This window comes from Columba livia, chromosome 14 (assembly GCF_036013475.1).
Source record: "Columba livia isolate bColLiv1 breed racing homer chromosome 14, bColLiv1.pat.W.v2, whole genome shotgun sequence".
Classification (NCBI taxonomy): Eukaryota; Metazoa; Chordata; class Aves; order Columbiformes; family Columbidae; genus Columba; species Columba livia.
This window is the reverse complement of record NC_088615.1, coordinates 10,335,278-10,623,635: the sequence shown is the minus strand read 5'-3', so window position 1 is coordinate 10,623,635 and position 288,358 is coordinate 10,335,278. Positions and strand designations below refer to the sequence as shown.

Below are 288,358 nucleotides of genomic sequence, written 5' to 3'. Positions count from 1 at the left end.
TGGCACAAAGAAGAGGAAAACATTTCTATTCAGCAGTAGAAGTCCAACTCTGATACAGGATGGTGGGGACCGACCTTTAGTGAAATCATTTTGCCCATTTCTTCATTGCCCAAGACTCCCACTCTCTGTCCACCCACATCTCAGGGTAATTTCACCCAATTGCAGTCCCTTCACTCTTACTGGGACACAACTCCTGGCTAGATAACTGTTCCAGTCAAGCATAACATTATGAGCATAATATTTTGCAGCAATAAAAAACCCACTGAAGATCCAGTTATCCCAGCAAGAGATTGTTTACAGAATGGATATAAATAATAACAGTGCCCAAAGCTCTCCTTGGCTGATGTTCTCTGCGACTACAGCAGGGGTTTGTCATGACTGAACAAAAGTATGTGACTTCTTAGCCTAAAAATACTCAACTCACAGATTCCAGCAAGAGCAAACCACTACAGTTTTACTACAAGAGAAGTTGCCGTTAGTTAAGACACTGCAATTAATGCATTCAGCCTTTGGGGTGCTTTTGAGTTGGCATCATCCATATAGATGTTACTGTACATTAAACACTCTCTTGTAAGACAGCTCTTTTAGCAGGAAACATAAACTCTTGTTTATTCCAGCTGTTTTAGCAAAGCTCTTCAGCATGCCCAGAAAATCTACAGCCAGTGCTTAGGATTTCCATGTATCACAGGATTTTCTACCTGCAGAGGAATCCCTTAAGACTTTGGATGCTACAGCAAGGTTCAGAAAAATGCAGCCAGCAGGCATCATAATATTCTGTCAGTAATAAAGCATACCATACTGCTTTTGATACAAAAGTCTTCCCAGTGGTTTTCTCCACTAGTATGTCAGGCATTAGGATTTGCCTTTTGAAAAGATATCACACTAGATACAGCCAAATAAAAGATATTCCTGAAAAGATCCCTTAAGCTGACCCATCCCACTAGCATAATAATCCTACCAGCACAAGTAAGGCTTCATATTAAGCAAGATACACTCTCTGAAGCCAGAGAATAAGATGTGAGTAAGGTGAATCTGAAAACTGGTTGAATTTTGAATGGGTCAGTGGTACTTTACATTAGTTTTCCACTTTGCTTTTTGAGATCAAATTCAATGCAGTGTTGACCACTGGCTAAAAACAATTTGCACAACACAGGAGTGGGAGTACTCCTTACAAGTGAACGTAATAGCTTTTCCTCGTCATTATGCAAGAACATTTATAGTCAAAGACAACGGCACTAATAGATTCATTCATTCATTCAGAAACAACTCCAGACCTCTCAAGCATGCAATTAAAATCTCTGTCACTTTATATGGAGCAAAGAACGAGTGTTTTACTGTCTAGTCATCAAGGTGTAACACATCTTATTTGACTGATTATGGCACTGAAATCCACAAAACAATCAGGATTCATGAATATTTTCGTGGCTATTGAACAGATATCTAAATGGAATTACTTTGCAAACAGTGACAAAGTCATCCAAATAATAAATACCTTTACTTACTACTTGATCAAGTGTAAGAAAAGAAAAAAAAGTCAGAAACATGGGACTGGAAGGACTCTCCTGGGTCACTTTGTCCCCTGAAAGGCAGGTAACCACATCACTCGGGTCAAATATAATCTTAAATGACTTTTCTCTTTTACCCTGCCAGCTCGTGAAAGGGCTTCCCAGAATCATGCTGCTCCCAGATCCTGTTAATTTCTAGCTTATCTGTACTCATTTGATCTTGTTGCTGTATCGTCTTCTGGGTTTAAGAGTTCTTCTCTTACTCTTGCTGTCTACCTATATAGAGCAACATTCAAAGGTTTCATTTTGTTGGGCCAAACAAGCTACAAGTTTGTCTCTTTTTAAATTTTCATCCTGTATAACACTCTCTCCCACATAATTATCAAACTCTCTTCACTTTGCTCTAAGTTTTTTTTCAACTATTTTGACTGTGAGGGATCAGTGAGGTGTTCAGTACACTTACTGATAATTTCCTGATTAATGCCTCTGTATAAATGGAGGAAATACTTCAGCTGTTTAATCTTACAGTACATTTGGTTTTTATACAGCCAAACTGGTTTAGTGTTTCATAATCACCCTGTGATCAAACACCATGCCACAATCTTTCCCCTCATTAGACGTTTCTAGCTGATGAGTTTCCGCCTTATAGTACTAATCCTCGCTGTAAGTTTCTAAACCCATAATCAATCTCACTTTTCCTTCCCTTTCAAGTTTCCTACATAACCACAGAAAGCATAAACACGTCTGCAGGCCTGACGTACAATTGTTCTTCGTGCAGAGGAGGGATGACAGGGGCAGGCGGGTTTATTCCTCTGGCACAGAGATGCTCCAAGCCCCTGCATCAAACCCAACTCTGATGAGTACAGTGTGACAAAGGAATTTTGGTCACAGGCTGGGTCACATTAATGTCCAGGTTATTGAAGAAAAACAGAAGACAAATCTCCAGATGTGGGCCCACATGCACACAGACATCTTGCATTGAGTTCTGTACTTCTGAACATGTATGATACTTATTGGATTAAACACAAGGAACATAGTACGGCTGACAGCTTTTCTTAAATATTGTGAGTGAATTTACTGGGTTCAATCCAGGCAAATGCTTTTAAACACAGACATTCGCTCAAGCGGCAAAAAGGGAACAGAGGAACAAATGGTGCCTTGATCCGCTCTTGGAGTCATGTAGCAAAGCAACAATTTAGCCAGAAAATATATCTTTTTGTCAATAGAAAAACACACAAAACAAAAGGCTCCAGGTTAGGTAGCAGGAATTTTTTTCAAGATAGAAAAGGAAGCCCCAGGGAGGAAATAATTTTGGCAGAAAAAGTGAGAAAAAGCAGATTTTGTGCTTATCTTCATATGACTGTGATGGTTGGCATAGGTGTGAGTCACTGGATATGCAGGTTGAACATACACACAAGGACGCCAGTCTCCCCAGATTTCCAGTACAGTTAGTGGATGCAAGAGTCTCTTGCTGCCCTTCATCTTCTGTGTAGCTGTCTCCTACAGACCAAGTGGGAAGCTGGACTCAGAGCCCTGACTTGGGGCAGGATGAACATCTGGGCTGGTCGTGATGGCTTTAGTGGAGTCTTGCTTTTTCTAAGACTGTCAAGGCAATGCCTTTGTGTCAAGGAAAGAAAACAAAGGAATTTCAGGAAAAGGTATGTCTCTGCATATTGGATAGATGCATGTTAAATGGACCCACTTCAAATACTGTTTTTAAATAACTCCCTTTCTTCTGAACAGAAAAACAAACAAAAATAGTACACAATACAAAGGAGAAGCAAGAGCCCAACTTGAGCAGCAGACAATACAATTTGCTTACGATACAAGTTCATAAAACATAACATTTCTGGAAAGCCTTAATTTTACAAAACACAAGGGCCTCTTGCTACTCCGACAACCAACCTGGCCATGTCACCAAGCACTTAGCAAGTTTAAACAAGGAGGGATAACAATTTTGGTTTCTCCACATTTAGAAGCCTGACCAATACACCTTCTATGATGTGTTTTAGAGCTACATCCAGGTCTCAGAAAACATGAGTCCCAGCTCAAAGTCTCCAAGGATCTCAGCCCAACTCACACACCACCACCTAGACTGAGAAACCACATCCTTTGACACCTGAGCATCCTTATTAAAGAACCTGCCTTCCACCCACCAGATATCAAGAATTATTGCCAGCACGACATCAGATTGCCATCTAATTCAACACAAAACATATGCAATGTCTTTCCACACCCAGAACTACGACCTTTTTCTTCCACAACACAGGACAGAAGCTAAGCACAGCTTAGATGCATAGAAGAATAGAAAATGGCAACAGCACGTTAACAACCATACCTGCTCCCTGACATGAGCAGCACACTTTCCCTATTCCTGCGGTGTTTATGAGTGCACTCAGACGTATGGACCAGGGACCTTTGGTAGCAACTGAAGAGCCTGTTAGAATCACTGCATCATTTATGAGTGCAACTGAGAATATTAGCTTATTAGCACTGGGCCTTTCACATCAGACAAGGCACAGGCTGCACTGTCTGCCAAAGCCAGTCAGCCTGTACGTATCTGCAGGAAAAAATAAATCCCTGGGTAAACAGATCTAAAAGGTTTCCATGTGGTGTGGAATTCTAAACTTTCAGCTCAAGGAAACAAAAGGGAAGAGAGAGAATATCCCAACAGTACTCCTCTGTCACTAATGCCCCAAAAGTCTCATAGGACATTTGAAAGTTGGCTTACATATTATCAGATTGTTGTTATTTGCACCAAGTTAAGACCAAATTATAAGCCAAACCATACATTCTCTTTAAGCTACTTTCTCCCACGTATCCGAGTAGCCCCAAGCCTGAATGCCTGAGGTGATTTTAGCTGTGAAAGAAAGAAGATGAGCCTTTCGTGTAGCAAAATCTCAGTCCATTGGCAGCTAGAAGACTGAAAACTAATACCTCAACACCGCAACAAAGCTGTATCTGGTTTCTGTGAAGACATACTGATGATTCATGGCTGGATTTACTTATAAATGAAAGCTATCAGGGATAGGGACATTACTTTATGGTCTGTTTTGCACTGACCATAAAGGCTTCCTAATAGATGTCTGGAGCTGCTGGGTATTACTGCAATATAAATAATAAATAATAATATATCATTTTAATTGTAAATAGAGGCATTCTGCATTGAAGTACCTTTTCAAGTCTGTTTGAGATGCAGCTCTATTATAGTTTACACTTGAATAGCCTACCCTTGAGGTAACAGAGACATAGATATGGGCTGTGACATTTAAATTAGCAAGAAACATCAAAAATAAATTAAAAAGTCATCTTTGGTTGTTTCTGGAAACTGATCACCAGCAACACTTGAACACTAGCCTTTATGTTCTGGGTGAACTTACGTGATTGCATGTCGAAACACTGTAATAATTAACATGCTAATGCCTGTTCTAAAAGTTGCTTTCCTCAGACCATTTCCTATACTGCTGAATTGTCATCACAGAAAAAAGGTACCCAAAACTGGGATAAGTTCCTCTTCTTTTTAGGAGCTGCTGTGTTCAGCAACAGCCAGTCCTTCCACACAAATCTAGCAAACACTGACAATTTTGTTTGCTTGAAAGCTCAGACTTTTACCTTGGGACGACAAGGCCAAACAGGGCCTTTCTCTTCTGTTTGCTTAGGGGGGGAGTTGTGTGTTTTTGTTCTGTTTGTTTGTTGGTTTGGGGTTTTGTTTTGTTTTCTGGTTTTGTTTGTTTAATTTATCCAGTCTGATTTTCCCTTATTTCAATTTAAGGCTATTCTTTCTAGTTCCACTGCATGAAGGTGCCTTCCAATTGAAATATTCTAAGATCACATGGTTCAGTTTTTGTTTATAGCAGACTTATTTGTGCTCAAAAACTGTCCTCTCGGCTCTCCCCTCATCCACTCCGCTCCAGGCAGAGCAGGCTACATTTGCAGGGTATTTTCTGGTGGACAATTTTCCATCCAGTTTTGTATTTGCCCTGTATAAATGTTTGCTTATGGTAATATTATGTGAAACTGGCTTATTACCCACAAGGTTTGTTACTGCTCTAAGTGAAAACTGAGTAGTCTTGACATGACTTCTTGTTAATTATTTTTTCTTCTTGTTATCTTCTATATGCTTAGAAATACACTGTTCAATTCCTGCACTGCAGGCAGCAGAGTCAACACACTCGGTTCAATGAAATTTAACAATAGCGGGGATAATTGCACAACACATATAAATATATAAAAACTATGGCGTAACCTTGCATGTACACTCATACACATGTAGTACTTGCATAATTCTAGTAGAGGTGCTTTTCTTGTAAGACATTTGTGGTATTGAATTTAATTTAATATAGAGATCATGTCAGCCTAGGCCAGCTGGAAATGTCTCATCTCTGGAACGGCGTGGTCCAGCCTTATTCTGTCAGCCTGCTAAAAGTCCTGTGACTCAGATAGGAAATTCAAGCTATGAAGTGAAGAGCAGATTCCTCTTGATCTCTCTTTCACTGCAAAACACAGATATAAACTGAAATGCACAGCTGAGGTCTCCATTAATGCCAAAACAATGTTGCGAACTTTGTTATTAAGACCAGGAAAAAGTAATGGAAACATTTGTAGGAGGCCGGAGGATGAGGCAGCCCAGCCTTAGCCCTGAAAGCCACCAGGGTGGCTTGGAAACCCAGTCCAGCTCCCAGGGCCAGCTTTTGGGGAGGGTGGCTGGACACAGAAGAAACCAGACAGTCTTGTCCCAGTCTTTCTACAGCAACCTGAACTTAGGTATTATGGATCCAAGAATACTGCTCTGGACAGCAGGCATAGCCTACTAAATGTGAAACAGGTGAAAAAGGTGAACTGGAACACATTAAGATGGCCTCAAGCCACACCAGGGAAGGTTCATATTGGATACTAGGAAAAATGTCTTCACAGAAGGGGTTGTCAGGCATTGGAACAGGATGCCCAGGAAAGTGATGGAGTCACCTTCCCTGGACAGGATTAAAAGACATGTAGATGAGGTTCTTAGGGACATGGTTTTGTGCCAGAGTGAGGTTATGGTTGAACTTGATCTTAAGGGTCACTTCCAACCAAAATAATTCTATGATTCTAAGATACCAGGTCAGCATCCCATCTATTTCTCAGTGGCTTCAGCAGCTCATGCCCACACTGCCTGGGAAGCCTCAAAGGGTTTAGCATGGATGGTGACAGTCCCGATCAATCCCCAACTCCCTGCTAAGCCTACATCTCCCACTGCAATAAAAACAATCAACATAAGGAAGTTTCAACTTTCTTTTTTTCCCCACTGCATTAATCAGGAACATTTTTCTTGCTCATATCAGTTTGCAAGTTTTCTTTCAGCTGCTCTCTCTATGCATCATTTTAAAACTCCTGGTTAGAGATACACACAACTTATCATTGTCAGCTATGCATGCTTATAGCAGCTCTGACATTTCCACAGATTTAAAAAAATTGGAGTTGGGAGAAAATTTGGCAGATGCACTAATAAGTAATATTGTTTTTCTTTGAAAAGACCCAATTCTAATCAACCCTTGGCAATGTAGCATTTTTGCATCCATTTGTCCTTGGCAAAAGCTGTCTTTTTCTAGAAGTAAATTCCATCAGCTTCACCGAGGGAATAAAGTTGCTTTTTAATATTCAGTCCCTCCTTCTGACCGCTTGTATTTTAGCCTTACAGCCTTAATGCAGAGGAAAAACAAAATTGCATTAACTAACAGGTAACAAGAGTAAGGGCTTTGCTCATGGTTAACTGTTTCAGAAAGTTAAGTTCTGACCCAGAAGGGTCTCTACTCTCCTCTACTGTGTTCCACTTCAACCTGGCCCAGAGATGATGGTGTCCACTTCCTTGCATGACAGGTTTTTTCCTGTTGTCTGTGGTATCTGGAGCTGACACCAGAAATTTGTATCAGAAGATCATCAGATAAATGGAGCCATGTGAGACTTGCTAAAAAAAAGCGGGGGAAAGGAAGGGTGTGTCAGCAGGACACAGGGCTTCGTAAGAACCTGGACTAATCTTTATAGTGAATGTTATCTGTGAGATTGATGAATGTGCGACAGGTTGGAAGAGGGAAAGAGGACAAAGCCATTGTACTGAAAAACTAGGCCTAGCAACAATAAAAAACCCATAAAATAGTGAAAAACCTAATAGCTCACTAGAGCTTTTTGCCAGAGCAAGTCCTCTATGTCCAATAGCTCTCTAAAGGCATTAGAAAATGAAAGGAGTTTTAATGCACCCCTACATTTCTTTTCTTTCCAGTTTTACAAGGGGTGATGTGGCAATCTAATTATATTGTGCTGTGAACTCATATTATGTCCTGAAAGCAAAGGTAAGGAGCTTTTTTTATTGTTCCATTATGCAACAGTTGCTAGTTTTTACAGTTACTTCAGCTTTGGTGCAATAACTCTGCATTGTAGCCTACATTAATTTTTTTTTCTTTTAACTATTCATTGTTTCTCAGCAATAAAGTATGCCGTGCAAACAAAAGCACATTACCCAGACAGCGTATGAGCAAATCTATTCCTTCATGTCTTGCTTCCTCAAATAGCACGCAAGCCCCAGAGGAACCTATAGCAAGGTGGTAGGAACATTTTAGGGACATTTTCTTCTTAACATTAAGAAAACCAAAAGGTTATGCAACTGATAACAGCAGTTTCCACCTGAGCTAAGGATCCCAACGGCCCTAGGAACTGCCAGGGCAAATACTGACAGCTGAAGCGAGCCACCACTCAGATCCTATTCTTTTTATGTAAAACCCTCACCCTTTGTCCTTTTCAATTATGTATGGTCATGTTCTTACAATAGTTTTTCCTGTCACTATGATTTAAAGATAAGGTTTATTTTAAAAGATCGTTGTTTCCAGTGCCAGCACACCTAGTCTAACCAGATAAAAAGTACAGAGTTCTGAGACCCTCCCTGGATTTCTTTCCTCCTTCCGCAGACCCTGCCACCCAAATCTCTTGCTAATCATTTCAAGGCTATTCAGAAGGCAGTCCTTGCATAATTTTTAGCTTAGCATGAAAACTACCTAATTGTTATTCATTTGTCTTGGCAGCTATTATACACCAAAGTGACCTCTGCTTCTCAGTTAATTATAAATAGTTTCGTCTATTGGATATATTGAAGTGAATTATCTCAGTTTTAAGATCTTATCAATAATTTAAATAGCCATTTCAAATAAAATAGGAAAATAAAATCAAAAATCAAAATTTAAAAAAAAAAATCAGAATCAATCTTAGGCAGAAAAGGCCACCTTCTAAGTGTAAAGCACCAACAATTTGTTGAGTTAGTAGAAAAGGCAGAACTTAATGATAATGCTAAATGTAGAACAGGTTTTATTTTTCCATGTGCTCAGGCTCATACATTTGCTGTGGAGCAGAAAGAGTTTCGAGGTCTGGTCCCTGCCCAGCGTGGCAGCCCATTAGCTGCAGCTGTCAGAGACATCTGCCTAACCCAATTACCATCAAAGCCAAGCGGCAACAGCAGCACCGTCATCCCCATCACAACACCCTCTCCCTCCACATTCAATTGCTGCCAAGCAATGGGGCTTCCGCTAGGCCACTCTTAAAACAGAGCTCAGAAATAGCTTTATTCTTAAGCAAGGTCATGCCTGGGTGAAATGTATATATAAGGTTGATCCTTTCATCAAGCCCTGAAGAAACAACATCTCTCTCTTTTTGTTAGGCAACATCAGCCAGAATTTCTTTCCGGTGCAAGTTAGGCAACTGGGCCTGACAAGATAAGCTCCAGTCATAAAAAATACATACGGCATAAGGTCAGGTTTCATTTTTTTCTGTGATTCATTTTAAGCCTCTGGAGAGGCCATCCAATGTGAAGACTTCACAGAGGAAATTGCAGGAGGCTACAGCAAAGGGAGGGAGCTGAGCACTGATTTATCTATGTAATTCTATTATACACAAAAGGAAAGCTCTTATTTACAAATAACTTGTAAAGGTGAGGAGCAACAAGAGATCTGCTGTAATAGATAGTATTGCTTACCTTATGAAGCCCTAGTAAAGCTCTACCAACATGGTGTCCGACATCGGATGTCAGGTGGAACACTAGGTGGGACCATCACCAGCTTCCAGTCTTTGCCTTCAGCTCTTCCTTATAGCACAGGGAGGGCATCTCTCCCCTAATCTCTCTAACACATCCAGGTTTGATTTCAATCTTCGGTTTTGTTTCTAATTGTTAATACAGCTTAATGAAAACATAAACCAGTGACACACAGACCCACCCGCCTGCCTCACACAAGGGTACGCACCGAATGTCACACGAACATGTCCAAGGTCAGTCCCACCTCAGAGAGATACTATTGATTCACCACAGCCAACATCACCGACTTTAAGGTCAGAACATATTGAAAGCAACAGTACTTATCACTGTCAAGTGTCCTTTCTTTCCTCTCCGATAACCTCCGATGCTGGTCAATGCTGGCAGAAATGTGTTCTATTCACAAATCCCCCAAAGTGTCATTCTCCAACAATTCTTCAGGGTTTCCTGAAAGTCTGGAGTATTTACTCACAGCTATGGCACTTGCCTTATCTCACCATGCAAACAAGTTGGACACAAAATGCCAAGAAAAGCAGTGAAAAAGAGAAGAGACGTAACAGAAATATGTAATGACTGGTGGTAATACCACCAATTGTGTTCAAAGCCATTTGGAGGCAGGAGAAAGCTATTTCTGGCTAGAAAATAACAGATTTGCAGAATCTTGCACAGGCATTACGTTTCTTTTCATATATACTTAATATATCTTTCATTCACAAAAATACTTTCTTCCTCCTAACATTTGTCATCCCCAAAGAATATGAAATTAGTTTAAAATGCAATAAAGCAGAGCTGTTGTAGATGCTTGTTTCCTATTTTGAGAAAAATTTCACCTAATACAACACTGCACATAAAGCAAACCTTGACTTCCAAAGCATAAAGGAGCATTTTTTCTGCTACATCGGGAAGGACAGAGCAAAGGTGGATAGAGCCTTAATAACTGTAACCTGTTGCCTTTTAAAAGTAAACTAAAAGCAGCAATTATGAAACTTAATATAAGTGTAAGATGTTAAAGAATTAAAAAATATCCAAAATATTTTAAATGTAAGCAAAAAGCAATACTGAGAAAAGGTTTAAGTTTTGCTCAATCATAATGAGGCTTGAAAGAGAAGGGAGCCACCCCACGTGTCCCCAAGGAGCTGTCACAGCCACAGCCTCAGCACCGCAAATGAGCAAGTGTATCCAAAGATAAAGATCTTCTAAATGTATTTGTTCTCCATATTTAATATTAATCAAAGAGCATTATATATTTCATACATCACTTGATTGTCCTAGCTGTAAGGGAAAAAAACGCTAGCTTGATAGAAGTAATGCAAAACAACATACATAAATGTATAAACCAATAATAAAATAAAAAAGATCAGTTGATTAAACAAATGGTCTTTTGAAGCTGGGACTCCATTTGCCTCAGCACAGGAAGAGTTAGACTGCTGGAAAAAAACACGAATGTCAAGATAGAGGGTCTAATCCCATGTGTTGACCTTTGCACTTCACTATGTATTTTGGTCCCTGAGTTTGGCAGCAGTTTCCCAAACCACTGATCACATCAAGGGCTTCCAGCCCATGGGCTGTTTTGGGAGCTCTGTACTACGCTCCCAGCTTCATCCCCACGTCACCTGGTGAATCACCCCACAGAAGTATCTACATCTCAGGTGTAATACACATATGTGGAGCATTTAGAAAGTTACAGAGAAAAAGCTTAATGTAAGGGTGATGTGTTCGCAAGAACACTGTTAAAGAAAAAAAAAAAATGGATAAATGGCTCAGAGTACTTCAGTCTGGGCATATACAACCTGACATTGACTTTCTCAGGGGCACAGACATAGGTGGAACATAAACCCTGTCCCATAGGAAGACCCACTTGTTCCAGTCCCAGAGGTGACAAGGGAGCCCCAAGCCTGCAGAACCTGCTCTGTGCTGGCACCAGGAGGTGCAACACAGCATCCCCCAGGGAGGACAGTGAGACAAAACAAGCAGGTAGGTGAAAGAGATGCTGGAAGCGGTGGTGATGCTGGATGCCTGACCCACACACAGAGAGCACCAACTCCCCCCGGCTGGCTGGGGGTTAGAGCCTACCTGTGTCCCACACAAGGCCGCCAGCGTTGGCTGTTTGTGTGCAATACGCTTGGAATTACCAAACCTGATTTGAGTTTGGCACTCGTCAGGTTGCAGCAGCTGTCACTCACAGCCATGGTGACACGTTCAGAGCAGATGTTCCAAAGACTAGACAGGTGGTGGCCCCACAACCCCAGCACCACAACATGCTGCTCCCTCCCACAAGGGCTTCACTGCTGTTGACAATGTTCCATTCTTAATTTTTATTTTTTTCCTAGTGTTGCCATTTTCAGCTATTTTCTGTTGTTTCACAGTATGACAAGAAAACAACACGTCTCATGCTGAAAACACTTCTCTATCACAATGATGGAGGTAAATTGTGTTACTTCTAGGTCTCGAGATGATGTATCTCTGCTGTACACATATCCACGTATGCTGGCTTTAGAAAACATTTAGCAATGCTAAGCCTAAATGAAAACAAAAGAGCTGCTAATTCTATCACTATAAATGTATTTTAGGACTGAGATCCAGCTGAAGGAGGATCGCTTCATTTGTTTTTAAACTTTTATTAATATTGTGCATGTTCTGTTTATCAAAGCTTCGGAACTTAATTTGAGATTGACCAAACATAACTCAAGGTATTAAACAGCATCAACACACGGGAAAACACTTGGCTTGCCAAACTAAACACTTCTTGTATGATTTTTGTAAATTGTTTACCTAGATAAGACCTTAAGACCTTGTGGCAGTTATTTTGAGAGTATACATCAAGTGAGTACACAAAATGTACTGTATTAAACTAACTCCGCTCAATTAATGGCTAAGTGTCCTGGAGCATTTTGGGGACACTTAACATGTGCATTTTTGTTATATTTTTTCTACCCCAAGTCTGTTCATCTGGTGGCCTCACATGTCCCGTTATTGCTGTGAAAACAAAGCATCCAGTTTCTGCCTCACATAGAAGATAAGAGGCTGCCCCAGAAAGCTGTGCTGCTGGAATGGCACTGCACCGGCACTGGTTTATAGCAGGCTCTATGCTCACATATATACTACACACACTGAGGGGAACCTTTTGGACAAGGACAGTGTAATTCATTTTGAGAAACACCTTCCTCCTGTTTAGGAGTTACTATAAATTGAAATTCCTCAAGTGAACAGGCATGCTATTTCTCATTTTCTCAGAATGCATAAGGTTTATTATTAGATTTATTCCTTTATTATTATTGATTATATAAGGGCTGAAGATGAGGCCAAGTTGGGATTTTTTTTTTATTTTATTTTTTTAAGAGGAGGTTACATGTCAGTGCTATTGATTTTCAAAATAAAAGGGGTGCTGAAACCTGATTTTTTCCAACGAATTTTGGAGTCGTGCACGCAGTGCTCATTCACCTGGGTAACACCTGAACCATAATTCTTTTTTATTCGACCCTAGTAACTTTCTGTTTGGGACTCCAGTTTCTCTCCCCACTCCCGCTTAGTTTGCTTAGTTAAACACCATCTAGTGCCACAGCCAAGAATCACATCTTACATCAACCAAAAAAATAAAAAGCCAAACCACCAACACAAAATAAAAGATGTAGGCTTTCTTACATCAGCAACACCTGAGAATTCTGAAAAATCCTTGTATTTAACCCTCGCAGTGTCACTCAGTTTGAGAAGTGAAGCAAAAGATACTACAAGAATTAGGGAAAAAAATAATTTAAAAAGTATCACTGAATAGAAAGAAACTGAATTAATTTCTCCTCAAACTGGGGTATGTCTTTAGCCAAAACCATTCTCCAGCTCCTACTTTTGATCACCTTCAGCCAGCAAGGCCAGACAGGAGTATTTGTAAACACACAATCATCTTCTCATCTATATAAGCAGCATTTGATAGCAAAGCACCTCCCTACACAGAAATACCCAGCACCAGCATCCCACCGCCCCTCCTCAGCCCCTGGACCCTGTGATGCTCTGGTGATGGAGGCCAGCAGAGGCAGCTTGACCTGCACCAACATTACCCTCATTTTCAGAATATTTTGGTAAAATAAATCAGCACCCCTCACTTCTGTTGTTTTCTCTTCAGTTTTTTTCAACACTGTCTTATCCGATCAAGTTGCAGGACGTTGCTTTGGAACAGATTATAGCAAGACAACCACAGGAGATTCAAAAAGAAGGAAGTTCTCTTCCCTGCCTCATTATAGAGGGGAATAAGATACAGCATGTTGAAAATCAAGCTTGTTCTCCAACAATTACAACCTTTTAATATTCCTCCAGCTTAACTCTAGAGATAAATCATTATTATCAAGGTTCAATACTTGGCACTATAAAAGAACAGGAACATTTTTCTTGCTTAGGATGAGCACTCGAGAGTTGCAGTGTGATCCCTGGCACACAGCCGTGCATCCTCGTGGTTTTACACCTCGCCTGACACGCGTCTGCAGAATCCCACTCATTTTTTTGAAGGGAATGGAGCCACGAGACAGCTGCGATACTGCGTTCGGTACTCGGTGATTGAATGAGTCACATCACCCTTCTGACTGATCTCTTCATCACCGCACTAAAAATAGCAAAGTCACAGGTTTTGTATTTCACTTGTCACCTGAACAGTTCGGTTTTTCTCTTGTTAGTGGTATTTTAGCTATTTTATCACAGCACTGCACCAGCTGGGTTGCACCTTAGGACTGAGCATCTTCTAACAAGCGACGATCTCCACAGAATGTTAATCACTATGGTTCTACTAATTTCGCGCTAAACTAATTTATATCAGATGAGAACACAGCCATCCCACTTATTAAATGAAAGTATTTGGGAAGTCTTCTCCATAAGGTACAGTGGAAAACGTGGAGCTTTGGCTGAGGTCAACCAGATGCTGCGGTAGTTAAGGCACTCATGAAGTCATTGAACACTAGTGACAAATTAACACAAACTTTAAATGAGAAGCAAATTTTCATCTTCAGACTCTTTAAATGAATTCTGTTGTATATATTTTCGAGCTAGCAGTAATTTGTCAGATAATGTTATTCAAATATTTCATTTACTCAATTTCTAGCTATTTTATCCCTCCTAACAGCCCATTGATTCCACCCTTAATTACTGTTCACAGACACATCTGATCCCGATATTCAAACAGGAAAAAAAAATCAGTTAAACACTACAAAGTAATTTCTCATTTACTTTTTAAATCATTAAGCAACAATCTTTTCCTGCACACCAGTTTTAAATAGTCCTACAACTGAGGGCAGGGAAAAACAAACAAAAACTGATTCTGTTTTTTGGAAAGTAAAGAATCAAATTCAGTCCAAATTCCTGTTCATCCTTCTGCTCCTCCTGACTCCCATCAATCACTTCAAAATAATTGCACTGGGTTTCTAACCTGGAGTCCTGTAGCTTAATAAAGCACAGACAAGTGAGTGCTGGTGGAGAAAGGGGACATTTTAATATCTGGCAAGCACATGTGTATGCCTCTGTGTTCCTGTTTTCCTTGGAACAAATGCTGTTATAATTTCTTCAAGGAATCAATAACATCCGTTGCCAGAGCACTGCACTGTTTGAGATGCAGATTGCATAGGGAGACTGAAAATTTATTGCATTGTAAACCTAGGCAGAAGGTGGTAGGTAAGCTGTAATTAAAGTTTTGCTGATAATAAAAAATGGGGGAAATAAGCAGACTCCATAGTCAGTAAATGTTAGTACTGCTGCACAATTGCACCTCTTTGCAGAGAAAACTGCAGCACTTTGCTCTTTTTCTGCACAATTAGCCTGAAGATGGGTGGTTTACATTTTACCCCCCTGTGCAAAAAATGCTGGCATCTCTCATGCCCTCCATCAACACCCAGCATCTCCAGAGCCTTTCAAAACTTCAGCTCCCAGCTTTTAAATCTTATTCTAATTCTTCGAAAATCATGTCATACATCTATTATTCTTGGTACACATTTTTATCTGGGAAACTAAAACCAAGTAAGACTTTTACCATTCCACAACTAACACACTTTTTTTTATTCTTCCTTATAACCAACCTGGCAGTGCACAGGCTGGCGAGTGGTGAGATGTGTAATGAAAAGTCAAACTCTTCTGCAAGGGTTTATCTCATAAACCTTTTCCTCCCCACGTGTCTCTGGACTGAGGATCTGCCCCTCCGCCTGCTCCAGCAAAGTCTTACATTGTGGCTGACTATCTAAAAAGATACAAGTCAATAAACCAAACCTGCTACCTATTTCCTTTTTCTTTCCCCTCCCTTTCATGACTTCCTTGATTTTTGGATTTCTGTCCTTGTCCCAGGGTTGGGATTGCTCACTACTAATTATTCAATAAAAACAGAATTGAAGTATTAAATCTATCCCTAGTTAACCCAATATCTTCAATAATAAAAGAGATTTTGCACAAGGGATAAATACTGTATCTCATTTTCCCACTCTTACAAGTCTCCTGTCACTCCACACTTATTAATACTGCTACTAATATACTGTTCCCAGTTAGCCACTAAAATAGTTCAGTTATTCCTATTAATTCACCAATAAAATGTGGCCTCGGAATGCAATAAAAAAGGCTTTTGTTGCTTATGGGGTTTATTTCCTGCATCTATTTGCCCAATTTGTCAAGAGGTTTTCCCTAGTGTTCTGATACTATAGCCAAACCACTACAGTATGGAAATATGATAAGAAAGCAGTATCTGATCCCACATCAGATGTCACAGGCTTCTCCCCATGTATCTGGCAGTGACTGATGGCACAGAGGAACATCCATCCCTCCAGGTTAAGGGTGAGTGGATGCTCTTTCTAGAAGAACCTCTTCTCAGAAGGAGAAACAACTACTTTCTGGTTAAAATCCAGAACACTTCACCTTCTGAGAGAGACGAGCAGCCTCCTAACAGCAGGATTCACCTGTGCTCCTCAAAGGTGCAAAACCCCAGTACTGGGCACAGAGGCTGCTATCCACGCCACAGAGTCACAAACATATAACTTAGCCCCAAAATTAGCAGTCAGTCTAGTGCTAATTTATGAACTCCTCAATCTAATCTATGGAAGCAAACGCTGGAGAAGACTTTGCACTTAGAAGTACCATCCTTGGCAATCACATGCAGCCTTGTTATGGGTGCAGAAAACCCTCTGAAAATCTATAGCATACCTCCCCGGACAAAAATGCAAACCACTTCCCCACAGTCTATAACACACCTAAGACTTTACTAAAGAGACCAGTCAAGATGCCCCAGAAGAACAGAAAGAGGAAAATCTCGAGGTTTTTTTGACAGCAAAAGATTTGCTAGGCAAACTACTCAGATGGCCAAAAGGAGTGAAATGCAATCCATGCTAGCAGGGAACACAATGACTTCAGGCCAGGTAGCCTCAAGGAACTTAATGATTATTTAAGCTGAGTTTCTCACCAGGCTTTGCTGTCCATGAACCCTGCTCACAGGTACAGGCAAATAGGTACGCCTGCTCAGTCACTTGCAGCAGTTTGGGCAGCATCACCTCCTCTGACACTCCTTCCTCTCAATTTGGTCGCCCTCTTTGCCAGACAGTAAGATTTGATGGGACACATGAAAAAAGGTGAAGAACCAGCAGTAGGCAGAGATGCCAGAAAGCCCAACACAATGCAGTTCCTGCTGCAGGGAAATTTGGGGTCAAACACTGCAACAGCAGGAATTTAAAAATCAGGAGAGGTAAGCCCATTAAGAATTTAGGCCAGGATTTTTTCAACTGGATAATTTTACAACTTTGGTTTTTAAATCCTGATTAATAAGCAGTCAGTGTGACTGCGTAACACTGTCCTCTCTTGGAAACAGGTTACTGGATCACCTGAAGCACTGCTGGACACCCTCTGCCTTAGCTCATAGGAAAAAGCCCAGTCATTTGTTAGGACTTAACATCTCATGTGATTTGGCTCTGATGTTGTCTGTGTGGGCTTCCTCAGAGTTCTGCATCACCCACGAGTTGTTCAAAAAAATATCATTGTGCTTTGACTTTGCTTTGTGTTTACTCGGCACTGGGAGCAGTAAAAAGGCTTTGCACAAGAGAGCCATTGAATTAATACAAGCAGATTTATTGTGGAGGCTTTATAAGCCTTCTTGCACACCAAGCTCAAAATATCTAACACATATATTAGAAGAAAGGATCCTGACAGAAATGCTATGAGGTGCCCCGTAAATATCCTGATGCCTCTGTAGATGGGCAACCCAGTGACCTTCTGCAAGGGGTGCAATTCATAACTCCACCTACTTGCAGAGACAGAACCTGGGGTAAGGCTTCATTTTTAGAGCTACCATCCCTTGAGACATCTGGGAATAAAAAAAGGGGATTCATGGGACAGAAGAAAGATGACAACTGGTGGCTTGCTGGAAGGGGTGCCTGGCAGCCACGACGTTCTTGCACCTTCTTACCCCTCACTCTGAAGGTGTGGGCAACAAAGGCATGGTTTCTGCTGCAGGAAAAAGCAACGGTCCACTTTAAAGCAAAGGACATTCACCAGCACAAATGCTGCCAATCTGCCAACATCTTCTCCAGACCTGCACACACTTCCCTCCCTCCCCATCTCCCTCAAGGCAAGACAACGTTTCCTGATTTTACCAGATGGTTCTCCATCTTTCCTCTCAAGTATTGCTTTTACAAAACGGTATTTTCCTGTTTTCAATATCTAATTGCTTGCCTGCAAAGGCATCATTCTACTATAATGGCAGGAGGCTGGGGATACTTTCCTCAAACCCAGGCTGTGCGTGGTTTGGGGGGGCTGGCAGGAGTCACACATCCATCTGCTGGAACAGCCACAGCACTCTTTCCAAACGGCAGTTGGCCCGGTGACACCTCTTACAAAATCTGAACTTAAGGGACATTCCCCTGCTGATGTGTGACCTGGGTTCAGGTGTCTTCTCTCTGAAGAAGGTGGACACTGTATGTCACCGGTGCTCTGTCACCTCTGCCCACTCAATGCCAGCACTGGTGACACCATCCTCAGCAAGAGTGGCTGCAGCAGGGGGACTTCACACCTGCTACTGTGAGGGACCTTGCAGTCATCAGTCTCCAAAATTGCTTTCCATGGTGTACCAGAGACATTACAAATGGCTTATTTAGTAAAATAGTGTTGGTTCGTTCAGCCAGGAAGGATAATAGCAGCCGATTCTAGAAAAAAAAAACTGGAAGTCGTGGGTTCAGACTTCTTGTAATGGGAGTGGCGGTTGCCGGTTTTCAGCTGGTCCCTCTTCTTCTACGGCACGGATGCTCCATGGTGTAGCGAGAGGACAAACACAGCAGCACGGCACTGGGCTGGCGGGGAGGCAATGCAGCTCAGCAGCAGATTGCAACAGGGATGTTAACCCTACTGCAAGTACCAGTTATCAGGAATTCCCCTGTCTTAATACTTTCAAGAGCATCTACATCTTGGAATCAATCCCAGGAATCACCAATTCTTGCACCCAATGTCCAACTGCTGCTTTTTCCACTTACCATGCTATAGAGGTGCTGGTCCCAAAATTAAATGGGACAAATCCCCCTCTCTAGACTAACCCGAGCTCTTCCTTTCACTAATTAAATCTTTGCTGTCATTTTTAATGAACACAAGAATGGGTCTAGATTCAGTGTAAGGGAAGCAACCAGATATGGGACTCCCATAGAGAGACCTGAAATGACTCTGGCTGCAGGAGCAACCCAGGTCAGAGAAGAGGTAGATCTGGCAGCAGAAAACATTAGAAGCCCCTACATTCGTCTATCGTGCTTCAGACAAGACACAAATACACAAACTTATGCAACACATTACACAAAGCAATACCAGCAGCAGAGCAGATTGAATTTTTTCAGCGGACTTTATGGATACATAATCATCATTGTCACCATCGCAATAGCAATCAAGGTTGGATCATCAGCTTCCACATTACTTTAAAAATGAAATGAAATGTTAAAATGAAGGTAATTGAAAAGGCCCCTTCCACCTCGTTTTACCCAAGAATAAATCTAACTCAGAGAAGTCTGCTCCTGAATGAGCAAACAATTTGATCACATAGCCTTGCAGATGCGAGATCTTTAATAGATTTTTAAACAGTCTTTACCCAGTGACCTTTAAACAAGTTGTCGTTATCATATGTAAATTCATTATTTCCTAAAATGTTTTAAATTTATAATTAACTTGAATGCGCTACTTGCATTCAATCTAGATTCCCAATGAAACCAAGTGATACTGAAGGAAATTGTGTAGGTAGAGAAGACTGCTTTTGATTTATCATTTTGGCTGTATCGAACAGCAGGGTTTTCTCCAGGTGCCTATGGCTGCCAAAAGCTCCCTGCTGCCCACAGTTCTGCAAAGCCAGAGCATGGCCTGACCCAGCTTAACAACACTTCCCTCCATCGCAACACGCTCCCAGCTGTGCTAACGGCACAACCGCCAGCCAAAATACCTGCACGAGTTTTCATCTCCTAGTGCCAGCAGATAAAATGCGTTCCAGGAAAAACAAAGGTTTGTGATGCCTGATTGTCTCTGGCACTTTTCTGTATGTATTTTATTATGTCCATTAGGTTTCCCTCTTCCAGATAATTGTTTCTTCTGACCAAACATTCCTAAGAATTTTAAGCCATCCAGTTCCCTGTCAGGACGCGCTTGAAACAGGTTCAGAAGCTGCTGTGGCAGTGCAGGCAGACTGGCAGACAGGAGCAGCATCCTTTTTATCACCTGAGGGCTTTGCAAGAAGGGGCTCTCATGCATCTGATAAGGCGCACGTAGAAACACAGCTTTCAAATAATTAAGGGAAAAACCCAACCTAGTAAAACCTGGTACATCTGAATACCTGCAAGTTCTTAGTAAAACAGTCTCAAAGTCTCAAGTCTTCCCAGCTCCCTGCCAAGCCCTCGGCAGCTGAACACCTGCACACTCCATCTGTCCCTACCTTTGCAGATCACCTCCTACTTAAATCACTTGCCACCAGCCTGTCCCTGACTGCTTCAACCAGATTACTTCTCCCTCCAGACATGACGGGACTGAAGCACTCTAGACTGCACCGTTTGCTTTCCAATGGAATCTGCTGCAGAGTGTGACCTTGGAAAAAAACAGGCACTTGCCAGCAAACTGCTTGGCCATGTTCTTCACGGGTTTGCTTAACTACAAAAGCTTGTGTTGCTCTTGGCTTTACATTTAGGAGGCCTGGATAAAAATTAAAGGCTTCAGCACTGGCAGAAGTTAGAGAGGAGAAGGAGCACCACCAGTTGTGCCCCTGTAATTCAGAGTTTATGGAAAAATGCATGGGTTTGGGAGGTCCAGACAGGGACAAGAATTGGGCGTAGATGGAAAAATGCAACATTAGATGAGTGACAAGTGAGGTTACGTGGATGAATACTAATGAGAAAGCTTTGAATAATTCATACTCCAGGTTCAAGGTAAAATGGTTTAACCTGATACCTTGGTAGTTGTGCTGTCTCGCTAGCCTCAGGAATACTATCTCAAAGAACAAGGTCTGAACATAATGCAGGTTTTAGACATTAATTTGTCCAGAAGTATTTAAAAATCAAAGCTCGCTCGCAGTTGTTTAAAAATTGCAGGACAAGCACTGTGGGTCAAGCGGTTTTTGTTCAACCCCAGCTCTCCAACCTTGCCTCATGCCCATCTGCACTTGCACCAGCATAACTTTTCAGCATTATGCTTCAGAGAAAACCTGGACCACAAATCCTCACAAAGGCAAAAACCAAATTCAAGGTGTTTTGATCATAAGTCTCCAAATCACAAAAGAACGTGCATTTCTTAGGGAAGGTTATTTATCTTACCCTGGTTTCTTCCCAGGAAAAAAACAGTTTAGAAGCTGGGCACAGCTTCAAAATTTAGGATTACATTTTATCCTGTTTCATCTTCTGCCTTGGCAAGTCCTTCACAGCACTCATTTTAAATCTTGAAATAAACTCATACCTTTAGACAGAGTCCCAATTAACCAGTCCTCTGAGAGAAAGCCCCCTGCTCTTCCGCTAAACGGGAGGAAATCTGGACATCCAAACTTATTTTTAACTGTGCTCTAACAGGTTAGTACAAATTCCGCTTTTACACATAGCCTTTCAAGTGATATAAAAAAATGACAAGTAATACAAACTGAGAAGCAGCAGCTATTGAGGGCATAAAAAAAAAAAAAAAACAAACACCCTTTCTCTTTCTCGCCAGGGAGGAGATAAATCCAACATTACAAATTAGCACTATAAATATTACCCACATTTGTGGCGATTTATACACTTATTTTATCTAAGCCAGGCATTCCTTGCTTTCTAAGGAGGGAAGAGGATAGCAAAATGATACCCATCCGTCCCAGCTCTGCTGCCTCCATCCAGAAGTTTCTGCTCATCCACTACATTAACACCATGCACCTCTTCACGGGTTTTTCTATCTGTAGATCAACACATGCTTATATAAATGTAAATAAAGTAGAGGCTTATCCTAAGGGTAAATTTGTCTCATTTAGTGTCTTGTTTCAGTGTTTCTGCTGCACTTTGATATCAGAATTGCAATGCAACTGCTATACCAAGAAGCTGTAAAACCCAGACACATTTACCTATGGTTTCCTTTTTCTCTTCTTTCCTCTCATGAACTTCACATCACCTTTCATACTTTATCATTGTGCTGCATAATGTCTATCTCTGCAGAATTGCTGGGCTCACTGCAGCACCTAATACAAAATATAAAATATTGCACTGTGCACCCATGCAAAAGGCCAATTTTCATTAATCAAATATTGAGAAGAGTCAGTGCTCTGTTAAAATAAAAGCTCAGAAACCAGAGTGTGAGGAAAAACACATAAGATGGAGTTTTACCACATAACATGCTGAAAAAGTTCCCACCAAGAAAATCTCAGCGCTTCATTTCGGAACAGCCATCAAACAGCTCCTGCTGCTGGAGGATGCTCTGCACCTTCATCACAAATAAAGTACAATAGCAACAAATATTTCTCTCTCTCTCTAGTAAAACACATCCTCTCCCTTATTCCCTTACCTGCGGGCAGCAGGAACTCTAAAATATTGCACATGAGGCATTGCGGTACACTTAACAACACGCAATGCAATACCAATCCACTGAGGGGATGAGCTGTTGCAATCACCCGCTACAGAAAAGTAGCTTAGAGATGTAACAAATGATACTTTTGGTTTTGTAAACATGGTTTAACCCCACCTTGCAACAGCCAAGAGGGTGAGAAGCAGCTACAAAGGCTTTCAGACCTCTGACAGCATTGACACTCATCAGGAAAGGACCTGATGCATCCCTCACCTGCCAGCCTGGAGGAACCAAGTTGTGCCAACATCCTTTCTTGCATTAATAACTGGGTATTTATTAATGCCACTTGATTTGTGAAGATTCCAGTTTGGCAGTAGAGAACAGCCAGGGTATACGGATGAAGAAATCACAAGCTCACATTTAGGAGGCACAGGACATGATGAAGTTCCCTTGAATTACTCACACTGATTTTAAATGTGCGGGTTTTCCCCACACATTCCCAAGCTTCTGCTTCCAACATTACATGCTAGACACCACCTAGATAGTCCTGCCAGCCCAGGCTTATACCAGCACCCTTCCTGTAATAGCCTTCCTGCAAAGAAGCTGCTCCACTCACAATTAAACCTTGAGGGCCTCCTCTTCCCAGACCTTCTGTGATGCTCTGGGCATCTTTTTCAGTTTAATTACGCAGCACATGCCCCAGCTTCGGCAGTTCCTCGTGACACCTGTTCCCCCCTGTTGATGGGGACAGATTTTTTTAGCAGGGCCTATTGTAACCGAATAAGGGATGATGGTTTTAAACTAAAGGAGGGGAGATTCAGGCTGGACATGAAGAAGAAATTGTGTACACTGAGGGTGGTGAGAGCCTGGCCCAGGTAGCCCAGAGAGGCGGCGGATGCCCCATCCCTGGAGACATCCCAGGCCAGGCTGGATGGGGCTCTGAGCAACCTGAGCTGGTGAAGATGTCCCTGCTCATGGCAGGGGTGGCACTGGGGGAGCTGGGAAGGTGCGTTCAAACCAAACTGTTCTATGATTCTATCTGAGCCCCAGCAAGAGATGGAGGGATGGGGAACAGCGTCCCAAAACCCACCAGACCCTACGCCCACCCCAGGGGCCACAGAGCAACCAAGGGCTGCTGCCCCTCCACACCCTTACTGTCCACTTCCCAAAAAGAACTAATTTCCCAAAGTAAGTCATTTCCCCAAAGTGAAGGGTTTAACCAAATTCTGGATTTTAATTCTATTTTACGCAATACTGCAGAAAACTGGACACTGAAAAAGTATCTGACTGGGAGCTTAGCAATAGAAAACCATAAATCATCCTGGCAGTTTTATAGTTTTCTTGTGAAGTAGCGCTTATGGGAGTAGCTGTTAAGTAACAGAGGCGTGTGTTTGGCACGGGCGCATTTTAAGGTCCCCAGTCAGTAGGTGCAATGACTGTCAATTCAACTGCAGTGTCCTGGTGCTGGATTTACAGCCTTTTCCCAGGGGACAGGGAAGAAGATGTGAAGGTCTGTCACTCATGAAAATCATTTTGGGACCAAGTAAAGGATTTAGAGGTCAGATCCTTTGTGAGAAAAATAATAATTTTTTTTTTTTTTTAAATCATAACACAAAACCCAGAAGTAGCAGGCAGCAAGAATACAGGAAGATTACTTATTGTTAATTAAATCTGCGGTGAGCACAAGGACGGGGAAAAATGGGAAATTAATCCATTGTCTATATAGCGAATGAAACTAATGGATGTTTGGGGAGTTTTTGACAGCAAAGAAAAAGATAAACCAAAAAAAAGCATGTGAAGCAGGAAATTAGACTGCTTTTCCAGATTCTACATGGCCCTATTAGGCAGAACAATTAACAAATCTTTCAACAGATAAAAATAGAAGAGCATGTGGTCACACTGCTGGATTTTACCTCAAAAAACACTCATGCGCGCTAATTGAGTCTTACATAGGATTTTGGCAAATATGTCAGCTATATTCCCAACTGGAATAAACTGAGGGAGCTCAATGGAATTGGGATAATTTATCCCAGCTCATGTTTAATGCTAAAACCAATATTTGTTTATGAATAGATCTCTTGTGCTAAAAGCTGAACTGGTTTCAAACTTTTTAAAGATTTTAAGTCTCCTTCACTTGTGAATAAGAGCGAGCGAGGGAGAGAATTTTCTGCAAAGCTACCAAAGCCTGATTTAAAACAGGGAGCACTGAAACGCCTAACTCTTAATTTAAGGAGTTACTTCTCCAAAATATTTATTTTCTCAACAAATCAATAGCTATGAATCCAAACGGGTAAAGAGGAAAACGCAGTTTGCTTTACAGCCACTAAAATACTTGAGTTGTGCAGCTTAGATTTAATCCAAAAAACACTAAATGCAAGCAGAAATATATCAATACTGAAATATCTCACAACTACCATCATATAAAACAGTAGGTGTGTTTGTCAAGTTAACTTGCTTGCTAATTATCTACTTAAAAAAAAGGAGCGAAGCACATGTAGGTGTGGAAATGTTTCAAGAGGGAGCTGGAAAAAAAATAAGTATTTTGCATATTAATATTGCTCTTACTGTTCTGACTGCTCTTACTTTTAATTGCAGTGGTTTCAACCACATTAGGATAATCAATCATCACTTTAAAATGCAATTAACTCCTTCAAGAAACTGTTCATGAAGAGAATTAAGAAATTTACTGTCTGAAGCAAAATTTCAGTTTACTTATAGATTTCTTCTACTTCTAGAAATATTCTAGTACTGGCACATTATCTTTCATCTCTGGAAGTGTTGCTCAGGTTGTTTCTGCTGAGGATGGAGAAAACTGGACCTCAGCAGGCAACATGGGACAGAAGGAAGGACATTTGGTGGGGTTTTTTGGTTTTGTTTTAGGTTGTTTGTTTGTGGTGGGTTGTTATTGTTTGGGTTTTTTTTTCCTCAGGGTTGGGTGGTGTTTTCTTGGGATAGAGAATGAAGGCAGATTGTCGTAATTCTCCTGAGCTTTTAATGATTTTTACAGTATATATTCTGCAAAGATCCTCTAAAAGGCAAATAGAAGAGGATAAATTTAACTCGGTAATGAAGCTGCTCATGAAGAGGCAGATTATCATCTTTGCCACATGTTTTCTGACCTGGAACTTACACGTATTCCACACCCAGCCTGCATCCCCTACTTGATGCACAGCAGCTGCCAGTCAGAAAAGTCCAGTCCTTTCTGTGGGGATGAAACACCAAGCCAGCTAAGCTATTTACAGTAAATATCATCTTTTCACCTGTGGGTGGACTACAACCTTCATTCCGTATCAAATTCAAAATACACAGATTCCTAAAACTAACTTGGAGGCCCAGTTCAGTCTTTTTTTCAGAAAAATAAAGCCCATGACAACTCAGGTACATAAATCACAACAAGAAGTTCTTCTCCACATGACAGCGTCCTTGTCAGCCTCCATTGAGCTCTGACTCCCATTTAAATGGGAGTTAAAAAATAAATATTCACCAGTTATTTGATTTTAAAGAAGTCTTTAAAAAACCCTCGATATACACTTTGAATAAAACTGTTGCTTTGCGGCTACCTAAACTGCGGCATTTACCATGAAAATAATGAGAGAGAACCAGTGAAAGGATGGTAAATAAGTATTACCACCATTCAGCTCCCTCTAAACCAGAGGTAGACTACTAAAAACAAAACAAGCACAAAACCACCCACCACCAAAATCTTTTCCTTAAAGAGTTTCTGCCAAAGCAGCAACTCACCAAAAACTTTTCTTGGACTGCAAAAATGTCCCAACAGGGAAGGTCTCAATACACCCCCTTCCACCAAAAAACCCACCCACACTGTTTTCCACATTGCCTCAAAACAGCCCCACTAGTTACACAGAGATGTTTCAACAGATAGAGCAGCCAGCTGGAAGTTGGATACTACTTTCCCTATAGCTGGATGCATACAGAGCTCTATTAAATTTTAAATTTTAATCAGAGAATGTCAAGTTCAAAATTAGACTTAAGCCTCTGATTTTAAGGTTTGAGGAATAAAATATATTATCAGCCATAAATGCCCTTTATTTGAAGGAGAGGGAGCATCATTCCCATTTCAAAAAACAGGCACAAAGGCAACATATTTCTCTTATATCCTTCACAAAACAGAAGAGTTTCAGGCAGAAGACTCAAAGCAGAATGTCACACGAGCAAGTCAACCCAATGATGCTTTCTGAATAGAATAAAAAAAGCCACCATACCTAACCCTGTTTTTACACAAAATGTTAAAATTAACAAACATAACTCAAACCAATCTTTCTACTTCTGACAAGACTTTACTGTAAATGTTAATGTGCTCACATATAATGCAAGGTCAGAGAAACACCCTACTCGGACTCACACCATACAAGATCACTGGACCTCCAACACCTGTCCCATTTCGTGTGAGCGTTTTCCCTCCAATTATTGTGACATAATTACAGACCACCCACCACACTGGGCAGATCCCAAACTAAACCCAGAATGTCCTCGGGGATGCTGCAGTTTTGGGGGATTGCAGTTAGAGCAGTGGGCAGGTGGTGGTGAGGCTGACACCTCTCCTGACATCCTCACTCACCGTTCCCATGCTTTGTGAAGATGAGGATGGAGACTTCAAACGTGCTGTGCCTTCCTTTGTTCACAAGGGCTGCATGAGTTTATAGCTTGTTGTACAAATATCATCAGCCGTTGTTGTCCTAGGTAGGATTTCTTCATCTGTTTTTACTACGTACGATAATGAGATTTTCATAATTCCTTCTCAGACAATAATTTTCATATTTCTGAAAGAGCATACAACTATCTGTAATTGAATACATTAGCAGAGCACAGATATTTAAATTGGAATAACCTCCTCTTCAGAAAGCGCTAATTTTTGGAACACCCTGGGAGCACCTGGGTCTGTGGTCTGAGCTTCCCCGGCAGAACTCGGCTCTGCTCGGAGGGGCTGCCCACCCACGGGGCTCAAACGTGCAACGCAAGAAGTTCCCAAACATTTATTTCTACTATACAGATTCTTTCTGCATAACGACGCTAAGATCCAGCTTGACTTGAAAATCTGGGGATTTTTTGGTCTCGGTGCTAATCTGAGGCAAGGATTAACCCAAATGAGTAATTACAGCCCACAGTGTCTCACCTGTTAACCAAGCACAATCTGATGAACTGTTGAACTGGATTGATAATAAAGTCTGCACTCTTTTGAGAGGATACCTAGAGTGAGTTATTTTGGTACAACTCAGTGTAAATGAACGGAAACACCTTTGGCTTTCTACTTAAATAACCCTGACAGCCTAAGCAAAAAGAGAAATAAACGGCAGGTACCTATATATAGACAAGCACGTGGCTACTACTGGCAATGAGATATCACCTCAGACCCTGAGTAAACCTTCACCTCTGACCCAGAGTAAAACTTTCCAACAGGTTAAGACTATTCAGGAGTGAGGAACTGGTGCGGGATGTTATTCCAGCTGGGACGGACTATGTTATCTTCGCTGAAACCAGACGAGTTGCAGTCCAAGTGAGGTCTTTCCGGTAGGTTTGTCAAGTCCCAGCTTCACTTGCCACATACAAAATCTGTGCAGACACACGGGCAGCATTAAATACATAAGAAACATCATGGTGGTCCTTGCACAGACAGGTGTAGCTTAGATAAAATAACTGCAGCTCTCCACACAACGTAGTATCTGTTAAGTAGGACCAGGAAACCCTGTGGAGACTAAAGAAACTCTCAAAAATCCCACTCTGAACCCTGACACATCCCTTTCACACCCTGCCAAGACCCTTCAGGCTGTTTTCTTCAGGTTTTGACAAAAGGACAACAGGGATGTGGCCAGACAGCCCATGTGCTCTGATAATAAACTAATTGCCCGTTAAGCTATCAAAGGATATTTCATACAACACAAATGCAGTTGTGTTTTTGTTACATGAATAAATAGATTGCTATAGGATCCACCTCGATAGTTATTTATGGTTTTGCCATAAAAGTTAACAATGAACATTGTTCTAAATTTACATGGTCTGTCTTTCAGTTTATTGGTGAAGGGCACAAACGCACTTTATAATTACTCACATGTTACATTTATTGCTAATAAAACAGATATATGTCTTTTATTTTCACATGGCACTTAGCAAAAGCTCTGATGATTGAAAGAGTCATTTACAACAAAACCTCGTATCTTGAAAATCCTAAAGAAAACAAACAAAATGCCATACACAAAAAAAAAAAAAAAAAAAAAAAAAAAAAAAAAAAAGAACAACCCACACACCACATAAACGAACTAAGGAATGAGGTTAAGCTGTCCCTATTTGGTGAGCAATAGCCCTCCTCCACAGCTCAAGCCTAGCAGGGGGCTGAGGTCTATTTGAGCACAGCCCACGTGCCATTCGGCTTTTCCTATTCATCACACTCTGGCATCAAGTCCCCTGATAGTTTTTGTTCATTTGTCCATAGACACAAAAAAACGTGGGAAGCCTGAAAGGGAGATTGGGAAAGGTTAATTGGTTTCATTGACCATCTGTTTGTGCTGTGAATAAACCCTGAGAATAATATGTAACAAATGGCATCTACAAGGATTAAATAAATCAATTCTGGGGATTAGAAATAACCTATGGACTGTGTTAATGGAGCAGGAATTGGTGTAACAAAATCAGCCTTACCAAGCTGTAGAATGTGGGACCTTTAGGGGATAGAGAACCAAGGTTTCCCAGGAAGCCTGAGGTGAAATAGGAAAATAAACAATTAGACGGCCAAGTAAAACTCGAGCAAGTGTCTAGAGGAGTACAAATGAAGGACAGAGACCAGTCCCACCCGATTCCAAAAAGTATTGACAAGCCTGCAATTTCTTCTGGCTTTTTATTTTCTCTTTGTCCCACCCCATATAGAAGCAGTACTTTAAGAACTCCTATACTGATAAAGTTAACATTTTTAGGTTTTGATTATACTTTCCCTCCCATTTCTTATCCTTTCCTTTCAGTTCTAGAAGAGCTCAATGCACCTCACTCAATATGACTCCATCCCACTGTAAACCAGGATCATCCAGACATTTCTTGAAACAGAACTCTGATTTGATAACCCATGACATATTTGAACTGCTGGACAAGAGAAACTTTTCCAAAGTGTCTAAATGACTCAGACTGGTAAGTGACCCCTTTCAAAAACAACAAACCATTTAGAAACAGACACAAAGCCCGTTGCTGAATTGTGGTTATCTGTAGGTATCCACCAGCACCTGTAGATACTACACATTTGAGAAAAAAAACACCTGCAATGTACTTAAACCTCAGCTCTTAAATTCCATTGAAAAGTATGTAGCTCAGTGCCAAGAAAAGAGGAATGCTTGATAAACAGTATATCTTGAAAGCTGCAGCATTCTTGAAATTATGGAGAACAAAGATGCCTCTTTGATTTAAAGGCCTTTTTTAAACATCTTGAAGATGCCTTATCTGTTTGAACTAAATTTACACAATTGATACATTATACTGTATGTATAGAACCAGTGGAAAGTGTCCCAAGAGGAAAAAAAAAATTCAACTACTGAAATAATTTTAACTTTCTCCCAGTGAAATTGCCAGGCTGCTGGCTGTTGCAGAAATAACATCACGCTGCTTTGTGTATAGATCTTTCCCGCCATGAGCAAGTTCAGCCCTTACTTACTCACAGCATCCTGCAGGTGTTACTTTAACGATACCATGAAGACATGCTTGAATTCTTGTTTAATTAGCAGAATAGAGACATGCACCATCAGCCATCTAGACATGAGGGCATGAAAGCTGCTCAAGAACAGATCCCCAACAGAAAATCCTCTGCAGCAAGTAGCTCTTTTTAAATTTTGCCTCAAAAACCTATTGATGCTAAGCCAAATTTTACACCAAATTGAGTGGAAAGAAGGTCTAGGCTCTAATAGTTGTGTTCCAGGTTAACTTTGTGTGCTAGCAAGCATCACCAAAAAAAAAACCCTAAGTAATTGCAGCATTACAAAGCCTCCTATTTTAGCTGCATGAAACTCCTGTTTTAACATCATGATGATACCACATAGACAGCTATAATCAGCCCCACTGGACATGACACAAACATAACAAGAGAAAATTAAGTAAAGTGGAATGTATCTTGGAGAGCAGCGTTTCTTTTCTCTTGAGCTTCCTTGGGATTTACAGTCAGTACGAATGGCTGCAGTCTTACAGTTTAAATTTATTCACATGGAAGGAATCTTTAAAATTAAGAGGAGGACATAATTCAAATATATTAGAAAATTCTCAAAGAAAACCAACAAGCAAAAATCCTAAGGGGAGAGGAAACAAATTTTATACTGACAGGATTCAAATTAGAGAGCTTTCAAGCCTATTATTCTAGCCAAACTCCCATTGCTAATGCAAACAGAGGAGAAAACTCAGCAGAGATGGATGTTCTGTCAGAGCCACAGATGAGTTACAACAGGTCCTAAAATATGTCCAGTTTCCTTGTAACAGACTGTTCCCATAGCCAAAACCACACCGAGTCACAGCACTGGGGTGGGGAGCGGGAGATACCTGACTGTTCCCTCCTGAATTTCAGTTTCAAAATCAGAAATGTCACTCAAAAGGAATAATACTTTATATTGATTAGGTAGAATGAGTAATGTAAATTTAAGTTCTTCATCAGAAGACTTCATTAGGCAAGTTCAAGCACAGTGGGAACCAGCTGTAACATCTTGCTAAAAACCCACACGTGGTCATGTAATGCACAAGATGCTGTACGTCCTAAATGTCCTTGAAAGGGACAGGATAATCTGTAACAGGGAAGAAGAGGCCATTGACATGCTGGATTTTGGACCTTTACCGAAATGTTTTTATGGGAATAAAAAGCAAAATGAAAATAGTAATCTCAAAAGGGCTTTTGGTAAACTGCCTGGTTGAAAGCCACGACCTTCAGCAAATATGTGTAGACAGAATAGTTCAAAAACAATAACAACAACAATACAAAACCAAACAAACAAACCACCACACCCCATGATATTTTATCCTGGGGTTAGTCCTCCAGAATGGGCCAAACTTGGTATGAAGAGATTGTACCAGTTTTGGTAGGGCTGTGAGACACTGTGGATAAGTTTCCTCACCAAAAAAGGTGAAAGAGCATTTGAAACACAGCTTCCATATGGGAACCCAATGAGATGGTCTGGTACACTGTCAGATGGTTGATTTGTTTCAGCGGGTTTTGTTTATAAAAAATAAAAATTTTTTTCTCAATATTTTCGTAGACAATTCCAGACCAGTCCTTGAAAATGCAAGCGTGAGAAGATGAATTTAATAAAAGGCACTTGACAAGTTTAAATGACAAGCCTAGATCTCCGATACAACTGTATCAACAACCATTAGCTTAGAAATATGTACAAATACACAGTGAACACGTTCTGAACATAGACAATGATTGATGATTAATAATTAGTTTATTTGATGTGACAGCAGCTAGTGTAGTATCTCCAGCTCACGCATTGCTCAAAACATTGTAATTCCACTGTAAACATGAGGAAGAATAACTGCGTGCTGCCCGGTTTCATGATTTTTGCCTTTGAGAGCACTCCACTCACATCTCTTGGCCTTGTAGGACCCAATAGGGACCAGTAGACCATGCAAAAGCTTTGCTCTACCGGGACACTTCCATCATTTTGCCCACAAAATTTCCTACTCGCAATCCAAGGGCAGTCCCTCTGACAAACACCACATGTAGTTGAGAGCCCATAGTTTCCACAAGCAACAAAATGAAACCCCCCCTCCCTCGTTGCTTGGAGCTCCTAATGAAGCAAACACCCATGGCAGTAGCTTCAGAGTAAACTTGGTATAAGCGCATCACTTTCTCCTGCAAATCCAGAGATGGGTCACATCCTGCTCGGGCACAGAAATCTACACTCCAACATGTCAGAAAGTTCAGATTTACTTATTCCTTGTATACAGCTGTGCCAGAATTATCGATCCCAGGAGCAACTGTAACCTTTGGAAACTATATTTCTCAGTAGCACTCAGCAAAGAGACTGAATAGGATCTAGAAAAACCCAGAAGCCTGAGAAATCCAGCATAAATGTAGAGCCCATTTACATATATAAATATATGTATATGTAAATAAAAATGCATTGCCTTTAGAACTAATGACATCCTTTTGCCCCAGCCCTCTCAATGCAACAGGGAAAGCTTTGTCCCTGGAAACAGAGCTTGGCCCTGACTTTCTGGCATTTCAAGGGTTCCCTGAACCACCCACCTGAAGACCAGTCTTCCATTTTTAACAAACAGTAAGAACAGAATATCTGTTTTAAAACCCAAAAGTAAATTTAGACAGTTCCACAACATACACTGGGAAAACCCAGCTGTGCATGACACTCCACACCACCTGTTGAAAGCATACACTAAGTGCAGATCCATGTTTGAGATGCAATAAGAAGATGAAATAAAACTACATAACAAAAAGTGATGGCATTTTTCTTGGGAGTGAATTGAAATAAACTGATAGAAAACCCCATATCTTAGATCCCTTTAGAACAAATTCCCAGGTATTTTTTATTTATTTGTGCTAGAATGGAACAACTTAGAAAGAAATACTATGTTCGAATTCAGTAAGCTGTAATTGCAAAGAAAGATCATGTCTGATTATCCCATTTCGTAAACTGTTGGTGTGAATTAAGAGAAAGGTCTAATCTTTTCCACTTATCTGGAGAACTTAATCGCCGGATGTTAACTGTGCTAATGTTTGATGGGACCTCGCAAAGCCACACAACATCTACCACAATTCTGCACTCCAGGTAACTCCTTAATTACCATCACATCACCCGCTCTCTCCCTGCTTCTGCAGCTGCAGAATGCTTGCCGGAATGTGTAAATTATTCAGTGGCCTCTTATTCAAAGATAAACTGCCAGCCTTAATATTTGCACCAAATGACACAGCAAAACCTCCAAGGATCCCCATTTTAACACATTTCCTGTCTGATTTAATCTTATTTATGCACTAGTTTAAACCTCTCTGCCCTCATCGAATTGGTTTTGCTGATACTTAAGGATGTCGTGGAGGAAGCCTCAAGGCACATGGCCATCTCTGAAAATAAAGACCTATTTTTGATCTGGATATTTATACTCTGAGCATTTGAACAATCATCATACTTGTATTTCTCCTAACCAGAATCAGCAACATTACATGCCACAAACTCACTATCACCCACCTACTCCATCTGCTTACCTGTTTGTGCAACCTCCTTGGTGCACCAAGATCACCCAGAACTGTGGGTTAACATCTACCACCCTCATCCTCTGTTGATACAAAGGCTGAAAACATAGCAGCCATACAGTAATAGACCAAATTTCCTGATTCCCCTCTATGCCAATGGAAGTTGAAGGCTTTCTGTCCATTTATGCTTTTGAGTTCCGCCCCCCCCCCCCCCCCAACTCTCTGTCCTTTACCCTTTGGAAACAAGACTACTGCACCAGAAAATTGCACAGAAGTTATCCACAAGGTTTGAATTAACAAACTGATGTTCCTGGGGTTCAAATGTGGGCTCCCAAAAATTCAGATTTTGCAGCAAGAGGAAATAAATTGCTTCTGGAGCATGGAAATTGCCAACCCTGCCCTTCCCAGGAAGAGTTATTCCAGAAGTTCTCTTCAGAAATTAATTTTTTCTCTCTTGGCAATTATACAGTTCATCTATATTTCTCCTACAACTTATCAAAGTTAATGAAGACATATTTTGCATCTGTTGCCCATATACAGGACTAGTTACAAATCACTACCACACAACCAGAGTTATTTCAAACCAGCTTCTACCACTATGCCATTCCCCATCAGTGCAACATGCCCCAAACCAGCCTTTCTTCCCTGCCAAAAGAAGCTTCACAAGTTCCTCATATTCATGCATGCCTCGTCCGGCAGACTTCAGTATTCAAATGTGCCAGGTAAACTCTCCTTTCTAGCAGCCATGAAGGACAATCACTTTTAGAAACCCCTTTCACAGGAACTCTTGGGTTTTAGCCTGCTCATACTCTGGCCTTTGCAATTTGGAGCACACTGTGCACAAGAGTAGGCTAGCGTTTCATTTAGCAAAAGAAAACCCAATTTAGTCAGACCACCTGTCACAGATATAAGCCACGAGCTTGCCACCAGGTTTGTTACTTTTCAATAAATAAAATGAAAAAAACAAATCTCATCTCCTGTAATTCCTCTAAGCACAGGGAGCAGCACTTGGGATGGCAGCATTGGCTGTGAGCCCACAATGGTAAGATCTATTGCATTTCTTCATTTCCTGTACATAATTTTTCTTTACTCCTTTCCATTAGATGAACTCTTTGTTTGCACCTCACCTTGTTCCCAAACACAATGTTTCCTTGGTCAGACTCTACAAACAACCTGCCTTTGGTAACTCGGGAAAAAAAAAATCACTTATCCACAGTTTTACAAATTTTTGAAGGACGCTAGAGAGCAAAAGTAAGTTGGATTCCTCAGGACTGCCTCCTAAGCTCTGCCAAAGCTGTCACCAAATTATCTGAGAGAGGAGTGAAAAGAGAATTTTAACTTCCATCAAGTCAATATGCAATGAGAGGCTGTGACAGCCCAAGACAAGCCAGAGCAACAGGTACAAACCTGCAGAGACTCGTCCACACTCTGGGACACCCAAATGCAGGGTCTGAGGTTAAATTTGCAAGAGAAAATACTGTTTTTCTGGAGCAGAGCACAGGGCCCAAGGGAGGGGGACACGAGATGGCATTGCCAGGGGCTGAGCAGCTACAAAACTCAGGTTATGTACCCTGCGGATAACACTGAACACAGATATTAATAGATTCCTTACGTAAGCCCTGGCTGAGGCAACTCGTGCCCCGAGGGATGGAGAGGCATGGGAGCAATTTAAAACAGTTACATCCAATATTCAGGTTTCTATAAAACTTCTGTTGAAAGGTCCAGGGTAAACTGCATCTTCTGGAGAGGCCCCTCAGGGGTAGCATTCACAGGATTAAATCATGTTTAGGTACCAGTATTTGCTTAAACCTGAGATTCCAAAGTATTTTCTTTCAATGAAACTTCAATCCATGTAAAACAAAGATTTAAATATTCTGCCTACAGATCACATTGTGCAACAAAAGACACATTAATCTTGCATAATGAAGTCTTTTTTTTTTTAATCTATTTCTATCTCCCACTGAGAAGAGATTTCATACATCCTTTCCACATATGTCAAAAATTGTGAAAGGATGGCAATTTTTTTTAATCCTATATATTATTAAACATAATAGTCAGCCACCTCTAGAACCCATCATTGATTGAGATAAATGAAACTATTAAAAAAAAAAAAAAAAAGCCTAATGAAGTCTCTTTGGTGCCTCTAAAACTTGGCTGTAAAGATAAATGAGAAACAATTTCTTGATATCCACTATTTTAAACTATAGATATCAACCCTGATGCTCTTCTCAAGGTTTATTGAATTTTTATAGAATATCATCAACTTCTACATTCCACACGTGTAATTCAAGCCCCAGATCAACGTGTTTTTCTCTGGTGTCAAGTTTAAAACACAGAGAAGCTCACCCTTGCCATGGTTGGACCGTCGACTGACACCAGCTGAACTGCGGCGGTGGGGACATGGGCCAGGAGCACATCGCCTCTGCTCTTGCTGTGCATCTGCCAGCCCAAGTACCTACAATAGTACCTGCAATTCTCATGGCAGATTTAGCTTCATCACAATCTTTCTCCAGATAATTAACTTGTATTTAGCCCAGCACTGGTTTATGTAGCCAGTATTACCAAAGTTTTGGGGGTTAATGAGGAGGGGAAAAAAATAAAAGTTACAACTCAGGGACTCAAAATGATGCTAATAACCTTTTTTTTTTGGGTGGGGGGACATGAGGGGGTGTTTGGTTTTGTTTCTCTTTTCCCAGACTATAAATGTGAACAAACCACAGGCTCCTCCCCAGGATCTGCACATCAAACCAAAGCCAAAGGACTCAATGTTTCCAGCTGGCCAGGCCCTGCCTATGCAGGCCTGACTTGGAGCACAATCCAGGGATGGGGTCTCCTCTTGCTGCTGCCGCCCCCCCAAGATGGGCACTGCCACCCTAAGCCTCTTCCCACCACCCACTGCTCAGGCACAGAACTATAATCAAGTAAATAAAATATTTATATGAAGATACATCTATATAAACATATATATTTCATATAAATATAAAATATAATCAAGTAAATAGAAACCCACAGAGTCACTCCAGGTCTCTTTTCTCTATAATTGCTGAGGATGGCATTAAAGAGATGACAAGTAGCATACAGGACCCCGCTGGGGTCTGCTCTGGGGACAACACAGACAGTTAAATCCTTAGCTTGAGACTTCCCCACTTCTCCCCTACCCACGACAACTCCTGCTGCTGTCCCCAGCCTCAAAGCATCCTTGTTTTTCCTTGTCTGTATTGTAGACACAGAGCAAGACTTGTAAATATCTCAGCAATTTGGGAGAAAGTTAATGACACAGCAGGAGAACGCTGCTGGATTTGTCTCTTGCAGCTTTAGTATTTGCTTTATTACATTAGTATGGGGGTACCAGAACTGCTGCTGGGTGATTTGAATTTAATCATTTATTTTGACACTTTTAACTGGAATGCCAAAAATACCTGTAACTGAGAAGCAGCACTTCATTGTGCGATGCCATAAATTTACATTACAAAAAAATACTCTTCTTTAGTCTACTCTGATTTATCTTCTAGTCAGAGTTATCCAGAACTGCAAAACAAAACATAATACTGCTCACACTTGATACGGCATTTTATCTATAAACTGGTAAAGGATCTAAAACTCATTATTATAATCTCTAAAAATGTTGAATTTTTAACTTCAGAGCATTCTATAAGAACTTGAGAAATAAGAACTTAATCAGGGCAAGCCTGAGGTTCAGGACTCTGACATAAAGTATCTTTTGGATCTAAAAGCCTTCTGCATGGTAGAAAATAAAATGTTGTTCTATTAAGTATAACTTATTACTTTAATATTGTCCATTATTTTGCTAGGTCTAACAGAAATCCCTAAAGTGAGAGTTCCAACTGCCTTACTTTGCACAACCTTCCCAAAGCTCATCTCATTTTGGAAGTTAAACCCTGGATAGAAGTTTCTTTAGTTTCTCAAGCTCAAAGTGCCCTGCAAAAGGCTGGTGCTCTGAACTGCCAACAGCTGTTCCATCTTCTGTCTTTTAATTGCACAGACCACTTACAGGTCTCAAATGAGATAAAGCAAAGTAGCACCTTCCGGAGCAATTCCGACTACAATAGTTACCAAAAGCAGCCCACCATGACCATGGCAATTGTTTCCAGTGACTCCACCACATGTAGATCTAATAACCCAGGAGCATGAGGTTCACTTTCTCACAGCTATATCGACTTCTAGTGTTGCAAGCAGAGACAGGCAGGCAGGAAGATCTGGCATTCAGCACATCCATATACTGAAGAAATTGGAATAATTTAGGGTTGTAATAGCAGAGTCTGTTTGGGGAGGTACAGTGAGAGAACAGAACAATATTAGCAGCTCACTTTGGGTATTTGTTCAAGGTCCATTTCTAGAAGGGACCATGACATGAAATTAGCCAGTAATTTATTTTATAATAAACTAATTTCTTCAGCACAGATCTCCAGCCTGCCTTTTTAGCAGATGATAGAGGTTGCTCTTCTGCTTCTCTTTAAGTCCTTTTATACTGGACTATTCTCTAGTAGCTTAATTCCAAAACACATAAAGCGATCTTGAAAAGCAGTGTGTTTATATACAGTGGGTAGTCTTTGGAGACTTCTTGAGACTTTACTAAATTTTAAAATAACATAAGATAAAGCTGTATTTTAAGGAAGAACAGAAAAAGGAAGAAATGACTTCGCAAATAAAGATTGGTCTATTAAATATTGTTATCAGATTATGAAATCTTGATCCACATTACATCATCTTCAGAATCCCAGCTGTTTGAAGCTATGCTATGAAGAGAAATTAACACAAATAAATCCAAACCCAACAATCAACAGCTGAATTTTCTTCCTGGACTATTTAGAACTAAGTTATTAGGAGAGAGATACAACTTAGAGCAAAGGGAGAAGGATCTCAAAATATCTGTCCCCATTAAGAGATTTTGCATTTGCATCCCAGAAACAAAATGTTCAGGCCATGTCCTTAGCTGGTATAACGTGACACTGTCTCATTGATTTCAATAAAGTACAGCAGCTTAAAGGCCCTGGGCCCTTTGGCATAATCCTTTCATTTAAACGCAGTAAATCAAAACAAACTCCACTGATTTCTGTGGAGTCACTGATCTGCCTTTGGGTAAGCTAGAGGAAAGTAGGGAACTCAGTTTTAGAGAGATTATCACTGCCTCATAGTTCAGAATAAGTTATCTCCAGGATGGAGATTTTAGGACGATCTGCAGAAAACAGGATAAACTCTTTCTCTTCTCCAATTCTTCCTTTTCCAGGTGCATTTTGCCCCACACCCCTGGCACCCAAATGCTGTGCCTGCTTTTTCGTGAAGCTCCATCCACCCTTCTTTCACTGCCAGCTTCTTCCCCAGAGCCCAGACTCATGAAGGAGTCACATTTTGACATTTTTTTCTGAATCTGTGTTTCCCTAGATCCTCACCCATGATATATCACTGCTAATCAAGCTGCTGCCTGCCTCCTATGGCTCTTCTGAGAAGTTATTACCCTTCCCATTCATCACCGAGTCGAGTTAATTCAGGCAATCTTCCTGATCCATGGCCTCACACACTCAATTGCGATATTTCATGTGATATGATATTTCTCTATAATAATAGTTTCACCCTTTGAAGATTCAGATAAAGGACACCAAGACATTTTCAGTAATTAGCACTACAGTAAGATTCAACATCCCTCTCGATAGCTGGGAGCAGAACTACTCGATAGCAGAGCAGAGCTACCCCAGCAACACCATCTTCGACACGAAGTGATTGAAGGGGCACGCAGAGGAGAAACAAATCAGAATTTCTATTTGAGTTCTCTTCTTTCAAGTGTTTTGAACCTGAGCTATAAACATGTTGACTGTTTTGTTTTCCAGAAATATTGCCTGTGATGAAGGCAGGGCCAGGAAGCCTTTGCAGGAACCTAATCCAGCTTTCTGTGCCGGCTGCGGAAGGTCAACTCAACCCATATATCCCTTGGTTTCTCCACAGGTAGGATAGATTTAAAAAAAAAAAGGCCGAATTCAAGCACTGTTGGTGCTCAACTCTTTTTAAAGCAATCAAAGAGTTCTGTGTTTTTCAGAAGGTACATACTGTGCTCTAACATTTGGATTAAAACGCATTTAGGGGGAAAATTATTCATTTATTCAAATACATTTTTAAATTAGTTAATGGAAGGAAATGCAGGCTTCTAGATCCGCCTAGGAAAAGAAACAATCTCCAAATTCATTTACAATGACACAAAAATCTCTTACCGCTAACAGTAATGTAGAACACCAAGATTTTAAGTCTTACGAAACTTTGAACATTCTACATTTGGAAAAAAAAACACTGAGACATTTTCAAGAGTGGGGAAGTGACTTGAGAGTATGAGTTGTGGTTTTATGTTAAGCGTGTACTTACTTGAATTTTTTAAATATCAAAATGAAACCTTTAGCAGAAGTCGAGAAACATCCGAATTTCTGAAAATCACACATCAAAATGAACAGCCTCTGACAGGACACCTTCTGGAAACACTGATGCTCGCCACTCTGCCCTAATACCTTTGTTCTTAAACATGTTGGAGACTATAGGAAGCTACATGGTCATTCTGAAAATAATGCACAAAGGAGTCAGGAGAGTTTATATTTTGGCAAAAACGCAATTAACCACAGCAAAAGGTAAGAAAATAATAATTGGGAAGAATCAGAGATAAATCACATGGTCATTTATTCATTTCCCTGCCCTCTGCCCACCCCTGGCATTTCCTCCTGCCTCGAATATCATCAGTTTTCTCTGCAGGGCTGGAAAAAGGGAGAGAGAGAACTGAAAGAGATTTGTATCTGAGCCAGCAAATAAAACAGCCTCTCTGGCACGCACTGGAACAGCTCGGCTGTTTGCAGACACCGGCTCTGGTAAAAGTGATGCTGATGGAGGCAATGCAGGAAATCACCTCCCAGATCCCAGCACAAAGCATTATTTTTGTAAATTAGAAAAGGACACAGTGGCTAATAGGATCAGGACCCAGAGTGCAATAGAAGAAGAGAAAGGACAAATGAGTGATGTCCAATATAAAGTGCAGTTTTGTTTGCTCTTCACCACCTGAAGGCAGTTGGCTGCTTCACAATATTGCCTGCATTTATAAGGTCACAGGGTCCTCTCCTAACACGGTTACAAGACTGCAATCGCCATTAATTTCAATAGAAGTTTCAAACATGCAGCAGCAGCAAAATAAGGTCTTAAAATTCCACCTGTCCTGCAAGATATTTATTGTCCGAGAGGGTGAAATCCACTGCAACACACAGTTATTGTTAAAAGCCAAGTAAGAAAGAGAGATTCTGCTTTATCTAGCAAAATACGTAGAAATATAGGCTCTCCTATAGTACTGAATATGGTGTTTAGAGAAGATGAGTATTATACAGTGTTGAAATGAACTCACCTGACCTAAAAATCACATTTTCTTTAGACTACGTTTTCCATCGCTCCCTCTGGACAGCCATCCAGGACATTTCCTTCCCAGTGGCATTCCCCTAATGACGCCAAACTACTCCCTTAAAAAGATGTAGGATTAACTGGTTTATGGCTCTTGTGTAATGCCCTATTTAACTGGAAATGGTAGCATCAGAAAGATATACTGTAACAGTTTTTGTCCTATTAACAAGCATATGGTACCTCTGACAACTTGGAAGCTCCGGAGCAGAGGCCGTAGCCATCCCCTCCATTTGCGGGGCAAAATACAAAATAAACGTTCTAGGCTTTTAACTTCTGTAACCATAAGTACTGTGCTCTTAAAACTGAACTGTAAAACACAGTTCAAAAGCAAGCTAGGTCATAGTGCACTAACTCTTAAATATCTTATTTGGACCTATTAATATATTTTACAGCTTTTTGTTTCAGAAAGAGAGAGTTTGTTACTGTAAACTGCATCATCTGTTACTTTCCATGTTGCATCAGCACTAATTTGCCTTTTTTATCTAGTTTGCATAAAACCCTAGAACATCAAGTCTTTGCTTGAGATCCATTGCTGGGGAGGAGAACAGGCAGGTACTGATGCAACAGTTACCTTCAAATGTGTACATTTTCATGGGGGTGCTCACGAGTTTTCTGTGGAGTCCTTCCGACGGCTGTTAATGCCAAGCCACGAGAAATAAAAAATGTCTTTGTGCGTTAAGCAATAAAGGCTGCATCAAAAACAAACAAACAAACAAGCCAACCAACCACCACCAACACACACAAGTGTCTTCTGTTTTACTGTAACAAACCATTTCTTTGAAGTGTTTGTACATGTTCCTGGATTATAACAAAACCAGTTCTAAGTGAAACAAAAGCATTATAATAAGCACCCCTGCACAAAGTGCTACAGATGAACAGACAGAGGGGAAGGGAGAAGGAAAGGGGAGGCTGAAATTGTGATTTTGTCACAGAGCTCAGTGATACCGCACAGGTGAACTGTACTTTCGTTATCCCATCTCGAGTAGACTTGGCAGCCCCACTGGGAACACAGACACGTGGAGGAGCTGGAAAAATCACCTTCATTTTCCTGCTCCAAAGCACCCCCGGAGCACTGTAACGCCTCGGGGGGCTCGAGGGGGACATTGAATGGAACACTACAATACATTTAAAGGTGCTGGTAAAGCCCTTTTTTTCCCCACAAAAATCAGGGAGAAAGTTTCCACCCATCAATACTGAAGTTTACAACAGGGCCAGCTGGAACTGGGACGACACAATGCACTGGGAAATCCCTACCCAGGCAAACCAAACCCCAGAAGAAGGGTTTGTTATTGCCTGTGGGGCATTACAACCACTGTCAAAGACAATGAAAATATAAAATTCAAAGAGACTGCTTGTTTCCCTATACACATGAAAATCATTCCAGTTCCATTAGTAATGCACTTGGGCTCATTTGTCAGGACTTCCGCAAAAATGAGTTCAAAACCAAGAAAACCTCCAGCATTTTTATGATAATGCTGGTAAGTCTGTGGGATGGAAGATTAGGCTGCACACTGTGCTACTTCCAGAAAATCCCTCCCCACCATTTTAGATTATTTTAAATCAAAATGAAGAGGAAAAAAACAAGCTGTTTAAAGCATCAGTAAACAAAGAAAAGCCTTTTACTAGAGGGCCTTTATCCTCAATTTATACTGCTTTTATATTTTGTTTTATATGAAAATGTAGCGCCTTTAGCCCTCCAACTCTGCTACTGCTGCTTTTAGCACTCTTACCCATTCAGAGAATCATTTATTTACCATTTCCATTTTTGTTTTCGATTCAAGATGAATGTATTCTGTTATCAGTTATTTATTTTGGATTTCAGTAAATTGATTTTTCCCTTATATGTGCATTGCACATTCAAATAGATGAATCCCATTCTGCTTATTTGTTTGATTTTCTCTCCTCGCTCATCTGAGTTTCCAAATTCTCCTTCTGCACCTGGAAGCTCCTCTGCAGCACCTCGCAATGCACCAAGGTGTTCTCAGTGCCATGCAATGCCAATCCAATCTTTATGTGCTATTCTAATAGCAATAAGTTGTAGTAAGAAAGAAGGTAGATGAGCTTAAGCCTGCACATAACAGTGCCAATACTATTACTTTACCAGCCCTGGGGTACCCAGAGCATTCAAACAACCCCACAGGCAGCCCATGTCCCCAGCAGAACAACCAGTCCAGGTCCTCCACCTTGGATTGAACCTGTCCGAAAAGCTGAAAGGAATTTCTCCCCAAACCCACAAATTCTGCTCTTTATCAGCCCACAGGAAAATAAAAAAGTGCTGTTTTACAGCCTTTTTTCCTACCCATTACAAATGCAAACATATGTGTGTTTGTTTCTGCGTTCATCTCCCCAAACCTGGCACGTACGCAAGAGATCATGAGAATAGTGACTTGCATGGCATGCTGGAGGGGAAAAAAATAAGTGCATTAAGGAAGTGGTGTAATAAATCCACACCTGTCAGGAAAAGGTGCCCACAGAAACAAAGCAGACATGAACAGACTGTTTCAGCCAGTTTTTCAAAACTTCCCCCAAAGTGATAGAAAATGAGTCAGAGATGGGTAACATGCAAAGCAAAAAGTGGAATGCAAATGTCCTGACACAGTATTTCACCCAAATTCTCCTCTATATTTTCTTTAATCTCAGAAGAGCTCAAGGGCTGCTGGTTTCTTTTTCTTTTATCATCTCCTACATAGGATCAAGCAGAGGAGTTTCCATAACTCAGAGTTTGTACTGACTCACTGAACACAGCAGAGACTTGATGGAAGCCGATAAGAACCCAAGACAAAACAACCCTTCTAAAACTTGCATTTAATCATCATCAACTTGAAAAACAAAAACAAAACCTGCCTGGCATGCATGTGCAGCACCAAGCAGAGGTTGCCTTCATGTTGCTCACCTCTCCACCACGACACAGGGTTTAAACAAACTCCCGTCCCTTGGCCCAAACCCCACATCCTCCACAGCACCCAGGGAGCCAACAACACACAACGTGTTTGGTGAAGCTATTAAGTTGCTGTAAAAATCTCTTTTGCAATTTTCCCCATTGAAGAGCTTAAGTTTTAATGGAGTAATTTATCACCTGATTCCTTTTAAAAGTAACTAATATAGATAGATTAGATAGTAAGATGTGATACATAAAGAATAATAGTCCATTATTAATAATAAGTTTCCAATATATTATAATTTTGTGTGATTGATTAGGAAGTCCATTGTTTAACATCTTTTTAAAGACTTCTCAATATCAGTTCAAGATTAAAAAGTTAAAGGAAGCTTAATCATCAGTCCTAAATGTAACTTGGAGGAGTACTGGATTTGGGACCACCTGAAACAGCCATCTGGCTTCCTGAACATCGAAAGAGGGAGCATTTCATTCACTCCCTGTTTCAGTACCACTGCATCTCAATTGTTTAGCCAATACAAAAGTCTTTCCCAAAGAACAGAAGAAAGAATTAGTTTATGAGTTTAACAGGTGGGACTGATCCAGCTGCTCATGAAATTACAGTTTCTTCATTACTCTTTAATGAGCAGCATCCCTCCTCCATCTATTAACTTCAGTGGAGATGCATTCTATAGATATTTCTAAAGCACACATTTGATCAGGATCTTGGTAGCATTCCAGTGCAGAAACACGTGTGTATCAATGCACACATGTAATGAAACATGAAAAAAATGGCAAGTCAGTACAGGGTGGGAGAAGGGACAAAGAAGAAAAAAAAAGGTGGGGGGAAGAGGAAAAAAAAGAGAAAATAATCTATGAATAGACTGATTTGCATGAAAATATGGTCACCTCATCACAACACATGTATAGCTCAGAGCCACACTTTTCTAGTGGCTTATCGAGTCCCTTACTTATTATACTGCAATAAATCAATTAACATCTGTGACTTCTGCCCATATAGTCAGCACATATTGTACATGTGCATGAAGAACCCTGCAGCAATTTCTGCTTCCAGACACAGAAATTATGAGTAAACTCAGCCCCACTTTAGTTCTAATGACCTTGATTACATCTGAAGGAAACTGAGTCTCCAGTGAAACTGAACTCATATCACAAGAAATACTTTTTAACCTCTACTCTAACTCAGGCACTTTTAAATTTCAGCCTGTAAACCATCTCTGATCTCTTTCATGAATGATAATTCAGCAGGATAAAACTGCAAAAACAATCCTGCACCTGGGTGCAATTACCTCTCTGAAAAGGACATTTTCAACCAAAAATTTGCAATAAAAACCTAAGCTGTCAATCATAGAGTAGTCAGTAGTTTAAGGTCAGAAACTTCGGGTAAGTGGTTTATATGATAAGCAACAGGAGACTGTGTCTGCCCTCTCTGGGGCAGGACCCTGTTGCAGGGAGCGGCGTGTTTCCCAGGATGCCGGGGAAGGGTGGCATCCAGCCAAAATGCCAATGAGCAAATCATAGTTATCGAATAGTCTGGGTTAGAGGGAACGTTCAAAGCTCACCTAGTGCCACCCCTGCCATGAGCAGGGACATCTTCACCAGCTCAGGTTGCTCAGAGCCCCGTCCAGCCTGGCCTGGGATGTCTCCAGGGACGGGACATCCACCACCTCTCTGGGCTACCTGGACCAGGCTCTCACCACCCTCAGTGTAAACAATTTCCTCCTCGCGTCTAACCTGAATCTCCCCTCTTCTAGTTTAAAACCATCATCCCTTGTCCTATCGCAAGAGGCTAAAAAGTCTGTCCACTTCTTTCTTATCATCCACTTTTAAGTACAGAAAGGCCCCCATAAGGTCTCCCCAGAGCCTTCTCTTGTCCAAACTGAATTCTCTCAGCCTGACCTTCCAGCAGAGCTGTTCCAGTCTTGGATCATTTTTGTGGCCTCCTCTGGCCCCTCTCCAACAGATTATGTGCACACCTTCGTGACATGAGCTCTCAGAGCCTGAGGACAGGTTGAGCTAAGCTCCCCAACTTTGACTGTGCTGAGCAAACTGGTCACTTGGGTCTCTTCCCTCCTCTACATCACTTCTGCAAACCAGGACACATCGATCTTCCCCAGCACCAGGTGCCTGCATACCCACTCAGAGACAGCACCCAGGGCAACAGCAGAAAATGAGTTCATGTTTCAAATGACAAAATTAATACACCAGCAATAGAATATGCAATTTCCTTGTTTATTGCCTTTCAAGTCTACCCCATCACTAGAGCTTGGCATTTTAACAACAGGGAGAAAATTAATTTGACAGAATTTTAAAGTGGCCCTGTAAAGTCAGAGGGGCCTCTCGTCTCCATTGCTGTATCCCAGAGAAGGACAAACGCTTTGCTTTTCCACCCTCTCTCTGGCTGCAGAGCCTTTCCCTGGACACTCGGGAAAGAGGGCCCAAGTGGATCTGTGGCAAAAGAAGACTTTCAGACAGGAAAACTCAAAAGTGCTTGGAAAAAAAAGAGAAGTATTTGTTTTTCATCCTCATAATAATCTACCAGATTTCTCTTCTGCCAAAGAACAAACAAAAATGTTGTTTGCAGTCGTAATGTCTCTTTCGGTTCCTCTGATTTAAAAGAAAAATCTATATACTGACTAACTTTATTCTCAAATCATACTTTTTGGAGCCAAAGAGAAAAACATTTTGTTTTGGAAGTGTCAAAATGAGATGTATATTATTATAATGAGACATATATTATGAATGTTATATTAAATATTTCAATACTCCCCACTTTGGCATTAATTCATAATTTCATCCAAGACTAACTTCACTCTAAAACAACGCAGAGATGAACACAACCTGTCTGCACACACAGATCAGCATCACAGCACCTCTTTTAATATTAACACCCATTTCAATCAACTCAAAAAGGTGTTCATTAGCAACAAACTAATCCAAACCATTGCTCAGCTGCCGCAGGTGCTTCGTGTCTGCCTATGGTGCCCATCCTGAGAATCCACCAGCAGCTGTTAGAAGAAGGGCACAGCTGGACAAGAGCTCTGTGTCTCTAATCAATGGTTAAAGAAGTGCCCTTCCTTTTCTGATAAGGGCAGGGATTGCATTTCCGCCGCTATAATCGGCAAGGAGAAAAGAAAAAGAGCATTTGGACAACAAACGCCTGCTGAGGAACAGGATGGACTTAATCAATAGCCAAGCACAAAATTATCTCAGCAGATTTTGGCTCATTTCCATGGAAAATGTAGATTCTGGGGAAGAAAGGAAAAAATTTAAAAAATCAAATAAATAAAGCAAGCTTCTCCTCACTCCCTGGTGGGGAGGGGGCTCTGGACCACCCAGCCTGCCGCCCCAGCGCAGGTACGGTCTGCTCGATGCCACTCAGCTAGCAATCCAACATCAAAGATGCTGCACGAAAAAAGAAAATACACCCAGAGATGAAAGCTTCATTCTGAAGAAAACATCCTGCAGCCTTTCTGGCCTGAATTGAGCAGATTACATCTGGGCTTTATTCTGCTCTCAGTCACGTGCATGACAATTCTCAGCAATTTGGCCAAGTCATTAGCCATATGTTAAGCCAGGCTTCTCCTCCTGCTGCCTTCTTTCAAGTTGTCTTGATTGACACTGGTTCAGTCCTGTTTATGACTATTTTTATTATTTTTTTCTAAACCGCTGTAGTTTGTTTTAAAATCATTTCCACCTACATGAGACACAATTCTATATCCCTATATCTAAACCAGAAAAGAAGCGTTTCACAAACTCTGTGTGATCATTCTTCATAACGAAGATGAGGGAAGTTTTCTAGAAACAACTAGAAACTGCAAATCCATCACTAGGAATGATGAATTTCCTGACCTGTCTCCATTCTCCCATCCTTTGCCTGCTGCAGTTGCAATACCACCCCAGTGCAGCTGCAAACATGTGGTCCTGGATCTACATTCAGTTAGACCTTGGGCTTCTCTTCCTTTCTATTTTGATCCTATTCAGGAACCAGAACCTGAATGCATCCATGGTTCAGACCAGAAAACCCCATCCTGGACAAAACTTGAGATACAGAGCAACATTTTTCCTGCTGATGATCATGTTCAATGTGTATTTGCATCAACCTATTTCCCCTCATTACAAAAACAATAAAAACCAAACACTGACAGAGCCAAAACCAGGGGGTTGCATCTCCTTTATCAAAAGTTGAGCTTGGCCATAATGCTATTCATACAAAATCTGATATAAAACCTCCTGGGTGTCATGATGTTCTTTATACTACAGTAAGTTCAATACATTAAGGATGCAGAAAAATCTCATTTGGGACTGAAAGCAGCCAAGAGTCCTTGCAGATTCCCCAGGAGCCGGGAGAACAGCAAATCACAGCAGCTCTCCCAAGCAGTGCAAAACTAAAATATCCCATGTAGCAGCATCAGCATCCATCTGAAGCAGCACAAAGTGTTTTACAAACTTTAACAAATGTGAACCTTGCAAATCTCTCTTGTTTTACAGATGGTTCATCATTACTGTTCCTCGCAGAGAAGAACAAGGCGCAGAGCTCTGTGGTGCTGCACAGCTGGATGCAGCATCGCCCTGTTCCAGCCACCTCACCTTCCACGGGGATCCGGGAGCATGGACACAGATGCAGAGCTCCTGCCACACCTGCCCTAACTCCACACACCTCTCATCCCTGCAGGGCCAGCAGGGTCCCGAACACAGACAACACATAGCCTAACAATCTCTTTGCAGAACAGCTTAAGACCATAGCAACAATCCCACCCTGGGATCCTCTTGTCAAACACAAGCACAGCAAGTGTGAGGACACGTGGTCTCCGTTACCTAAGACCTGAACAAAGAGAAGTGCGGAACTTCACACACAGCTTATTAATATTTCATCATCTGCACACAGCAGGCTTGTAAAGAACCATCTGCGGTGCACAGGAGCGGGGCTGCCACTCACTGACAGCCAGGAGAGCCCGTCCTTGCCCCTGCACCCACGTCCCAGAGGCAGTGGGGTGAGGACTCCATTGCCCCGACATTCACACTGCAGAGCTGCTCAACAGCACTGCACTCACAACAGCCCCGCTGCTCTGGATTTGTCCATCTTAGTGAGAATTAGGGAGCCCAGGCAAGAGGTTTACTGGCAGAACAACAAACCCAGGACTGGCTGAGCCAAGTTCCTGCCACAAGATTCCTTAAGTCATCTGGCTTTTCCGAGGCTTTACATGCTGGTCAAACACCAGCCATCTCCCCTCTGCATTGCAGACCTGTTTTCCTGTAGAAAACCCGTGCCTGTAAAACTGAAACTATCCATAGCAATACATCCATCCTGGACAAATAGAAAAGAAGTCAAAAAGAAACATGCACAGCTCTCACTCTGCTCCAAAATGCAAAAACTTGTATTTTGCCTGTTATTTCAATTAATTTCATTTCTAGTTTTATATCGTGCTGAAATATTAACTTGGCTCCACTTATATATGTTTAATGTGCTATAATATGTTTTCCAAGTAATTGAAATATTTTATCATATTAAAACTTCACAGTTATAGGAAGGCAATAATTTGGTCTTATTGAAATAATAAAAATGTTGTGAATAATTCACATACTTTTCTTTTGTAATTTTATTTCTCTACATAATTTTATATTTTCATTCCGATTTTTAGTGGAACACCTTGAAATGACAGAATTTCCCACCAAAAGAAAATTTCAGCTTCTGACTGGTTCCAGTCCTTGACAGAAAATTTATCTTGTGCTATTTATAAGACAGGGAAAAAAAAATAGAAACTGGATACAAGTGATTATTTATATTTTTGAGGGGGTTTGGGTGCTCAGTGCAATTTCAAAATATTTATTTATTCAGTGATTCAACACTGCTATGGAACAGGGGAGTGTTGTCATACCCCCAGAGCAGGAGAGGACACAAAAAGCATCTCTTTTTACCAAATTCTTGACACTGAAATCCCCTCTATCAAATAATCTGCTGCTCCCAGAGACTGAGCAATGCCCTTAAATATAGAAAACCTGCCAAGGGCTAGAAGTAGAAATCAGAGCTCAAGCACATGACACCTCCAGCCCACAAAACCAAGTCCTGACATTGAGCACCTGAATATCGTTTGGAGTTCTCTGAAAAAAAATTCACCCCAAAACTTAAACTTGTGTTTTATGAGTCAGCTTGGACTTACATACTTTCCTTTGGCATAAAAAGCTCCTTTTTTCAGTCACTCGGCCCTGTTTGCCCTGCTAAAATGCCTTGCAGCTGAAATGCCTTTTACTACTCAAGCCTTTGCATTAGTCATTAATGAGGACCTTCTCACATCAGGTGTTTGGTTTATTTTGATGTTAAAAGTCCCTCACCTTGCAGTGGGGGAACAACTTCTGCAGCACAAGTCAAAGCAGGAGCTTCTGAATTGTACTTTTCTTTATTAAACCACAGTGGTATTATGTAGCAAACGGAAATGCAAGGGAAGAGCAGCAGAGAATGGAGCTGAGAAAAAGTAAACAGTTCCAACACAGGGAGGATGCAGAGCAGAGTTCAACGTTCCTTCTGCACTCTGCACCCTTCTTCTGAAACGCAGCTCTTATCTCACAGCTACAGGGTTCCCTGCCACAGACACCACCTCCTTCAAGATTTGAGGGGTGACAATCCACCTTGCAAAGCCTGGCCACAGAAAGCAGCGTCGCACTCTTACTTGCCTTTCTCCCATCCTCAGAATCATAGTGGAAGTCCAGAAAAAAAAAATCTAAGGAGTCTATAAATCTTCATACAAAATGAAACACCCAAGAGATTTTACATTACATTCTCTAAGAAATAGAAATAAAACTGAGAAATTCCTTTTGTCTGGTCCTGTTACCTATTGCAAGGGAATCGATCCTCTCCAGGAACAAGTCAATAAGGTCCAACTTCACCAGGACTGGAACAAACGAGATCCCATCCTAGCAGGTCCCAAGCAAAGAACTGCATCAGACAGCCACCACTCCCTCGCTTACTAAGCCATTTTAGATTTCTCATTTTATTACTTTTTTTTTCCTTTATCAATAAAGTAGACCCATCTAAAAGCACAGCACATATCCCAGAACACCCACGACAGGTTAGCTCAGCAGCAAAACTGACAAGCTGTAAAGCAAATGCGCTAATGACCTAATGCCTTACAAAGCTTGCTGTATAATAATGCTGTGTATGAGTAACAGACTGCAAAGACCGATAAAGCCAATCAAAAGTATAGATTAGCCCATGAAATCTCTTTAATGTCCCAATATTCTGGTACATGAAAGAGCAACCTCAGTCAGCAATTGGATGCAGGAGCTCAGCAACAACATTGGGGTTTCAGCATCTCTACCTTAGGGATTTGGCTTCCACCAATTGTGTTACTGGGGCAATTTTTCACATTATATTTCTCCACAGGGAGAGATGTAGCTGCCAATTACAACCATATTTCTGCCCTAGGTTCCCAAAAAGACCAGATCCAGCCCAGCTGCTCTGCTATTCCCGGTCTCAGCACCTCAGTCCCATTTTGTGACCCACCAGCACAGCCTGACACCATCACAGGGGTACTTGGCCCACCCCAGTGGGGTAGGCACTGATTATGGATATGCAGCTTTTTCCAGCATTTCCAAGTCACTTGGATACAGAAGAGAAGTTCTCATGATAAAGCATCTCTTTAGCAAGCATCTTTATCAGCTGTGGGGAAAGCAGCTGCTTCTGATGTTCTCCACAAACAGCAAAGGGACTCCACGTTCCTAAACAGCAATTCCTGCTTAACCAACCGAGATCACAATATGCTCAGCTTCTGCTTTTCGTAGAAGCACTTTGTGCTTATCTACCACGTCTGATATTTCTATTTACAATATTTCCCAATTAAAATTTATTTACTTATGTTTACCTACAAAAATATAATTACATTTTTGCTTTAACTAGGTGCATTTACAATGCCAACATAGTATCACACATGCAAGAAAGAGAGATGGGAGAACAGGTGAGGAATAACTCACCTACGTCAGTATTTTACAAATCACCTACGACCACAAAGCTTGTTAATATTAACAGGTGGAATATAGTTCCTGCTGACAGACAGACTCAGAGGGCATGTTTGTGGTCTACTTTCCCCTTTCACAGCAGAGCAATCTTTAGAGCCCAGCAAACAATATTCTGTGCTCATGTATTCTCTAGATGAAGAACAGGGTCAACTTGGCTACCACCTTTTAAGAGAGATGCACTAAAATGAGAATCTTCCAGGAAAGACTTCATGTTTTCCCTTGCAGATCAGACAATTTAAGTCATGTTGTATATGTAAATAAAATTAATTCCTTAAGTTCCTTTTTAGTATAAGGAGTATCCAGTACAGTAAGTCAATTCAGCAATTAATATTAGCCATAACCTTATTGCAACAATTTTTCTTAAAAATTCTTTAAGAACCAGAACTTGTACTGAAAGCACATTTGCATTTTATTACCCCTAAATGCTTAACTACCATAACTAATGCTTGATTAATAAATAGCTATCTACTGCTGCTACTTTAAATCTCATAATTTATATGCAGTTCTCTCTTGCCGATGAGTACTGCTCCTTCTTAAGCAGAAACATAAGAAGAAAAGGATCAAAATAAGGAAAACAGGTTTAATTCATGGTGTCTTGTAAGCCACAGTTTATTGTGCCATCCAAGCTCATTAAATGCTGGGTAAAGCTATGAAGTTTATAGGTCTTACTTAAAAGTAATATTGGGGGACAAAAATCTTGGTATGTTCATTTGGCGAGTCTTCCAAATTGCAGATCTCTGCTGGACACATCCACTGCAGAGACCTTCCCAGAGCAGCAGCAAATTCCTAGCGCCACTGGGGTATCCTGATCCCAGCCCACCCTTAGCACCAAGAATCAGCCTCCAAATGACAGGGGATTTGGGGGTGGGCTTTTGTTGGGCTCTGATTTTTGTTTGGTTTTGGATTTTTGGAGGGAGTAAGGGGGAATTTTTTTGGTGGGTTTTCGGTTGGTTGGTTGGTTTGGCTTTGTTTTTTAAACACTCAGACACTATTTTCCCTTTTTTATTATTTATTTACTGAACATGCCACTAAGTCACCAAGTATGTAGTTATTGAAGCATGAAGGCTTTCAGATTAATTTGAATTAAAATGAAACATTGTGGATAATATTTTTTCACTCCCAGGCCTTCACAATGGAGCCCTCAGGAAAGAAAAAAAAAATGCAAAAGAAAATATGAATTGGACTTCAAAGCTGTTACAGACTCTGGCTAGAGGCCTTACCTGGGGTGGCTGCTTTTTCAAATGCAAATATCTAAGACATTTAGCTATGGATGAAGCAGACCTCAAGTGCTTTCTATTGCTTCAAACCTTCTCTCCTCAAATCCCATTTCCTAAATGCTTGTGCCTTTCAAGTGGCAGCTGATTTAGCAGTACTAGCTTTGCTTTTTGTGGAAATAAGTGAAGCTTGGGCTGGGATCTGAGAATCAGCCCTGTTTGCTCTTCACACTTATGGTGGTCCACAAAGCCCAAGGAGGCAAATCACCTTCCCCAGCCCCTATCCTGCACACTGTACCAGATGTCAAGTTAATTAATACAGCTTCCAATTAAAATCATGGTAACAGAGCTACATTGCTGGGACTGATAAGAATAGAAACCCAGTAAGCAGCAGGATAAGAAATCTTCCAGTTTGGCTGTTTTTGAAAGGAAAATAGTGCAGTCAATGGAAATATCAAAGTGCAGCCAAAAGGAGGAAACCAGAACTGACAGCTAAGAATCAACTCTTGTTCTGTTTTTTCAAGACATCCGCAAAGGTTACAACCTGCTGTGTGGCAGCTGTGGATACAGCTGTCATTTCGGATTTGATTTTGTAATATCTGCTTTCAAATTAGGCAGACTTCAAAACTGATTAGGAACAGGCTTTTCTTCTGCAAATGCTTATAACAAGAAATGCTTTCTCACAAGTCATACAGCCTTACAACCCTTTGGCTAGCTCTAGAGATACATCAAAAAAACCCATCCCCATAATAGCAGTCTTTTTATCTTGGCAGGTCCTACCCAACCGCTCAGTAGTCTGAATTCTCCACTTACATCAACAGTGTTAAAAACTAATACTCGGTAATTTTTCAGAACTCCTTTCAAGCCTTTCAAGAACTAACTTGTATGAAATATTAACAGGAAAAATGCTATGAAGTACTAATAAATTTGTCTCTCTCCTGCCTCTAACAGATTTGAAGAGCTACACAGCAAATTCTCAAGTTTTCTTCTGCTCCTGCGGATCTTTGTGTTGTTGGTTGGTAACAGCATCCCACAGGCCGACTGCAAGGAACAGGGTCACCAGGACAGTCCTTCAGCCATCGCAGGCTGAATGTCACAGACGTTCGCCATCCCAAAATCCAGGGATATCCTAGCTTTGCGCTGAAGCAGGCAGCCACTTCTCAAAGAGGAGCAGCCAGGTTCATAAATGTATTTAGCTGCCTAAAGATGCAGAAAAGCACCCAGGGAATGCTGCTGAAATCCTTTAAGTGGGTAACTCCGGTTGACTCTCACCTGCATGCATAAGCCCCCCACGAATCCTGGACGTCTGGCAGAAGAACTGGTCTGAAATGGAGCGAATCAGACCATTCCTGCTTGTGCAAAGTGTTACCTTTCTACAGGGCACCTTTTTTCAAGGTTAAAAAAGCAGCCAGCAGCTCCATAAGCAGCAATGCACCTTCAGCCATCAGCTTGCAATAATAGAGACCATCCATTTTCCATAGACAAGAGCGCAAAGCTAAGGTGTCTGCACATTTAATTGAGATTATGGTGGGAATTAATAAGATTAACAATCCCCTAAAGTGATATGACAGAGCAATACCCATCACTGAAGTGCAGGTTTGATAGGACTGTAAGGTCATAAAGTGCTATTGAAGTGCACGTGAACGAAAAGAAAGGGACACGTGACACTCACAGATCAGAACTGTCATCAAACATGTTTGTATGGACCAAAAATTTCTCTTCAGTTCTAAAATGCAAGAAATATTTCAAAAATGTAGAAAAAAGCAGAGTGAAATTAATCCCGGGCAGGCAGAACCAAGGAAAGAGAAGCACTCACGATGTGTGTGAAGAAATAATCCTACAGGCACAGCAACAGAAGCATGTAAAATTCGCAAGCCAAATTACTCATTGTTTCTGTAGGTTGCCTGTTGGAATTCAGTATAAGTTATTACACTGCAAAATTTGAGACGATAAAAATCGATTACAGCCCTTCTGTGCACCCTGCTCCAAAGATTCTTTGTCTAAAAGAACCATATTTTAATCTATTTGGCAAACATTCTCAATACAGTCCTTTATTACAACACTGCGTTGAGAATTGCAGCCTGAAAAGATTTGGTGCATTATTTCTGTTGTTTGGCTCTTCAGCTCTCAAGCCTACACAGCAGAAACACCACGGCAATTGAAGATAGCCCTTGCATGTGAAGTGTTAACTTTTAATAATAAAACGTTTCTCCTGGCATCAAATCCTGCCCCCACTGAGCACACTGGAGTTTTACCATTAACTTCAGTGGAACTGAGACAAAGCCCCCAGCTATATATTTCATATAAATTACATTGCTATTAGACTTGACTCCCAACAAAAATTACATTCATACAAGCTCCAATCCAATACTCATGACCCCCAAAACACTTCCAAATATTTATTTCTTGTTTCTGCTCATACACGCAGAGGTTTTTTTCTCTTTAGGTTCTATAGCAATTAAGATAAATTATTGAGATTAATTTTTATTCTTTTAGGCTTACATTGGGAGCTGCATTCACTGGGTCTATTTTGAAAGCAAAACTTCAATCTTTCCAAACTTGGCACCTCCAGACACAAACCCCGGTGCAGTTAGGAGCATGGATACGTGAAGCCAGCACTGGAGAGATTCAGCCTGGTGTCTCCCTTCTTGGATGTGGTTGAGCACATCATCAGCTGGCCTGATATCCAGTGGAGTTAGCTCCTGCTTCAAGAGAACCACTTAAAAAAGTGTGCTTTCTGAACATAATTGAAGTGCAGAATAAATCACACCCCAGTTCTGCCTCTGGAAGACCAGGTTTCCCCTCCCCAATCCAGTGCCTTTCTCCTTGTCCCACTTACGGGCAGCGTGGGGAAGCCAGAGCTCCAGCAAACATCGATTTTGAGACCTCCTATAAATCAGTACAAACTTCTGCATCATACAAAGCACCTCAGTTGAGTCAGGACTTGTCTAAGACAACAGCTGTCTACACAGCCTTCAGCCTAAGCCACCGTCCAACACACCTTGGCTTCAGCACAAGAAACCTCTTAGACACCTGATATCTGTTGAAACCAACTGTGCACAGGCTTTTGGAGACCAAGGAGCAGGTTTAGCCTCTCCTGACTGAGCTTCGAAGCTGAAAGACATTTTTTAATGCTTTTAATTGGATGAAGTGACAGGTCTGTCCAACAGAAGAAGCCAGGAATCACGACCAGGATCCTCCAGGACTGTCTACCATCTCTCTGGTGCTGCCTGGTAAAGCTCCAACCCATCCAGTTCATGGTAGGGAGGAAGCAGTTTGAGGCAAAGTCGTTTTTAACAGTAACTGTTTTCCTCAATAACCATTACTTGTAGATTAATCCCTAGCCCCCTGGCAAGCTTCAGTATCTCCTTTCACCCTAACACAAAACCTCTCATTTGTTTTTCTGAGTTTATATCCAATTCATACTAAGAAGATTAGATCTGAAAATAAAGTCAGCCGCCCAGCAATACAGAATTCAGCTCTTTGCATACAAAATTCAGTTTTATTTTGCATTTCTAAACACCACTTTTCTCAACCTCCATTCTCCTAAAGTCTGCTAAGACTGTTCCAGACACTCTCAATGTTGAATGGTTATTCATAAAGTAACCCAGGGAAAGAAGGGAGTCAGGCAGTGTATCTATATTGCAGGGTGCTGTAGTTATCCAAAGGAGTTTTAAACAAGATAGCAAGCGCTAAAAATGTTGGATTAATCTATGTTAGGCTCTCTGCTTTACCAGCTAGACAGGTCATTTAAAGCTATTGCAGGAATCTTTGCACTTCACTGCAGACAGCAGCAGAGACATTTCCACAATTCATCCTGTAAAGCAGTACGTAATAATTATTATTTGCTTTGTCTTCTGCTTGGGGCTTTACCCGTTAAGTGGTGGGAAATTAAAAGGATATATGCAATAGTCATTCTTTTGTCTTCATTGCTATTAAATTGCTTCTCCAGCTTATGTCAATGAGTAAGTAATTGTGCCAACATCTAAGTATTTATGTGCTTAACTGAAAAGAACATTAAAAAAGAAACAACAGTAGTTGTTTACATGCCAACTAGAGACACCGTGGCCTGCAGAGATTTTCCTGTTCTTTATAAGCAAAGGGGCATCTTCTGGTTTTTAGACAACCTTCCCCCTTCACTGATTCTCCACCCTCCCATAGCTGACAGTCCCACAGTACTACAACAGTACTACAACTTCTGGCACCTTGGGCATTTTCTGTCTCTCATCAAATTCACCTTTATTCTGTGTCACAGGCCAGGTTACGCTAACACACATCCATGCAAACCGCAGATGGATTTAGATTACCCAAACAGCTTTTCCTTCCTCTGCTCTGCCTCTTGACACTTGCAGCTTCAACCTTTGCATTCAAGCACTCGGTGTGAGCCAGGGACAAGCAGGACATCCCCTTGGCTGTCACAGTGCCCAGCGTATGCACAGAGAAAACAAATTGTCTCAAGAAGTTTCTTGCCTACACAGCTCAAAAAAACAGCAACTGGAGCAACCTGCAGACTCAACCAAAAGCCAAATCCTTGTTTCCCCTCCTAAGGCCGCTTTGCTCTCTCATGCGGGACACACCTTTTTGTGCAATGTGCCCCTGGGGGCTGCAATGATGGGTTAGGCAATTACGCAAAGAGAAGAGGAATTTGATGAATGGATCATTTTTGGTGCACTCTGCACTTTTAACTCATAAATTCCAGAGAAAACAAGGTAAATGGAGCATAACTTATTAATGAACAGAGCCCTAAATATCAAATGATCTGCTGTGAATCATCAGCTGGAATTGCAGAGCCTTCACATCACTCTAGTTATAGTGGGCTGCAGCAGCTTGGCCACAGACAAACTCCGCAGCCTGGTGGTAAGCCTTACAAGATAGCCTGGGAAATAACATCCTGCTTTATTTAGAGCATGGTACAGCAAGGAGCTTGCCAGACCTTCAAACTGTGACCTCTGGAGAGTGTGATCTTGCAAGTCTCACCTTGCATTGCAAGCCTGAAAGCACTATTAAACCTGTGATGAATCGTGAGCCTTGCGAGAGGCACATGCTCTCTAAATCTGGAAGGATTTAGAGTGGGGAAATTCAGAGAGCTCCAAAGAGGGACTCCAGTACAGCCTCCATACCGTGAGGTAACTTGGGAACGGGAGCTTTTCATACCACATCACTTCTGTCCCTTCACTGGTGAGTAGAACAGGACAATCCTACCAGGTTTGCGAATCTGCTAAGACCCAGATTAACCCTGAAGCGCCACATTTGATTATTCTGAGAGAGGCACCTCAAGGAAAGGTAAAGAACATTAAGGGCTTCCATTTTCCACATTTCTAAAAGCTATTTTTTTAAGAGTTGGAAAAGCACGGAAAAAAATAATGAAAGAACAAGGAAAAACCATGCATCCAGGTATTTCTGCTCAAATTATCTCTGTCAGTGTGAGGATCATACATCCACAGATGAGCATGAGTATACACATGCCCACACACCGACAGCTTACTAACCACGATTAAATATCTGCTCTCAATACTTTTCTCATTGGTCTGAGGTAACCATCTTGCTTCTATGCTGATTCTTTCAAACACAATCTATCAGCATCTCCAGATCTTCTGGAGTTTTTTCTGCCATTTTTCCATTTTCTTTCCTGTCCAGGTGTTCTCAAACATTTGGCTACAACTCTGCCTCCTGGTACTGAGCTCCAGATACTGTGTGCTGCGGAAATATCTTTACAGAAGTTTTTCTCTCACCAGTATTGACAGGAGCAATAATAATAAAGAGTGCCCACTTACCTCCTAAACACCATTTCCTCCTGGATGTGTATGAATGTCATATTTCAACTGTCACCCCTTTAAATAGGCTCAAAGTAAATCTCTCCTGCAAATGCATCTCTTCTTGCAGCAATATCCTCTTTGTATTCTCCTTTCTTTCCTACCCTTGTGCACATAGTTTCATCCAAATAAGCTGTCCGCCAAAATTTCAACTAGTGGATAGCAATTAGAACATAAAAGCAGAATAAACTACCACTTCTTGATGCTGTGCCATAGGAAGGAAAATCAAGAGAAAGTAACTTTAGCTGAAATGTATATTGAAAATAGATTTCTATCACACCATTTTTGCTGAAGGCTGTGAGACCACCCTCTTACTGACCACCCATAAGGCTTCAGCTGCATCTGCTAGGTAGAGCACGTTTCTAGAAACTATTAAACAAAAATAACCAGATTGTTGCAATGTGACTGAAAAAGCATCAAACTGAAAAAAAAATACCACCAACATCAATAGAAAGAATAACTTTCTACCAGCAAGATGTGAACTCCTACCAAATGGAGCAGGGAAGCATCTTCCCAAGTCAACAATGAAACACAGTTACTCAGACAAATATATATTTCCTCCTTGCTGATATAAAGGTGTATCAGCAATAATTAAAATTTCAAAAGACAGACCAGCACAAGGAATTCAGAAATCAGGAACAATTAACTCTGTCTAAAGGAGACCATTTACTGTTAGCTATTTGTATTCAACACTGCCTCAATACAGATCTTCCTGGAGATACCATCAACACTAAAAGGTAAAAGGTCCTGCTCATTTTGTCATCTCAAGTGAATTTTTCATAGGTGGCCTAGGATAATACATGGTGCTTACTTAGCGTATGACAGATAAGCAAGATTTGCTGCTAATTCCCAATATCGATGTGCTGAAAGTGTTTTCTGCTGGAAACATAAGGGAGCAGCATAAGGCTAAAGTTACCCATCTACTTGAATAATGTGTGCTGTTTCCTTTGGTGTCCCTTTCCACAGCTGTCCCTGCCTTCGGCAGCCTCCTCCTGACAGAAAGGAAAATAGTGTTAATGCATTAAATTGAGCAGCGAGATTACATGGGCTGCCTCTCTGAGACAAAGTGTATTAACTACTGATAGATTCCACTTCTCTTCAAAATTAGAATTAAAAAGTCACTAGCCAATACCTGCAGAAAACAAATTATATCCCTAGAGCTATTCAGTACCATGTTTTGTCCACAGATGCCATTGAGAGCCAAAGCCACAAGCAAGAAACTAGATATCATGAGCATCAGTTTGACTTACAGAGGGGAAGAAGAGACTCAGGGAGACAAAGTACTCCCAGCCCCAGCCAAGAAACCTCTTTTCACATCACCTATTTCCCTCAAATCCATCCCTCTTCTCACATCTAAAGGAGAAATATACTCCTTCAGTGCAAAGAGGGAGACAGAGTATCAAGGGGAAAAAAAAAAAAAAAAAAAAAAAAAACAGCACCACACAACTGCTTTTCACAAGTGATCAGTCACCTTAAAGATCTCTTTGGAAGTGAAAAATTATCACAGGTGGCATTAGGGACAATTTACCATGTCTCCTCATGTATATTTTGGTGATTTCAGGAGCGGTCAGGTATGTCAAGACATATCCTTCTGACCTGCACTGAGGGCTGCCTTCATTCTTCACTTGTTAGGTCATGTCTTAAACAGAAAAATGCAGATTTCCACGGCAGCAGCAAGGGCTACCTGGGTAGATCCCGGCTGCTAAGAGCATTCCTAATGTGGGAACACGGTATTCACCCCCACTTCCCTCCAATATTGTCAAAGGCTTCACAGAGCACTGCTCGACCCTGCTGTGCTGGTACAAACACAACAAATGAATTTTGAAAAAGAAAAATTATTTTTCTTCCCCTTTTTGTATTTAGAATAATGGCTCTTTGACAAGCTGAATAGGAAACTGTGTTAATGTGTTTCCATGGGCAAAGCTTGAGAACACTGTAAATTGCCTTGCTTAATGGACTCAGGAATTCAGTTATCCATTTGGAAATTTCAGACCTTCAAGCAAGACAGAATCAAATGGTTTAGTCCTCAGGAAGGGCACGCACACAGTTCCACAGCTCAGTGAGTGTCATTATTCACGTCTGTTGAATTTGAAGGAGCAAACACCTTTCAGAATGGAGGAGCACCCACATCTGCTGTCCCTCCAGCAGAAAGGCACTGGCAGGTCACTGTACCCCATGGGACTCTGTGGACTCCTCATCCTTCAGGACTCCACAGGATTTCAATCAGCACAATAAAAACTAACCAACAGGACCAGCGGGCATCCGCATCTGGCTCTAAATGTACTGTAATGGCCAACAGCTTGAGCATGATTTTAAGATGTTTAAAAGAAATTCAGCTCATGAGACTACTTTCCCTGCCACAGGCAGCAAGTGCCCAGGAGGAAGGACAGATTCGTCCAGATCACCAGTACACCATGTCCACGTCACCACCTCACATGTCTGCAGAGCCATTGCGGATCCAAGAAGCCTGATGTGAGCAGCAACTGTGCTGGGTTTGGGGGATGCAGCCTCTGCAAGCAGCAGCCACCAGCATCCAACACCTCTCACCATGTGTGAGCTGGGTTTGTCCAGGAGGGGATTGTCCAGACAGGAGCCTGGTCCCCAGCCCAGGCTGGCAGAGGGGCACAGCCCCAGCCACCCTCATCCCCTGCCCTGGACAGCGTCCATCACAGAATCACAGGATGGCTGGGTTTGGAAGGGACCTCTGGAGATCGTTTAGTCCAACCCACCTGCTAAAGCAGGGTCACCAGAGCAGATCACACAGGAACGTGTGCAGGCAGATTTTGAATGTCTCCAGAGAAGGAGACTCCACAACCTCTGTCCCAGTGTTGGGCAGCCAGACATACACCAGCTCTGACTCTCAGGCCATGAGATCTTCACTGTGGAATTAAATGCACCCGAGAGGTACATAATTAAACATAGCCAGCCTGCACCAGCAGGAGAGGGCTGCATCCATCCCAAACATCACCCAAGCCCTGCTCTCACTGAGACTGGGACCCCTCAAACAGTGCAGGAAAAGCAAGGGCAGTTTGTTCTGCATGCATGAATCTTATGAAGGAAAGAGCATAAATAAAGAATATAAAAAAAAAAAAAAAAAGAAGGGTGAATTAATGTCCATTTCAATATTGCAACTTATGTGAAGTATAAAATACAACAGAGAGCACAGGTTCCACTGATTACAGCTAATTTACAGAAATATGCAAAAGTGGGTACACACATACTCTCATGCTGATAATAAAACATATATATCCACAGCTGGGACCTAAAGCAGAACTAAAACGTACTGGAAATGCTTAATTCTTTTCTCTCCTGTGTACCTTAACTGCTCAGAAGGATGGTTGTTGTTTTTTCACCCACTCAAAACTAAAATGAAACTTTAAAAAAAAATAAAATAACTTCTAGGATTAGATCCTGAAAGCGAGATTCCAGCTGGGAGCTCAGGCACCTGCAGAGCAGTATTTATAAATGAAAGTACTGACATGACTTTAAATACAGTGTCATCAGAAACTTAATTATACAGCAGCAAGTCTCTAATTGGAAGTCACAGAGTAATATATTGGCTTGGTTGTGTGATTAGCCACCCTCCAAACTGCTTTCCTGGGGTTGTTGGTGTTATCTGTCTGGGTTTGAACAGTGGTGTTTGTTTGCAGGCTGTGGTGAGATTGGCCCCATTTATCTTTGTGGGCTTTGTTTCCTTGAACAAAGACTCGATTCCCGTGGATTTGTTTCAGCGCACCAGTAAAAGCCTTGGCTTTGCTTTCCGCAGCCCACAAGCAGGTTTGTGCTGGCCCAAGCAGGGTACCTTGGGCACCCAAAAAAATCCCACTGTCTTTAAGCTGGTACGTGGATGACCCACCAGAGAGATGAGCTCAGAAACACCAGCTTTGCCCCAAAAGCCTCTGCAAGGCTGAACAAACCATTGCCAGAAACTAGCAAGAAGTGGAAAAAACAAACAAACCATCCAACCACACACAAATAAGAATAAAACCAAAAACCAGGCTAAAGAGAAACAGGCTGTTTAACATCTGCATTACAGGGCCTGGGGAGCTCATTTTTCTCCTTAATGACATTTTTGTGTGCCCACACCCCATATTATAATACTCATCTTCATTCTGCTTTATTAAACGTGCTCTTCAGTAGCTTCTCCGACAACCGTGGGGCTGCCAGATGCTGACCAGAGAGGTCTTATGGCACCTCTGCAAAATTGAGGCTGAGAATGGGGGAAATTTAGCTTTGCTTTGTTAGGATTTAACATCCAGCTCCTGCCTAAATAAAATTCATGTGCTGAGTCTGTCATCTTTGATGTGGCACCCTTCACATTGTGGTTTGGAGGTCGTCTCCTCTAGTTTCTTTCTGGTTGTACCACACAGCAGCCCTTGTCCCCTTCAAGAGTTCAGACTTTTAAAAATACATTTTCATAGCTATGTATTGGGGGGGGCTGCGTCTAAAGTACACTGGCCTAAAATTAACTGTTTGGACACTTCTTAAACTATCAGAAATTAAATAGTGGGAATTCCAGATTGGCATGTGAGGTGACACTGCATAATGATGCTGTAATAAAACTGGTCCTGTTGGGGTGAAAATAAATCACATTTCACTTCTAGTGCGTGTGAACCAGCACAGTGAGTGGGAGGTATGATAGAGACGAGACATAAGTGTGTATGTGAAAGAAATGTTTGGAGGGAAGGAGGCCTGTGTTTAGAGGAAACATGTACCCATGATAAATCACAGAATAATTTTGGTTGGAAGAGACCCTCAATATCATTGTTAACCGAACACTGGCTCTAAACCATGTCCCTGAGAACCTCAGGGTCAACTAGGAAGTTTTAAAAGCAGCATAGTTTCACACTGAAATATCAAATTATTGCTGGTAATTAAAATAAAATACTCAGCAGAAATTTAAAATTTATTAATTCAAACTTTTAAAAGTAATAAATGTTTCTAGAGAAAAGCTCTGAAGAAATTACTTAAAGAATTAAAGGTGCATCCACAGTGTCCCTTGTTTTCCACCTAGTCATGTTTTCATTTGGCTGAACTTCTGTAGATGCAGTAATGCCAGCTCCCTCGCTGTTGGACTATTGTCTTAAAATACAGACATCAGCTTGCGAGCAGTTATTTTGCTTTCCAAATCCAATTCTTTTAAATCAAATGTGTATGATTTAAACATCAGTTGTGTCCCCCTGGCGTGCGTTTTTTTAATCCAGGTATCCTGCTGGTGTCACTGATACGCAAATAAAATTTTCCAGGTTGAGTCTCTCGCATTTGATAATAAATTAATATATCCCTCACCTTTGCCTCAGTCACACCATCTGTCTCCAGGACTTCCCAATTAATTGAAGGAAAGCCAAAATAACACTACAATTGCATTTCACCCTTTAGTAGCTTCACCTGATTCGCCTCCTGCATGGGACGCTCCCCCCGCAGCAGAGGTTCCGCAGCATCTCTCTGTTTGGGATGCAGTTTAGCTCCTGCTATTCCCATAGCACCTGGAGGGAGGCATCTGCAACACTAAATTGTGAAGCAGGAGATTACAGAACTGCAATTACTCGAGCTGGAAGCTTACAGCTCAACTGATTTGTCCTGTCATTTAAAAATCTACTTGTTTCCAAACACAGTTGGGAGACACATAAACACGCAGCCCTCTGGCAGGGGTCCAGCCAGTGCCGGCAGTGCTGCATCACACGTAGCATTGCCAGAGAGATTTTCCATTGCTAAAAAAAGATAACAATGAAATTGATATTACATCTTAACCTGGGGGTTACAAAAAGCCAAAGCAATAAATCCAGTCAGCTTCAGATAGCCTGAAGAAACGTGACCTTTTCCCTATCATTTCTAACCCAGAAGGCTGAAACGAGCACCCAATCCAATTACGTTGTATTTTTATTTACCTAATCTGCCAGCAGATGGCCTTTAAATTTTCCTAATTTTGGAGATCTGCTCAGGCAGCACCAGTGACGTTCCCCTGTAGGAAAGGGTTTGATGACAGCCCTGTGCAAGCTGCCACTTGGTTATTGCCTTCCCAGGCCTCCCCTCATCAGACCCTTCCCTTGTAATTAGATACATATATTTTCTTTGTTTTCCTATTGGGTTATGAGGTATTTAAGGCAGGTGTCATGTTTTTGAGTTATGACTGTACGGTATCTAACACAACCAGAGCCTAACCCTTGGATGGAGCTCCTAATCACCGCAGTAATGAAAATATTTCATTTTCAGTCATAAACTGAAGAGTCAGGTCTCAATTAACCGGAATAACCAAAGGATAGATACCTGAAGTGTAGCAAAAATATGATTTAAAAGGTGTGTAATTTAAACTGAACACAATATGCTTTTATAGCTTATGTATAAAATTACTGAATGAAGCCATAGTCCTTTCCTTGTGTCAGCTCTACTGACCACATGCCCATGGAAAGGCTCAAACTCACAGATCTAATTGGAAACACTTCCTTTTATTTCCTTTTCCCAGTTTTTTAGGAACATTTTTGGATGGGATCCCCTGCCTCACTCCAGGAGGAAACGCTCACTACAGCCAAAGCAAAGGAGTAGGTCAGAAACACCCCTTCTGCCAGCTACAGCATCTTCCAGCAGCTAAACCACCCTTAATGTTGTGACCTCCAACAAGAACCCACTTAATACCAGGCAGAAGACACTACATACCCGCAAGGAAACATTTGCTCAGAATTCTCTAAAGTTATTTTAAGCTTCAGAGCAGAAGTGCCCGCCGAGGCCAAGGATGCGCATTTTCTGTGTTTAATGGTGGTTACAGATGAACAAGTCACAAACTCCCTGTGGGCTTCGATCCCACTGATCTGGTTGTGCCTGAACACCATAACTCAGGACTGAATTATTCCAGTCTCTTTCAGTGCATAAATCAGAATCTGTCTTTGTTTCCTTCAAACTTAACCTCCTTAGTAAACACTCTCACAAAGCACATTTGAAAGAGGGAAAACAACCCAATTCACAGAGATGGTGGCATCTTCTATTGCATCTTCCCCCTTGATGCACCGATTTCCTTCACCAGTCCTTGCACTGCAGAAGCCACCAAAGGGCTGATAAAACAAGTGGCCAGCAGTCTGAGGAACTAGGAATGAGTGATACAACTGGAAAAATATCATAGAATAATTTTGTACAAGAATGATTATCGAAAGCACACACGCACAAAAACAAGAGTCCTCTTCCACTAAAGGGTACCCAGAGGGAAAAAAACACTTGTCTGGGGGAGACAAGGGCTCACTCAAGTATATAGTCAAAAGAAAAAAAAATTTAAAAAAAAATCACAAATTCACTCGCCAAGGAGAAAGTGGGGGCTCTCAGTCCCAGAAAGCCTCTTTTGATGTTGTCTCAGCCTGAGGGGAGGGCTCAGATCACAGACTCACTGCTCCAAGACCACTCCAAGGAGAAATTCTGGGGGGCACCCATTTTACAACCCAGTCGGATCTGGCTGTGGGAATGACGAGCCTGGTCCAGGAGCTTCTGTCCTCCTTTGCTGAAGACCTTGTCTGTTGAGCAGGGGTCCTGCCCCTCCTGTCCCCACAGCCGGGGTGGTGCCCATGAGGAGTCACCGTGCCCGGGGAGGGATGTGACTGTTGGTGCTGACCAAGGCGAGGACAAGGGACAACGGGGCACAAAAGGTGCCAAAGAGCCATCAGCTGCCCCATTGAAAGCTCCAGAAAGCTCTCATGGGGGTTTGTGCAGCTGCAACTACTGAAGCTCGGTGAATAGCAAGATGAAAACTGTGGATTCTTTAGCAAATGGAAAACCGAAATCAGCTTTGCAAATAAAGGCTACAAAATTGGGTTCTGTAGCAAATTCAGGAGTGTTCCTGAAAGATTCTCTTCCCCTAGGAAGAGCAGATGAACCGAAAAATAACAGTTTAAGTTGCCTGCTACAAACACACCCACCCAAACACACCAGGGCCCCTGAACTTCTAGTTGACAAGAAGGAATAAGAAAACAAAGCTAAAAAAATAATAATCTTATTTGGGTTTTTTATGTGCAAGCATGAAGACTAATTCATGCCTGCTCAGAACTAGCTAACATCAGGAGTATAATTTGCAAGTTATTTCATCCTTACCATTCACATCAAAGGAAAGGTTCACAATGCAAATAAGTAGTTGCCTATACAGGAATGTAATATCCCCCTGACATGACCCAGGAGTGCAGCTGAACTACAGTAGGGAGATGGGCTACACCATAAAAACTCTGAAATTACCCAGTGACTCTTGCTTAACATTCTATTTTCATAGCTGAGGTGTCATCTCCTGGTATCAGCTTCCCAAGGCAGTGGAGCAAAAAAGTGCCCTCTTTGCATTGAGTCCTTAAGTCTCCTTCCATCTTCAGCAACAAACATCAGAAGCTTTTAAGCATAATTAGGAGCTTACTTATTGCAAGAAAATCTGATCTGTAGCAGAGCCACGAGGTACCAAAGGAGTTGGCTATCCTCATCTTTCAGTGCTTTGACAAACTTTGTCTCATCTCTGCATAAAAGGATTCCCTACACATTCAAGTACCTTCTTCCAGACAGCTTTCTCCTCCCTGAGGCAGCCTAAAGCAGGGTTTTAATCTTCCCTTACGTCTGGACAGACTGGATTGAAGCAGGTAATCCCCTGGATGTCTTGCAACCTCCTTACAGATGCTCCAGGACCTCTCTCATCCCAGGAGAGGTTTGGGTCCCTGTTAACCTCCCCAGACCACTGCAAACCGTTATGAGCACAGCCTGGCTGTAAGAGCTGCTGACTGGGGACATTTGTCACTTCCCAACCTGGTTTGCAGAACCCAGGGGTTGCTCAGCTGCGCTGCAGAGGATGAGCAAATCAATCTTTTTTCCCCTCTCCTCTGCCCAACAGAGCCCAACTGAAAAGAAGTACCATTACAAGTAAAATACACAGACTTCAACAAATCCATATTTGCATAGACCTGTGTTTTTGCTAACTACAAAATGTAATATACATTACTTGAAGACACTTTCCCCTTTTCCTTGCCTTTTAGCAGAGCAAAACATGATTTGCATTCTGTTTGCAGGTGAATCAAGTGGAATATTTAATTATAAATAGCACTTGTAAATTTAATCCTTTCAGCGGGAATATTTGTAGAGGGGAAATGAGAGAGACCTTCATAACTATTTCAGTTACAAAACCTAATTAGACCTGTTTCTCATTCTGGTTCAGGCCCTGTGCAATGCTCTGGTGTAAATTTGCACTGACTCGATGGGGCCATGGAACACGCAGGAACAAACCCTCAGTAGGTGCGAGGCATCCGAACTGCACCAGCTGCAGTGATGCTATGAGAACTCACACTAGCTGAGGATTCATCCCCAAATAGATACAAGCAGTCCCTAGCAAAAATGAAAATTAGGCCCATAATTTTTATTTCTGGAGAGCTGAAATACACTATTTCTAAAGCCAAGTCTGCATTCAGCAGATTAAATATTTTTATAACTTGCCACCAAGGTTATGAAAAGGTGGAGTAGAATGTATATCGACATTGATAGAATTTTTCTCACCCAGATATATTTACTAGGACAGATCATCTTCTACAGTTAACAGCGTACAAGATATTATTTTTATGCTTGATCTAGTTGCTCAGTCATTATGAGGTGCTACCAAGCTGGAAAACACTAACTGTGACCAATCAAGCTGCAGTCTCAAGGCCATCAAAACCTGCTAGATGACACAAACATGGAACTAGAGATTAAAGATGATGTTTAAGAGGCAGTAAGATTCCATGGCAAAAACCTGAAAACATTTCCACCCACAGAGTTTTTTTACTCTACCTCCTGTGTCAGTGTTTGACTGTCCAAGGATATTCAAGGTGCAAATGACAAAAGAGTCAGAAAAAAAATGGTTTTATACAACTAGTTCTATTTTAAAAATTAGTTTTTGAGGTTTGATATGTTTTTGAGAGTTCTACTCAAAGAGCAAAGAAGAGGAATAAGTCCTCTGCCATCACAACCCTACGTATGGTAATGAATGCAATGTCATACTCAGAGTTATTCTGACATCAGTCTAAGAATAAATAGAAATAGCATTTGCATGTACAACCTTAAAAATAAGATGATTTTACTTTTATCAAAAAAAAAAAAAAAAAGAAGAAGGAGGAATATTCTTTAAAACAAACAAACAAACAAACCTGAGTAAAAAAACGAACAATCTTTACAGACGATTATAGGCTCCAGCCATGAGCTGCAGGAGAGCCTGACTGCCTTGGCTCACACGTGCAAACTTCACCTGGGCAAGTAACTGCAGTGAGGTCCCACCTGGGTCTTCAAAGTGTGTCATGAAAATTCACAAAAGATAGGTGAATAGAAATCACTTTTTTTTTTTTTACTTATTTTTCTTTTAAAGCCTGGGAATTCAAACAGGTTCAATGCTAATTTCATTTTATTTCCAGGGAGGCTCAAGGACTCCTGAAAATCCAGCTAGGCAAGTATCTTCACCTGGGAGTACCCAGGTACTTCTGAAGTCCAAACTTGAATTATTTTCCCTAAGAAAAGCATTAGCAATGGAAGGCAGACCAAGAAGAAAAGCATCTCAGGCTGTAACTGGGTAATCCAAGTGGTCTGGGATTACAGAGAAGTTTGTCCCAGCCCTGACAACCCCACCATGAATGATGTCTTGGAAACGTCATCCTCGATTTTAAGGGGAGATAGTTTAGCTAAAGACTTGAGCTATACAGATGTTTGCACCATGCTAAAGCTATGCCATGCTAAACAGCACGTGAAAGATTATTAAAGATTAACCAATTCAGAGATACCTCGTGATTTCACAGGATCTAAGATAACTTAAACCAATGAAGCCAAAACACCACCAACAGAGAAAAGAAGTCAGGGCTTGAGAGCCTTGTTGGTGAAGGGACTAATACCTGTCAGCTTGGACAGGCTTTAAACACCTCATAAAAGCACCCAGCAGCTTCAGATACACATTTCTGCTTAACAACAGAAAGCACAGGAGATAATACTGTAAAAATTAAAAAATAGTGTTGTTTCTGTCCACTAGCCCAATATATTTGTTAAGTAACAGTAAAGCTAAACAAACAGAGAGATGTTTTGATGTGCTGATTTGTAAGTTATGGAAATATCTACCATGCAGCAATTACACAGCTGCTTAACTTTGGGGAGAAACGTCACCTTTTTATTAAGAAAAAGGAATGCAATTATAACGTCGGCATGAAACAATTTATCCCATACTTGGTATTTCTTTCTCTTTGTCAGTTTAATGCCTCAAAATTATTTATCTCTATGTTTGTTTTTGAAGAACATCTTTTCATGCCTTCGAGCCACTTTACCCATTAGTTCTCTGGAGTTCATGTCCTATTTCATTATGTTTTAATCTTTACAGTTATTAATTTGCATTTCATTTCCTGTTGTAGCAAACAAACTACCAACAAAAAAGTTATTGTAAATATTAATACAAGTCAACTGATAATCATCCAAGGAAACATTTTGCGGCAATAACAATTACCTGCATATAAGGCAGAAAACAGCAAATTGAGTAGTTACATAGACCAAAACACTTCAAGCTGAGGGCACGGTACCTTCTCAGAAGCACAGACTGGGCCATCACAAAACAGCGCTTAAAATTAACAACTTGCCTAAAAGAGAAACTGCCTGGAGAAAGAGCAGAACCTGTTCGATAAACAGGTGAATAAAACCCATCAGAAGTTGGGCTACTTTATCTTCTCCAAAGCATCTGTTTAGTACAACCAACTGCTTAACTAATACCAAGGTCATGACACTGACTTACAGAAACTTGTAAAACAGTAAACCAAACCAATAAAAAATACACCAGAAATAACAACAGACCAGGCAGATCAGACTTCCCCATCCACACATTGCCTTTGCCACCAGCTCCCAGCACTGCACCACAGGAAGGTCAGCTTTCAGTTTGGGAGAGGTTTGCTCAGACTCAACTTAAACAGAGAAAAACTTTTAAACTTACTCAGAGCTGGACTGTCATCCACAGGCTTTGAGCTTTGCTCTTGCTGCCTCAGGCTAATTCACCACCAAGCTGCCCTGCAGGGACAAGTCCAAAGAAACCAGCAGCAAAACCTCTTCCATATCTCCAGGAGAGTTGCCTTGGCTCAAAAGGATCATGTAATTTTGGAGGTGGATAATCATCCTCACTAGATTAATACAAGGCAGGCTTGTAAAAGCATGTTAGTTTTAATAGAAGAAAGCACTTAGTGACTCAAAATGTGTGAGTAGAAAGCCCAAGCTTTGCCTAGTTCTGTAATTAACCTCCTGCAGACACCCAGTGTGCTGTGGAGGAGTTACAAGGGGAGAGGACTGCAGGAGTCGCTCGTTAAAAAGCCTTCACGAAAGAGAAGAAGGAAGCTTGGGAACTGGCTTTTCAGCTTGGCTGTTCGTAACTCTGCTTGTTAGCCTCAAACAAAGTCCCCATTTTATCCCCCATAAACCATATTTCCTGGCTTGGTTATTATTATGTGTCCCCAACACCCAGCGATGGTTTTTGAGGAGGAAGCAGTCACAATGGAACCATGATATTTGGGTTTTGAGCAGAGCCTATAGAAGCTCCCTGGTGTTTGCAAGAAGATTGTCTGTAATTCCTCACACTTCTTGTGCCTTTGTAAAAGTTCCAGCTACTTGTACCAAATGGCCCATCTAAAGTCACTTTCCCAGCAGTTACATCTCCTGTCCATCCATCAGAGCAACCTGCTCTTCCAGACGTGCTGCGTGCAGGCAAAGCAAGACAGCTATATGGGCTTAACACTCACAAAAAAAATCAATGAGACTCTTTCTTTTATTGTTTTCCTCTGCAGTTCCTCAGGTTTTTCATGTTTCCACAGCTTTTTTTGATAGGGACCAGCCCTCCACCACCCACCCAGGCTTGGGGGACTCTTTGCAGCTGCTTTTATTTGCAGCGGACAAACGAAAGAGCTGTCATTGGGACAAAATCCCCTAAATGAACTTCTGAGGATCTCACAGGACTAAGCCTTGCAATAAAAAATTAAGAGCTTCAACCTGGAAAATGGAGCCTTCCTTGATGAGAGACCTGAGATAATTTACTTTAATAATTAACTTAGAAAAGCCTTGGAGCTGACCTTTTAGATAAGCACTGGCCTAGTGGAGCTCCCTCTTGCAGGAACAGGAATCTGTTTCATGGAGTTTTCAACATTAAAGTAATTCCATTAATTTTGCTCATTTTCTGTGAGGAAGAAAGAGGGCAGAGGTGAGCAAGGAAGAAGTCCCGTTGCCCTACAGACCCATGGAAAGAACAGACCTGTGTTCTGCCAACAGTGCAATTTCCCAAAGAACTGGAAAAAACAGTGCTGACTCAATAGGGACAAGAGCAACCTCCCATCAGGTGAGTACTTTATGACTTTAAAGGAGAAACTATTGTCAGCCACACGGGAAAAACTGGGGCTAATTAATTCAAATAACAAAGCACCCAGGAATTAACTGGAATTTTGCAGCTGCACATTTCCTGTTGAGCAAAGTCGGTCTCATGTCTGCCACCTCCCTACAGATAATATTCTCTTCTCCAAAAAAGAGGACTTATACCCAGGACATTTTCTAGGTGTGCTGGCTTCCCCCAGTGTTTGTTGTTTAGTGCTGCAGCCTGAGCCAGGGGTTGCCACCAGTCTCTTTTCCATCAGCCTTGTCCTGGGGGAGGCCACGTGTGGGAAGAGTCTTAGCAGCTTTAGTGAATATTCACATCGCCTAAAATAAATCCTCTGCTTCTCTGTTTTCCAGAAGAACAGGACAAATTCTGCTCTCGCTAGGCGAAGTCTATAGCAACCTCTTTACAGTCGTTTGAGTTTTGCTGGGTTTTAGAGTGATGTAACTGGAAGCAGGGAGGCTTTAGCTGACAGATAAAACAAAGTTTGACAGAGCCATCCCAGATTCTGCAGCAGCTTCTCTGATTCACAGGTGAGAAAAACACACAAGAAAAGCTGAATAAAAAAGATGAATGTATCAAGCAATATGAAGCAAGAACTAAGAGAAGCACACATCCGAGGGTTAGACCGCAAACAACAGTCCCATCCCTGCTTTATGATCTCTAATCCAAGATGAGTTAATTCTTCTTCTCCCTCTTCCCAAGCTCATTCAAGAAAATCTGGCACAAGGGATGACTTTGTAGCATCATGCGTAGACACAGCACTGAGAGGGAAGGCAAGGCCCCTGTTCTGACCAGCTTAAATGCTAAACAAATGCACAATACCCACCTTAATCACCTTCATTTTTGCTTTCTTCCTGCCTCCGTCTTCTTTTATTTTTTTTGTTTCTGTCCAATCTATTTCCATGGATTCTGAAAACCTTGGAAAGAGCTTAGGTTTTTAAGCTGTTAAATGTATCAATTAAAGCTGCTCCCAATCCTCTTACCCCGTCCTCCCTTTCTTTCTGTTGAACCCACACCCAGCCCTGCCTGGCTGTTGCCTCTGTTAACTGCGGGCTCTCCAAAGAGGCTTTCCTGGGTTTGTACTGGGCTTAGTGGAGCCCTGGATCATGACCAGAGCTCCAAAGCACTATGGGAATCTCAACTAGGATAGATTTCTTCAATCCAAATTTTGGTGACAAAAAGCACCTGTTTTATAATCATCATGGAATTCTCCTTTTTCATTCTTCACTGCCATAACACTCTCACAGTGCAGATTTATACCTAATCAGTAGTATTCTCTACTCAGGGTTAAACTCTAAGTGGTGCAGAAAGATGAATTCCCTTTGAACCATCTTCCCTTTAGGATGGGGGAACCGTGTCCATGATCTTCAGCAGAGGCTGTGGTCACCAAGGTGGTGGGAAGCAGCTGCAGTTCCCCCCCATCAATATTCAAAATTCAAACACCTGGGGCGACTTTGGCTCGTGAAACCATCGTTAGTAATGATGCATCAAAAAGTTTTTTATGTGTGCATGATAAAAGTAAACAGGACACAGTAATAATCAGGTTTTATTTATAGCGAGGTATAACACCACTGTTGTCAATTTCACAAAGTGACTTTGAAGGAACTTTTTAAAAGGGATACTGAGAACATTTCCCCCCTCCCACTTGCAAACAACCGTAACCATTCTTGATAGCATTTCTAAAATGACAGGTACAGAGAAACAGAGACTGTTATTTTGTGTCAAAATTGCTTTATGGCACCATATTTTTCCCTTGTTTAAGCCAGCACCACTCATTTACAACATTAAACAATGTGATTTATGTACTTTAGCAGAGCTTACTACATTTAAATGTTTTAGGCATTTCATTTTTACAACATACCTTGTTCCAATATAATCAATGTGCTTTTTTCTTGGGCTGTGATAGGAATGCAGTTGTATTTTATAGCAAAATCAATATAAGAATTAATGGGTGACGAACAAAGTAAATTGTAAAAAGTACAGAGGGGTTGTGAGATCTTTTTTGCTGTATCGATTCCATTAGCATTATGTTGCCCAGTTGTGCACAGATTCATATTTGATAAGAAAGCAGCGGACTTCATATTCTGCAGAAGATAAAATGGGCGAAGTTCAACACTGAAATAACTGTGCCAAAGTCACTGAGGTTAAAGCAAGAATGAAGACAAGCCAAGGTGGATGCTGAAACACAATGCACTTTAGAAGCAGCAGCTGTAAACATCGCATGGTCATGAATGATGACACTCCTATTTTTATTAAAGTCTGTGATATTTGAGAGATGACATTCTTGGCTGTTTTATACTGCTTGGTTATATATTTTCTAATTAATTAAAAAAAAAAAAGATAAGACAACGTTACTCCCAAGTTTTCTTGCTAGTAGATGAAAGCAACATTTAAAAAAAAATGCATGCAACCTAGATTTCTTGATAAAGAGATAAAGAGGGAGGAGCTCTAGCAAGCTACAAGCAATGCAATGTAGAAAATGTTTTTTTGTTTCCTTTGCCATCTTTTCTTTTCTGAATTTTACTCTTACTCTTGACAATGATACAAGTGCTAGGATCTAGAAAGGCCCCCCTCAAAATACTTCTAGAGCCTATTTCTCTCCTGGACACTCCTGACCAAATATCAGGAGACAGAAAACGTCATGACATCTTTTATCTGCCTCCATTGTTGTCACCATGACCAGACAGCGAGATGCTTCTTGCCTGGTGCAGGGTCCCAGGCTGAGCCAGCACCCACACACACAGCATCCACTGCTCAAGGGACACCCAGCACGTGATGGGTTCACAGCTCCTGGGCTCCTCTTGGGTCCCCTTCTGGCTTTGCTTTGCTATTAGGAAAAGTGTGACTGGAACAGGCTGCCCAGAGAGGCTGTGGAGTCTCCTTCTCTGGAGACATTCAAACCCACCTGGACGCGATCCTGTGTGATCTGCTCTTGGTGACTCTGCTTTAGCAGGTGAGTTGGACTGGAGGATCTCCAGAGGTCTCTTCTCATTCCAACCATCCTGTGATTCTGTGATTTGGCAGGCACGTTCCTACCACCTCATCCACGGCTTCCTCACCTGCAAAATACAAGCTGGTACCTGTGATACTCATACACTCAGATTTGTGGAAAACTACTAGATTTGGATCAAACGTGTTTGCAGACACCTTTCCAAGTGTCCAGTTAATGCTAACTATTGCTTAGCAGTCTGACTCGTATTTTTGTTTCACAGCCTGTTTCAACAAATTGCAATGATGAACTTCCACACTTAGAAGCATCTATGATCATTCTTATTCTGAATAACAGATTAGATGCATCTGTTCATTTTGCCACGTTACTTTTCAAAGCTATGACCCAATAAAGCAATTACTGCTCAAATCAGGCTCTAGATGTCTTCCACAGCCAACAGTAAAGCATTCAGTGGTGCTGTAGCATCTGTTACTATTCTCATCTTCTTCCTTTCCTTCGGGAACCTCCTTTTCATTTCCATAACCATCAACAGGTTTTAATAGATCCCAGCAAACAGGTTCAAGAATGGTAGTCGTGACATACATTTTTCTGCAAGAATATTATCTTCAAAATGTTCAAAATCATCTTTACATGGAACCCTTTATTCACTCTTTGTTATTTGAAGTCTGAAAGTTTATTGCTCTTCAGGATGTACTTGGAGCAAAAGAATTTAATTATATTCTATTTCAAAACAAATTGTTGATACAGCCTCGAAGTGTCAGTAATTAGATACTTTCACAGGGCACATTCCATTATCACTGTCATACTTAATGACCATTTATTTGAACAGTCCTTCTAGCATGGCAGCTACCTCAGAACCAAATACAATAATGGATGATGCAACTGGTAAGATTCACCCATTGCTCTCATATTTAAAGTAACAAGCTCTAGAGAAGTTTCTACTCAAATGCAGAGATTTAGATGGCAAGGATTAAAACTCTGGCCTTAATGAAATTGGCCTTAATAAACTCTGGCCTTAATAAAATACTCGTTGACTTCCCATGGTTTAAATACAATCAGTTCCTTGAGCATAAAGATGATTAGTGACATAAACAAAGTATTAAATAAACAATTATTATGAGCTCTAACCAGACATAAGGTGCCAAAAGGGCTAATGTAGAAAGACCCTATTTATTCGATCATGAACCCCTTAACCTGGTTAAAAGCACATGCTATGTACACCAAATCTGCACAACAGCACTCAACACAAAGCCTACACACACAACCCCATATTTCTGTGAGTCCTGCCCATTTCCATATGTCTGGAAAAGGGGTTGAGGTCCCCCAGCCATCCCTACCGCAGGAAGACAGGGACTGGGAGCAGATGTCTTCTACCATGTCCACCACATCCTTCCACCAGCTCCAGCCCTGGCAGGGAAAGGGAGCAAACCCTGGGCTGACAGCCCACGTGAGAATCTGCTGGACCCCATTCCCCCTCCTTGCTCCTGAACCTCCCGCCTGCTGCGGTCCTCACATCCCCGGGATTTTAGGTTGTTATGCCATGAATTTCCACAGGTCATTTGTGGAGCAAAGCACAAAAAATTCTGCAGATCTTTCTAATTTAACAGAGGTAGAATTTTTTTAAAAAAAATATTTTTTGTCTTTTTTTTTTCTTTTTCTTCAAGAGAGCAACATATGCAAATAATATAATGAATTTTTTATGATTCCATTAAAATACTGCATAATTATCCATCTATATTTTTGTCATTTTGATTCCTTTTTAAGTTGTTGACAGCTTTAGATACACAGGGTACTGCTTAAACCATGCACCACCAAGCATAGTGATTGCCAATCTCATAGCACAGGATTTTATGATTCAAGTGTTATTCAGTAAGGCATGGACTAAATTTAAGCTTGCTCAGTGACGCTGCCTTGAAGAAGCACCAGCTGAAGTATCCACCAATATGCAGTGACCTCAGCCCCCAGCAGCTGGAGCATTCAAAGGAAAGTGCAAGCATCATTATGAGCTAGATATTAAAGATGGTTTGCTTTCAACACAGCTCACTTCACAAAGTGTTGAGTAAACAGAATTTTCTGTTAAGAAAAAAAAATACTGCTTTATTGGTGGTGTGCTACATCTGGAAATTAGAGGGAGCTCCATAGAAAGCCTTAGTTTCAGTCCACTTACCGTAATGGAGGAGGAGCCAAGGTCTTTATACCACATAGACTGATTGAAGGACTGTGTTACTGTTTATTAACAATGAGGCACCTTTAATGATCATCAAGAAACACAAGCAAGGAAAACACTCTCTATTTTTCAGACATAGCTCTTCAAAATGCATTAGAAGACATTTTTGCCCAACATACCAAGAATTATCCTTTTTATTTAATTAGGCATTAATTTGAGCAAAAGATCATATTTGCTTGTATTTCTGGTCAGCGGAAAATATCCCGCCCGGTTGTAGTGACATGGTGGATACAGGGTCAGCTCCTTAAAAGAGAGGCAACACTACCTTAGCACCGCAACAAGTTCAGAAATGTGCTTGAATTTTCAGTGGCTTTTGGCTTTATTTTGGCTCACTGCATGGTCAAGAACTTCTGCTGCAGCCAGTCCATCTTAGATGCCAAATAATAACTCATGCATTATCAGCAAAAACACATAATAATGAAATTTTTCCTTATTTTACCTGAGCAATATCTTTGCTTCACCAGTGACTGGCGCAGCATTTTCAGAGATTTAACATCTCTGAGCCTTTGTCTTGTGTGTTCCTGCTCTGACAGGGGGATTGGACCAGAGGATCTTTTGAGGTCCCTTCCAATCCCTAATACTCTGTGATTCTGTGAAAATTCAAGTGAGGCTGGTCAAGGGATTCAAAAGTGGCTGGGCACGAGGTGAGGAAGGAAAGTAGAAAGCACAACCTCATTACCCTCATTTCCTTAAAAAATTAGGTCTGCAAGGAAAAAAAAAATACATATATGTATATATAAAATACATAAAGGAACTCTACAATAACAGCTATCTAAATATGCAGGATGTAATCCACAGGCTCCTTTTCCCTTAAGTAAAGAAACTGTCAGATAATGGCCAAATAAATCAGTCAGTGTTATCAGCCACGGCTGCTGCCCATGCCTGTGAAGTGCAATGTAAGCTCGGCTCCAAGACTTATGAAGCACTCCAAAATTCAGATTGTTCTCCACGAGGCATGCTGAGATCTGGATATCATATTTCACTTTTTAATTAAAATATATTTTTCACTCCCCATCTACAGAAGGAAAAACAACATAAAAGTAATTGAGACTTCACGTTTCACATGTCAAATCATGATAGCTTTTCTTATTCACTGGCATGCCAAATAAGTACTTATAACAAGATTCACCATCAAAAGCAAGCACCCTCCTTTCCAAGGATGACGGAATTAGGCTTAGATAAAATAGGAACCAACTCATGCTCAAAATGAATCCTGGTGTCAGGCTGCTGCACCTTTGCAAAGTCCTTCATCTCTCTAAAACCTGCCATACTTCATTATAGTATATGGTGAAATGCACCAGCCTCTCCAGGCATTTCACAAAAATTACCTACTAAAGCAGACAGTATTCAGAAATTAATGTCTTTAGTACCCATGAGCAGGACTGAGTCATATATTGCAGGCTGTAATTTCAAGGTCTCATTCATCCCTCCCTGGTATCAAGTATTTTGCTGTAGCCTTATTGTGCAGAGCTTTTACTTCCATGGGTTTCTCTGCCACTAAGACACTGTTAAAAGCATAAAAAGCAAATAAAGAGAAGAAAAGGAAGTTATTTCCTACATATGGGAGACACTAAGGCTTGGAAGGAATATGAAATCACAGGACGTGTCCTCAGTGATGGAGGGACTGGTCCTGCAGCACAGGAGGGTCGTGGTCCTCAGAAGAATGGACTTCATGAGGACCCAGACAGAAAACAAGGCTTAAAATTCCCTTTTATATACACACATAAATAACATTAAAAATTAAGCTCCAACACACGTTTTTATTCTTACGGGGATTTTTAACAACCTTTCTGTTGCTGGGGAGGTGGGAACTCATCACCCTGGGATGATATTCTCTTTTAAAACACTGCAAAACTTACTGCAATTTAAAATGTACCTACCTCTGCTATGAGGCCTCGCCAACTACAGCAGTAATTTGGTAGTATATGCTCTGCAAGCTTAGAAAATACAGGACTGAATGATGCAGAAATAATGATTAGTGTAGTAAGATTTGGAGGAAACCTGAGATCGTTGTTGAAGAATGCCAAATTTGCCCATTACCTCAGCTTAACGGAACACTTTCAAGTCTAAACAATTAATTTTCTGGAGATTTCCTACAGCTTCCTGAAGATCAGAGCACAAGCACAAACCCCCAACACCAACTCAATTTCCTCTCCATGACAACTTTTCCATTAGTCTAGATAGAGTGGGTACAGAAAATACACCAGTTACATCAATCTATGTACCTTCACAAAACTTTTCGAAAGCAAATAATTGGTCTCAAGGCTGGATAAACAGTAAAGGAATGTTATGGTACTGCATCTAAGACATTAGAAACCTTTTCAATTACTGTCATTTAATTTCATTATTATTTTAATTTGTTAGTTCCACCTCATTTGGGATCCATTCTTTTACTTTTACATTAAATCTGATTAGTTCAGAGCCATGATCTGATCCTGTCTAACGTCCCCAGATAGCTGGGACATCAGACACAAAAGAAAAGTGATTAGAAACCCCACACTTAGCATGCTCTATCTCACATCTACTGAGAGGTGGTTATAGTAAATGCAAAACCAATGTGGCCTGACACTGGGGAAAGTCAGAAGACTAGGAGACATAAAACGCATGAGTTATTTTTTACATTAGGTAGCAAACTGAGTTCTCCTTTAACCACTTAATTACCTTTGGCTGACAGGAAAAAACATTGCTATGAAAATTAGTATTATCTTTATTATGGATGTGTCCCTGAAGATGCTGATGCACTGACTTATATATCCACCTACAGGGCCTGGAAGCAATGAAATAATTCTACCTTGTGAGCAGATGCAAAGGTTTTGTACTATCTCCAAGGATTTATTATGTAGTTTAACGGCCATTACTTAGCATCATCTGCACTCTTTATATATTCTCTATCACCATACCCATTTTCCTCTTTCAGCCTTATTATCTTATGTATATGAACAAAGAATATAAAAGGGTGACGGGTAGTGGAAATATAAACCAGCTCTAACTGGCCACAGGCAAGTCAAGCTCAGCTCCCCTGGGCTCAGAACAGGTTCAACGTAAGGAGTTTTGGATAGATTACACAATTTTAGGGCAGTGCCTGAGGGAAAGACAACCTGATGCTTAAAGCAAAGCAGGACCTGCCTTCCCTTACCTCTTTGGTGGCACTTTCAGACAACTACACACTTTTGCCAGCACCTCAGTTCTCCACCCATTTAACAAGGACAATGTTGCTGCCATTTTGCCAAGACCAAGCTCAGGACCTCTGCCAGCTGTTTGCTCCAGTACTGGGATAAAGAAATGGTCAGAATTATCTCCAGTAACATCTCCTGCCACTGTACGTAAGATAAATCATTAATATTTCAGAGGAGCAGGCTAGGTATTGCAGTGTTGTCAGTTTAATCTACACATACACCAGATTTCCTCTTCCAGTATTTGCTTTTTCAGCATCCCCTCCATCCAAACATTCTGCAGCTAGTTTTAAAAAAAAAATTGTTGCTCCCTCCCTGTTTCAAACTGTATATGTCATTTCTATTGCTTTTAGACATGTTAACAGAAACTTTAAATATTCCAGTAACTTGGTTAATATTTTATTTTTTTTTAATGCACCCTTCTTATATTTATCCATAGATCTTCAGAAAACATATCAGAAATACCTGTTATGAAAATAAGTGACCTTTGCAAACTTTTCCATTCCAAACAGGTTGCAGTGCATTGACAAGAGTAAAAATGACACAAAGGTTTTCAGCTTTGCTGTTGTGGCAGAAGGGGGCGTTCACCACTATGGAGTTCCTGGAAAACGCAAATACAAGATGACCAGTGAAATGTTTGTCTCTTTGGGGCTGTCTGACCCTTTTGTTGCATGCTCCAAAATTTGCCTAGTCTATAATTCATAAAATTCAACAGGAATCATGTAGACATGGTTGTTCCCCTGGTTCTGCCAGGCATCCTTCTCTCCAAAAACTGCAGAAACAGTCATGGCTGAAGTCCAGCCTGTGATGGCAAGTTCTCACACTGTGACCTGGGTCACTGTTGAGCCTATTGCACTAAAATGGAAATAAAAAGGGAAAAAAACAGAGATTAATCTGAAATGAAAGCATAACTAAATGGTGTGTGAAAACTAAATGGCCATAGCACAGCTTAGTGCCCAGCCCAGATCTGGGTATTATCAGCACTTAGGATACAACAAGCCATTGACTCATCACTGGCGTGACAGTTAACTGCTCTGCTGACAAGCATAAATCTATTCCACCACTATTTTGTATTATTAATTAGGAGAGAGGGGAGCTGCATTTGTAGCACATACAAGTGGCTCATCTACTGCCTAATGTGAAAGGTTTTATTTGGCTTGAAAAATCACCTGTTTAAATTGTACATCAAGGTCATAACACATGGGTAGTTTCATTCACCGTGGCATTTTGATGGTGGCTGTGCGAGTTGTGAGCTTATATGCCATATCATTATTTCCCACACATCAACCAAAGAAGCAAATAAACTTTTGATTCATAATGGGAACACAATGGAAGCAAGCTGAAAGCCTGCCCTGAACAGCTCTAATTAAAGGTGTTAGGAGTTAAGGTACAAGCTTGCAGAGGGATAACAAAATAAATCTACTCAGTCTCTACAGAAATATTTATCACTATCCCCCAATATTGCTACCTGTGTATGTATTTGATCAATATTCAGTATTGCCTCCACTTTACTTGAAGTCTGTGCAATATGCTAAATTAGCTTTTTCTATTACCGTATCAAAGGTATGTTTGAAATTGAACATCGCAGTAATTTAGCTGAAATTACAGGCAGACCAGGCCTGTCTTGATCAGTTTGAAAAACCCTCTACATTAATCATATTAAAGACATTGCAGATGAACAAATCAGCAATGCAGACAGAAAACTGGCTGCCTTGGAGAAAGTCCTCACATGGCACTGACTCTGGAGACACAGCGATATCTATCTGCTGCTGCAGATGGCTGTGGGCAATGCCAGCATCTTGCCCACCATGCCTGTCACCTTCCCTGGTCTCCAAAACCATCACCAACAACATTCATCATCACCAAAGCATCACTGAGACACTGAGCTGGTTGCAACTGGACCCACACTGAAGTTTTTGGCCTGGTTGGAAACTACCATGACTTCCCCCAGATCATGCAGCAATACATTTTGCACATATCTGCCATCAGTAAAAATGTATGGCATCGTGCAGATTGCTTAAGACATGCAGCGGAACTGGCCAGCTCAGCCCCCAATGCTGGTACCCCCAACAACATGGACATGGGTGGCTGGAAGAGCTGGCAGCAGGAGCTTCCACGCATCCATCTGAAATTTGGCAGCACCTTAAAAGGCTGAGGCAGATATACGCATCGTGATTCCCAACCCCAACAGGTGTTTGGCACCTTGTTCTGCTCTTTGCTAAGTATGGGAGCTCTTGTCTTTGTCTTCTCCAGCTCTTCCACCCTTTACTGCCCACCAGCCCCTCCTTGTTGGCCTCAGACATTTATTGTTCAGTAGCAATTTCTCTTTTTCTTTCATTGACTTCCTTTTGCTCAGGATCTTTCTTTCTGATTTTGACAATCTTTAAATTACACCCTTAAAATAAACCTCACAATCAGCAATATATAAATTATAATTTCCTTCTCCACATGCTTCAACTATTATCTTAATCAAGCAATCATGTCACTTCACATATAGCCCCTCATTATCCAAGTCGTGCCCTGTTTGTATTATATCATCCTTATCTGATGGCACACCAAACCATCTGGCAAATCCTCAAAGCTAATGTGATCCTAAGTCCTAAAATATTTTCCACTTCTTTGTCTATGTAGAGCAATGGCCATTAGATGATTTCCAGCTGATAAGATACCTTTCTTCTCACTTCCACCATATTATCTGACTTTTTAAACAAGACCTAAAAGAAGCAAAGTATCACTGCTAAATACTGAGTGACATATGGTACCATTTTATCTTTCAAAGGAAAGTCTCTAGAATAAAAAGGTCTTTTTTGGGGAACACTTGCACAATTGAAGATGGAAACTTTTGTATTGTTGTTGGAGACTTTTTAAGAAGTGTGAATTCTCCATGGGATAGCCATGCATTTGCCCAGGACATGGTGCTTCAGCTTTAGAAATATCCTCAGCAGCAGGCACAGAACACCTGCCTGATGCAATGCAGACTCCTGCTTCTGCAAACAGATCTGACCACTCAGCCAGCGGCGAAGCTGATGACACTTTTCCACACAACCACTGCCCAGAAGAACATTTCTAACGTGGAAACGACCCATTTGTATGCTGGGAGCCAGCCCGCCCGCTCGCCCAGCAGCCAGCCTCCCTCCATGTATTATTAATGAGCAACATCGGTCTCCAGGTTTCAGTCAGCTAATTTGTTCCCACAATCATGATTCCAAATATCACATGAATAATTCAGCAAGTTATTTTAACTGTAGTTAGATAAGCCCGTTAGCCATCATAAATTTAAATAAATTATTATTTTCTTACACGTGAAGGTGCAGAGGCAGAGCACCTTGTCAGGTGAGATATACCTCTCTACATTTTAGGTAACACATACGGTACCTGATGACTCAGGTCTGCATGGAAGTGTGTGCTAAAGAGCCCTTCTCTGGTCTGCGGTGGGGAAAGGGGGAGCCAGCCCCAGCCACCAGCCCTGCTGCCGTGCCAGGGGCCATCTGCAACACCACAAGCACCTCAGACCTGTGCAGCTGTGAGATTTCAGTGTCGCAAATGTCCCGAGCTGAATGACGAACATACCCGAAAGATGAAGTGGCTTGGCCTGGTCCTGTCCTTCAGGAACTATTGGGTTTTGCTCAGACACCTTATTTCCTTTACAGAAGCCAAACACCTTCTTCTATCACTTGCTACATTTCCCTGAAAGAGCAATTTTGCAGTAACGCAAGACTTCAGGTGTATATCCTCCCTCAGGCTTCTCATTGCTGGATCCCACTCGGTGCTTGGAATTTCTTCCTTCTCCCACATCTTTGAGAAACAAAAAGATGCACTGTGGATAGCGCCCCAGGCCTATGAAAGGACAGGGTTGGCCAGGTGGTTTCTGTTACTGTCACTGCTTGCTTTGATCACAGGGGTTCATCTTGCTCTCAGGAAGAGGAATAGCTCTATGTGACCCCAAATTTCTTCATTCCTATGAGGCTCAGCCTCCCCCAGCAGAGACCAATAGAAGAAGATGAGCTACTGCACAAAAAAAAAAGCACAAACGACCCACACGAAGCAGCTGTTACAATTACTGATTTTCATAAAAGTAACCTCAGTGGTAAGCGACACTCTGCAGATGTAAATCATTTCTGGCTTTCAACACACCGCGTGAGGAACACCCTTGTGCTGACACAGAGAGTCATGTGTGGGGACGTCACAGCAAGCTAGCAACAGATTTTTCCTAAAAAAGCCACAAAGCTGTTGTCTTTATCACAGCAGGGTGACAATAAACAACTGTAAATAATATATAGGAAATCTAATTTTAGGAGGTAGAGAAAAGAAATTACAATACCAGTCTTGGTTTAAATTGCTGGTAAGAGGTTTCTTCCAAGGATTGCAGCTGAAGGTGCAGACATTTAACTGAACATTGACAAATAGACTGAGGTTTATAATTGACAACAGGAGAAAACACTGTAAAGAACATAAAACCTTGGATTTTCTAGGTCTAAGACATTTGCAGACTATTAGGGATTAGGATCAGATATTGAGAGGCAGAAGTAGATTATCTCAAGTCTGCTTATGATGGGGCTCTTACAGCATCTGCTATCCACCACCATATGAAACACAGGTATGACTCAACAAGGGCTGGAGTCACTCAAGCAATTTTTAGTGTATTTGCCTCTGCACAGATGCCACTAGCTATGGGTGGAAGATGTGTAGCTCCTTAATATCACAGATTTTAAATTAAAGTGGTACGAGTACAAAATGAGCTTACTTTCAAATATTGTTTGGGAATCAAGAAGAATAAAAGATATTTTCAGTCTAGTTGTCCAATTTCTTTTTAAAAAAAAGCAAAAAAGTATATGAAATCTCTGTGAAAGGGAGCCAGCCTGTGAGATGGGATTATTCTGATTTCTGAAGCAAACACATAATGTCAACTGCCTCATATCTGTGGGCTACACAGACAGTTTCAATAACCTGAAAAATTATGGACTCTTTCCCTTCACATTCATTGCTACATATAATATGTGGCAGATTTGCACTCATATCAATCATGGCAGTAATTTTCTTTAGCATATCTTTTCAAGAGAACAGTGTAGGGGTCTGCTTCCTCAGCAGGGGCCATCGCTAATGTCAACAGGGTGCCCTGCCTGGAGCTCCAAGCGCTGAAGCCGGGCAGTTGGCTCCCGGTGACGGGTGATCTCAGTCAGCTTCAAATGGAAATGAGAACCAATGCCACACTTAACCTAGCTGGAAAAAAGACATTTATACCTCTGTAAAAATAGGGCATAACTGAGTCACAGCCATCTTACAGACAGAGGGGCACATGGACACGTACGGGTGCTTTCTAAATTACTTCCTGGGTGCTCTCATTTTCCCAGCCCATTATCTCTTTCTTCTTTGAATGCCTTTTTCTTGCCATTGTTTCTTGTCACCTTGCAGCTCCTGTCTTTGCCAATCTCTTCTCACTCAGGTCTGTCCTGCCTTAAATTCTCCTGCTTGCTATTCTGCCCTTTCTCATCTGCAACTTTCTGTCTCCAGATACTTCAGTTCCCTCCATCTGTATCAGGAGAGCTGAGAAGTGGGACATCATTTTTGACCTTGTCCTTCATTTCAGTGCCCATTTTATCCTTCCAGTATACCTGCCTCTACTCACAACTGTGTTTGATATCACTGAGCTCCCTCATCTTCACCCCCCTTAGAATCATGGAGTAGTTTGGGTTGGAAGGGACCTTCAAAGCTCATCCAGCACCACCCCTGCCATGAGCAGGGACATCTTCACCAGCTCAGGTTGCTCAGAGCCCCGTCCAGCCTGGCCTGGGATGTCTCCAGGGATGGGGCATCCACCACCTCTCTGGGCAACCTGTACTTTATCACCTTCATTGTAAAAAATTTCTTCTTCATGTCTAGCCAAAATCTCCCCTCTTTTAGTTTAAAACCATCAGCCCTTGTCCTTTCACAATAGGCACAGGATCCAAAGTTTTCCTTCCATTCCCACAGTGCTGAATGCAGAGCACCCAAAGGTGCAAGAGTTCTGTTAGCAAACCCCATAGCACCCTAGGGATAGCAAGGGGGGTGAGAAGTCCAAGATGGGATGCCCGTGTCCTTGCACAGTGACCAGTAGGTGGAAGCAGGAGCTGATGTTTTACACCCCAGGAGCTGAGATTTTACCCCCACCCTGCCAAGGGCTCACTGCACGGAGCATGTCCCTTGGACCTGAAATGAATCTCAGACTCTGCCGGACTATTGCAAGGCTCAGTTAATAAATATTAGTGAAACGCAGAGATCCTTGGATGAAAACTGTAGTGGAGGTGTAGACTGCCATGTTTCATTAATTTCTTATTATCTTATAAGGGCTTCACTGAAGCCTAGAGGACTGCATGAATAGTGCATGAATCTGAAGAGTTTGCTGTCAGACTCACCTTCAACTCAAAAATGTGGCTTGTGGGAATCCAGACCTGAAGGACTCCTGAGCTGAGGATGGACAACATGCCCAGGAGCTGACCCCAACTGTTGGGAGAGGGCTGGGTTCTCACACCCTTTTGGAGTTCAGCACAATGTAAATAAATCACATTTAATTAAGAGGAAAACCCTTCCTGAAGGTGGAATGAGCATGCTGGAGCAATGCAGGAAAGTGATGGACTGTGCAGGTAAACCAGGAATGGTCACGCACAAGGTAGGATGTGGCAAGAGAGAAAGGACACTGCTTTTTAGAGGATACTCCAGAAGGCAGCAAAGCAGCCATTGTCCACACCTCCAGCACCTGTAAAAAATTTCTTCTGTCTTCTCACTGGAAAGAAAGGCTCCCGGCTACCGAAAGGAAAGCATGAGGGTTGGGGTTTTCCTCTTCTAGAAAACTTGCTCTGCCTGCAGATGGGATGGGATCTGGTAGGAAACACAACACTGGCACAATTGGTGATGTGTCACTCTCTTTCTGAGCAGTTAAGTGATTTCTGTTACGGCTTTATAGGGGCTTTCCAATTACTCCTCTAATTAGTGCATGGTAACTCTAATTTGTTTGTAAGCACTTCACCCTTTACTGTGATATTTTAAAGGAAAATTCTTTCTCTTCTGTTTAGCTCAACAGTTTGAAAGTTCACACGGCTGAAACATGGCAGCAGAGCTAGTAGCAACGAGGTTCTGAAAATAACATTTAAAATCATGATCGGCATTTATTTTGTGAGGATTTTAGTATGGTGCCAGCTAATTTGTTAAGAAACCATCCCCAATGGCACTCACCAGCCTGGCTCCAGTGCCAGCAGAGCCCTCAAGTCCACCCCAGTGACTTTACATCGACTTTGGCACACGTTGGACGAACTTGGCACGGTTTGCTTTCCCAGCCGACATTGAAATAACTTTGCAGCAAGCAACCCACAGACACCCTGTGCTCCATTTACCTCCCCCGAAACAGAAAGACTGTGCAAAGCACTTTTCTCCATCCAAACATATCACAGAGATGCAGTAAGCATCTTTGCTTCCTAATTGAAATCATACATCACTTACTTAAGTGATACTAAATCAGACGCAAACACCACTGGCAATTCAGGCATTAATGAACAGTTCCCCGCTCCAGAGACAACAGGTCCTCTGCCAGCATAAACCTCAGGGCTTCACACAAAGCCAGTCTGGCCCTGCCACCCTGTCCCACATCGCCACCACTCTGCACATTGGTCCACAGACACGTCTTTGCTTTGGTTGTCATATGCATTTTAACTTTCATGGCTTTGCACAACAGGGGGGGTTGCATTTTGCAGAGATGGCACGCACATGGGAGAACAGCCAGCACCAATCCATGTTCTCCCCAACCACATTTTGCCCCACATCTCCACCTTGGCTGGTGGTGGGCACTGGGAGGTGGCTGCAGCTGAGCTGTGCCTCTGTGGGAGCAGAGCAATGGGACAACGGAACATCTCTGCTCGCTCTTCCCCAGGGCTGAGGATCGAGGCTCTTGGGGAAGTTGTTTAGTGCTAGTTAGGTTATGGCTGGACTTGATCTTGAGGGTCTCTTCCAACCAAAATGATGCTATGATTGCCAGCCGTCCTCCCGGCAGCCCCAGGGCAGAGCAGGCCAAGGCTGCCCTGATTGGTTCTGTCATAGGGGCAAACCACAGCCCACCCCAGAACCTCTCGCACAGGGGACAGAGCTGTCCCAGCTCCCTGTCCCACACAAACCCCAGCCCCACAAGTCACATCACCACTAAGGCACCTGTGACTCGCAGGAGCTATTTGAGATATTTTTGTAATATCTGTGCCAGTGATCTAACCCACAGCACTTAGAAACGACAACTGACTTTGCTTCATTGTTTCGGGTTTTTTTAAATGAGACTTCACAATGTATTTTTAAGTCCACTTGTGGCAAAAATACTCTTTAGTGGGAGTCAGAAATAAGCTCTAACTCAGTTTTTAATGTGCTGCTTTCATTTATCTCCTGGATCCCTCCTGTAATGATTCTTCCTCACTGCTGTTTTTGACAGATACAAGTTCCTACTCCACACAAAAACTCTGTAGCTTTAAACTTGAAGAAAACACCATCTCAGCCCCATAAGAAGCTTTTGCATTGCTTTCTCCATTAAACTTCTCATACTCCAGCAAAAAAGGGAGCCCTGCACATGGTTATGAATGTAGTTGAGTTAACATCCAGCAAGTAATTAATTTAATAAACTTTTCTGCTTCAAAGAAGCTTAATCCCCTGCCCAGCCAACTCGGACCTCGGCTGACATTGCTGGAAGAGCTGCCAGTGGCAAATGGAGAGTTAACATCACTGAGCTCTCTCCTCTCTCTCCCTATTAATATCTGCTAATAAAGATGCCTATTTAGTTTACCTGTCTTGTGTGGCTCTCGTCTGCTCAAGCCCCATGTCAATAATAATAATAGTTATTACTCATACTCTCTGTCAATTAACTAATTTACAAGACTATTCAAATGGCCTTACAAGCTGAAACGTAATTTGCTCATTACTGAACCCACTTGACTGTCCTGCCCCTATGCCAGAGGAAAACCCACTGCCTAACTTCATCCCTGCTTCAGAAACAAGGTGGTTTTTTCCCTTTTATTTTCATTTCCCATTCAGCTATTAGAAGAAACCCATTCATCAAAGCTATACGTTTTAGCTCTGAAAACCTTCAGCATTTCAAAGCTTTTGACTGAAATATAACATATTAATGGAAGCCATGATTGCATAGCCCTCTGCTGACCTTCCATAGGCTGAAATTGCTTATTTTGCTAAATTTATTTGCCACCCATTTATCAATCTAAATCTAAGGTGGTTTTAAAGGTCATAAACCAAACAGCCACTGATATATGATTAAAGAATATGGAAATAAATTACAAACTCATAATGTTATCCCTTCCTGTGACTTTGTGGCAGAAGCTTGGATGAAGTATGTGAACTTGTTTAACATCTTACGTATTTGGGGATTCATCTGCCTCCAGAGGGCTGCTCAAGCTCCGTTAATTCACAATGTGCAGCTTTGTGCCTCCTGAAAGGAGGATTATAGGAGGCAAACTCTGGGTCACAGGCAGACTAAGAAAAGGCTTTAGCTTTCCTTAAAGGGAAAACTCTCTCCTTGGTGACCAGCCTGCATTTATTAATGGGGGTTAACATTGTGCTAAGAAGCTGCTTTCCACGGAATAAGCAGTGTAGTTGTTACCGTGCGCAGCTCCCAGACTGCCTCCAAAATAATTAACGGAGCATTAAACTGCCTTAACACTGTAGGATTAGCACCGAACCAGCTGAAGGTTATAGGAAAACCAAGAAAATCTTTTAATTTTCTGTCCGGAGGACAAAAGTAAAGGTGAATCTTAATACAAAGCTTCATGGCATGTAGAGCAGATTTGGTTATGGTAAAATATCTGGGTTTGGAAACAATTCAGCAGTGAATGGCAGGGAGGAGGAGTTTGTGCGCATCTGAAATAACATATTTCAGAAGCATCACCAAACCACCTTGCACTAGCTGCCCGAGGAGTATCGGAGCTCAGACAGTGCTAATCTGGGAGCAATTAGATAAAAGCACAACAGCAGTGGCCACGCTCTTCTCTCCAGCTGCCGTCCAGCTGTTGTCCACCGGGTGCTACGGAACCCGAGGGGCAGCACAGGGATCTGTGCCCAGGTCCTGCCCTGCCATGGGATGGGATTTCTTCAGACCAAGGAGGTCTCCAGGCTCATGCACAGATAAAGGCGACATCTCCCTCTCCAAGATGTACTAAAAGTAACTGGCAAATGATGATGGCTGTAAAAACAAGCTGCCTGCTCAGAATTAGGCATTAATTCCTACATGTCATTGAAATAATTTTGACTTTATTACCAGAAGCTTCAGCAAAATGACTGTGCAGTCACTGGTGAATTTTAATTCTTGATGAACCTGTAATTGCTTTGCCCAGCAGACTCTGGTAAGCACATACGTGGATGTCTGCTTCCCTGCAAAAATCAAACACCAGCTCCAGAAATGTGATGCCATTTTTGCACAATATCAATCGATTTCCCAGGGAACATTTTCCCATGTAAGAAAAAATAATATATATATATGTTTTTAAGCAGATCTACAAAGAAAAATCTCCAGATATCTCCGGCAGGAGTTTTGCAGGTAGCGCTAGCAAATGATGCAGCCTGAGGTGCAAAATCTGCGCCACATCATTTCTGAGCTGTGATCACTTCTAGCTGTTGGTTTTGGTGCCTTTTTTCTCTCTAGTCTAAATTGATTAATGAATTATTAATAATAGAGAGACATGCATAGCAGATAGACACTGTTTTACAAAGACCTCTTTAGAGGCAACAGGATGAAGATAAAAATAAGCAAGGCAGTAAAAAGGCAAGATGAAAGCAACCAGCAGCCTTGAGAGTGTCTTACAAGTAACAATAAACTCAACAGATGAACAGGAGGGCAACAAGATACTGGCCGACACAGCCTCTGCGAGGGTACTGCATAGATGGATTGTTGAAAATACACTTGTGCCCAATACACTATTGCATTCAGAAGTATAACCATGCGCGTCAGAGCAGTAATATTAAACATGTGCACACAGCCAATCTTTCAGATTGCTTTGTCTCTGGATTTACTCCAAGGTGAAGAATCTAAAGATAAAATAGAGAGTGTGAAAGATGTCTTGGAGCAATTAAGAAAAACAACAGGGCTTTTGACTCTGTTAAAAAAAATCCATCTTTTCTCTTCCTTTTCATCTAAACAAGCCATCCTTCAAGAGCTGGTGTGGCTCCTGCTTGCCTTCAAAAGCCCGAGTTTGGGCTCACGTGCAGCATCCCTGCCAGGTGATCCATCTCCTCTGCCAACTCCCTGGTGCCCAGCAAAGAGTTGAGGTAACACTTCAGCCTTTCCCATAGTCTAAAGCTCTGAAAAGGATTTTCTGTACTGTTTGTCTGATGTCATGAAATTTGTAGGAATATCATCGCTTCAGAGCCTCTACTGTTGGAACATCGGTTTAAAATATGTTAACAGGTTCAAAAGTTACAAGAAGAAAGGATACAGCCTCGCGCAAGCATGCACGCTGACAAAAGTGTCATTTTCCTAGGAAACCAAGCTAAAAAAATGAATTGGTCCATGATGTGACCTGTATCACTTCAGTCGACATTTAGCCAGTTTTTTAATTCTGCACTTCCCAGAGCCAAACTATACACAGGCTATTTGGGCTTAAGAAATTGGAAAGGGATCAGACGTCAGGCAACTGGCTGTCCTGACACAGATCCAGAGGGATGCTCGGTGGATGAGACCCAACATTCATGAGATATTTCAGCAATTTCCCCAAGTCCAACTAGTAACTGATGTGTAATGCATTGAGAAAGGCTGCAGTTAAAGTGTGTTTTCCTATTAACACTCTTATTACCTGCAGAGTTTGACATGTTGTCAGCTTAAAATGAATTGTAAAAAAAAGATATTTTAAATAAGGGTCAAGAGAATAAATGAATAGGCATAAAAAGCATTTTACAGCTATCCGTAATAGAGTCACAGCAATAAAAAATGAGTGAGTTAGAAAGAATACACAGCCATTCTAAATTATATGATCACAAAATTATGCCTTGATTGACTCTTTGCCTTAATGCTTGCATTGGCTGGCACAGCTGGATCACAGAATTTCCTTTGAATATATTAACATTCATTAAAAAATGATCAGTTTTGAAGTTATGAAATGCCTCTCTAATTTACCACAGTGCAATTTACTGCAGGAGACCCAACCACTTTTCCAGACAGACATCCTGGGAGTTCATTCTGGGATGTCATTTCTTTCAAGAAAATTATTTGTTTGAGTTTTAGAATGATGCTGCTGGGGGGTGGCTGGGGGAGATGGTGGAGGTTAGGCAGAAGATCATAGCAGCTGTAATGACTGCACTGTTTCTTAACCACAGCTCTATAACTAAAAAAAAAACCCAAATTATTCCAGTGTGAAAGTTGCCTACAAGAAATCTGAGAGCAACAGTTTTAAGTCAATTTTGAGATGTTATACACAAGCAGTCAGATATTAGGGGCTAATCCTGACCTCACAGACATTCATGGGGGAGACATCCAAAATAAGGACAATTTATTTCTTCTAAGCAGCTGTAATGCTCATGAGCTGAACTGGGCTCACCTGTGGAGCACGTCATGCCTCCGAGTCCAGTCCAGCTTCTCCAAAATAAAATTAAAAACCCATAAGTCTCCACCTACCAGCCACCTGCACCCTCTCCTATTGCAAGAGGATGAAGAGCCGAACTCCCATCCAAGATGTCATTAGATGAATGATGCATCTCACTAACTATCCCATAACAGTCCAGGAACGATGGTTCCTATCTCCTGTGATACCAATGGGCATAAAATGAGCATCACCACTGCGAGAAGATGGGAGACCCAGCTCTCCCCTCCACCACATGCACTTGGGGCAAGAGCTTCCCTCCAGCACCAGACGAAACCCTGGTTTGAAGAAGCTGCACCCAAAGCTCAGCCCAAGCCAGGATTGTCCACCGGCACTGCCTAACCCAACTCTTCTCAGCCCAAAGCCTGTGCAGAGATGGGCAGATGGTCTGCAGAGAAACAGCCCTCAAAATATGCGTTTGAGGCTCAGCTATAGGAATTATGGCTGTAGGTCAAGATCCACACGGTACATGTTTCTTTTGATCTGTGCAAGACTGGAATTACAGGAATTTGTGAGGCTGCTGACTAAAGCAGCAGGCAGGGTGTTTATTCGATAACGTGCCTTCTTTCAACTGAAATAATCCCCATATCAATTAAACATAGATCTTCAGAAAAGTTTCCAAAACAAAAGATCTTCTACCTCACTGCTGAGATTGTTCAGGCTGCCAGGACTTTGATTGCCAAGATCTCGGTAGGAATTGAAAAAAATCAATTATTGACACTGCGATCTGGTACTTGCAACAAAGCTGTTCGCCTTGCTGGAGATCTGGCAGCAAGGGGAAGCGCTCAAAGGCTCTGCAAAACATTTGGATGGGGAGCTCTGGTCACAGCACCCCATTCCAGCAGCTGCTCCCCAGCCAAGACAGCACAGGAGGGACAGGGCAGGGATCAGGGAGACTCTCCAACCCATATGCTTTCGGTTTAATAACAGTGAGCAACTTGCAACACATTTGGCTCCTGTTCGTATCTATCCCAGTTGTCTCATTAAGCATTTTGTGTAAGTTTGGAGACTCAGCTTTAGTGTATGTTGCTACTAATTACCTTATCCTCAGCTGTGCAACAACGAACCTCCCCAAAACATAGGTTTTCATTAGCACCAGACAGGGATTAACTAATTAGTCAAAAAATAAGAATGTTAAATAGATAATTAAAACAAAAAAAAGATATGTCCAAGAAAGACAGCCTTTTTCTTAGCTAAGCTCCAGCTTTTGGCTTGGTTACTCCCCACTCACACATTTTCTTTTCCTCTGCCATGTCTGAGATGTAGCAGATCATTAAAACTGGACATGCATTCAGTTAAGTAACAAGACACTATTTATTCTTATCCTCAGGGCTCAAAAGAAAAAGTTTCCTACTTCACTTACCTATTAACAAAAGACCAACCTGAAATACCAACGAGTTGCCAAGTGCTTGCGCAGATGTAATTCCATTTCTGTAGTCTTTGGTTTAACCAACAAACTCATAGTGTGCAAACTGGACGTAAAGCAAAGGAGGGAGAACAGAGTCCTTTACCTGGGAGGAACCCGTACGTTGCCTCATACTTTGCCTAACAGTAAATCCACAAGTCAGTACCTCAGAAAGTGAGGTGAGATGAGAAGCAGAAAACAAAGATTTCTCTTTTTTTAAGTGCAGAAAGTCGGAAAGAAAGTAAAGGAAAAGCAGCAGAAATGTTTAAACTGTCTCTGAAGCTATCATGCTATAATACCAGCTTAAGAACTTTTTACGGGTGTAATAGCATCAGCACAGCTGGAATTTCTATGGCAACACTCGGTACATGCAGTCTGGCAGAGCAAGGTTGTGAAAACATCTGATAAAAACATTGTTGGTACCAGCAAGGCAAAAACTTCTATTAGATGCTGGCATCTAACAAAGCCTTTCCTGGAGCAGAGCTACAGATGGAGGCATTAGAAACAGCAGCAACCATCTCCACTGCCTGCAGCCACATGACTTTCCCTTCAAACAAGCCTGGAAGTTAAATGCACTCTCTTTCCAATGAACTTGGGCTGCAACAATGGAATGTTATGACTTATTTTTACAAAGCATTGATATAAAGATCTCTGCAATTGCAAGCAGGAACAGAATGAAGGAGACGATGAGACTGGCCGTGGCCATTTCCTCCACACAAATCATGGAGTGGTCCAGACAGGCTCGTGCCATGGAGGAGGCAGCAAGCCTGTGTGGTAAGGCACGAGGACATCCCTCGAAACATGGGAGTCAAAGGAGCAATTAAAAGCTAGGAGAAAGGAGAGAATTATCGAGCTGGATCACTAATAAGCATCAGTGAATCTGTAACTGCCTGACTGCAAAGCCCGAAATCTGTGAGCGACCGTTCTCAGACTCTGAGAGCATTGGGGATTAGGCACAGCCTCTTCATGCATTCACTCGCATTGCTGAGCCGTGAATCTGATTTCACAGAATGCACTAACTCCTTGAAAGGGACTTTCATATTTTCTTTACACCAGCTTCTGTGCTGATCCATTTGTAACAGGTCTCAATTTTTTTTTCCCAGATTCATGAGATTCAGAAATCAGAGCTTGGGAAATATGCTAACCAGATTCAAATGGACCAAGGAATGTCTTTCCAGATAACAGATTAATATATTTTTCTATCATTGAAATTACCAGCACACATCCATGAGATACCAGCATATGTCCACAGAGAGGTCTGAGCATCAGGCCTCCTTCACAGGAATACAATCAAAAAATTTTCCTGGTTCACATCAAACTCACTCCTTTGCTGTATTTGGTAATGCTTGTTCTTTATGCACAAACAGAAGAAGGGGAAAGAAAGGTATTATCTCATCACCAACATTGATCACAGTTCAGGCACTAAATCCTGCCTAAGAGAACACGCATCAAAATATTCATAACTTGATTGCATGAGAATAAACTATTATCAGTCTGCAGCATTGAGGGGCATTGTCCTATGACATTCAGGAGAAGACCAGAGCATGCCTTCAAACTTTATGGCTGACACCAAAAGTTGCCAGCATTTCATCATGGTCTTGTTGATGTTATGAGATCAGGGAAAGAGTTTGGCAACAGGCAGAACAGATTATTATTATTATTATTATTATTATTATTATTATTATTATTATTATTATTTCAGCTATGTACCCATAACAAATCAGATCTATTATGTTGCCCAGGGCTTTCTCTTTGGCTTTCCTAATCTCATTGCTACTATATAACCTCCAGCTGGCTTTAAATCTGACTGCCACGTGCCACATTCCTATTTAAATCTCCTTGCTTTTTATCGGCTTCATTTTTAAGTGTATAATTTACATTTGGTTCCCAGTGGCTATAATAAAACGTCCAAGTGAGTCATTCTCATTGTCTTGCCACAACATGAGAAAATCCCAAATGATGCAATTTCTGCTTCACTCAGCCTTGAATTACAGGAGACAGTAAAAGCCAATTTATCCTGACTCCATCAGAACTTTGGGCACTTGAGACTATTTTGTTTTAAATAGATCGAAGATTGTGGATTATCATGGGTTTGTGTCTATTCAGATTGTGGATATTGAACATTTTTCCACTGGAAGGATGCAGATTTCTAGCCCACCCTCTTGGCTGCTACCCCACAGGGCTGAATTCTTGCCCCAAAGCATGGCCAAAACTTCTGACCTGTCCATGCCTGAACAGTGGCACCAATATCTCCTAATCACTGGCCACGAGCAAGTGAGTAAGCCTTCTTCACTTTCTATCTGGGTGAAAAAAGAGCAACAACTCTCCTGATATAAGTCACTGTTGGCAAATTATACCTATTTTCCAGCAACTATGCGATAAGACAGATTCATTCAGTAAGTCCAACCACTTTCTACCCAGATCCTCACGCTGCTGCTCTTCAGGATTTAATTCTTCATTGCCCAGTGAATCTCTGCAGCCATTTCCATACATGTCTAACACATGCCAGATAGACATGAGGACTTGCTGCTGCGGCTGCAAAGCCCCATGATGAATTCAAACATTTAAAAGTTCCCTTGAGTGCTGGCTAATATTCAAGTATCTATCTAACACCCAGGTTTTGTTGAGTTTTCTGGTAGCACGGCTTTCAAAACTCTATTACTATGTACTGGGGTATGATTAAAGTGTTTGGTTTTCCATGGTAACATTACCCATCTGTAATCTTGTATCTTAGCAAGATCTGAGCCAACTGTACTGGTAATTTCCTTTAATAATAAGTCTGCAGTAATAACTCTGCCCTTTAAACCCCATATCTGAGGCAGCACGTGATTGACAGATATCACGGCTTTCAGCTAATTAAATATTCTAAATACTCAGCTGTGGGAGAGTTTTTAAAGGAAATAATTGTAGGTGTCAGACTCCCTATGGCTGTTCTGCCATCACCAAAAGGTCCGGTGCAGCCCTGGGGTGACTGCACAGAGGGAGCTCCCCACATCTCACTGGAGGTAAATGGAACTCCACCCTCAATTGCACAAAGCAATTAAGTATGCTGTGTTAATTAGTTATAGCAAGGATGATCTTCTAGACAAGGAATGTGCTATTCCTTGTAAATAATGCTGCTATGGAAGTGTTAATTTCCTTTTAATCATAAGCTGTGTCGGTATAAATCAGATGTGCAAACACCCCAAAACACATATTGCCATGCAAAGGTCATAGTCAGATGCAGGGAGAGCAAAGTGCAGCAATATTTTGCACAGATTAGATAACCTTTTAATGCTTGTGAGCAACTCACAGAGATGCACTGTGTTGTATCAGCCTAATGTTTTTTTTATAATGGTGTGAGAGCGTGTTCGGTACATCACAGCTCTGAGCTGGGTTTAGGCCTTTGGGCAGCACTGTAATAAAATTATTTGCAGGAAATTATAGAACAGCAAAGGAAAAACCCATTGCCACTTTGCAAGTGTCATATAGGATGAGCTCTTCTGCAATTTGTCACCAGTTCAGCCCCACTGCTGTGACTGCTGCTCTTCAGGAGACAGCAGCCAAGGTCCTGGGCAGCCCACCTCCAGCAGAGAGGATTTGTTATGATAAATCTCAACCAAATCAAGCATTTTGCCAACAGCAGTTGGCAGGTATCCATGCTTTAGTTGCACGCACACTCTACATATCCCATTGCTCTCGTTCAGTAATAAATGTATTCATAGCTCATACCAGTTCCCTACCTCAGATTCAGATAGTGTTATAGCCAGGGAAGACACCTGTGTGGACTGGAAAACACATACATAATTTAAGAGTCCCTCTCCCGCTCTGTAATACAGAATAAGTCAGGTGTTACACACAATTTTGCTACAAAGCATCTCATCTGCCCCAGGGCCTCTGGGTCAGCCGTAACCAAGGGTCTCCCAGGACTCTGTAAATCCTTGAGCTGAGCTTTGAACAATGGGCTCCCTGGAAAGAGAAGGGAGCCAAAGGGGAAGAAAAGGAAAAAAGAAAAGAAAGAGGAAAAAAAAAAAAAAAAAAAAGGAAAGAAAGAAAACAAAAAAGCTGCATTCTTGGGGGAAAAAAAAGGCACAAGCTTTACAACATTTGCAAAACTAAACCCATTCACTCAGCAATTCAACCTTGGGAAAGTTTTAGCCACTCTATGCAGAAGGAATTATTTACATCTTTTAGTCACAAGATGCAGGTGGTGATATTCTGGAGAAGATTACAAACAGATTGTAGGCATCTTGCAGTTTTATTGCTGTGTTATTGCAAGCAGAACTAGGTACATGACAGCACACCGAGCCCAGATGGCAGTTATTAGGCACAGAAGTCGGAAATAACCCCTGAAGGCAGCAGCGCTGCCAGATCAGGCTGCGGTCCCAGCCCTCGGACCACACCGGGCTGCAATACACGCAGGGTTCGGGACCCACAGCGTAACGAGGGTGCTTGGTTCAGTCGCACAGACAAGGAAAGGTTTGTCTTTCAGTTGGGCGTCAACTGAAATATGTGCTGTGTCTTGGTGCTAATGAATTATAAATTCTGTGAGGTACAGGTTCTCATTTTTCTGTATGACACGTGCATATTTCCACATGCAACCACAGTATCTGAGAATTTATAGCAACTACAATAACTTGGAAAACTTTTAGCTCTTGCACTTTATTTCTGGGGTCAAAACTCTGCTAGAAGCACCAGGCTTTTGTGTATTTTCCAATAGAGGAAACTATTTTAGGGTTTAGGTTTTTCTTTTTTTTTTAAAAACGGATTTGATGGTAATAGGTGATACATTACATATATCATTTTTGCAGCGAAGACTGCTACCTGACCAAGGATTTCCACAACAAATGGTGAATGCTTGTATAAGTGTCTGTAAATGTCCCTCTCAACAAACAGAAGAAATTGTGACATTCAAATGTTCTCACCCAAAAGCAAAAAGACAATCTTTAGCAGAACAGAAATGAAACAAGCAGATTATACCCTCAGAGATAGGAGAACACATTTGGAAAAGCTTTTAAGTATCTTGAGAGCAAAGGGTTACTTGAAACCAAACATGTCAGTCAGACATCTTGACATGAACATGGTGGTTCCATCAACACTTCTGTAGTAAATATTTCAAGACAATCTTGTTCTGAAATAGAAAAACTAGCTACTTTATTTGAATGCCTTCATTGCTGTTGGGTTCCTAACAGTGGACTAAGGCTCAGAATGATCAGGCTGGTCAAGCTGTGTAATCCTGGGGCTGGAGGAGAACCCAGCCGGGCTTAGGAGGCTGGTGTCGGTCTGGGGAAGGTTTGCTTGTTGAGTGCTTCTGCAGGAGCTACCTGCTCATCTTCTGCCCTGAACGCTGAGGTGGCTCCACCTTCCCAAGAAGGTTTCCCTAATTTGAAGGGGAATTACGCCAACCCCTTCCCTAGGCCAACAAGGCATTTTGCTGCTTTGCAGCAAGCATCACGAATTGAAGGGAAATTATTGTTCCCTTTTAGAGAAGATGTGACATCTTTTTCCCCATTTCACGGTCACACCACAGCAGGTCCCACCATGTCCCCAACAGGCGTCCCTGTCCTTGGTGAGGTGTCAGCAAAGCTGCAGCCATGAGCCCTGGAGAGAGGGGAGGAACCATGTTCTCCCTGCTCTCAAACCAGGGCCAAGCAGCCAAAACACCCTCTGCTTTTTCTGTATTTTCTTTTATTTTCTCACACAGACAGAATGTTTCCCCTTTGCTCCTCACCCTCAGTGGACCTTCCGGAAAAAAAAACCCACTGACATTAATCCCAGAAGTGATTCAGAGAGAGGGGGAAAGAGCGCTGTAAACCCAAACAAGAATGAGACCATCTGGCAAAAAGGAAAGCCTGTTAAAAGCCCACTTTGTCCCTCCGGCAGCTCCAGCACAACCTGTCAGTGGCATTTCAATAGGAACAAGTTTCATTTACGCTGCTGCACACAGTGCTCCATTTAATTTAGGCTTTCTTTTTATTCCTCTTCTATATTGTTTGGTTTATTGTACTGAAGCTAGTGGGATTGCTTACACAGTAAGGTATAATCCAGTTTGAGTGTCAGCATCAGAACCTGGATCATCATCTCTAAAGCCTCAGGCCTCAATTTTCCAAGCATCTGTTTGCAATTCAGTGTAGAGAGGGAATTAAACAACACTTAATGCAACAAGAAACTGGACAGAAACGCGTAGACTCAATGTTACTGTGTTCACAGCCCCAAACCCTTCCTGCAATAGTTACTACATGAGGAAGAATGGCACTCCTACATCCATCACTGGATGGAAACCAGAGAGGCCTAAGGGAGCTACAGCACTTTTATTAAACAATATAAATGAATTAAGTTAATTCAGTTCAATCCAAAATTTCTAAGGCTATTCAGCTTCTGCAGAGCAGATTCAAATATTGAAGACAAGCACTCAGATAATCATGAATCATCATCCAATATCACTCTGGTGATGCTGCTGCTGAACTTCTTAAACGCTGTGTCATCTCCAAGATATCCTGAAGTCTCACTGACATATTTTTAATCAGAAACCATCTCTGCTGATGATATTTCTACCTTTGGATCCTACTTTGTGTTCTAGGGCTGGCATGTGACACAGAAATAAAGTGGGAAGTCAACCAGGAGGCATGGTGGATGCCATGAGGGTCATTCTCTTCTTTTAGTATTTCTGATTAACCTTTGTTAGGATATCAAACACCTTTCTCTTGGGAAAAGAGGTGTGATAATGACTGCACCAATCTAGTGAGTGGTTTAGGTTTCAGATTCAATTTTATTATTTGCATTAAGCATCGAAAGGAATATTCTCCAGGACTGACATCCTTCAGAGGTCCATCAGAGCCCTTCAAACATTAACAGAGCTCAGCTCCACAGGCATTAGCAATTCCTATATGATGACTGCACATGTGTGGAATTGGGAGGAGAAATGGCTAAGCAAGTAACTAGGTAAACAAACTATTTACAGATATAAAATAACCGCTTTTCAGACACCAAGTTCAACAAGGAAATGAGTATTAGCAGCATGCATGTAATTAATCTATTAACTAGTGTTTGGGTGACATATTTTTAAATCTATATTTACTCAAGCACATAGTAATCATTTGTATATTGCTCTATAAAAGGTCAGATCATGTCAGGTAAAATTAATCATATTATAATCCCATAATTAGCAACATTTTTTCTTTTTATATCTTTCTGTTACCACACAGTAACATTCGGGGAGATTGCTGTCTCTGTTTTCCAGTGTCTTCCTCTTGCACAATAATAGAAATGTATGTTGGGTTGAGGAAACAGATTTATTTTCCCCAGGGTTAGAGAAGATCTCTGTGATTTCAAACCTGGAGGTTGTTTTGCTGCATCTCACTAGTCTAAAGCCTATTTTTATTCTTAGAAACACATTACTATAGCTCAGATGGATTAATATATAAGAGCTCATGATGTTAGAGACTCATACTTTGCAGGAGAAAATGAAAAAGATAGGTCTGGGGATGTAATGTAAGAACGTATCCAAAGGAAAATTTCCCTTTTGTATGGTGGGGAGTTTAAAATTAAATTTAAAAGAGGGAGTAAACACCTTGATGCAGGAACGAACCACGGAGCTACAGGACAGCACCCCAGTTCACCTTGTCACAGAATCACAGAATCGACTGGGTTGGAAAAGACCTCAGAGATCATCGAGTCCAACCCTTGCTCCAACTCTAGTCCGTTTACTAGATCATGGCACTAAGTGCCATGTCCAATCTCAGTTTAAAAACCTCCAGGGACGGCGAGTCCACTACCTCCCTGGGCAGCCATTCCAATGCCTGACCACTCTCTCTGTAAAGAATTTTTTTCTAATATCCAGCCTAAATTTCCCCTGGCAGAGTTTAAGCCCATGCCCCCTTGTCCTATTGCTAACTGCCTGGGAGAAGAGACCAATCCCACCTGGCTATAACTTCCCTTCAGGTAGTTAAAGAGAGTGATGAGGTCACCCCTAAGCCTCCTCTTCTCAAGACTAAACAACCCCAGCTCCCTCAGCCTCTCCCCATAGGTCTTATGTTCCCCATAGGTCTTACGTCCTTAACACCAGCACTTGCCCTGCAGAGCAGAGGAGCTCCCGGGGCCCCTCCAGCCTCACCCCAGCGCCGCACCAGCGCGGACGCGGCACCGCGGGTGCAGGCAGAGCCCGCGCGGTGCAGGTGCAGCCCCAGCCCTCCTCGGTCCCCAGGCAAGCGGCTGGAAGCGAAGGCGGATGCTTGCCGGGACCGGGCCGCCCGTGTCCCCGCGGCAGCTTGTGTCTGAAGGGCTCCCAACGCTCATCTCTGAACGCACTCTACGCTTCCCCAGCGTTTTGCCGGCTGGAAGGCTGCGTTGCACGGCGCAGTCACACTCCCCCCTGCTGGCTGCTTCTCCGAAAGAGGGGCAGCGTCAGGAAGAGCCGGGAAAAACAAATTATTTTAATATCTAAACTGATGATTTATTTTTTTCTGGGTATTTCTTAGAGAGAATTTGTTCTCAGTAGTGATGGTTTCACGGCACCAGCAAGGTAAGCTTGGTTGCCAGTTAAAATACCTTCCTCTGCCTCACCACTGAATTCTTCCTGTGATCTTTCATTTAATACTTAGTCTGCTCACCCAGCAGCGCAGTTGCAGGCAGGGAGCAGGGCAAGTGCCATGGATGACAGCAGGACCCTCTTGTTCCCACAGCTACCACCTGCCCAGCAGCACAACACAACTCATTTCTACTGTGATACCCATAAAATTCACATCGAAATGAGAAGTGACAAGTGTGGGGCTTTTTCTGGAATAGGGAGATAAATAAACCTCCTGAGTCAGCAAAACTCCCCTAAATCCGTCGCACCAACACGTGACTGCGAAAGACACGGGAAGAGGGAGAGTTGGGCAAGCACATTCAACCTCTTGCATCTTCTTGACCTCTAGAATGAGGAGTCAGGCATGGAGCTGGCAAAAGGAGAAAGTCTGGACCACTCTGGCATTCCAGAAGATTGTCCTTTCAGCTGTGACATGGTGCAGAAGAGCCTGTCACACAGGCTTCAGCCATGAACAGTTGGAGCGTGCAGTATATAAAGTATATATAGCTTCTCCAGGGCTTTCCACTGCTTACTCAATGCCAGGATGATATTGGGACTCTCAAATATTTACATCTTACTACTGTCTGGAAGAATCATCTTAATTTGGTTTCAGGCAGGAGAATGAGCTTTCTGGTCAAAGCTAAACAACTTATCACAAACCACAAAGCCACAGGAAAGTTCTTCAGGTGCTGCTGCCTCCCTCAGAGTCACCGAACTGCTACGTGTGAGCACGACACAGCCACCCCTGGATAAAGTTACACATCTTAAATTAAGCTAAACGTAATAACAAAGAGCCCCAAAGAAGGTTGCCTCTCAGGCCACCCCGATACTGCTAAAATAGCATATCACAAAGCCTTTTCGTCATTTTGTGGTACAATCCAGCCCAAACCCTCTGTACTCAGGTAGGATCAAGGACAGTTATTTTCCTTCTCCAGGGAACAACTATTCAAATGCAGAGAATCTTTCCCATAAATGATACTGAAAATGTGACTTCAGTGGTTGGGAGATGGTGGCTTAGTTTCAGCGTGATGCCATTATGCCCTTTACTTCTACCTTCTTTCCCTCCTCAAACAACGTGGGATATAATTCTCCTTTTCTGAACATCTGGCATTCCAGCTGTTGGGATTCACAGTCAGCCTGCATTAGGAATTAAAACCTATTCTAGATCAACTGGTAGAATTTGTCAGCTAATACTGCGAGGACAACTTGTAGACGTTGAAAACACTTTGCACCTTCATAAAGGATAATCAGCTGTTCCTTGCCCCACTGACTGCAGCTCAAGAACAGTCACCCTGCAACAATTTGGAAATTCAAAAGAACTATTAAGAGTAAGCATGAGTTAACCTTAAAAGATAAATCCTTAAGTAAGTCATCACAGCTTCTTGTAATGCAGAACTATTTCATATAGATACTTAGTTTTATTCTGTGTGTCCCACTTGCTGGGTGGAGGGGCGAGAAAAGGAGAGCAGAACCATTTTCCCCTCTGACAAACAGTAAATAAATGCAGGGACAAAAAGGACCCCCAGCAGTCACCACGTGACACTGGCAGATGAAAAGCAGTAAAGTGCTAACAAAAATATACAACATAATTCCACAGCCTTGCAGAGCTAGTGGTAATGAGCATCAGCTTTGTGATCAACAAGTGCAAGAGCCCCTAATTCATGTAATCTCAGTTTGAAGGATTTCAGTGTCCTTGATCCATCTGTGAACCTGAACTTCAGTTCTTAACCCCCTTCAATAGCTTAATCACATCCATTTCAATGTTGTTTACAGAATAGTAAGAGATGATTAAATCTGGTTTCACTTAATCTTTAATAAAACCTCAATGAGTGCACCTCAATAAGGGTAACAGGACCTTCATATTTTCATTTCAATGAAGACAGGAAATTGTCAAGATTAGTGGTTTTCAGTGTTAATAACTTAACAAGGCAATAGACCTTGTAATTAAAAATAAGTTTTAGGAGACTGCTAAATGATTCTGATAATGATTTAAGGACCAATTACAGAAAAGATGTCATCCTTCCCTTTCTAATTAGATATACTGGAAACAGTGAAGCTGAGAAGTTCTGATATTAACAATTTTTATTACAGTAAGGACATTCATATGCCTCACATCAGAAAAGTTTAACAAAAATTAGTACAGGGACTCCTCCTTAAGGGACACTTGATTGTAAAAGAAAAGGTGCAAGAACGATGTTATTAGTTCTGCTGCTTTGGAAAATATGGCCTTGAAGATTACTGCTCTATCAGCCTTACACGAGAATTTAGCACGTCCATAAAGCTATTGAGCCTCACAGGAGCGCAGAATGCAGCTTCGGTCTGGATTTGGGTCAGGAGAAGGAAGCGGCACAGCCATGCAGGTGCTGTGACACAAGGGGACAATGCACACAGCATCCCCGTAAGGGGCAAAGCCTCCGCACTGGGAACCCTCAGGACTTTCCCTCCAAGAAAACTACCACAAAAAACAACCCAAACTAAAAGAAATCGCAAATCCTCAGGCTGATACAGCCTCTCAGCAACAAAAACCCCAACATTATGTTGAAACTGCAGTGACCAGTCACTCACCTGGACTCTACAACGTAAACCACGCTTGGTTTTATGAGAGTTTAGTAACAGCTTTACAAGAAACCAAATTAACAGTTTGCTGCCACTGAATGGGGAATGTCCCCATGTCTGTTTTAACCGCTTGCCCCAAGCCAGCTCTGGCACTGGTCTGCCTGCATGGTAAACCAGCTCAGTGCCCCAAAATGATTGAAAACCATCCCAAGAAGAAAGATTTTAAAAGAAAGATGAATTGTTTTGCTGGGTTAAGGAACTCGCTTACCTTGCAGAGCAGGGAAGCGTGGCAAGGGAAGCCAGAGCCTCCTCTCCCAGAGTCAGGCCAGCGAGTGGCCGGGACCATCCCACCCACAACCTCCGCCTTACTGGTCCCAGCTCAGAAGCTCCGCCTGGGAGGACCAGCTGCTCCCCCCGAGCAGGGCCAGCTGCAGATGAGCCAGCCCTGGGCAGCAAACCCGCCCCGGGCAGCAAACCCGCCCCAGCTGTAGGCAGCAAGCTGAGGCAGGAGCAGCCGACAGCCAGACTCCCTGCTCAGCACTTCAGCTTTTCACAGGCAATGAAAGCAAATAAAACCTCACCCACTGTGGCTCATCACAGGCTTCCTAAACTGACCGTGACTTGGAAAAATCCCCGAGAAATGCTTTACCCACCTTGGCCTGCAACTGAGCTGCTCCCTATTCGAAAACCAAGCAGATTTCCCAAGCCTGAGTTACAGCTGTAACAGCATCCCCCTTCTCCTTCTAATATCAATTGTCTGTGTTAGAGATACAGAAATATCCCTTTGCCCTTTCTGCTATTTCTGTAGCATTTAAATGTAAAAGAGATCACATTTTTCATCTCCATGTTGCAAATTAATTTCCCGTAACTCAAACCACCCTTCTCAGATAAACCTTTCTCTGTTCGCCCTGTACACAGCTGAGCAGCAGCCAAGGACAGTTGCCTTAGCTGAATAACATGCACTGGTGCTAAATGAAAATTAAACTATAAATATCTTAAAATACATTTCCTGGATAGTAAAAATGAAATGTATCATTTGTTTAAACTATCCTATTCATTATTTCCTTCCTCATTTCATAAAACTCAAGCACTAACAAGAACCTACATAAATAGAGCTTCAACTTTAAACTTGAGAAGTTTAATCAGAAAGCTCTTCAGGAATATTTTATTCCTTTTATCAGAATATTGATGGAAGTCATAATTCACCTTAATGGGAGAAAGTTTCCTTTCTTCAGTAAAGAAATTGATCAAGACATTTCTTGTTGGTAAGATCTGACATAAATCTGCTTGCTTTTTCCTCTATTTGATCTCAGCACTTTATGAATTTTTGATAGCCTGCTCTTAATTTTCCACAAGCAAATTCAATTAAAGAAATTAAAAAACAGTAGTTCAATCCTGATTACCTCATCAGCAAATGGCTCTTTTATTGCAGAGCGGATGACATATGCTCCACTCTCCCACTGCTGGCGGAGCCCTTATAAAACTGGATCAGGAGAAACTTTTCCCATTTTATTGGCACTATTAAGAAACAGGTTATCAACTCCCCAAGTCACTTCAGCAAAGCACTTCCCCTCTTCAGGCAACAGTCCAAGGGCTATTGCAAACAAAAAATATAACCTTGAAAAAAGAAGTGTTGAAGCCATCACAGACATTTCAAATCTTTGGTCTGTATGAGGGTGCAGGCCCTTTTTTACACCACCAGGATGACAGTGACACACAAGCGTGACCCAGCTGCACACACTCACCAGCCTGGGTGAAGGTGACAGTTCACTAGTTTCTGACTTTGTGATATTATCTTGTTATATGTGAAGGTGAGCAAGTACACACGACATTGCAAGGACTGGATGGCAAAATGCCTTCGGCGACACACTCATTATTTAACATTCGCCTTTTGGGGACACAAATAACAAGTGTTAACTGGTACCTCAGCCTTTGCGTAGCTGGATACGGGAGCAGATCAACAGTGGCCAGGTTTTAAGAATAATGGCATTTCACAAACATCATTATCTGAATTAATTTGCTTAGATGCATCCACAAACTTGCTCGGGTATGACCAAACCTATCTCCTGGGGCAGCCAGCTACAATCACTGTCAACATCACCGAGCAAGATTCGCCCCAAGGACTTAAAATACATTAGCATCTGAGAACTGAATCCGCTTAGACAATTCCCCAAATGAAACCCACTGTTTAAGGAACTTCAAGGATTTCAAATTCACGTTAATTTCCTGTGAATTTAAAAACATTCAAATAAGCTGCCCTCAGTACCATTGCTGAAGTGGCTTATTCAAAACAATATTTGTTTAAATATTTAAAAGACATTTTTCTTACTTGTGAGATAAAGACGATGTGCACAATAGCCAGAGCAAGCACAGAAAAAACTGCTGGGAGTGAAGTGAGGCACAGCTGCACCCTGCTAGAGAAGACACACACACCAGCCATCATTTTATGACCTCAAATATCACCTACCTAACTCAAATATTTCAGTCCTGATTATGACCACCAAGAACAAAAGGCTCAAGATCCTATTTTTCTCCTCTAAGGCAACCTCATACTGGAACATCTTCAGAGAAGACAGCTCAATGAACACTGCAGAAAAGAATTTACTCACTTTTGTGTGCAGCCGAAGCCAGTTGCAGTCCATTAGGTCTCTATAATGCTGGGCACACCTAATGAATACTAAATCTGAGGGACAAGTATTGGCGCAGCACAGCGAACAGCAGAGCATTTGAAAATGCGATGACTGCAAAACAAAGTGCAAAGCAGCAGGTTGAGTTGGCGTTAAGCCTTTGACAGTTTTTCCCAAAAAATCTCAGGAAAAAAAAGCAATCTTGCTCTTAGCTGTGTGCATTTCTCCTCCAGTAAAAGTTACTGGGTTTTAAAAGAGTGGGTTTGGTGGAAGGCACATCTTGAATGCTGCAAAGTTAATAAATTGCTCTCAGTCTTTTCACAAGGACAAAGAATTTGAGGGAGAGAGGGCAAGGAAACACAAGATTTTTCCACCAATATATTGACATATAAAGGGGATACTGTTAGTCGGTCAGAAAACCTGCAAGAAAAACATTTTGGTTGCTCAGCTGAACTGTGCTTCAAAACCTCTGGAAGACATCCAAGATGGAATAAGATAACACAGCTATGAACTCCAGGAATCAACACAATATGCCTTATTTCTACTAATGTAGGTCAATGTTAATTTTCCACATTTTTTAAACAATAGCTAGTATTCTAGCTATTATAGTCAGTTAAGTGTCTGAAAAGGTAACAAATGTGACAATGGACTACCAGCCTGAAAGGAACCACTGTAAATTGCGAATATACCATCACCTCATGTCAAACCTACTACACTTTATGAATTTTAAGGAGACAGCTACTGAACTTCTTGGGTGCAAAACCATCAGCCTACCTCTCTCTGATTCCAACATTCAAACATCCTAAAGGAGCTTTGCAAAGTAACTTTTCCCTTTGGATCATGTCCACAACAGTGTTACACCTTAACGTGGGCATGTTCAGGAAAGAGTTCCCAAGTATTTTCCATGAGAATCATAAATTATACAACTTAGGTAAAAAAATACTTTTTAAGGAAATTATTAATTCCTACAGCTTAAATTATTTCATTTAAGCCTTGCTATCTACCCAACACACTATTTAACAGATGTATCAAACAAAACTCTGTACACTCCCTACACAGAGAGGAATTTAATCAGCAGCTTAAAAGACGGTTTTGGACTGGTTGCCCAATCCCAAGCAGAAGTAAGCTCTTTATCGGAAGGTACTGTAGACAAGCAGTGAAAGAGTTTAAAAAAAACCACAAGCTTATTATTGTCATTTATTTTAAAAACCTTATTCAAAATACTAAGTGATACAAGTCCAAATACCATAAAAATTACTGCAAGAAAAGAGTTTTGGGATATTTTGTTTGTGCTTTACTGCTTGTGGTTACAAAAAGAATGCATTTAACAGTAGGATTTAGAACTTTTAGCACTCCATTCGTAAGGTAGCGTCATGCCTCCAGACTCCTCAGGCCAACAGCAGTAAAACTGATTTTTCCAAAATGTTACGTAACTACTTGAATACCAAGTCATTAATTATGGGGTTCTGATCCACCGTTATTTACATATTTATCGGTCTGAAAACTAAATCACAAACAGAATGTACAGAAAACTAAGATTTTATATTTTACAACTCATAAAAACATAAATAATGAAAGTACAAAGGACAGCGTTAAAAAAAACCCTACAGTACCAGTAACTTGATTTACATGAATGCATAAATGTTTGTCAAAGATTAGAGTGCGCTGACCACAGCCTGGCAGCCCCACACACCGTCACTTTCATCTGCCTGTTACCTGGGTCAGAATGACAACAAAATAAATTATTCTTACATTCTCAGCCCTCTCCCATTTAGAATACAGCAAATCACATAACTGTTTCTCAAGTGTCCTAAAATTCAACAGAAAGCTTCAATTTATTGAAAGCCTGTCAGCTATCTATATTAGTAAGATTATACAAGGCTTATTTTCCATTCATTAATTACAAAGATAATAAAAGAGTCATAAATACAGTTAGAGGAAAAAAAAACGGTCAATAAGCTGCATACCTTGACAAAGATCTTGACTATTTTAAAGAAATATTTGGCATATAACTTCTGAAATAAAATGGTTTATACATAATTATTTTTAAATTATTTACAGCATGAACACATCCAGAAATTATGAAGTTGCCATGCTAGCTCTTCTGCCTAGAAGAGGATCGAGATATGGAACAAGAAAACAGAACAAATTAAAAAGAAAAAAAACAAGAAACTCAGATGAAAGTTTGCAGCATCAGGATTTAAACACAGAAAAAAGTAATTTTAAGTTTGCAGTACAGAGGGATTTATGATAAAAGTGATTAGCAAAGAGATTATTAATTTGATTTAGTAATGACAAAGTCATTAATTTATTAGGCCTAAAATAGTTTATGCTTATTTTTGTATTACCACTATTAAGACTGCTCCAGATAGAAGGGATGATGCTTAATGAATGGAAAGAGCACTAATTATTTAACTCTGTATAGTTGATATAAAACCTGAACAAAGTAGCAAACAGATGTATCATGCCCTTGATCTTGCACAAGATTTAATCTCAAAATCACCCAGGTCAAAGAGAGTAAATCTCATTTTGGTACAAGCAGCATATTTAGAATACCTGAATATCATTACATGACTAGGCAGGCAAAGAGTGTTAAGTTCAGCAAACTCAAATCACAGTGCTTTCAAAATACATAGTCGTTTGTTATTTTCAGGGAAGGCATTGCTTCATTAACATTTTGATCCAAACGATGATATTCTACTGTCCTAGAGCACAGGCCATCCCTCCATCTTCGACTCTGAACCAACAAGAAGATCTGAAAGAAAAAGCAGCCAACTTACATCGTGGTATGCAGAAATATTTTGGGGTTGAGAGACAGTGTAAGAGTTTTATTGCTATCACGGTTCTACCCCTGGGCAGTGGCAACGGCGTTACTGTTGCTATAACACATGGCACCAGGAGTCACCCATTTCCCTACTGTCCTTGTCACCAAGTCATGGGCAACCTCGGCTGCAGTTTGGCAAAACCATAGCATTCAACCCCTAAGTCTTTCGGTAAAGACAGGTGTGTAGCTTCTGAAGTACTGCACATTACAGGCTATTAAACTATCCCCAGATGGTGACATTTGTTAGTTTATTTATCTTATCTACCCTGGCATTTCACTCACTAAAACTAATTGTATTACTGGTGCTGAAACAAAAGGCAATAGAAGCAGCAATGGTGTAACTTGATAAACTTTTTCTGTATTACAGCTCAGTGCCCCCTTCAGCAACATCAGCAGAGCAGTTAAAGAGGTTGTATGATAAATCACCCACACGATCTTATTTCTAAATGTTTATTATCTTCATCCTATGTAGCCTTGTTTCTTACTGACTTTACTAGACAGGGCAACTACATTCACAAAAGGGGAAATGGGATGGTGTAAGTGGGCACAGGGTAAAAAAAAAAAAGGAGAACCTAAACTAATTTGACCGTTGTTTCACAGAAATACGTACCACTGTCTACGTGTTCAAAGTACTAGTGTATTTTCTGCTCCCCAAATTATTTCTGAATGCTAAAATGTAATATCAACAGATAGCTTTTCAATTACCCAAATGACAGTACAAGCATCATCTCACTTATGTAGCAAAGGCATTTTTTTTAATCACTTATTTGAACTTCCCTCAAAGTTAAATTTTCAAATGTAACACAGTCTTCAATATTTTCCTCTATAAACACTTAGCAATGCATATTCCAGATACGCCACTGTAATGTAAAGTATAAGTTTTGCGGTTTTTTTAGCTGTGTTCTTTTCAGAGGCCCCCAAATCCTCAACCAAATCAGTGTTCTCTAAAAGAATAAACACTAAATTTTCCTCATACCTAAACCCATAACCTATTATTTAATTGTAAATTTGTGTATGCATCTGTACAGGGTCTGGCTGGGCTGGAGTTAATTTTCTATGCTAGCAATATGTTCTGAAATAACACTAATCAGGCTACTTCTGAGATACAGAGAATTAGTTTGTACTGAAAAAGCAATTACCTGGAAACACTAACTGTGGGTTTCTCTACATCTGGAAAAAGTGTTAAAAATTTCCTAAAACTTCGTAGTTATATCACAAGTCTCCTGAGGGCTTAAATCCCACCTTAAAGTGAACACGTTTACAAGGGTTACCACAGTTACAACAAGAACATTCTCACGTCATTTGGGATTAAACCTTCCTTAATTTGCTGCTTAGAATCCTGTGCAGAAACAAAATTAGTTAATCAATCACCTTCACTCCACGTGCCTCAGGTTTCATTGACAGAACTCCTGCTGGACACTGCCAGTGCCCATTACTGAACTGATTGATTACATACGTTATCAATTAATTGATCTTCTAATCGAAAATGTCTGATTCAAGTTTATTTTCATTGAACAGATAAAAATGACAGTAATGATCTGCATACCAGTGTAAAAAGACTAAGTGATCAATGATTTTGTTCTCCAAAATGCTAAATTCCTCTTTTATAAAAAAGTGTACACACAATGTAACTTCACTTTTAATACTAAAGCTGTTTCTCTCACCCTTCCCCAGCATACTTACCTTCCTCTTATTGTGATAGGTGACATAAACAACAGCTACTAAGAAGGCAACTACAACCAGGTGAAAAAAGAAATGGGTGTCTTCTTCTTCCAACCCTGTGACAGATACATCTTTTATCTTCTCATCAAGGGTCTTTATCTCCTCATTGTAATTACTAATGGTGTCAGAATCATCGTCTTCTGGCAGCTCTAGGTCTGGGTTGTATCTGGCATTTGGTGTCATTTCATAAGTAGGATAGTCATCTATTCCATCTGACTCCATAGTTTCTTTTATGATGGGTGGTGAACTATTTAGTGTGTCTTTCACATCTGTTAGAAGATCTTCTTCCTCAATTCTAGTATCTTCAGAAGCATCAACATCCATTTGAGATACAGGATTAGCAGTCACCACGTGAGAGGGAACGTATGGCAGAGAACCAGCTCCTGCTGTAGATGGTTTTACTGTGGTCAGGGAACTGATTTTAGCTGTTATTGGGCTCACATCTTTTTTTGGTGAGGTTATGCTCTGCAAGCCATCTGTCAAATTTCGGGATCTGTTTAGTGTGTCATTCTCACTCTTAGAAGAAATATTTTTCTGAAGCATCTCCACTTTCACAGAGTCTGAGAAAATGATGAAAAACAGTCAATATTAAGGCACCAACCTCTCCCAACACTTCAGTTATAAATGAAAATTACTGCAAGGCACGTACTTTATAGACAAGAAATCATATGATGAACAGGGCATATTTCACACTGCAAACTTTTTATAGTTCACGTGCAGAAACACACACTCCTTTACTTCAGCAGCTTCAAAAGAGAAGTCTTGAGTAGGACAGGACTTAAAGCCTGGAAGCACATGCTTACTAGATTAGTATGCCAAAGTGTCCTTGAAAACATTAGCATGCGTATTTTCCAGACACAGAACTTCAGAGATGTGTCCTCTCTCCCTCTGTGGATTTATGATGCCTTGTACAATCATGCATGATTAGTATTTTCTCCATCATCAGACTCTTTCTGTCACAAAATTTGCTGAGGTCTATTGAGGAAGATGTTCTCACTAAAGCTTTTCCTGCAGTTAGAAGTTTTTCCGTCTTTCATCATTGCACATTTTGTCAACAAAAATTACAATACACTGCAGCGTCTCCTTCAGTCATGTCACAAGGTCCTAGCATCTCTTCCCAGGCACCTACTTTAATTTAATTTGTAGAAACAGAAAAAGATTTCCAACCTTACATTAACTCGAACAAAACTACTGTACCACAGGTTAAAAAAAAAGCTGAAGAAAGGGCAATCTGACTGCATATGCTCCTGTAGGAAAGCCTTTTGTCAGCAGCAAGTTACTATAATGGAGAAAGTCAGTGAAAGTGCTACATAACAGTGCAGCCTTGGGCAAATTCATAATCTCTCCAATGCTAGGATGCCTCTTCAGATAAAAACCAAAGTGAGTATTAAAGCTACATGCAGGGCCCACCACCCTCTTCTCTACCCAAAGGAAGGTAAAACTAGATGTATAAGGAGCCAATTTTTTTTTAACCCTAAAAGAAACAGCAAAGAGCAAACTATTCATGTCTACAGCATGTCACCTCCAGATTAAAATCAGGAGGCACTTCAAAAATCAAGAAGACATTTTAGACTTTCAGTACACAACATAACTTAAAATAGTGGAACCATGCTTGCCTTGTATTTGGCATGCCAAACTTTAATTTTCTGTTTTAAAAAAGTAAGAATACTCCTATTAAGAGCTCCCAAGTTCACTGGAAAGTTACAGGTTCCAGAAATGGAGCATTCAATCAGCTGCTTGTGTCAAATTACTTATAAGTAAAATATTATACAGGGGACATTGAATCATGTTATTCATGAAACGTATATTTACAGAGGATCAGTTACAACAGACTTCTCGCTGTTCACATGGTACACATTCCCAGTATGAACTGCCCTTTAATTAACTGAACCAGAAGAGACTCAACTAATCCCATTTGAATCAGACATTATGGTGCCTCTCTGTTAAAGTTTCAAGTAATCTATTTTATGTCTAACACACTCATGATTGTTGAAGAAATTACTAGCCTGAATTATCGTACCAATGTTAACTTGTTCAGCTCTTGTACAGAACAAGTTCAGGGAATTATTATCTCCCTTCAGCAGTCAGGCCAGCTAATTGCATATGTGGAGATAAACGAGGAAAGGCAGCTGCAAGGTAGTTTCAAATTTATAGCTAGTTGGCACATTACAAGTGAATAGACAAAAAGTATTAAAAATAGTTAAATTGATTGAAATAGAAACAAGCATATTTTTCCTATAGAAGTACACTGCATGTGTCCTTACACTTCCAATGATTCTTAAAAGTCATTTTAACATGGAAAGTTTAGAAGGATATATGCCTAAATGCAAAGGACTCCCACCAGCTAATGCTGCAGCTTCAGAGTGAGAAATAATAACTTCCTCTGATTTCTAAAATAAGTGATTTATTGTTTTAATGGGGGAAGCCAGCTTAGCAACTACACCACAACTGATTTATGATATCCACCCGGAACTATTTGGCATTATAAAGGGTGGTTTCGCTGTTTACAGTTACACAACACTGTTGGATGATGTCAGACGCAGTGCCTGGACTCCAGAGATGCCTCAGCTTCAGAAAGAGATATTAATGTTCCGTCACAGGGACAGAACTAGCAGCACAGCCCTCTTATTAAACACTGTAAGTAAAAACATGTAACATGGTCAAAAATCACTTTCAGAAAAGTTACTTTTTAGAAAGCAAATTGTTCTGTTGATTTCTGAAGTGAAAAACTCTTTGTCTCCTACAGGTTTGCATCCCACATCCTGAACCTCTTCCTTCATTTCCCATGAGAGCAGGTGCAGGACAACACAAACAGAGCCAGTTCAGATATTCTGACCGATGAGCAAGAGAGGAACCGCCGGCTCAGAACAGCCTTCAGGAATTCCCCTTCTCTCGCTGCCCAACCAATACTCCATCTAAAACAAAGCGGAATTCACTGCACTTGAACTATGTATTTCTGATAGCACTTGGTTACAGTTGGTCTGTAGGTTGAAGGGAAGTGGGAGAAAGAAAAAGGACTTAACTAGGAGTCTACCTACAAAAAAACGTAATTTATTTTCGGGAGCGTGGGGAAAGGGGGGGGCACTAAAAGCAGGTACCCAACTAGAATAATTAAAACGAAAGATTAAGTCTGATGAGTGCAGCAGGCCGCTAAACTGATCTTCGCAGCAGCAGAACAAGGTGAACACCCGCCAAGACGCCCTCCCGCACACCCGCCGAGCCGGCAGCACTTTCCGCGGCCGCTCTGCCCTCAGCGCTGCCCCCGACCGCCGCTCACACGGCGGCGACAAAACGCGGGCGAGGCCGGTTCCCGAGGCCAGTTCCCAGGCCCTGCGCACAGGCGGGCAGGCGGGCCCCACCGGCCCTTATGCCCAAACGCGCTGCAGTCGGAGTCCGGTGACAGACCGGCGGGGCGGCCGCACAGCGCCCACAGTCCCCACCCTTACAGCCGCCCGGCCCGGGCCGGCCCGCCCCCCCGCCTTGCTCACCGGAGGCCTCCTGCCCGCGGGCCGCCAGGGCCCAACCGCAGAGCAGCAGCAGGCAAAGAGCGCGGCCCGCCGAGACGCCCCGCTCGCCGGCGGCCGCCATCTTCCCCGGCACCCCGCACCGACGTGGCGATGGCTCCGCCCCCGGCGTCGCGCGGGAGGGCGGATCCCTCCACGCCGCCGGTGAAGTGGCTGCGCATGCGCCTGGGCGGGAAAGGGGGAGAGTGGTAACGCCTCAGGTGTCGGGGCAAGCGGCCCAATGACAGGAAATAAGGGTTTTTCTTCTTCCTTCAGAGGTTGACATTAGGGCTTGGGTTCTCCAAGCACCGTCACAGCCCTGAGGTTCATCAGAGCCCATGTGCGTGACTGGGTTTTGCTCTGTGCAGAGTTCGATAGACGTGTGGCAAAATGCTTTCCTGTTCTCACCTCATGTGCGGCAGTGCAAGCCCTGAGAGAAGCCTTGAAGCTGATCATGGGAAAACGAATCCCAAAACACGGATGTCCCAAGCATGAGAGAACCAAGGTGGAGCCCAAAGGCTTAGGCAGACGCTGAGAACAGCAGACAGCACAGCACCCAGGAACACATGTTAACTTTGAGCTTTTGCCACGTTACCGTGAGCTGGTTGCACATGGTTTGTTTAAATCGGTGAAGTCTGGAAGCGGACCACTTCTCCCACGAGAGTTCAGTTAAATATTTGAGATAAAGCATACTAAGAAATACTCAGGAAAGACTCGTACTAAGAGTGACCGCAGAGGGTATTGCACAATTTGCGGCTGGCACTGGAGCAGATCAACTATTTCACAGAGTGGTGACGCCATTGCCTCACCAGCATGTCCTCTGTGCCCCTGCCACAACGTATGAAAAACCAGAGTTTTAATGAAAAGCCACCAAAGTTTATCCCAACGAACAACTGTTCATTGTTCACACCTATTTGTTTACAGAAAGGTAATTCAACTTGGTGAACTCTGCAATGGAAGAAAGATAAACAAGTCAAACACGTTCATGTGCGCAGTTGCCAAAGCTTAGCGACCACTAAGAACATGGCCATGTCTGGAACTTAAATCTACCAAGTATTTGTTGCTTGTGTGGTACAAAATACACACTAAGATGTTGACAGTCTGCTTCTAGAGCTGAGAATTAATATGAAATTGTTTTCACAATAAAGGCAAAGTAAAAGGTGATGTTTCAATATTTTATTCAAGTTGGGATCGGGTTTTGTATCCATTTTTAGTAGTGTCAAGTACAGCATTTTAGGGTCTAGTTCCACACAAAATGGAAGACTCTCTAAAAATGTACCCATTTAGTTGCTAAAAAAAAGTGGTAATAAAACAAAAGTCCATTTTCATTTTAGTGATGCAACTATGTGATTGCAGTTAGAAAGACTCTTCCCTGATTATGGCCCCATCTGACAGCTTTCCAGTCAGTGCAAGGGAAAGGAACCACAACACAGGACAGGTAGTATCGGCTGAGTCACGACAAACCTCCTCCACAACCAACTGATACAAGGTAGACAACCTAAAGCATTCTGGAGACAGCTGTAGGTGTAAGGTAACCAAAAAAGACAAACTATCACGAAACGCCTATCTAAAATTAAAAAGAATAATAATAATAATCCCTTTTCAGACAAGTTTGCACATTCCATGAATTGAAACCTCAAGTGTCAGAACATTTTGCTTACGGAATTAGCAGTACAATATAGTGGTCTGCAATTCTTAATGGCTCAGTTTTTATACCACATTATGATATTCCTTGTGCGGTCAATACATTAGTGAAGGTAATCAATACCTTCCTATTTCCTATCATGTGGCAGCTGACAGATGTGATGGGTAGTAACGTTAAAAAAAAAAAAAAAAAAAAGCTGGAAATGGGATTTTTTTTATGCTTTTGTCTCCACTTCTTTAACAACATCATTTTTAAAGCTTAGCTGTCTTGAACCCGGACTAACAGGACTGATACTTAGCAATACTCGCATCCCAGACATAAAACACTGAAAGGTACACTATATTCTGAAGGTAGCTATGCTGTATTTTGAAATTAGCGATTGTAGAATCACTCCTTATCCTTGAAATTCCAATCCAAGACCAAGTTTGTGAGCACCTGCATTGACATTCTTGCCATCCAGCAAAGCTGACAAAGTCATTTTGATACCTGTGAAACAGAGAAAATGAGGGAAAAGACAACTGTTAAAACTTGGAATGAGCTTTATGGTCAGGAAGTGCAGTGTCTGTGTTGCTGCTTTGATTTCTTGCGTAGGTAGGTTAATGTAATTTGGCAGCGAACCTTGTAAGGACTGGGAATTTTAAAGCACTTTGCAGACATGAAATCTTTCCGAATTATGGAAGTTATAATAAACCATGGTGATAAATTCAGCTTTCTATCACTCCAAGTAATTAAACCTCTTAGCTCACTGCTGCTGTCTATTGATTAATCTAATTTTAGAGTCCAGTATTATGAAAAATTGGGACCCTGACACATATCCAACTTTCTAAACCACTTTAAAATCCAGGTATGAAAAGGCCCAAGCCCTGTCTACTGTAATATCTCATGTCAATCATCTTGGTATTCTGGCAGCAGATTTATGAGACTATAGCAGGAACATTGTCCTCTTCCTGAACCAGGGGACCTTGAGAAACTCACATTTTCAAGCAAAAATAAACTCAGTAATAGAAAGACTCTGAAAGTACTAAAATCACATTTACTTATCTGTGAAACAACTAATTGTAGGTATATTTTGCATCAACATATAAGAGCATCTGACTGGTCAGTGTATAGTGGTATCTAATAATTCTGCTTCCAACAGACATCCAAAAATCAACAGAGCAGTCCCTGGAAAAGTTCATCACTGACTTAGCAAGTGGAACAGCAGAATTACAAAATGGTTCACATTTTCTCACAAAAAAAAACCTCTTTGATATTTCCAGGCTAAAATAGCATTTATTGATTCTGAATTTCTTCTGCATAGACTTACCTGGCTTTAAAGTCTGAGTGTATCCTAACCCGATCAGACTGGAGTTGTTCACTTTAGCCTTAAAGGGGAAAAAAAAAACATATGTAAATAATTTAGTATCTTTCTTCCAAGCCCTTCCTGCTTGAAAATTAAGTGGCACCTTTTAAGCAGGTAAAGGATTTTATGTTTTCAATCACAAAAAAAAAAAAAAATCTAGAGTTAATTTTGCCATAACTTAAACCCAAAATCTCAGTAAATCTACAGTCACTATAAAAAATAATGTTTTTATTACATATTTTTTAATATTTTCAACACTGACATGAAAAATTCTCAAAATAGTAATATGATAAAACATTCTGTGTCACTTTTAGGAAAAACCCAATAGCTGTGCTCTCGTGCTGCCAAAACCAGGATAAACACATACATGCGCCAACTCTACATCACAAAACCATCAAAACCCGGCTTTGTTGATGTAAAGGTTGCTGCACGCTTCCATTACGAGAGCCTATTTTCAAATGCACGTAACCGTCCACACTCACAGAAAAAGAGGCATCTTGGTCAATCTGGTACTTGGCCGCTATTCCAAAGCGGGTGTTGCTGTTCCCAGCTGTCCAAGCAAGATTCACGGCGGTTTCCAGTTTATCATTCACCTTCTGGTAAATGGAGCCGCCAAATTCTGTTCCATCGTTCCTGGAAGGAATGCATTAGTCTGGTATTAAACTGCACCCCAAAACAATCATCTTTTTTTTTTTTGACAGAAAGATCTGTATTTGTAGAACATTCACTTACACCCATTTAATATCCCTGTAACAACTAAGACAGAGACATTAGGCCAGATGGGTTATGAAGTCATTTTTTAAATGCTTAAATCCATTGATGGTTACTATATTTCAACAAACAATTTGTGAAACTGAAAAAAAAGCCATGACAGACTATCAAAAACAGACTAATGACAGCTTCCAATTCTCCCTTGCCTCTCGATGGGAGTCTTTGTAGTAAAGAGATTAATTCTTTGCTGCATATCTCTGAAATAATTATTTTCCCAGGCATATGTGTCCCTGGTGCCCTGAGCAGCTGTCCTAGCACTGCCTTGGCAGTGAGCTTTCACCAGACACAGATGAACTGCGTCAGAAGTGAAGATGTCAATTTAATGTCCAACTCTATCAGCATTTGCAAACGAATTACCATTTGTAATAGTCCTTATGGTACATCTGTACTGTGATATCTCTCTACTAGAAACCAAAATGAAACTGATTTGATTTTGCAGAGAGCACTGGCCAACAGCTGAATGGTGACAGCCTCCCACCAAGCAGCACCAATTCCAGTTACTACTGACACCAATGTCACACGGGATAAAATCTGGTAAATAAAATGCAAAATGTTAGAGCATGCAGACCATAAACACAAGAGCACAAGGCTTTGAAAAGCCTTGCACTCCTTGTAAACCCGTGAGCATCTGGATTTCCATTTCCACTCATTTTCTTAAAAGAGGATAAAAACATTGCAAAAAACAGGCTTTAAACCACAGGAAAACCTCTGCAAATAAAATACTTATGATTATTTCTAAACTATGAAATAATCTTGTTCCAATTATTAGAGTATGCCAAACCTTAAAAATAGGGGTAGATTTAGAATCTCTCCACTTTTACCCCTTTGGCCTGATGTTCCTCAGTTCATAAGTCGCACTAACAGTAGTGATGTGCCTATTTAAAAGTTCAAGCAATAGCAGCAGCCTTTGAAATCCGTAGAGCAATTCTTCCAGAAAACACTACAACACATACTTCAGATAAGACTGAAGCTCACATATAACTGAATGTTCTTGGCTTTCAAGAAAAGGAGGGATTAAAAAGGACTGAGGAGAGCTGGTTATGCAGGCAGATTTTGTGCAAGGTTCCAACACAGCTCTGTCCTGACCTGCAACATTGGGGGGTGGGTCTGAGCTAGGCTTAAAAAATTAGTAAAGCCATATTTAAAACTAGAAATTATCCAGCTCTACCTCCCTTTAGTTACTGTTTATTATTAAAAAAAAAAAAAAATGAAAAAGGCAAGCCTCTTTAATTCTAACAGTAATAATGGCACTTTTCAGATGCAGATTAAAAAAACATTATCATCCCTTGAAAATTAATATATTAAGGCCCCATTAAGGAAAGTAACTTCCTGAAGTCCCCAGCTGGTCTGTGAAACGGCCAGGAAAAGAAGAGGATGCCTCAAGCCCCACCTAGTTACATTATCAGCTCTGCCACAGTGTCCCTGTGAAACGCTGCGCTGCCTGGATACAAAGGCCAAGCAGGCGAGTGATGGAGTACCACACACAACTACTTCTGGGGTTATATAAAAACTCGGACACGTTTCAAAGCTGAAACACATCAAATACCTAAGTAATCTATTAATAAATAAGATTTCTACCCATATCACACATTTACGATTTTGCCTGTCAATTGGTAGAGTATGAATATTAAAAAAACAAACTCTGTGTCCTCTTGAAGATTTATCACCCACATACAATAACAGCAACCTCAGAAACAGACCCGTGGGAATCCAAGAAAGAGTACAGTTCCAATCTGAGCACCTGCTGCTGTTACAAAGTTATTTTCTGCAGTTGCTTTAATTAAGGGTAATAATAATTACACCATTTTATAGCAAAAGCCAATAATACAATGTTTTGAACTACTGCAGTATAACAAAGTTGAAAGTCATTGTGCTTGAAGGAACAACTCCTAACACTGAGTGGAGGGGGACCCTGCATATTGTTTTGATGAATTTCTTCTGCCTGCATTTTTGTGCTTTGGCAATCCTTCAGACATACTGTCTGGGCTGTGAAGTTTCAATTGTTCTTTGAGCCATGTGAGCTTCCTAAAACAGATCTCTGCAAAACAGCATGAAACAGAACAGAAAGTCTTTGAAGAAAGAGCTCCAGGAAAGCAGAGCAGTTGTTCAGTCCCTAAACGCGAACAGCCTGCAATGGCTCAGCTACATGTGAAATATCCAGTTATCCAAGGGAATGGATTAGGGATTGCCTAATCTTAAAAATCTGTCTTCTCCAAAGGCGTAAGTGGCTTTTTTAACAGGAACGGGAGACAGAGAAATAAAGGTTTTCATGGAATTTGGTCCTGGTTTCCCACTGCCTATGCACTCAGGAAGGACAAATGCTTGTGTAAATAGATTATTAGGAGCTACAATACTAAAAGAAACTTTTACACCGTATCTCTTCCAGTACTAAAACAAACCCACTCCATATCTCTTCCATTCATTCCCTTTTGTCTGTTCTTGTTCATCCTCCGATTAACTCTTCCATCTACAGATCAAACCACCATTTTGTTAGATTTTGATATGTGCAAAAGGAAGGCATTACTGTTATTTCATTAAGAATATTTTTATAACCCCCTTGTTTCATTACGCCACTAATAGACTCTAATAATCATTATCTGTCAGAAGGATAGACACTGGATGCTTGGGTGCTCAGTGAGTTCCAGCTCCTTTCATCATGCATTCCCTCTTATAACTGAAAGAAAAGTTAATGCAGCTAAAAAAAAAATGCAATTCGCCATCTGAAATGAATAAGTAATTTCAAATCCACCACTTCCTCTTTCACCACTGCTGAAACTCCATCCTTTTCATTGTTCTAATAAGCAGTAAAATCCTTTCAAATTCCTTTTTAATGCCCGTCTGCCAATACTTACACATTGGTATGAAGCTGGAAGTCATCAGTCTTATAGCCAACAGCAAAGTTGCTCTGGGTTATTCTTGACTTCGCTGTCTCAAAATTCATTTGGTAACCTGCCAGCCACCCGTCATAGCCAACCACCAGGGCTCCGTGTATTGTAGGACCAGCAATATCAAAATCCATGTCGCAGCCAACATTGATGTGTTCCCTTTTGTATCCTGTCTTAACTTTAGCGCTCTTTTTCCTAAAGAGAAAAGAAATAATCTCATATCTTTGAACGGATACGCTCACAGGTAGCAATTTAATCAAATCAGTTACTTTAGCTCAGTGTAATAGTCCCTGAAGACAAAGTATACAGATCTGGACAGCCACGTGGTATGTCACCTTCTTACCTTTCGCATTTGAAAAAAACTCATTCAGCTACAGTGAATTACTTGCAATCAAGTAATAAAATGTGGTGTGACACCCCAGTGAGCACTTCTGGGCCGTGCTCTGAAAAGCAGCGGCACAATAAGCCAGATTGGAGGTGTACTGTACCTTTAAACCGAGCTGAGAAAAGTTTGAATCAATAGACTTTTAAGTAGGTGGAAACATGTGTAAATATTGGGAGCGGTCATAAAATGAAAATGTACAAATGTATTATACAATTGTTTCCTGGTGTGCCAGCTTGACAATAGATTGCCTAGCACCCCTTTCTGCGCAGAACTGTGAGTAAAGCAAATACCTCAACCCTGTGAGTTGATTGATACCTGCATGCCAGGGCACAATGCCACCTTTTTGGGACAACACTACCAGCTAAGAAATAATTACCAACAGACACTAGAGATTATTCTGGTTAATAAATATAAAAAATATCTAGTTAATGTAGAATTGGGAATGGACTGGAGGCAGGTGACAGCAGCATGCTGCTCTGGGAAGCTAACATGCAGAATATTGTGACTCACTGGCAGCACTGCCTGCAAAAAGATAATCAGGGAAAAAAAATAAACCAACATCTAGACCTACAGCTGCTGCTTAATTCCTCTGGCCCACATAAAACGTGGCATCCAATCGCTGTGTCAGAAATACTCATCCACCAAGGCACGCTGCGGCCAGCGGGAATTCAGATGATAAATTCAGCTCGGGAGAAGAGCCCAATTACTGTGTCGACCTATTAGAGCCGTGGCCAACTGGCTCCCGGAGCTTGTTAAGCTTTGCATTACAGCTGACTTGTTTAGCGCTTTTATTCAGACAGTAGCTCATCCTCTGACATGGCCAGAAATAAGCAACAGGGGTACAAACAAAACCTTTTCTCACCCTAATTCTGACCGTAATTGTCAAGTTACTGTATTTGAAAGTTTGTTTGCTGTATCTTAGGATTAAAAAGGGATTGCTAATACTAAGATTTAAATCAGGTGTACATGATTTCATCATGCATAGGCTGATTATTACTGTTGCGATATCTTAGGACAGAAGGAGTAAAGAAGCAAGACATTATTCTGGAAAACTAAAATTAAAAATGCCCATTTTTGTCACTTGAGCTTGCTCACATCTTACCCGGTGTTAGGAGAGAAGGAGGAGTCAAAGGTCAGCTTCAGGCCACGTGCAGGCTGGAGAGAAAACAAATTCACTGGTTGGATTCATAATTAGAGAATGTAATAAATTAATCTGTAAATTGCATTTTTTGAGCCAAAAACTACCTTGTCTTCAAGAGTAATGTCAGTGCCTAGTGTGTTGTCGGTGTTCCACTTTTCTGTGAAGATCAATCCATATTCCACCCATTTGTATTTTGTTTCCAAACTACCATTAACTTTGCTCGTTTCTGAGTTTGCTGAACCTGAGCTTGTAAATTCCTAAAAGGAACAAAAATATCATGTATATACACAATATATATCTATTTACAAAAATATATATATTTGTAGGTAGGCAAATACTTGTAGAACATATTAGTCATTGTAATTTGTGACATTATTCAATATTGCTAAGTTCGCAGAAGATTCAAGAACACCTTTGCTAGTCACTAATATCAACACACACTTGCCCCACAAGAAATGTCAGTGTCAGGGAGAAAAAGCATTGCCTGCTAAGGGAATGGCGGTGGGACAGGAACGTGGGTAACTCTTACCAAAATAACACAGAATTAGGTGCTGGTTTGCACAAGCTGTATCGGTGAATCGGCGTACAAGCCTGCAAATGCTTCATAGAGATATTCTATATATTAGCTCCAATATACAGTTACATTGTAGCTACACTTGTTTAGAGACTGGTAAGAAAAAGAGCCTACAGCACATTTAGAAACGATACTGTCTGAAATTCTGACCACAGGACACAACTGTGTGCGAGCTCACTTCTAAAACTGATTATCAACAAAACGTTATTCTGAAATGCTCATTAAGAGACCCCCAGAGAGTTTGTGCCCCATGAGAGAACAGAGCTAAACCAAAACCTTTCCCGGAAGAAACGAAAGAGGGAGCACAACCTCTCAGAACTTGAAACCAGCATATTTCTGCTCATTCAAACCAGTAAAGCAAGAGGAAGGCACTGACGCGTCCTCTGAGCACAGGCCATGGCGATGGCCTCAAGTAGCAACATGATTTTTTTATAGTAAGTAATTATCACAGTTGCAAAGGAGCCCTTCATTGTGTCTTCTACTCTAATTTGTGCACAGTCTCATGTATTACACAAAAATTATAAATGCAAAGTAGCTTATAAGGTTATAAAATGTTAAGGAGTGAGTAAGGGATTCGACTTTTAGAAAGAAATACACAGTAAACACAAGAACATTGCAATGTTTTAGATTTCAATGTCTTTCCAAACTCACCAGTCCATTTTCAGATTTTGTTTTCAAATCAAGTTTTACTAAACCAAAACCTACAAGATAAGGAAAAAGTATGAATTACATATATGTTAATTTGAAAAACGTTTCCAATTTATTTCTTAAAATTCCCTTCTAAAAATCCTGTGAACTATTAAAAAAATAAACCAAGGGTACAGTTATCAAACCATGTGTTTTATGAAGCAGATTACGCAGCTCATACTCACTTCAGATAGCACTTGACTGATTAATGCTACTGACCTCAGCAGTATAACTGGGACCAAATTAGGTAATAAGGTCTTTGTTCATACTGAGCAGCACTTTATTCATAAGCAACCTACTGACATCAGTGATACTATTCATGATATAAGGAAATCGTCAAAATAAAACACACAAGGAACAGGAAGAATTTTGTCAAAAGAAGTTAGTCTCCCTCTGCAGACAGCAAGGGCAAGGTGAAGCTGCAATAGAAAAGTCTCTGGATTCTAATGGAAATTATTGGAATATTTATCAGAGAGAAGTAATCAAATCCTAGCAGTTTTAGGAATCAGGTACACAGTGAAAGACTAAATTTATTTTGGCTTTATTTACCAAATCCCTTGTTGAAAACGTCTCTGGCAGGTTTGCCCAGATCAGCATAAGTAGGTGGAACAGCCATTTTCTGGAAGGGAACATGAAAAAAAAAAAAAAGGAAATTACAGTGATTACAGTGTTCAGAAACTTGTTTAATTAATTTATACAACAAGAAACCTAATCCCATTTCAGCCAATTTGATTTGATTTTGCTCATTAGCCAGCAGAAGCAATCACCATGCATTTGTCACTGAGGCTGTGAGGCTGAATAACAGGTTGCAGACCAAATATATACACATATATATATATCTATATATATATCTAGAGAGAGAGAGATACATATGTTATCAGTATAACTGCATGAATGAACATCTTATTTTTGTAAAACAATTTATCAGAAACATTTCTCCTGTTTCCTGCAGCAGATCTATGTATTCTCATGCAAAGCATTAGGTCCCCAAGTCATCGACTTAGGAAATGTAGGCAGGAGAGGCATCGAGCATCAGGAGCATTTCTCTCCCCCTAATTCACAGCAGCAAATGGATATCACATATGTTAGCAAAATCAATAAATGATCATTCTTCACCTTCAGTTTTCTTTTACTTTGGTACTGCTGCTAATGGGTTAAGATGTCTCCTTAGACATTGACCTTTAAGTGTTGTTTGGTTCATGAACTGAGGAAAAAAAAAGGAGCTTGCTGAGAAATATTAAGACTGAAGGGATAGAATCATAGAATCGTTTGGGCTGTAAAAGACCCGACACTGTCACTAAACCATGTCCCTAAGAACCTCATGTCCACATCTTTTAAATCCCTCCAGAGATGGTGACTCCACCACTGCCCTGGGCAGCCTGTTCCAATGCCTGACAACCCTTTCCAGGAAGAAATTGTTCCCAAGACCAACCTCAACCTCCTCTGGTGCAACTTGAGGCCATTTCCTCTCGTCCTGTCACTTGCTACCTGGAAGCAGAGCCCGACCCCCCCTGGCTCCAACCTCCTTTCAGGCAGTTCAGAGATCAGGTCTCCCCTCAACTCCTGTTCTCCAGGCTGAACCCCCAGGTCCCTCAGCCGCTCCCATCACACTTGTGCTCCAGACCCTTCCCCAGCTCCATTCCCTTCTCTCAACTCGCTTCAGCACCTCAAGGTCTTTCTTGTTGTGACGGGCCCGAAATGACCCCAGGATTTGAGGTGTGGCCTCACCAGTGTCCAGTTCAGGGGGACAATCACTGGCCTAGTCCCGCTGGCCACACTGGTGCTGATCTATGGGGTTGTTGTGACCCAAGTGCAGGACCCAGCACTTGGCCTTGTTGACCCTCATACAGTTGGCCTTGGCCCTTCAATCCAGTCTACACTGGGATGCTGGGCAGTCAGGAGAGGTGGCCACAACCCTGCTCCAGCCATCAAATGCAGACTACAGTGCTCTGCAAAGCCCGGGCAGCTCTCTCCATCACGTTTTCTTCAGTAGGGATGCCCACATTGCCACGTGTGTCCTCACTTTCCCATCTCCTAGCAGGCCCTGACCATTCTTAGTTCAGTAGCTTCCTGCAAGAAATTCAATGTGTTCCATTTTCTCTGCCACTGAGAAAACTGTCTCATTGTATACGAGAAGAAAGTAGGATCCTGTGAGGCACAAACCAACAAATCTACTTTCCCACCCAAATGCAGTAATTTGTTCTAGGGAAGCAAAGTCAATCTGAAATGATGTACACCTGTCTTTATAGACAAGATTTCATAATTTTTAAGAAGCAAAAGAGAGAAATCATACTAACAAAGCTGGTCCTCTCAATACCAGATGTTGCACTAAAACTCCATACTCCCAAACTTTTTGGTTATGCAAAAGTAATCACCAGCTTATTACTTAAGCATGCAAATGTTTAAAAAAATTGCCTGCCAATCCTTACTCCAGACTATTCAGTGTTAGCAGAAAATGATTCCTTTAAACCACAAACAAAACAGCTGGCTCTGAACATGAGGGATGCTCCAAATCATCCCTCTGGCTGTAGACCCGGGTGCAGGTCTCTGGGTGAGCAAACCACCCCATGACTGTCACAGAGGGAGTCTCAGCAGTCGCTCAGCGCCTCAAGCACTCCATCCAACAAGTTGCTGCCTGTTAAAGCAGGATATTTCTATGGCATAAATGAAGAATCCCTGTCCTAGAGGGAACAAAACAGATCTGGTGGCTAAATAAAAGCAATTAGTCTTCTCAGAACAAAAAGTGGGATACAAGGGCACCACACACCACACTATGATGTAGCTTCAGTTGTGGAGACGACCTGGATGCACCAAGAAGTCTTGTGATCTCTTTGCAGGTATAGTTCAGTAATAAGGTGCAACCCCAAATATGTATGCAGCTAAACAGTGAAATTAAAAAAAGAAAAAAACACCACACACACATCACACCGAAACCAAGTATCAACAAATTTTTTTAAAGTAATTCCTCTGCTCCTTACTAAAGTCCCTGTAAGCAGTGGCCAGTGACCATCTAGGAGATCATACCCTAAAGCCAGAGCTAAGGCAGGACTCAGGAGAGGGATGGAAGGACTCAGAGGGCTCTGTGTGTGTGTGTGTGTGTGTGTGTGTTTAGAATCATCAAAAATTACAAATGTTAAAAATCCCTGCATCCGAAAACCAAATTAGCTTTGAAAGTTAATGCAGCCAGCTGCACTTTGGAATCTACCAGGTGTACTTTATCAACAGCTCCTTTGAGTCACTTCATAAAATCAAAATATTTTCTTGAAAACTGAATGCTGTATGCTTTCGGTTTGGATTTGGAGCCAAGTTTTGCTCCCACCAACATTTGTGCATGTCCCCTGGATGTGGCCGGGCTCGTTGGAGGGGTGAGCTGTGACAGGCGGCTCCTCTGCTGCAGTCTGGGCTGGGGCTACAGGACAATGCGAGACACTGAGATCTCCCCTTAGGCAATTACTATAATTAAGGGACAATATTGAAAGCCAAATCCCCGCTGCTTGTAAGGCAAATCATGTAATGCACACAGAGCAAGATATTTAAAATTGTTGAGTATGGAAAACACTACGAGCTGGGAAGGAGGTGGTGAACTTTGCTGTTGTCTGCAACAACAAAAATAATTATTTCTGTTTGCACTGGCTAATCAGAAGCCTCTTGTTTAACAGATGGAAAACAAAACTGATTACATCCTGTGCGAGTGCGGGTTGTAAGACAAGCATGCTTAACAAGGATTCAAACTCTTAAAGGATCAAGAAATGGCCATGGCCGAGTGCCCTTGCTTTTCACCAGCGGGATCCCAGCACATTAACTCAGATTAGGTTAGGGCTGAAACAAATTCATGGCTTTTATCCTCGTCCAACTGTGCAAATAGCTCAGTGAGTGTGTACCTCAGCAGGCCAAGCAGCATATATCGAACATGTTCTAAGTAGGAAAATATTTTTCTTTTCTTGAGTAGGAAACGTTGTACTGTAAGTCATGACTGAAGAAAACCTGCACTGGGGAGTAAGCTGAAAGTGCTGCTGTGAGCACCACAAACACCTGATTTGTATCTGTCACCAGGAGAAAAGCTGCCTGTGGGGCTATAGGACCCAGGAGCAGCCCTGGTGAAGATTTCATTAAAGACAAAGCACTTCCAGCAGGCCAAATTTGAGTATTTGCCAGTGTCACAGATGGCAAAGTTTTCATTCTAAGATGCAGTTCTGGGGAATTAAATCAAAATCAGCCCGACAGGCAGCAAATCCCCAGGGTGCCCTTGGCAAACGTAAAGACTGGCTGCAACCAAAGGAAAACTCTTCTCTGCTTGATAACTCTCTGACGTGCCCAAGTTAAAGTCTCCCTGCACAGACTTATCAATTTTATGATACTACATGAGGGGAAGGAGCAATCTAAAAATTTAAGATAAGAATAAAATCCATGATAAGAACAAAATTCCCATGAAGACAACAGGAGTCTGTCAGATTCAATGCTAAGAAAATAAAAAGGTTGGGTTTAACCTTACTCTAGCTACATTTTTTCCTAATAAATTTTAACTTGTATGTAATTTGTTGATGGTAACAATAGTTCTAGCATTTCAGCTCCCCTTCTCCACAAGCAGTACCCTGAAAAGGCAGTAACTGCAGAACTGACACATCCCACTGGCGTGTGAGCTGGGAGGCACAGACAGCATCAGGTTATGAGAGCAGGTACAGTCTGTCCACATGGGGAAAAAGCACGCAAGGGTCTTTTGCCTCAAGACTTAAAAATAAAATAAAGTAAAAATTATTTCTCATTTATCTCTTTAATTAAAGGAAAAATTATTCCTTGGTATGAGACAACTTTAAGCACCTTTCTGGGCCCACAGCCTGTGCAGTGTCACCTCCCAACCAACATGTGATACCAATAAACAGACCACGAAGGCAGGACAGGGCCCAGCTCTCTCCGCATGGCACTGGTGTCCCTGTCCCCGTCCCCCCTCCACATCCCAGGCTGCCAGCTGAACCAACTGGTCCTCACTCCACAGTTTGGGTTTTATGGTCAACAAGGTTCAAAGCCTAATCCTGCAGAGGTTTAAAATCCCACCTACCCGTAAATATGTGAGTAGTCCCACTGCGGTCAAACATCAAGTTTGGCACATTCACAAGTCTTTTGAGAAGCCAGTATAAGTACATGATTTGTAAATACTCTGCATCATGGGACATAATACTTAACAACACTTTTTGCCCCAACTTGGTACGGCGCTATCATATAATCCATGCACCATTATGACTCAAAATTTAGCATTTTGAGTCCACAGGTTCTTTCATGCGTTCCTACCACAGCTTTGCTTTTGAACCACAAACATGATGGAGCAGATTTAAAGAGTGGTTTATGCACCGTCTCTGTAGCCCAAGAAATGCTGAAGCACAGAGGAGACAGACACCTTAAAAGCATATATAAATATTATGATTTCATCTATACTAATATTTATGGAATTAAAGAAAGACCCTCCTCTTAATTGCACTGGTATAAATTAAGAATTACAACACTGTACCGAAACCCCTCATTAAACTATCACATATAAGTATCAATTAAACAAAGTTGGGGGATACTGCAGCCTGCTGTAGCTACTGTACTTACTAAAACTGCAAGGGAAGAAGAAAGACCCACATAGCCTGTACATTAATTAAACATTCAGGTTAACTGTCTGTTTCTTTCAAATATCTGCAGAGGTGCAGGGCTCAAAAGGGACACGTCCCTCACTCCTGATCCCACTGCTGAACACCCAACACCAGATCAACGGGGACAAATAATTAAAACAGCTTTTTGTTTTCCAGCACAATTCACTACCTTGCTCCCCTCACGCAAAAAAAAAAAAGGAGCTTTCACCGACCAGAGTGCAGGCTGGGGAGCCAGTGGATGGGTTTTGTTCTACCTGCAGCAGATGTCAAAGCCAGGAGTGCCCACACTGTGCTCCTGACTGCGCCCAGGGCTGGGGACATCACGCCTGCTGCCATGGCAACCGACGGTGATGTCCCACACAGCATCACAGGCCCCACGCCACCTGAGACGTGGGCAGGGAAGTGCAGACTGTGGATAGGCATAAACCTCCAATGGAGAGTCCTGGGGGGAGGGATTACTCTGGGATGTGCAAAAACCCTTTTTTGAAGAACTATGCCAAAATTTCATAGCTGAAATTCCACGAAACAGGTGATTAGTCAACCATCCACTGCACTGACCAAAACAGACTGCAACACGCTTTTGATCCTGTCTAAGAAACGAGATGGGATCTGTTTCAGCTGGCATGACTATAAATATTCCCCAGAGACACAACCCTGCGTCAGTCAGTATAGATGAGTCAGCTCGGCTTTGCTTTCAGAAACATTTGCTACTTTTTTTTTCTTTCCCTACAAATGCTCAAAGACTGAATGAGTCTTTCACCCTCCAGCAAGAGTTGTTCCCAAGAAGGGCTGTGCCGAGGCAGAATGGAGGCAATGGCACAGCTGCGGCTGGGTCGGGAGGGCAAAACCGAGTCCTCCAGGATTTTTAAAACCGACATTATATCTCCCCCCCAACTAAAGCACTACATTTTGACAATAAGCAAAATGAAACAAAAATCAGTCTGGCTGCTTGGGGTGGGGTCTGGTGCAAGTCAGGATGAATGTGCCCACCTGCAGAAGATCCCAGCGGTGTGGATGAGCGAGGTGGCCGGGATGTCCTCACTAACCCGAGCAGGTGCGGCCACCCGCGACCTTCGCTCCCCGGCAACGCGACAAACGCTCCGCGCTTGCGGAAGCGTTCGCGGAGAACCTGCCCGCGCCCCCGCGCCCGAGCGACCTTTAAATCCCCGTCACGGGGCCCGCGCCCGGGCGGCTCCGGCCTCCCCGGGGTCCCCGCGCGATGCGCCGGGCAGCGCCACCCGCCTTACCGCACGTAACCGCCCGGCCACCCGCCGCGGCCACCGCCACCCGCGCCTCGCCAACAGGCCCTCGTTTCATAATGCCCGTTATGATGTTCGAAAACAGTTATTCCCGTTCTGCCAGGCCGCGGATGGCAAAAACCCTCTGGGTGGCTGCAGATTTCCCCCGCTCCCACCCGTCACCCGCCACCGGCTGTCGCAGGTCCCCCCACGCCGCGGCTCGGAGGGGACGATGCCCGGGACCCCCTAGCGCCCGCCCCAGCACTACCTGCTCCCGCCTCGGCCTCCTCCGGCGGCGGCTGCCCCTGCCCGGCGCCTCCCCGGGCTCTGCGGCGGCGGCTGCGTGACGGCGGGCGGGGCCGGGAGGGGCGGGCCGGGCCGTGCCTGGCCGCCTCAGGGGGCCGGTGCCCACAGCGGGACCCGCGTTCCCCCGAGCGGCACCGGGACAACGAGCCGCAGCAGGTCCGGGTCCGGCACCGGGAACCCACCGGCCCCAGGGCACAGCATCCCCGGGGTGTGCCGGTTCCAGTCCCGCATACACCCAGGGCACCTGCAGCACCTGGCTACTCGGATCCCCAGCTCTGGTGGAAGCTTCTCATTTAGTCAGTTCGTTAAATTAGAATTACCTAGAAAAGAAGGTTGAGGAGGGACGTCATCCCCGTGTGCCAGTATTTGAAGGGTGGTTACAATGAAGGAGAGTCCCTTTTTGTAAGGAGTCCCATGGAAAAGCCGGGGGGCCAATGGGTACAAGTTACTCCTGGGGAGATTCTAATCAGATACAAGAGAGAAATTTCTCCTGATAAGAAAAATCAGCCATTGGAATAATCTCCCCAGGGAAGTGCTGAATTCCCCAACACTGGACACTGGACAGGGTGCTGGGCCAGACTGGGCTTTTGCCAAGAAAGGTTGGACCAGATGATCCTTGTGGTCCCTTCCAACCTGGTATTTGATGATTCTATATGATTCTATGATTCCTGATATTCTTGTTGAGACAAGAGAGGTGAGAGTTTGAGCAGGTGAAGCCCTGTGTGATGGTGAGTGTCTGAAGGAGCCAGGGCCAGCCGTGAGCCCAGGCAGGGCTGAGCCGCAGGGTGCAGAGATGCCCCAGTGAACTAGAGAGCTTTACATCTTTCATAACTCCCACTTGGACATGACTCAGCCTTTACGACTTCCAGGGAAGCTGGGGCTGAGTCTGTAACGAAATTCTCCCGGTGACAAGGTCAGGTGGGGAGCACTCTGCTATCGGAGAGAAACAGAGGCTCAAGCTGTGCTGCTTTCAGGATGAGATATGAAAACGGGTCCTTCACTGTTGGAGGCTCCTAGAGAGCTCGGAGCAGCACCCACAAGATAAACAGGAGAATCATCCCACCCAGGAAGCTCCTGATGTTCTTGATAGTCACCCTTCTGGCTAAAACAGCCTTTTCATTAGAAAAAGAAATCATTGCTAAGAGTTCACTTCCCACCCATGAGAACTCATCGTTGTTTTGGGTTGCTTTTTTTACCATGAATTATTTCCTGCTCTTTCTCCCTCACACAGTGGGAATGGATGGCGAGAGGCAGTTTCCCTACTCATGCTCTCACCTGGCTCATGCCTTTGCTTTCCCAGTGGCACCTCTCCAGAAAGGCACCGCTCCTATGGCTGTCGCAGGGCTGCACCGCAGCAGCGATGGGTGCACAGCCCCAGCACAACCCGGGAGCGGAGCTCAGTGTCACCCTGCTCAGAAATGTGACTGGAGCACACACAGACAGCACTTGTGAACTTCAAATTGGGGTTCAAATTAAATAAATCTTGCAAGAGACTTTATGTTGACCAGAAACATTGAAATGCAGCGGCGTGTGGGATTCGGTGAGATCTCAGGAATTTCTTGGTATTCATGATGGGTGGTAGAGGGGAAAGGGTTGCGTGGAGCCACACACAGACTTTGGAAATGCATCTGTGGCAGCAAAGGCTGAAGTGATTGTGCCTGATACCAATTCCACACTAAAATAAAGTGTACAGTGTGCCATCAGCATAGGAACCAACAGAAACAAGAAGTCTCTTTCAAATTCAGAGAGTTACTTCTAACCACAGTCATTTTGTCAATTGAGCTGCCAAGGCAAGCCTACGAGTGGGAGTTTCGTAACCAGAGCACAGGGTTGAAATCAGGGTGAAGTGTCAGCTTTGGCCAACCTCTCAGATCTGCTGCTTACAGCAGCCCTTGCCTTCCATCTTCCCCAGCACTCTGGGGCTTGTCAGAGCCTGCCCTGGGCTGATTTCACTTGCTGGCCCATAAAAAAACCCAGCCCAGAAAAAACAGCTGGGCAGCTTTCTGCTAGGGTGCATTGAACCCACCACCCAAGAGTCAGAGGAGTGAGGGAAGAGAGAGGGCTGCTGGCACGTAGGCAGGACCCCAGAGGGGAGCAGGGACACGGGACGTCCTCTGTCATCCCTTTGGCTCAGCCACAGGCTGCACTTTCATCCCAAGAAGCAGTTCCTCAACCTGTCCCCTGCTAAAGCTCAACACCAGCTCTTCACCCTCTGCACAGGGCACTTGCACATCACAGAGCACTGCCTCCCCACCTTGCTCCCTCCCCTAGCATTGTATCCACTGCCACCCTGTCCCCTCAAATATATCCTTTTATTAACTCCAGGCATAAAATTTTTTTATTACCTGCAGGAATACAGATATTGCATCCTGTTCCCTACAGCCTTTCTTTAGCTCAGGAGATCTTTATACCACAAAGGACTTGTGGTGTGGTTGGGGAAGCTGCAGGTGGGCTAAGAACAAGCAGAGGGAGATGTTTAGTATCTGTGCAGAGATCATTTTTCATTACTTTCTGGAACGTGCGTCTACCAAAAGATGGCAGCAAATCGCCTCATACGGAACTGAGCATCCGTTTGGTCTGCTCTGCTGGGCTTTATTTTTCATACAGGCTATGAGCTGTAGGTTACCCTGGCGAGCACCAGGTGAACCACAGGATTACACTAGATGTTCTCAAGGGAGAAAAATCTGTGCTTGTGACTTTGGTTTAAATTTTAGAGACTCCTTCAACAGTATAAAAATCACCAAAATGCTCTAAATGTCAGTTCCCTCTTATTTTGGCAGGTTTTGGTAATTGATTAATTTATTTTACCAGGGGAAAATGGAATAAAAGGGAATCCATCATAATAGATTTGACAAATAATAATGCCACAAATAATGCACATAGAAGGTCTATCTAAATGTTCCTTGCCATCACAAGCTTTAGGTCTCAAGCACACAGAGAGCCTTATTTAACACCAGTTTGCTGGGAAATCTGGAACTGCCCCACCCTTTGTTACATAAACCTGCGTGTCAACCAAAGGCTTCTTTTTAAGCTCTGTCCTGCATCACTAATGGATATAGCCATGATCCTGGTTCTGATACTATTTCATACTGATTGAACTGGGAATAAATCAAAGTCAAGAGTTTCACTGCAAGTACCAAAAACATCAGGTTATAGTGATGGGGCTTCTTCAGACAAGTGCAGCTTTACACTTGTTCTGTACAGCAGGTAGGGGTGAGAAGGTGGGAGAATCAGCCCTTCTGCATTTCAAAGTATGCTGCTGATTCAACTTCTTCATAAAATGGGATCAGTAAATACTATTTTCATTAAGCACATTTATACAGCTAAACTATGCAAAACTGTCATTTTTTTCTCTCTGCCTCACAAAAGAACTTAGCTGCCTAAAATGAAACTGTGAGAAATAAAATCACCCTGGTGCTCATTTGCAGCTGGTGCATTTTACATGAACAGCTAGGTCTAATTCAACTGCAGCATCATTCATAACACACAACATATGTAAACAGCTGAAAAACTCATTAGCCATAGATTCAGGATGTATTTGTTCGGTAGAGTTTGAATTGTCCCTCTTCAATAACAAAAATATTTTCATCTTGTTAACTTGCAAGGAATTCATTCATAATCAGCCAAGAACACGCTGATGGAATGATAAAATAAGCAAGGATGCCTCACTGTTTGGTATCACACTATCTAAACACATCTTCATGCCTCTTACACTTACAAAGTCTAATGAGGCTTTGCTGCTCCGAGCAAGCCCCTCCTGCCTGCTGGACCAAAGCAGAGCACACCTTGTTTCCACTGCAGCAAGCACTGCATCAGGGATACTTGCACAGCTCCAGTGCCCCATGGGGCATTTGTACATCATCATAATTTCTACCTCGACCAGTGCAAATGAATTACTCCTGATCTCCAAGAACAAGCATAAGAGGGAACTGGGGCTATTTAGCTTGTAGAAAAGGAGGCTGAGGGGAGACCTTCTCACTCTCTACAACTGCCTGAAAGGAGGTTGTAGTGAGGAGGTGTTGGTCTCTTCTCTCAAGTAACAAGATGAGAGGAAATGGCCTCAAGTTGCTCCAGGGGAGGCTTAGATTGGATATTGGGAAATATTTCTTTCTGGCAAGGGTTGCCAGTCATTGGAACAGGCTGCCTTCACCAACATGGCAAGGTGAGCTTCACCAAGAGGAGAAACCCCAGTTCAAAGCACAGAAGAAAGAGGTTTTTTTAGCATTTCTACTGAAGTGCAGCCAGGAGGCTGAGCAGAGATGGGCATCCCTGACCTGGGGGCTACCCCAGTGCTGTCCAACACTATCTGCCATGAGCTTGGGGTTGGCAGGGATGGGGGGCACGGGGGTGTTACAAGCCCAGAGAGAGCCGTATTGATTCTTAAGGAAGAAAGCCAACAAGCAGAAAACAAAAGGGGAATGTAATAAAAGCTAAACTCCCCCAGCTCCTTTTGATCTCGGAGAAATAACAGAGATCAACCTGACATTATTACACTCCTTGCTCACTCCCTTTGGGTTGTGTTTTTATTTCCCTTAACCAGCAACGATCAAAGCCGAGAGCTTCTCCATCACTGTATGTTTTCCCTTTTTGCTCTGAACAAAAGTTGCAAAGGTTTCAACACTATATCTCGCGCCTGTCCTGGACCAGTGATCTGCTTCAAACAGAGCTGTTCGCAGGAGCACAAACTCCTGTGGTCTCAGGAACCTCATCTTCACACTGCACAGCCAAACAAGCAGCTCCCTGGGCAGAGGAGAGGGGAAGGTAATACAGAATCACAGAATTGTTTTGGTTGGAAAAGACCTTATATGCACCCTCAGCCTTGGATTCAGCAAAACAGATGTTGTGGCTTTTATAACTCAAATTGTTTGGGGAGAGTTGGAAGTTTAATGTGTTGGGTGAGGCTGTCTGGAGTAGTTGTCTCTCTGAGGACGGAGCATGGACAATGTCAGTAAGCATGGGGAAGCGGTGAGTGACACAGAGGCATCAAGCATGGCATCGCTGCAAGTAGCTGTGACTGCAGGTATCAAAGAGAGCTTTGGACAATAAAAGCCAAAGTCCTGTTTTCCTAGCATACTTTTTTTTTTCTACAGATGCCGAAGGAAGCAGCAGCCTCCTCAGGAAAAGGGAAAATCAACGCCAAAGTTTGTGCTAGTCACAGTATTTTCTAAATATACATCATTATCTTGTCTTGAAAGCAACATTATAGAAGCAGTGAAGAGATAGTATGTAAGATAAATAGGTGATAAATACACACCAAGCAAAACATTGTTTGTAGGCTATTTAAATTCAGGAAGCATTGGTAGTAATTTGGCAGATAAGTCTTTCACACAGTACTTACAGAGCTGCAAACATGATTGTTAGCAATAGTGTGTAACTTGTTTTACTTGTTCAGGACGACCAGCCTCTGCTGAATAGAACTGTAAGAACCCTCTTCATCACATCAAGTAGACACGGTGGGGATGGCAGAAACCGGCCTTTGGGTGGGAGAGATTTCTGGCCACCGAGTGCAACTGACACTTCTGTGCCAGGCAAGAACGTGGTCAGAAAATGAAGATATCCAATACTGATGGATATCAATATCCACTGACAAACAGTTCAAGAGAAACCAGCCCTCATGCAAGGGATGAGCCAGATATCAAAAGTGCCATTGTGGGTCATCCTCGGCGTGTTTTCCAGGCAGCAGCAGGGATGGACAAGAGATTCGGGGAAGGAAGAAGCTGCCAGGGCTCAGGGCTGACTGCAGCCATCGGCACAGCAGGAGGTTTCACAGCCGCGTAAAATGTTCAAGGAAAACTCACCTTGGCAAACAAGAACTGCTGAAGCTAAAAGGATGCTTGTTTTTTTGTTCACATTGGATTAATATGTGCCAAAAAAAGAGAAAAGGCGAGTGGTTCAGCATTATTTAACTGGTTATTTAACCAAGTCATGTTGTGGCTGCCTGACTGAATAATCCTGAAAATACTGACAAAATGTAAGACTGCTTAAAAAAAAATAAACCAAAACCACTATGAACATCTGTTCATCAGCTGCAGTGTTTATTCTGTGCAGTTAAACCAAATGCATGAGAACAACTCTAAATGTGGCTGGGCTATGTGTGTGCATCCCCAGTCTTAAATGCAGCTGTATCTTCAGTACCCAAGAAAACAGGACACACAGGTTTAGAATACAGATTTTTAAATTCATTCAGATAAAACTGAGTATATAAACGAGAGCTTCTCTATCTCCAAGCATTGTGACAAATGGTTTCTGTTGTTGCTGGTTGGATGCAACTGTGATTACCACTGAAGCAGATGGTGGAAACTGCCACTGGACTAGGACAGTAGAATAATTTTTCCTATTTATTGCAATAAATAGCATTTGTTAAATTATTGGTTGTCCTAAGGAAGACAGATACACCTATACAGAAGGGTGTATATTATCTTATATACAGCTTTTCCATTTAAGCTGCTTCTTTCAATGACAGAAAGGGATCATCTCTGGGTCAGGGAAGAACAGCCCATGCCAGAGAGCAGCATTTGCTAGTTTCCTTCCCACACGGGACTGCAGGGAAGCAAAGTATCCACGGAGAGGACCAGGGGCGGCCACTGGGTCCTTCCCACCTCACTGTGGGTTTAGACCCATCCTTGGCGTTATACAGGGTTAGCCAGAGCTCTCATTTCAATGCCACAACACATGGGTTTTCCTCTTCAAAAAACTCAAAACATTAGGACTGCCCAACAACTGACTGACAAGAATAGTAGGGATGTAATACCAGAAACTCCAGAGGAAGGATTATATGGTCAGGAGCCTGCTAGAGGAAAGACCTTTCACAGCCCTTTGAGCAAGCTCTGGCACCAGATTAAAGCCGGGTATCAAGTGCACTCGTAATTCCATCCCTTGCAGGGAAGGGAGGACTGCGTTAGCATGAGACGAATTGCTGTTTGCAATGGAAGCCAGGGGGCTGCTCTGGGAAAGAGGTTTGTTTTGTTTGGGGTTTTTTTTGGAAGATGAAAGATGTCTCAGCTGCAAAAGGGGATTCCTCAGAGGACACAGATCCCGCTGCTGGATGAATGGGCTGTGCCACGCTGCTGAGAGTGTGTCCCCACATCTGCTCCAGCCTCTGCAGAAAAGCGCTCTTCAGGGTCATTGTAATTCACACTTCCCAGCCAAGGATGTCGGGCAAAGTGCTGGCCAGGAGCTCTCCTTTCCAGCCTGCTTTGTACTTATAGAAACATCTGAAAAAAATATTTTCTCCTGAAGAAATATGGTCTACAGCTGAGGATTAACATTGCTGGTCACCTTGGGGTCAGCCCACTGAGCCATATGGGGAGGATCAATGAGTGACTCGAGCCAAGAATCCCTAAAACTTCTGGATTTACATTTATAAAGATAAAGGCAGGTGCAGGGTGAAAATGCTGCAAAATTATGGTGCAAAAGATTTTGCAAATTAAGTCCATGTGGATGAGGTGAGGAGGGATTCCCTTCCATGTTGGAGGGAAGATCAGAGCAAAACATACACCTACTTGCTCAGACACAAGTGAGAAAATAGTTCAGATGTTTCACTGCACTAAGCTGAGCTCAGGGCAGCCTTTCCATGGATCCCAGCAGGGTCTGGAGCAGAAATCATTTCCCGAGCACAAGCCAAAGCATTACCCGACGTCTGGCACTGCTGCCGAGGCTGGGAGCAGCCTGGCTCTGGGGGATGCTGGCCTTGAGAGCTCGGCAGAGATTTGTTTTCTGCATCCAGCCTGGATTAAGTCCAGCGAGCAGGACAGGAATAGCTGCTTTCAGAGCATCCTGGAAGAATGTGGGTTTCCCCTTTTGGAAGAAATTCTGCTCTTTAATCTGCTCCACCTTAGAGAAGGAAAAGGCAATTTTCTTTCAGCTCTGAGAAAGATCAGTCACAGCACAGAAATTCAGTTAAATTATGAAAGAGCAAGGCAGAATTTTACAATAAACACTGACTGCACATATATGCACATACACATCGGCCTCTCTTTCACTGATTACAATTAGTGCTGTCAGTTTCTACTCTCTTTGGATCAAAGTGTTTTACTTCTCTCTGTCCAAAAGCCTCTTTTAATCTTTGGTGTTAAACTTTGATTGAAAGCTTTAGCGAAGGAAATTCCTCCACGAGTTCAACACTTGGCACACCAAGCTGTGAACAAGGCACCTAATAAACAGAATAATTCCTCGTAGTGAACGTGACAAAGGTCCCATTAAGCAGCAGATGTTAAGACTAGCCCAGGGGCAGTTTAGGAGCACATTGGACACTTGGTTTCAGCCACTTCAGGCCATCACTTTGATGCATGTCACCCCTGTGGTGGCACGGGGGAGAAGTCCCATGGAAAGGACCAGCGGTGGGACAGCCACCACCCTGTCCCCTGCCAGCACAGACTGTTAGACCACCCTTACTCTGCATTTTTTGACTTTGCCAATATTTTTGCAGGTAGTTATTTATACAAAGACAGAATTCATAAAATACGCTAAAAGACAATCTTTATAAAGATAAAGCATTTGTTTTATTTATTATATGGTATTTCTTGGGCTTATATTTTGTGCTGGCAAAGGTTGACAAAGTAACAGGTCTATTCTGGTCCATCCCTGGAATGGAAAGTGCAGGAACAGAGGTGACAGATCCACACTGGATAGCAGGATGGTTTTTAATGGGGCTATAGTGTGGGTTTGGACCTGTTGTATGTATCCTGCTGGCAGAAGCACCCGCAGAACTATAAAAAAAATAATATTTAAATAGGAAACCTCACTGCCTGCCTTGTGCTCAGCTCGCCAGACAAGAACAGCTCACATGTGCCATCTAGTGATGCTGGTATTTCATAGATCAGGAGTTTTCTGAGCAGGAGCAAATATACTCTGGCAGGTTTAAGGGCCTGAAGCCACGAGGATGGCCACAAGGACGGCCACCGGCAAGGCTGCGCAGGTACACACGGTGCTTCCCAGGCACAATCACCCTGTTTGGGTGCCCGGCACAAAACAAAAATAAAAATTCAAACAAAGCAAGCACACACCTGAATTTTCCAAACATAGTTATAAGGCTTGTGTTCAAACCCTTACACTCTTACATGCATATAAAATACACCTGGCAAAACTAGAAACTGAATAAATGGAAGGCTTGCTCAAATCTGAAGAAAACTCAAGATTTAAAAAACAAAAAATATGTCAATCAAAGATGTTCTGGGACCATTATCCAAGGGAAGAACTTGCATGCAGATCAAAGCCTTGGGGTTACACAGGATTTATAAGAGCAAAGTAACAAGGCAGCCAAAGAGCAGACACTGGGATTACCATTTTAATTACTGGAAGTGGGTTCGAAGGGCACAGACTGAAGGAGGATGTGGGAATAACCATTAAAGAAAAACATGAAAATATCTTGTGCCAATACACTTACTGCTGCATTTGTCACTCGGGTGTGGAACAAGTTGTACAGTTTCCCGTCAGGCTGGAGAGGAGATGGACAGCGAGACACCGCGGAGCCAACAGCCTCTCCTGTGCTGATGGGCTCGAGGCTGTTTTGTGCAGCAAGGGATGGAGAACCCTGGCACTCTCTCTAAGTGTTGGCAAAGTGGCGCTTCCTCAAGAGCTTCTTAAAAATCAATGAGGGGAGCAGCAGGTCCCCCACTCTCCAACAGCCCTGAATGACTTGTCTCCTGACTGCAGACAAACACATTTCTTCAAAAGACAGATGAGTCTGTTCTAAAAATGTTTAACACAAAGTTTTTTATTAATGATATAATTAAAAAGCATTTGCTCTCTAAGACTGAGTTATTTCCACAAATAACTCTTTTTAAAAGGCGAAGAAGAGGCCACAGTGAACACACGCATTAATCATTTGCTCCTGCACAATGAAAACTACTGAAAGGAATTTGATGAGCCCCAGCCTTGCTTGAAGCGTAAATATTCAAACCACCACAGGATTCAGTTGTGTGAAAATTCCTGGTCTGGAAAAGCCAGGTCTGCTACAAAGCAGCACAAAAAAATGCACTGGGCAGAGCTGGGACAAGGGTATTGAGTCTGACTAGAAAAGCAGAGATTCTCAGCAAGCATTTCAAAGGACATCTGCCCGTCCCTCCCCACTGCTGGCAGGTGAGCCACGATCAGCCCCTTCACAACACACCTGCTCTACACTTGGCCAGGAAGCAGAAGCTCCAAGGTCTTTCAGGTCGCACATCTCACACACATCTCGTGCACAGGGAGGTGCAGTGATTTTAAGCCAGCAGTTAGTACCCGGTTTTCCAAGAAGGGACAGACTTTGTAAAGGCCTGGAAAACAGCCATTTCAGTCTACAATCTGCAACCAGTGGATATGGATTTCTGCATTCCTGGAGTCCAGCTGAGAGGAGTAACATTCCGAAAGCTTTTTTATCACCTCTGAAGAAAGCATATACGCCAAGAACTATGAGTTATTTTGTCAAGTTTGAGGGTCAAGAAAAACAAATACATTGGTGCAAATAATGCCATTTCCCCTGTACTTAGTTCTGACACTGTATCCACAGCAGCGCATACATATTGCCACACCCCAGATGCAGGCAGGGGGCCCATATAATCTGATATAAACCGGTCCATGTTCACAAGCTACATGCAGAGTTGGAGCTTAAGCATGCAGTTCGGAACAGGTCATATTTATTATCTACTTCACTGCTGTTTTGTGACTCCAGTTAATCAACTTCATTGTGCTCTTGTATTAACCCTTCACCAGGCAAAGCCTCCTCCACAGAAGATGTAGGGATAAAAGCTCTCGAATGCCTTAAAAATCCCCCAAAGACGTGTAATTGTTTTCCTGCAGCTGGTACAGAAAACTGCTGGACTGTTTGCTGTACCTTGGCTGATATTTCTCAAAGCTGTCCATGCCAAATTATTCCTAAATACAGCACAGTGGCATTAGGACCCCATGTTTCAGTCAGATTAATTGTCCAGCCTTGGTCCTGTAAACGCACTTCCAGAAGTTTGGCAGCTGCTTCAGTTTCTTGTTATGAAACTGTCATAATCAACAGATCATCAGTTTCCCTCAGGGTATTTGCCAAAGCACCTACATCATCTGTAGCGTTTGTTGCTACTGGGATAAACACAGATTTTAGTGAGGCAGGCGCTCCTCTGAAAAGCCGTATTTCAATACTTCTCTTGACTGCTACCCTGTCTGGATCGTACTCCGTAATCAACACATAAGCCATCTCCGTATGCTGCGCTAAATTAACACCCTCCTTCACTGTACACCAGTTTCCAAGGGACATCACCAATTCAACAGGTTCAGCATATGCTGTTAAAAGTGCTGCATACAACCACCAATATAACGTAGATGCAATAATATATCGCCTGTCAGGACCTCTGACATTTTGCAGCTGAGCATATCCTCATTGTATCTGATTAGCATTGGTTATAGGGCTTAATAAATCTTTTACATCTGTTAAAAAACACAAACGATGCAGCCACACTATTCCGAGTTAGCAAAATCCATGCTGGTATTCTTTTCCCACTCTTCTGCTGAGACATCTCTAAAAACTCCTTTAACTCTTCCAGAGCACAAGGACATCCGATCTGCTCCCCCACACCTGCTTGTTCCTGCTGCCACATTATTTGTGCGGGGGGCTGTGCTCTCATCACCTCCCTGCCTTTTAAACTCAGTATCAGAGTCTGAGGATTCACTCCAAACATTTCCATCCCATTCTTCAGGAGACACAAATTAGTTTTCTAATCTATAGAATATCAGGTGGATGAGAGTCCCGCAGAAATATAATTTCAATTTTTTCCTCTAACTTCTGTTTCTTCATGTAACTGCTTCTGCAGCCGCTCAGTTTTCAAGGACAGTAACAGTTCAGCTGCTTTCCTACATTCTATTTACTCAGATCTTGTTTTTGTCTATTCAAGCTTTTCCTCTCCTGACAGGCAGCTTCCAGGCAAGTACTTAACATTTTTCAAATAATTAAATAATTCCCTTTCCATCTTTTGTACAGCCCTTGGCCACCGTTAACTGTTCTTCCACAGCTTTCCAATCACGCCAATTAACACAAGCCTATTCCTCTTAGAATTCAGGACTTGGAATCACCCCACACCTCCGTAAATAATTAGTGATACCACCTGCCATCCCACTTCTGATGACAATTTGTCATGGAGAAGTGATTCAGGGTTCTACTTACCACAGAACAATGTTTAGATCACTCAAAGAAAAGTGCGACTTCAGAGAGTTCTGTGGCAGGTTCACTCTATTATTTACTGCATGAAGGAAATGTGCCAAGCTGAATGTTGCTTACCTTCTCTCGGGGGGCCTGATATCTGTTCAAGAACCAAAATTTCGGGCAACAGAATTGATAGAAATAAATAATTTAATGGCGTAGAACAGCATAAGGGCTGGCTTGAGGTGGGTACCTGCACAGAGGTCCCACCAAGCACAGGAAACCATTGATTTTTATATCTTTACGGACCATGATTGAGTCCAATAGCAATACTTGAGTCTGGGGTCTTCCTGCTTCTCACTGGATCTTTTCCACTGGTCTCAGATGGTCCTTGGTTTTGTTTACTTGTAGACATTGTTTATGGTCCATAGCCTTGCTGGGTCTGTTTAGTCTGAATGAATCCTTTTCTTCCCAGCAAAGTGCAAAACAGGCCCCATTGTGCAGATGTCTCTCATGTCTTCACATTAGCCTTGAAATCATTATTTTCTTGCCAGTCAATTCTGTTCTTCCTCAGAAAGTACAAATTAGATCTTATCTTACAAATGTTTGGTGTAGTCTGTAGCAGTTTTGGTAAATATGAGTAGAACTATATGGTTCAAGATTTCAGCAAATTCAACTTACTAAGTAACATGTAGCAGAGAGTGTATTAAAAAAAAATAAATCACACAACCTTATAATTGTAGGTGATTTATTCTGTTTAGTATGCATTTGCTTAAGCTAAACAATTTATACGAAACTTAAACTGCTCTCATCCACTGATCCCTGACATCAATTGCTGGGAAAAGATTACACCCAACAGCTAGGAGAGGGGAACGCATCGGCCCCGTTAGCACCAGGACCCATCCCAAATGTCGGTTTTAACGGGGGCCACCCAGTTTTGCTCTCTCGGGAAAGGGCACGGCGGGACAGGCCGGTGAGGGAGCGGTGCCGGCACAGACGCCCGGTCCTGCCGGGTGTGTAAGTGCTCTCGGTGTGGGGCCGCCTGCGGGGAAACACGGCGGGCTGAGGCGGGAGAGACGGGCCATGGAACAAGCGATCGCAACCGCCAGGAACCGCAGCCCGGCGGGGCGGGGGACGGGAAAACTCCCCGGGAAATGAGCCGGGGAAGGGGGCGCAGCGCGGACTCCCGCGGCGGCCGCTACCGGATCCTGCCCGCCCCCCGCGGCGGGGCTGCCGGGACGGAGGGGCACCCCTGGCCCCGTCTCACCTCCCCTAGGCCCGGACCGTTTCCTGGTGCCGCCACGGGCCCGCCGGCCGGGGAGAGGGGGACGAAGACGCCCGAGGGAGCGGGGGCGCCATGGCCGAGTCCCCACCGACCCAGGCAGCGCAGGGGGCGGGCTCGGCCCCGGTGGGGACAAGGCCCGAGGCAGCGGCAACGGCTCACGGGAGGGAGGCGACGGCGGCACGTCACGTCCCCCGCTCTGCGCCCCCTAGCGGCGGCGGGCGCGGTGACGGGCGGCTCTCCCGAGCTGCTCAGAAACGCTGAAGTCCCTCAAAACGCGTCTCCTTCGCAAGCGGTTAGATATCTAAATTTCACTATCGCGCTGCAGAAGAACCACCCGCCCCTCGGGTGTCAATCGCCATTTCTGCTGCATGCTGAGGGATTATTTGATAACTTCAGGTGGAATTAAGCTCAGGCAGGACACAAACCCATCACGGATAATTACCTACAAGTCATTCCCGGCACGGGCAGCCTCAGACGTGCAGATGTAGAATTCAATAATTCGATTTTCCTGCACAATTATTTCAGAGTCCCCTCTGCCCAAGCACCCCGGGCACTCCCAGGACCCCCTGACTGCAGCCGGACGGGGCAGGTTTGGCCCTGAACCGCTCACATTCCGTGCAACTTACTGCTTTGCTTCATAATTCAGTTTTCCACCTCAGCCGAGCATTGTAGTGCTGGTTTTTGACCTAAACCAGCAGATCAGAGCACGGGGGTCAGAGCTCAAATTTCCCCAGTCTCATACAAACTCAAACATCCTTTAACACTTCTGAAATCAGAGAAATCTATCAGAAAATCCCACTCCTTGACCACACTATAAAGGAAGCAAAAGCAATTTCTCCTTCCAGCCCTTTGCTGGCCTCAGCTGTTCATGCTGTTATGGCAGGAATGACAACTGGCCAAGCCGGGCTGTGACAGAGGCGGCTCCTGGGGACAGGGCTGGTGGCAGCAGGTGACAACTCTGACACCTCCCAGACAGGGGTCCCAAACAGGGACATCAAGAAGCTGCACCAAAGTGCCTCCATATTGCACAGCAGCAGCACCGCTATCGAGTGTTACTTATTTGCCTCCTTTTTTTCTTTTTAATAGGAGCAAAATGAGTTCTGCACTACCAGCTGAAGTGCGCACAGCTACTTCTGACACTGGTAAAAACCAATCTTGCAGTTCTTTGAATGTTTGCCTGGCATCTTCCTGAAGCACTTGACCTACATCTTCCTCCTACTCTTCCTTTTGCTTCTGTATATTCAAATTAACTACTTAAAGGAGTTATCTGTTTTTCTGTGCTTAACAGTAATACAGTCTCTAATGACATGGGGAAGATCCTTACAGATCAATCATGTTTTCAGTCTGTGACATCTACCATATACCTTATTTATACAGAAAATTCTCCCTTTAAACTACCTCATGAATTGATGAGGCCCTTTTATACTACCTTAATCAGATAGAAGATTTTAACTGAAACTTAAATAAATGGTCTTTGCAGGCTGTAGGACCTAATGAGCAGTTTCTATATGATTTGATCAAGAATGTTTAAGCAGAGCTGGACACGACTTCAGTCTTTGCAGAAGTGTGGCTGTGTATCAGGCTACAGCTGCTCCAGCTGACTCAAAACACGTGTCTAACAGGAAGATGACAAGAGCTCCTTTCATTCCCCCATCTCTTGCCACCCTGCATCTATATCTTGTGTCAAACTACTCCTGGCTGAAGGTATGTGGGCTTGAACAGAGAGCTGCCAAATCCACTGCAGACAATAGCTGTTATAAGAAAAGCTTCCACCAGTTTCATGCTGAGGCTGGCACTGATGGGTCTGTTTGTGGTACTGAGCACATGTTCCCCAGCCAGCACCCAGTCACTGTATCATCTGCTTTCTGCATCAACAAAATGTATGTCCTGTTACCCTTTTCTGATGTGCCATGTGCTTCATAATAAATGACAAGAGCTACCAGCTCATAGAGTGATTTCTGGTAAGCCATTTACCTTATTTCTACAGGCAGCACCCACCAGCCAAGGTGGGCCAAGTGGGTGAATTTCTCAGTGTGTGTGACTGACTCAGGTGGGAAGAGGTGCTAAGCGAAAGACCAGTCACCACTACAAAAGGACTTAGTTTTGATCTTTGCAGCATTCATCAATGGGAGAAGAACCCCATTTCATCAGATCTCTGCCCTGGATGAAGCCGGAGCTCCACGGTTCGTGCCCAAGAATGGCACAAAGTGCCAGCGCCACCACCACCTCCTGGGCAGCCTCTTCGCCCCTTGGTCCCAGACGTGTACACAACAGTGGGGAAGAACAGGGCTCTGCAGCTCCCAGTAACAGACAGGGGTACCTGTCACCCTTCCGAGCAGCAGCAGCCTGGGATGCTGCCTGTTGTGACCACCCACCACTGCTGACTTCCCACATGCATTGGGCACAGCGAACAGCTTTTACAGTCTCCCAAGTCAGGAGTCTGCTGGTGTTGGCACTGTGGTCTGTCCGATGCTGTTTACTCCGTTACAAGTAAGCAGTTTGCATTAATGGTGTGCACGGCCTTAAATATCGCATGTTGTAGAAACATTTAGACTAATTAGTAAAATCCACATCAGAAAGTGCACGTTTCTGTTACCCCTCCCATTTCATTATGAATACAAGATCAAGAGGTTAAAGACCAGCCTTTCAAAGGTGACCAACACTTAAATACCTTGGCAGTCTGGCCCAGAGCAGTGCCCTTGTTAGAGCCAGGATCCTCTCAGGAAAATATCTGTTGTAAATACTGGTTTTGTTCTTATAGACACAAACATCCTATGTCTTTGGTAGCAGCCCAGTTTGCTGATGTACAGAGAAGTAACCTTAGCAGGGAACAGAACAAATTCACAGAGCCTAAGAAAATCAATTTGATCTTCTGAATACACCTGAGAAGTGCAACCTGCTACTGGAAACCACTGACTCCAAGCTTAGCCAGGGCCAGAGGACGGTATCTGGAACAAAAAGGGTATGAACTTTTTAGGTGTTTCTACTGAGATGGTTCAACAAGATGGAAACACGCGATACCACAAAAGCCGTGAAGTGCCCTGATGTACAATGGAAGAACTATTCCCATGAGAAGACCGTAGGCGTGCGCATTGCTCAGCCCAGGCATGTCTTCTAGGTCAAGCAGTGGGTGTCGTTCCCTGACCAGTAAACGCATCCTGTAGTCACAGCAGCCTTTAGCTGTGTACACGGCAATTCTGCCCATCCCATCAACTGACCACCTATGAAGAAAAGTTAAAGCTTTACCAGTAGTACAGAGTGACACGTTTGGACCTGACTCCCCTACACAGAAGTGGCAGAGGAGAATTTGTGCAGTTCTGGTTTTGCTGACAGAAGTAGGAGGCTGGATTTAGCCAAGCAAGCACTTTGCTGCTCCAGGAGCATTCTCATGGTGGGTCATGTTAGTTTAAACTCAGAGTACAGTGCAGGGGATGTGTTATGCTGGCATGGTGATGATCCCCTTCCCAGGCTACTTGGTATTCAGGATCTTGGAGAGGAGAGCAAAAGCTATCCACTATTTCCTAAAGAAAAAATGTAAAGGGTCATTTTATTTTGATGTTTAAATATTTGGCTTCAAGACAGATGCATTTGGAAATACAGAATTGCTTTTAAGCTGTGCAGTTTGCCCCACTCTTGAGAGGACTTTGGATCTGTTGCCCAGCAAGACAGATTAGCTCTCTTCTGGGCATCTCAATTGCCTTGCTGGGGCCTGGGAGCTTCCACTGACACCAGCATGGAATCAGCATCCCCTGGTGGGTTCTTCCAGGAATCCCAACACTTGTGGTGATTACATGTTCAGTGGCCACAGAGCCAGCTTGATCCTCATCTACGTGTTCATTAAAGCTTGTGAGGGCAGCTGAACACTGGATAAAGCATAGGAGTGGACACTACTGTCATTTTGAGTAATTTTCCTTATGAAAGATTCTTTCGCTGGTATCCTTAAAAATTACATTAATGTAATTCTCAATAAGACCTCTATAAATGCCCTGACTACTTGCTCTTTGCTAACTTTCTCACTGCCAATAATTACCGTGGTTTGCCCGTCTCCCAGCAGAATCTTTCTTACTTTCCTAATTAAAATTCCTTTGTGGCCATCATCTAAGAACTTGTAATCCAAAAAAACTCAGGCCATTGCACAAACCAGATCCAACTCATACCTAATGTAAGCCCATTGCAATGTTACACCCAAAACCAAAGAACCAAAGCCTGTGAAGAGCTCCTGGGCTCCTCCAGCCTGCCCTTCGCTGGGATTGCTCTCTAGCAAACCTCCCCAAGATTTATAGCAATGTAGTTTTTGAGGGACTAACCTGGGCTTTAAATACTTCATTTCTGAGGGTACGTCCTGCTATTTCATCTGCATTTTGCTTGTCTCCACCCTTAACTGCTGCTCCACACGGTGCACTAATGAATGGTGGCATCCTCAGTGCTAAACCCCTCCAGCATCACAAGCCATGACCACCTTAAGCCTCGTTTGGCTAAGCTTGCTATATTTTGCTGGTTTAACCTTTCTTCTCCAACACCCCAAATATTTTTTGCCCTTCTCACAATTCTTAATTAGCTAAGGAAAAAACCCCAAACCCCAGTGATGCCCAAACCTGAACATAACCACTAGTGAGGAATATGTAACATCATGTGGTAGTGGGTAATACCATGAAAATGCCCATTTGTCTGTATAACTAATATTCATTCCAAAATCATGCAGCTAACACACCACCCTAATGCCAATTATTAGCTTCAAAGGCAGCAGCACAGACTAATGCTGCAGACAGATAATATCAGACATCCCTATATTAAAGCAAACACAAATTATTTAATTACATTTCAGATTCACCTGGAGAATTCTGGCTCTCCCATTTATTCTGCTGGTCCCCACGTGTCATGGGAATGGCATCAGCCGCCTTCACCCATCCTACCTCCATCCCAGATGTTATTGCTGCCTATTTGCCAACCCAGGCTGGTGACACCACGCCTTGGCTGACAGTCAAGTCTGCCACTGCAGCATATTCTAACAGCAGCTGCTGGCTATACTAAGGTGAAAATAAGGCTCCTGGGGAAGAGTTAATAATTCGATTTGGAGAATTTAAAAAAAAACAACGAACCAAACAAAAATCACCAACCAAACAGTCTCTCACCCAGGTTACAATGGGGTTCTCATTTGAATGGTATTAATAAAATTAATATCAAAGAAGTTTAAAGCGATTTGGGCTGTAAAGTTGCAAGATATCTTCGGATTCAATCCATTTTTCACAAGGCATTTTATTTTTCAGTTTAGCAGCATTTCAGTAGCTCTCAGGGAGTTTTGACTAGCTTGTTTCATAGAATAACATGTTGCAACACATGCTAATTGCGTGGGGGATGACTGGCAGTCTGTACTGACTAATCCATGTGGGTCCTGCTGGAGAAACCACTCTGGTCAAGGGGAATTGTCCAAACTGAAACCAGCTGCTTGTTCAAGCTTTTCCACCAGCCTGGTTCATTTAAAGGATTAACTCGCATTTGCTTTACCTACTGTCAGAAGATCTGCCCTTCTTACAACTGCTGTGTTTCTGGATCTTTCTGTTCTATGAAGAAAACCCCCAGGGAACCACCCCCAGCCCTATTCCTGGCCAGCATCCCATGGTGAGAAACAGAATGATGAGGAACAGACAGACCGTGCTGGAGTCCTGCACTACAGGGATTGTGCAGAAATGCAGAGAATGGGTATAGTGCAGCTAAAAGCAAATATCTGCATAATGCATATTTACCTTTAATTGCCAAGAATAAATTCTATGAATGTTTTTGTGTGCCTTTTCCAAGGTTTCTGGCTGGAGTTCTTTACAAAGTGACTGTAGGTCTTTCAGCACAATTTTGTGCATCTGGTTTCATTCATTAGAGAGTTTGTTTCCCCATATGATAAAACCAAATCTGGCAGTTGACATCTCCATGCAGGGCATGAGCAGTGCCAAGACATCACCACAGCTACTGCAGTTTGTATTTGGATCTAGACGAAATATTCTCCTCTTTCTTGGGTAGGAATTCATTGCTCTGTGCAACAGCAGATGAACAGCAGCAATAACTCCATAAACTCATATACCAGCCGTTCAGCTCCTCTCTGCCAAAACACTGCTTGTAAGAAAACCTCATGCAATGGGGATGAAAGCAATGCAGAGCTATAAAAACATTACAAGGCTTTACATAAAGTGCTGCAAAAACAAAGGCTCTTGTTCATAGTCTTAAATGGCACATCCTATAGAATTCTACAAGACTGAATGATACTTATTCATGTGATGGTTATTAAGCCAGCAGAAACTTTGTAGTCACATTAAATTTTACAATTCCCTCCAATACTTGGATGTCAGAGGGACTCTCAGGGGTTTGAACTGTACATCAGGAGTGGCTGATATATACATGATATAAATCTTCAGCTTAAAGGGCTCTCCTGCAATTCCCTCTGCTCACTTGAGTGGAATACACTGTCAGACAGTGTCAGCACAAGGTCTGCATTTCACTTAAATCCCCCTTAAACTGCAAAAAGAAAAGGATATTGCTTGGGACTTGGGCAAAGCAGCAAATTTCACTCTGAAAAAATACCACCAATAGCTTAGGCATATCCAACACATCACCCGGACCAGCCCATGGAATAACTGGGGACTGTTTTCCCTCTTCTCCCGAATATTTTGGCTGGAGTTTTTAGAGGACCCTCAAGGAATTACTCAGCCTTATCCCTTGGACTCATTCTAGGAGGAATGCATAAGGAAAATATTTCCATTGTGGGGAGCATACTCCATTAAGTCTCCATGAAATGTCAAGCCTAAATCTATAAATACACCACTGGGAATAGTCACCGAGACAGTAAATTGTAGTCCTATATTTCTGAATAAGACCAAAATCCACATTTTCAGCTCATCATGCTGAACTTTATAACAGACACTGAAACCTAGGAATACCTGTTCCTAAAGAGGGAGCAGAACTATGTCATGCAACATATTAATCCAGTGGGAAATAATGTGGATTTATAGTCCAAAGACACCCATCAGTTGCTTAGAAGCACACAGAAACACATCATTCACAGAACCGATGAGTGGACAGCGCAAAATAATGGATATCTTGCAGAAAACTGTTAGGACCTGAGCTGGGTTTCTGCCTTTACCTCTTCCCAGAGACAGAGCAGAGCAGGCAGTGGGTCTGTGACCAGGGACACGCATCTCCTGGCCATGGCACCACCCCATAGGGGACACTGGACCATCTGTTGGACCACACGTGGCTGCAGCACACCTTGCTCCTTCCTTGGAGCAAGAGCAACTGGAAAAGACACCTGCCCACTTTCAGACATGCTTTAGGATGTCCAGCACAGACATGCCCAATCCCTGCCCCAAAACAGGGCCCAGCACCACGATCTGTGCCCAGTCTTGCAGCAGCCCAGGTGATGATCCCATACAGGATTGCTGCCACCCAAGCAGCCCCCTTTCTTTCCTCTCTCCTCCCTTTTTTGATTTCCCAGCAAATTACTGGGAAGTCTTCTTTAAAGGAGATCAAGTCCATGCAGGTTATTTTTAAACAAACATTTGTCAAAAAGCTGGATTGCAGCTTAATTGATGAGCAAGGATTTGGTTGGCATGAAAATCCTATCTCCAAGCGCTGAGGGACAGTGGAGTCATTTTTCCTGTCACAAGTGCTGCAGCTGTAAAGTTCTTTAAAATATGACAATGAAGAAGTTCCGACTGATTTCCCTTGTTTTTTTGAGTTTTCAGAGATCAATGGGAAAAGCGGATTAAGTTTTTCTCCCCTTCATTTTTTTTTTTTGATTGGTCCTGACTGATCCACAGGGCATCACTACACATGTTGTTTTACATGAACCAAACCGAAAAGCCATATTTCTGTCACCCAGTCACCAACAACCAGCCAAAAGCAGGTCATGACAAAATGCATCTCTTAGTACATCTTTTGACAGAAAGGTTACATGAACTCCAAATCACATGAAAATGTTTTGCCTTCACAGATCTCAGCAGCTGTCTTATTTTTGTTTTCACATCATAAAATTCTGCCAATTATTTTTAAAGAGAAAATAAGCCCAATTAGGAGAATGAGAAAGGAAGAATCCAAAGACTGACACATACAAGTTTGACCCACGCTGTCAGAACTTGTATTTAATGGGTTTAGGTCCATTAACCCTTTGTACAAGTCCTAACCAAGCCCTTTGTGCTCCAGCTCTCCAGGAGATGTACCACAGCTCTGCGGTAATGTCAACTGAAACCAAGCCAAAGCCCCAAACTTCCTTTCACAAAAGATATAAAAACAGATACTACAGAACACCTGTGTAAAATAGTATACCCCCTTTGCTTTGCTTTTCTCATGGGGAGCAAAGGCGAAATTTAAGTCATCATTTCTCTATAGATGAATTCAAAACAGGTTAGTGAGAAGAATAAGAAACTTGAAAGCAATTATCAGAGTAGGTGTCCAATTCATCTTTTGGACAAAGTCAGCAGAAAAGGTAAGTGGATTTTTCCCCATGCACTAAACATGGTTTATTATGCTGGGCGTAAAGGATTGCTACAGAGATCAAAGCCTGATACATTATACAGAGACATCCACTGAGGGTTTGCCATACCTGCCATGAGATGCAAAACCAAGTTCCTGTGGTCAGTGGAGACCTCATGACCTCTCACAAGAGTTGACCACAGCATCCTGGTCTAATACCAATCAGTTAATTACATGTTGGCTTTAAGCATCCTCTGCCGTGCGAGCAGACTAAGGGAACCTCTCTGGCCGGGTCCAGGGAGCCCCACCAACCCCTATTGGCATTTGGCTTTCGGTGAGGAATGGTGCAATGGGTAGGTATTGGATTTTAGCTGATTAGGAGCTATTTAAGGCAACCTGTAGGTAGATTTGGACCTCACAAGAAAGAAGCTGCAATTGAAGATTAATACTGAGCATGATTTCCCTATCCATGCCCCGTCACCCACAGCACCGAGAATTGCACCTGTAGACAAACTGACCTCCATTCACTGCCTCTTAATCAGGCCTGAGCTTTCTAAATATCGTAATTGGCAATACCCCCAAAAGCAACTTTCCTGAATATGGTCCCTTTCTTTTTGTAAAGTGCGTCACTGAAGAGAAAACAAATGGCAAGTTCTTCCTTTGAAGCCAAGATTCTAAGGTGAATAAATATGAATGTCCTTTCAATACTGTTAAGACGTACATACCTCCCAAATATCATCCAACAGAATCAAAAAGACCCTTCTCCACTTGCAAGGGCCACACGCACTCGCTGCCCAAGCGCAGGTCCCGTCCTGGGCAGCAAAGGGGACAAGGGGTGAAGGGGGTGACCCTGGTGAAGCCGACAGCTTTACCACCAATTTCCACAGGGCTGTAATTCCACCAAAGTCCCGGTGTTGTCAGCACAGTGTAAAGTTAGTTAAGGCCAAAAATTTTGTTTTATTTGCATATATCCTACTGTGGCTGAAGAGAAGCTCTACATATATTCAGCAGACAATAACTGCTCTTTAGTGGTTTGGGTCATTCTCAAGACAAACTCCTAAATACTTTTGTAACCGTGGCTCCAGGGATATACCAGTAACACTCCCATATGAAAGATCTTTACAGAATCATTTACCTTCCTCAGTAACAATTTTATTAACTTCTTTCTGCCACCATTAAAAATATGAGCAGAAACATATGGATGCTCCACAGAGAGTTGTATGCTACTATAATCACATTTAATTAATGTTTCAGCTCTCTATCCTATAAGTCATATATACAATAGAGTGTAAAATTCACGATAGCTTTGCTCTTATAGCTTAATTCAAATTTTGACCAGAATTCATACAGTTCTTTCCATAGTTTGTAACAAAATATCGTAGAAGGAGCTAGTAGGTATCTCAAACATCTATCTGTTTGCAGTTTCATTATGCTTCATTAGCTCCAACCAGGAGTAATAATAAATTTTAAAAGAAAAGAAAAAAAAAAAAAAAGAAAAGGAAAAAAACAGTAGTTAGCTTAATTGATCTCAAAGCATTTATTTTCATCTTCTGCTCTTTGTGAGGGTTATGCTCTTTCTTTTTCAGATGTGGTTACCTTAATTTTTCTTAGAATAGCTCCTTGTTTGCTCGCTCTCCCCTGTTCACAGGGCAGTTGCTAAATGGAGAGGCATATGGATAGGGGAAGATATAGTTTAAATTTAAAAATAAAACCCTGAAAAAACATATGAAGTTTTTATTGTTATGGATGAGACATGAGCAGTGGTGTTATTTGAGGCTGCAAGGCTCTTTAAAGCCAGACCAGAGCAACACTCAGGTCCCTTGATGGCATTTCATGTGGGGATGAGGTTGTCCCCGAGGAGAAGACCTGACCGCATCACTTTTTGCCTTCCTGGAGCTGAGACCTTTCAGTCCTTCAGCTGCACAGACAGACACTGGCAGCAGTAAAAGTTACAGAGCTAAACCCAAGTGCATTTCCATTTCCTGAAGGTCTCTCCTACACCAAGCCACGCACCCAAGGGTGCACATCCAGGGCTGCTTGCAAGGATCTCCGCAGGAGCCAAGGCTACCAGATAACACAGGACAGGTTGGAGAGCCCGATTTTGCCTTTTTCGTCACTAATTTTATGACTCCTTCCTCTCTTAAGCGAGCAAGAGGGCACCTCTCAAGCAGCTCAGTTCCCTGGGGCTTTGCATGGTGTCTGGGAAAGGCAGAACCAGCTGGATTGACTGGACAAGGCTTTGCTTTCGCAGCAAAGCCACGATACTATAGCTACTATAATCACACTTAATTTAAAAAAAAAAAAGTCACAGGTTTCAGCTCTCTGTCCTATGTCATGTGTACAATATAGCATAAACTTAATAACAGCTTAGTCCGTTGTAACTTAATTCAAATTTTGACTAGAACTCACACAATTTGTTCCATAGTTTGTAACAAAATATCGTAGAAGGAGCTAGTAGGTATCTTAAGGATCTATCTGTTTGCAGTTTCATTATGCAACAAATATTCCTTGGTGATGCACATGCTGTGAGCCACAAGTGACTCACAAGCAAAGAAAACTCAAACCAAAGCTGCATATGGGGAAGAGGCGCCTGAAATTTGCATTATTATGTAAAGCAATTGGGATCTATAGTGCTGGAAATCATTCCTGAGAAACCCGCAATAACAGGCAAGGTCCCACAACCCTCGTCCTGCTTATTGCCCCTTCCCAGCACTGGCAAGGGGAAATTACTGCTTGTATTTATAGGTACCTTGCTTGTTCTCCTGTGTGGACATAACCCCTGTGAAATCACGGCACCGTCACAGTAAGCGGTGTCATCCTCCAGCTCTTGCATAGGGGCAGCTGTGGACACATCACCCACAGGACATCACCAAAACCCACTGAGAGCTGTGAAGGATACAGAAAGGGGGAAAAAAATGAGGATAAACACACAGCATTGCTCATCTCAAGTTTTTAAGGATTAGACAGGAAAGTGAGAGCTGGGCTTTGATCACAACAAGTGAATGTTTCGCAGCAGAGGGGATGGCACAGAGACCTGAGCAGTAAGCAGGGGATGTCTTCACTGTACATTTCCTTCATGAGCTGAAGCAAACCACTAAATAACATAATCACAGCTGTGTGATTAACACACACACACCCATCCCCGCTGTGTTATTGCGAGAGATTATTTTGCCTGGTCACAGCTCTCTGCATTTCCACTTTGCAATAGCTTGAGTATTCAAGAGCTCAAAATTCTCCCACAAGCTTTTCCTCATACATTCAAACACCGAAACCAAAGCTTTAAACACAACCCTCCAGTCTTCCAAAGACATCTTACCATGGAAACCCTCCTCATTCTACCAGCCTGGGTCACTCCCAGAGGGAAAATCTGCCAGATAAAGCTGCTGTCACACCTGCAGGCTTTTAACTGGTGAACTGGCAAAGCCAGTATTGATAAGTGGGAGAAAGGAATGACCATGGGCAAAACCCACAGGAGGAGAATTCAGCAGCTGTCCCTGCAAACCAACAGTGAGATGCCACTAGAGGGTGACAGTGCCCACAGAAATTAAACTAGCCAGGTGAGAACCTAATCTCCAGTGCAAGGACCTTGAGAACTGGAAACATTAGAAATAAATAGTTAGCACTTCTTGTTTGTAAAAATGAGAATTTAGTCTGTGTTACGGTCAAAAGCACCATGAGGAGGTGGTTTCGTGATAAATAGAAAAGTGAGTGAATCCACCTGCTTGGTGTCAGTGTGAAATGAGCTATTTCTGCATGGCCCACATCAGAAGTAGATAAACTTTGTCTTCACATGAAATTTGTCTTCATTTCTCTGTGCCTGCTCACCTGCACCCCTGGTACCCGCAGGCTGAGATCAAGCATAATCTGGGCTGTGGGATTCACCCATCATTCCCAAATGGAGCTGATAATTTTCCATGGGACAACTTCAGCCTGTCCCTTGTGCCCAGCACAGGATGATCCACATGTGAGAGGTTTTGCTGCTGACCTGCCTGAATGCTGCCCTTGTGCTGCTTTTACAACACACATTTCTGTTCCAAAGTAGCACCTCAGCAGCGTTTTGGCAACCAATGAAATAATGCTGAATTTGGTAAAAATGGGTGGTTACAGATAATCCATGAATTCTACAAGTGCCAGCTCCAATGAGCAGGAATTGGATTGTAACTGGTGACCTTTGTTTTCTTGCTGTGAGAACACTGGTGTTGAGGGATGGTTTTTAGCTGCTTTCTTGGAGTCAGAGTTGTGTGAGAATGAGCAGGTTCACTTACCTGTTTCATCTACAAGTGTGACACATTTTAAGACACTAGATTTGTCTGTCATTTTGTATTAATCACCTAAATGACGCATTTAGAAAATGCAAGTTTTTCAATGAAGGGGTAGCAGAGAAGAAACTCTTTCCTGGCATTTAATAATCTTTGTCATCTCTGATCGAATAAAATTAAGGGCTCATTTACACTTGGCTGGTTTTCTTGTTATTGTAGCTCTCTCATCCAAAACACCAGCTAAAACATGAGAAAGAAGGCCAATTTGAAAAAAAACCCTACAATACCCAGATTATTTAAAAAACCATATGCATGTTGTGACCTGCTGTTTATTACACGTGTGCTAGCGCTCAGCTCGCTGCAGCACAACACTGAGCAAAGCTAAAGTGGTCACCGTAATTACCACAGAGCAGACAGCTAATCCACTTTTCTTCTTCTGTTAAATAAAGCCGCAGCCGTGATGGAGAGAGGGAAACAGCTGGAAAGGACAGGCAACTTGCAGAAACAGCAACAAGATTTGCAGAAGTACAGGAAACATAGTATTATTTCAAAGATGGAAAGATTAAAAAAAGACCTGTGCGTAATTCTGAAAAATGACTATTAATATGTAATTAATATCTGACTTTGGGCTTCGTTTATCTCCTCCTAAAACCATCAGAAACAAGCTCCTCTCTCCCAAAGCAGCAGCCCCATCAATCAGAGTGTGCGGGCCAGGACAAAAGCAAAAAACATAGGTGAGACATTGTCAATCCTGAATTCAGGGCAAATCAGATCGGTCATATCGCTAATGTAAACCACTAACAGCAGAATGGGATGCTAAGGAAGCGTGGCCAGTGTTGCTATTGCAATGGAGTATTTCTGCTGCCAAATTGCACAGAGAAAAAACATTTACAAAAAACAATTTAAGAGTGTAGAAAGAAAAGGATATATTCTCTGACTTGGCAGGCGCATCTGCAGCGCTCTTCACCAACCCTTTTTGGGTGATGCTGCAAACATCATCACCCAGGTTCAGTTTTCTGTTTTGTCAAGCAGAGTTCTCACATAGGAACACGCACACGCGTATGTCACTGAGCAAACCGAGACATTCCCATTGCAAATCCCCTTTGCTTAAAGATAGGACAAATTTTACTAATTTCTAAACAAAACCTCATCTCTATTTGAAAACAACTCATTTCTAAATGGAAAAAAAAAAAAAAGCAGCGCACTAGTGAATTTTTTAATCAACAAAAAAAAAATCAGGTTTCGGTTTTACAGTGAGTGTGAAATACCCAATTCTGACAGTTTTCACTTTCATTATACATTGCATTTATTTGCACAGCTCTCCTCTTACCCAGGCCAGTAAGTAACCGGAAGGTCAAGGTTTCACCTCTTCCAAAACAATATGAACCCTGAGAGCTGAAGCTGCCAATGCCCCTGTTTAGCACTGGGGTTCCCTCCCTGGCATTGACTGGGAGGCCCAGAGCTCTCCCGAGGGGACACGGGACACAGGTGGGTCCCCGCGTGGGGATGGAGGGTGCTCCAGGGGACCCCCCGGGGGTGGAGAGTGTCCTCAGTTCCCAACGCTTCATCTGGTGGGACAGATATGGAAAAAAATTCCGTGTTAGAAGTTGCAAGTAAAAAATAGCCCCTTTTGAAGTGATGCTCCAGCTTTTTCCCTACTGTACAAGCATTTGTGTGAAAAGATCAAAACCCCTTTTGTGTACATGGCCACTCACTCCCACCTTGGAAAAAAAAAAAAAGCCAGCAAAGAAATTCAGAAAGAAAACAAAATTGCTTTGTGTTCCCACCACAGGGCCCCGGTGGGGGAAGGTGGGTGTTCCTCTGCTGTAATATTTTTTGTGTGTTCCCTGTTTGGTGCGAGCCCGAGGCACATCACGGGTGTCAAGCTGGGAGCCAGGCAGCAGGGCAAGAGGCACAGATCACTACATCAGAGCTCACTACATCACCCCCGTTCTCGCTGCACTTGTGCAGCTCGTAGACCTCAGCAAATTATCTGATTGCTAGAGGTAATATCTGACCCTGCCAACTGTCGTGATGAAAATTTGCAGTGGCTTTAAAAACCTGATGGGAAAATACCATACCAATTTGCAGATGGGTAATTAGTGCTCAGGGTCAACACCTTGTGGTCCTTCTTGGAGAAGCTGGGGTGGAAAGGGGTTGGTGTCCCCAGGGGTAGCAGCCACGCTTGGGGCCAAGCAGACACCTCATGGAGGCAACCAGAAATTTAGGGAAAACACCATCATTCTTTCAAGATTAAAGGCTTCAGGGTTTCAGGAAGAGCAAGTGGCACTCTCAGCATCTGCATTCCTCAACTCAGCCCCACACCGAGCCTGGCACAAGATGGTTCCTGGCCAGGGCCCCACAGCACATCAGGGTGTTGGATGGGGATGCAGCAATGAGGGGTCCGTGGTTATGCAGCCCATTCCTACTGCAATGGAATAACCAAAGTGCTTGAAAACAAACGGCCTGTGGTTAGTTAAATGGAAAATACACGAGAACCTTCCCTTCCCCAGCACATGCACACACCAAACCCAGTCCCACAGCCGAGTGGCGCCTGTGCCCCACACTTTGGGCAGAGCAGGAGAGGGCCCGGCGCCTCCCCATCACCCACTCACGTGCATCTCCCAGGGACATGCATTAACAAAAATTCTTGCTATTTTATTCCAGCTAATAATCCCCATCACTTGCATCGTGGTGGACTCTGAAATTCCCTTCGGCACAACCTTGGTGCTGAGCAGCCATAGAAGCCTTGTCCTACATCAGTTCAACTGAGTGCAAACCTATATCTGTTTTGGAGAAAGCTGCTTTCCATAGTGGCTCAAGCTCACCCACAACAATAGGAGGGCTTCGTTCGCGTAACCTGTGCCACCAAGATGACAATTTTGTTTCCAGACTTACAAAAAACATTTAAATATTGCATCATATAAACAACCTGATTCTCAAGCATGAGCTCATTTATTTCATCCTAAACTAGATGTGCAGTGGAAGATGGCAACACAAAGGGACCACCAAACAAATGTTTTCTACAAGCAGAAAATTTATCTATGTTTCATTGAAATAAGCTGCTGTATCCCAGCAGTGAATGCTGCAAACTGACAATGATTTCCATGTTTCCCCAGCTTTCTGGGATGCATATGGAAATATGTTGTCATAAAACATAAGTAAAAACTTCAGACTAATTAAAGGGATTTTGTCTAGTTAAAATCATATCTTGTTATTTTGTTTTGTTTTTTAAAAAAGGTATCTCCTTGCCTGTGTGTTCTAAATAGCAGCATAGATTATTAAAACAGAAAGATGTTTTACAAAGCTAATTTACATGACGCCATTTATTGTCTTCTGTTGATTTTTGCATGTCTCCTAGCACAGTCTAGTCCGTCCCACCTTTCTTCACCAGCGCTTTCTAATCAATGGCATTTTCAGCCTCTCTCACCCAAAAGCAGGAGACAGGACGGTTCAGTGGTTAGGGCACCAGACAGAAATACAACTCCCCGCTGCCAACGTCCCGTGGGATCCCAGGAAAGGTGCTCACCTGCTTTTTGTCTCTGCTCCCTGACTGTAAAACGCCCCATTTTCCCAACTCACAGGGCTATCCTGAAGCACACAACATTTTATTGCAGCAGGGTAATGAGGCACAGACTTAGCTTGTGTATTCCTCTGTGCATGCCGCCAACGTTTATCAAAAAAGGCTACAAAATGCTTGATGGGAGCTGTATGTTGTAATTGTAGGTAGTAATGAAGCTGTAGGTGAGGCATATGACTTTGAAGAAAAGAGAGATATGAAAGTGTACAAGGGAGCTTCTGTCCCTGGGGTGGAATGTAAATCCTGACTTTCCAGGCAAACACCCAGCTCCGAAACTGGAGTAACTTTATTCAGGCATAAATACTCTGCTTTAAATAACATAGCAATACCTTATCTTCCTATCTTAGCTATAAAGGAACTCTATTTCTCAGCAGACTGCCACTGGCCTGAGTGATCATCTTGGAGCATGTGACTGCTGTGATTGGTATTAGCCAAAACAGATGGGGCACAGAATCAAGGGATGCTCAGTTTTCTCCAGTGAAATCCTTTTACTTTACAGACAGCCTGTCAGGGGGTGGCTGGAGCTGCAGAGATGAACATGTGGGAGCAGAAGAGGAAGGCAAAACCATCTTCCCCACCACATGCCGTAACAACGTCTTAGGGCAAGGTTATAACCTTGAAGACATGAAGCAGCCCTGAACCCTACCAAAAGTACGTCCCAACACAACTGATCCAGCACAAGGCAGGCTGCTATTTGCCACTTGAATCCCTCTGTCCTGCTGAGCAATGTAAATCCTTCCCCACACTGCTATGGGTGTGTATACTGCATGCCACTCCAAAATCCAGGGTCTGCCACCTTGTCAAAATGAAAAACTTGAGCATGTGAGGGAGCAGTTAATGCAGTAATTGCTACAGAGGAGCTTAAGAGCACTCCCTCCCCAGGGACCTGTCTGCCCCAGCCTGGGTCCCTCTCTGAGCTGCCTTGTGGGGCTCAGAGATCCCCAGCAAAACACACTTATCACCCTTTGCATTCCGAGAAATCAAGCAAAGGCTTCACCATCACTCTTGAGCAGACTCTGGAAAACACTTGATTTAATTCAAGCAGCTGGTCTCTTATTTCTGTACTGTAAAATGCTGCAGGCAGCTGAAGGGAAGGATATTGGCATAGACTTTTCCATAGCAAATAGATAAAACCCAGCTCCTATTTGTAACAGAACACACGAAAAAGCAACAAAATTATCTGTTTTCTCCCAGATATACAGGATAATAGCAATAATCTATCATTCAATTACTAGTAAGCTTTCATAACTATAAAAATACACACCACTGTACGCAGACTGGTAACTAATATCTACAATTACTGGGGAAAGCTCAGTTTGCCCTAAAACAGTAGTTGACTGTAATTACTCATATTAACCTAACTGAAGCTCATCACGCCCCTGACTAAGTGGGAATCAGCAGCATTTTCATGAAGATACCTCTGAACACATTGGTGCGCACAGAGTAGTTAGTTGCCTTTGGGGAATGTGAGCACCAAGAACTAATCCATTTAATCAGTACCCAGATGACAGTGGCCGGTTCTCAGGGTCAACCCATCCTTTGTCACCCTGTGCAACGTCACCCTGCAGCGACGGAAGCCCGGCCAGCCGCATCTGCAGAACCCGTGTTTGTGCATCAGCATTCTCAGAGTTGGGCTCAGCCCCGGGAAAGTCTCAGTCAGTAGGTGAAGGTCCTATGGATAACATGGGGCGTCAGCAAAGTGGACACATACCAATATTTCTTCAAAGCAGGAGGCAAATAATTAAGAGCCTGTAAATGCTTTAAGACTAATTTCTGATATGAGCTACTGATTTAAACCACACGCACTTATTTAACAGGAGGTTACAGCACATACTTGACTTTAGCCATGTACCCTACATATATGTTTCTTTTCTGATTCAGGCTTATAAGTAGTCCAGACCTGGAATTATTTTTTTCACTGAAGCTTCATGGAATATTAAGAGTTACAAAGAAAATTAGAAAGGAAAGTTTTATTAAATGCAAATAATTCTTTTCTTCTTGCCAGCTGTCTACAGGCATTTAAGGCAGAGATGGGTTGGGGAAGCAAGAAGTGAAGCTGTTCTCAGATCTGCAGCTGAGCCATGAGAGCATGTTGAACACCAACAAGTGACACAAGCAGCACAGCCACGATAGTTTCTGGAAGCCTTTGTACATGAGATTTTAAATGAAGCACTCAGTTTCTGAAATGGCTACTGGAAAAAAAAAAATGCTATGGAATCAGAATAACTTCATTATTTGGACAGAAACCCTACTAGAAATACAGAAATAAAGAGCAAACAAAGCATGTTACTGGAAGGGCCAGTGTGATTTTGAGGGTAACTCAAATGGCCATTTCGAAGCTCAGAGGTACACACCATCGCACATTCATCTGCCCCAGCTCCCGACCAAGAATCTCCCCAACCTTCCTCTGTCTCCCCATCTTATGCGTCTATAACCATCATTTCGGCATGTATCACTCACAGTATTATTACTAGTCATAATATTATCCAGCTGTTTGTTGTTTAAAAAGACAACTATAATATTTAACTTGGTGAACGTTTTGCTGTAACAAGACTTTAGCAGATGTTCTGCCCCCTGATTAAGCATGCCACAAAAGCATGTTTTATAATGACAAATACAAAGCAAGATGAAAGTCATGGAAATGCCTCTGTGTTCTTTTCTTAATGCAGCTGTATTTGAGATGGTTTTTGCGTCTGTCAAGCATAAATCAAACGTGGAAAAATGATCCTCAGAACAAGCCCATTCCTTGATAGTCAGTGTTTTCTGTCACAAACAATAGTCCGTGTCAAGAATTACTCCTCATTATAAACTTCCACCTCCCACAGTCACAAGGAGGTTAAGTTAAATGTTACTAAAGCATTTCCAGCCCTGGACTGGAAAGTGCTGAGAGTTTCAAGGTTTGACTACATTTACTGATCAGCACTATAAAAGCTAAGTAACGAGCACTGCTTAAGTGGGATGTACGTCAGCTGTAATTCCTAATTTCTGTTCCCAGCACTGCCACAAAATACATGAGTGACTGTAGTCAGATCTCTGACCTGGGCATGAGGCTTTTTTCATGCTTTTTAGGACATCAATTAATTAATAGTTGAGATGCTCAGATGAAACTTCCTCATCGGTAAATACAAATATTTATTCTGTTTAAATATCTGGGGCATCACTGGGGCACCGGCAAGCAGGATATCATAGAACTGACAAATAGGCTGAAGCAATAAAAAGTGTTACTGTGTAAGCAAAAAATACAGCAGTACCAGGAGAAAGAGTACCCAGGGTTTTTTTCTGACCTTTCCCAAGCAAAGCACTATGTGTGGCGAGCCCTCCGCTGTGTGTTACCTATATCCTGTATGAATGAAGTCTTTACTTGTGTGATTGTTCAAAGCCAATATGTCCGTTTCTATAGAAGCACCCACAGGATCACCGAAAACCATATATTCAGCTCTTGTTAATGTCAGCAATGACGTACCAGAGCAAGTACTTGTTTGTCCTGAAGAAATACAGGACTTCCACCGCTCGAGCGCGAGCCGGCTGCCGAACGCCTGTTCAGAAAAAAGAAAAAGAGAAAAAAGTTGTTGACATGAGAGGAAAAACCAGGTTTCCTGTTTGAACTCTGACAGGTACTGGAAGATATGAGTAACATCAAATCTTGGTCTGCTCTAAAGGCAGTCTGTGGTCAGGGGGTTCTCACATTTGTTTGTGTGGAACAGCTTTGAATTGTTTGCAGATACCGCGCAGAAGAAACTCAGAGATCCTTATCGGGGCGCAGGGCCTGTTATGAAATATATGCACTTGTGAACAGGTTACAGGAGATCAAAACTGCTCCAGATGATATGCCTCACATGCTGTAAAATGTGGTAGATGCTCCCGAGATACCTCTGAAAATATCACATGTCGCAGCGTTGTCGAGTACAGGCAGTGGCCACCTTTATTTCCATTTCTCTCTGCATATCAGGCGAAAGGAGTTTGGGGGATTTTTTTCCAGATCATTCTTCTTTTTTGTGTGTGTGAGTGTCTGTCTGACTGTTCAAATGAAAACTTTCCTTCGTTATGATTCTCACTAACAGAACTACCCAAACAATTGAAAAACAACAACAACAACAAACCTAGATGCTGGAGAAAATGGCTTAAAACATCCTGGTTTTGCTCCGGCTGTGTGCCATGCTCTTCCCTTTGAGTGGTATCACAGGGGCACACGCGACAATGCCAGTGTTGCCACTTGCCAGCTCCTCTGAGCTGCAAAACCCAATGAGGAACCTGCAGCAAGGAGAGCCAGGAGGGATTGATTCTGCACGAGTGGCACAGACTATCCTGCAAGAGAAAGGAAAGCAAGTGGGTTTGGTGGGAACACTGCAGACAGAGACCTCTTCAGACCCCGATGCCCAGCCCAGCTCTAAGAGGTGCTGGCAAGAATTGTACCATTAGTAAGAGACTTCCCAAAGTTCTCCGCCAAATTGATCAAACCAAATTGCAGCTGAAAGCCTGCCTGCTTCTCTCACACCAGCCAACGGCACGCTGCTGTCTCCTGGCTCACAGGTCAACCCCACAAACTTCACATACTTTCGGATGAAGTCTAACCAGTGTCCATACATCAAATCGTCCTCAGACCAGCAGCTTGCCCTCCAGCCCAGCTCTCCAGGTGTGAAGAGCTCGAAGGACCCTGCTCAGTCTCTTCCTTTCCACAAACAGATCTCCAACTCCAGCATCCCCATCTGCTCTCATATACTTGCCATGCCTTCTCCTTTCCACCACCCCTAATGTCACATCACAGTGCCTTTGTATACACAAAACTAAGCCACAGTTTTTCTTACACTCTAATGCAAAACATTTTGAAAAAACTCTATTAAAAGGCCTCCCAGATCCCTGCTAAACCAAAGTCATCTCAGGGGTACCCCTAGTTCATAGCTCCATGTTACGATTTGATAAGTAAATAACTTAAAGCTGCTTCAGCTCATTCATTGAGGCAAAACTCTCCCCAAAACTGTGGATCCCAAATTCATATCATCAGTTCTCATAGCCCAAACATGAGCACTTTCCATCAAAATGTGATGAAGGGAACATGGTCCTCCAGAAGGAATGCTGTCCTTGGAGAACATCGACACTTTGATCCATTACCGTGAAATCCCCACATCAAGACGCTATGAGGAGAGTATTTGAACTTCTCTCATGGGCTGTGCCCTGTGCAGCAATGGGGTCCCCAGCTGATGTGGGACAGTGCTCAACACCACACAAGGTCAGGCCTTCAAAACCGTTGATTTTAGGGCTACCTGCACATGGCTAACCTTGAAAACACAGCTGAGGAGACGGTGGCTGCGAGCTCCTCTCAAAAACCTGTTTCACCTCCTTACAGGCTGCAGACCCAAGCACAGGAATGGGTCACAGCTGCAGAGACTCACCAAAGACAGTGCTGTGTGGATCTGATTCTGCCCACTCTCATGGATTTATCATCTTGGTTTCTCCAGCTGCCATGACTGAGCCTCTTCTATGGTTAATGCTCACAGAAAGCAAGTTTTCATTTTGCAGGCTGTAATACACATGAAAGTAAAGTGAAAATTAAAACCATTCTATCAAGGAACAGAACAATTCCCTGCAACAGGCCAACCAGTTGCAGCTAAATAACAGCTGGGATTTCAGAGCTGGGTTAGTCATGAGTTCGTTTAGCTTGCAAACACCTTTTTTTACCTACTAGTAGTAACTAGCAAGTTTAAAGCAGAAAAAAAGCTGCAGGTTCCTTAGACACCTGATGCACAGCTCAACCCCTCAGAGCTCCCGGCTGGAGGAACACTGAAACTCAGCAAATAATTATTCCCCTAAAATACTGGGTATTGTGTTTACCTTCTTTTCTGAGCTAGAACCCTTTCAGATAAATTCATTATTTTCTATAATAATTTTTGTGAATTTAGTGAAGTTTTTTTCCCTCACAAGATGGGATGGATTTTGACAGCTGGATTTTAACTTGTCCTTCTGGTGCAGCTGACAAATGCAAGACAAACAATATGTTCCCAGTGGCCTGATACTGAAATTCCCCTGAAATCTCTGGAACCTAAGAGAGTGATTAACTTAATACCTGTGGCTTAAGAGCTTTCCTGAGTCAGGGCTATAAATCACGGGAGAAAGCTGGAGGAATCCTGCTGTCGTTAAAAACATTGCCCAGTCACTTATTTAAGGATATCAGCATTAAGACAATAAAATTTTGTAAGAATTCATTCCAATGCCATTAGAAATGGATTTATATAATTAAAAAGTGCATAAGATAAAACCCAACAGTATCTAGAACAACAAAACCCAGTAGATTCTTAACTAGTTATAATATCAATTTAATCCAGTATTACATGACACAGCAGTGAAAAATATGAGAACATTGATTGTTCATATACAGCACTATAGCATCAAATTTATAGGAGTGAAGGGTTTGTTTTAACTGAATACTAATCTACAGCCAGGTTTTGAATAATTTTCAAAGCGGAACTGCTTAAAACAACGCACTACAGATCATTGTTCCTTTAAGTCTTTAAGTGCTGCTGTGAATTGTTACATTTAAGTGCTGTTCCCATTGATTCAGTCTTGCTTTAGCAAATAATGAGGCCAGGTATGCTCATACTCTTCGTAGATTTTGAATATTAATGGCCAATCAGGAAGATAATCAAATTTAACCAAGAGATAAAGCCAGATTAATTCAATTATTAAATATTATTTCTAATCATGATGTTAATTTGGTACCATTTTATTACGGAATTTTCCCTTTTTATCGAACTCTTAGTGACTAAGTGTTGCTACCAAATGTTTTGATTTTTATTTGAATAAAATAATTACAAGGAATAGTCCTCTTAGTAATATTATCCTTTTCTTTTCAGCTTCTCTGTTTAGTCAGGGGTTTGAAACTGTTAATAAGATGCAATAGGGCTCTGTGTGCTCTGGGCAGAATCTTCGTTTATTTTATCCAGACTCTCCTGGTAACAAACACACGATCCAGTCCCGCTCTGTGAATCCAACCATATCGTTCATAAATTCCAGCCATCAGGTGCCACACACTGTGTGTGACTCCAGCTCTGAATCTATCAGCAATATTACCTAATTTTATGTTATCAAACAGAACACGCAGAGGCTGAGAATCAAAATAGTGTGTTGGCTAATTAAGAGAAAAAGAACCATTTTTAATAAAGCAACTAATTTTCAAAGTGTCTAAATATTTGTCTTTTTTCTATTTTTTTTTTCAATTCTATACTTTCAGAATATCTAACCACAAGCATTTGAGCAAACTAGAGAAAAGAAACTGTTGGTAATTTTCTGTAACTTTCAAAAGGCAGCAGGATATACATGCCGTTTTATGTTTCTATCTATAGAGACCTGCAGGCAAACGTACAGTGGAACAAAGATAGACATCTAGATATATTTGTACCTGCTGTTCATGTGCCTATATGGAGATAGATTCTTAATTAGATAAGTAAACAATGGAAACTTTCAAAATTCATAGTTTGAGTGTGCCGAACTCTGTATTTCTCTCTCATATTTAATAATATTTTTCGATGTTTTCTGCAAGTTACAGCTGATCACAACAGGTGTGGTACCACAGCTTTGGGCTTCTTGACTTTGACCAAAGCACAGCCCAACATGTAAAAGTGAAATAACTATCTTTATTCAAATGCTTCTGTGGCATTTAGCACGATTTATTTTCTCTTTTAGCAGAACAATAATTTCTGAACTACTGAGTGAGGCAATTACTACATGGAAGATCTTAAGCAGAACTAAAGTAGCAAGGTAAAATTTGGGAAATACAGGTTTATAGTTGTTGTAAAGGTCTGTATGGTCCCCCTATATGGGACCTTCAGTCACGGATGGAGCTCCCCAAGCAGCCCTGGTTTCCCTTGTCCGTTCTCCCCCTCTTGCTGCTGTCAGGTGAACATTCAGTGAAGTCAGAATAATTCTCCAATTAATTCTAGATGGGAAGAGTCAAATATTTGCAAACTGGAGAAAGCAGACACGTACCAGATTACAAAACAAACACACCCAGGCTTATTTTATTTTTCTTTTTTAATTCTCCCTGTCTTTTATCACCACACAGCTGCTGTGATCTGGCCCCAGGCTTGTTGCCAACAGCCAGCAATAGCCATTGCTGCTGCAAGAGGCTTTGATACTGGATTCGGCTTGGACACCCCAAAAGCAGCAGCCACAGGGGGTTAGATGTTATTACCCAACGTTTGGCTGCAGGTTGTCCCCCATAGGCTTCCCGTTTCACTGCTCGGTCCCCACAGCTCTGGGGACTGTGGCCAAAGGCACGTGAGGTTTCTATCAAATCCCGGAACTCGGGTAAATCCTGCAGAGATGATGTTCCTCTAACAGAGCTAATGCCTCAGTTTATAAAAAAAACTAAGCACCCATTTTGGGGAAAAAGACAGCATCATCAGCTAGTAGGAGTCAGTAAAGTTCTGGTGAGTTCTGTGGGACATGAAAACTCACGCAAGGTTTATTTCAGACCATAGGACCCAAATTCAGAAGCCCATGAGATCCACACACCGATTTCCCAGCATTGTTGGAAGAGCCATTCAAAATGCCTGCAGAAAGCAATTACTTCTAGCAAACTGGAAAGCAATTTGCTTATTTTTATTAAGCTCTCTTTTCCTCTAGACTGACTAGGCTTTAAGGAAGCAAAGTTATAAAACAGAAATATTCAAGAGAACATTCATTAATTTGTAATAGCTACAACATCGTCAACATTGTGTGTTTCAAAACCTCATCTCTCAGGGAATCATGTTAAATATTCATCCTGATACTTAAGCAATTCCAAAGAAGATAGATATTTCTTTGCAACAGAGCTTTAAAAATTAATGAAGTGAAATAAATAAATGGAATAAAATCCAAGTGGTGACTAACTTTGCTTTCTTAAAGAAATCTGGTGGCTTCAAGAGCCTTCTCCTTTCCACATGGTCAATAGAGTTCAGTTTTAACTATGGCTGATGGTTTCTCAGTCTTTGTAGCAACGAATTAAAAAGCACAACTTAGATAATACAGCTTTGTCTATATAACCAAAATGTGAACCAGACATCATTTAATAGCCTGAAGACTTTTTCAAATTTATCACTCCATTCTCCAGTGAACTTGCCCCAGGTGCCCAGGTAGAGGAAAGGCTGGATGGCAGTGGGTTTGGGGAAAGGGGGAGAAATTCCTGGAGACACCAAAAAAGGGCATGTGGTCTAAAACACTGTGGAATCAGCAACCTACCAGTGGGTCTATATATATAAAAAATAGGGGAAAAAAACATCTAGTCATAAGCAAAGTCCAATGAGAATGCTAAAATGCCAGCCAGGACTCCGGTACAATGAGATTATTCTGGTACAGAGAGTTTATAACCTGCTTAACAAAGTCTTCCTGAAGGTTTGGAGCAGCGCTCTGAAACCTCAGTACTTCTTGGACATCTAAAATAGCCCCCGAGTGCAAGACAAAAATCTAACACACAACTAAATACAGAAGTAATGAGGTCAGATCCTTTAATATAACATATAGCTGCGTTTCATCTTATGTGAAATACAAATTCTGAGTGTTCACTAGAAGTGAAAGTTGGCATTCAGATGAGGCCAGTTCAGTATCTCCTGTTTATGTCTTTCTTCAGACTTCACAAAAGCTCTAAAAACTGCACAGCTTTTGTGACAATCCCTTGCTATATTTTATTCCAGGGTAAAGAAACATTATAAAGCATAAGGAGAAAAATAAAGCAAAAAGGATTTAAAAAAAACTCCCTAAAAGCAAAAGTTTACTCTTAATTTGCAAACGTGACTTTTCAGTTGATGAATTTCTCATTCCTGACGAATGTTTCTGCAGTTTTCACTTTCAGGGTCTGTGTTGTCTAAATATTTTATTTTTTGCCACAACAGAGCCTGTTCATAACCCCCTGATGTGTTCCTGGGGCTCCTACTGATGCCATTTCAGGGTTCTCTATAACAATATATTTGTTGTTTACTTTATCAAATTCAGTTTTATCCAGCCTACTGTGTGGCTGGTAAACTTGGAAGCACCACATGAAATCCAATGGTAGGAAATCACCATGGGATTTTACCTCCAAATTTCAACACTGACCCCTCAGTAGCTGGAAATCCAGGCTAAAAGCAATAATTCTGTTCCTGCAATACAACAGAAGTGTGTAAGTGGTTGTAAGCAGCACTATTTTTAGCCAGTGCAAAACTTCCACTTCCCAAAACCGAAAAACAAAACAGCTGTTTCAGCTTTCTGGTGATGATCCAGCTCCCAGCCATACTTCTTTCTTGGGTCATCTGGACTGAACCGAGTGCCCAAACCCAAATCAAGCTGCTGTCTACAGTACAGGATTTCTCAGATGTGTTGTGCAAACACATATGCACATTGTGAAAAGAAAAAAAAAAAAAAGGAAAAAATAAAATAAAAAAATAAATAATCAATACTACTCTGAATGCAAACTTTCCTAAACCCTTTGATGACAGCAATAGAAAGTGTGACTACAAGTGCTGATGTGATGCTGCTTACTCGCATTTCTCATTATTGTAACAATAGTCTACAGGCTCTAGAAACCAAACAGCACCCAGAGACTAATTCTCCTCTGGTTGCTACCCTGCTGCTGATAAAACATCGCGGCATAGACAAATTCTGCCCGCTGACTTTTACATAGACATATATACACATGCAGGCCCACAATAGGCACCCACAGCACCACTTTTAACAGCAATTAGCAGGATGGCACAGGAGGCAGAAGATTTGAAGAAAATCATAGAATAATTTTGGTTGGAAGAGACCTTTAAGATCATCAAGTCCAGCCATAACCTAACTCTAACACTAAACCATACCCCTAAGAAGCTCATACAGATGTCTTCTAAACCCCTCCAGGGATGGTGACTCCACCACTGCCCTGGGCAGCCTATTCCAATGCTTCACAACCCTTTCTAGGAAGAAATTTTTCCTAATATCCAATCTGAACCTTCCCTGGTGCAACTTGAGGCCATTTCATCTCACCCTGTCACTTGCTACTCAGCAGAAGAGACCAACACCCTCCATGCTACACCCAACCATCAACATCACTACACGTTTATTTGAATGGCAGCAAAACTCACAAGTGAAGAGGAGAATGGGAAAGAAGCTGCATGGTTTTGGATCACACAGAGCCCACAGCTGATGGAGCCCCACAGCTCCCACACCACAGACAGACAGGCAGTTCCCCCCACGGCACTGGTGATGTGCTCACTACTCAGACAAAAAGTAAATTTTCAAAACAAACCCTAAAATGTGGGAAGGCTGGCACACAACAACTGGAGTTTCAGAAAGCTAAGCAGCTTGATTTTATTTTTCTATAATTTGTTTTTATTTCTGTTTTGTTTTTATCCTGTTCCACCTCCTCTCTCTCTCTCTTTCGAGTCTGGTGTGATCATTATTACTTAACTGGAAAGGGCTTTTTCTAAACATTTCCAAGTAGACTTTGGTAGGATATCTTTCCACAGCCCTCAAGATTTCTACAGAACTGTATTTTCCTCTCCTATCTTGACAATCTTTTTGCTTCAAAAGTGTATTTTTTCTTTCTCCGCTCTTTTTTTTTTTTTTAACGGTCCACCGCATGGCCATGAGCTGCCAGTCAGAGAGTTTCCATTGACCTCACTGAGCTTCGGGTTCGCACTTTACATTCAAAAGCTTTCTACCCCTTCTCATCTTCAGATCCCTTTACCGCAATGCTTCCTACCCACACAGAAGCTAGTTTCTTATGGGCTGGAAATCTGACGAGGCTGTGGCTCTCAGGTTGTTTCCAGTTCCCAAAGAATGCAATGGTTTTGCCCTCAGGGGCTTTCAGTAGCTCCCATTCTGAACTGGCAACAAACACCATTTTTCAGGCACAAAAGAGCCTCAGATTTGGTCAGATTTAGATAAAGCGGTGGGGGGGTACTTGGCCACTTTTAGCTCGATCGACTTCACAAGGTTTGAGTGATTCTTCAGCATGTGTGACCACCCATTCCCAGGTATGGGTGTCCAGCCATACCCAGAGGGTGAACAACAGCTCATTAACAATCTGATTCATCAAATTTCTGCAGGAAACTGTCTCAGATCCAATTCTGCTCCGTGTTTCCCTAAAATCAGGGATGATAAAATAAAAAAGGCACGTTTAGATTTTCAGATGATGTTAATGTGGAAGCCATTGCAAACATGTCACAGAACAGAAGTTCAATGTGATCTTTACAATAGAAATAAAAATAGATGAAGTTCAATATGGACAAGTATCAGAAATGGAAGGAGTAATAGGTACCTGCAGATGTACCTTCTGAAAGAGTTATAGCAAATACAAGTCGATAATTGCTGGTTGTTTCCAAAAGGAGTGAATATACAGTATCTCTGAAGGATACACAATAAAATGCATCAGCTATGTTCAGTACCAGTGTGGTCTCAGCTGTACTACCAACCCACTTCAGGGCTTCTACTTCCAGAAAGATATGGAGCAGCTGGAGAGAGTGCAAAAGCCAAAGAGAGGAATGATCAGACAACCTGAAAATACGGCACATAGGAGAGGACTGAGAAAATTGAGATCTCTGAGCTCAGTGCTGAGCTCAGCTCAATGTTGAGCCCCTGCTCACCAGCGAGGGAACATGTTCACAGACGTAAAAGGCATCCAAACAAGAGAACAGTGTATTGGGCACAGCCACAGATGAAACAACGAGAAAGACAGACAAACTTTAGCAAGACAGACAGAGTTTAGACTTGAACAAAACCCTTTAGTGAGAGAGCAGCACTGGAACAAGTTGACTGAAGAAGCTGTAGAGCTCCCATCACGGGAAGCCTTCAAGAACAGATTAAAAAGTTTTTCACTAGAACGACAAAGGTAGTTTTTCCTGTCATGGTTAAGAGGATGGGTCAGAAAACTTGAGAAATCCTTTCCTTGCTTATTAAACAGATAGTTATGGTTAGGTTCTCCAGGAAGATCAAAGCAAACACTTAACCAAGCGCGATGCAACTGCAGATTCATGAATGTTGTAATAACACAATTTTCTGGATTTTTAAACCCTCAACAATAGTTAGTGGCCAGCCTTGCCCAGAAGGTCCAAAGAGATGACGCAATTCCACTCTGCTGACAGAGATGTATGGTGGGAACAGGGAAGAGTCTACCTTGATTGCCTTTTTGCTTCAAGACCCACAGAGTTCTCCAGGAACTGGCTCGGCTTGAGCGACAAGAATGGAGCTCCAGTGACAAAGCTCTTCCGCAGAACGATCTCCATGGCATGCTTGGGCTCATATTTTCTTTCTTAGATGTTGTCTAAAAACAACAACAAAAAGCAGTATTGACAGATTGCTCAGATCTTATGTCATGCTGTTTTCATTCTGACACGCCATTTGGCTGTCGCTCACCCTCTCCCACCACCTTCAAAGTTCTTCCATCAGTGTAACATCTGAGTATCAACAAGAACATTAAGATTTTGTCCATTATAGAGAGATCATTTCTGATATCAGCCTTTTTCCAAGCACTAATAGAAAAAGAAAAAAAATTAAGTAGCAAAAAGATGAGTTACAATAACTGCCAAAGAGGCAGCAGAATTGCGTGTTCTTTGAGCAAAGCAGCTGCTGTCCCAGGAGCTCCTGCCTTCCACCCATATCCTTTGCTTATTCTTCTCAGCCTTAGCCAAGGCAAAGGTAAACAACCACCAGAACATCCTGCACTTCAACCAGGAGCAAGACATTGCAATCATAAACCCTGCGCCAAATCCTCACGTTGTGCCAATGATTTATCCCAAAGGAAGGTCTGGCCACCTGCTCCAGCCACAGTCTGGCTTATTGTTCACACACACTATGTGTGTGAGGTTCACTGCAGTTTTGCTCCCTTAATTAGCTTGATATTTACTGACACAATTATTTCATGTAGACTTATTATTCAAGCCTTTTCTCCTGTTCTTGTAAAGATTAACTTTTTAGAAAGACATTCAGCTGGCAAAACATTTTGAAATATAATTCTTTGGTGGTCTGTTTTCAGAAATGAAATACTTGGTGGTCACTCTATTTTGCTACTAGTACTTAGTGGTTTTAAAAGTTGTTTTCTGTTCTACATATTAACATAATGTGTTTACTATAAAAAGACTCCTAAACATACATTTCTCCAATATCCCTTGTCCGTTGCAGATGAAACCTGAATGTTATATAAAAGACACTAAGGATAAGTCAAGTCTCAAAATATTCTTACCCAAAACCAATTTCATTTGCAGACTCTAACTGCTTATTTTCCAGAGAAGCTTAAAATCCCTTAAAACAACAACATGGATATATACGCCACACCCCATCAGAAATGCATCACATTCTGTTATTGTCACAAGAAATATCATGCTAGTAAGAATCCCAGCATGCAGGAGACTGGCACAACGGAAGCACAGACTCTGCGCTTCTGCACTCAGCAGACAACATAGATGGAAAGTAAATAGTGATTTTTAAAAGCAAGTTACATGACTTACATCTGTGCCTCAGAGACTGCTCCTGCCTGCAAAAGAGCCAGGTAGGCAATGATCTCAGACACTACAGGAGTCTTCAGAAAAGAATTTTTGAATGATCAAGACAAACTGTCCTCTTCCCTCACCAGTCATGCTTATGTTTTATTCTGGGTGAATATTTAACTGCAAGTAGTATTTGACTTGCCACACTCCCATCTGCAGAGTATATGATTACATGGTGGGACAGGCTATGTGAAATCTTCCTTAGCTAAGGGAGGGGAATCAGCCAGATCTGTACCCAGAACATGACCTCTGTGGGTTGTGTGTCCACACAATAATGCCAGGAGGCAGCAGTTCAGAAATCATTGTGAAATAGTATCGATAAATGAGAAGCGATTCAGAGCAGGGCTAGCAAAGTAATGAAGAGCCTGAGGGAAGGGATGGTAGAGTGAAGATTAGAGGAATTGCATATGTATATCTTTGACCAAAGGAAACAGTCCATGGATATCTGACAGGTATCAGCTTCACAGAGGGGAGGGAAGCGTTCAAGATGGGGTAGGATGGATAACTGGGAGTGATTATAGGAAAGTGAATAAAAATAAACTTAGGCTCAATATAAGGAAAGAAAATTAAAGAAGAAAATTAGAATATGAGATATTTTGTGGGCAAAAGTGTCATTTGCAAAAACTCTTTCACTGGAGAATTTAAAAGCCAGCATGATAAAGCCCTAATAAATATTTGACAAGGAGAATCATACTTTGTGAAGTAGGGAAATTGTCTGCATGACCCACTAGTGCTTTGCCAGTTCAAAGATCCGGTGATCTGTTTATACCTGACCACACCATAGGATACGACGCAGCGAAGTCTAGCACACTTTCAGGGGAGCCTTTTCTTGATCTCTTTGCTTCCACGTGGCCAGTCTTTGAGCTTTGTTGTGCTCCAGGACACTTGACCACTAGTGACAGCAGGAGCCAAATATAAGCAGAGCTACTCTGAATAGCACCCAAGAGCAGAGAACGCTGCCAGACACTGCCCTCTCCCTAGAAGGGTATAACTCTGAAGCAACGCATGCCACTAAGTTATCCTCCTTTTTTTCCTAGTTTACATCTATGACACAACACAATAGTCTCACTCTGACATTTATTTCAATAAACACTGGAAGAGCTTCCCAAAGCCTGTTGCAGAGTTATGAAAACTAAGCCACTGAACTATTATATAAATGATCTTTCAGGCCTTCATTATTGTTGTTACTATTGGACAAAAACAAGGCTTTCAGGGGCTTCCACAATAGCAAAGTCTTGTTTGTGATCCCAGAGGCTTCTGGCTCAGTTTCTTCTATTCAAGCATAGCAGAACTAGTCCAGCTCTGACTGAATTGCAACACCCTGTGGGGTTAAATCCAGGCATTGCATAAAGATTAAATACATCTGTTATGAAAACTTTCTGTGTTTTGCATACATGATTCAATAAAGAATCTTAGCAGGATAATTGTTTTGCCAAAGTTATTAACCAGAAATTTTTTATTATTATTATTCCTCAGAATACTGTTTAAGGTAAACAAGTCATAACTGTGCAAGTATTGCATTAAGTAGAATGCTCTATCCTGAATGTCTATTCCCAGATATTACGTTCTATTACCAAAAGTCATCCTTGCATTAGGAAGTCAATTCTATATTTCAAGAAGCTAAAGCAGACAGCATATGTATATGAAAGATTTAAAAAACAAAACAAAACACACCAAACAACAGTGGAAATTAAGTCCTGAATACTGGAGGCTATGTCAAAGTGCAAATTAGATTTGCACAAGACCAGGAGTCATTGAATGCAGAGGGAAACAGGGATTTACGCTTTGCCCCTTGGTCCCTTGAAGCCGGCACAGCTCCTGCACCCCAGGGAGGAGAGCTCTCACACAGCCACCCAGGGCATCCCTGACACAGTTTGAGCCCTGAACCCTGCCCAGAAGCCATCACACCCCTACCCTAAATACTTGTGGGAAACAAGCTGTGAGAAGCAGTAGCATCATTCCCCAAAGGAAATCACCATCACCAGCACTTCTCCAGTGTCCCACAGCATTCTGGATTTGCCACTCACAATATCCAACAGTGCCCCTGCAGCCAAGAGGGCCAACAATGTCCTGGGCGCATCCAGCACAACATTGCCAGCCAGCAAGGGAGGTGATTGTCTCGCTCTGCCCTGCACTGGTGCAGCCTCACCTGCAGCACTGTGTGCGGGTCTGGGTGCCACAGTATGAAAAGGAAACAAAGCTACTGGAGAGTGTCCAGAAGAGGCTACAAAGTTGGTGAAGGGTTTGTAGGGAAAGGCACGTGAGGAACAGCTAAAGTCACTTGGTTTGTGCAGCCTGGAGAAGAGAAGACTGAGGGGAGAGCTCATGGTGGCAACAGCTTCATCACAAGGAGAGGAGAGGGGCAGGCACTGAGCTCTTCTCTCTGGCAGCCAATGATAGAACCTGAGCAAATGTCAGGAAGATGTGCCAGGGGAGGTTTAGGTTGGACATTAGGAAAAGGTTCTTCACCCAGAGGGTGCTGGACACTGGAACAGGCTCCCCAGGGAGGTGTCACAGCCACAAGCCTGACAGTGTTCAAGAACAGACTGGACATGGTCAGACACATGGTGTGAACTGTGGGGTTGCCGAGCTGGACTCGATGGTCCTTGCGGGTCCATTCCAACCCAGGGCGCTCAATGATCCGCGGCGGGACAGACCCGGCTGCGTGCTGGAGGCGGCGCCCGCCGCCAGGGGGCACCGCGGTGCCCGCACAGCCTCCGCACCCACGCTGCCCGGCGCGGTGACCGGCGAGACACGGCGCTGCAGCTCCAGCAACACCCACGGGCGGCAGCGGGCGTGGAGCCGCCAAGAAAGCAATTAGCGAGCGAGGCGTGGGCCGTGTCACTCGTGGCAGTGCCAGCCCTCGAACCAGCCCCGGCTCAGTCTGTCACAGCCATCAGCGTGGCTCACGCTTCAGAGTTTGGGTTCTGTGGTGACGTGGGATCATATTTAGACCCTTAAATAAGCAGCTGTATTTTGAAATGAAGACACGGGTGGGTTTAGGGTGAGCAGAGCAGAAAGTGTGTTTCAGGACACTCAGACTTGAGCAGGTTTGTTCCCAGGTGATACGAGGGATGTGAAATGCTTCAGAGAGACAGAAGCTTGAAAATTATGGTCAAATAAGGAGCAAGATGCATAAAGTAGTACTAATGTAGACTTTAAAGCTCAACACCTAAAACAGTAATGCTCAAAAGCTGCACCCATCTCCAGGTGACTAAATTAACCTGCAAAGCTCCTCTGTTATTATTTTTTCTGAAAGGCTGGATCCAGGAGAGTTGGAAAATACTGACCAGATCAGGTACTGGCAGCATTCCTCTTTTCCACAGAAAAATTCAGATATTAGGCCATTGGTTTGAATGCCAGGAGTGTATGGCCTCCATAGACAGCATCTCACCTACCAAACTGCAGGCTGGTCTGATGGGCAGCAGCAGGCTGCATTTAAATCCTGCTTTTGATGTTTTTCCCTTACCTAGTATGGAATATTTCCAGACTGAGCTGGACTATGGAGCTTTGGGATAAGTCTCTTATTCCTGTTTATTCATTGGAGCTTTAAAGAAAGAGCATTTCTCCCAAAGGAGAATTGCTGCAGAGTGATTTAACCTCTGAACTGCGGAGCTCCAACACCCTTTTCCTGTGTCCAGGGAAAACTGCCATTTTGAAAAGAAAAAAAATAAAACCCCAATCCATCACAAGGGTTGCTGGAGAAGTCCTACAAGTTTCAGCTCTTCCACACAGACAGGCAGAACTTTGCCTACTCGGCAAATCCTGCCAGGGCAGAGGTGTTAAATAACTACCTTAAACCCCAGTGTCGCAATACTCCCCGTCCTTGCTCAATCATCCCCTGACCTTAGAGACTTCTGGAGCCTGCTGATGCCTTTCTGGTCAAATATAGCTTGCCCCAGAACTTGAATGACACAAGAAAGTGTCCTGCAGTGCTCCCAAGACACCCACTTCCAAACCATGTTTCCTTAAAGGTAATTAGTTAAGTAGCCATAAGGGATGTGATAGATAACTGGAAATGCCACAGTCGAAGTTGAGAGTGACCACGAGTCAGCATTGCAGTCTTCCGACAGAAAACACATTGTTTTCTGCTATGTGGACAAACAGGTTGGACTAATTACCACGTATAATCATTATTATATATGCTCTACAGAGTTTTGTCTTTAAATGAATTTATAGAGGGGGGGAAAAAAAAAAAAAATCACAAAGCTGAATAATCCCCTTTAATTATATGCCTAAAAGTCCTGAATGGAAGACATTAGGAGACACAAAGGAACAAACATAAACTAATTATTCCTTGTTTTGCAGCTAACGTATTTCTATGGTAACCACTATGGTCTTCAAATATATTAAATTATTTTTTAAAATCAGTTAATCAGGAAAGTCACCCACTGAAGCCACAAACCAAAGATATTTGAAATAAGTCTGGAGATGAAGGAGAAAAGCACGCATTTTCGCAGCTGTTGATCATTAGAGCTATGAAACTGCATTTCCATTAAAACCACCAAGTAGATTCTCTCTTAAGTTCTGTGTGGAGAGCTTGGTGGGTATGTCCGTGGGCACACAGACGCACATGCATGTGCCTATGTAGAAGAGAGGTGACTTACTTTGTATACTATGTTTCAATATAACAAGGTGAGCAGACCAAAGGATGCATGTTTTGTAATAGTTGCACTTTCTGCTCACACTCCCAACTTTGAGATTGAACACTTCCAAGCTAATTCTTTGACAACCTCAGTTTTGCTGCACAACTTCAAGTAGATTGTTAAGTATTGATTTAAATGTGGAGTGTCCCAGCTCTTTCTCTCTACTACATGGAGAAGCATGTCAGGTAGATACAATTTTGGTAGGTCAACAGCACATGGAAATGGGTATAGTATTCAGTAAAGACCTAGTTTACACTTTTTTTCCCCTTGAAATGTAGTGAATTAATCAAAACCATGCACTTAAAAGCTAAACCAGCTTTACATTATTAAACTTTAGCTCAGGGGGTACATTGCCAGAGGAATAATTCAACCAGAATGGTCCACGAAGCAGGCAGATTCTGGCTCTGTGGGAGGTTCACTTCTTCAGGCTGTGCAGAGCTCGGTCTCCGAAAAGGCAGCTCATGCAAACACGCCTTACTCTTTATTTGACCACACCACCAAAACCAATAGTTTCCCCTATCGCATCTGTGGCCATGCTGGCAGCTACAGATAAAGAAGTTAACTGAATCGGCTCCTATTAAGGGATCTTCAGGTTTCAGTTAAGAGGAAAGTCCCTGCAGTTGAAGCTGAGCGACACAGTTCAAGCTTTTTCACAGAATACAAAATTTTTCCCTCCCTTTGGGCTCTGCTTGGCACTTTTACCATCACACACACTCTGTGTCTACCTTCCTTCATCACTGCAATCAAAACCGGAACTTTTCTGCAGAAAACTGTCAGTTGAATGCTGTACATGATCTGTGTCTCTGTGCTGGGAGGAGTTGTCACAAACAGAAGAAATACCCAGAAAATTCAGTGTCAGCAGGGACTAAAAGGCTTCCCAGCTCCCTGCTGTATGGCTTTCTGCATAGCAGCTGTCTTCAGCGTTACCATTTCTCTCGGATGGTTTTTGCCACAGCTTGGTAAGGACAAAGACATGTCACATATCCCAGACACAGGCCAGCAACAGACTCATTCCTGCCTTGGTTAACATAAGATTATTAATATTCTTAATAATAGCAATAACAGCTCCTATTAAGACATCCTGCTGGCTTCAGAGAACAGGTTTATATTTTCCTCAGGTTCTAATTTTAGAAGCTTCTGGGGACTACGTAAACATGTGAGCTAGAAACAAAGAGAACTGTATAGATTATTTGCTGAAAGCCTGATGTGGGTGATCAAATCCAAATACTTTGCTATACTGAAGTCACTGCAGAGATCTCAAGAACAAAGTGAAGCACAGAAGTATCATGGGCTGCTGCTGAAAAGAGTTTTCCCACCTACTTTACTGGAAGACATCAAACTCAGTACAGATAGAGGTGCAGTGAGAGCCACCAACACTGAGCATTAAACACTGTCAGGGTTGCGGAAAGGCAACGAGGGTCTGGGTTCAGCCTCACCACAGGAGGAGAAACTTGCTCCCAGTCACTGCAAGGCTCCTCAGCTCCCTGTGCTGTGCCATTTGCAGCCTCATTCCGCACCTGCTCTGCCAAATCTTCTTCTCTGATACATTTAGGAAAAAAAGAAGTGGTGAAACGCTCATTTTGCATTTGTAGTAACAGTTTGCTTCAAAAGATAAAGCAGCTTTTCACACACTGAAATATCTCTAAAGTCAAGCCTGTTCATATCCCATTTTTCTTTTTCATTAATCCAGTGTATGTGTGTGTGTGCATATATATGTGTATATAAAACTACACAATTTGCACCACACTTCTAACAAACAAAAGACATTACAAAACTTAATGCGAGGTTTTCGACTCTCGATTCTACAGCACACTTAAGCAGAAGCTTAATTTACTGCAGGTAAGGAGTATGTGGCTCCAGTGGGACAATGTATCTGGTTAAAGGATAAATGTAATTGTCTCAATAGATCAATGCCATGATTTATTCCTCCTTGAGTATCAGATGGATCCTTATAGTCTCTTTGATAAACTCATGAAGTACAAAACGTTAAGTGATCCAACCTATGAAACACACATGCACTACTGGAAATGCACACCCAGATGCATATAAACATCTCTGAATATTTAATTTCTATTACATTTCCTAGTTAAATGAAATGCTTGCTCTTTTTTCAGAACTCAATATAAAGAGCTCATAAAAGCAACACTTCACCTTTTCCAATGTTTTGACAAATTCCAGACACAAACACACAAAAAACCCCACCACACCAAAACTTGTTTGTTTGTTTACAAAAAAAAACCCACCAAACACCACCATACAACACAAACAGCCAGACTGAATAGGTCAGATCCCTTTAAGAAGGTCAAGTTTTCAAGACCATGGCAAAATAAGGTATTTAGGAGAATACAGGAATTTTTTAGACCAGCTATAGGGCATAAAAATCAGATATTGAGTTACTTCTGGCAATAGCTGTCTCTTTGGACACGTGTTGTTTTTAATCTGCACTTCATGGACCTTCATTCACTAGACTCGGAAGGTGCATCCATCAGAGGTGTGATTTACTGGCCTTCACAGCAAACAGTGACCCCACAGGAAGAATAAATGAGTGTGCGTTGTTAGCTGAAGGCGAAGGCATGTTTTGCACACATGATGTCACTCTTGCAACTCAGGAAGAACTAATTGCTCGGCTTGTTGTAAAGTCTCATACTCGTTGGGTTCACTTGCAAATTACAGTCGTCTGGAGAGCTACAGTATGTCATCAGCACACAACAATGTTGTCTGAAGCCTAATTAATATCTGTCTTTCTTTTCAAGTTCCTTATTTACCCTCTTTCCCCCATGACAAATATGTTAATGACCTCGCCAAAACCCACAAGTTGTCATTTTCAAAGAGCCCCCGTCTTTCTGCCTTGAGCTGAACACTTTAGACTAAATCACGGTGAGCCTGTTCTTGCCCCCATTAAAGCTACCGAAGGTTTTGTCCGTGACTTCAGTGTAAGCAAACTCAGAGGCTGTAGTGGGAGCAGGCCCACGGACCTATTTTGCTTTACACCTTCAGCCAGAGGAAAAAAGAGGGGAGAGAGAGAAAACAAAACAACCAACCAAAACAAACAAATAAAAACCAACCAACCAAATGATAAAATAATAAAAAACAAAACAAAAAGAAGCAAAAAAAAAAAAACCAACAACACTAGGCGGTGACTGTCTTCAATTTCGCAGGATTTTCAGTTGAATCAGATGCCTGAAGTAACACAAGGATAATCAAACCATCTAGTCTTACAGGTTGCAAAGCTTATGTTGGATTACAAGGTCCTAAAAAGCTACTTGTTTTGCCTTTGGTTTTGATTTTGAGAATGGGTTTTATATCTTGAGTTCCTTTTCAGCAATATTATCTGCTAACTTGGTTTGCTTTTAAGTACTTACCTGCAAAGGGTAAAATACTGCACAGACTTTAATATAGTTGCATGTGAAAATAAACATACAGAACACGTATGTCAGTGACAGCAATAATTGTACTGGTAGCCCAGACCATTACTGGATAAAATTTTGATACCAGTTCATGAAATACTGCTCACACTCACACAAGAGATTGGATTATTCTGAATATGTGTCCATTTGTGTGTTTGTGTGTCTTTACAAATGAGTCAGGTTTACAAATAATAAATGCATTTACACTAAAACCAGAAACAGGATCTCCTATATTTAATTACCCATATCTGTATTCTACTTTTCCTTTTTTATTAAAAAAAAATCCCCCAATTAAATAATCTTCCATGAAATGGAAATCTCCGTACAACAACAAAGAAGTACTATTTCCACTACTACATAGCTGTTAGTTTCAGATGTGAATAAAGCATTTCCCTTTCCAAGATTTAAACACATGGCAAGTCCCCATGCTGTATTTATCAAGTTTTCACATGTTTCTTATCCTTTCACAATTAGCAAGGTAAATCTTCTGGAATTCTTCCTTACCTGCACTTGCAGGTAGGAAACTACGAGATACATTATAATCTACTTTGTACATAGCGCTGTAAAATAGAGTTTCAGACACCCATTTTTTCCTAGAACACTTGTCCCTATCCTGGTTTCAGCATTAGCTGATATTAAGTGCACTCTAGTGAAAACTATGATAGAGTCTTGGTCCTGCTGACCAGGACCATGTGGAAGGATGCCCAAGGTCCCCAAGCACTAAGGTACAGAATCCTAGAAGCCATCTGCTGTTTACACTTTTTACAAGGCTTTTATGTTACATAGGTAGAGCAGCATAAAGGGAGCGCAGAATATAAACATTGCTGAATAACAAACAAATCTGTTCCAGCAGTATTTCTTTTTTTAATGACTTATGTTGATTCTCATTCCATCATGGTTTAGATGTTTCTTCGGTATTATGTTAAAACCCTCCTACATTCATCATTTAATAAAGATAATCCCTCCACATTTAAAAGCATTGATAAGTTTCTAAGGTCTGCCAGAATTTGTAGCAAGCCCAGCAGATTTTAACAATCTTCTAACAATAAATGGGCAGCTTTTAGAATAGGGGCTATGATTCAGGATTCTCAAGTTCTAGTCTTTGTTTTGCAATACCATTGCTGTCGAGCTATTAATACGTTTGACACCTCTGTGCCTCAGCTTGCCTAGTTCATAAATGGGCCCGGCAACACCTCTGTCACATGGTGTTAAAAGGTTTAGTTAATTGCTGCTCATAAATCATATTGAGAGCCTTGAAAAAGAGAAATATATATACATGCAAAGTAGTTTTGATGTTGTAATAGAACCACATTGCTGTCAGATGCTGTGTTTAAAATTAAATTCTTAGGAGATTTGTATTTCTTGTATCACTTTGCTACCCATTAGCATTAAGGGTTACTTCCAGAATATTCAAAACCTAGATACGTTTGTGCAATTTAAGATGTTACTCATGACACTCACAGGAGAAGATACTGGAATAGGAACAACTTTATCCATCCACCTCCCATTGAAGTGCAGTGAGTTTTGCATTCATTTAAAGGGCTGCAGAAACCAAATCTATTCACTATTCCTAATCAGCCTTGAAAAGCAACACTGCCACTTTATAAGACAAATCCTACATTTAATAGCTCAGTTACAAACAAATGCTTCTCCTCCCTCCTCTTAACTGGCACATTGCACAGCTGAAGGATTTAAAATTAGACACCTTCACTTTGTGAAGTGTTTTGAGATCTGCCATGTACAAGTAGAGAGTTAAGATTACAATTTTCACTTTGATTTTTCCACCCTCCATGAGTTGCTTGCTATCAATTACAGCTGCTTTGTAGACAAGAAGCAGATAAGGGGTTTAGGAATGAATATTATACCTTCCAGGGTATCAGATACACAAATGTAGTTTGCAGAAACAGGATCAAGCTATGAAGCTTGGATTAGATGAGAAATTCCCTATTCAGACTTAATGACTTCCAAAGCCTTTATGTTTCTTATGCCCACTAGAAAGACAAGGGAATGTTACAAATTTTCAATCCATGTCCAGAATTCAACAAAATCCAGTAAAGCAGTCTTTACTTGGGCTGTTGGCTCAATTTTGGCTCTGAGATAGAACTAAAGCAGATTTCTGTGACTATTCCACATCGCAGTGAAGTGGCGTGAAAAGCAATAGAGATCCACGGACAGAGGTGCCTATAGCGACATGACTCCATCCCTACACATTTCTCCCACTGCTCCCGCAGGTTGAACACTCCCTGTGCTCCAGGCAGCCAACGCCACCACACATGGACCTTCGCAGGAGAGAGGACTTGAATCCCTGCTGAGCTGTTCCATCCTGCTGCGATTTCTAACCACACAACTACAACAAAATCCCAGACGATGAGACCTTTACAGACTCATCCTTCATCCCTACCCGGGGCACCAGGAAACACGAGCTCCATTCCCAGAGCAGCTTACTCAGCCCATCCTACAACTCATGTCAAACAGGCAGGTGAAAGATTAGCCTTTATTTAACCATTTCAAATTGAACTATTTCTGGTCCTTTCACAGACTGGGTGTGCTTCACCGAGGAAACCTAAGGTTTGCTATGGGGACATTTTCGTCTCCACTTACCACCATATGAACAAATCAAGCTACAAGAATAGATTGTAATTCATCTCTTGCTTGAAATCACAACACACTGCAGGTATGTTGGATTGCCCAAATTCTGACCCAAGTTTGAAACAACCAGATTTTACATAGAATGGAGCCATCTATGTGCTAGAGAATGTGAATGGGGGACAGGTAATATAAATAATACACGACTGCAGGATCCAGCCCTCATTTGGGGACAGAGTGCTGAAACTATAATTGCTCTTGCAATTAATGACTGATGAATGAAAATAATCATTTTAAATAAAACATTGTTAGTTCTGCCAACACAAGTTTACAAAAGTCAGTAGTCAGACTGCACACAGAAAGAAAGAAAAAAATATTTTATTTTTTAAAAAAGTTAAAAAAACCCAAACTGATAAAGATGTGCAGGCCTTTTTTTCTTTTTTTTCTCCCAAGTTTTTCTCTGGAGTCATGAAAACTATGATTTTCAGTGGTGATTTTTATTTTGGGTTTTGTTTTGGGTTTTTTTTCCCTGTTTTGGTGGGGGTTTTGTTTGTTTGGATGGGGGGGTATCTTATTTTTAAGAGGTAGAAGGCAAGCCAAGCCTTGGAACTGCAGAAGCAAGGACTTTATAGAATCTCTCAAGACTGGGAGTGAAATTTGGAGCGTAGGAGCCATGCAGGACTGGGCATGGCCTCCCCACACCAGCTGCTGCCGGCCGTGCAGCCCTCCAGACCCGGCTGGATGTGGAAGGAGGTCAACGAAAGCAGCACGAGGGCAAGAGCGAGGGGAAAGGATGGCTCTGCTCATCCTGCAACAGGATGGATGGGCACGGCTGTCCCCCAGCCGCCTCCTCTGCCAGCCCTGTGGGGACAGGTGGCTCCGCAGCAAGTGCCGACCTCCCAGTGAGTGCCTGCAGTCCTGCCAGCCACACGTATCAGCATCAAAAACAGCAAGAAACACCTTGCTGATCTGCATTTAACCTCTTCTGGTCTGAAGGTTTGGAGAAAGAGGGCTGCCAGGAGTGTGTATGTTCTCAGTCTTCCTCCTGCCTGGCCATCAAGCATTTTGTCTTCCTGCTCAAGAACTGGTGGGAACAAGGCTTGAGGAAAGGGTAACCATTTCGCTGGCCTCAGACCCAAGCACAGCCCTGCGGGGCACTGACCATCCCAGCTGGCATCCACAAGGCTGCAGGCAACATGTCTGGGGCAGGTTAACCACAGCTGCCATTGCTCAGCACTAGCGGGTGCTCGAGCCCCACAGGACCCTCCTGGAGACGGCAGAGTGCTGCTGCCACAGCACGGCTACCACCAGCACAAGGCTCACCCCAAGCCCAGGCAGGAGTGTCCTACTCCATTAAGACACAAACACTGTCTGCAAGGAGCAAACAGACATTTTCTGCCCCAAACACTCAGTGCTTGAGGATAAGATGGGTGAGAGTGGGTCAACAGAATAGACAGTACAGGGGAACCAGACAGCCCCGTCTCGGAGCCAGCATGGGTCTTGGCATACCAGCTGCCTCCACATTGCAGAGAGGCTTTCAGCATCAAGAAAGATAATTGGGTGGAAAACTTGTTCTTTCCAATACCTTCAAACAAAGGTGTTTGAGACATTTCCCTTTTCCTGGGGATGTAAGGTAGCAGCTCCAGGTTTGCCTCACCGCTATTAATGTTACCAAAAGCATGCTCGTGAGATTATACTGAGCTACAGCGTAACACCAGCTGAAGAAGAGCATGTGCTGCTTTTCTTATTACTTCTAAAACAAAAAACAAACAAAAAACCCACTAAAAATATACCAATCCAGAAATTCTGAATTGCTGAAGTGCCACAGACAGAAAAATGGGAAACAAAGCGCTTGGCCAGATTCTGGCAGAGGTTCAAAGGAACGACATCCCAAACACTATCAGGATACAGGCATGCGTGCATTTAACCACAAGGAAGGAAAAATACTTCATAACAGATATTTCTGTTATAATAGGCAAAATGATCCTGAGGTATTCTCTATACAGTCAATTCTGTACATAATTATCACCTATGTTACTCTGGATGCTCCTGTCTCCTTTCTTTTCACCTCTGTATTAAGTATTTGAGAGTCATCATGCTCATATTATAGTTATGGTTAAACAGAGATTAATAAAGTGAGAAGTTTAATGTGTTTAATGGTCATAAAGAGAAGTCTTCGTTAGAGTTTAAACAAGACTAATTGATAGGTAAATGCAACTAACAGTTCTTTGCTTCAGCTAGACCATCTCAGATATCACAACAAATATCTTCTTTAAAGGTGCTTCAGATTGTTCCATCTGTTTTCTAAGTACATACTGCTCAAGAAAATTACTCTATAGGTTGTTTCCCTGGCTGTATTTCCATATGTTTTCTGCTTAGAAGCAGAAAGGAGCCTTCCTGTGATCCTTCTATTTGAGTGAATCCCTCTGAATCTCTCTTGTCTTCTTGGATCTCCAGGCAGTAGCATTGAATCTCCTCAGCAGTGTTTTAATTGGCACTGCAAGAACATGCTGTCATCACTCCCCTTCATTTTCTAGTGTATCTTTCCAAAATCACAGTGCCTACTTCTCTAATTATTTTATTTGGCAACCTGTAAATTAAGGTAATTGCAGTGTTTGCTATTAGCTTGTAAGAAGGACAGAACATCAGATCATTTGGAGGAAAGAAAAATCAGACCAGTAGGTCCTGATTACATTCAAAGAGGAATATCCAGAGGAAACGTGTGGTTGTCCATGAAGAACTGCTGGCAAATTTGAGAGCAATTTTCCTTTAGACCAATACTGAACCAATACTCCAGCATGACAGAGGCACAGTAACTCTGGGTATACTGTATTCCCAAATGAGATGTTGAACAAATGCCTTTACCACATGTGTTCATTACAGATTTGATGTTAAGATGAATGGTGTTAACCTTAGGAACCTGGCCAGACTCCAACATGGGTAATTACCTTCTGCCTCCCTGAGCAGATCTCTGCAGAGTTCCAGCTGGACATTTCGGATCTTAAACTGTTACGTAGCTTTGCTGACAATGGCTTAAGAAAAGGACTTTGCTTGATCGCTGTGACAACCTACTGATATTCTGCGTCAAAAAGTCATACTGTGGAGGTACAAACCTTAGAGCAGTAACAAATCGCATCACAGAAACACTACTCCAGTTACTGCGCATTGCTGCAGCACCTTTACATCCGAGTAGTCACAGAAATTCAGTGAAACCTACTGTGCAAATAACCTTTGAAAGGATTAAATATATAAGTATATATTGTATTTTCATTCACAGTGTCTGCCTTGTAAGAAACTCACAGGTACAAGATGGGGATGCTGTTTTACTGGATTAACTGTTGACATGTGCATTGTGTCACTGTTTCTCTATCGAAGCAGTCCTGCTCAGATCTATGAGTTAGAGAGAAAATTTTGCAGAGTCTTGTAACACCATTCCCAATGCGTGGCATTTATAGCCTGGCCGCTGGATGCTACCAGCACAAGTGCTGCAGCACCAAGACCTGCTCTGCAAGCAGAGGATTTCCAGTGCCAGACCCTCTTCTGAGGAAGGTTCCGTAGAGGCAGCATGGACTTTGCTGGGCAGATGCTCTGAAATACCCCCTGCAATCTCCATCCCTGGGTACACACCCTCGCCCCACACCATCTCTGTTGCAGGAGGACACCTGCATGCACACCCGTCCCCTGTGTGCACTGGTTCCATTGGTAAGGAAGCCAGGGCATGATGGGGGCTGAGCCACAGTCCATATGATCTGGGGACCAGGGCAGGGGACAGTGACAATCTGCAGCTGCTGATACTGCAGCCTACATACAGAGGGCAAGCAGAAAGCAGCACTCAGGATATTGTGCACAACCTTCCCAAGTGTCGACAAGATTGTTATTATTACCATCCTCATTATTACCATACACATCTTTTCCTTATGAAAGGGAATCCTGTTTTAGCTGAGGCAGATGCAGTTCCTGCAAGTCTCATACTGTATAACATTGGCTGAGTGCAAAATCCCAATGTAGAGATTCACTGAAGTATGTCACACAACTGATTTAAATGCAAGCGACTTCAAGGACTGCAAACTCAGACTCAGCATAGGAACATGTAAAATGTGTTGACCATCTTATGAATACAAGAGTAGAAATAAATCCTTACTGATGTAAAAAAATCTGAGCTTACCTGGTTTTATATTTATTGGCATGCTATCTTACACAAATTAATTTCAGAAGACCTTTAATAACACTGTGCAATAATGAGAGCCAGTGAGGATCTCTTTTCAATGCCAAGTTCCTGACACCACAAAGAACGTGCATCATTTTCAGAAATTTTCCCAGTGCTCAACATGCAACTTATCAAATTCCCTTCAAGTGTTCATCACACCCATGCAAATAATTTATTCTTCCCAGCAGAAGTTTTGTGTTTGATCACAATGACAACTCACTGCTGCTACTCTGCATCAAATATATTATGGAGCTTTAAACCCCAGAGCAATAGATAAATCATGTCCAGGAAACCGACTGAGGTGAATGTCCATTCCTGCGGTCCTTGCACACAGTTACACCTCATGAACTCAGTGAGATTTAGTTACGTCAGCAAGGTCTGCAGAACCAAGATCGCACTTTTGATAAATGAGCTGTTAATCCTGAAAAGGATTAACAGATTGGAAAATAAGAAAATACCTAGCTCAAGATTATTGTTACAAGAAAGGCACTTTGATTATAAACTACATTTTTATAATTTAGAAGCCACCTGTCCTGCAAATACACATGCACTAATTTGTCTACAAAAGCCATGGGAAACCACAAACAGGTTTCAGAATCTGCTGATCAGTGTAAGTACTCTGTCAGAATAGCTTTAGTAAATAAAAGCAATGCAAAATACTGAAACATACCTAGAGGACAGAGTCTCCTGGCTGAGTGGGATTGTAGGCTGAGACCCAAATAGCCGGTAATTTGGGATGGGACAGCTTCTACAAATCAATCAGTACAGAAAGCCAACATCACACAAACTGCACATTTACCAGGCAGTGTTTGACAGCAAGGAACAAGCTACAGCCTAGAAAATTTCTGTGTATTTTAAGCCTCCATCCCAAACTTGCTCCTCATACAATTCATCTGCAGGCTGTAATTTACTAAATCCATCTGTTGTTTCTATGGTTTGCTTTCTGGAAATGCTGCATTTCAAGGGTCTGCTTGTTAGAGAAGGTCAAAGAGTAAAGCCAGCCCTTTCATTTTAAGTGACTTGAAAGAAAAGGAAAGGAAATTTATATTTAGAAATAGCAATGATTAACTAGGAAATATATTAGAGTATTAAAATAAATGACAGAATAGCTCTTACTTCCAATTAGGCTGACTTCAAGAAAAATATTTATATACAAATATAAAAGCTAGGGAATGCTAACCTATACTAAGATGAAAGCATCTCATAACATAATTCATGTTTAGCCATTAAAATGGGTGATCACATTTTTACATACTTTCTTCTTCTCGTCCTTCTAAGTGTCTGCTTCTGTGGTTTTTTCTCTAATCACCAAAACTTTTAGCAACTACTATTTGTCTCTTACCAAGCTGCCTACAGTAACTGCACACCTTCCACATCTCCACTGCCTTCAGAAACACACCATCTGCTACAACTGCATCAATGCTGGACCCACATACACTGCAAGCAGACAACTAGCAGGTTCACCACAGAGTTAAGGATACAAGCCCCCATACACATCAGTCTGAAACTGAGGATCTCAAGAGCTGAAGCCTGGACCAGGGTCCACCAAACCATACCCTGGACTGCCTGACTAAATTCAGCAACTCTGTTATCAACCCACTTGGTTAGCAAGATAAGGAGCACCAAAGCCACTTAAGAAAAACAGAAGAGAGTTGCAGGTAACTCCTGAGCATACCCCATATTCTAAATGAACAGTTTCACATACCAGTAGTGCTGTAGCCATCATCAGAGGAAAAGAGAGAACTCTGAGGTCCCTGTTTAAATACTGAGCAGCTGTGGTTGCCCAGGTGTTGGCTTCCAACTAACTAGTCACAGGTGCATCACAACCAGCTACAGTCGTACTTCAGGACTGTGGTATAGACCATGGCTGTAGCCTGAAAGGGAACAAGAATTGACACGGTAAAAAGCAGAGGGAAAACACAATTAATACAGCTTGACTTTGACCAGGAGACTGGAATCACCATCTGTATGAGTGCAAAAGTCTCCCAGGACACTTACTGGCATAAGTAGTCGGGCTTTCCGCCTTAAAAAACATCCAAAGCTCAAGTGTGCTAACGTCACGCAAGAACGCTGGTTCAGTCCTGAGTCAGAAGAACCCCTGTCACCTACTGAGTCACTAAAATCATCCCTTACAGCATGGATTTCCTTGGAGTCCCCTTTGTAAACCCTGCTTAATGTCTGGCCCTGTTTTGCCTTTAAGATTTAACATGATGGGAGTCAAAAGTCATATGATGCAATGAGCTGCTTAGTTTGTTTTCTTAGGGTCTCTTTCTTCCCTTCCTCTGACTGCAGCCCTACCAAAAGGCCTTTGTCTAAGGAGCGGAATAAGGAGCATAACAGAATGCATTTACTTATGGAAGAGCTACTCTAGGAACTACTTGCAAGCCTCTGTAGTCAGCTCCGGTACAGTTATTTGGCTTAAGTTCATCTGAACTAAGGGGGCTGACTTGGTTCAAATATATTGCACAACCAAATGATAAAACTGGGAGAGGGGGAAGGGGAATGAGTAGTGATGACACATGTATTTAACACTGCATGTCTCCGCTTTCCAGATTAGGAGGAGCTGGCAAGCTCCAGTCTGTACACATGCCAACAGCGGATGTCGGCACATATACAACACTTTTTCAGAACAACATACTGTTGAAACATGTAGTTCAACTCAAAGGCACCCCTTCTGCTCAGCTAGCCCAAAACAACTATAAGAATTGTCTTGCTTAAAACGGTAGGATTTGTAGCACAACTTTTAATGCTGCTTTAATCTGGTTTCTTTGTAGGCACTCCAGAAGTGCAGAGGTACGAGCAACCATGTTGTACTTTGTACAAGGTTTCCCACATCCATTCGAACCAGAGGAAGTGATTAAACTGTTGGCAAGAGGGAAATGGCAAGGACGGAGAGGATGGCATAACTGGTGCAGGAATACCAGCCTCCCGGCTGCTTTTACCTTTCCTCACTTTTCTTTCATTTTTCAGTCTGAAGTACAGAGAGGTATGATGCTGACAAGCTCACCCTGGCTTCTTGACAGCGTGTCTCAAGAAAATCATCAGTAAAGATCTGAAAGAAATAACATCTGCAAAATAAATAAAAATACATTCCAAGTAGTAAATGGAGTGATCTACATTCATTAGCAGAAAGCTCTGCCTTGCTGAATTCAGAATTGTAAATAAGTTTGGTTCTTCCCTTCTTATCCTTTCAATAATTTTAGTGTGAACATTTTTAAATTCAGCATTCCTCTCCTAGTCTCATGTTTTTTTCCCTGCTCCGTTTTCGCCCTCATCTCTTTGATTATTTTTCTTCTTTCTCACAGCAGGCAACAATCATAACCAAAAACAATGCAGGAAAAAAAAAAAAAAGTGCAAAGAAAGGCACCTTTTGCCATGGGTCTAGAGTTGTGCTGAATGTGTCAGAAGTGATCTATATGCCCCACATGATACGGGTGGCTCTTAGACACTGGAATAATTTTCCTTTGGTTTCTGATCTGGCCACCTTATCCCATCACCATTCTCCTGACAATTTGCTTTTCGTCTCACTTCCTACCAGCTGTTTCCATTTCTTTCTGCATAGCTCCAGCACTGGGAAGGATCACACCACAGGGACTTGGGGAGGGCTTCCTGCCATAGGACTCAAATACGTGTTCGTGTAAGGCAGGAGACTGCCAAAGCCTCCAGCTTCGCTCTGCAGAAGTTTGATGTGCTAATGTGGGGATCATAGAAAAGAGCCGCAGACGAGGTTGTCATAATAATCTGAAACTCTTTTCACTTTTCCCCAGCAGCACCAGTCTCTGCAGGTACCTCTTGGCAAAGCAGCCTCTAGTTTGAGTATCATTCCTTTCACTGCTCTCTTGAGCACCCAGAGACAACAGTTGTCCATCCAGATGTCCCAAGTCACGACGACTAAAACCACTTCACTGTCTGCCACTCCGTTCAGCAGCTCATTGGTGCCACGCAGCCCCGTTGATCCTCATTCAGATCTATCTAACCCAGGTTTTTGGAAATTATTCTTGTTAGTGCCTTTTTAACAACAGGACTGTCTGTTAGAAACAGGCTCATTTGGCCAGAAGCAGGCTGGGGACTGCCTACGTGTGAAATACGCTGCCCCATCTGACGGAGCACAGACACCTTGGGTGGGAGATGTGCGGGAAGAAGCAGTCGGAAGCTTGCTCTGGGTAACAACCTCTTAACCAGGCTTCAGCCACAGCCTGGATCACATGTCTGAGCAGGGCCTGAGCTAAAAGGACAATATTTGGATTTCTCCTGTACTTTGTTCCATCCAACGTACAAACAGGAATCCCAGGACAAAATGTACTTTATGTGAATTGTACCAAGTGTACAGCTATCGGCTTGTAAGGGTTTTGTTAAAATATAATGGACACTGTCAGAAAAAAAAAAAAATAAAAAAAAAAAGAACCCAGTGCTTTGGTTTGGTAAGAATAAGGTTTTATAGACCCAAAAATCAGCATGCTTTTCCCCACGGTTTATGGAAAAATGGTTGTGGAAGCAATGATTCTGCAAATCTGTCTTCATGGGTCCTTTTAATTTAGAGGCATGACTCATCGGAGCAGGGACTACTTGGGTGATTGTATGACCACAGGATGCAGCCCTGGAAAAGTGTTTTTGTAAACAAATAAACATGCTCCTTCCTGTTTGAAACTCAGATCTTCCAGCATTGGGCAAGTGCCTGAGAACCCAACAGTGAAAGTAATCAGAAATATTTAACACGGTGCTAGTTCCTTGGTTCAGTTCTAACAGCAAGAGTTGAACAAAACACAGAGAGTGAAAAACAGACAATTCTTTTAAAGTCCTTTAATAATATGAAGTGTTATTTGTATCAGGAACAAAGAAAATACTTGTTAAGTGAAAATTGCTTGAAGACATGGTCTTGCAACCTGACAAAATCAAAACAAAGGGTATCTTCTAAACAAAGGAAAAACCAAAAAACTGCACTGGAAGATTTCATGATGGCGTGTACCATGTTGTGCCGTACATGCAAGGAATTGTCCAAAGATCACAGTCTCCAGAATGAATTCCACACAATGGCTTTTGACATCTGATGAAGTCTTTTGAGAGCAATTATCCTCTTTTCCTGGAGAAAGCAGGATGCTGGTCCCAATCAGGACCTTTGCTACTTGCCTCCCAAGGGGGGAAAAAGGAGTCTCCAGTCCTAACAGCTGGAGACATTTTCAGAAAAACATATAGACATTTGAAAGCAAACTAAATATTGCGATGTCAGAAAGTCAATTTTCTGTTGGTATTTTAAAAGCAATCTTTTGGCAGCTGCCAGAGAATCCTTTAAGTACGTTTAGATCAATGCACAAAGTCACTTAAAGACTTAAAATCCTGCAAGATTAAGAAGGGCAGAGTGAATCAAATAGGCAAATGTCTGAGCAACTGCTTGGCCCTTTTTTCTACCGCAGACCAACAAAACTGGAGGATGTTCCAAACCAACACAAAATCCTGCTGTACCCAGGCACACACGAGGGAAAGAAAAGCCAAGTGGGAAGAAGAAGATGAAGCTTTGCGCTTGGCTTAGCCGGGTCAAGATGTTTCAGTTGCAAACGATAGATCTGTTTTAACTATTAGAGCTTGTCTAGACTAAGGAAATGTTCCTGCTATGACTATGCTGAGATAATTATACCGGTGTAAAACCCTTTGGGCAAAACAGAGCTTTCGGTGGCCTGATTTGCTCTGGTCACTTGCCAGGATTAGTTCAGCTGGTACCAGCCTGTCCTCCCCGAGCTCCTGCTCCCAGCTGGAAACCCCGCACGGGAGTTTTCATCCGTCTCATCTGAAACATTTCCACTGCCAATCTATCAGTCAATCCAGTCATCCTTATGGGACAATCATGCAAATATTTTTCCCTCCAGAAGAATGGCAAATATTTAGAAGGTTAGTCTCTTAGTAGAGAATAAAATAATTTGCTACCAAAAAAAGCTGAAATAAATCTGGTTTTAAATTAAAACATACTTTGATTTGTGTATGCATATCAGGGAAACATATTTGCTGCAAATATAATGAAATAGGAAGGCAAATGTAGGATGTTCAACCTGCCAAGGAAAGATGTGTCCTTTACCCACCTTAAATGAACTTGTATGAGAGGATAAAATGTGTCCAAAGAGAGTAAAATGGGAGCAACTCCAAAATAGTTCTACGAAATGAACAATAAAATGAGAAAACCAAACCAAAGCAAACCTTTGATAACTAAATTAAATAAATCCAAGTGCTTCAGTATGAAGCCCCTTTTAAAGAACAGAAGGTGAAACCTGAGCCTAAGAGAAGTTAGTGGCAACATTTACATCGACTTTAAAGAGAGGTTTCACTTAATATCACGTGTATGGTGAAGTCCTGTAATGCCACTGTGTGCAGTGCGGTGCAAAAATACATGTGCTGAGTTTCACACGCAGCATTCAGAGAACGTGCTGATAAATGCAGGATGAGGAATAGACGGACTGACAGACAGACTTGGTTATAATTTAATCTGGTTTACTGTTATCTGCAGGTGTTACAGTTAAAATGTTCTAAAAAGTTATTATATACCTTTAATTCTGAACAGTTACTGGAAGGACAGTTAGAAATTCTAATAGTGAAACAAACATGCTCCTTTAGACTCTTCTTATTCAAAGGAAAAAAAAGCATGTCTGAAGCACAAAGATGACATCAGAAAAGTTCCTCAATTCACAGATGGCTGCACCTTTCAAAAAAAAATTAAAATAGGAACCCTAGATTGATTTAATCACCCATACAAGCGAAAAAACGTAATGAAGATACTTCGTGCCAAATTGGTTTCTTGGGACCTTTTCCATGTAAATAATACAAATCAAACCTTGAAGTTCAGCGCAGATATGATCTGACAAGTAAGCCAGGCTTTTTGTTTTGCTTTGATCCAGCTCCAGAAATATTTTATCCAAGGTAAAGTTGTTTTTAAGTGTTTTCCATTTCAGTTTTTAATTTTGAATATTCATCATATAGGAAACTTGCTTATAGTGCTTAAAACATCAGTCTGGCTGGACTGGCTCACAGTGCCAAATGTAAAGATTTCCTTATATTTGCTCCTAAGAGTGAAAACAGAAAGAGCTCCCGATGTGACACGGGATCAATCTCAACTTGCTCTGTTGTTTTTAATGGTACAGTGAACGTGGACAAATTGAATTGAGTATTTCCAAACATCGAGTCAAGTCCACTCCAATATTTTTAGCACTTTTCCACTTCTCATAGGTGTGCTTGTAAATAATACTTTTGGAAATAATAACATAAGTAGGCCTTTGTTTTCTAAGCAATTCCCCCCATGCTGCCATTCCCTCGGGATGCTGTCTGGGGTGCCTTCTCTCGGAAGAAAATCTCCACATTTTGGGCTTATTCTGATTTTTTAGTATTTTACATTTACACTGCCATTTGTTATAATAATAATAATAATAATAATAATAATAATAATAATAATAATAATTCATTTTTACTCCATTCTAACACCAGGATGAAGATTCTGCAGTTCAGAAAAATACATATATTAAAACAAAACAAAACCAAAAACCAAACCAAAAACCCCAAAACCAAATGCTGTTGAAAATTTTCAGCGTTGTGTGTCTAATATGGATTCAGGCACCTTGCTGTAGGCATGCAGTTTTCAAAAATTCAGCTCTTGTGAATAATGTAAAATCCTCCGGATTCCCCGACTTCCACAAATTGCTATGTAGTATATTTAGAATGAACAGGACCCCTTTCCTCTTCTCACTCGAATATATGGTGTAAGGTTAATGAAAATAAGATGGATCTTTTATTTTGGGTCTTAAATATAATGCTATTAAACGTGCCCACCAGAAATGTAGGATAAAATATTTGCTCTGCTTGAAGATTATGTGATATTTGTATTCTAAGCCTCACCACAGTGGGTTTCTTTAAATAGAAGCTATACTTTACTCCTAAATTGCTTAAGGCAAAGGAAGCAGAGATGATGTTTTTATGAATGTTTAAATGCAAATGGAACTGAGAGTGAATGCTATGCTAGCTAACATCAAAGGCTCACCAAAGTCTCTGCATTAATGAGGCTCTTTGTTTCCTGGATCACAGATTACAACAGGTTTCCAACTCATTGCCAAGGCTTTATCTCCATTTGGGAGGGCTGTAAATCTCAGACGATTTTTTTCACATGCAAACCAAGAGGATCATCTGAAAGAAAAAAAAAAATCTTAAAGTAGCAAATAATTCATTCAAATGATTATTACTCAAAGTGGCTGCAGCTTATTTTATTTTCGTGATGTTTAAAAGAATGGAAATTTGCAGACGGAGTTTCCTATGGGGTAGCCCCGCTCATTCAGTTGGATGGGAGAGCTGAGCTGGAAAAAAGCGAACAGCATCCTTTCCCTCTCCCATCTCCTTTAGCCCCCCAAATCAGAACAATAATTCTATGTCATGCAAAATCAGCAATTAGCAGAAAGACGGATTTTGCTTCATTTAAATATATTTAGTACTTTTCAAAGTGGCTCCAAACTAGTTCTTCTCCTCCCCAAAAAGTAATGAGAGTATATCCCTAGTAATAATACCCTAATTAACAAGAAAAATAGGGACTGAGATTTTTAGTTTCCTATTCAAGGGCCGAATGTGACAATATATAGTATATTGGGTCATAAAAAAAAATTTACATGGCGTCATTACAGTCTGTAGAAAAGTCTCCAGGACCCAGGGCTATCTTATGCAATCTTAATTAAGGAAAATAAATATCGGTGTGTTGTTTTAAGCTACCGGAGACATGCACAGGACCTGTCGTATGTGATCAGAAGAGATGGGGAGTTTCCTTTTCCATGGGAACTGCTTAAAAAAATCTCTGACGCCGACACAGAAGTGTCTAGTGTCTTCAGAACTGGCTGCGAGATGGTAATTTCATGTTTCCTGACCCTTGGGGCCAGTCAGGAAAACTAATAATTTTCTGGGATGGAACGTCACGCCTGTGTCCTCAAGAGACTGGAGACGAGGGGGTGATGGGGGGAGTGGGGAACTGCAGACAACACCCCACATCCGGCCATGCTCTGCGGGGCCATCGGCACCCACGGGTGTCGGGTGAGAGGGGGCACCCACGGCTGGAACACCCACTGAGGTGTGGGTGTGCACACATATATGTGCTGATGTGTCTGTGCATGCACACGTATATGTGCTGGTGTATGTGTGCGCACACCTATATGTGTTGATGTGCGTCTGTGTGCACACATGTAGGTGGTGAGGTGTGTCTGTGTGCACGTGTTGAGCACCTGTGTGCACACCTATACGTGCCGATGTGTGTGTCTGTGCACGCATATAAGTGTTGATGTGTGTCTGTGTGCACGCCTGTATGTGGTGAGGTGTGCCCGTGTGCATACATACACGTGCTGATGTATGTCTACAGCTACATGTACAAACTTCTGTCCTCTGTTATTAGTTGCCAACCTGTGCTTGTAGATTTGTGGGCAAAGGTGAGTGTGCGGATGTTTGTGTGCAGATGTGTGTGTGCAGGTGTGTGCGTGCTGATGTGTTTGCGTGTGCAGAGGTGTGTGTGCCGACGTGTGCGGTTTTGTGCTCACTTGTGCTGATGTGTTCGGGGATGTGAGTGGATCCCACTGGGGTGTGTGTAGGTGTGTGAGTGCTCGTGTGGGTCAGATGTGCAGCTGTGCATGCTGATGTCTGCGTACAGATGTATGTGTGCAGATGTACACAGACACACCTGTACAGCCATGTGCATGGCTGCACATATGCATATGTGTGCTGATGCACACGTACAGACTGTGCACAGGCAGATGTGTGAATGCACAGAACCATGTGTTGATTTGTGTGCAGATGAGGGCACACACACCGTATGTGCAAATAAGCACATATGGATGTGGGTGTGCAGATGAGCTGGTGCAGAACTGTGGATATGTGTGCAGATGTGTGCATGCAGGTGTATGTGCAGCTGTGTATGCAAATAAGCACTTACAGATGTGGACACACAGGTGTATGTGCAGTGAGAGTGTGCAGAAGTGTGTGTGCACAGATGTGTGCACAGGCATTTGTGTGTGCATGCGCACACCGATGTGTGTACAGGTGTGCACATGTAAATACGTAGGCACAGATGTGTGTACAGATGTGTGCACACATATGTCCACACACAGCCGGGGGCTGCACTAAGCCCCCAGTGACACCCACCACCGGACCACTCCCCACCTCCAAACCCCCCCTAACGCAGCCGGCCCGGGATGGCGCCGAGAGTGCCGGCGGGGTCCCTCCTCCTCCCCGAGAGTGGGTTGGGGGGTCACCTCGCTATACCGTGGGCTGGCGGTCCCTTTAAGGCAGGCACGTCGGAGCGCGTGTGTACATATATGTGTGTGTATGTGTGTGTGTGTGCCCGCCCCCGGCCCCTCCCCGGAGCTGCCAATCACCCGGCGGCCGCTTTGATGTCGGCAGCCCTTGGCCGCCGCGCCGCCGCGCTCGCACTCAGGCACCGGGCGCTCCGTGCCTCTGGCCGCCGCCGGCGCCCGCTGCTCCCAGGGAAACTTTCCGGGGCTCGGGGGGGGTGGGGGGCGGCACGGGGGTGGGCGCCTGTCGAGCGCAGCATCCCGCGACGCCCGCCCGCCCGCAGAGCCCCCCGTGAGCCGCCGGGGAGGGAGGGAGGGGGGAGGAAAAGAATTTTTTTAAGAAGGAAAAAGCAATTATAATTAATTTTTTAAGAAAGGATTTAAGGGGAGTTTGAAAAGGGGGGGGGGGACAAAATTAAAGGGAAAAGTTTAAAAGTTCAAAAGGAAAGGAAAAAAACTTTAAAAAGAAAAATTTCAAGAGGGAGCAATTTTATTTTTTTTTTTCCAAGAGAAAAACAAAATTTGAGGGAGAAAAAAAAATTAATAATCGCGAAGGGTTTGATCCGGGCGGCGGAGAACAATACTCGCCGGGAAAGTTGCTGCGCGGCTCGGGAGGGAGCGGCGGGAGGAAAATGCCGCAGCTGGGCAGCGGCGGCGGGGACGACCTGGGGGCCACCGACGAGATGCTGGCCTTCAAGGACGAGGGCGAGCAGGAGGAGAAGATCCCCGAGAACGCCTTTACGGAGCGCGACCTGGCCGACCTCAAGTCCTCGCTGGTGAACGAGTCGGAGGGCAGCGGCAGCCCGGCCGCAGCCGCCGCCGACCCCGAGGTGAGCCGGGCCGCCCCCGCCGCCCCCGCCCCGGGCCCGCGCCCCCCGCCCCGCCACCCCCCGCTCTGCCTCTCTCTCTCCTCCCCATGCAGGCCATCAGGCGTGTGCAGGATCCGCAGAGAGTTTATCAGGAGAAGCTCCCGGACCACATGGATGATGGTTAGTGGCACCGATCACCCTGTTTCTGTGTGTGTGTGTCCTCATCCCTGGTCCCTGCTGGCATCCCCAGCTTGCCCTGTCCAAGTGCTTGGCATCACCGGGGTCAGTGAGCCCCTTGGTCCCCAAGCTTGCTGTCCTTCAGCCCCCGGGAGTTAAGGATGCCGGCCTGGCTGCCACAGTCCCCCCGGGAAAGCTGCAGCTGTCAGCATTGAGGTTTCCTGGTGCACCCCCAGGGGACCCTGGCACCCCCCCAACACCCTCTCTGAGGAATATGGGGCAAAAAGACTCCCAAAGTGTGCTGTAACCTCTTCGGGAGCTCTCAACAGGCAGGGGAGTCACCTGTCATAAGGCAAATAGTGATGGGGATCTTTAATTTTAACAGGTATGAAGCATCAGGACCCAGGGATGTATAAAGGATCTGCGTATTCTGGCTACCCGTTCCTAATGCTTTCAGACCCTTATCTGCCAAATGGATCTATGTCACCTCTGGTGAGTTCATCCTCTCGTTATGGAGAAGTTTTGTAGCCTCTCTCACTGCTGAAGTATGTTGCAGGTATTGTGCAGGCACCTACATGTGCTTTTCTTTCTGACAAATTGCAGCCCTGTTTCTAAAATGCTCAGGCACTATTCTGTCCAAGCTGAAGGGAGGAGGAGTGGGAATGGGGGAAGATGCTCGGCAAGTGTCAGTTTCACTCCCAGTTTGCTGGAGGAGCTGCTTTTCCAACCTCCCCATCCTCTAGGTTCCCCTTTACTCCTCCAGCAATCAAACCCTAATATCAAATGTAAGAATGCCCCTTCTTTTTTCTGGGCCCCGAGCTTTGGAGGCGAGCGGCTTCTGGTGTTTGTGTTCACGGATATATCCCACAGCTTAACTTTAGTTTGACGTTAATCTGCTTGTAAAATAGGTAGGTTTTGGTCTGCCTTCGGTTTAGGGCTCTGTAGTGGATGATGGCCCAGAAAGTTTATCTTTTGCTTCTCAAATGGCAACAGAGGTTCTTAGGAAAAGCTTTAATACTGCTAGGGGACTATTCCTGTCTTCTTCCTGTAAAGTTTTTCCTTCTCAGGTCAAACTGGCTTCAGTAATTCTGTATATTCTAATGTTTGTAAATTTTGCTATCTGAATAATTAAACTAAAGGCTTCTCTACAAAAGCTGTCATTTCCCATCACCATCTCCATCAGAACTTCAGAAAATAATGTCACGACATTGCAGCGGGCAGTTGTGCTCGTGTCGCTCCTGGGGAGCTGGCATTCCTGCGTTCATTTTGGATGTTACTTTGCGTTTGCAGCCGGTAAAGGAGAACAGAACATCACTTAGTTTATTTCAGTTTTAGTTTTTAGCCTGTAGTTTAAAAAAATAAATAATGCCCTCCTTAATTTTAACCCTTTGTTCACTGGAGGATTAGGATGTTAAACTGGTGTTATGAAAAAGGGATGAATTGTGGGGGATGAAACTCTAGAGCGTGATGGAATATTGTTTGCTGGGTCAGTGGCCTGAGTGGCAGGAGATGGGTCCCCAGCCTGCCCGTGCTCTTCTCGGGAGCCGATTTCCCTGCTGCAGACCGTCGCGGCTTTGCTGAAGTCAGTGTGCAGATATTGAGGATCTGGCAGTAAAGTTTGAAGTTTTCCTTGAGTTTACAGCAAGAAAAGATGTGTTTGCAAGGCAGGGCCAATGTACATTGTTTTAATAAAAATAAGCATTTCTTCTGTTGCATTCCAGCTCACATCTCTTCCTCCTAGTACGAGGCATCCCCCTTGCCCCTCTAAAATATTAAGTTCCTCTCTCTTCTTGATACATTTTAAATGATTATATAAAATTTGTCTTATTTAAAAGCACTTACTTTGCTCCCTGTTATAGAATCTGGGTAAATTCGGAGTTACATTAGCCCAGCAACTACTTACTACAGTAGAATATTTATTTTAATAAACCCATACTTGATGGGCAACAAAGTACCATAGCCTATTTATTAGCAATTAAGCTAAAAAGTAGATTGTGGTTTGTGAATTGCTTCTCCCCTTGATAATGTAATAAGAACCCAGGAGGTTATTGTTGGAGCAACAGACAGGAGTAAATAGGCTGTGCAGAACTCTGAGAGGAGAAAACTAAGTATCAGAGAAGGAATGATCCTGTCCCCTCGAGAGCCACAGAAATCATCCGCTGCCTCAGCTGGCTTTGCCTTTGGCCTATTCGGATCCTGCGGTGGTTTATGTTGCGTGACTTCAAAAGCCGGTTTGATGTTTTCACCTAAAAATCAGTTATCTAACAGACATGGGAAGATTTCTTCCTCAGATAAAGACTCATCTTTTGATTATTTGGTTTGGTACCATAACTATTCCGATTTATCTTTCTGGGCAATTTTGTCTTGTGTTTGTATTGACTGTGCAAAGATTATCATAGTAAAATGTGTATTGCTCTTATAGATTTATTGCTTCTCTGTATATTATATAAAGCACAGGCTATAATCTGGTGGCTGTTTTCAATAATTGAGGAGGTCAGATCTGTGACCAAAGATTGCCTATACTTAACCATTGACAAAAGTTTGTTTAATTTACACTTTAGCACAAGTGGAGTCAGGGAGGAGGGTTGTGCAAGTGAATGGGATTATGTATCGCAGTCATGCGTGCATTTGATAGTAGAAATTGTATTTTGCTTAATGAGGCTTCCTGGAAATGGTTGTTTTCAGTTAGGATTAATTTCAGAATATTCAAAAATAAAAATTAAAAAAATTAACCCTGGACTACTTTGGCAAACTGTCAGGGCTTGTCACTTAACTAATTGAAAAATATGACACAGCTCCCTGAAAGACGAAGGGTGGCCAGCATCGAGGCTGCAGGTTTTATTTTCTGCGGGCTCCTCCGAACCCGGCTGGGTGCTGCGAGCCGTGCTGGAGCTGGCCCGGAGCTCCTGCCTGCTGGGTGTGTTGCTACTGGCATTACTGGCCTCCTGCTTCCTTCTTTTATTTTCTCAGCAGCATCACTTTTGCTTTGTTTCCCTCAAGGTGGTTGTAGCCTGTTAACTGTTAGACTGCTCACCCCAGCATCCAGCTAGTCTACCAACATCTCCTGTGCTAGAATTGTCTCTTTTTACCAAAACACACCCACTTGTGTTATTTGCATGCTCTGGTGTTGCTCCAGAGTGATGCACTGAATGTGTCCGGGTACCTGACATCAGCAGCAACACCAAGCCCAGCTGATGTCCCCAGGACGTGGCAAGAGCCACCCTGCAGTGGGCAGATCCCAGGTGTTAAGCTGTGTGGGCCACCTCTGCTGCAGGTGGCAAATGCCAGATCAGGGTAATTCAGCCAGAGGGATGCTGGTCTGAGCAGGCACAAGTGGCCTGGACTGGCAGCAGAGCTGTCAAAGAGAGAAAGGAGGACTCGGGGGTGGCCAGGGTGTATAAGTGAAGGTGCTCCTGGAGCTGGGGACAAGACGTCCTGTGTTTGGGACATTGTCCCTGTGTTGGGACATTGCTGTGACCCCCCGTCAGCTGGCCGGGCTGGAGAGGGCATGTTCTTAGTGAAGTGTGTTAAGAGCATCTCAGCACAGACTGTGCATGCATCCGAAATCTCAGCATTTTGCCAGGCACCAGGAGAACTGCTCCCCACTTGGCTCTCAGGCATCATGTGCATGGTGGTTCGTGGCTCCTTCGAGTCTCCTTTCTCTCGCAAAGTCCGTTTGTTCCCAGGGTGGAATATATAGGATTTACTGGTTAAAAATCTGCAAGAAACTTCCAAATAATATTAACATGTTGAGGAACTGTTTTTTCTAAATGAAATATAAAATCATAAAACTATATCCTTTTTTAAATAGTACAAATGACTTTAAATCAAATTAAGGTACATCCTTAGTAAGAACATCAGCCTTTTAGGTGGTTACAAACATTAGAGGTCAGACATGGTCAAACATGTTAACACTTTGATCAGATTAAAATATTTTTCTTGCTACAGTTGTATAATTTAGTTTAGACCCGAGGGGGTTTTCTGAACATTGTTATATCTTGTACCTTGTGGTAGAAGGAGCATTTATAAGTTCCTTTAAGTTCCTTTTGTAAATAGGTTTATAAAATAGGGGAATGAGCTGTGCTGTCCCATTTGCAGGGCACAAAGCTCTCCCCACTCTGGTCAGTGGGAGAGCTCCCAGGGAAACTCTTTACACCTTCCGTTTACCTCTGTTATGTGTAGGGAGCATGGGAGATGTGTGAAGGCAGCATTAAAATGTTTTATGTATAAAGCTGAGGCGCTGGACTTTCTGTCTGTGTGAAAAAGAGGTCCAATAGCCTCTGTTTCTTTGCAAAACAGACACTACGTAATCTTAATTACTAAGTGGTCTAACCAGAGCTCATGTGGGAGCAGAAGGGTGGTGGTACCTTCCCGAGCTCTGCACATCTGAAGTCGCCAGATGAGATGGCAGGCTAAGGAAATAACGCCGATGCTCGGAGCCAGGTCCCTGTGGTCAGCCAGGCTCCTCGAGCTCAGTGTCTGTTCAGTGGCTTTGAAATGTCCCCTTGGGGCACGGCAAGATGAAAGCGCAGTTACTGCTGACCCGGGGCCACAGGTCCCAAATGTCTATCACGAGGTCAAAAAGCAAAAACCATGGAGCTGGGAGTCCCCTGCCGCCCTTTGCAGGACAGAAGCTCAGGCAACAGCCGCTGAGCCCTGGGATGCAGCCACTTCTGCTGCAGCCCCTTCCCCCAAGGATGCTCCATCCCTTTGCGGGAGGCTCTTGCCCCCGCAGCAGTTGGCGGAAGGAAATCTGCAGCTCAGCTGCTTCTTTGGAGAGGTTTGTCTGTCCTAGCTTGCACTGTCAGTTTAGTATTGCTTTTTCCTGTGTCGAGCTCTGATCCTGTTAAAACCAGTGGCAAAACTCCCTGGAGTTGCTGCATGATGGGGATTTGTCACTGTGAAAGGGCTGCTGTGTCCCTCTCCAGATGTTTTGCGGGGAGGGAAGGCAGCTGCAAGCAAATGGGAGCTCCACGTGTTCCCAGCAGTGCCAGCAGCATCCCAACCAGGTTCCCTGGCAGCGACAGGACCTCGCTGGGACAGTGTTCTCTTCCCATAAATTGCTATATTCCCAGCAGAAAGCGTTAGGAGTGCGGTGGCTGCTGATGCACGTCCTGGCAGACAGACAGATGAGTAATTTGTTCCCTCCTGACCAGACTGAATCCACTTCTTCCAGCTCTTCTACCTAGCTTGAAATAGGATAATGGTGAAAATAATTTTTTATATTAAAGCATAATGTCGAATAGGTGGATGTACCAAGGCACAGACAGGGCTTCCGAGGTCATTTATTGCATGTCTGATTCAGCCTTGGTTCCCCCCAAGGAAAATTCTTGTGTTAATTTCTGAGTTCATATCACACCCTCAATTTTGAAGCAGAACTTCCCTTTGAAATAAATTAGAGAGTTCTGCTTAAGAAGCAGTGACATGATACAGCACTGCCTGTGTGTGGTCTAATATAACCTTATTTTTAAAATTGTTTGGAATGAAAAAAAGAGAAAGAAAAATGTCACAGGGAAACAAAAGCAAGTTTTATGTAAATCCGAGCATGTGAGTAGGTGCACACGTGATTCAGACGGTTCAACGATATCTGCTCTCCCCCTGGGATTCCTTCGCAGGCTACCCTGGAACTGGCTTCCCAGGCATGGGATGCTTTGTTGGTGGGGACCTGTTATGAGGTTATGTGTGGTAAAGGCAGCGTTCCTGCAAGCTTCCAACTGTTGCTGTTTGTGAAGTGTTAGTAGCTCATCTGGTTGAGAATTTGGAGAGAAAAGCAAAAATGTAGCATTAACCTCAGCTCCCAAAGCTCATTCATGTTAATGATAAATATTTTTGAAATTTTAACGGTGAACAGCAGAGTGATTTTGGGGTTAGTGGGACATGATGTGTCCAAGATGAAAGGATAGATCTGGTCTGGTCTCCAAAGCTTTAAGCGAGAGAAGGGGGGAGCGGTGGGAGGGCAGCGAGGAGCTCTGCAACGCCTTCCCGCGTCACCTCGCTGTTTGCAGTCCCTCTCCTGCAGTAAGTCTACAGGCACCATTAAATTCCTGCGTTTGGGTGGAAACTCTGAGAAATCCCTACGGTCGGCTGGGCTGGCATTTGCTGTTCCGAGGTACCTGCCCAACTAACCTTGTGTGTTCCTGTGACTAAACAGACATTGCTGGGTCCGTAGGGATGACTCTTGTCTCCTCTCGTAGATAATCTGTGAAGGACCGGATCCTCATCGCAGGCTGAATCCCTCTTTATCTCTAACATGATCTGCAAGTGAAGCAGGTTTTCAGGGTATGGGTGGTGTGAGCTGCACACCAAAGATTGCAATCCAGTCCCAAGATGTGTGTCTCTGTGTACATGACATGATGGTTATTTGGTTATTGGTAAAACACAGTCAAAAGAAACATCAATGGTTTTGAGGAAATATTATGGCTTCCCATTAATTTCACACCCCCAGTTCTTTCTCTGCCCTTTGGTCATGAGTGATTCAGCAAGACCAAATTTAGTCTTCGTTTCTCTGAGGTTGGCCTTTGAGCCCCCTCACTAATTCACTGTAGGGAGGGTGAGGGAAGGACCTGTGCGTCTGTGAGCATCGTCTGTGCTCACGGGGAGGCTGTGCTGGGCAGCGGGGTTTGGGTCAAGCATGTGCTGCTGTTCAGTAATTAAACTCTCCTGCGCCATCTGTGAGTCACAGATTCCTCATGAAATCCTCAAGGTTTGTCTTCTCCTGTCTTTGCATTGATCTGAAGAGGGACTAGATGCCAGACATCCCGAGCACTGTTTTTCTGGAGAGGGCATTGTCACCCTGGGAGCTTCTCTCCATCCCACCCCTCTGAGGCTTTGGGCTGTCTGCAGCCATCACCTCGTGACTCTCATTTGCTGCTGTTTTTCATTGGTTTCCCATGCTTTTGCCACTGCAGTTCACTGTTTTCAGTGCCAGAAGATGGCTTACATCAGCATCTCTGCCAGCCTGATGTATGTATGCCCTTACCTCATCATTTACCAGTGGCGGGTGGAGGGCACAAAAACAGGAGGGTAGATACCAGTTGCTTCCTGAACAATTTGCAAAGCTGCTGAGGAAACTTCTCAGCCTGACCAAATCCCAGGTTGGTGCCAAGCTGGGTCATCTGAGTCCCCCTCACAAGCTTCTTCCAAATCTCCCTTGGAAAACTAGGCTAGAACATGATACTTGCTCATTAGTCCCTGCGTCTGGAGGATGAAATGAAGGTTTGGTAGGAGGACGGGTGACTCAGAGGGTTGGTAACAGGATGCAGAGCTGTTCCTTTCCTAGTTTACAGTTCTAATCCAGCTGAATCAGTAAAGACCGAATGCCTGTTCTGTCTGCTGGCTTGTCCAGCGGTCTGTCCGGGAGGGCACGGCTCTCTCCAGCCCCCAGGCAGGGCGAGTGTTTCATGGGTGAATGATGAGACGTCCTGGGAACCTGCAAAGTCTGTACCAAACCCAGTGTCAGCCCAGGTCTTCCTTCTTGCCTTGGGACCTGCCAGTTCAGCACATGTTGCTGGCTCGCAACCCTCCGACTTCATTTCCTAAAGGAAGTGATTGCAACATCATGTGCCTCTGAGTCTTGATTACAGCAGGATTTGCTTCTTGGTCACCTCCCGATGAGCTTGGAGAAAGAGCTCTCACCTTCACCTCCTTGCGGAGCGACTCACCACTGCTCTGGCCTGTGGCCCTTTCTCTTATTTTTGTCTTTGAGTCTTTATTATTTGTGACCATTCCCAAAGTTACAGAATCATAGAATAGTTTGGGTTGGAAGGACCTTCAAAGCTCATCCAGTCCACCCCCTTGCTATGAGCAGGGACATCTTCACCGAGATCAGGTTCCTCAGAGCCCTGTCCAGCCTGGCCTGGAAGGACTGTTCCACACTGCTTCTGCGAGGTGTTTCACAGAGAAAGTGGGACATTTGATCAAGGCTGAGGATGAGGAGGGTTAGCAAAACCCAGCAGAACTAGCGGTACCCATCCAGAGCATCCCACTGGCTGGAGATGCTGGGCAAGAGGTCACCAAAGTGGCTTTAAACCACGACTCCTTGCCCATCCACCGCTTCTGTGCTAAACACAGCTTGGCTGCAATGAAAAGAATCTGGTTCATTGTGTTTCACGGGGTCCCCAAATTAGTATTTTGTTAAACAAAACAATAAACTCAACAATACTGTGGTAAGTTTTTGAAACCAAAGTAAAGCTGGATACTAGAATCTAGAGCACTTTTCCCCTCTGGTTATAACAACTTTACATTTGATTAGATGATAGGGGAAAAAAGGTCTCAACAGTATCTCCTTTGTTCCATTTGAGAATCTGGGACTATAATATACAAAGTACATGTCTGCCTTAAAGAGCTACACAGTAATCATGGACTGACCAAGAAAAAAAAAAAAAAGACCTTTTTTTAAGTGATTAAACTTGTATGCTATATGTTGAATTTGTTTTCTGCTGTGGCTTGCTCTGAGGAATAGCGCACAGGAGCGTAAACAGAGGTTCTCCTCTGATGGGACTTACACAAAAGCAAAACGTGAAAGCCCAGGATTGTAAGGTATGCTTGGCTCAACACGAAGGGGATGCAATTATAAACACACGGGTGGAAGAAGAGCTGTGGAGATTCTTGTCCCAGCAAAATGCTAAGAAAAGATCAAAAATGTGGAATTTTTATTTTAACACTGAGGAGATGGCACTGTGGGGATTGCTTTCATGTTTAGGAAATAAGCCATTGTAAGATCTGCCACATGAAAATTTGTTGTTTTTAGCACGGAGAGGCTGATGAGTTGGTTCTCGTTACGTGCCGCTGCCCTGGAATTACTGGCGTGGGAGCAGAGATAGTGAGGAGGAGTCATTGTCTTCTACAAACCTCGCTCTGTATGACTTTGCCCTGAAAGAAGAAAGGCCAATTCTAACGTTCCAATGGGGCAGACAGTGCACAGCCCCTGAGACCAGCATACCCTAGATCAAAATTTGGCCTTTGAGCTTTGCCTTCCTGCTATAACTTACCCCATGTGGCATTGCGAGCTTTGAAATCCCCCTGTCCAAAGGGATGCGCTGATTCAGAAATCCAGGTGACATTTTGCGGGATCGCATCGTGCTGTGCCAAGCGTCTCTCTGGGGCAGCCGGTGCTGTCACACCGGATAAATTAAAATATGTGGATGAACCCTAAATCTGAAACAGAAGTAATAATACAAAATAAGACCTTTTCTTTTTTTAAAACTGCCCAAACCTTTTTGCTTAACTTTCTCCGATACGAAGCAATTTCTTTGGGACTGTACACCATATGAAACACATTATAAATGCTCTTGTAAAATCCACATCATTATACCACATGAAAGGCTGGGTCCTAAAAATAGCCATTCAGAGAGGATGCAGGCTAGTAGCAATTTCGGTGATCGTGAAATAGTTGTGTTGACATCTCTGTGCATGCACACCCACAGAAAGCTTTGACTTTTGAATATTCTTAGCAACATTTGTGCTTTATGGAATTTTCCACATTCTGGTCCCATGAATAGTCCCTTACCCAGGGGTGTTCCTTTCTGATCGTATCACTGTGTTCCTAACCCTGATTTTATTGAGAAAATGGGTAAATGTTTGGTTTTTTTCTTACAGTTTAACATGAAACTCTTTCCTTGGTATCAGTTTGACAACAGTTGACAGTATCAGTTGTATTTCCCTGTCTCCTATAAATGAAAATATTTTCCTTTTCCTTCAATAGACACACACATCCCTTATATTTTGGAGGGCTGGCACTCAGAATGTAAACCCAAAGCATTAGATGATAACATGGGGAGCCACCACATCTTCCCGACTTGTATCTGCCATAGTATTCCAAAGATGCAATCTGCAGCAATTACGCAGTAATGAATCCACAACAAAAAATTTCTTCCTCGTCCCAGCGATCACAACTTGGCTTTTGTTTTGGAATCTGGAAGGATGGAGCCTTCTGGCTGTGGGGTGTTCGCAGCAAAGCCCTGGCTGGGATAAACTGCTGTAGCTTTGGGATAGGCAACACCGCCCTGCCAACCGATATCACTGCAGATCTTTTTGAAGAGCTCATCAGATTTTATTTTATTGCCGTTGTGTTTTTGTTTTAGGTTGTTATTTGTTTGAAATCATTACTATAGGGATAGTTTTCTGAAAAAAAAAAAAAAAACCACACAAGAAACACAAGCCGTTTGAATCTTCAGTGCTGATCTCTTGTTTGCCTTGTCCTTTTGTACGTAGAGATGGGGATTCTGGAGATGTACACCCTCAAACACGAGGATGTCTGGAGGTTGTGGTTTAAGTCTGTTCAGGGTTTTAAGTGTGTGGCCCTTCTAAAACCATTTGGAAGCAGTCTGTTTCCTCAAAATAAGTTTGCTTTTGGAATTGGAGCAAAAACTTGGGAGATAGTGAATGAAATAACAGGGTGTTGAAGAAAATGACAGTGCTTCTGAAATAGCTGGCATGAAAATCATTAAGTCTGAAGTTTCATTCAAATCAGATGTAGTTGTGGTTGTAATGGGGCAGGACACAAACTCTTCAAGCAATGCAACTCTGAGTGATTCACTCCGAGACTCACAGTCGTTCTCCAGGTTGGTTTAACTTCAGGGCAGCTCTTGTCCCTTGTCCAGCTCCAGAGTCCTTTTCTCATGGAAACAGGCTCTCAAGTTTTTAGATCGATCAGTTGAATTCTTGCAGTCTGTTAGCAACTTTGAATAACCAAATGCTGTAAAATGACATCACAGAAATGTGTTTGCTGTTGCTAATTTAGCTCCCCAAAGCAGCTGGAAGGGGAGATGTGGGAGCACCTTGACAAGGCAGTAATTTTATCATGCAGTAAATATATTAATTTCTAAACGCAGCAGTGTAAGGATATGTTTCTAAGAAATGCTGGCTCCTGTTGGCATATGTGCTCTGTATAATGCAACAGATACTGATGTTCAGCAAAAGCCAGAAAGTTGTTAAACATTTCTGGCTTGAAGTTAACATCATCCTTCAGTCCTTTTGTGTTTTCAATAATTAATTTGATGGCTGAAACCAGGGTTATGTTTGGTAATGTCAGTTCTTTACTGTTCTGTTGAACTGTGTGCTTTTCCTGCTAGGAGCAGAATTCAGGTAAAATACTAAATTTGTGTTGGCCGGGACTTCTGACGGCACTTGAACACAAGAGTTGTTGTAGAGGAAATATAATTTCTTCACTCAAGACGACAGAAAATTATCTGATCTATCAGTGCCAGTTGCTTGGTTATTGGCATTAACTGGAAATGGTATATAACTACACATGTATACTTAAACTTTGCAAAATTAAATGTTTTTAAATGATCATGCACTATTTGTACCGATCTAGTACGTGGATCTGCATATACATGGACAATGAGGGATGAGGCAGGCAGCAGTGAATCCCTGAAAGGTCAGCTCCTGTATCCAAAAGTGTCACTCTTCATCCAATTTTCTTCCGAAAGCAGTGCCGCAGTACATGTCTGTCTGTTTGCCGTGGGTGGGAGCTGCTTGGGAGTTTGTTTGATATGGAGCAGAGCGATCCTCTTACCAGAGAGCACCAGGTGCTGTGTCAGACACACGTAAAGAGCCAAATAAACAGGCAGTAGTAACACCAGTTGTTTGTGTGTTAACACAGGATGTTCTCAAAATCAGGTAAGAAGTGAGGCATGTTACCGAGTTTTATAGCAGAGGAACCGGATAGTCTTGTAACTGCAGAGCAGGGCTGTGGCGGAGGAAGCGTGGCTTTATCCCGGCTTCTGCTCCCAGTCCCCCAGCCGCTTGTTGTTCTGTGACTCAGTTTCCCTTAGGAACATTTTGGAGCTTTATCATTTCATGGGTAAGTGATGTTTGGAAAGCACTGCGGGGAAAGCCGTGTTGATACTGAAACAAACTCCATACAATCCAGCTCAGGGTGCTGTGAAAGGGGATGTTTCAGAAATGATCAGAGAAGGACTAGCCAAAAAAGTAAGCTGTGCTGCTTATTAGACCATTTACTTCAAGATATTATTTGCAATTTCATAATTGCAATAAATTGGAATTTCATAATCTTTTAGCAAGTTGCAGGTGGCCCTAAAACCACAACTCCTTCAAGGCGGTTGGCATCTTTTCGTGCTTTAAAAACAAATAACATTTTCAGCCTAAACCGGAATTTCATAGAGTGGCGTTAATTGGATGGGAATGATGACTGGATGGTCCAACATGTTTGTCTCTAGTACACATGCCATAGAAATCTGTGCTATTAAACTGAGGACAAAATGTCATTTCTTATTTACCCATTTGTAATATGTTGATGAGAACAAGCTCCAGGATTGCACAGCATAGTTTTTGGACACATGTACCAAACCCCTGGATGCATAATTGAAATTCCTCATAATGAAGAATGAGTCTATTTATCTTGGAACCTTTTTTACTTAAACAGTAATCTCTAGGAAATCATTTGTTAACAGTAGTTAGCTGCCAGTTTGTCAGTTAATGGCTTGAGGCAAAGTCAGAAGCGAATGAAATCTTTTCCAGGGAGATGCCGTTGTCGCATGTGGTGTAGAAAGGTTTATAACAGAAAGCATTAGAGGAGGCGGTCAGATGAGTTCAGTCCAACATTTAGAAACACGAGGAAACTCGGCACGAGGTAGAGACGGCTGTTTTGCTAGCGCATCCATTTGTAAAACATTAAAGCCATCAATCGTGCCCATGTCAACTTCTAAGCCTAAAATTTCCTTACTGGAGGCTCCAGGTGTGAGTGCGTGGAGGCTGAAACCACACGTGTTCACAGTGGCTGGGACTCTGCCTTGCACCCCAGGCATCTCCACGTCCCAGGCATCTCTGCATCCCAGACATCTTGGGCACCTCAGCATCTCCCCGAGCATCTCCCCATCTCTGCATCCCAGGCATCTCTGCATCCCGAGCACCTTTGTCCCCAGTGCATCTCCGCATCTTGGGCATCTCCCCGTCTCTGTATCCCAGGCATCTCTGCATCCCTGGCAGGTGAGCCAGGGTGCAGCCCCCCCAGCTCAGCTGGGATGTTGTGGGGTGTTTGCCAGGGCAGCAGAGTCCTCCAGCTCTCAGATTTTATCATTTTTCTATAAAAGCCTAGCAACCAGTTTCAGTTAGGTAATGAGAGTTATCTGATTTCTCTTTAATCTAAGCAGCATCGCTACAGCACGATAACCTTGACTCTCTGTTTATCTCGCACTTGGTACTGCAGGAAGAAAAGTGGCACTGGAAAAGGAGCTGAGAGAAGTTATCCTAGTCCACACCAAATCCCTCTTTCTTGCAGCAGGAGCGGGCAAGAAATAACTGCCCCAAGTAGAAACTCTCTCATGAAGCCGCAAAATCTAGCTGAAGTAAATACCACTTCCCTGCAGCATTATCTCCCACTCGGTGCTGTCTGCCCACAGAGGATGGTAGGGTGTAGGAACTGGCAGGGGATTAATGGCAGCCCAGTTCATAAAAAAGCTCTGCTGCCAGAAGGACGTGGGACCCAGACAGAAGTAAAGAGGGGCTGGTTCTCTCTGCAGATGCCCCCAAGTGCTATTTGTCTGAGAGCAGATTTTCCCACAGATCTTTGGCCTTCATATTATTTGAAGAACCCCCTCTGCAGCTGCAATCCTTCCCTCCCCCGAGGGAAAAACAGGGTGGTAACTTTGTGAACTGAATGGTGTGGAGGTTTAGGAGTAGTGCCATGGGAGGGGAAGATTTGGCTCATTAGTGTGGAACATTGTGTTGCCAGGAACAGAGTTTTGGGGCAGAACTAATAACATGGAAGCAGATGCAGTCAGCTTTTATTAAACTGGTTTGGAGACGACTTTAAATAGGCAACAGTTGTATCTGGGGCTCTTCTTGTGAAAGGCAGAATGGCAGACCCCATCGGCAGAGCCTGGCCAACAAGTACAGAGAAGTCAACCAGATCTCTGGATGTAAGGAAAAAATTCTCCCAAATGTATTTAAAAAAAAAAAAAAAAAAAGACTTTATGGTTGTGTTATGTTCTTTAAACTCTTACAATCCACATACCTCATTTGAAGCAAGGAAAAGCTATAGAGTCATAGAGTTTATAGTCCAAGGGACGCAGCATTGTATCATCTCCTCTATGCCATGGATTCCTGAATTTCACTCAGTTACCCCAAGAGCTGGATGTATCATTAACTGCTTGACAGTGCATTACAGGTAAGGATGGATAAATTAATCTCCAAGCCAAGTTTTGAAGCGCTTCTCCCTGGAACCACCCTTTCCGTACAACTAATTAACTCCATAACGCTTATCTACATCAGTGATGGTCGGGTGCCATTTCCTGACACATGGCATTCCATGGCCACCAGTAACGATGAGTTGAGCTCGTTCTGTTAATTGCCTTACCCGAGTAGACAGGTTGGAATGACCATCAGCCAAATCCAAACTCAGGTGGCTACCAGAATTGAGCAAGGCTGTTGGTACCTCCAAGAAGTGACTACAAACACCATCCATCCCCCTGCCAGACCCAGCAATGAGTGTTGCTGTGCATCCTTATGATGTTCTTCTGGTCGTTCATCACCTCCACGCAAGTCTGGACTGACTGTCCGGCTTTCATGAGGGTGTCAGGAATGATCAGCCCCCGTTAACACAACTGAGCCTGCAAATCTCTGTAGAGGTGCCTGTTGGATTTCTGACTTCTCCGTAGATGTCTGTTAGCTGTCACCTCCTTCCACACCGACTCAAGCCACCATTTTGTAGATCAAAGAGCAATGTCCAGAAATCCTGTCTCTGCTCAGCGCATCCAGGAGCAGCCTGACATCCATACCAGGTCTTCATGTATGTGCTTCTTGCAGCCTCATCATCCCGGGCTGGCTGAATAAGGCACAAAGAATCCCATTTGAATGCTGTACTCCATCGTACATTTGTTGTGCAATACCTTTTTCTCAGGCAGTTTCTAATCTAGAGATTTTCTGGGATCTGTTCATGGTGTGAAGAGAAGCCTTCTCATCACCTCAGGTTCTGTCTTTCAGTACCAAGTGCTTAAGACATAATTTTAGGCGTCCAGGGCTTGCTTTCTCTTTGTGTCTCCTTTGCTGTTGCTTTAATTTACTAACATGTTGAACTTCAAAGTCTATTCTTTCTGCTTCCTAATTTTTATGGAAAAAATGGTCTGAACTCCATTTACATTTCCTCCCTGAGGATACTGGCAATCCTTAATCCTATATATTAAAGAATCTTAGTTTTCCCAGCAGCCTTTTATTCTGGGACTACTCTTCCACTCTGTTTTCTCCTTGAAATTCTCTCCTGTGGCTCGAAATTGCTCTTCATGGTGCCCCTGACCACTGTCACTTTCTGTTATGAGCTGTTTGCACAGGCGTTTGATCACTTTCAAGTCCTTTTCCCTTTCCATCCTGTCCTTTGCAGCCGATTTTTAAAGGTTTTGTGCTTGTGGCCACAGAGCCATGTTTGCCCTTGGCTGCTGCAGCACAGGGCCATGTGCTCGGCAACCCGTCGATCTCCAGCGACCTGCTGGAATTACTGTTTTTAGAGCCAAGAGATAACAGGTTGAACGGATTTATGGTGAATAACTGGGTGCTTGTTTATTAGGGCCAATTTAATTTTACACCAGTGGGTCCATATTCCAGTTGAGGACAAGGTGGTGCCTCCCAATGACCACTGGCATTTACCTGCTCGGGAGATGAATGCTGTCCGTCCCCTGCTGCAATGCAGGTGGCACCGGGGGGACCCTGCCTGCCTGTCCCTTATCCCTCTCCCTGCATGCAGGGACTGTGGCAATTCCCCCTGCGTTCCCCGTCTCGTGGGAGCTATGGGAAGCAGGTAGGGTGCCGGCTGGGCTGACGATGCGGATCCAGGGATTTGGATCGTGCAAACCTAGTGTTCTCTCCTACAAGTCATTCTCAGCTATGTACTCGGGTAATTAGCATGTGCATAAACACTTTATAATCTTGTGATCATGGCTTGCAGATTAGCTCTTTTGTCAGCTTTGCAATTTCTTTGCCAGTTTTAGTTTTAATTGCAAATCCATTACTGCCAGCTCCCTTGCATATTGTAGCAATAGGCAAATTAAAACATTTGGACATAGTTGGGCGGGTTTCAGTTAAGAAATTAATTGTTACTGCCAACCAGTGCTTTTTAATGTGAGGGTGGCATTTGAGCTTGTTTTTGAGGCCATAATCTCTGAGACTTTCTTTTTTCCCTTCTCCTCCCCCCTCCCCAGACTGCGTTGCCCTGTCGAGCAGCTCCACAGATGGCATGAAGCAAATGCTTGCCTCTTTGATCTCCTAGTCAAGAAATTTGGAAGTCGTTCTGAATTTATGAGAATCCTGTCTGAAATAAATCTGTCTGTGCACAGGGCCACACTAAGTCAACCCAGAGCTGCAGGCACGGCTCACCTGAGCTTCCCGGGGAAGCGCAGGGTTACATCCCACAAGAGCATCGTGTGATGCTGTAGCGATAAAGAGAAACTTCGTGCATATTGTTGTACATGAAAAAGTCTAGACAATCTACAATTTACCAGTTGGGTTAATTGGCTAAAGGCTTAATCCACCCTGATAATCCAGTAATGGTATTGTTGGCAGGACATTGATGTAGGTATCAGGCAGCAGCGCTGGCACCGTTGTCTCGTGAGATTGCTGCCGTTCTCGATTCCCCTTCCACAGTTGTTAGGCCTGACGGGGAATTTTCAGAGTTCTGCACACTTCTTGTCTTTGGTGTTTTTCAAAACCTGCCTGTGCTCAGTTAATGTTGTTTTTCAAATTTGAATAGTAACATTTTTCACCAGATCAGAATTTTCACAAAAACATCAATTAAGAATATATTTTTTTTCTGAAGTACTTTTTTTCCCTGATGTATTTTTCACGTAGCTCTTCCCAGCCTCCTAATGCTACTGTCACACAGCCTCCCATCGCCCTTCAATACAAATAGCATTTGTTTTTGCAGCGGACCTGTGCCAACACTGTAAGCCACCTGCCACCTTGTGTGTCACCTCCAAAGCTGGTGGCATTCCTTGAGATGTTGGTGGCATCACTCTGCCCAAGCCCTCGTGTACCACCAGCGTGGCTGAGGCTGCAAATGCTGGTGGGGCGCTTCTGAGGTCAATGAGTTGAGCAAGGTTTTAAAAATACTCCCCGTCCCCATTTTGCAGGGGCATTTTTAATGCACATCTATGTGCCCTGGGGGGACAAAAGGGAGGGAGCTGGGGCACAGGGGCTGTAGCAGCAGAATATGCTATGGGGAAGGACAGATGGACAAGTCCCCCCTCCAGACATGGGTCTCTCACTGCTGCAGCATTTCTTCCTACCCCATTCCTCTTACTTTATTCTCCTTAACTCATTCTCTCCATTTGATAAAAGGCATTATTTTCAGCTGGTTTCACAGCTGAAGGGCTCTGCTCCTGTAAGCAGCACTGAGCACAAGTGAATCCTGCTGAGAGGTACCGGAGCCTCCAGGACTTAATTTATAATAGAGTCATGTTTCCTGACTGAATAGCTGCTCGCTTTTTCTTGATTGCTGGCTTTGCACCTTTGGTCCAGGGACTAAGAGCCAAGGTAGTTTTTTCTTTCTGTGTATCACCACCAAATCATGCAGGAGTATTGTCTGTACAACTGCCCTGCGTTCCATGACGCTGCGGACGTGTAAATGATTGGCAAACAACTCCCCCAATGACCAAAGCAGAAACACCCTGGGACTGCACTACCAGCAGAAGTGTTAAAAAAGATATATATAATAATATATATAAACTTATTTCGGTTCTTGAAACCAGCTGAGATGGCTGTGAATCTGTAACACCATTTTTAAAGCAGCCTGTAATGACTCTTTTGAACATTGTTTTCTTTTTCTCTGCTCGGAAAACAATGGAAGAAGCACAGTTCCACTGCAAACAAAACCTGAACATGCTCTAACTTACATGTGAAATATCAAAGAGCTCTTACTCAGTACACATTACCACCCTTCCGTTTTACAGCAAACACCTCGTCACAGCCGAGAGAGACTTTGGGAAAACTATACGTAGCGTATTCGGCCGAATGTCACCCTTGTAATTATCCCAAAGCTCTGGCTCCACGATGTTGTGGCTAACAAATCCAAGTTTAATTGTTCGTGATCTCTATCGGAGGAGGCATCAGGTTTGAGTTCAGCTGGTACAGAGTTAGGAGGAATAAACACGAACCTACAGTAAGATCAAAGCAGCAGAGAGGTGCGCATGTGCTAATAATAATAGCTTATGAAAGCTCATATTTTCCTCCAACAACATCCTGTCATTTGTGTATTAGCTTTGAAAGGGGTAAAAAGAAAAAAAAAAATTCAGTGTAATTTACTTCAGCAAAAAATGAGATAAGGCAGATAGTTGATTGCAGCAGCTCGTGTGTGGTTTGCTGCGAGGATTGTACACATGCTGCGTCCTCCAGCGCGTGTGTGATGGAGTGTGCAGGGCTGAGCTGGCTGTGACCGAAGTACCATTGTTATCTGATTTCCATATACAGTCTGTGACAATGTGATGCAGAAAGGAGGATGAGGTAAACAGTCTCAAAGTCGGTAACCGCATTCACACCTGGTGCACCTCGATAAAATGTCTGTAAACAGTTTGTATAGAGTGAGGTTGCGGTGAGGCTGAGGACGCCTAACGGCTCCGGGCGACCCAGGCGAGTGCAGGGAGAGAAACACCGAGTTTCGGGGATGGCGTTTCTGTCGGGCTGGAATCACCCAGGGGATTAAAATTGGGATTTTGCCCTTCCACAGCTGTATGCTCATAGGTAGCGTGTAGGACAAGCATAGCATGGTCATGGCGACAGTCCCCGGTGACGGACTTTGGGATAGCTCAGCAGCAGCGGGGCCAGACAACAGTGATTTCTCCTCCACACAATGTGACCTACTTAGGAAGTGCTGGTCAGCCCTCGCAAGCGGGCACAACGCTGACCATTTCCTCTGTCCTCTTACTTCAAATGTTCACTATCAGCTTTTTAATCTAGTGCAGCGGCTTAAACCTCTGGCGAGGTTTTATCCTGCCCGGCACCAGGATCGAGACCCGAGAAACCACAGGAGGAGAGCCGTGCTGGGTGATGCTGGCCGCCAGGAAGGAGATAGCCTGTATTTACCATTTCTCTTTCACGTTGTATGCGTGGTTGTTGACATTCGGTTGTGCCTGTAGTTGTGTCTGCAAGCAGGAAAGGGTTTGGGGTTTTGGTAGAGGGGAGGAAGGCTGACAATAAAAGGTGACAAAGTGGCCCACTAAGTACTGAAAATGAACTGTCTGAGGAAGGAGAGGGTTGTTTAGAGAAAAAACTGAGGGGAAGAGGATGAACAGGAGCAGATACAGGCAGGGTTGCAAACTCCCTGCTGTCTCTCAAGGTGCTTCTGGCTCCCTGGGCACCATGTGACGATGGCCACGGGGTGATAATCACAGCCAGCAATCACTGCACTGGGAAGGTGTTTTTCAGGGTTACAAGGCTGAGCTGGAGTCTTATCCAAATTCTGCAGCGACTGAAGCGCAGCAAACAGGGACTTGTTAAGAAAGTGGAGCAAATAATAATGATCCGTCTGTTTAATGCAGCTGAAAGGCGTACTTCAAAGATAGTGTTATCCTAAAAAAGCCCAAGTATAGAGGGGAATAGACTTGATCACAGCTTCCAAGTTTTGATGGTAGCATTGTAAGTAGGTCAGCAAACGGTAATATTTAAATTATCTCCTCTTTCTGGCAACTAGATGGGAATGTAGGTCTGGAAATGGGTAGATGTAGATTCTCTTCCCAGCTCTGCCACTCTGACAAGTCACTTCATCTCCTCATGCCTAAGGGAAGAATACACCTTTGGGCTCTGCCCAGTAATCATCAGCCAAATGCTTCCCCACCTATCTAAAGGGTTTTAGAATACGTGATTGAAAAGTGCAAAGTGTTACTAACATTGAATTAATGTCTGCCATTACAATATGTAATAGAGTATTTCTACACACACCCCATTTCCTCCTGCTTGAATGTTTTGTCAGGCAAGTCCAAGTGTTTACCAGCTTTATAGCTGGCCTAAAAAGAGCCAGTGAGCTGGTAGCAAGTGCAGCAGTTGGGTTTGTTTGCGATATTTCAGGTATGGGATCTGGCAGCAGAGCAGAGCCCTGGGTGGCCAGTTGTAGCCCTGGTTTTCAGCAGCGGGGTCGGGGTGACCGGGCCACCCCATTGCCAGCCGCCCCAGAGCTGCTGGGCACGTCTCGTGTGAAGCCTGCGCGCCCGTGGCAGCGTGCCGGAAGGCAAGGTGCTGTCACCGCGGGTGCACAGTGGGTGCAGATGTGCCACGCTTCCTGCCGGGGGTGGAGAGGACCAGGCTGCTCTGAAAGCAGGGGGGATGCGCTGCTGGAGCACCTCCCTTCCCCTCTCTTTTGGGAGCTGAAAGTCACAGCCCTCCCACCGCCTGCGCATGGTCAGCAAACAGCAGCATCGTGTTCACCCGGGCAGCGCAACAACACTCTGTGCAAATTGCTTTAATTTCTACCTCCTCTAAATATATTGATTTTCTCTATGCAAATAAGAGCTGCATGTTTGTTGACCCATAGCTGTATTTAAGAATATAAACCCAAACCTTTTTCAGTTGTCGGCTCATCCCATCAGACAGAAATTCCCTTCTTGTTGCTCTCGCCCATCGGCGTTTGGTTCACACACAAGTTCTTGGCAGCCCTGCCTCGCTCACTGACTTCTCATTATCACACCCAGTGCAGACATTTCACTTCTTTTCTGAAATATCTTAACGCATGGTGTGGGTTACTGTCTAGACTGCATCGCTTGAACCAAATGTATTCACTAGTATAATATATTATTAGAGCTCACTAAAAGTAACAAACAAAGTACATTTCTTTGTTCACTCCTTAATTGTTTGTTCATTAGCTCGCTTGCTGATTCATAAAATATGAAAACCTCCAATAGGGTATCTAGTCACTAGTGCAAATTAGCTAGTTCCTAATGCACATAAATAAATTATAACCCTTACATGTACAATTTGCCTTTAGCACAAGCACTGTACAGAAGTGCTTTATCTCATCAGGAAAGAATTGGTTCTGCTGCTGTGCACACAAAGTGACAAGTAAAGGCAGAAGCTGGGAGTGCAAAACATAGTAGTGGCAAAAATGATCCCTTTGCTGGCAGGTAATCTGTTTTCTTTAGCTTCGGAGCTGGAAAATGACATCCTTGGATACATACCTTTGTAGCTGTGGCTGGATGTTCGTCTGCAGTGAACTGGCATGGGCTGCGTGCTGTCAGCGGTTGGGAAAGCCCTGAAACTTTCATTGTCTCGGGGCTCCGTGTTTTCCCCGGTTTGTGTGATCCAGTTTTGCCCTTTCTCTCTGGCAGCAGCTCTCCATACTTTTTGGCTATTCTTGTTGCTTCTGATAGTGTTCCCAAAAAGAGCCGTGCCCTCAGATTCCACAGAAACCTCCTTCCAGGTAGGATGTGCCCATGTGAAAGATTCACGGAGCATCTAAGACCAATTTTTTTAATGGTGTTTTTTTTTTTTTTCCTAGCCTACAGATTTCTGTGGTGGGGAGCGTAAATCTCTAATACAATTCAGAGATATGATTCTTCACTCCTTCCCATACCATGGTTAACATACTCATCACAAAGGGTATCATTCTCTAAAAATAGTGTAGGTTTTTAGACAAAATTCCAAAGGCGGCTTTTGATGTCTGCATATTTTATTGGATTAATCCCTTTTCAGTTCTGTAATTTTCTTAAATAATGAATACAGGCTATCTGGGACAAGCTTCTGCTCCAAGTTGTGACTTACACTGCACAACATGTCTACAAGCGAGGTTTGCACTAGTGCAGCTTCCCTATCAGTGGGTAAGGCTCCAAGCAGCACAACATATATATTAATCATTAAAAACTCAGATCTTGTCTGATTCCTGTGGACACTAAAGATTTATGGCCATAAGTGCCTCATGTGGCTAAATTGACGGTTGCTGCCTCTTCCATGGGTGACATTCCCAAAATCTTCACTGTGCATAAGGCTCATGTAGCTAAATGATTTCACTTATATAAGTGGCCTAACAATTTGGGCATAAAGTTATTTGTATGCATTTGTATTCGCCAGTGTTGGATTTACACTTGCAAGATCAAGGACATTTAGTTTGTAAATTTTTTTGGTTTGATATATAAACACTTCGTTGACTGCATACTCAGAGGTCTCTGCTGCACAAGTCCTGTTGAATTTCAATAGCAACCACTCATATGGCTTTCTTGAGCACACCAAGGTATTCTTAAAATTTTAAAATGTATGATAAACTGAAGGCTCTTCCAGCAGGTCAGCTCTCTGTAGGATACAACATTTCAAATGATGTGTTGCCAGCAATCTAGACTCAAAAAATTTATATTTTTGACAGAATAAAGTATATACTTTTTTCTCAGCCTCTTTCAATGCATTTGATTGAACAGAGATCAGGATGACGTGGGGTTCCTATCTTTGGTTATTTTACCTCAGTTAGTATACTGTTTCTTTAACTGACTTTACCTCAAAGCTTGTCAAACTTCCTTTTATTTGCTAAATTAGCTCGCGAATTCTCCATCCAGTTAAAGGAAATCACATTAAAGGAAATCTTGCTTTGGAAAGTCAGGGGCACCTTTTTCCCCCAGTTTGACTCTGTCCGCATTTCAAATAGCATTTTTCTTGCTTGATCAGTCACGTATTTCTGTCATTTTGCAGTATTGTACTTCAACAATAATAGAGAATTAGTTCTAGTTAATTAACCCACAAATCTATAATCTCTAGTTTGTGAAGGAAAAATACAGAAGTGGTAAAATCCCGTGTCCTGCTGTTGCCAACCAGTATGTGATGCTGCAAGGGCCTGCAAAATGACTCCGAATGGCGTCATGCAGAAATTCTCTTTCATCTTCATCTCATTCTGCTTGAATTTCTTCATTTAATTGTTCAAATCATTGGCTGCGCTTGGGTTCTTACATATTTGGGTTCCCATGTGTCTCTTTGCAGCGACTAGATTAGGTGAAAGAAAATGAATTATGCTTATTTCTGTGCTTTAGGTGTTTTTTCATGTGTACTGCCCTATGCAAAACAAGGAATATGATTCTTTAATGTTTTCTTTAGATCCTAACTCTAGTCCAGCCTCCCCAGCTCCACCTCAGCTACATGTGTGCATAACTTTCTTTGCTGTACAATTTTTATACACTGCTGAACGTAAAGTTTCTTACTAAAGAGGTAGAAAGCTCTAGATCACCTCTTTTAGCTTGCAAACATCATTATTTTTTCTCTCTATTCAGTTCTCTGCCTCCCTCTTGGTGTTAGGAGTAATTGGGGTGCTGAGATTTTCTGTATTTTTGAGACCATCAGAAACGGATTTCAAAGGCCACCACACAGCTCCGTGAGGAAAACAACTTTGATGCACTGCTGGTCCTGCAGTTCAGGACGACAACTGTAAGGCAAAATATTTTACTGCAGATACCAAGAGTTTTAAAGTCCTCAAGCAAGCTTGCATTTAAAAGGAAGAGTTGCTAAATTCGACAGACATAATTGACATATAATTTGAAATAATAGCTTTACAAGAGTGTCTGCGTAGAATTTGACCTATATATTCCCTAGAATTGGTGACCATGTGAAGGAAGGAGAGAGCTTGACCCAGCTTGACATTCAGATCCCAAAGGAAGGTTGCATGACTAAAATTAATAAAACAGCCATTTAATTTCAGTCTTGGAATTGCATCATGAAATCACCAGCTGACAACTGTGGAAACCAGTATAGGCATTTTTTGGAGCCATTTACTGATGTTCATCCAGCTGAACTGAGAAAACAATGGTTAACTACTCTCTTTTGGAAAGCAACTGTAAATATATTTCCTTTTAACCACTTTGTTAAGAGCACCTCTTCTGCACTTAAAGAGGATTTCAGATGGACCTTCAACTCACACTATTGCCAGATGGTGGTGATCCTGCTTTTCTAAAATAACCTCTACAGAAAATTATCCCAATCCCACAAACCACTCTATTATTCCATTGACGTTCTGCTGGCAGAGAGGCCTCTGAGGTTTTAGAGCCTCAAATGGAGGCAGGTGCCTTTTTTGTCCTCCAGCCTTCCCAAAAAATTTAGTAACACTGTGGCATTTCCCCAGTTCTTGGAGGAACTCCCACCTCAGGGGAAGACACAGGGCAGGATGGCGGTTTGGGTATTTATTTGCACCTTCCTGGGGCAGAGGACTGTGTCTCCAGCGCATCCTTCTCCTGCATCCCAGTGCCACCAGTGCTGAGCCCTTGCTCCCCAGCTGCTTCCCCGGGCCACTCTGTCCTCTCCATTTTCCCACCAGGTAGATGACACATGAAGGGAGGAGGTGCAGCAGCACAGTGGTGCTTACAAAAGAGGCAATTAAGCCAGTGACACCAGTATCCTGAGTACCAAACTCTCAGGTGATCACATGAGGTTGGTGCCTAAGGACAGCAGCATCCTCGGGTACTGCGCTGGGGTTCTGCCGTTTCCGCAGCCCATTGTCCTGTGCTGTAGTGTTGCATATTCTCAGTTGGCTTGATGGAAAGGACTGTTTTATATCAACTGTTTCAATCTCATACGTGTGGAATGTCCTGACTTCCATACACAGCAGAAATGGCTGTGGGGTTCATCACTTGGGTTGTAGGATGTAGTGTGCTATTTAGGGTGATTCACCCGGCTGCATCACTCTGCCCTTTGGTGTGTATAGTTAAGACATAACACGTCCCGTGAGGATCAGATCAGGAGGAAGCAAAAAAAAGAGCAACATGTTGCTACTCTGATGTATTTTTAAAAACTCCGCTGCTTAAATGATGAGCAGAGCATGCTGAGGGCTGCTGGATATTGGTCTCTGCTCTCCTGCTCCCTTAATGTGTTCACAGAGATTTGGATCTTCCCTTCCAAAGTGGATGGGTAAATTGTCTGGAAAGGAGAGGGAGTCAGCTCTGCTGTCTGGTGGAAAGGGCATGGGTGAAGCATTTTCCTTAAGTGCCAAGGCCGCCACCAGCTGTGGAGATCCAAGCTACTGCTGGGTTGCCCAAAAACATGCCCGAAGAGAGAGGGAGGGGAGAAGCTTAAGCTGCTGTAATCACAGGTAGGAGTGGAAATGCCTGAAAACAATCCATCAGCAAAGGGTGGGCCACTCCTTGGAAAATCCAGGAATAACTCCTGTGGCCTCCCGGCGAATGTGTGCTAATGTGGCCTCGCACAGGAGTTTCCTTTCCAGTCTAGCTGATAGTCTCAGCAACACGTTTAGATAGATATTTATATTAAAAAAATCTCTTTTTATGTTTAATTTCTGAGCTACCACACACAGATTTACCCGTGAGTAATGGATGAGTTGGCAGGGTATGATGCTCATTACTCACAGGGAGCGCACAGGGAGGTGCTTGAAGCCGGGTGGATCCCGAATTTGTCCTGTCCCCGAACGCTGGGCATTGCTGCCTGGAGCTCCCGTGCTGCTGGTGCTGCAGAAGCCAGGATGAGGAATTCAGCTCATTTGTCCCCATTTTTTTAGTTCACTTCTGTCATGGTAAACTGAGGCTCTACCATGTCATAGAGTGCAAGCCAACGAAAAAGTCTAATTTCTGCATCTTCTGCCTTCCACTGCTACTTGTGGAAGGGAAGCAACAAGTGACATTGGATAGCCGCAAACTCTCTTTTAAACAGGGATTACATTACCTACAAAGAATGTAGGCAAGTCAGACTCAGTGGTGCAACTTTCTGAAGAAAAGACTAGCAGCCAGTGCTAATGAGAGTATCTGGTCATTCACAAATGGATTAATCTTCTTTTCCCTCAGTTGAATCTTTCTGTTTATAGCACCTGCAAAAAGGGAGCAATATAATGAACTGTCTGGGTGGTAAAAAGTGGTTTTAGAGCCCTGGCTTTGCTTTCCATTCTTTAGTCAATGTATAGAGCACAGAAAAGCTTCCCATAGCATGGGAAGCCAGAAGCAGAGATGGGGAATTAGGACCTGGGCCCTAAAGCCTGAAATACCCAGCCTTCAAAATCTCATGCTGTGGGTTGGGTGGAAAACAAGAACAATAATTGAAGAAGAGAGAGACTAAATTTAGGCAGAGAGCAGAACAAATTAATGTGTGGTCCTGGAGGGCGATTATTCTTGTGCCTGAGAACACCCAGGCTCATCTCATATCACAGAGGTGCTCAGGGGAGGGAGGTGAAGGATTAGCTGCTCCTTCTGTTCAGAATACAGTCTAGACCAAGCCTAGCCAGACCAGAAAGACAACATGGCATGGAAATCAAAACACAGCCTTCTATTTCACTAATGGTACACAGGATACAGTGGGGCCAGTGTGAGGTTTTTTGCTTGTGGTCGAGAATTTAACTTTCTTTTTTTCTGAACGTGCTCTAATGTAAGACACTTTGGGGGTGAGGTTTTCAAATGAAACTGGATTCTGTGCATGCAGAAGTTGCTTGTTTGCAAATACAGTGATGTGAATTTAAACCCCCTGTGGTTTACCGTGGAAAATACAGACAGTGTTTTTCACCTGAACTTCACTACTCGCAGACTGAAGGCAGAGGGGACTGTGTAGCTCGAGCAATGAAGAATTTCAGACATGAAACTAAAAGTAACTTCCTTGGTGTGTGGACAGACGAATACAGACAAACACACAGGCTGCTGGAGGGTGATTTCCTTGCACTGCTTTTGGTTGCAGAGCGGGTCGGGTGGCAGCGAGCAGCAGCCTGTGGCCACCACAGAGCAGTGGGTGAGCAAAGCTCCGACATCCCCAGCCACAAAGGGAGGGTTTTGCACGGCAGGAGCTCACTGCAGCGGCATTTGTATGGGGGATACATTAGCTGCATTCTGCACAAACCTGGACAGTTAGCCTCTACAGTCCTTTGTAGCAAAGTTCAGGTCTTTGTAAGTGTTTCATTTATAAGTGCTTTCCCAGAAATAAGGCACAAAAATCTTCCTTACTTTCGCTCATACCAGAGCAATGCACTTCAGCATCCCATGTGGATGACAGTATCTTCCCAGCTGGGGGGTGGCAGGGAAAGGCAGGGAAAGACCCTTCTGCAGGAGGTAAGAGAGCCGGGAAGAGTTACTTGTGCACAGGACATATCTAAGCTGCCTCTGCTCTGCTACCAAACATGCTGAGGATCAAAATCCAGAAAGTAAAGCCCGAAAGTGCAAGGAGACTTAGGAGTCCTTTCATGTCTTGTCCTTTTGCAGCATGACTACAGCTGCTGACTGGTTTCCAGTGACTTGTACCCATGAAAGGAAGGGCAGGATGCAAGTCTTAGTGGTGATATTATTTGTTTGTTACTCAAAAAGTCAGAAAGAAAAGTGTGGTTGACCAGATCTACAATACATCATCTGAAATGGAAAGTTTCCACTTTTGAGACTGGGGAAAAAAAAGTAATTTCCCCAGTATAGACTCTGTGCACAGGACACTTGGATCTATTTATCGTTATGCATTCTTGGGGTGGGTGAGAGAATTGTCTTCCACATTCATAGTTGCTTTTACTTTTGATTCGTCCTGCAGAGTTGAAAGTTTACTGTCTGTAACACAATATCCGTGGGTTTCTCAGGTCAGTCAACCTGACCTGTTGGAAACACATTTCATGGGTAGTTTCTCATTTACTCCTTGTATTCTTCATTGGTGCTAATAGCCACAATGAGCTGAATACAGAATGTCACTGCAACTGGGAGAACCAAGATATGATAATTTTTCACATGGCAACAATTTTGTGAGGATTTGAAAAGGTAAAATCTGGTTCTGAGTTAGAATAAGGCATGTGTTAGGGTTAAGGTTTGGACTGGTAGAAACCGATGAACTAAATGAGCACAAGCTACAGCTGGAAGTGAGCCTGGGGACCAGGACAGAACATGGACCTGCTTGGGGGTTAGGGCTGCTGGGAGACACTGGGTAGGAGGGGAAGATCTTAGGCTTAAGATTTGGCTGAGAAAAGCCATGAGACAGTGCAGCTGCTTCTGAATTCCTATGATACAGTATTTAGTTGGCACTTTCCCTTTGAGCTTTACTTACTACTTTGAGCCTTGGTCGTCAGAGCCTTGCTGGCCATGGTTGGCAGTAGGGCCTGAGGCACGCAGCGGTTCTCACATTGCTTCAGTGACCTCCTCAGTGCTGCAATCTCAATGGTTTCTCCTGGTTCAAGCCTGAATCCTACACTTGGTGTCAGCCCAACCCTAGGAATGTCTCCCTGTTCCTAAACTAAATATACTCTGAGGTTAATAATGGCTCCAGATGTGGCAGCACATGCAGAGTCCACTGTATAACCTTCTGGACTCAAATTCTAACCCTGACCTCAGTGTCAGCCCTTTCACTGCTCCAATGGTTACCCCAGATTTCAAAGGAGTCACAGATTCATGCAACATGAGCTTTCAGTTTTGGTGTTGTTTTCCCCATATCTCTTTATTACCCTAGTCCATCAGTTCTTCTGATAAAACTGTAATTCTGATCTTTCCCAAACTCATGCAGCCATCACCCATCCCAGAAGAAAATGGTCTCGGTGAGCTCCATGTCCTCTCCCCTTACTTTGCTCCATTGAACCTTCTCATGACCCGACTTCATCTGTTAATCCTGGGTTATAATCCTAACGCCTACTCCAACCTCAAGACCATTGCTTTCCCCTTGCCAGACACTAACCATAACCAAAACTCTCACCTGTACCATAAAGATACAAACTATATTCAACCTGCCTTAAAAGAGGGTCCAGGTGGAGCTGCTAGAATGCTTTTTTGTTAGAAACTACACTAAGATCTGCAGTTCCAAAAGCTGGGACTGGGGTTGGGTCTGGGGTTAATATCATTATCCAAATTAAGTTTAGGCACACATTTCACATGAGCCAGGAAAAAATGACTGGTGGTGTGGCACATCTCAGGTCATTGGTGCTGCTGTCCTGAGCAAGTGGGTCGGGGAGTGACCTGTCCCAGATTTCCCTACCCACTGTCACATGGATGAAATAAAAATTGCTGCCATAGGTGCACGCTCTGACAAAAGTCTTCCTTGGAAAAAACAAGCTTCAAGGAAGAGTATCTGATGTCGTCACCGTGAGATGACTGGGCTAGAACAGTTTCCTTAATTACCCTCCTGTAAATAACGTACTTTGATGCACTGCAGCTCAGCAGTGGCGCAAAGATCTATTTCTGAGGCAATTCTTCTAAATTCCAGAAAAGGTAAAGATGCTTTGACTGCAAAGGTACTGGATCCAATAATAGTTCTGAAGTTTGCAAATAAGTCTTTGATCTTTTGTGTTTCGTGACTCCACATTGCTTTTGAAAGACAGCTGAATCCTCAGCCCCCACAGAAAAATTCAGCTTTTAAAAAATTTTCTTATCCTGCTGACAACAAACACAGGCAGGTGGCAGGTCCTGGTGGTGCAATGAGTGTGAGGGAATGACCTTCCCTTCTTTCCTGCTCGGTGGTAAATGGTCAAGAAATGGGATGGGATGGGATGGGATGGGATGGGATGGGATGGGATGGGATGGGATGGGATGGGATGGGATGGGATGGGATGGGATGGGATAATTCTGGTTGGAAAAGACCTTTAAGATCATTGAGTCCAACTGTTAACTTAATGCTGTCAAGTCCATAGAATAGAATAGAATAGAATAGAATAGAATAGAATAGAATAGAATAGAATAGAATAGAATGTTCAAGTTGGAAGAAGTATGACAGCTACTCCTGTTTTACATATAAAAAGAGGGTTTGGGATTTCTGTAATCAACAGTTTGAAAACTATCAGAAGAAGAGAAGCTCCAAGCTGTTTGCATGCTTTCTCACAACTGAATGCAAAGACACTGGAGGCCAAAGTCCACCCCAAGCCGCCTGCCCCAGCGTTGCAGACTGGCCCTCCCAAAGTGGGGAGAGGATGAGCTGCTCCATTTCCAAACTGGTGCTGAGCGCCCGTTGCTGGCGGTACGGGGGAGGTTGCCCATCTGCGTGTGTCTCCTGGGAGCTGCACACAGCCGTGAGCGCATCCTCTGATGCAAGGCTGTACATATGAAAGGAGGAGGTTTGTATTCAAACCCGTCCCCACTGTGCCCATGGCCGCGGGAGGATAAAGCCGCATACCCAGAAGTCAGTTCAGAGAAGCAGTCACAGGTCTTGCCATTGATTTCCATTCAGACTTCCAAAGGTACTTTTTCTTTTCTCTGTGTTTTGTAAAGTGCTGCATACACCTACTTTCAGCTATAAATAAAAAATAATCATGTGCATTTAACACTTATTAAAATTCTTTTTAAATTTATATGCAAACAAGAAGCAGCCACAGGCTCCTGGCAGGTTGCCTATAAAGCCCTTTGTTCTGCAAAGATTGTACACTGCTGATGAGGCAGATAGATTTGTCTTCAGTGCCATAGTCTTGTCTTTGCTCTGAATCTTTTTTATAACTACTGGAAGGTGTAGGTTGAGAAATGCTGGTTTGATTAGCTGGGCTTGTGGTTGGTCCCTTTTCATGCCAAAATCATTTAAGTGTTCCAGACATGGCATACACCCATGGAATCTACAAATATATCTCTCCCCAGTGCGTCATAATTCCTGGGGTAGTAAGTGATGAATCATCAGGATCTAATGTGAAGATAAGCTAATTAGCATTAATCAGAGCTCCTGCCCGAGGTGGGAAAATGCTAGGTGAGCAGTCTGTTGGCTGCCATCTGAGTTACTTAATTATTTTATTTTCATTTCTTTCGATTTTACAAATCAGACTCTTCAAAGCTCCCAGGCTGGTAGACTGGTAGTCTTCGGTGCCATGCCAAATTTAACAACCCTTTTGTGTCCCTCCGTCTCCATCGTGCCCTGATCTCACCCATCATCTCACTTCTCGGCACAGCCTGAAAGTCCACAGAGCATGTCTGGGTCACGTTGTGGGTGGGATGGCTGCTTGACTTAAAAGTTTCTCCCTGCAAGAAATCCTGCCTACAGCCCCCTCCCATTAAAATTGTTACGTGTCTATCTCCAGAATTTAAATTACTCCCAACTTATTGCAGTATCACGGAAGAGAGAGGTCTCATCACGTGTAGCAAGCCGTGATAAGTATTTCTCTTACGTAGAGTAGTTGTGCTATCAGGCTACATTCCCTTCTTTCCGCTCTGGGACTTTTTGTAGAAATCTAAAAAATTATATTAGTTTTTTTCTCCTAGTAGCGTACCTTCTAGCAAAATATCTTTAGCAACAGGGATGACTGTAAATACTTCCTTACGTGCCGTGCCTGTGTGCCAGCTGTCTTACTTACCCTGGCTGGGGCAGGGCTGTTGCAATGCACGTTCCAGTCTGCGGTGCAGGAGCACGAGGAATTCAGCCTCAGCAAAAAGACGCCGTCAAACACCACACTGCGTGACTGCTGGCCTATTTGAAGGATTGTTTGTGACAAATTCCTTTATGCATTAGCATCTGCAGAATGCCTCCAGATTTTGAAATACATTGGCTTTAGCGGTGTGTTTCCTCCTCTGCATTCCCTGCGCACCTCGAGTTTGGTAGCGGGAATCTCTGGGATATAGGGGATGTGTGTTAACAAACACCCAGAGCAAGAAAAATGAAAATATTTTCTAGTCTTTGGGTCAGGAGTCGTACAAAACTGCAGTCCATGTGGTCCTTCGCCATTGCCTTGTGCCCAACATGTGTCCTTGCCACCCAAAGACAGAATTGAGGTTATCTTTCCGTGAAACTGCTGGACATCTGCCACTGGAAATGCATTTTTTTCTTTAGATTTTGCCATGATCCCATAACTTATAATTACACTGACTCTTCCATTATGCTGAAACCCGCCTGTTCCTTTTATAACCGTGGCACATGTGCTTTTTAGAGAAACCACTGCGAAGCTTCAGAGCCGCGTTGTGCTCCGTGGACTGCTGGAGTGGGTCAGTGATTTTTGCCTCATGAGGTTGTTCAGATGCAGCATGATTATTAGTTTTCACATAAGTACTGTCCCACAGCTCTGAACTGATCTGGGAAAAACAAAACAAACCAAAAACTAAAAACTAACCAAAAGCACAGGAGCTCATAGCTGCTGCTTTTCCAGTGGTGAATAAAAATACATGGGCTGGCCAAGAAAGGTTTGTACCCACCAGCAGATGTCATTGCAGCCAGCGCAGCTTGGGAGACGCTGGGCGAGAACAGAGGCACTGCAGGTATTCAGATCATACCCAATGGAAAATGAAAATAAAAAAATATATCATGCAGTCTCTGATTTCCAGGTAGCTCATTCTTAGATCACTGGTAGCTAGTTTGTAGCAGATAGAGTAGATATAAAGGATTAAATTCCACACTACAATTTGTTTTCTGCTGAATAATTAAGATTTATTAGTCCCAAGCACAAATTATGGTAATTTAAAATACTAATAAGTTTTTTCAAAGGGAACTCGCAAGTGGATTGTGTTTAATGGGGATAGCTGGGTCCTGATAACCTAATGAGCCTGAGGATAAACGAGGAGGGCTGGCTGGGGGCTCACTCTCCACTTCACAGTTACTTGGATGTACTGCTTGGGGAGTGATGGGGTGAACGTGCCGGTGCCCAGCAGCCTGTTTCGGGGTGCAGGACACCTCCTCCTCCCTCCCTGCTCGTGGGATGCTCCCGGATCATGCTCTGTCCTCAACACTTCCATGCTCCCTCCCACGCTGACCCCACCAAGGTGAGGGGGGAATCAGGGCCAGCAGCACTCGGGGCCATGCAGTGTTGATTCGAGGAGTGACTCTGTGCCAATACTTGTTATCCGGGCTTCCCTCCTTTGTTTTCTCCTTATGTCTCCAGGACCTGGTAGTTTGTGCACATCCCCATGTTGCGGTGGTGTCGCTGTCGGTGCAGCCTCAGCTGTAATTTGGTCTCATGGCCAAATCACCCTCTACCTGTGCCATGCTCAGAGCCTGCCCAAATCTGTGGCCTGTGCCCAGCCCTTTCAACCAAAAACTGCCAGGGCAATGACGTGCCATCCTTTCCCGTGCCGTGCTGCTGGGCGGGAGCACTGCTGGAAACAGGCCATTGAGACCTTGTCTTTGTGTCACCTCCTGGCACAGGGTTGGGTTTAGTGTCACACTGGAGTTGTGCTGCCTTGTCCATAAGCGCCAGATGATTTATTGCCATTTTCTCACCGGTGCAAAATAATTCCATGCTTCCTTGGTGCAGGCACCCTGCAGGTACCATGTGTGCAGCAGCTCTGGGATGGCTCACGGGCTGCACAACTTCGGTCAGTGTGGAAAACATGGTCCCTGGCCGGTGGTCAGATTGCGATGCTACGTATGTGGAATATGGAAATGAGCCTACCGAACAGTTTGGCTGAGCATCTCTGTGTTAGCGTCGTGTCTTCTGCAGCACAGTGTCACAGGGTGTCGCACCTCTCTGCACAAAACTCTGTCTATAACCTGGAAATGTGCCGTGGCTGCTGCTGGGGTAGAGGATGCTGTGGGGGGTGTGCGGGAGAGCCCTGCCCTGGGTGTCTGTGCACATGTTTATGCTCTTTCTAACCAATTTCTAATCCTCATAAATTTTTATGCTCATGGCTCCAGAGTTCTGTTGTAAAGACAAAATAAGCTAAAATGCTCATTAACCTCTGTTCCTCAGAAATTTCTCCACTCCTCTTCTCTCTCTGGGATTGAGAGAGAAACACCACTGAGCTGAATCAAAGAGTGTGGTTGGTAACTATTGTATACTATTATATAAAATGTAGAGAAATATTTTATGTAAAATCTCCTGTTATACGCAATATTTACTGTTTGCGTGGTGAAGATCACAACCAGAAGCGAGTGTGCTGAGCTCGATATTGTTCTGATGCAGGAGATAACAGGTCTCCGCCCTAAAAAAAATACAGTTAAGAAATGCAATTGCTGTTAAACTCTTGGTCTGAATATAGCCCTGTATGAATACGAAACAGTTGTGCTGAGGCAAATAGATGTGAAGATAAGAGAGATCGACTGAAGGCAACGTTTTACGGGCCGTGTCACCGATCTCCTCGTAACACAACAAACAAGTATTTATCTTGTGGGTGACTGGCAGGGCTCTGGCAGGAACCCCGAGATAACCGGTGGTGTGGTGCTGTGGCCTTTGCTCAGCACACAACCTCTCCAAAACCTGACGCCTTTCATGTGGCGGGGCCGGGAGCCGGGATCAGGCGGTTCTGCCGTGGCGCCGGGACAGCCGCACAGAGCCCCTGCAGCTGCAGAGCCGGGGCAGGTGCCTCCTCGGACCCAGGAGCGCGGCCAGGAAGGGAAGCGGGTTTCTGAAATGAGTAAATTCGAGTCGAAAGAGAGGTGCTAAAACAACAGACTAAAATTTCCTGCTGTTAAGCTCGTAGTTTGTGATTTTCTTCTCTAGGCACTGTGCTTCTACTGCCCATGGGGTTGAGAGTCTCAGTGTGCCTGACAAGCTGAAAGCACCTTGCGTTGTTTATGCACATTTACAAAAAGAAAATGCAGTGGATAGAACACTTGAAATCTCCCAGGCCAGGGAGGAATAGCGTTTCTCACTTTTACAGTTTCTTAAAACCTGAACGAGCGCCTACCAGCACTGGGGATAACAGCGTATCTTTGGCCTTAGGTGAGATAAATCAGTGGAAAAACTTCCACTGACATTGGCATGGGTTGAGTCTTATTTTCTATCCTATCAATCTGGTATTTCAGCTGTTTGGAGATGCGATGTGGTGTGTCCTTGTGCAGGCTGGGGAGCAGCAGCCTGAGCATAGAGACACTTTATCCTGCCCGTGGGAGGGTCACCCCAAACACTTATCGTAGAATCATAGAACAGTTTAGGTTGGAAGGGACCTTCAAAGGTCACCTAGTGCAACCTCCAAATTCAGCTGGGGGATGTAAGGACTCGCCGGTGCTGAGATAGAGTTGCCCTCTACATCCCATCAGCTGGGTCTTGGCTGTGTTGGGGGATTTATTTCTTCAGGAAGCCCCACACTGCTTTATGTCCTGAAATAGTGGAGAGAGACAGACGAAAAATTAAAGGAAAGATTTTATATTAGGCATGTGTTTTAAGAAGAAATTGCTTTCTCTGTGTAGCACCACAGTTTAAAAAGTATAATGCTTTGTAATCTATATGGTTTTACCTTTTGTGTTCTAAGTAGCTTAGATGATGGCCATAAGATAGACCGGTTTATTTTTAAATTGCAAACTTTGCAGGGAAAAATGTAAATCCTAACCCAATGGAAATAGTGTTTTAATTTGATTTTTTCAGCAAATGTACAATCCACTGGCTATGAAGAGCACTTTAAGAAATGAAATACTAGTATAGGATTGGAATGTGTACTAATGTCTTGAAGCAAGGATTTTTTTGCTTGTCGATCATTGTCCTGATAGCAAGAGAAGTTTTTCATTCCCAGACTTTCCGAAAGCAGATGTGGGACACACAGACTTCCAGCTCAGGCCCTAAATAATACCTAAGCTAAAAAATTGCACTGTAGGCATGTAGAGATCGTATGCGTACAGGTGTGGTAGATTTTTTGTGTGTGTGTAATTAGTGTTCTGTGTAACCTCAGTTTCATCATTCCGCAAATGAAGCTGTCAATTACTGTAGTAGATCAGAGGGCATTACAAGTAAGTTAAAAAAAAAGATTTGTGTTACAAAATGGCCTACAGTTAAATAGCTGGTCCCTGGTAGTGGGTTAAATCAGTTAATTATCTGGTTAGGAAAAAAATCTATGCCAGAAGCTTGATATATTGATGGTACCCTGGATTATCATCTCTTCTTCCTTCTTCTTGAATACTTTTTCCTCTTCTTTTCATCTAAATGGGTGTAAACGCTGAGGCTGTCGTAGTGAATCAGTTTGTATTTCATGGCAACAGCTGGCACAGAATAGGACCCAAATCAGTGAGTTCGACAAACACCTCTGTGGAAACCTTGAGGTTTTTCTCCTGTCAAAGAGGGTTGAAGCCCCTCAGGAGGAACTAAGAAACAACCTTCTGTTCCCCAGCAAATCCCCCAAAATGAGCTGCCAAAAGGAAAATAGTCCCTTGCCCTGGGGACACTTCTGGTGGCACCAGTGTCCCATTTGTGGCTCAGCAGCCCTGATCGCTCCCTGCCATGGGACCAGCACACCCTTCTGTTTGCTCAGTTCTGCTTCATTTAACATTTCTGGAAAACGTTTTCCGTGGAGGCCCGTGTTGCGGCTGACCGCGGGGCAGGGTGAGCTCCCAGGGCGAGCTGTTTCGGAAAACAAGCCTGACCTCAACCAGGAAAGTTGGTGTTTTAACATCGTTCCCCTTCACCTCCTGCATGACGTTGTGATATCTCGAGTTTGTGGTGATAGGAACGGACATGAACCTCCAGCCGCAGCTCTCGGGCTGCTCTCCCTGGTCAGGGTTGGGCCACCGGGACCTTCTTTGTGGTCGGCCAGCATGGTTCATGTAAAAGAGCACGGTCTAGTAGAAGATGGCTATTGCAGTCTGATCAGAGCATGAGAATAAAAATAAAGATTCAGGCTGAGCATGGCTTGTATCTGAGTCTTTTGCCTTCCAGGAAGGCAAGTGCAGTGACCAGGAGGTGGCTCAGAACTCTGTCCTGGACTTAAACTTCTCCCAACAGAACGTTGGTGAAGACGCACCCTACAAAGAGTTGTGGTTTCCATGACTCGGGTTTTCTGACAAAAATAAATAATGTTGCTTAAAGTTGCTGACCCCATGCAGTCCTGGAACAGGTGACAAGCTTCCACAGTAGGAACTAGATGATTAAAACTGTACTAAGATTTCAATCCGTGTGGGTTTGCCTCCGTTTCTTCTTGTATTTAGATGAACCCCAAACTCAAAGCAAAACCAAGTTGGAAGAGCAAAGATTCATCAGTCATTTTTCTCGTTAAAACCATATGAAATTGTGACTTTCTCATTATTTTCAATGTGAAGCCTTTGATCAGTCCTGCCTTGTGAACTTTTGATCAGCCTGGGTTAAAATGAAATGCAAGATGGGGCACATTTTGTGTGGTCTCTGGTTTCAAAGTGAAAATTTTTCAAGTTTGTGCTAACCATGTTATTCCCGGGCTGTTATTCACAGTCACTCTCATAAAGCCATAGCCAAAACTTACTGGAGATCACGGAATAAATATTCTGAGATGCCAACCAGGCATAGCAAGATTCATTTATTATTTAGCATGAAACATGAAGTTTGCTGTGTTTCATTACAACTCTAAATTATAATCCCCTGTTATGGCACCTCCTTGCACTGTATTTAGCTGCATTTAGAAAACGAGACCTTCAGCCAGGGTCTGAAGTTTGGGAACCAGCTCTCTAAGAGCTGTTTTCCATACAGAGGCCCAAAGATGAAAATAATCTCATGACCATCCACTCCCATAGTAAAATCTTATGCAACTAAATCCATGAATCTCAATACCTGAAAAACAGGATTTGATGACACATGACAAGAGCTGAGTTAAAATATGTATGACTTAATAACAGCACGGTAGGTAATCTTTATCATCACAAGTGTAGAGAAGATGGCATCAAGGCATGGGGTGAAGTTTCGTCGTTTATTCCCGTCCCTTACCTTGAGTCCCATCCTGAAAACAAGCCTAATAGCTGTTGCTAAATATTTAGACAATACTAAAAAAAATTCAAACATGGTAAAAGATCTGAAGAGATCCCCGTATTGAGTCAGGCGTTGCTGTGGTACTTGGTGCATCCCATCTCTCTTGGTTTGCTGTCTGTTACCTAGTTTGTAGTGGGGAATTAGGAAGTCTAGGCGGCAGAGCTGTGTGTTCCCCGTCAGTCTGAATCCAGCTCACGAGCCAGGATCAGACCACTCAGTCTTGGATCTGATGGCTCTTGGCCAGGATGGCCATGGCCATGGCAGCTGCTCACTGTTGTATGCAGGGATTAGCTGGTGCACCTTTAAACTGCTCCTTGTTTTACATCTCATTGGAGGTAACATTTAAGGAACAGTCTAGAAGTCAAGTGGCAGGACAAGATTAATTAGGATTCCCCTCTAATCCTAATTACAATGATATTTGCTTCCCACGATAGGAGGTGTTCATTATCATATGTATAAGTTTGTTTCTTTAGTCTGTCTGCTTCCCTCCCCCCCAATAGAAAAAGGTTAAATAATATTTAATACAGTTTTACAGTCATTAAAAAAAACAACTCTTTTTAATCTGGTAAAAACATCAAATGGGCAGAGGAGAAAACCATTCAGTTCCCTATTAATTTCCCTTGCTCTCTAATTATATGCAAATCCACCCAGCCCAGGTTTTAATTCAACCATTCGCATTAAGAGATCAGAGAGAGATTCAAAATGGGAAAGCGGAGTTTGACATATCGTCGGGGGCTCGTCTGAATTTGACTGGAAGATAAATTCCATGTTTTAATTAAAATGTTTATTCCGCTCTGCACAATAATGCTTGCTTGCTTTCAGAGGAAAAAAAGGGGTATTAAGCATTAAAGGAACTAATTCCTCCTATCAAGAAAATTAGGATTTCTCCCAGGCGGACACAGGGTATCATCCAGGATTAGCGGCTGTAGCATTCTTTGTAAACATGTCACCCTTGGAAGTGAGCAGCAAGGAACACTGCTATCGCCTTACAGCTGCAGGGTGGCAATAAAGCATCCCTCTGGCTCCGGAGGGGATTAGCTTCCCCCACGCCCTCCAGAGAGACATTTATCGTGGAAACGGGGAAATAAGTGTGAGCACAGATGAGAATAATGTGGGTGTGGTGCCAGGCTGGGCAGCAGGCCGATCCTCTCTCTTCTGCCTGGGGGTCACCAATGGGTTTTGGGGAGCTCAATGGGGAGGGTTGTCCCCTGCCACAGCCCTTGCCCTTGGGCTTCATGGCTGGTTGGAAAAATTGATGTGGGAGGAAGCGACATTCCATCCCCATGCCATCCTGCATCCAGTGATGCTGCCAACAGGTCTGGGAGAGATCCCAGAGGGGACCTGGAGCAGTCGCGGTTTGTCCATCCATGGCCATCCATGCTGGGAATGCACTTGACATCCATATAAATATAAACAGGTTTCACCATAGCAGGGAAACGTGTACCCGAGAATGAGGAAACTATTACAGATTGTCATCTCTGGTTGTTTTGTCTTCTCTGTTCATTAGCTGATGGCAAGTGCTTGGGCACAGCCACCTCCAGCGCATTAAAAGATCTTCTCTTGGTGTCGTCTGGCACATGGCCCCGGTGGTCGTACACCACGGGAGAAAGCTCCCTCTGAACAAGTCAGCAGCATTACAGTATCATTATTATTGTTATTATTATTACTGTTATTACTATTATATTTTCACCACACAGTCACTGAGTTGGGGATTTACTTTCAGAGGGGGTGAGACACTTTTGATTTGTTGTCTTTTTTAAAAAACAGTGGCGTTCTTGCATGGTGGCGTCCCCCCCTGAAGCTGAGCTCTGAGACTAGCAGATTGAAAATGAATAGGATAGGATAGGATAGGATAGGATAGGATAGGATAGGATAGGGTAGGATATAGGATAGGATAGGATAGGATAGGATAGGATAGGATAGGATAGGATAGGATAGGATAGGATAGGATACTGTAGTGTAGAATAGAGTAGAGTAGAGTAGAGTAGAGTAGAATAGAATAGAATAGAATAGAATAGAATAGAATAGAATAGAATAGAATAGAATAGAATAGAATAGAATAGAATAGAATAGAATAGGAGTAGAATAATAAACCAAGGTAAAACAAAACAAAATTAAATAAAATAGGAAGTATAGTGCCTGCCAGGAGCGGCTGGCAGCTGTTCCATCCCAAGCCTAGAGACAGGTACAAAAATCCTGTAATGGGTCTACTTTCCAAGTCCTGGTGTGACAGTGGTGACACCAGCAGGACAGTGTCACCCATGGTGGCCGTGCACCCCGGCACTGCTGCAGCATGAAGGGGCAGGTTTCACCCCCTCTGATGTTTGGAGAATCGAAACATCTCAGATCACATCAGAGGTTTTTTGTGTTTTGTGAACTCCCCTGCGTTCTTTCAATTACATGGGCTGGTTTGTTTTTTGTTTGAAATGGAAAGAAAAAAACACCCAAGCAGCCAGGAGGCCTCTTCTGATGCCCACGGGATGTGTAAGCAAACATTTGCCTCCAGAAAACTGCATGGCACTAACACCTAGAGAGTTCATCTTGGGTTGATTTGCTGACAAATGCACCCAAAAACCTCACAGGATTTTCCATCTGCTGCTGCAGTGCATCCTCGACAGGGAGGGATGCAACAAAGCCACCTCAGTTCAGATCCAGGACCCAGCTATGGCTGGGGTTTGCAAATGGTTTCTCAAAACCAGTGAAAAGACCCCGAGACACTGGTGTCTGAGCCTGGGACATGGTGCTCACCGTGCAAACCCCCCACATTTCACCCTGAGGTTCGGCTGGTCCCAGTGCTGCCTGCGAGCTGACACACGGAGGGTGATGTCTCTGGTCATTTGAGAAACAGTGTCTTGAGCCTTTCCGAAGGACTGGCCTTGGCTCTGTGTCATAGGTTTATTTTGCTTTCCTCTCTTGCCTTCGTGGACATTTTCCTGGCTAATTCTGGGTAAGAGACCGACTGCTTGTCTTTGAGAAGCAGAGCGAAATAAAGGAGGTCAGATATTATCAGCCTCCATGGGTCAAGTAAGTGCCTCCTCATTTGAAGCCTCAAGTGTTATCGGTAACTCCAGGGTTTGAAGCTTTAGATTCAAATTTGCAGAACTATGTAGCACAATGGGGACAGAATTTTTGTTTTTTCTTTTTTCTTCACAGCCCAGAACCAGAGAGAGGAAATAACCAGGGATGGATGTTGCAGAAATAGCAATAGTGGGGGGGTGATGCAGCCCCACTATTATATTGCCCTGGCATTTGGGAGAAAATAGCTGGGGTTTGGATATATTGTCCCAGCATTTGTTTCTGTGAAGCCATATGTCACTGTCAGCTTTTGCGGGACTGGGGGGTGTTCAGCATCGCAGCAGCAGCGTTTCCCAAGCAAGGGGACTTTCTGCAGGGTTGAGGAGCCTTCTGGAGTGCAATGGTTCTTCTTCTGACCATGACTGTAAACACTGGTTGGTGATGCCACAAGTTCATTTATCAGGGGGTTTCTCCTCTGGGGTGTACTTGCCTCTGCACTTGCCCACTGTCACCATAAGAGAGCAGCCTCTGGGAGGGACTTTTGATCTTTATTTTTCCATACTTATTTTTCTTTTTTCACAAAGAACCACCTACATCTTTCTCTTAGAAGATAAATACTTGAGAAGTGAAACAGCTCTTCCTGTGCCCGTAAATGGTGAAAAGCTCAGCGATTTCCCCTGCAGAGTTTTAACTTAAAAATAATAACCATCATTGCTTAAAAACAGAAACCAGCAGCAGCACAGAAGGTCACTGAGGACTTTTAAAAGGTTTTTTTGACCCCATCCTGTCTGGAGCAGGGCCGTTTCCCTGAGTGCTGGGGCATGGAAGATGTTAAATACTGGGAAACTTGTCCCCTGATACCCAGGCAGAATCCCCTAATGCCACTGTGATGTGCATCTGAGTTGCAGGGTCAACATCACAGGAGCTGAGTTTTGTCACTAAGGTGAGCGCATCCCCTTCGATGTGCAAAATAAAAGAGCAGGGCTGCTTGGGTGCCTCGTTCACATTTTCAAAGCAGAGCTGGATTTTAAAGAAGCTGAAAGAAATCAGAGAGAAAGGGAAGAGTTGAGCGAGTAATGCCCCATCAATCACAAAATGTTGAGTGCAGGAATAAAACATGAGCAAGGACAATATTTGTATAAAAACCTGAGCAAGGACAATATTTGCCTGTGTGTGCGCTGTATATCTTAAACCCATCGGCTCCTCATTGCAATTCATATGCAGAATTAATGCACAAATTAATAGCTGCAAATTATTACTTTCCTGTTCGTTTGACCGCTGCTCATAAGCACTGCTGGGCCAGCCAGGGATGGGGTGCATGTGGCAGAGGTGCCTATCTGGTCGTGGGAGATGTGGGCTTCTAGTCTCTGCTGCTAAAATTGGGCTTTTCTGGAGGGGTGCACGGCTGGGCGAGGGCAGCGCCTGAGCGTGGGTGACTTTAACTTTCCCTGTTTCCTTTCTGCTGCGGCAGCGGGCTGGGGCGATGTGAATGCAGCAAAAGTGAGAAAAGAGAAAAGAGCGTGCCGAGACGAGAAATGAGTCTGTGCTGACTTCGCCTGCGGGCTGCCGAGGGCTCCAGCCCCGGCGCTTGCAGTCAGCACCGAAAACGGTCTGCAGTGGCTATTTGGAGTGATCTTTTATCACAGCATCTCCCAGTGCAACACCACAGGGAAAGGAGGGGTGAAGGTGTCTACTGACATGGTCTGGGGCCCCGAGCTGGGAGATGTTGTCAGAACACCAAGTACCCTTAAACTCTGCAGAGTTGGGTTTGAGTCATGAGCTCCGGGTCCTCAAACAGCCCAAATGACAGCGCTGCCCTGCGAGCCATCCCAGGAGCAGATCTGGTGCTGCGGAATGTACCCATTGATGTCCCTAGTGATATGTCCCTAATAATTTGCTAATTTGGAGTGACTGTGGGATAAGGAGCAGAAAGCACAGTCCCCCTGGTGACAGGTACCCTCCCCAGCAGGGCTGCATGCTCAGTGCAGCCTGACCTTATACCTTTCTTTCTGTGGCATGATGACTAATTTTGCAATGAAAAGGAATTAATTCCTCATTGAATCAGCAACAGCCAAACTTGGTGGGTTTTGGTTTTTGTAGCTGGCGTGTTGACTCATCTCACCTTCTCTGAGAAGTGACGTTGAAGCAAACACATTTAGGGCGACTTGGGGCCGGACTGCAGCATGTGTGCTGCACCCAGGGCTTTCACCCAGGGGCCACCTAAGCAGGGCAGGGGGTGAGCTCGGAGCTCACCTCATCCATCTGCCTGCTTTGAGACAGGACCGGCCCCAGGGGCTGCTGCCAGGCTGGTGGCACGGGGCTCTCAGGGTGCCGAAACCCCCGTCTGCCTTGGTGGTGACAGCCATCGGCGCGGCTCTGAGCCGCCATCCCTCGGCCAGGCCCCACACCAGTCACTGCTGTGCTGGCCCACAGCTTTTTCATTTCACTATTTTTGGGGCCGGTGATGTGGGAAAATTTGAAAGTGACGTGAGTAATCTCTCCTCACCGCGGCTCGGCTCCCCGGTGAGGCTGGAAACCACAGCTCTCTCCCCGGCCGCTGGCTCGTGTGCCGGGGTGCTCTGTGCCGCCGTACCGTGGGGGACAGATCCTGCAACCCCCCTGGGATGCTTCCAGCCTCCCCTGGCCCAGGAGGCTGTTGCCAGGGCCAACACCACCCAGGGTGGTGTGTGCATCTGGATCCAGGCATCCCAGTGGGGTGATGGAGCTTTCCTCTCCCTGCAAACTCCTCTGCACCTGGGGCTGCCAGGATGGATGGCAGCTTCCACAGTGCAGGGCTTTCCTGCAGGTGCGTCCCTGCTTTGCTTGCTTTTGGGCTGGGATTTCAGTTGTCTTAGTATCAACTGGTGCTTTTGCGCCACAGGAATGTGTTCGGTGGGTGGGAGCTGAGGTTCATGCAAGGCAGCACTGTTGTCCTTCACAGGGAGCGCAGCATGGAGCCAGGTCCCCAGAGGTGCTGGGCCGCAGCCACGCTGGTGCTGTGCACAGTCCTGACACTCTGTCCCTGTTCCCTGGCCCACAGGGTCCCCTCTGTGCAGCACATCCCCTCTGTGCATGGAATCCCCTGTGTTTATGGGACCCATGATGCCTGCAGCCTGTTTCAGGTCCCTCACACGTGTAAAGTTCCCTGTTTCTCTGGGTCCCCTATGGCAATGAGTTCCCCCATACATTCAGGGCCCCCCTCAGCTGGGAACCCCCACCTCTCTGACACAGATTCTGCAGAAATTGAAGCCCAAATGCTGGAGCCGCCTTCCCGCAATGAAGCCCCAGCTGGCTCATCTACAAACGCACAGTATCTCGTTTCAGAGTGTTAAATAAAACATCTTATTAAAAAAACATACAGAAGTGGTTTAGCAGGATGAAGATGTCCAGAAATCCTGTGGAAGAAACTTGAGTGGCGTTTTCCCCACTCAGAGCGTGGGGCTGTGTGATACCCTGTTTTTGAAGGACAGTGATATTAATATTTGCGTATTCAGAATTGGCTGACAGTGCAGTACACCCGCTGGGGACTGACTTCTGTCCAGTGAGAGCAAATTCTTTGATTTGTTCTCTTATTTCGAACATATTAGAAATCTGTAAAATAGAAGTTTCTTTCCTGCAAAACAGCATCATCTTTGTGACTTTGCCTTGAAAACAAACTGTAAAAAGGCCAGCTTTTCACTTAAGTTGTTTTTCTTCAAAATCTGGGGAAAATGTAAAAACTCGTGAAATACAGCCATCAAAACCCAGAAGACGTTATTCCTGTGAAGGGTTCTTTGTGCCTGTGTGCAGCTGGGCATATCAAGAGCAACCCTGTGAGATGAGATCCTCTATTTGGTTGGTGTAATCTGATTTGTGGCAGAAAAATTTACTGCTTTAATGTATTAAACAACTTGCCATGGTGCGGGTCAGGTTTGCAGCCCCGACTGCCCCATGCGATGACTGATCCTGGGTGCTTTAAATTTAACAAAACCTTTTCGCTAAATTTGGCACCAAGTGTTGGCAGGGGCAGTAGAATTAAGCTGCTTTCTTATAGTCAGGAGTTGTCTTTTACTAGAAAATTAATTTTAAATCTTCCCATGCGTAGAAGCAGCACCGGTTGGATACTGGGATCTCCACCAGCTGCCCCTGCAGCTTGGTGTGACCACTGCTGCTCTTAACAGCTGCTTCCAATTGGCAGCAAGGAATAGTTTTCACAGGTTACAAAATATGCACTTCCTTTTTTTGTTACTTGTTTCTTTTCCTAAATGATCGAAGCAGAAAAAAATCTTTCCGTTTTTTTCTAGTATTTTCGCATGGTGGCCATGGAAATGGTTTTGTTTGATCATTTCAGTAGAATTTTGACTTTTTGTGCTACATTTTGCTAAGATTGGCTTTAAAGTTTAAAGGAAAACTCCTCTGTCAAGCCAGCAAAGTACAACTACTTATTTTTAGTGTGTCACTAATAGATCAGCCTTAAAAAATGACTCAAAATACTTACTTACATGAGGTGCTTTCCAGAAAATGTTTGATTACAATCTCTTGCCTTTTTCTAATGAAAAACCTACCTTTTGTTGAAAAAAAAAAAAAGCTCATTTATAGTTCTGAGCAACTAGCACTCTGCTGGTGGGCAAGGATGACCCCGCGGCTGCCCGTTTCGGGTGGGAGCAGGGGTGCAGGATGCTGCGCCCCATCGGGCACCTCGGAGCTAAATTACATTGCGGCTCTGATCATGCGGGTGATCCTCAATGCGAAAGAGCTGCTGGGTTTGTGTGTGCTCAGCGAAAGGAGGGTTTTCCAGCTCGCCTCCAGCTGCTATCGCAATCTGACACCCATGCATGAGCAGTGAGGTCTCCTAATTTTGCCTTGCCAACAATTAGTCTCTCTTAATAATTAATGCCACGGCATTTTCTCTTTGCTCATCCAATTACCTCTAGTTATTAAAGTCACATCTTGGCTTCAAAGCAGAAGGTTCTTCCGTCATAGTCTTGTTATTATTATTATTATTATTATTATTATTATTATTTTCAGGCAGGATGGTGAGGACCAATGAATGCCGGCAGGGTGATGCTCCGTGGGGTCGGTGTGTGCCCGGTGCCAAGTGGCTCCCAGCTCCACCACCTCCACCAAAGCCAGCAGCTGTTCCCTGCTCGCTCTGCCTGAGCAAAATCATTACCAAAGTTCAGAGAGTGTAAATGACTTGTCAAAAGTCATGCAGCAAATCATCTGTAGATGTCCTGGTGGGACACAAGAGGTCTGGCTGGCAGTACCACAGGGGACACAGGGACTGGATCAGGCACCGATCACGGGGAGGTGGGCACTCAGGAGAGTTGCAATTCATCAAATTTGAGAAGGAAGAAAAAAAAAGGCCCTCTAGGCTTGCGAAAACCCATCCTGCTCCTCCATCCCCTCTGGAAATACCGTTCTGGTGTTGCTGTAAGTGCGCCTCTTCATTTCTGTAGCGAGGTCATGGCTGCTCAACTCATTCCCCGACCTGCCCTCAAAGGGCTGCACTCAGAGAGGTGTGACAAAGATGTGTCCTCAGAGCTCTTTCGTGTCCCATCACAGCTGCCAAAGGCTGGGAGGTGACTGGGGGTGACTTGGGGTGACTTGGAGTTGGGGCCGTGGCACTGGGCACCACTGTGTTGTTGTGGATGGGTGGGCAGCCAGCAGCTCCAGCACCGCTGCTCCAAAACACGGCTTTGGGGAGAAGACACAATAAGATGCTTTGCCAAACCTGCCAGGGGACCTGTAAGTGGACATCAAACCAACTGCCCTCACATTAAATCCATCCGCTGGGCAGAAAACGTTTACATCAAGTTAGTTTTATGGCATAAGACATTGTCAGCTGCTAAGTTCTGGCTTTGAAAGCCTCGTCAAGGTTCATGTGCTTCAGCTGATTTGTGGGAACTAAATCTAAACCTTATAAAAAAGAGGAATTGATACCATTTCTCTGGCATATAGATTTCTATAAAAGAGGTATTATTTCATAGCAAAGATACATGTGCAGCCACAGGGCATCTGGTGAAGACTGAGAGCTGCTGACATGACCATGGACCGTGACTATTAGCAGCTGCAGCGTTTAAACTGGTATTCAACACTGAAGGTGTATTTTCTGTTTCTCTGGATCTTTGTGCAACATTTCCTTCTACTTATGACTTCAAAAGAGTAGGAAAAATGTTTTTCAGCAAGGCAAGTACAAGTGTAGAAGGGACAGAGGGAAGGCCAGCTCTTCTTACTGGTGTAACATCTTGTTTCGCATCTGAACTGTTGGAAAATTTGCGTAATTGAGCCACAGCTTATTGTACCACCAAGTTATCATATTCTGCTTTGATGGGAAAGAAGGGACAGCCCATGCCTTTGCTGTAACTGCACGTGCTCTGTGCTTTTCACTCTTGAGGTGTCCTGTGGATCAGCATCAGGACTGTTCAGCCGCCTTTGTCATGGTCTGTGTCTCCTGCCCTTGCTCCAAAAGCTGTTCACAGGCTGTGCTTGGGATCAGGCACGGTGCGAACAGGAAGGAAAGATCTGCCCCACTTTGAAGGGCAGAAATGCTTGAGTTGAATTTTTCAAAACAATTCAGCATCGAGCTCATTCTGCTCAGGAGTCATGTTAAAATGTACACGTAGATCTGCATATCCCTAATTTAGGTTTTCTGGCTCTTAAAAAAGCTAAACCATAGCTGATTTTAGAAATATTGCTGAAAAACTGTTCTTCATCTCGTTTCATGGGCAAGAATAGTAAAGGCACAGAGCTCCAAGCATGTTTAACGAGGCAAGAGCCAGCCCAGCGCTGCCCTCAGTGGGAAAACCACACAGCCCATGTCCTCGCTACAGGAAGGAAAAGCCTGTACCACACCAGTTTGTGCTGGGGAGGGGGCTTACATTCCCAGTATTGCACTGTACACAGTAGATTTACATCTGGTAAGCATCAGGAATTAGAGGTTTCATTCATTCTTAAATGCAAACCTGCATGCCTCTTGTTTTTTATTTGCATAAGCAAACCTTTGTGGGAAAGACAGATGTAAAGTGGCGTCCCCATCAGTCTGTTTTGTTTTCCACTTCATGGGTTTCCTCCTCAGAGCAGTGATGCAAAACACAGGACTTGCCCAGGGCTTCGGAGCTGCTGCGCAAACATCTTGGAGCCGCAGGGAGAGGTCCATGGCAGGTCCTCCAGAGCCATCAGCTCCAGCTCCACCACCTCCACCAAAGCCAGCAGCTGTTCCCTGCTCGCTCTGCCTGAGCAAAATCATTACCAAAGTCCAGAGAGTGTAAATGACTTGTCAAAAGTCATGCAGCAAATCATCTGTAGATGTCCTGGTGGGACACAAGAGGTCTGGCTGGCAGTACCCAGCTCCTTGCCCCTGGGGAGCTGTCTTACCTGGTCCATTCTCATTTTCTTCCCATTTTGGGGTGCTCTTAGTCCTTTTTCTCTTTATGGATTTACCTGGGACAAATCCTAATGTTCCACCACCGAGGTGAAGTCAGTTTGGGTTTAAAGGCAACCATGGGCGAAACCGGGCATGTCAGGAGCAGCATAAGATGCTGGAGGCGAGGAGGCTGGAGACGGCAGCGTGTGTGCATGTGAGTTTTCCTTGCAGCTCTTTTGAACGAGTTCCCCTCTCTCTGCTCCAACATGCAGAAGTACTCCCCGTTGTGTGCACAAAAAAGCGCCTTTTAGAAAGATGTTGGGCTCTGATGGCCTCGCCATGCGTGACCAGGAGTAGTTGCGAGAGGAGACTGGATTTTTCTTTTTCAAATTTCCCGGGTTTGTTGCATCCCCAGCACTTCCTCAGCTTCCTCTGGTCCTTGTCCCAGCGCCGGAGCTGGGAGCAAGGGGGATTTCAGCCCAAGGACTCGCTGGTGACCAGGTTGGGGTTTCAAAGGTGTTGTTCCCAGCAGGGTTCTCCCTGCTTGAGCACCCCAGTTAGGAAAGCCTGAGAGTGGGTCTCAGAGTCAATGTGCAGGATTTGAAAGTCCAGATTTAGACCTCATGGCAGCACAAGGCCGAAAATAAGAGCAATGCATTGGGTAACATGCTTGTAGCCTTCATCCTGGAATAAAAGATACTGGGAATAATTTAAAACAAGTTCTGTATTTTGAAAACTTCATTTTGATTTGAGTTTTTTTCCACTTGGTCTTCAGCTATTGGTACTCTATGGATTTTTCTTGCAGGATGCTGTATGGTTTATTTAAGTAGGCAAGGGCATTTTCTGCCTTGCCCTTGAGAGACACTGGGGACTTGTAGTTAATTCCCAGCCTCACTTGCAATGACAGGACTGTGAAGGGCACCATCCCTCCTTTCTCATGGACCTCAATGATTTCTGAGCACTCTCCCTCCTTGTGTCTTGCAGTCCAACAAAGTTCCTGTCGTGCAGCCATCCCACGGAGTCCACCCGCTCACCCCGCTCATCCCGTACAGCAACGACCATTTCAGCCACGGCTCCCATTCGCCCCACTTGCCTGCCGACATCAACCAGAAACAAGGTACTGGCATCACTGGGGACCCGCACGGTGGGAGAGGGACGGTGCTGAAGACTACTAAGATCGAGGCCGTCACCTTCCTGGTCCCAAATCGATGGGAAAAGTCAACAGTTTGGGTCAGCTGGGGCATTGCTTAGCAGCAGGAGTTTATTTAGCATATTGGCAATGTGTCATAATCCTGGTTAAGAGGTGTTTGATATCAAAAGTACCAACCCTGCTGATCAACTGTGCTTAATTTTCTGTGCAAGCTCTCCTGTAGCTTGAGGTGAGACCAGAGCCTGCAAGATGATGTGTAAGAGTCAACCAGAAAATGGAAAGTAATCTTTCCTTTGACTCATACCCAGACTGTTGTCGGGTTGTCATTTTGAGAAAATAAATGCTTGAAACAGGAAATATTTTGACTAGCTAGGGTCAGTGATAGCTAACTGGATAGTTATATGTGCGGGTCCCTAGCATACATTACATGGTTGTCACACGGTTTGGTTCTTTGGATTCCTGTGTGAGTGCAGGACATGTCAATTAGCTCACGAGGCTACAGAGGAAAGTACAGTAGGTAGAGGTTAAAGCCTGAACTGCAAAAATAGGTATGTGCACAGGAATTCACCCCAGCCCATCATTTTTTGTGGGTTACAGGCAAGCTGAGTGTAAAATCGAACTTTTCTCAACATTACATTACTGTGACAGAATCTTTCAGCATCTGTTCAGATTACCCAGGCTTTTGCACAAACCTGGCTTTGATTTCATGTGAAAGTGAGCAAATGATGGTTTGATGTCAAAGTACATTTGGGAAGGGATTCAGGATTCATCAGAGCCCAGAAATCAGTGCAAAAATGGAGGCACAAACCCAGTTGTTTGATTTGGGCAAAGGCCTCCACCCAAAAGTGGTCCCAACTGTCCCAGAGACATCAGCTTCACTGAATTAACGTAATTTCTAAAACGATGGGGTATTGAGGATGCTCTTGGCTGGAGGACATGCTGAATTATCCTGGGTCTGAACCCAGAGACCACATTCTGAATTCGTCGGGGATGCTGATGGGCAGGTTTTAGGTCTGGTGTAAGAGACAGCCAGACACATCCCAGTGTTCTTCCAGCCAGCACATTGCTTGTCAGCCAACAAAGCGTAATAAACTCAGCAGAAAAATATGAAGAGTTAACAAAATAAACCTATTAAAAGCTCAGCTAATGGCAGATTTCTGAATCTCGAGAAGCGTGCTGATTTCTGTGTCTCCTGGAAGGCGACCCGACACACCTTGCTTGGCGCTGCCTTGGCAGATGATGTCTTGCAGAGCACAAAAGCTCCTCACCATGAGCTGCCCCCAGGGACTCACCAGTAGCCTGAGCAAAACGGGAGCAGCTCACCCAAGGGATGAGCTGGTTATGTCCCTCCGTGGAGGCTACGATTGGCACTGGAGTAGTCCCTAAGCGTTCATCTCTGTGGTGGGTCAGTCACTCTGGGAAGCTGTCCTCTGGCTGCACACCCACCCGTAGGCATGTCCCAGTCTCCCCTTTCCCATTTAGCATGAACTTTTAGGTCGGTGACAGGAGCAGGCTGTCCATCCCAGAGACCCCCCAGGTCCTATTTATGGACCATCGTCCTCAGCTGGGACCTGCCTCCGTGGTGCAACTGTGACAAGCTTTCTGTCCCACATCCCTGTGCAGCTAGGGTGAGGGTTTCCTTCCCCATTCCCTCTGGATGTGTCCCATCTCTATTTTCATCACTGAAATATCTCCCATTATCACCTGGTGTAAGCGCTTGAGAGTCACCATTGTACTCATTCTCACAGCATCACTTTAAAGCATTTCACAGTAGCCCAAGGACACACAGACAAGGAAATACAAGCAGGATCTTCTGAGTCAGTGGCTGGTGCCCCAACCACCGGGCCAGCAAGAATAACTGGTGCTCTGGCTTACGCAGCTTGTACTGTCAGAGGGCCAAATCTCGGGAAGCCCTGGCAGATGCCTCGTGGATGCTGCTTTGGTTTGACCTTCGGTGGGCTGCTGCATCCCGCTTGAGCACAACTGTAGGGAGATCTCGTACTAAGTTGTGTATTCCTTTCAGTTCAGTTATGTATTTATTTTAGCTAACTCCTAATAAGACCTTTGGAATCTGTTAGTGTCATTCCTAATTAATAATTTATTATTAATACACTTAGGAGAATAATCCAAACTTCTGAGTTTGCTTGCAACTAATCACCGATTTAGTAAATGTATTTGTTGCCCGGGACAACTGCTGGGCAACCTCTGTGCAGGAGTTCTTGTCTGGGGCTCGTTAGCAGTCAGGGGAGAGCTGGTGCTTTGCGTTGCCAAGTCCTGCAGGCTTAGCTGGGTGCTGAGGTGGTGCAGCGAGCATCGTCTGCTCCCGGGGACCCGGCTCCACGTTAGCGATGCTGCGGCAGAGCTCAGCCCCAGCTCCCCTCCGGTTTTCCAGGCCAGGGCTCAGCTGGAGGCTGGTTTTGCCAGCAGCACCACATTTGTCTGAGTCCCACCCACGGCCTTGGGCTCCACAGGCTGTCTTGGAGTCCAGATAGAAACGGGGAGATGCTGCGGCTGTCTCCTCTGGCCATACCGCCTGTGCCAGCAGCTTTGAAGACCATGCAGGGATTCCCCGTGTGAAGGGTGAATTCCCGCCTGGCACCATACCCACCTCTGCCAGTATTTGGCACCCACAGAGCCCACAAAATGATTACTTTAAAAAGGGACTCAAATCATTTAAAATTCAGATACAGCATCCTGACTCGCGGCTCGTGGAGGATCCCAGGGATGACTGATGACATGAGGATGTAGGAACAGCTTTGACCATCACTTGTGCACCTGAACAGGCGCTCTGGGAAGGGCAGAGGGATGTCCAGAGCCCAGCAAGTCCTTACCAAAGCAAGTTGCTGCTTGGCCCCAGGGTGACACAGAGCAGAGGTGATGCTTGTGCTGCCTTCCCCATCCCATTACACGAGTGTTAGTGATTCTGCAGCAGTGCCAGACCCACCACATCCCCACAGAGAGAAAAACAGCAATAAAAAGGGCAATTAAAATATCCTGCCACTTGCAGACAGCTCTTTCACAGACATTCCCACAGGTGCCCATAGATGGAGCAGCCAGGGGGGTTGGGAGCAGTCTGGGTCATCCAGGGAGCACAATGCTGGGTCCAACTCATCTCCTTCTTCCTTCTCCCAGGAGTGCACCGTCCTTCCCAGACCTCAGACATCCCCGGTTTCTACCCCCTCCCTCCCAGTGGAGTCGGACAGATCACGCCGTCGATGGGATGGTGAGTGTGGAAGGCTCGGCCTCGTGCAGCCCCCAGCCCACTGGCTGCTCCAGACGGTGATCAGTTCATTGAACAATCCGCCTGCAGCCACTCTCCATAACCTCCACGGTCCTTTCACCCCAGCTTCATTCCTTCTGCGTGCTGTGTGATGGGGAGGAGGATTTAGGGCAACGGAGCTGGTGAAGGCTCTGTAGCACAAGTGTAACGGGGAGCAGCTGAGGGACCTGGGGGGTTCAGCCTGGAGAACAGGAGCTGAGGGGAGACCTTCTGATCTCTGAGCTGCCTGAAAGGAGGTTGGAGTGTGGAGGGTGTTGGTCTCTTCTCCCAAGGAACAAGTGATAGGATGAGAGGAAATGGCCTCAAGTTGCACCAGGGGAGATTTAGGTTGGATCTTGGGAACAATTTCTTCCTGGAAAAGGTTGTCTGGCATTGGAACAGGCTGCCCAGGGCAGTGGTGGAGTCACCATCCCCTGGAGGTGTTTAAAAAACATATAGATGAGGTTCTTAGGGACATGTTTCAGTGCCAGAGTTGGGTTAATGGCTGGACTTGATGATCTTGAGGGTGTCTTCCAACCAAAATGATTCTATGTTTCTATGGTTTAGCCCTGTTTTAGAGATGGGGAGTGGATCTGTGGAGAGGCTGAAGGCTTTGTTCAGGCTGGGACATCCCTGGAGTGAGGTTACAACCTGCCCAATTCAAAACCGCCTCCAGCCTTACATCAGGCTGGCTGTGCGGATTAGGAAACCCAGGGAGAGCTTCCTGCCTACCTCTCCTAATCACAACAAAAGCCTCTCTTTTTGAGTAGGAAGTAACTTTCTCCCTCGCTGGGATTTTCAGCACAAACAGTGCTGCTGGTGTGGTATAATCCAGTGGGATGCTCCATCTGCCGGGATGGTCCATCCACCTGGCCGTGGTGCCTCTCAGGGTCTGACAATCAGGTTAAAAACACACTGTGGCAGAGACCTGCGCCAGTGAACGGCTCTGGCACCCTCAGCCAGCACCCAGTGCCCCAGGGGGGATGGGGAAGGAGGGGCCGCAAGCTGGAGCACTCCCAAATATCCCCCCTACATGGGCCAGCCCCAAGGAGCATCCCACAGAGTGGAGCCTGTTGGGAAACCTGCCCCAGGGACATGAGTTAAAAATAGGGTGTATGTGCTCCACGGTCATTGCTGCTGGCTTTTGTCACCGTGATTGTAAGCACAGCAAAGGAGCAGGTCTGGCAGGCAGTGCTGTTTGGGCATCGTCACTCTGCAGATTAATCTTTAATCCCGGTCGGTGACGCAGGGACCTTGCAGAGCCTCCTGGGGAGGCTGGTGGCTGCAGGTCAGGGTGGCCGGGATGGAGGGGAGAGCGTGGGGAGGGCGATTGCAGGGGCAGGCGGCCAGATCCTCCCTGGTGCCGGCTGATAAAACCCCAGCAAAGCCCAGTGGAGACCTCCAGGTACAAGAACATATTGCGAAATGGGAGAGGCAAAGCATATGAAAACACAAAGTAAAATGTTAGCATTTTGGTTTGTTTATGAATGTCGTGTTCCAGAGATTTAACCACAAGGAAACAGAGGCCGAGGCCTTTGATACAGAGTTTGGCTTCAAAGAGATTACATTTTGCCTTCTGTGCTCAATCTGCTACTCTTGGGTGATGATTTAACTCCTCGTATGATGTGATTCATCCTCAGGAAAAACAAGTACTGAGGTGACTGTGCTCTAACATGAAACAAATACTTGGGGATGGGAAAGGAGCCTGTTTGCCAAATGCAAGGTCCACTCTGGCTGTTAAGGGCAGCCCAGGGCACGTGGAGGGGAAAAAGTCTGATTTGCATGAGGTTTTGTCATTTGTTTGGTGGCAGAGGGAGTTTGCATTGTTGAGAGCTGCTCTAGCATCTGCAGGGTTTGGCATCCTCAAGCAACCTCGTCAGACATGTTCATTAGTGACTAATAGAACAGAGTAAAGCAACAAACGGCCTGACAGAGCATAGAGCAACTCAAAGTGCATGTGTCTAGTAGAGACTTTGCTCATCCATTTGCCTGCCCAAAATTTAAGGAAAGAGCCCCAAAACCTCGCCCAAAGTGCCAAGTCCTCAGCCGAGGCTCAGCATGTTGGTGCGGGCAGGTGCGGAAAGCCGCAGCATTGATCTTGTGCAGGAGGCAGCGGGGACTGTGGGCTGGGGATGCTTGGGCCAGGGATGCTCATGCCAGGGATGCTTGTGCCAGGGATGCTCACGCCAGTGCTGCCGAGCCCATGGGAAGCAGCTTTTCCTCCACGAACCGGCAGGCAGGAGCTGGGCAGAAATGGGCTTTGTTCTCGCCAGTGCTTCAGAAGGAGGAGCTGCAATCACTCTCTTTGTCATTAGCTGGGATGACAGTCAGATAAAAGCCTCTGAGGGTCCAGCCGAGTGAGTTTTGGTGGCAGGAGCCTGGCAGCAAACCTCAGCTGGGAGCTGTGAACGGTGTCACTCACCCACTCCCCAGGCCAGGCAGCGGATGTGCCACAGCAGCCCCTCCACAGCCATCCCACATCTTTTTCCCCAGCTGCCCTCCCATTGCTGGGTGGTACGGGCTGTAATCGTATATTCTCACCCATCAGAGATTGTTTTCGCAATTGCGTTAATTTGCGCGTCAGAATCGCTTTGGATGAAGCCGCGAGTGCCCGGCTCCTTTCCTATCCCGATATCTCAGCAACGCATGTCGCTTCTGGATTAGCTCCGAGCGTTTTCTCAGCCCTGGGGCGGCCGCGTTTAACTTCAAAGGTTGTTTCGGTTTCCCAGTGCGTGGTAGCACTTGGCTGTTTGTTGGTGTGTTTATACCCGCCAACATCTAAGGGGTGGGAGAGAGTGTAAACAGCCCCGCGCCTCGCCTGCCTTTCCTACAGACAGATCCTGCAGATTTCGGTCAAGCCGAGACACAGCAGCAGGAACAGAAACCTCCTTCCTCCCCAGCACAGCTCAAGGGCCCGACTGCTGTCACTCTGTCGTTATTCCCCTTCAGGGCAGAAAAATATCTTTAGCCCTAAAAAATCCCTGGCATCCAGGAGCTCGGTCCTTCGCAGGGCAGTGGGGTGGCACCTCACTTAATGATTAATCGGCTCTTGTATATTAGCGCTGAAAATAGCTGGTACCAGTTTTAAGCACAGACCTGTGCAGCCTGGCCGGAGGAGCACGACCATCCACACGGGTTTAAGCACCCATCACGTCCTCATCAGGCGTCTTGGTCTCCATGCACAGGTTTAGGCTGGGAGCATCTATTGACAGGTTTGCAGAACAAGCCAAGGTATTTTGAAGCGATCTCCATATGAAACCGGAGGGAGTTTCCCTTGCTGGGAACAACAAGGAACTTCCTTAATAGTTATTTTACTATCTCAAAAATAATTTCCAGGTCTGGTACATGGCCAGTCCCTATATGAAACGACTTTCAAAAGAAATGTAGGATCGAGCTTTTGGCTTGTTTAAAAATGATGGGCATCCTTTTAGGGATGCACTGGGGCAACCAGAGCATTTCAGAAGCATGGACAAGGGCAGAGTAGGTGCTTTCTCTCCGGGATGTTCTCATCCTTGGGCATTCACTCAGTGTATCCCATGACTGCGTGGCCTCTTGTGCACCGCACAGAGGGACATTCTGACCAGGCTTTAGTTTTTTTTGGTCAAACTCTGCTCTTTTAAGCAACTTCTTCTGTGCCATAGCAATGCCTCCTGTTTTCTTCCGCACACCTCCGCATTTTGTGCTTTAACAGGGTTAACTTAAAGCCACAGCATTCCTCAACACCAGGGACAGAGAGGGGTTAGAGTTGGATTCAGCCTTCATAGGGAGGTCCATCTTCTCCCAAATTGAAGTCCAAGTCCTGCATTGTCCCTTGAGCCCAGGGGACACCCCAAGTATCCACCAGGCAGAGCTCTTGCTGCATCGGTGCTGTGATTCCCCCTTAGCAAGTGGGATCTTTAGGAAACGCCACGTAGCTGTGGGTACTTTATAGACTCTTTCTTCCCGATCCCAGGCAGAGCCAGTCTGTCTATCCGCTCCCGTCATGTGGATTTAGACAGCCGTATTCGTCAGCGCTTTCTGCTGGGGCTTCTTTCTCCAGGTGAGTATGAGCTGTGTGAGCCAGGGCAGCAGCTCGGCTGGGCTCACAGCTTGCAGTTTGTGCGGTAGGAGCTTGCAGCAGACTGCAGACACCCAGGGACGGCCACGCACCTTCCCCGGGCAGCCAGGGGAAGGGAAGGAGCTTTTAGGCAGTACCCGGTCCAAAGGACAGTTAGGGGAATATCAAGCATCTCGGGAGGATGCGCAGCAATTGGGTTTTAATCAGCCATAAACCCCTGCCTTGAACTCAGTGTTGGGAAAAGGGGGTGAAATCCATTGCTCAGGATTTTTCTCCTTGTCACTAACCCTAATTCTGAATATATCCCTGCCGCCACCACCGCTGAGTTTTGCTCTGCGGAGAGTGATCCATTTTATTTGGTTTCAGCCTTAAAATCAGGACAGGCAGCAATTTGCTGTTTTCCTATTGGCACAACTTAGTCCTCTGAGACCTAAGTACATAACATGACCCCAGCCCATTCATACTGCAAGTTTATGGTCACTCAGGACCAAATTTTGCCCTCTGTAAATATACCCGGACCCCAGTGATGTCCCAGTGAGCAAAATACATCCCCTGTGGATGGAAATCAGAGAGTCCAGCCCCTCCGTGCATGCTGGTTGGCAAAGCCCCTGTGGCTCCAGCGAGGACGGCAGCACCATGGGGATGCCTGTGCTCATGCACCAGCTTTCGCTTCTGCTTCGTGTTGTCCTGAAGAGCTGTTAGCGGAAGATTCCCGCAGGAAAGACATGCAAACCCTGACTCGTGCAAAAGCCTCGATCCATGCAGCCCTTGATCCGTGCAAACGCTGAGCCCCGCAGCAGAGGCGGGGGAGCACTGCCAGGCCTCCTTGCTCGCCAGGCATCGCTTTTGCCCGGCCTCGAAGGCGAGAAAGGAGCTAGCGGTTCCCCACAGACCCAGCAGCCTCCCCAGCCCGGTGCAGGAGCTCTAGCTCGCAGGATTTTGGGGCGGATTTTGCAGCGCTGCTGCAGCCGAATAAGTACACCTGGTCAGATAAGGATCAGACTGTGCTGGTGGATTAAATTAAACAGCTTTTCTTTTCGTGCCAGCATATCTAATGAACAGTTCATCTCCCATGGGCAATTCTGCCATCTGAAGCTGCAGTCATAAAGTGGCAGGCTTGGCAAAGCTGACTGTGCTGGCTTTACTCTCTAAAACTCACAGGAGAGCTAATGAAGCTTGAAAGCTAGCGAGACCTCTCGTGATCTCAGTCCCGCGTTGGTGGAGAACATTGCTTAGGCAAGGTGCACCTCCTAGAGTTGCAGTTTGGTTCATGTTCAGACTTAGGCTGTTTCTGTTAAAAGAAAAGTGCGGGGTGGTCCTAATCTTTCCCATCCAAACCCTGGGTTGAGTTTGTTGTTCCTTTCTGCAGTGCTCATCAGATATTGCAACAGAGATCTGAGTAGCTGAAACCGCTGGTTGAAAGTGCCCTTGATCTTGGGCCGGCTCCTGCTGCAGGCTGGTTTCCTCGCCGCTCTGCGGCACCCAGAGCCTTCCCACCCCAGTGCCCACTGCCGCCACGGCGGGGGTGACGTGGGGGTGATGGGCGCTGCCAGTACCCGTGGGTTTGCTTTCCGTGTCCTCCGCTTACCGTCTGCTTTGCCATGTCAACGTGCCATCTTGTGAGACACGCCGCTCGGAGCCTCCCCGAGCATCCCCAGCGCAGCCCTCCCAGCACAGCTCATCCGCTCTCTGTTGCAGGTTCCCTCATCCACTGATGCTGGGCTCCGGCATGCACACCACCGGCATCCCACACCCCGCCATCGTGCCCCACTCTGGAAAGCAAGAGATGGAGCACTATGACCGAAACATGTAAGTTGGAAGCGCTGGTAGGGCTCCTCATCTGCATTAGCACTTTAATGCAGCTTCACCTGCAGCACTGTGTGCAGGTCTGGGTGCCACAGTATGAAAAGGAGATAAAGTTGCTGGAGAGTGTCCAGAAGAGGCTACAAAGTTGGTGAAGGGTTTGGAGGGGAAGCTGTATGAGGAGCGGCTGAAGTCACTTGGTTTGTGCAGCCTGGAGAAGAGGAGACTGAGGGGAGAGCTCATGGCAGCTCCAGCTTCATCACAAGGGGAGAAGGAGGGGCAGGCACTGAGCTCTTCTCTCTGGCAACCAATGATAGAACCCAAGGGAATGGCAGGAAGGTGTGCCAGGGGAGGTTTAGGTTGGACATTAGGTAAAGGTGCTTCACCCAGAGGGTGCTGGACACTGGAACAGGCTCCCCAGGGAGGTGTCACAGCCCCAAGCCTGACAGTGTTCAAGAAGAGACTCGACAATGTCCTCAGACACATGGAGTGAACTGTGGGGTTGTCCTGTGCAGGGACAGGAGTTGGACTCGATGATCCTTGTGGGTCCCTTCCAACTCAGGACATTCTATGATTCCTTTATCCCTATTCCTACCTGCACAGGGGAGAGGATGGATGAACACCGGGTTCTGCCTGCAGCAGACAATGGTGTGCATTCAAGGCGCAGATCTCAGCCCCCACGCACCCACTCATGCCAACGGGTGGGTTTGGCAATGTCTTCTGCTGAGCTGGGTGCCGGCAGACAGCCAGGCTGGAGGGTGGCTCTGATGCTGACGGCTCCTCTTTTGTTTCCACCAAGGAAACCTCAACCAGAACCAAAGAGAGAGAAGGAAGCTAAGAAGCCCACTATCAAGAAGCCCCTGAACGCTTTCATGTTGTATATGAAAGAAATGCGGGCAAAAGTCATTGCCGAGTGCACCCTGAAGGAGAGCGCTGCCATCAACCAGATCTTGGGAAGGAGGGTAAGAGTACACAGGGCTCAGCACCATCACCCCGTGCAGCATCCCCGTCCCTTGCGGCTGCTCTGAACCACACAACAAGCATCTGTTTTCAAAACTAGGTGCTTTTATTCCATAAATACACGGAATCAGATGAGCCCCGGAGCGGGGTGGCCGTGGTGGGATGTGCTGGGAGGGGACGGCAGGGACACATCTCACGGTCACGCTTGTCCTTGCAGTGGCACGCGCTGTCCCGGGAGGAGCAGGCCAAGTACTACGAACTGGCTCGCAAGGAACGGCAGCTCCACATGCAGCTCTACCCCGGCTGGTCTGCCAGGGACAACTACGTGAGTGGTGCCATGGCGTGGGCTCCCTGCCCATGGCATGGCCAGAAATCACCCCGGGACGGGGGCTGACCGCTGGTGTTTGCCAAACATCACACCTGTCCCTGGTATCCTGACAGCAGGATAGCTATAGAACTTCACATTTCAGGAGTATTTTGAACATCCTCTTGGCTCATTGCCTACCTATAGCGTGAATGTTACAGCTCCCCAGCTTCCACAACCATTTGGTCCCTTTTTGTCCAAGTAAATAGAAGTAGAAAACCCCTGCTTCCCTGCAGCAGCGCAAGCATCTCTGCCTCCTTGAAAGCACAGACCAGGAGCTCAGCATCCATATGCAGCTTTGCAGGATCAGTGCTGGATTCTGTCACCCTCCAGAGCCACCCTTAGAGAAACCAGAGCAGAAACCAAAGGTGCTGCCCCAGTTTCTCTAAGGGCGGCTCCAGAGGGCAGCAGCACCTGGAGAGCATCAGCATTTTGAGGGCAGCAGCATTGCTGAGAGCAAGGCACCGTTTTCTTCCAAGACCAAGTGCATCCTCCATGGAAATCTCAATTCTGTAGCATCCTTCATCTTGGCAAGAGCCAGTTCCTTGCTCCAGAGGTGTTTTTCTTCCGTTGGCCCTTCCAGCACTGGCAAGCGGCTGTTTCAGGTCTTGTGGTTGTTGTAAGAGATGCTTTTGTCTCCAGTGCTTGAGCGGGGAGGAGGAGGAGGAATGTAGGTCACTTCTGCGACACATGATGCAGATATCGAGCAGGAAATACAGTTGCTCCCACACTGAAGAAAAAGCTTACCGCAGCTGGGAGCTTTCTACCTTCACTCAAACCACAAGAAGTCATATAAAAAGTCACAGGTCAAAGGCAACCCTGTGAGCTACCTGCTCCACACAGGCCAGATTTGCTCCTGCATGGCTGTGCCCTCGTTAATAAGCTCATTAAGACATGAGTGGGGGGCTGTTGCATATAGTAAGTCAGAGAGGCAGTCTGGGGGATAAATTTAGGTTTTATTGTTAGTGAGGGAAGAAAACAGAAGAATGAAGGGTGGGTCCAGAGCTATGAAATCTCTGAAATAGAGAGTTAAGTATTATTTAAAATACCTGGGTATTTCCTAAACTGTTCTTTCTCATTTGAAATCAGGGGTGCTCCTCCTGGTAACATGTTATGGAGCAATTTCTGTTCAGGCATAAGGTACCACATTAAAGTGCCTATTGGCAATAGGGAAGATGCTAAAATGGGCCAAGTGCTTTTTAGAAACATAAAGAGGGAGGAGGAATAAGAATATAGCAGGAGGATCAGCTGTTGATCAGACTGCCTCCATTGCAAGCAGTAAATCTTGTTCAATTCTATTAATTTGGTTAAATATACTAATTAAATTATCAATTAATTAATTAAAGTGATAATGGGTGGGATTCCCAAGTAAGACACATCAGGGTGGGCTGAGGAGAACAGAGGTGCTGAGCAGCACAGGCACTGGTTTATTATAGATGTTTTGCATCCACAAACATGTTATCTTGTGGTATTTTTATGCAGACTGCAGTGTAAGTCAGGGTGCCAGCCCCAAAAACCCAGCACAGGGATTAACGGCCTTTCCTTTGATTTCCCAGGGGAAAAAGAAGAGACGAACACGGGAGAAACAGCAAGATTCCAACTCAGGTAAATGCATGTGGCTCGGTGGCCGTCCCTTCGGTTCTGCTCAGAGGGGATAATCCAAAGCAGTTGTCGTGTTTTACCATGTTTTCTTTTATTCTCCTGAGGTAACTAAAGAAATATACTGTTTTTCTTTTTTTTTTAAGATGTGGTAAATTAACACTTCTGTGACTTTTTTCATAGACATGTTTGAGTTAGAACATGGGTAGTGTTTGAAAACTGACAAAATTAGATTTTTGGCAAGTGCATAACTTGATGTGAATTATCACTAAGCTTAATCTATTCAAAACATCCAGGGTGAATGTCCCTATCTGCCCTACAAATACCACTAATTGAAGAAAATCCCTCTCCAGTGCATCAGTATTGTGTGTGGGGCTAAATGCAGTGACAGGACTGAAGGTCACTCATGGCACTACCCCAAATTTGGTTTTCAATTCAGAGTAAACTAGAGTTCAAGTGAAGTCATACTGAACACCAGCACCAGCTGCCTCCCTGCACCACACTGTTTATTAAAAAAGGCCCTTTTGACAGATTTCAGCTGGTGACACACACATACCCATCATACAAGGCTATTCCTGTGCTGGTTTCTGAAGTTTTTCTGCCATATCAAGAATAAATAATATCTGCACCACTAAATATTCATTATACAACATCAAGAGACTGTCCTTGCCTGCTATGGCATCACGTATAAGTGAAGCTAGACAGCCTGCTTTTTCCAGTATGTTCATTTTGTGATCACCTAGGAACTTACAAAGAGCTTTTCCCATTCTCCATCCAACCAGTTCATTAGTGCTTATTACTCTTACTTTTGGATGAAATTAAGTCAGCCAGATATTGAGGCTTTCTAAGCAAAACACTACACCTGGGCAGGGTAGTTGTTGGTTAGGACGTGGGAGTCCAGCTCTGGTGTTATTGCTGGGGATTATACATCCATGCAACCAGAATCCCACAGCCTGCATTAATTCATAAAGTTCTGATTTTCCCATTAATTTAATGAGTCGCTGCTGGATGACCTCTTTGAATTATTCATAAAAAGCCATCGCATGACTGTGTCCCCATAATATCTTCAGTTTAGTTAACACTGCTGATCTCACTTGGTATCTAGACTGATAAGGGGAATACAAGCTTTTAGGCTTATATGTAGTGTGTATAATATAGATTTATATTTCCACATATATGTCATGTCTATGTGATAAAAAGATGATAATTTCACCTGTTACGGGTTGAAAACCAGCTGCTGGTCATACACAACTGGAGACACTGGTGGTGGCTGAAAGAGGGAGTGTGAATCCAGCACAGAAATGTGCTGTTCAAATCCCATTTACAGCACTAGAAAAAAAACGTGATGTGCCTGAAAGCAAACAGGGCTTCACCCTAATGAGTCCCATAATTATACAGTAAAACTGCAACCTTTTAGGAAAGGCCGTGGAGAATCACTTTTCTATTAAAACTGGAAGGGGAATGGCAGGGGACAGAGTGGAATAACCCGGGCCTGGGTCTCCTTGTGCTAACTGTGCTTTCAGCTGCTTCTGCCACGTTTCCTCCTCTTCTTTCCCTTGCGCAGTCCGAGCTGGCTGGCAGCCCCGTTCGGTCGCTGCCGGACAGGCAGGGAGCAGGTAAGGATGCAGATGCAGGAGCCAGGCAGCCCCTCTGGGATTTGGCAGCTTTTCCAAACTTAAGAAATGCAAAGAGCTGTGAACCTGCCCATAATTGCTCACATTTCCCTGAGCTGAGGCCATTTCTCAAACCTCCTTCTCCAGCTGTCAGCAGTGATCACGGATATTTGCCTAACAACCAATTTTATCCAGGAGAGGTGGTGCTGGCACCATTCTATTGCAGAAAAAAAAAAAAAAATCGGATTGTAGTCTGTTAGTTGTGTGTTAAAGTGGCTAAAATGATGTTGCCTCTTTTCTTCCTCCTGCTCCTCCTCCTCTTTGTGCCTCTGCCTTGCCCATTCTCCGCCACGCATGCTTCTGTGTTCAGATCCTGCCTCTCCTAAGAAATGCAGAGCTCGCTTTGGCCTCAACCAACAAACGGACTGGTGCGGCCCGTGCAGGTGTGTATCGGCATGTCCTCGCTGCTCGGGTGCTGCTGGGCGAGCGGGTCTGGCTCCTGCGTCCTGCGGCAGCCGTCCCAGTGCCAGCGAGGGCTGCTCCGGACCGGCGGGACGGGGTTTTCTCTGGGCATCATCACTTGTTGTGCGAGCTGCAAGGGTCAGGCTGCACCCTGGGGTTCTTACCCTCCTCCTGGCAATGCTGGTGTAATGCTGTCTGTGTTCCTCAGTTCCCTGGTGTTAAAAGCTGATTTCCAGGGTGAAGACCTCTGTGACGCTGATGCAGGGCTTTTTTTCCTGTTAGAGATGTCCTATGGCATAAATAGCACCCTGGGGCCAGCAGTGAGTAGTTAATGTGTTTATTTTGCTATTTATACTGGGGCTAAGCATGGATTTTGAAATCCGCCTCTTCTTGGCCCTGAAGCAGTACCCACCGTGGGGTGGCAGGGCCTCAAGCAGAGGGACAGTTTGCGAGCACCCTGTGCCCGGGGCTCCTGGGGAATGGGCACAGCCAGGCGATAGCAAAGCTTAGCACATGAACCACGTGCTGCCTGGCTCAGAGCAGGTGGAAATGCAGCCAGGCAGAAAAAACTCCTGGGGGGCTTCTGGACCTGGGTGCTGAAGCACAGAGAGGGTCCAGCCTGGACAGAGGTTTTCATAAGCACTTTTTTATACATAGAGGACTCCAGCAAAATCTACAAGTATTGCTTAAAGTGCTTACCGCAGCTTAAAGTGACTCAGATTCTTTAGTCTACCCAAATGTGAACCTGCAGCCCCGGCAGTGTTTGGCCACCAACTGTGCCAGTAAGCTGAGCCCAGGTCCCCATGGCTGAGCCCAAGGTGAGGTCCCCTCCCTGCAGCCACGTCCTGCACCCCGGGGTGCTGGGCAGCCCCAAGCCTCCCCGCTCAATGGGTCATGTCGTCAAACACCGTTTTTTAATTGATTAAGAGCTCCCTTAATGTCTCATTAATACTTCACGCTGAGAGGGATTTTTTGCCCCCCGTTGCTCACACAGTGATGCCACCAAGCTGAGAGTCCCGTTTTGCAGCACAGGGCACAACTCTCCAGGCAGTTCCTCCAGCTTCCCTCTGCCCTTGTTTGAACTCTCTTAATTCAGCTTCTCTGCGCTGCTTCCCCATTAACACAGGCTGCTGAAACACTCGGAGACCTCGGCATGCTTTTATTTTTAAACCTTTTGCCTCTGAAACCCTGGTTAGTCGCAGCTGTTCGGAGTTCCCTGTACTAACGTGCTGGTGCTGGCTCAAGGGCTCCTGTCCTATGCACTCTGCTCGCCTGCAGAGAGCACCTCCCACCAGAGATTTCCACTCTGGAGAGGTTAACTGGTTAGAACTGCGTGTTCCTGCTCTGGAGCTTTCACCCTCCTCCCCATCACCCTGGGCAAACAGCTCCAGGGAGCTGTAGTTCCTAAAGGGAGAGGGATAAATCCCTCTAGCTGTTCAATAGCCACGTCCACTGTAGCCCGCCAACAGGTTAATTATCAACAATCAGTAGTATCAGATCTGCTTTTTTCCCCCATTACTTCAAATCAAATCAGTGAATCAATGTATCGATTTGTATCATTTTGAACAGGTCACTGAAACTCTCCCTCTGTGGGAAACAGATTCTCCTTGGGCTTGTCTGCTCTGCGAAATCACAGCCCCTGTGAAATAACCTCCGAGTTAAATACTCAGTTCAGCGTGGCTGTCATGTTTCATATCGCATTAATTGGGTCACCATGGCTAACGATGGCACTGACAGCAGTGATAGCACTTGTCTTGTTCACATCTAGTGCAAAGTCATGTTTAATACTGGATAGTTAATACATATTCTAACACTGTTTAGTTTTTCATTAGTAAGATCAAAGAAAGGTGTGTGCCCGCATTAACGAGTTCTCCATTACATCTTTTTTCCTTAAATGAGACAGCGGAGCCAGGGAGCTGGGCAGGAGGAAGATGTTCTTTTTAGCTCTTTTAGCTGTGAAGTCATTAATACCATCTTCAAGAGGGGAATTGCTCCCTCGCTACTATGAAGTTGACCTCATGGAGAGCTCTTTTGTTTAAAACGATACTGAGATGCTCGAGAGCCCATAGCAGGTGACATGAGGCATCTGTCACACGAAGAGAAGGAAAGCCAGCTCAGTACAGAGCATGTAAAGACAACATGAGACTGACTCTGAATAGCCAGGAGTGGTTAAATTAATTGGGGTGTATGAGAGGACAACTCAGGCTAAATATTTCTGGGTTTGATACTGAACAGCAGAATTGTCAAGGGATGTGGAGAAAACAATTAGATTATGGTTGGGTTCAATGATCTTAAAGGTCAACCAAAATGATGCTATGACATCTGAAGCAGCACCTCAGACAGCCTTGGACTGTGTCTTCCTTCAGCTGGTTCCAGAGCGTTTTCTGCCTCTTCCTGAATCTCTGCTGAGCACTTTAAGCTCAGCTGCATCACTGGGTCATTGTTAGAGATGGGAGTCAACGTAGAGTATTTGGAGATACAGACATGGCTGAAATCAGAGGCTTTTGCTGCAGAAAGAAGAGCTCAGTAGACGATATTGCGCACAAGTCTAGGAAAGTGCTAGGAAACGGGCTCAGAAGATTTTTTAATTGACTTGCGTTGCCTGAGAAAGGTCAGAATTGGCGTGAAGGGCAGTGTCCTGGCAGCACAGGACCTGGCGCTCCTGACCGCAGCGATGCCATGGGTCCCACACCACGTCTGAGCGGCACAGCCCAGCGCCGGGGCTCTGCCGGACAGTGGCCTCGTGCCACGGCACGTCAGCCAACCGGCCCCGTCACGTGTGTCCCCTGAGCTCTGCGGTGGCCACATGTGGGCTTACGCTTCAGGGAGAACGATTTAGTCTGGAACTCGCTGAGATCGCGTTTGCCCCGCTCAGCCTCCCAGGATTAGAGAAGCCTGGACGGTGGCTGCTGAGAAATTACCTTCTTGGTTTGATTTTTATCATTATTTTATTTTTATTATTGTTCTGATTTTTATTAATTTGTTTTTTATTATTCTGATTTTTATTATCTTTCAATTTTCATTTGTATTGTTTTGACTCTTACCATTTTAATTTTTTATTATTGTTTGAAGTTTTATTATTATATATAATAATAATAATAGGCTATGGTTGGACTCGATCATAAGGGTCGCTTCCAACCAAAATGTTTCTATGATTATTTTGATTATTTTTACTGGTTTTATTATTGTCTTTATGGCCCCCCCTTCTCATTTTGTGGGCGAAGCCTTTCCCTTTGAATCGCGCTCAGCGCAGCGCACTTTCCGCGGCTGCAGCCCCGCTGCGCAGCCGCAGGGCGGCCGGGCACCGCCCCCCGCGGGGCCGCTGTTGTGGCGCCGCCTGGCGGCCGCGGGCACACGCCGCTCCGAGGCCCCGGCGCTGCCGTAGTCGCCCCGCGGGCGAGGCCGAGCCCCGGGCCGGGAGAAGGCGGAGGCCGGCCGGGGGGCTGCGGTGGTCGCGGACCTCCGGGCTGGCTGCGTGCCCCGGCCTGCGCCAGGCGCTGGCTTAATCTCGCGTATGGCTGAACTCACCCTTTATTCACAGATAACTCTCTTGACTGTTCTTAGGAGGAAAAAGAAGTGCATTCGGTACTTACAAGGAGAAGGACGCTGTGCCAGCCCAGTTTCTTCCGATGGAAGTGCTATAGACTCCCCTCCCTCTCCTCTGGACGCACTCCAATGCATCTCCTCTGCTTTCCCTTCAGACAAGCTCGCAGCCCCCGCTGACTCCGCACACAGACAACAGCACGACCCCTTCCCCGACTCCGCTCCCCTCCAAACCGCCACCGGCTCCTCCAGACTGACAACCAGGTGCTCTTCTGCGCCCGCAGAGTCCCCCACGTACCGCGCGGCCTCCACGGGGACATAGTGCAGGGCGCCCAGCCGGGACACTGGGCACTTCGCTCTCTCCCACCTGGTTTCACTGTCCATCCAGAAGGACCAAGAGGCCCATCCCAAATTCTACATCTTGCTGTAAAACGTGCAAAGTTAGGCAACAGGATGGCTTAAGGATGCTGGAAAACTCATTTGTTGTTTTGGGGGGTTTTTTTCTTTTGTTTTTTTTGGGGGAAGGGGTTGTTCAAGATAGAAAAGTGATTTCAAAAAAAAAAAAAAAAAAAAGGTAAAAAAGCAAATACTTGCCAAAACGTAAAGTGCTGATGAGTAAACAAGCCTTTTGTCCCCGCCCTGTGCTGCTTTTTTTTGTTTGGGATTTTTCTTTTTAACTGCATTATCTTCAAGTATGGCAGAGAGCAGAGAACTCCCCAGCTTGCTGCAGTAGATGGTAGGTGCTGTCCACCTAACACTGGCTTCCACTCCTGCCCTCCAAGCTGCTTTAGAGCGTAGTCCCGCACTCACATCTCTCATAGCCATTATATGACGGAGCTGGAAAAGCTGGAATAGGAGCATTTTGAAAACCCCAATGTCTGAAAATTAAATGTAGCAATGTGAGCTTTCCAAACTGACCAGATAATAGAGAAATCAAATATTCAAACCACCGAGGTGAATTTTTTAAACTTCTTGTCTGAGAACAGGAGGATATTGTGTACAGGTAACAGGTCTCTGTGCAGACATCAGAATCCTTTTTTCATGATTTGGTGTTGAACTTCTTAAAAAACTTATTCTAGCTTTTAGTAAAAGATCCTCCCTCCAACCCCAGGATGATGCCAAATGTTAATGTATTCTCTCCAGCTTGAGAACATTTAGCAGTTTCTGGTATTTTATTTATATTTTGAGATCAATAAACAACACTGTAGACAGATTCTGATCTCATGGAACTGATGTAAACCCCAAATTAATCCAAGTTCTTGATTTACATCAGGTTTACACACTTCTCACAGAGACCACAATCTAGTCCAGTGCCCATTTTTTCCTGCTTGAAAGACACACATGCTAGTGCTGAAGAGAAAAACAACACCACACAGGGGGAGGGGGGGTCTGGTTTTCCCTACTTTGCAGAATAGGTTTTACAGAACTGAATACAAATTATGTAGTAATATTATTGTATAACTGCAAGAAATTTAAGATGACCTTTATAATGTACAAAATATTTTTATATTCTTTTCTTAATGCAAGAACACAAACCCTAATTTTTTTACATTGGACTAAACATAACTTTTTAGACAAGTTTATGCCTCAAAGGTTGAAAATTTAAAAAAAATATTAATCTGTAGAGTAGCTTTATTTCCTTTATTTAGGTACTTTTGCTTATAGTAGGGTAGATTTTTAATTCCATTTTTAGTTTTGAAGTTCTAAAGCTATTGCTTTATTCCTCTCCTGTGTAAACGTAACTTCAGAAGCACTGAATGAAAGCTATGTGCACAAACCTGAAAAGTTTGAAGAGAGTCATCTGCAAGAATCATTTTAACCCTTAGAGAAGTAGCATTACCTGGACAGACTGCCACCTGTACACTTGGTCATGTACTTCCTGCACTCAGAGGGTTAATTATACAGCATTGTTAAATTGTACATTGTTAAATTATTTTAGCAGGGTTAGACAGCAGCAGGCTCCAGTGCTGAACAGAGAACCCAGCAGACTCTTCCTAAATCTGACACATTTTTTTTAAATCAGTTAACTAAAAAAAAAAGAAAGTTTAAAAAAATAGCTATGTCTCAGGTAACCATTCAACACCGAGACCATCAGATGTGAGGCGTCAGCGCCACAGATGACACATCAGCTGCAGTGGCCCAGTGTAACTCAACAATTGTGTAAAGCCGGTGTAACTAACACCCGATTGGTACCTTGCTCCGGATGAAACATGTAACTTCGCAGCAAAGCAAAGGCGGGTATAAGAGAGAAAAACAGATGTGTCTAGGTAACAGCAGAGGAAATTTAGGGAAAAGTCCTGAACAGTGTTAAGCGTGTCCCCTGACCGAGGAGCACACAGCGCTGGCATACACCCGCCGGCCCTCATTTCAGAATTCACTGGGATTTTCATCCCTTTTTTCAAGGCTGCTTGGTCCCCTCCACGGTGGACACCTGCCGTGGTCAGGGCACACCGACCAGCAGAAGGCCTGTCTGTATCACAGCGTCCTCTCACCGTTATTATTCCATCCAGTTCCTGCAAAATCTCGGTGGAACCTGCTGCTTCCTCTGCGGGAGCCGCCCCTCGTACAGCCACAGCACGGACGCAATTCCACAGCCACAGAGCTGGAGCAATTACATCTATTTTCTGACATAATTCCAACCCTGCACGCTGCTCTATACGTACAGGTTTAGAGCCAGATCTCACCCTGTGCTTTCAGCTACTGCAGTATAAACTCTGAATATCCACTTGCGATACTCCAACATGGTCAGTTTATACTAGTGTAACTGAGAAATTTTTTTCCAAAACACACAAGATAGGAGACCTTTAAGCTGCCCATTCCCAAGACAAAACAGTGAGCACGACCAGCTTTTGTTACATGCCTAATAGCTGATAAGTGATACCAAAACAAAGTTACTTTTATCAAGACCAAAAAAAAAAATCTTTAGAAATGGTATATGAAGTGTTACTATTTTAATACTTTTTTTTAATAGAAGGAGAACTTTGCCCTTAACTTTTTATTGCAACAAAATTTTTTTTAGTTCTTCTACAGCAATTTCAACTCTTCCTGAAATACATATTTGGATTCCTGAAATCAGTTTGAATGTACAAGTCATGGAAGTACCACTTCATTAAACCAAGTAAAACCACTGTATGTATGTAGCAGGGATAAATGTTTTGCAGCTGTACTTTCATTTGTCCAATGACTATCCATCATTTGTTGTAATTTTTTTTTATTTCATTGATTTTGTATTTTTTTTGGCTTTTATGTTCAAAATATGTTTATAGCTTTATAAATAAAGTAATTGCCAGACTGGCTATTCAAAATAGGCCACTGGAAGTTGTAATACTATCAAACTCTCAAATAACGATTTCTTAGAATTTAAGAAGATTCCTGCCTTTCCCCCCCGCCCCCCCATTTGTATGGACAAATAGTTTTCAGAATAACTGCCAAGTCTTCAATGGGTAAGACTGAAATGGTAAACCAAGACTAAGAAAAAATACCTTCTTCTACAATATCTACCAGCACCTTGCCTTCCCTACCCCTGCACTTCATCACTGCAGCCAGGAGCAGCTAGCCCTGATCATGTCATTGCTTATAAAAGAATTAAAAAGGGGGGGGTGGGTTAAGACAGCACCAGACAAGTTAAACAGCAATATTAAGTTTAACAGTGAGAAATGCAACTGTCTCTCTCCCTTGCAAGAATTTCAAAGTATGCAGCTGAGACAGTACTACAGGGGAATTTCAGTTAGAAAAAGTAAGTAAGGTATATGGAATCCTGACTACCAGGACTATGAAGAATATTGAAATCTGCAAAGCTACATAATACTCTGAACACCCAGACCAGCCCTTGCTTTCACATGCTGCTCTGCTACAGCTCCACACGAGCATCAGTAGCAGGAGCCGACTGGCACGACCCTGGAGCTTCAGCAGGACACAAACAGAATTACATATGGGTTCTGTATTAGCAACACAGCACTCCAAGGATGAACTAGTGTATTCTGGAGCACACAGATGGATTACATTTCTTGTAAGAATCCAGGATAAACTGAGTATTAAACTCCAGGAAGAATTTCCCTTGGAGCACTTTTAAGCTGAGGTGTACTGTTTGCAATACAGGATGCTGGAAAGGCTTCCTCAGGTCCAAGTCCAGCACTGGAGTATTTTATGCCCACTGACACTGCAATATCTATAATATGCCCATATAATACACACAGCAGCACAAGGGCAGGCCCATTAATAAGCAGATGTGAGCAGCAGCTGCATTCAAAGCATGGGTCTGAATGCTGCCTTAGAGCAAGTTATGAATGCTTTCATTAATGGTCACATCAAAGATAAAATAAAAGCTGGTAACCCATCAAAAATATCCATCTGGACTGCTTGCTATTTAGTTGTCCATTGTGTCTGACTAGTGGCTTGCGTTAGTCATTAACAAAGCCTTTACATCTGTTTTCATTTCAATTAAGCACTGCCTCAGTGCTATCATTTGTATACTCGGCAGTAAGTGACAGTAAGATTGTCTAGTTCCAAATAACTAGAACCATTTGCAAATGAAAGTTTAAAAGCCCTTTATTAATTCAGAAGTGAAACACTGATATTTAAAGTGAGATAAGTATGTTTATTAAGGTTCATTCTACTCTAAGGTTTATACAGAGAATGGAATGCAATACAAGCTAAGAGCACACCTCAAAGATCTACCACACACCCATCTCCTACTCCCTATAAGGGAACTGTAAAAAAACAAAAAAAAGAACAGAAAACCAGTTACTGTTTAACTAGTTGCAAGTGGCTTTGTCCAAAGAAGTTAAGCTTGATATTGCCTTAGCTTCGTATGAAATAATTAAGTCTCTACAAGCTGAAGTATCACATACAGAGGCGGTAAGATTTCCCATGGACACACAAAACCATGTTTTAAAGAGCTACATCACAAAGATTGTTTAAAATCGCCTAAAAACAAGCCACTAATGGCATGCACAGGTCAATAATATTAACTTTGGTAATGTCGTTCATTTTTGGTCAAACCTGGATCCACTTGTAACAGGAATATGTATAAAAAACCACACCCGTCCTGTGCATAAAGGAACACACTTTGCTACCAGCTAGAGGCAGGTCTTCAAGACATGGCTGAAGTAGTCAAATTTAAGCGTCAGGGGCTTGCTTAGTTCTAGATCACATCTTTCACTAGTCTGTAAAACAAGACTAACAGGACAAGAAAATGGGCAAAAAGGTCTTTTTTTTGTTTAATCTCTCTCTTTTTCTATGCAGGACAAGAACCATCTTGAAAGTTATATAGCTTTAAGTAACACTAATTTTCCCCACAATGTTTTTGTAAGAAATCCAGTAACTTTTTTTTACTTTACCTAGTCCCCCAAGACACATTCTGCTTTGTTTTTCTTTCTGAAGCTATCAATACCCTGTAAATACAAGTGTTTCGTTCTTCTTGAGGAAGATGTCATAGGTGGTTTTATTTACAATGGAGTCAATGTTTAGCACTGTAACTGGACAGCTTAAAAGTGTAATAAAATTACCTTAAGTGCTACTTTCCATAGAGAACCCACACTTAGTTCAGTTTTATTCATTGCAGAGTAAAGTAAAAAGACATCCAATTACACTAGTAAAAACTCAGAAGATTTAAATTTGTACTCAAAAAAAACACTACACATGCAAAGGGAACAATATCCTGCTAACACAACTTCATTTGCTGCTGCATTTGTCTAATATTAACAATTATGAACAGAGCAGTGCAACTAGTATTTGGAACAATCCTTACAGTGTTTGAGTGTCAGGCACAACACTTCACTTCTCTTCACACCACTGGTTCTCTTTGCGTACCTAAAAAACCAAAACATTTTAACTATTAATATGTTGCAGTGAACTTCTAAAAGTTAGCCGTAAATTCCCCTAAGCATTAAGGGTTACTTATCACAGAAAGGCATAAACCTGGATATAGCTTGAATTTTTCATGCAGGGTTTGCAATTAGGAAGTGAGTCTCTCAAACTGACCTGTTTATCAATATAAACCAATAAATGTAGTTCTCATGCCTAGATTTGATCAAAACTGAATTATTTCCACTAAGTAAAGCAAACAGACTAGCTTAAGACTAAATTGTTTGTTTCATGACATGGCACTGAGGACAAACTAAAGTGTACAATTCACAGCCTTTGTATTTAAACAAGACATCTTGCTCTGATCTTTCCCAACTCTGCCATTTTAGAGCTGGTTTGTTGTTCAAGCTGTAAGATTAATTAGCTCATTTCTTAAAGATGAGAATCCAAACATCTTACCTTGCCAGCCACACGCAACAACGCATCTTCAGCATTCTTACTACAGCTCCAAACCAGCAAGCTAAGGCTGCCATAGACAATCCTACACGCTTTCTCAAACACACATTGAGGTCAGAAGTCAATAAGCTTTGTCTTGACCTTTTCAGGCAATGGGGTACAAGGGCTATAGGCACTGAAAGGTCTTCCACCAGTAGCAATCTTCCAATTAGGGGTTCATGCATCAGTTTACGCTTACTGCTAGCAAGTCAGTTGTGTCACACATTGAATTGTGAAGCTCTACACAGCAATTCAGCATAACGAAACGGTGCCAAATTATAATTAAACCCAGATCAAGTACCTGTGCTTCTTCCTCCTCAGTGAAGTCATTCTTAATATTGAATGTCTTGCGAATTTCTTCTGGAGTTTTCCCCTTGATCATGTTTGCCACTGTCTTGCACGTGACATCAAGCAAACCTTTGATGTCCAAGTAATTTGCAGCCTGCAGAAGAGTTTCCAAATTTAAAGCTTTCATATCAATATTCTGCCTGTGTTGATATACTACCAAAGCCTGCTTACACTGAAACTGCAGAATACTATAACTGCAAACAGATCATCTCCATTTTGAGAAACTTTAGCTAGAACCTCAGAGTACCTAAAACTTGCTTGCCAAACAGAAGAGACTGTAATTTGTACCAAAGACACACCCCCATTCCTTCTTCTACAAAGGTCCTTCAGAAGCCTGCAAACATTTGAAGCTGAAGTGCTGTTGACCAGCTAAGACACGTAACATTGACCCAAAGTACCACAAAAGGTACAAAACTTAAGTCAAAACTAGATTTTGATTTGTATGCAGATCTCCAGAACTCCATTCCTAGGAATAAGCCCTCAAATAGGACTCAAGAGGCACAAGAAAAAAGACAGCTGAGGGCCTCATATTCAGAAAAGTGTATTAATGGATAAATGAGCAAGTTTAATGTGCAGCATTAGATTAACAAGCATTCTAACATCCTCAATTTGGGCGAGTAGTTCTGGCAAACTACTGGCTCTCTCCACATACCCCCCCAGAAGTTACTGAAGAAGCATAAAGATTTGTCAAGTGCACCAACAGTGTGCACTTCACAGGTGTAGCCTTCACACTTCTTGAACACACTTACCAAGATAAGTTCAAAGAGTGTTCCTTGGTCTACTTTCAGAAATTCTTGATCCCACACAGGGATGTCATCTGTCCTTTTTTCTTTGTTCTCATCATCCTCAGGAGGAGGTGGATCATCCTTGTGATGGGTGCACCACTGAATCACCTAATTATTGTTTTGATATTAAAGTTTTATCCAAATTATTCTCCCATTAGGCCCCAACTATAACTTAACATCATTTTATAAGAACTGCACTTTTTTCCCTAGATTAATACTAGAATCCTGTATAAGCACGCTCCGTTACCCAACATTTTCATCTTAGAACAACTGATTCCCAGTCCCAGAGTACAAACACCTTCAAGGATCCCATTTAAGACAGCTAGTTAATTCCTTACCCTCTTAAAAGGCAGCTGCTGGTGTTATATTCAACCCTGTGCTAACACACACAGGACTGTACAAAGGAAACCTAAAGCTCATTTTTCAGTGTTTAATCTCTTTGCAGAAACAGAATATTTATTAAGCGGAATACTACGTAAGAGGAAGAGTGTAGAGTGGTAACAGCTGCCAGCAGGATGTCTGCCACAGTACAAAGTTCACCTGGTAAAAGTTCATATGTTCCTAAGTCTGTACATCGTATAAAACAAAAAAAAAAAACAACCACCAAAACACAACAACAAACAAAACCTCATCACTCCATCACCCAGACAATTAAAAGGAACAGTGATGTACTGCAAGTAAAATCCTGTTCCATTCTGTAAGTCCAAGAGTCTTTCCAAGCTGTTTATGTGTATGTTCACTAGGAAATAATTCCTAACCCTGTATTTAGTCCTAAACAGTCCAGTGTTTATTTTGACACACTTTCTACTCCAGAGCAAAAAGCATCTTAGAAGATAGCAGCATACTTTTTCCGCTTTTCTCACCTGAGCCAACAATAACCATGAATTTAACACCAGTGAGTGTGCATGGTGTCTCTTAAGCACCGTGACGGCCAGAGGGACACAGCTACTGCAGCTCCTCTCACCACTGCCTGTCCCTTCATCCAGTCTCCTAACATTTGGATCTCATGAACAACCACTTCAGTTTACAAAATCCAGTTAAAACCAGTGCCTTAATACCATGAAATAGCAGCGTGCACAGATGCCCAGCACACTTTAGCACCTTAGGAAGCCTGTCTGGCCTCCGGCTGCTGTTCCAGGGGGTCACCCCGTCAGTCTCCTGCCATTACCTGCCCACCAGCCTCATTCCACTTGTCAGACACCCTAGATGTCTGCGTTCATGCACCTCAGACTGGTTAAAATTGTAGCTAGCACATTAGAAGTATTTTTAATACAACAGTTCATAATAGCCAACATGAATTTCACATTTCATTACTGCTATACAACACCACCACATCCAGCAACTTACCTTTTTTAAGATGGCTGCATTCACATTTGGAAGAGGGACTGGGTCATCATCACCTTCATCATCCATTCCCAAATCTAATAACAGAAAGATGACTAAGCAATCAGCAGGCAAAACCATTTACTCTTCTCTGAATTGGGCTGCTTCACCAGTTCTCCACTATTTCAACAACACTGAGGCTGAATGGATTGGTAGCAAAGGATCTCAGACTGGAGAAGTCAGAAGCTTCTAGAAAGCTTTGATGAGGCTCTGTGGAGCCACAGCTGCATTAGAGATAATAGGTTATACCAAGTTTAGGCTAAGGAGCTAATAAAGCTACCTCAAATGAGAGCAACAACAAACCATTGGTTAAACAGTCAGTTGCTTGTTAGAGCAGAACTTGCTAGCTCAGTGTTCTGGGAACAGGATATGCCGAAGAATCAGACAAATATTTATGTATTTTTATCACTTTCAACAGTTCAGTCCACAGGTTAAACCAAAGTGTTCCCACTGAGATCTCCTATTCAATTTATTATTTAATAAGAATTCTGATCAACTGTGGTAAGGACAGACAATTTTTTGTCCCCTATAGGAACAGGAAATACCATAGCCATAGAGATGCTCATTAATTTGCCTCTGAAGCACTTGTACTGATTCTTAACATCTGAAGGAGTTTGCACACTAAGCAGCACAAACCCTCCAATCCAAATAACATTTAAAAGCATAGCTTCCAATACTTTGTTTTAAAAACTTGTCACCATGTTCAAGAGAGATTTGGATAAACTTTATGACTTTGTCCCCTTCATATGATTAAGGAATCCAAGTGAAAATTGGAAAAAAAAAAAAATTTGGACTTGATATGCAGAACAAATACCATCTTAGCCATCTTTGATTAGAGAATGGGGTTTTTTATTACACAAAAGCTAACAGTTGGATGACCCTAGCTGTCGAAGATTAACATGCTATAATTAGTTACATAATTGACTAACTACACAGACCTTCACTCATATGCACAGATGAGACAACTCTACATCCCCAAGGAACTTATTTTTTAAGAAGACTGTCACACCATCATCACTGATCAAATTTGTACACAAAAATAGCATGTACTTCTGGATTAGGCAAGTTAACTATTGTTACTGTGATATTAATTGGCACTACTTTTTGTTTGAAATAACTTCATAAATCCAGAAACTAAAATACTGATATTAAAAGGTACTGCATGTATCACCAATTACTGGAAACTTCAAATGCACTAGTACCTGCACAGTGGCAGATACTAGTGTAAGAAGTGACCAGTTCAAAATTAGTGGTATGGGGAAGTAATTCAAGCAATATCTCACATTTAGTAAACTCTGCTCAACTTGTTCCCACCCCCTCCAAGGCAGCAATTTCATCTGTTATCAAAAAACAATACTTCACTGGTGGTCCCATGATGCTCAACACAACCCGACCTTTCAGCTGCAGCACCCAACACACAAAACGTTCATTAACTGATGCTTAACCAGCTGGACTGCAAATTTCACTGCAACTCATTGTGCTCCCTAATGTATCCCAACCGACTGCTGCATTTCCTGCTCATGTTGCCAGTCATGTTCAACAGCATCTTATTAACAGAATCAAAGTGTTCAATGCTTGGAATAATTCAAACTTACTTTTATTATTCTTATATTTAAGGTGTCACACCCAAATATTTATTACCAAGAACAGAATTTTAGCTACATCTAGAGAAAGATTTTTTTCCCCCAATTCATTAATACACCCAAAAACTGGAAAAACAAACCAGTAAACAATGAGGATTTGCACTGGAGGGATTAGAGTTTGCTCTGTATCCTAGCCATCTGGCAGACTTCCCCTCCCCCACCATGAGTTCTTTTGTTTCAATTTTATGTGGGCAGGAGATCAGAACTAGGTATTTATTCCAAATAATTTGACTGTATTCATAGTCTCACAATACAGGTTTCATTTTATCTCTGTCTTCATTGCATTTCTTTATGATCTCCCACCCCATTTAAAGGATATTTACATTTTAAGACTGGTTTATATGATTAAATAAACTCAGTTTTTAATATTAGTAGATGTTCTGTTTGCTTAACTTTCACAAAACCAAAGTACGCTGTAGGTGAGACAGCGGGGTGCTTGTATTTTACTAGTCTCCCTATAAATGCTCTTAACAAGAAGACTTAACTTTAAGCTTTTTGCAAGAGCACATCCACCCAAAACACAGCTTCAGCTACAACAGCCACTGCTCCAGCTGTTCTGACCTAAGATGGCAAACTGCTCTACAGGCCTAGAAATCCAGTACCAGTGTGTCCCCTTGGGTCACAATTCCTGTTCAAAAAGCTTCCTTGAAGCTTCCTCAGGCTTCACTCTTACCTTCCAGCATGGTCTTTATAGTGACAGACTGTTTTGCAATTTCAACATCAACTTCAAAGATTTCGCCATCTGAGCTCTGGAGTTTAATTGAAGGCATCTACAAGAGAAGAACAGTTACTTCCACACAATCTTCAGCAAATGTTACAAGTTTAGCTGACTTAAATATGTATGCTACCCTTCCTATTTATACTGGTCCTTACCAACAGCAGACAGCCCAGTGCCACCTAAAGTATGCTCAGATTATTCACTGCTTGGATTGACAGGCCTAAATTCATTAATCCTCCTGCTTAAGAAACAAGCATCGACAGAAAGAAGTGTAACCTCAATGTAAGAGAACTTTTTTCTTCATTTGAAAGCAGAAAATACACAAAACGGATTAGTCTGTGCTCATATTTTTTTATAGCACAACACTAAAGCTATACTTCTCTTGAGCTTACTTTCAAGACTTCCAAACACTACTGTTTTCAAACCCAAACAACTGCTACTCACTTTGAATATTCAGTTTTCAAATTATAACCTCTTGAACAGAATGACAAAATTGAGGTTGGAAGGAACCCCTCTAGGCAAAATCTAGTCCAGCCTCCCTTCCCCCAAAGCCAAACAGGCCAGGTTACTCAGGATCGAGGGGTTTCCTTAAGAAAAGTGTTTGGTTTTCTGAAGAGAATAAAAAGCAATATATCACCACGAGGAAGGCTACTCTTACAGAGTAGGAAGGTGGATCAGCACTTTGTCAGCATTAGGAAAGACCAAGATGACTATGCATTTTAACAGAGTTTTTCAAACCATAATAAGACATACAATAGAAGCAACAGACTTCATATATGTCAATAGCATGAAAATAAACCTTTCAAGAATCTATCTTTCCAGATATTTAACAACTCAAACCCAGAAGAAATGTACTTCATACAGCAGCTCATAGGTTACAACTTCTGTCTGAAACTACACATTAAATCTGTTTGGGTATCACTGCACTTGTATCAACTGACTTGGAGGACATGATAAACATAATAGCGTGGCCACACAACTTTTATAAGTCAGTTCTCAACAAACTAGTAGGATGTGCTACAAAAAGTTCCTTTACCACTCAAAATGTTTGTTAGCAGCAGACCACTGCAACAGTATCCTTTTTTTCCTCAAGTCACCTGCTGAAAGATCTCAAAAGCCTGTATTTGTAAATACAGCCTGCAAGAGCACTGTAAAGAGCAGCTCTAGAAACAGAGAACCTCAAATTAATTTCATTTACTTTTCAAATGTTCTTCCCCCACCAAACCTAAGAGCCAGCTCCCTATAGTAGTACTTGAGGTACCAAAATTGAATTAGCTAGACCACTTTCAGCAAACATACATTATCCCTTTCTGAATGTCTCCTGTAGCTCATCAGCATGGCTGAGTCTGAAAGTGCTGCACCAAACCCAGGCCAGTGGAGACCAGCCAAACCATGCTATTAAACAGCTCACACCAGCATGAAGCCCTCGTTGCTTTAATTTCCATTTGGCAGCACAAGCAGATAGTTAATGTTTACACAGTCATGTAACCCTATATGACAGTGCTACTTCTAATTAAGACGGGTGTTCTGGAGAGACACGATTAAGACTGCTCCAAAGATAACAAATATATACACACAAAAATAGAATTCTGAGTAAAGCATAGTTCTGAGTTTGTAGTTTCAATGATGCTCTGAAAAAAAAAATTATCTAGGCATACATTCCAGATTTAATGCATCTGTTCTTGCAGTGATTGAGAGCACTCTAGAACAAACCCAGCTTCATTCACCAGCGCTCCCATGCTGGTGCCCAGGTTTACACAATGCTGTCTTAACGAGTCCAGCCCCTGCAAGAATATTCGCATTAAGACCCTTGTATCACCCAAACCCACTTTCATCAAGACATTTAGGCTATTGTTAAGAGTCTTAATGAGGCAGAATGAAGCTAATCTATTGTCTTATCACTGATAAAAGATCAATATTTCATCCTTTTTTTTTTTTTTTTTTTTTAAACCACAGAGTAGTGGCCTGGAAGAACAAAAAAAAAAAAAAAAAAAAAAAAAAAAAAACCATTTTCAGCAAACTGCCACACAGCTCTGGAAAGAGACAGGCCCAGGATAGCAAGACAACAATCGAGTGACTAAGCAGACCGGTCCTAACAGCTCTATTGAACAACAGCAAAACAGGTTGAGAGCTGTTTCAAAAGCTACACATGAATTACAACAGTAATTTGCATGTATAAGATTGAAACGCAGAGCTCGGGCACCTCCAGGAGCGCTACCAGGCAACTCCACGGCTCCCAGAGCCGCTCCGGATGGATTCCCGCCCCTTCCCCTCCGTGTCACCGGCTGCAACGCTGCGTTTATTCCATCACCTCGCACCTGAGCCGCTCTGCCCGCGGTGCCGCTCCAGAGCCTCCCTCGCCACGAGGAGCTGCCCGGGAGCCCTGGGGCGGCCCCACAGCCGCTTAGGGGAGGGTCGGGCCCCGCGGGGGCTGAGCGGGGGCAGCGCCTCGGCTTTATTTACCAGGCCCCACAGGCGGCACGTTCCCACACAGCCACCCCCCACCTCCACTAAGGGCGCCATGAGCGTCTCAGCCCCACATTGCCCAGGAAGGGCTCAGACCTCGGCTCAGCCGCTCAGCGACCCTCCTCGGCCGCCACCTGGGAGCTCCGCCGTCACAGCCGCCCGCGCCAGGCGCGACCAGGCCAGGCCCACTGTCCCCACCGAGCGGGCCCCGCGGCCCGGCCCAGCCCCTGCCGCCGCCTCCAGCACCTATCCCCGCCCCGGCGGCACCGGGCAACCCCCTGAGCTCGCAGGCCTCACCGTGAGGCGGCTGCGTCCGGCTCCGCGCTGACGGGATCTGGCGGCGGCGGCGGCGCTCGGGGCCCAACTGCGACGGCGGCTTTATATGGCGAGGGCGGGGCGCGGGGGAGGGGAAGGGGAAAGGACCCGCCTCTCCCTGCCTCGCAACCGTCGGACTGCCCGCCGCGAACGCCTGAACAAAACACCCCGCTCTGTCACCCAAACGGCGCGGAGCGCGGCTGAAGATTAAAAAAACGGGCCCCACTGCCCTGTGCAGCGTGGGAACGGTGGAAGCAGAGCCGAAACGAGCGGAGGGGGAAAGCGGTAGCCCTCGGGTCTTTCAGGCAGTGGCGCGGTCGCCCTAGGAACCGCAGAATGGGCGGGGGCGCGTCGCGCGGGCCAACGGCTGCGGCGCTCCTGCCCTCCCCCGCGCGGCTGAGGGGCTGGGGCGGCCTCGGGCCCTGAGTGCGGGGACGGGGACGCGCCCGGGGAGACCCGGACCGGTGGGAGGGAACGGGGACGCGCCCGGGTGCTGCCCGTGAGGGGGAGCGCGGCGTCCCAATGGAAACCACTCGTGGTGGTGGGGCCTGTGGTGCCGGGAGGCCGGCCCGGTTTTCTGGAGAAACAACCGGCCGTGCGCTTAAAAACGGTGACTGGGAGGAACCCGGGCTGGTCACAAAAAGCCCACGTTGGATGTTTTCCTTTTAGCGGGGTTTCACAAGGAGAAAGCCCAAGGCCCAGGGGGAACCGACACCCCTGCGAGGGCAGCCGGCGGTGGGGGAGGCCGGTTCGGTGTGTGGCGGCGTCTCGTACGGGAGCGCTGCGAGGTGTGATCTCCAGTGGCTGCTCGGGCAGCAGCAAACATTTCAACGGGAAAACTACCCTGAAAAAGCGGCCGATTTCAAATGGTTACAACAGCAGGTTGCTCTCCTCGAGTGGCAGTACAGCTGAGAATAGCGCATAGGGCTGGAAACATATTACACGTCTAACAATCACTGAACATCTACCGCAAATCTGCCGGGAATTCAGGGAACTACAGCTCTGCCCCTGCCCGGAGCCCATTAAAGCATCTCCAGACACCAGCGGCACAAGGAGCCACCCGGCCAGAGAAGCAGACTGGGAGCTGGGAACCACAGTGATGCAGCCAAAGCCACGCTGCCTTGGCACAACCCCCACCCGAGCACGTACCCCAGCACAGAAAGCGTTTCCTGAAAGGTCAAGAGTTGTTCCAGATGGCAACAGGCATTGAGTTGGCAGAAAACCGGGGAGTTTTCGCTCAGTGATGAAGGCAGGCTGGGGTGCAAGTCCACCAAAGTAAATGTGAAGCGTCCAGGTGCTGCATTGTGCTGACACACACACCACACATTCCACGCTATTGTTGAGCTTGGTTTTGCATCAGCTGCCCATGGCAAAGTGGCTTTTAAGTAGTTATTTACTCAGTGATGACCTAGTAATACAACAATTTGTTTTACTTAAAATCTTAATTTAAAATGTTTTTAGAACCAAAGAATGTTTTCACAGCACTCCAATGCAGACATATCCGTGCTACCTGTGAGCAGCCTGGTAGCTGCAAGAGCATTGCCCTCCATGGCACAGTGCAGCATAAGTGACCGCTTTCCCTTCCCTTAGGATCCCAGAGGGTCCCAGGCTGTACACCACGCACCTTATAGAACGAGTGACAGTCATAACCACTAGAAAATACCTTCCAACATAAAGAATTCCAGTGAGATTCAGAAATTCTCATTTCAGATGCTGCAGCCCCAGACAGCAGCCGAGCAGCAGATGTATAAAGTCATCTTTCTTTTCTTAGTTTTCTACCTGAGTGACATAACCAGCAAGATCACAAATATTGCAAGTATTTGATGCAGAACAACGAACAGGTTTAGTTTATACTGAAAGCGCGCTGATAGCGCTCCTTGCAGTCTTTTGGTTAGGGCTGACACCCCGGAGAGATCAAAGACAGATTGACAGCCAGGAAGAACCTCTTAGAGCTCAGGTGACGATGAGGCTGTTCCACATCATGTCATGTCTCTTCAATAGCTTTCTACACAAGTTTCAAAGAACTTGGAGGAGACTGCCTGACTTGGGAATCTTCTTTCATGGGCTTTAGGATGCCAAGCAGCTCATTAGCCACAGCACATCTGAAGATGGGTCTGAGGAACCTGCTCTGACTTTGAAGATGGATCTAAATACAGAGTGTGGTCCAGAGGGCCTCAGCAGTCCCTTCCAGCCTGAATTACTGTACGGTCCTGTAACATGCGCTTCTGTGGAACTCTTCGTAACAGCTGAGTGAGCATCCAAAGGTGTCAGGTGGTGCTTACAGAGCAGACTTTGACGCTAACAGGGGTTCCTCAAAGATCCTGGTATTAGTAATCAGATAAGCTCTTTGTTCACCATTCGATAGGACCTAGTTATCATCTTTATTTCAATATATGCATATATCTCACATATATATATGTGAAGCTTCCAAACTATGCCTAGGGTAACCTTTTGATTGTACCATCATGCTTACCTCTTTCCTCCTCAATCAGTCAATCTCATACTCCAATGCTGAGAACCACATTCACTGCACTAAAAATAAGAAACAACACTGCCTTTATTTTCCTTAAACATTGTTTTTTTGCTTGTTTTATTTATATGAAAACTCCTTGGTTTAGAGGAGCAGGTGATGACAAAAGGTGGTCTGTGGAAAACATATCTGCAAATCCTAAATCCTCTTCCCCAACGTTGCCAAAGATGAAGGTTTCTGATTCGGCTTGTGATCAGCGAGCACCAGCTCTCAGACTGCAAATCAGGCGCAGCAGAGGGGGTTGGGGTTTGCTTTCTACACAAGACAAAACTAATAAAATCTAGGAGTAGTCAGCTAAATTCCATGCTTAATTATGGTCTGTATATGAATTTAATTTGAAGTGATACTATTGATCAGGTTTTTACTTGATACAGCTTTCTAAACGAGAAAATTCAGTCCACGGTGAACTTTGAATTCAGCTGTTGAATTACAAGTCTGTGAAAGTTAAAACAACACCACCACCCCACACCCAAAAAGAGCGGCAGGCGGCTGTCACTGATAGGCTGTAATCACACGCGGGCCACCTCCTGCTGTGCCCTACATATCATACGATGAACCACCGCAGCACGTCCAGATGCTTTCTGTTATCTCTCCTGAAAAAGCAGCTGCTGCAGCGTTGATAGCCAAAGTCCCGCGAGTGAGTCAGTATTAATAACATAAAACATGCATCCTTTGGTAAAGCTGCAAGGCAGAGAACAAGATTTTTCAGGAAAATGGGTGGCCCAGTTTTAATTGTTACACACATCCGTAATCATTGCAATGCAAATAATCCTAAACCAAAGCATCGCCACTCTGAGCCAGAAAGATAATTACACCATGTATCAGCCACAGATAAATTACAATTAAGGGCCTTTTACCGCTAAGAACCCAGATGAGGAAGGGGAAGCTGAACACTAAAGCAAATACCTGAAAAGATTGGAGCAACCAAGAGCAGTGCAAGCATGATTTAATGCCTACCGGATCCCGAAGAGCTCTGACCTACATCCTCACAGCATCGCTGGGCTGCGGGCAAAGCTGGGGAAGGGGATTGAAACAGCTGAGCATCAGGGCAGCCTCCCAGACACAGCACCCATCTGCTCCACAGTCATGGAGTCCCTTCCTGGCAGTGTCAGCCAAAAATTACCGTGCTCCCCACCCCTCCAAACACCTCACACTGCCCAATTTTACCCAGAAACTGGTGGGGATTTTGTTTGTTTCCTGCTGGTGGTTACTTACAGACTACAGAGATAACACACTTGATTATTTTTCAACATCACAAGCATCTAAGCCTAATGAGAACCAGGCTTGAAAAAGCACAGCTGTGCTCCATGGGCAAGTTGGGAAACTTTACAGAACTCAGCCCCAAGGCACACGGATGGGGTGTGACAAGGGCTGAACCCGAGGGTCTTGAAAGCAGGCGGAGCTGCAGAGAGCATCAGGGACAATTTGCTGCAAAGCAGGTGTGACCATCAAACCTGAACAAGAACCTAATCTACAGGCAGGGGAAGGTGAGACTGCAAAAATACCCCTTTTGTTTTCAGGAATACAAAAGATATGGAACATTTTTTAAAACAAACAGCCACAACAACAAGTTAGAAGAAAATTGGAACTGACTGGTTCAGCGTAAAACCAGAAAACAGAATTATTCACGACAGAGATGGCAGAAAGACATAGTTGAGCTTGGCGGCCTGTGCCACCATTGTTTAATGCAATCTTGCAACAATGCAGCAGAAGAGAAAAATTCTTTTTCTCGGTACAACTCTGGAAGAAGCTGATTATTGTTTCCACTTCATCAAACCTTTCATTACAGGTGCATCCTCAAGAAGGTGCTACTTCTCATCCAAGCTGTGCCCCAGCAACGCAACACAGTGGGTAGCAGAG

General features: G+C 43.4%; 4 protein-coding genes and 3 long non-coding RNA genes across 24 annotated transcripts; 1 reads left to right on the top strand and 6 right to left on the bottom strand.

Moving 5' to 3' along the window:
• Window positions 1–73,973: 73,973 nt before the first annotated feature.
• On the bottom strand, window positions 73,974–106,264 carry LOC135575417 (uncharacterized). 3 transcript variants are annotated; one of them, XR_010466152.1, is made up of 4 exons: window positions 106,157–106,264; window positions 81,261–81,396; window positions 75,351–75,504; window positions 73,974–75,272 (listed from the first exon to the last, which is right to left on the bottom strand). It is a non-coding gene; the product is annotated as an uncharacterized LOC135575417 (long non-coding RNA). The 3 variants fall into 3 exon arrangements; XR_010466150.1 differs by lacking the exon at window positions 81,261–81,396 and having other exon boundaries at window positions 73,974–74,762; window positions 106,157–106,250; XR_010466151.1 differs by lacking the exon at window positions 106,157–106,264 and having other exon boundaries at window positions 73,974–74,762; window positions 81,261–81,397.
• Window positions 106,265–109,699: 3,435 nt separating this feature from the next.
• Window positions 109,700–116,708, bottom strand: C14H5orf15 (chromosome 14 C5orf15 homolog). Its single transcript, XM_065029999.1, has 3 exons — window positions 116,550–116,708; window positions 113,023–113,621; window positions 109,700–111,270 (listed from the first exon to the last, which is right to left on the bottom strand). The coding sequence occupies exons 1-3, from the start codon at window positions 116,647–116,649 to the stop codon at window positions 111,139–111,141; spliced, it is 831 nt and encodes a 276-aa protein (XP_064886071.1). The 5' UTR covers window positions 116,650–116,708; the 3' UTR covers window positions 109,700–111,138.
• Window positions 116,709–117,725: 1,017 nt separating this feature from the next.
• Window positions 117,726–133,253, bottom strand: VDAC1 (voltage dependent anion channel 1). Of its 4 annotated transcripts, XM_065029997.1 has the most exons (10): window positions 133,131–133,194; window positions 127,111–127,198; window positions 126,544–126,613; window positions 125,959–126,008; window positions 124,838–124,990; window positions 124,695–124,747; window positions 123,175–123,402; window positions 120,034–120,184; window positions 119,516–119,573; window positions 117,726–118,695 (listed from the first exon to the last, which is right to left on the bottom strand). In XM_065029997.1, exons 3-10 carry the CDS (start codon window positions 126,608–126,610, stop codon window positions 118,604–118,606), a joined length of 852 nt encoding a protein of 283 aa, XP_064886069.1. In that variant the 5' UTR covers window positions 126,611–126,613; window positions 127,111–127,198; window positions 133,131–133,194; the 3' UTR covers window positions 117,726–118,603. The 4 variants fall into 4 exon arrangements, with proteins under 4 accessions (XP_064886069.1, XP_064886068.1, XP_005503544.1 ...); XM_065029996.1 differs by lacking the exon at window positions 127,111–127,198 and having other exon boundaries at window positions 133,131–133,253; XM_005503487.3 differs by lacking the exons at window positions 127,111–127,198; window positions 133,131–133,194 and adding an exon at window positions 132,615–132,760.
• A 12,210-nt stretch (window positions 133,254–145,463) lies between these two features.
• LOC135575416 (uncharacterized) lies at window positions 145,464–157,751 on the bottom strand. The gene is made up of 2 exons (XR_010466149.1): window positions 146,539–157,751; window positions 145,464–145,840 (listed from the first exon to the last, which is right to left on the bottom strand). It is a non-coding gene; the product is annotated as an uncharacterized LOC135575416 (long non-coding RNA).
• Window positions 157,752–162,972: 5,221 nt separating this feature from the next.
• On the bottom strand, window positions 162,973–194,158 carry LOC110359602 (uncharacterized). Of its 2 annotated transcripts, none has more exons than XR_002414897.2 (7): window positions 193,875–194,158; window positions 192,840–192,917; window positions 175,954–176,101; window positions 168,243–168,370; window positions 166,953–167,157; window positions 166,316–166,388; window positions 162,973–164,524 (listed from the first exon to the last, which is right to left on the bottom strand). It is a non-coding gene; the product is annotated as an uncharacterized LOC110359602 (long non-coding RNA). The 2 variants fall into 2 exon arrangements; XR_002414899.2 differs by lacking the exon at window positions 162,973–164,524 and adding an exon at window positions 164,809–165,044.
• An 8,619-nt stretch (window positions 194,159–202,777) lies between these two features.
• TCF7 (transcription factor 7) lies at window positions 202,778–273,315 on the top strand. 7 transcript variants are annotated; one of them, XM_065029983.1, is made up of 12 exons: window positions 202,778–203,291; window positions 203,384–203,450; window positions 203,833–203,939; window positions 252,185–252,317; window positions 255,483–255,573; window positions 259,562–259,648; window positions 261,365–261,475; window positions 262,269–262,431; window positions 262,647–262,754; window positions 264,350–264,398; window positions 266,376–266,448; window positions 270,169–273,315. In XM_065029983.1, the coding sequence occupies exons 1-12, from the start codon at window positions 203,094–203,096 to the stop codon at window positions 270,188–270,190; spliced, it is 1,209 nt and encodes a 402-aa protein (XP_064886055.1). In that variant the 5' UTR covers window positions 202,778–203,093; the 3' UTR covers window positions 270,191–273,315. The 7 variants fall into 7 exon arrangements, with proteins under 7 accessions (XP_064886055.1, XP_064886052.1, XP_064886054.1 ...); XM_065029980.1 differs by having other exon boundaries at window positions 202,779–203,291; window positions 270,032–273,315; XM_065029982.1 differs by lacking the exon at window positions 266,376–266,448 and having other exon boundaries at window positions 202,779–203,291.
• Window positions 273,316–274,540: 1,225 nt separating this feature from the next.
• SKP1 (S-phase kinase associated protein 1) lies at window positions 274,541–285,136 on the bottom strand. 6 transcript variants are annotated; one of them, XM_065029990.1, is made up of 7 exons: window positions 283,951–284,102; window positions 281,143–281,239; window positions 278,791–278,864; window positions 277,408–277,551; window positions 276,612–276,752; window positions 275,760–275,821; window positions 274,541–275,188 (listed from the first exon to the last, which is right to left on the bottom strand). In XM_065029990.1, exons 2-6 carry the CDS (start codon window positions 281,237–281,239, stop codon window positions 275,786–275,788), a joined length of 492 nt encoding a protein of 163 aa, XP_064886062.1. In that variant the 5' UTR covers window positions 283,951–284,102; the 3' UTR covers window positions 274,541–275,188; window positions 275,760–275,785. The 6 variants fall into 6 exon arrangements, with proteins under 6 accessions (XP_064886062.1, XP_064886063.1, XP_021144749.1 ...); XM_065029991.1 differs by having other exon boundaries at window positions 283,750–283,986; XM_021289074.2 differs by lacking the exon at window positions 283,951–284,102 and adding an exon at window positions 285,118–285,136 and having other exon boundaries at window positions 274,541–275,821.
• Between the last annotated feature and the right edge of the window lie 3,222 nt (window positions 285,137–288,358).

What these genes read in the sequence shown, in the direction of transcription:
- SKP1 (XM_021289074.2), bottom strand. Translation starts at nt 281,239, where the DNA reads ATGCCTTCAATTAAACTCCAGAGCTCAGATGGCGAAATCTTTGAAGTT. An exon ending in ATGCAGCCATCTTAAAAAAG is followed by an intron (nt 277,552 to 278,790) that starts GTAAGTTGCTGG and finishes AACAATAATTAG; the next exon opens with GTGATTCAGTGGTGCACCCA. An exon ending in CTGAGGAGGAAGAAGCACAG is followed by an intron (nt 275,822 to 276,611) that starts GTACTTGATCTG and finishes TTGGTTTTTTAG; the next exon opens with GTACGCAAAGAGAACCAGTG.
- TCF7 (XM_065029980.1), top strand. Translation starts at nt 203,094, where the DNA reads ATGCCGCAGCTGGGCAGCGGCGGCGGGGACGACCTGGGGGCCACCGAC. An exon ending in GAGCACTATGACCGAAACAT is followed by an intron (nt 261,476 to 262,268) that starts GTAAGTTGGAAG and finishes GTTTCCACCAAG; the next exon opens with GAAACCTCAACCAGAACCAA. An exon ending in ACAGCAAGATTCCAACTCAG is followed by an intron (nt 264,399 to 266,375) that starts GTAAATGCATGT and finishes TTCTGTGTTCAG; the next exon opens with ATCCTGCCTCTCCTAAGAAA.
- VDAC1 (XM_065029998.1), bottom strand. Translation starts at nt 126,610, where the DNA reads ATGGCTGTTCCACCTACTTATGCTGATCTGGGCAAACCTGCCAGAGAC. An exon ending in TTCCAGCTTCATACCAATGT is followed by an intron (nt 120,185 to 123,174) that starts GTAAGTATTGGC and finishes CATTCCTTCCAG; the next exon opens with GAACGATGGAACAGAATTTG. An exon ending in CAGACTTTAAAGCCAGGTAA is followed by an intron (nt 118,696 to 119,511) that starts GTCTATGCAGAA and finishes TCTGTTTCACAG; the next exon opens with GTATCAAAATGACTTTGTCA.
- C14H5orf15 (XM_065029999.1), bottom strand. Translation starts at nt 116,649, where the DNA reads ATGGCGGCCGCCGGCGAGCGGGGCGTCTCGGCGGGCCGCGCTCTTTGC. An exon ending in CCGCGGGCAGGAGGCCTCCG is followed by an intron (nt 113,622 to 116,549) that starts GTGAGCAAGGCG and finishes TCATTTTCTCAG; the next exon opens with ACTCTGTGAAAGTGGAGATG. An exon ending in CCTATCACAATAAGAGGAAG is followed by an intron (nt 111,271 to 113,022) that starts GTAAGTATGCTG and finishes TTTTTCTTTCAG; the next exon opens with ATCTTCTTGTTGGTTCAGAG.